The 233,849-nt window shown below is 49.0% G+C and overlaps 86 protein-coding genes across 86 annotated transcripts; 41 read left to right on the top strand and 45 right to left on the bottom strand.

The window, feature by feature from the left end:
* Window positions 1–1,021: 1,021 nt before the first annotated feature.
* N7533_004220 (putative protein N-terminal asparagine amidohydrolase) lies at window positions 1,022–2,399 on the bottom strand (the record flags this gene model as incomplete). The annotated part of the gene is made up of 2 exons (XM_057100870.1): window positions 1,022–2,067; window positions 2,159–2,399. The coding sequence occupies 2 exons, from the start codon at window positions 2,397–2,399 to the stop codon at window positions 1,022–1,024; spliced, it is 1,287 nt and encodes a 428-aa protein (XP_056960500.1).
* A 700-nt stretch (window positions 2,400–3,099) lies between these two features.
* Window positions 3,100–7,322, bottom strand: N7533_004219 (uncharacterized protein; the record flags this gene model as incomplete). Its single annotated transcript, XM_057100869.1, has 6 exons — window positions 3,100–3,782; window positions 3,840–5,408; window positions 5,505–5,900; window positions 5,953–6,466; window positions 6,517–6,696; window positions 6,768–7,322. 6 exons carry the CDS (start codon window positions 7,320–7,322, stop codon window positions 3,100–3,102), a joined length of 3,897 nt encoding a protein of 1,298 aa, XP_056960499.1.
* A 1,411-nt stretch (window positions 7,323–8,733) lies between these two features.
* N7533_004218 (uncharacterized protein) lies at window positions 8,734–10,391 on the bottom strand (the record flags this gene model as incomplete). The annotated part of the gene is made up of 4 exons (XM_057100868.1): window positions 8,734–9,554; window positions 9,612–9,975; window positions 10,013–10,170; window positions 10,301–10,391. The coding sequence occupies 4 exons, from the start codon at window positions 10,389–10,391 to the stop codon at window positions 8,734–8,736; spliced, it is 1,434 nt and encodes a 477-aa protein (XP_056960498.1).
* Window positions 10,392–21,794: 11,403 nt separating this feature from the next.
* Window positions 21,795–26,651, bottom strand: N7533_004217 (ATP-binding cassette glutathione S-conjugate transporter YCF1; the record flags this gene model as incomplete). Its single annotated transcript, XM_057100867.1, has 4 exons — window positions 21,795–22,213; window positions 22,278–22,432; window positions 22,492–26,246; window positions 26,334–26,651. 4 exons carry the CDS (start codon window positions 26,649–26,651, stop codon window positions 21,795–21,797), a joined length of 4,647 nt encoding a protein of 1,548 aa, XP_056960497.1.
* A 1,048-nt stretch (window positions 26,652–27,699) lies between these two features.
* Window positions 27,700–28,238, top strand: N7533_004216 (Rieske (2Fe-2S) protein; the record flags this gene model as incomplete). The annotated part of the gene is made up of 2 exons (XM_057100866.1): window positions 27,700–27,972; window positions 27,993–28,238. The coding sequence occupies 2 exons, from the start codon at window positions 27,700–27,702 to the stop codon at window positions 28,236–28,238; spliced, it is 519 nt and encodes a 172-aa protein (XP_056960496.1).
* An 807-nt stretch (window positions 28,239–29,045) lies between these two features.
* N7533_004215 (putative C2H2 finger and ankyrin domain protein) lies at window positions 29,046–31,032 on the top strand (the record flags this gene model as incomplete). Its single annotated transcript, XM_057100865.1, has 2 exons — window positions 29,046–29,091; window positions 29,144–31,032. The coding sequence occupies 2 exons, from the start codon at window positions 29,046–29,048 to the stop codon at window positions 31,030–31,032; spliced, it is 1,935 nt and encodes a 644-aa protein (XP_056960495.1).
* Window positions 31,033–31,988: 956 nt separating this feature from the next.
* Window positions 31,989–34,382, top strand: N7533_004214 (FHA domain-containing serine/threonine-protein kinase; the record flags this gene model as incomplete). The annotated part of the gene is made up of 6 exons (XM_057100864.1): window positions 31,989–32,152; window positions 32,223–32,508; window positions 32,571–32,867; window positions 32,930–32,976; window positions 33,027–33,320; window positions 33,371–34,382. The coding sequence occupies 6 exons, from the start codon at window positions 31,989–31,991 to the stop codon at window positions 34,380–34,382; spliced, it is 2,100 nt and encodes a 699-aa protein (XP_056960494.1).
* An 883-nt stretch (window positions 34,383–35,265) lies between these two features.
* On the bottom strand, window positions 35,266–36,294 carry N7533_004213 (uncharacterized protein; the record flags this gene model as incomplete). Its single annotated transcript, XM_057100863.1, has 2 exons — window positions 35,266–36,171; window positions 36,232–36,294. 2 exons carry the CDS (start codon window positions 36,292–36,294, stop codon window positions 35,266–35,268), a joined length of 969 nt encoding a protein of 322 aa, XP_056960493.1.
* Window positions 36,295–37,181: 887 nt separating this feature from the next.
* Window positions 37,182–42,875, bottom strand: N7533_004212 (uncharacterized protein; the record flags this gene model as incomplete). Its single annotated transcript, XM_057100862.1, has 12 exons — window positions 37,182–37,231; window positions 37,293–37,713; window positions 37,772–37,869; window positions 37,941–38,042; window positions 38,125–38,490; window positions 38,553–38,630; window positions 38,687–39,347; window positions 39,406–39,777; window positions 39,828–42,120; window positions 42,173–42,347; window positions 42,401–42,705; window positions 42,763–42,875. The coding sequence occupies 12 exons, from the start codon at window positions 42,873–42,875 to the stop codon at window positions 37,182–37,184; spliced, it is 5,034 nt and encodes a 1,677-aa protein (XP_056960492.1).
* Window positions 42,876–44,253: 1,378 nt separating this feature from the next.
* On the top strand, window positions 44,254–46,544 carry N7533_004211 (uncharacterized protein; the record flags this gene model as incomplete). The annotated part of the gene is made up of 3 exons (XM_057100861.1): window positions 44,254–44,648; window positions 44,711–45,208; window positions 45,410–46,544. 3 exons carry the CDS (start codon window positions 44,254–44,256, stop codon window positions 46,542–46,544), a joined length of 2,028 nt encoding a protein of 675 aa, XP_056960491.1.
* A 4,514-nt stretch (window positions 46,545–51,058) lies between these two features.
* N7533_004210 (uncharacterized protein) lies at window positions 51,059–51,892 on the top strand (the record flags this gene model as incomplete). The annotated part of the gene is made up of 1 exon (XM_057100860.1): window positions 51,059–51,892. One exon carries the CDS (start codon window positions 51,059–51,061, stop codon window positions 51,890–51,892), a length of 834 nt encoding a protein of 277 aa, XP_056960490.1.
* Window positions 51,893–53,396: 1,504 nt separating this feature from the next.
* N7533_004209 (ankyrin repeat and protein kinase domain-containing protein) lies at window positions 53,397–55,976 on the top strand (the record flags this gene model as incomplete). Its single annotated transcript, XM_057100859.1, has 3 exons — window positions 53,397–53,668; window positions 53,709–54,033; window positions 54,114–55,976. The coding sequence occupies 3 exons, from the start codon at window positions 53,397–53,399 to the stop codon at window positions 55,974–55,976; spliced, it is 2,460 nt and encodes an 819-aa protein (XP_056960489.1).
* Window positions 55,977–58,550: 2,574 nt separating this feature from the next.
* On the bottom strand, window positions 58,551–58,947 carry N7533_004208 (MFS transporter; the record flags this gene model as incomplete). The annotated part of the gene is made up of 2 exons (XM_057100858.1): window positions 58,551–58,848; window positions 58,916–58,947. 2 exons carry the CDS (start codon window positions 58,945–58,947, stop codon window positions 58,551–58,553), a joined length of 330 nt encoding a protein of 109 aa, XP_056960488.1.
* A 2,167-nt stretch (window positions 58,948–61,114) lies between these two features.
* Window positions 61,115–62,834, top strand: N7533_004207 (uncharacterized protein; the record flags this gene model as incomplete). The annotated part of the gene is made up of 6 exons (XM_057100857.1): window positions 61,115–61,187; window positions 61,243–61,339; window positions 61,403–61,937; window positions 61,988–62,296; window positions 62,349–62,543; window positions 62,607–62,834. 6 exons carry the CDS (start codon window positions 61,115–61,117, stop codon window positions 62,832–62,834), a joined length of 1,437 nt encoding a protein of 478 aa, XP_056960487.1.
* Window positions 62,835–66,136: 3,302 nt separating this feature from the next.
* On the top strand, window positions 66,137–66,496 carry N7533_004206 (uncharacterized protein; the record flags this gene model as incomplete). Its single annotated transcript, XM_057100856.1, has 1 exon — window positions 66,137–66,496. One exon carries the CDS (start codon window positions 66,137–66,139, stop codon window positions 66,494–66,496), a length of 360 nt encoding a protein of 119 aa, XP_056960486.1.
* A 1,138-nt stretch (window positions 66,497–67,634) lies between these two features.
* Window positions 67,635–68,414, bottom strand: N7533_004205 (Glycoside hydrolase family 47; the record flags this gene model as incomplete). Its single annotated transcript, XM_057100855.1, has 2 exons — window positions 67,635–67,939; window positions 68,024–68,414. 2 exons carry the CDS (start codon window positions 68,412–68,414, stop codon window positions 67,635–67,637), a joined length of 696 nt encoding a protein of 231 aa, XP_056960485.1.
* Window positions 68,415–68,444: 30 nt separating this feature from the next.
* Window positions 68,445–68,949, bottom strand: N7533_004204 (Glycoside hydrolase family 47; the record flags this gene model as incomplete). Its single annotated transcript, XM_057100854.1, has 3 exons — window positions 68,445–68,609; window positions 68,685–68,785; window positions 68,832–68,949. 3 exons carry the CDS (start codon window positions 68,947–68,949, stop codon window positions 68,445–68,447), a joined length of 384 nt encoding a protein of 127 aa, XP_056960484.1.
* A 666-nt stretch (window positions 68,950–69,615) lies between these two features.
* N7533_004203 (WD40 repeat domain-containing protein) lies at window positions 69,616–71,021 on the bottom strand (the record flags this gene model as incomplete). The annotated part of the gene is made up of 6 exons (XM_057100853.1): window positions 69,616–69,752; window positions 69,822–70,456; window positions 70,552–70,647; window positions 70,707–70,746; window positions 70,837–70,950; window positions 71,012–71,021. 6 exons carry the CDS (start codon window positions 71,019–71,021, stop codon window positions 69,616–69,618), a joined length of 1,032 nt encoding a protein of 343 aa, XP_056960483.1.
* A 906-nt stretch (window positions 71,022–71,927) lies between these two features.
* N7533_004202 (WD repeat PLAP family protein) lies at window positions 71,928–74,449 on the top strand (the record flags this gene model as incomplete). Its single annotated transcript, XM_057100852.1, has 4 exons — window positions 71,928–71,975; window positions 72,060–72,119; window positions 72,188–72,512; window positions 72,591–74,449. 4 exons carry the CDS (start codon window positions 71,928–71,930, stop codon window positions 74,447–74,449), a joined length of 2,292 nt encoding a protein of 763 aa, XP_056960482.1.
* A 273-nt stretch (window positions 74,450–74,722) lies between these two features.
* N7533_004201 (NADHX epimerase) lies at window positions 74,723–75,628 on the bottom strand (the record flags this gene model as incomplete). The annotated part of the gene is made up of 4 exons (XM_057100851.1): window positions 74,723–75,255; window positions 75,333–75,398; window positions 75,457–75,565; window positions 75,617–75,628. The coding sequence occupies 4 exons, from the start codon at window positions 75,626–75,628 to the stop codon at window positions 74,723–74,725; spliced, it is 720 nt and encodes a 239-aa protein (XP_056960481.1).
* Window positions 75,629–75,983: 355 nt separating this feature from the next.
* Window positions 75,984–76,600, top strand: N7533_004200 (mitochondrial 37S ribosomal protein bS16m; the record flags this gene model as incomplete). The annotated part of the gene is made up of 3 exons (XM_057100850.1): window positions 75,984–76,060; window positions 76,232–76,424; window positions 76,556–76,600. The coding sequence occupies 3 exons, from the start codon at window positions 75,984–75,986 to the stop codon at window positions 76,598–76,600; spliced, it is 315 nt and encodes a 104-aa protein (XP_056960480.1).
* A 2,266-nt stretch (window positions 76,601–78,866) lies between these two features.
* On the top strand, window positions 78,867–80,684 carry N7533_004199 (uncharacterized protein; the record flags this gene model as incomplete). Its single annotated transcript, XM_057100849.1, has 1 exon — window positions 78,867–80,684. The coding sequence occupies one exon, from the start codon at window positions 78,867–78,869 to the stop codon at window positions 80,682–80,684; it is 1,818 nt and encodes a 605-aa protein (XP_056960479.1).
* Window positions 80,685–82,581: 1,897 nt separating this feature from the next.
* Window positions 82,582–83,797, top strand: N7533_004198 (uncharacterized protein; the record flags this gene model as incomplete). The annotated part of the gene is made up of 4 exons (XM_057100848.1): window positions 82,582–82,704; window positions 82,761–82,856; window positions 82,954–83,537; window positions 83,605–83,797. The coding sequence occupies 4 exons, from the start codon at window positions 82,582–82,584 to the stop codon at window positions 83,795–83,797; spliced, it is 996 nt and encodes a 331-aa protein (XP_056960478.1).
* A 1,000-nt stretch (window positions 83,798–84,797) lies between these two features.
* N7533_004197 (mitochondrial 37S ribosomal protein mS45) lies at window positions 84,798–86,154 on the top strand (the record flags this gene model as incomplete). The annotated part of the gene is made up of 2 exons (XM_057100847.1): window positions 84,798–85,247; window positions 85,471–86,154. 2 exons carry the CDS (start codon window positions 84,798–84,800, stop codon window positions 86,152–86,154), a joined length of 1,134 nt encoding a protein of 377 aa, XP_056960477.1.
* A 302-nt stretch (window positions 86,155–86,456) lies between these two features.
* On the bottom strand, window positions 86,457–86,681 carry N7533_004196 (uncharacterized protein; the record flags this gene model as incomplete). The annotated part of the gene is made up of 1 exon (XM_057100846.1): window positions 86,457–86,681. One exon carries the CDS (start codon window positions 86,679–86,681, stop codon window positions 86,457–86,459), a length of 225 nt encoding a protein of 74 aa, XP_056960476.1.
* A 1,301-nt stretch (window positions 86,682–87,982) lies between these two features.
* On the bottom strand, window positions 87,983–89,638 carry N7533_004195 (carboxylesterase/lipase family protein; the record flags this gene model as incomplete). The annotated part of the gene is made up of 1 exon (XM_057100845.1): window positions 87,983–89,638. One exon carries the CDS (start codon window positions 89,636–89,638, stop codon window positions 87,983–87,985), a length of 1,656 nt encoding a protein of 551 aa, XP_056960475.1.
* A 1,169-nt stretch (window positions 89,639–90,807) lies between these two features.
* Window positions 90,808–92,496, bottom strand: N7533_004194 (P-loop containing nucleoside triphosphate hydrolase protein; the record flags this gene model as incomplete). Its single annotated transcript, XM_057100844.1, has 1 exon — window positions 90,808–92,496. The coding sequence occupies one exon, from the start codon at window positions 92,494–92,496 to the stop codon at window positions 90,808–90,810; it is 1,689 nt and encodes a 562-aa protein (XP_056960474.1).
* A 981-nt stretch (window positions 92,497–93,477) lies between these two features.
* Window positions 93,478–95,121, bottom strand: N7533_004193 (mfs monosaccharide transporter protein; the record flags this gene model as incomplete). Its single annotated transcript, XM_057100843.1, has 1 exon — window positions 93,478–95,121. One exon carries the CDS (start codon window positions 95,119–95,121, stop codon window positions 93,478–93,480), a length of 1,644 nt encoding a protein of 547 aa, XP_056960473.1.
* Window positions 95,122–96,135: 1,014 nt separating this feature from the next.
* Window positions 96,136–97,999, top strand: N7533_004192 (uncharacterized protein; the record flags this gene model as incomplete). The annotated part of the gene is made up of 5 exons (XM_057100842.1): window positions 96,136–96,233; window positions 96,282–96,343; window positions 96,401–96,794; window positions 96,870–96,929; window positions 97,018–97,999. The coding sequence occupies 5 exons, from the start codon at window positions 96,136–96,138 to the stop codon at window positions 97,997–97,999; spliced, it is 1,596 nt and encodes a 531-aa protein (XP_056960472.1).
* Window positions 98,000–98,609: 610 nt separating this feature from the next.
* Window positions 98,610–100,926, top strand: N7533_004191 (uncharacterized protein; the record flags this gene model as incomplete). The annotated part of the gene is made up of 6 exons (XM_057100841.1): window positions 98,610–98,657; window positions 98,901–99,236; window positions 99,582–99,671; window positions 99,729–99,779; window positions 99,831–99,952; window positions 100,014–100,926. 6 exons carry the CDS (start codon window positions 98,610–98,612, stop codon window positions 100,924–100,926), a joined length of 1,560 nt encoding a protein of 519 aa, XP_056960471.1.
* Window positions 100,927–102,069: 1,143 nt separating this feature from the next.
* Window positions 102,070–103,499, top strand: N7533_004190 (uncharacterized protein; the record flags this gene model as incomplete). Its single annotated transcript, XM_057100840.1, has 5 exons — window positions 102,070–102,225; window positions 102,289–102,393; window positions 102,452–102,849; window positions 102,908–102,972; window positions 103,033–103,499. 5 exons carry the CDS (start codon window positions 102,070–102,072, stop codon window positions 103,497–103,499), a joined length of 1,191 nt encoding a protein of 396 aa, XP_056960470.1.
* Window positions 103,500–104,137: 638 nt separating this feature from the next.
* Window positions 104,138–105,079, bottom strand: N7533_004189 (class I SAM-dependent methyltransferase; the record flags this gene model as incomplete). Its single annotated transcript, XM_057100839.1, has 1 exon — window positions 104,138–105,079. One exon carries the CDS (start codon window positions 105,077–105,079, stop codon window positions 104,138–104,140), a length of 942 nt encoding a protein of 313 aa, XP_056960469.1.
* A 1,437-nt stretch (window positions 105,080–106,516) lies between these two features.
* Window positions 106,517–108,494, top strand: N7533_004188 (putative general amidase; the record flags this gene model as incomplete). The annotated part of the gene is made up of 7 exons (XM_057100838.1): window positions 106,517–106,834; window positions 106,892–107,161; window positions 107,217–107,358; window positions 107,414–107,887; window positions 108,012–108,151; window positions 108,225–108,315; window positions 108,373–108,494. 7 exons carry the CDS (start codon window positions 106,517–106,519, stop codon window positions 108,492–108,494), a joined length of 1,557 nt encoding a protein of 518 aa, XP_056960468.1.
* Window positions 108,495–108,754: 260 nt separating this feature from the next.
* Window positions 108,755–110,358, bottom strand: N7533_004187 (uncharacterized protein; the record flags this gene model as incomplete). Its single annotated transcript, XM_057100837.1, has 2 exons — window positions 108,755–109,407; window positions 109,473–110,358. 2 exons carry the CDS (start codon window positions 110,356–110,358, stop codon window positions 108,755–108,757), a joined length of 1,539 nt encoding a protein of 512 aa, XP_056960467.1.
* Window positions 110,359–111,023: 665 nt separating this feature from the next.
* N7533_004186 (uncharacterized protein) lies at window positions 111,024–111,554 on the bottom strand (the record flags this gene model as incomplete). The annotated part of the gene is made up of 1 exon (XM_057100836.1): window positions 111,024–111,554. The coding sequence occupies one exon, from the start codon at window positions 111,552–111,554 to the stop codon at window positions 111,024–111,026; it is 531 nt and encodes a 176-aa protein (XP_056960466.1).
* A 1,602-nt stretch (window positions 111,555–113,156) lies between these two features.
* Window positions 113,157–114,671, top strand: N7533_004185 (zinc-binding alcohol dehydrogenase family protein; the record flags this gene model as incomplete). The annotated part of the gene is made up of 2 exons (XM_057100835.1): window positions 113,157–113,185; window positions 113,651–114,671. The coding sequence occupies 2 exons, from the start codon at window positions 113,157–113,159 to the stop codon at window positions 114,669–114,671; spliced, it is 1,050 nt and encodes a 349-aa protein (XP_056960465.1).
* Window positions 114,672–115,202: 531 nt separating this feature from the next.
* On the bottom strand, window positions 115,203–117,690 carry N7533_004184 (response regulator; the record flags this gene model as incomplete). Its single annotated transcript, XM_057100834.1, has 3 exons — window positions 115,203–116,149; window positions 116,324–117,237; window positions 117,422–117,690. 3 exons carry the CDS (start codon window positions 117,688–117,690, stop codon window positions 115,203–115,205), a joined length of 2,130 nt encoding a protein of 709 aa, XP_056960464.1.
* A 439-nt stretch (window positions 117,691–118,129) lies between these two features.
* N7533_004183 (PQ-loop repeat-containing protein) lies at window positions 118,130–119,445 on the bottom strand (the record flags this gene model as incomplete). Its single annotated transcript, XM_057100833.1, has 6 exons — window positions 118,130–118,337; window positions 118,411–118,441; window positions 118,516–118,572; window positions 118,649–118,778; window positions 119,163–119,197; window positions 119,292–119,445. 6 exons carry the CDS (start codon window positions 119,443–119,445, stop codon window positions 118,130–118,132), a joined length of 615 nt encoding a protein of 204 aa, XP_056960463.1.
* A 1,800-nt stretch (window positions 119,446–121,245) lies between these two features.
* On the bottom strand, window positions 121,246–122,136 carry sho1 (osmosensor SHO1; the record flags this gene model as incomplete). Its single annotated transcript, XM_057100832.1, has 1 exon — window positions 121,246–122,136. The coding sequence occupies one exon, from the start codon at window positions 122,134–122,136 to the stop codon at window positions 121,246–121,248; it is 891 nt and encodes a 296-aa protein (XP_056960462.1).
* A 2,264-nt stretch (window positions 122,137–124,400) lies between these two features.
* On the bottom strand, window positions 124,401–125,182 carry N7533_004181 (putative nuclear distribution protein RO10; the record flags this gene model as incomplete). The annotated part of the gene is made up of 2 exons (XM_057100831.1): window positions 124,401–124,810; window positions 124,951–125,182. 2 exons carry the CDS (start codon window positions 125,180–125,182, stop codon window positions 124,401–124,403), a joined length of 642 nt encoding a protein of 213 aa, XP_056960461.1.
* Window positions 125,183–125,453: 271 nt separating this feature from the next.
* Window positions 125,454–128,224, bottom strand: N7533_004180 (ubiquitin-associated-like domain-containing protein; the record flags this gene model as incomplete). The annotated part of the gene is made up of 7 exons (XM_057100830.1): window positions 125,454–125,828; window positions 125,886–126,340; window positions 126,396–127,646; window positions 127,705–127,851; window positions 127,912–127,945; window positions 128,012–128,080; window positions 128,123–128,224. 7 exons carry the CDS (start codon window positions 128,222–128,224, stop codon window positions 125,454–125,456), a joined length of 2,433 nt encoding a protein of 810 aa, XP_056960460.1.
* Window positions 128,225–129,136: 912 nt separating this feature from the next.
* On the top strand, window positions 129,137–132,928 carry N7533_004179 (uncharacterized protein; the record flags this gene model as incomplete). The annotated part of the gene is made up of 9 exons (XM_057100829.1): window positions 129,137–130,241; window positions 130,687–130,835; window positions 130,924–130,994; window positions 131,060–131,207; window positions 131,264–131,299; window positions 131,353–131,785; window positions 131,874–132,400; window positions 132,472–132,751; window positions 132,813–132,928. The coding sequence occupies 9 exons, from the start codon at window positions 129,137–129,139 to the stop codon at window positions 132,926–132,928; spliced, it is 2,865 nt and encodes a 954-aa protein (XP_056960459.1).
* A 580-nt stretch (window positions 132,929–133,508) lies between these two features.
* On the bottom strand, window positions 133,509–134,205 carry N7533_004178 (uncharacterized protein; the record flags this gene model as incomplete). Its single annotated transcript, XM_057100828.1, has 2 exons — window positions 133,509–133,963; window positions 134,049–134,205. 2 exons carry the CDS (start codon window positions 134,203–134,205, stop codon window positions 133,509–133,511), a joined length of 612 nt encoding a protein of 203 aa, XP_056960458.1.
* A 346-nt stretch (window positions 134,206–134,551) lies between these two features.
* N7533_004177 (spermidine synthase) lies at window positions 134,552–136,317 on the top strand (the record flags this gene model as incomplete). The annotated part of the gene is made up of 3 exons (XM_057100827.1): window positions 134,552–135,489; window positions 135,547–135,853; window positions 135,913–136,317. 3 exons carry the CDS (start codon window positions 134,552–134,554, stop codon window positions 136,315–136,317), a joined length of 1,650 nt encoding a protein of 549 aa, XP_056960457.1.
* A 1,002-nt stretch (window positions 136,318–137,319) lies between these two features.
* Window positions 137,320–138,089, top strand: N7533_004176 (ThiJ/PfpI; the record flags this gene model as incomplete). Its single annotated transcript, XM_057100826.1, has 2 exons — window positions 137,320–137,911; window positions 137,965–138,089. 2 exons carry the CDS (start codon window positions 137,320–137,322, stop codon window positions 138,087–138,089), a joined length of 717 nt encoding a protein of 238 aa, XP_056960456.1.
* Window positions 138,090–138,805: 716 nt separating this feature from the next.
* On the bottom strand, window positions 138,806–140,657 carry N7533_004175 (dynein family protein; the record flags this gene model as incomplete). Its single annotated transcript, XM_057100825.1, has 5 exons — window positions 138,806–138,952; window positions 139,007–139,626; window positions 139,692–139,785; window positions 139,856–140,403; window positions 140,486–140,657. The coding sequence occupies 5 exons, from the start codon at window positions 140,655–140,657 to the stop codon at window positions 138,806–138,808; spliced, it is 1,581 nt and encodes a 526-aa protein (XP_056960455.1).
* Window positions 140,658–141,101: 444 nt separating this feature from the next.
* N7533_004174 (IST3 family RNA-binding protein) lies at window positions 141,102–142,059 on the top strand (the record flags this gene model as incomplete). The annotated part of the gene is made up of 2 exons (XM_057100824.1): window positions 141,102–141,157; window positions 141,243–142,059. 2 exons carry the CDS (start codon window positions 141,102–141,104, stop codon window positions 142,057–142,059), a joined length of 873 nt encoding a protein of 290 aa, XP_056960454.1.
* Window positions 142,060–142,247: 188 nt separating this feature from the next.
* On the bottom strand, window positions 142,248–143,674 carry N7533_004173 (phosphatidylinositol-3,5-bisphosphate binding protein HSV2; the record flags this gene model as incomplete). Its single annotated transcript, XM_057100823.1, has 5 exons — window positions 142,248–142,772; window positions 142,841–143,197; window positions 143,282–143,380; window positions 143,460–143,488; window positions 143,566–143,674. The coding sequence occupies 5 exons, from the start codon at window positions 143,672–143,674 to the stop codon at window positions 142,248–142,250; spliced, it is 1,119 nt and encodes a 372-aa protein (XP_056960453.1).
* Window positions 143,675–144,514: 840 nt separating this feature from the next.
* On the top strand, window positions 144,515–146,029 carry aspA (uncharacterized protein; the record flags this gene model as incomplete). The annotated part of the gene is made up of 6 exons (XM_057100822.1): window positions 144,515–144,535; window positions 144,631–144,706; window positions 144,778–144,894; window positions 144,966–145,053; window positions 145,129–145,731; window positions 145,789–146,029. The coding sequence occupies 6 exons, from the start codon at window positions 144,515–144,517 to the stop codon at window positions 146,027–146,029; spliced, it is 1,146 nt and encodes a 381-aa protein (XP_056960452.1).
* A 1,710-nt stretch (window positions 146,030–147,739) lies between these two features.
* Window positions 147,740–151,524, bottom strand: rom2 (putative Rho guanyl nucleotide exchange factor (Rom2); the record flags this gene model as incomplete). The annotated part of the gene is made up of 3 exons (XM_057100821.1): window positions 147,740–147,823; window positions 147,888–150,230; window positions 150,256–151,524. The coding sequence occupies 3 exons, from the start codon at window positions 151,522–151,524 to the stop codon at window positions 147,740–147,742; spliced, it is 3,696 nt and encodes a 1,231-aa protein (XP_056960451.1).
* An 847-nt stretch (window positions 151,525–152,371) lies between these two features.
* N7533_004170 (V-type proton ATPase proteolipid subunit) lies at window positions 152,372–153,347 on the top strand (the record flags this gene model as incomplete). Its single annotated transcript, XM_057100820.1, has 8 exons — window positions 152,372–152,419; window positions 152,485–152,502; window positions 152,566–152,578; window positions 152,665–152,747; window positions 152,796–152,920; window positions 152,980–153,064; window positions 153,130–153,215; window positions 153,311–153,347. 8 exons carry the CDS (start codon window positions 152,372–152,374, stop codon window positions 153,345–153,347), a joined length of 495 nt encoding a protein of 164 aa, XP_056960450.1.
* A 704-nt stretch (window positions 153,348–154,051) lies between these two features.
* On the top strand, window positions 154,052–155,660 carry N7533_004169 (uncharacterized protein; the record flags this gene model as incomplete). The annotated part of the gene is made up of 4 exons (XM_057100819.1): window positions 154,052–154,301; window positions 154,384–154,473; window positions 154,553–154,677; window positions 154,755–155,660. 4 exons carry the CDS (start codon window positions 154,052–154,054, stop codon window positions 155,658–155,660), a joined length of 1,371 nt encoding a protein of 456 aa, XP_056960449.1.
* Window positions 155,661–156,911: 1,251 nt separating this feature from the next.
* On the bottom strand, window positions 156,912–158,015 carry N7533_004168 (glycosyltransferase family 32 protein; the record flags this gene model as incomplete). The annotated part of the gene is made up of 1 exon (XM_057100818.1): window positions 156,912–158,015. One exon carries the CDS (start codon window positions 158,013–158,015, stop codon window positions 156,912–156,914), a length of 1,104 nt encoding a protein of 367 aa, XP_056960448.1.
* A 2,580-nt stretch (window positions 158,016–160,595) lies between these two features.
* On the top strand, window positions 160,596–160,868 carry N7533_004167 (uncharacterized protein; the record flags this gene model as incomplete). Its single annotated transcript, XM_057100817.1, has 1 exon — window positions 160,596–160,868. One exon carries the CDS (start codon window positions 160,596–160,598, stop codon window positions 160,866–160,868), a length of 273 nt encoding a protein of 90 aa, XP_056960447.1.
* A 369-nt stretch (window positions 160,869–161,237) lies between these two features.
* On the bottom strand, window positions 161,238–161,567 carry N7533_004166 (uncharacterized protein; the record flags this gene model as incomplete). The annotated part of the gene is made up of 1 exon (XM_057100816.1): window positions 161,238–161,567. The coding sequence occupies one exon, from the start codon at window positions 161,565–161,567 to the stop codon at window positions 161,238–161,240; it is 330 nt and encodes a 109-aa protein (XP_056960446.1).
* Window positions 161,568–161,768: 201 nt separating this feature from the next.
* N7533_004165 (uncharacterized protein) lies at window positions 161,769–161,957 on the top strand (the record flags this gene model as incomplete). Its single annotated transcript, XM_057100815.1, has 1 exon — window positions 161,769–161,957. One exon carries the CDS (start codon window positions 161,769–161,771, stop codon window positions 161,955–161,957), a length of 189 nt encoding a protein of 62 aa, XP_056960445.1.
* Window positions 161,958–162,513: 556 nt separating this feature from the next.
* On the top strand, window positions 162,514–163,907 carry N7533_004164 (glycoside hydrolase family 43 protein; the record flags this gene model as incomplete). Its single annotated transcript, XM_057100814.1, has 2 exons — window positions 162,514–163,098; window positions 163,164–163,907. The coding sequence occupies 2 exons, from the start codon at window positions 162,514–162,516 to the stop codon at window positions 163,905–163,907; spliced, it is 1,329 nt and encodes a 442-aa protein (XP_056960444.1).
* A 638-nt stretch (window positions 163,908–164,545) lies between these two features.
* Window positions 164,546–165,087, top strand: N7533_004163 (uncharacterized protein; the record flags this gene model as incomplete). The annotated part of the gene is given in 3 exon segments (XM_057100813.1): window positions 164,546–164,605; window positions 164,622–165,035; window positions 165,046–165,087. The coding sequence occupies 3 exon segments, from the start codon at window positions 164,546–164,548 to the stop codon at window positions 165,085–165,087; spliced, it is 516 nt and encodes a 171-aa protein (XP_056960443.1).
* Window positions 165,088–166,213: 1,126 nt separating this feature from the next.
* Window positions 166,214–168,107, top strand: N7533_004162 (tRNA threonylcarbamoyladenosine dehydratase; the record flags this gene model as incomplete). Its single annotated transcript, XM_057100812.1, has 3 exons — window positions 166,214–166,603; window positions 166,688–166,790; window positions 166,852–168,107. The coding sequence occupies 3 exons, from the start codon at window positions 166,214–166,216 to the stop codon at window positions 168,105–168,107; spliced, it is 1,749 nt and encodes a 582-aa protein (XP_056960442.1).
* A 321-nt stretch (window positions 168,108–168,428) lies between these two features.
* N7533_004161 (putative serine/threonine-protein phosphatase) lies at window positions 168,429–169,808 on the top strand (the record flags this gene model as incomplete). The annotated part of the gene is made up of 3 exons (XM_057100811.1): window positions 168,429–168,966; window positions 169,025–169,512; window positions 169,566–169,808. 3 exons carry the CDS (start codon window positions 168,429–168,431, stop codon window positions 169,806–169,808), a joined length of 1,269 nt encoding a protein of 422 aa, XP_056960441.1.
* Window positions 169,809–170,514: 706 nt separating this feature from the next.
* Window positions 170,515–172,686, bottom strand: N7533_004160 (uncharacterized protein; the record flags this gene model as incomplete). Its single annotated transcript, XM_057100810.1, has 2 exons — window positions 170,515–172,000; window positions 172,085–172,686. The coding sequence occupies 2 exons, from the start codon at window positions 172,684–172,686 to the stop codon at window positions 170,515–170,517; spliced, it is 2,088 nt and encodes a 695-aa protein (XP_056960440.1).
* Window positions 172,687–173,353: 667 nt separating this feature from the next.
* N7533_004159 (DUF1349 domain-containing protein) lies at window positions 173,354–173,944 on the top strand (the record flags this gene model as incomplete). The annotated part of the gene is made up of 1 exon (XM_057100809.1): window positions 173,354–173,944. The coding sequence occupies one exon, from the start codon at window positions 173,354–173,356 to the stop codon at window positions 173,942–173,944; it is 591 nt and encodes a 196-aa protein (XP_056960439.1).
* Window positions 173,945–173,972: 28 nt separating this feature from the next.
* On the bottom strand, window positions 173,973–175,416 carry N7533_004158 (monocarboxylate transporter; the record flags this gene model as incomplete). The annotated part of the gene is made up of 2 exons (XM_057100808.1): window positions 173,973–175,180; window positions 175,233–175,416. 2 exons carry the CDS (start codon window positions 175,414–175,416, stop codon window positions 173,973–173,975), a joined length of 1,392 nt encoding a protein of 463 aa, XP_056960438.1.
* A 458-nt stretch (window positions 175,417–175,874) lies between these two features.
* On the bottom strand, window positions 175,875–176,565 carry N7533_004157 (MARVEL domain-containing protein; the record flags this gene model as incomplete). Its single annotated transcript, XM_057100807.1, has 4 exons — window positions 175,875–175,967; window positions 176,026–176,219; window positions 176,275–176,434; window positions 176,503–176,565. 4 exons carry the CDS (start codon window positions 176,563–176,565, stop codon window positions 175,875–175,877), a joined length of 510 nt encoding a protein of 169 aa, XP_056960437.1.
* A 1,901-nt stretch (window positions 176,566–178,466) lies between these two features.
* N7533_004156 (uncharacterized protein) lies at window positions 178,467–179,396 on the bottom strand (the record flags this gene model as incomplete). The annotated part of the gene is made up of 2 exons (XM_057100806.1): window positions 178,467–179,155; window positions 179,267–179,396. 2 exons carry the CDS (start codon window positions 179,394–179,396, stop codon window positions 178,467–178,469), a joined length of 819 nt encoding a protein of 272 aa, XP_056960436.1.
* Window positions 179,397–180,052: 656 nt separating this feature from the next.
* N7533_004155 (phosphatidylinositol 3-kinase VPS34) lies at window positions 180,053–182,944 on the bottom strand (the record flags this gene model as incomplete). The annotated part of the gene is made up of 3 exons (XM_057100805.1): window positions 180,053–180,844; window positions 180,942–182,685; window positions 182,742–182,944. The coding sequence occupies 3 exons, from the start codon at window positions 182,942–182,944 to the stop codon at window positions 180,053–180,055; spliced, it is 2,739 nt and encodes a 912-aa protein (XP_056960435.1).
* A 627-nt stretch (window positions 182,945–183,571) lies between these two features.
* On the top strand, window positions 183,572–185,033 carry N7533_004154 (uncharacterized protein; the record flags this gene model as incomplete). Its single annotated transcript, XM_057100804.1, has 3 exons — window positions 183,572–183,887; window positions 183,963–184,796; window positions 184,855–185,033. The coding sequence occupies 3 exons, from the start codon at window positions 183,572–183,574 to the stop codon at window positions 185,031–185,033; spliced, it is 1,329 nt and encodes a 442-aa protein (XP_056960434.1).
* Window positions 185,034–185,654: 621 nt separating this feature from the next.
* On the top strand, window positions 185,655–187,927 carry N7533_004153 (uncharacterized protein; the record flags this gene model as incomplete). The annotated part of the gene is made up of 4 exons (XM_057100803.1): window positions 185,655–186,094; window positions 186,168–186,261; window positions 186,329–187,260; window positions 187,321–187,927. The coding sequence occupies 4 exons, from the start codon at window positions 185,655–185,657 to the stop codon at window positions 187,925–187,927; spliced, it is 2,073 nt and encodes a 690-aa protein (XP_056960433.1).
* Window positions 187,928–188,333: 406 nt separating this feature from the next.
* Window positions 188,334–189,417, top strand: N7533_004152 (putative GTPase MTG1; the record flags this gene model as incomplete). The annotated part of the gene is made up of 2 exons (XM_057100802.1): window positions 188,334–188,597; window positions 188,659–189,417. 2 exons carry the CDS (start codon window positions 188,334–188,336, stop codon window positions 189,415–189,417), a joined length of 1,023 nt encoding a protein of 340 aa, XP_056960432.1.
* A 187-nt stretch (window positions 189,418–189,604) lies between these two features.
* Window positions 189,605–190,464, bottom strand: N7533_004151 (pre-mRNA-splicing factor ISY1; the record flags this gene model as incomplete). The annotated part of the gene is made up of 2 exons (XM_057100801.1): window positions 189,605–190,360; window positions 190,462–190,464. The coding sequence occupies 2 exons, from the start codon at window positions 190,462–190,464 to the stop codon at window positions 189,605–189,607; spliced, it is 759 nt and encodes a 252-aa protein (XP_056960431.1).
* Window positions 190,465–192,722: 2,258 nt separating this feature from the next.
* Window positions 192,723–193,448, top strand: N7533_004150 (uncharacterized protein; the record flags this gene model as incomplete). Its single annotated transcript, XM_057100800.1, has 1 exon — window positions 192,723–193,448. One exon carries the CDS (start codon window positions 192,723–192,725, stop codon window positions 193,446–193,448), a length of 726 nt encoding a protein of 241 aa, XP_056960430.1.
* An 805-nt stretch (window positions 193,449–194,253) lies between these two features.
* On the bottom strand, window positions 194,254–195,526 carry N7533_004149 (uncharacterized protein; the record flags this gene model as incomplete). Its single annotated transcript, XM_057100799.1, has 5 exons — window positions 194,254–194,499; window positions 194,560–194,637; window positions 194,696–194,984; window positions 195,063–195,173; window positions 195,369–195,526. The coding sequence occupies 5 exons, from the start codon at window positions 195,524–195,526 to the stop codon at window positions 194,254–194,256; spliced, it is 882 nt and encodes a 293-aa protein (XP_056960429.1).
* A 347-nt stretch (window positions 195,527–195,873) lies between these two features.
* N7533_004148 (Cadmium resistance transporter) lies at window positions 195,874–196,806 on the bottom strand (the record flags this gene model as incomplete). Its single annotated transcript, XM_057100798.1, has 1 exon — window positions 195,874–196,806. The coding sequence occupies one exon, from the start codon at window positions 196,804–196,806 to the stop codon at window positions 195,874–195,876; it is 933 nt and encodes a 310-aa protein (XP_056960428.1).
* A 1,921-nt stretch (window positions 196,807–198,727) lies between these two features.
* hexA (putative Woronin body protein HexA) lies at window positions 198,728–201,050 on the bottom strand (the record flags this gene model as incomplete). The annotated part of the gene is made up of 3 exons (XM_057100797.1): window positions 198,728–199,730; window positions 200,018–200,501; window positions 201,029–201,050. 3 exons carry the CDS (start codon window positions 201,048–201,050, stop codon window positions 198,728–198,730), a joined length of 1,509 nt encoding a protein of 502 aa, XP_056960427.1.
* Window positions 201,051–202,533: 1,483 nt separating this feature from the next.
* Window positions 202,534–206,834, bottom strand: N7533_004146 (uncharacterized protein; the record flags this gene model as incomplete). The annotated part of the gene is given in 4 exon segments (XM_057100796.1): window positions 202,534–203,311; window positions 203,328–205,057; window positions 205,092–206,642; window positions 206,793–206,834. The coding sequence occupies 4 exon segments, from the start codon at window positions 206,832–206,834 to the stop codon at window positions 202,534–202,536; spliced, it is 4,101 nt and encodes a 1,366-aa protein (XP_056960426.1).
* Window positions 206,835–207,567: 733 nt separating this feature from the next.
* On the top strand, window positions 207,568–208,767 carry N7533_004145 (alpha/beta fold hydrolase; the record flags this gene model as incomplete). The annotated part of the gene is made up of 1 exon (XM_057100795.1): window positions 207,568–208,767. One exon carries the CDS (start codon window positions 207,568–207,570, stop codon window positions 208,765–208,767), a length of 1,200 nt encoding a protein of 399 aa, XP_056960425.1.
* Window positions 208,768–209,471: 704 nt separating this feature from the next.
* N7533_004144 (copper acquisition factor BIM1-like domain-containing protein) lies at window positions 209,472–210,367 on the bottom strand (the record flags this gene model as incomplete). The annotated part of the gene is made up of 3 exons (XM_057100794.1): window positions 209,472–209,684; window positions 209,754–210,100; window positions 210,154–210,367. 3 exons carry the CDS (start codon window positions 210,365–210,367, stop codon window positions 209,472–209,474), a joined length of 774 nt encoding a protein of 257 aa, XP_056960424.1.
* Window positions 210,368–213,015: 2,648 nt separating this feature from the next.
* N7533_004143 (SRR1 family protein) lies at window positions 213,016–213,930 on the top strand (the record flags this gene model as incomplete). The annotated part of the gene is made up of 1 exon (XM_057100793.1): window positions 213,016–213,930. The coding sequence occupies one exon, from the start codon at window positions 213,016–213,018 to the stop codon at window positions 213,928–213,930; it is 915 nt and encodes a 304-aa protein (XP_056960423.1).
* Window positions 213,931–215,531: 1,601 nt separating this feature from the next.
* Window positions 215,532–216,999, top strand: N7533_004142 (monocarboxylate transporter; the record flags this gene model as incomplete). The annotated part of the gene is made up of 2 exons (XM_057100792.1): window positions 215,532–215,626; window positions 215,694–216,999. 2 exons carry the CDS (start codon window positions 215,532–215,534, stop codon window positions 216,997–216,999), a joined length of 1,401 nt encoding a protein of 466 aa, XP_056960422.1.
* Window positions 217,000–217,661: 662 nt separating this feature from the next.
* N7533_004141 (O-methyltransferase) lies at window positions 217,662–218,440 on the bottom strand (the record flags this gene model as incomplete). Its single annotated transcript, XM_057100791.1, has 2 exons — window positions 217,662–217,867; window positions 217,921–218,440. The coding sequence occupies 2 exons, from the start codon at window positions 218,438–218,440 to the stop codon at window positions 217,662–217,664; spliced, it is 726 nt and encodes a 241-aa protein (XP_056960421.1).
* Window positions 218,441–218,832: 392 nt separating this feature from the next.
* Window positions 218,833–219,768, top strand: N7533_004140 (PLP-dependent cysteine synthase family protein; the record flags this gene model as incomplete). The annotated part of the gene is made up of 1 exon (XM_057100790.1): window positions 218,833–219,768. The coding sequence occupies one exon, from the start codon at window positions 218,833–218,835 to the stop codon at window positions 219,766–219,768; it is 936 nt and encodes a 311-aa protein (XP_056960420.1).
* Window positions 219,769–220,200: 432 nt separating this feature from the next.
* Window positions 220,201–222,707, bottom strand: N7533_004139 (uncharacterized protein; the record flags this gene model as incomplete). The annotated part of the gene is made up of 3 exons (XM_057100789.1): window positions 220,201–222,458; window positions 222,522–222,576; window positions 222,627–222,707. The coding sequence occupies 3 exons, from the start codon at window positions 222,705–222,707 to the stop codon at window positions 220,201–220,203; spliced, it is 2,394 nt and encodes a 797-aa protein (XP_056960419.1).
* A 532-nt stretch (window positions 222,708–223,239) lies between these two features.
* Window positions 223,240–224,328, bottom strand: N7533_004138 (uncharacterized protein; the record flags this gene model as incomplete). The annotated part of the gene is made up of 1 exon (XM_057100788.1): window positions 223,240–224,328. The coding sequence occupies one exon, from the start codon at window positions 224,326–224,328 to the stop codon at window positions 223,240–223,242; it is 1,089 nt and encodes a 362-aa protein (XP_056960418.1).
* A 1,394-nt stretch (window positions 224,329–225,722) lies between these two features.
* N7533_004137 (type 1 glutamine amidotransferase) lies at window positions 225,723–226,552 on the bottom strand (the record flags this gene model as incomplete). Its single annotated transcript, XM_057100787.1, has 3 exons — window positions 225,723–226,007; window positions 226,057–226,131; window positions 226,181–226,552. 3 exons carry the CDS (start codon window positions 226,550–226,552, stop codon window positions 225,723–225,725), a joined length of 732 nt encoding a protein of 243 aa, XP_056960417.1.
* Window positions 226,553–227,363: 811 nt separating this feature from the next.
* Window positions 227,364–228,131, top strand: N7533_004136 (FMN-binding negative transcriptional regulator; the record flags this gene model as incomplete). The annotated part of the gene is made up of 1 exon (XM_057100786.1): window positions 227,364–228,131. One exon carries the CDS (start codon window positions 227,364–227,366, stop codon window positions 228,129–228,131), a length of 768 nt encoding a protein of 255 aa, XP_056960416.1.
* A 487-nt stretch (window positions 228,132–228,618) lies between these two features.
* On the bottom strand, window positions 228,619–232,185 carry N7533_004135 (uncharacterized protein; the record flags this gene model as incomplete). Its single annotated transcript, XM_057100785.1, has 5 exons — window positions 228,619–228,728; window positions 228,823–229,719; window positions 229,833–230,962; window positions 231,042–231,899; window positions 231,971–232,185. The coding sequence occupies 5 exons, from the start codon at window positions 232,183–232,185 to the stop codon at window positions 228,619–228,621; spliced, it is 3,210 nt and encodes a 1,069-aa protein (XP_056960415.1).
* Window positions 232,186–233,849: the final 1,664 nt, after the last annotated feature.

Below are 233,849 nucleotides of genomic sequence, written 5' to 3'. Positions count from 1 at the left end.
TTGAGGATCCTTTGAGGACAACTTGGGAATTCCATCATTGAAGAAAGAAAATAATTACTTCCAAATGCTTCAAACCATCATAAATCTATTTCCTATGGCACCTAATCCTAATTCGATTCACCTTCCAAAAAATGTGTTTGAATCATGATTTATCAACTCCATTCCGAAGTCACCATCACGGTCACAGTCACATGCCTGGATCCCGTGCCCCTCACCCTCACACTCTCAGTAAAAAGCAACTTGAACTTCCAAGGCCCAACACACTTTGCTCTTTCCTGCCCCGATTGGTCCATTCGGCGCCTAGCCCCATCACGTGAAAGCACGGACCACCAGGAAGTATACACTTGCATTAGCTAGTTAGCATACGCATTTTATGTACTCACCCAGGCAGTTCAGGTTGGAGTATAGTACTAGTATCCCCGCATATATCGTCCCATCATGATACTGTACACACCCCTTACCCCCATACACCTACTGGTCATTACCTCACACATTCAAGTTCCTATCATTCTAAAAAAAAGCAAATGCAACGGTGGAAACTTCTCGTCGATCAAATCAATATCTTTTGAAATCATTTGTCACATGGAATTACAAGGCATTGAACTCGCGCTAGGGTTGCACCCGGGTAGTCTGCGATCGCCCAGTCATGAGACCTCTTCGATGAATTAAGGTGGGCTTTCTGCAGCATTCGACGATCTCCCATACGATCACGATCATCCGGGACCCCGTTAGATCGCCGGGGTGGACAGGTGCCGACCATGGCAGTCAAGATGGAAATATCCCAGCTATTAACCACCTCCCTCCCTCCGAACCCATCATGGTAGAGTCGTAGGTATAGGCAGATCTGTCCTCACACAGCCACACCCGTGTCAGGATGTATACAGGGCCAGAGATAAGATGCGTCCCACGAGGCAGACAGGCAGCCATCTATATCCCCACAAGGCGCGACTTCTTCCCCACCCCCACCTCCATGGATGCGTCTCTAGTCTCCAGACTCTAGAGAAAGAAGGAATGGAATGTCTCACTCTCCGCGCGACTTGCTCCTCAATCCAAACACCATTTTCGGATCTGCCGTAGTATCCGCGAAACAAATACCCTCCTCGCCCGCGCCCAGTAGGTCCCAACAAAGGATCTTCACATTGAAGTCGCGGCCCTGGTCGATCGCCTCCACCGGACCGGCACCTGACCCATCCAACCCTCCTTCTCGAGGCCGCTGCGTCACGGATATGACGGCGCTCGTCCCCGCATACCGTGCCGGTGGCTTCGCATCATCTGCCGCGGGTTCTTCCCCGGCGCGATTGGCAAAGACGATCACCACCTGCTTATCATCCTTGCACGCAGCCTTGGCCTTGGCCATATCAGAGCCAGAACCAGAATCAGAACCAGACTCGGAATCCAAATCAGAATCTCCCCGGCCCCCTTCAGCATCGGGCCCATCCACATTCTCCGCATGCTGCATTCTCTTCTCGATGAGCGGCCAGAACCGCTGTAGCCAGTAATTGAACGTGTCCATCTCGGGCTGGCCCTCTAGCGCATCTAGTTCCTCCCTGCTGAGAAGGGTCAACCAAGCCATGGACAAAATGACGAGTTGCGATTTCGAGTCCAGGACCCGGTTGGCGAATTCCCACGCCGTGTAAGGCGCCTCGAATTTGTAGGGGTTGATATCCATGCAGATCCCAAAGGATGTGGCGACCCGCTTCTCGGCTGCATGTCGGGGGGTATCACTCGCATCTGCATCCCCCGCCATGGCAGAGGCTGTCGTCATCCCGTTCTCGTTATCGTTCCCCTGCTGCGACGGGAATGTCAGCTCGCGGAATCCCTGCTCCACGTTGCCTTCTGATGCCCAGCTTTCGTCGGTATAGTACAGGAAGCTCTTGCGGTAGTTGTGGATGACTTCGCCCGTCTCGTCGACGACGACGAGGGAGTTATAGAATTTCGTCTCCTTTGTGGACGCGTCTGTTTCGATTTCTGGGTACCCCACGCACACTTTGCATTGGAGTCGTTGGGCGGTTTCCCGTGCCCATGCGGCGCTTGGTCCCTTTCCAACCGGTTCAAGGAAGGGCCTGACTGCTTCCAACGATGGGAAGTTGTATCCTGAAAGAAATCTCGGTCAGTATCTGAGATATAGTCGATGGTTTCAAGAGCAAATAAATCCGACATCTGATTCTGCCCGTCTTGGTGATGCGGACTTGACGCAGTATCGAATAGAACATACCAGTGAACGCCATCTCAGGCAAGACCAAAATCTCCGGTCTCAGCAATTCTGCTCCAATAGAAATCCCGAGGTCCTGTCCACCCATCGAGATGTATTTTCCTTTCTTAAGCAACTCATTGGCGCGTCGAATGTTTCCCTCCACATCGCCCAGCTTCGGGGCGATCTGTAGTGTAGCGATCCTCATCGCAGCGAATCGCGAAACTGAGAAATTTCTTGTACTTTGAAATTCCTGATTATATTTGAATGTGTCGTTTGTTCGGGGCAAGTAATTGAGCAGACCACTTGAGTGTGAAGTGGGTGACGCGTAGAGTCGAAGTCTTGGTGTCCTTGGTCCGAGACGGACGCGGCTTAATGCCGTAGGTGCCAGAGTGATGTCAAGGGGTACACCGATATGAAGATTCAACTGAAGTACTAATTGACTGGTGATTGATCTGTGGGGATTGATCGAGTTCCGAACATGGGATTCGTCAGGTAGTTCGAGTTCGGGACGAAGGTCTCTTTTCTGGGATTGCGGGGATTGCTGACTGAGGTCGGAGATTTGGATCGGCGGCCCGAGGAGAGCGAACAACGCATCAAAGTAGGATAGGTGGTCTACGAAACTATACATGTTGGACCTTCATGAGGAAATAAATAAATTGGACATTCATTGGTTTGATTGATTCATAACTTGGAATTATTTGAAACAGCATGGGGGTAATGTACTGATAACCGCCCGAACACCATGCAAATGTGCGGTGGGCATGAGGTGAAAATCCTCACAATCGAGAAAAAAAGAGCCATAATAACGCCCAATACAAATGCAAAGTCAAACCCCCCTAATTTGATCCGTGATTTCACACACAAGAGTACAAGGATCTGTAAAACGCAGATTTCTCCTTATCCACCTATTCACTGTTCAAGTATTTGCGCTTCTCTTTGCGTTTATCCACCTGCGAGAAATCCAGCTCTTTGTAGGCCAGGCCGTGGGCTCCGGTCGCCCGAATTCGTCGCTCTGATGCAGACATGCTTCTGCCTAGACCTTCTGGCACATTCGGCGCATGCACCACCTTGTACCCATGAGGTCGAGGGGACTGGCTCAACGAGTAAGGAGAATTGAAGTAACTAGCAGAGGGGCTGTACGAGGACCGCCGCGCATCATACTCAGACGAGGGATCAAAAATCTTTGGCCCGGTGCGTAGTTGTTCTGCTGCAATCCGAGCTGCATTCAGCAACAGCTCGTCTTCATCAACTTGGCGGTTGTGTGGCTTCGAGACCTGGATTTCATCTTCGGCTGGTGTCTTACGCTCGATGAGAGCTTTGACGCGATCCAGACATGGCAGTTTCGGTAGCGCTTTGGCGTATGCTTCCGCAAGGGAGTACTTCTTGGCGGGAGGTGAAGATTCACTCGAGCCCGATGTCTTGAGAACTTTCGAACTAGATCTTTCTCGGGACATCTCGGCCTCGGCGGACTCATCCAATGCTCTTTTCCGGCTCCTTGCTTGTTCCTCAGCTTCCTTCTTCTGTTTCTCGGATGTTTGTCGAATGAACTCCTTCCAGCTGGCCTGGCGTTCTGCCTCTGTCTCCTCCGCTGGAGAGAAAGTTAGCAATGGTTTAAGAGAGACGGGGAGCAAAAGTATCGAATTACCGGGAGGATCTAGATTCGGGGATACAGAGAAAGCCGGTAGTTGAAGAGGTTCCTCCGGAGGATCAACTTGTTGAGTTAAAGCCTTGGCAGGCTCGGACGTTGTAACGTGTGCCGTGGGCTCTTTCTTTTCCTTGCCATCAATCTCTACAACTTCGTGTGGTTTCTTGAGCTCGGGCTGATCTCGGATTTCATGGTCCCCTTCGTCAGAGTCTTGAGCCTTTGTTTCTGACGTGGACTGGATAGAGGGATTCGCAGGAGGGAAGAGAGGCTTGGAAGTTGACAACTCGGGATGTGTAAATGGTGATGGTCCGGCTGATGCAGGCTGAAACAGACTCGGCATCGGTTGAGGTTTCGCTGGAACAGACTTGGAGAAATCGAAGGTGGGTGTTGCCGTTGCTTGAGTGTTTTTCGTTTCCTTATTGGTGCCATTGGGTGAGGCGAACAACGACGGCTTTGGGAAGCCACTGAAACTTGGGGTCTTGACGGATTCAAAGATACTTGAGGCTTCCTGGGTAGAGCCGATCCCTGGGCCGATAGATGCAGATAACTGAGATGATTGAGAAGTAGTTTGGGCAACAGGAAAATTGAAGGGATTCGTAGTTGGAGCGAAGAGTCCTGTTGATGTTGTGCTCTGCGAAGCAGGTTCCTGGGTCCCAACAGGAGAGAAAGGTGATTCGGTGGGAGCAAAGAAAGAAGGCGTCGGCTGAGCGGCTGATGTATTGTTAGTAGATGAATCGGCTTCCTTGGGTGCTTCGGAAGATTTGTGGCCCAAAGAAGAGGCAAAAGGATTCGGGGCCTCCGAAGACTTTTCCGTAGTATCATTGGATGACCCGCCATTTGTTAACTTCGACAAGGATGTCTGCGAGGGAGGGAGGGAGGAGCTTTGAGGCGAGCCGAGAGTCTGTGATGGCTTGAACGTGCCAAAAGGATTTGGAGTTTCTGCTGCCGAGACTGCCGGGGTATCTTCCTTCTTGGTCACTTCGGCTGGCTTTGTCGGTTTAGGGAATGCGAAAGGCGAAGATGGGTTTCGGAACAGGCTCTGAGCTTGCGATGTTTGCGAAGCTGCAAAGGGATTGAGGGGCACAGCCGGAGTGGCAGTGGAGGTTGTCGCCGGAGTTGTTTCGTTTGAAGCAGCACCAGAGAACGTCGAACCGAATGGATTGGGAGGCTGGGGCGCCTGGAACGGATTTACAGGCTGCGACGTAGCAGGAAGAGCGCTTGGTTGCGTGCTCACGGATGGGTTCACAGACGTCGGTGGTGTGGGGTTTTGGAAAAGACGAGGACTGTTAGGTGCAGGCGATTCCGATCCCAGTGGAGAGTCACTGATCTCAACCACCGGTTCGGGAACCCCATTACCGATGCTTGAGACGAAAAGAGAGTCATCCTGGTCAAGCGAGATATCCTTTGGCGATGGAGCTTTACGCTCATGAAGGGAAGATTGATCAACCATTCCCATCCGTGCTGCCTCTCGAATGCTCATACCCAGAACGATGGCTACCAGGCTTCTTCCAGAACGCTTATTTTCAACAAATGTTTCTGAATAGGCGTGCTCTGTCGACGGAGAAAATTCTGATGGGAGAGTAAGCGAACAGCACTAGCTGGGTGTAGTTTATGGGAGATTGGGCGAAACTCGGGCCACGTTTGCCTAGAATATCAAGAACTTACCGACAGATTCGATGTGACGAGATCCCCAGTTCAAATATTGCTGACCTTGCTCATTGAAAGCAAGCTCAAGGCCTTGTTCCTCGAGAAACTTTATTGTCTGCTCCTCATCGTCGAAATGCAAGACCTGGGTTAATTCATCGATTGTCCATTCCTCGTTCCGGTGTTGTTGGGATATTGGCGTGCGACAATACCCTTTCCAGATGGTCCGAATAGCTGTCTGTCGAACGTAGTTGAAGTAAATCTCAGCCACACATGCCATGAGGTATGAGACACTGCCCGAGTTGATAATATTGAAGAATCGCGTGTAAAACCCCTGGGCGATTGCATTCGGTCGACGTGAATCAAGGGTGCCTTGAGGTTGCCATGTATTGCACGAGGCTGTGTAAAGCTCCATGGCTACTTGGACGCGGGGGGGATTCGAGCAAAGACACCGGCCACTTCTGCACACGAGCCTCCAGATCGGGTCGTTGATCATGGATGGAGAAGATGATATAGTATGCGCGGAATTCATCCTCATTGGGGAAGACGATGCGACCACGATTATCATCATAGTAATATATAAGTGAAAGCATGGTGTTGTTGAGTTGCTCGCGTTCTTGGTGCCGGTCAAACGGTTCTTCACTCGCCGGGTTGGACAGCAAATGAAGCGAGACAATGTGAAATCGGGCAATTCGCTCCAGGCAGGTCACTGCTATTCTCACGTCGCTTTCCTGGGTAACCTGTTGGACCGAAAAGTCGTTACGAACAGACCGAGTTCGATCCCAGACAAATTTGTGAATCAGTGCTAGCGGTTCGGATCCACCAAGGACATGTCGAATCAGATAGTTAGTAGTCTGAAGAAGAGCCTTGGGAGTTCGAATGTCGGAAGGAAGCTGTTCATCGTAACCAGCTGCAGATCTTCGGAAACGCTTGAGCATTTTCCATTCCATATTCTGGAGGGCGTTGGTCGACGGGTGAAGATACTGACAAGGAGGGTCAGCGTCTGGCCTGGCAAAAAAACAAGAATGTATACCTTTTCGCACTTGTCCACCATTTTTTGTACAATACGTTCAATGCTCTCAAATTCGGGGCACATGCCCTCGCATGTTCCGACTGGCGTGATAGCTTGGTTAAGAGACGTAGGCTGGTCAGGATCGGCCATGTGGCCATCCTTGATGGCTTGTTGCCTTTCTTTCGCGCGATCAAGTTTGAGCTGCGAGTTTGGTCAGATGAACTGTCGATACCTTCGGGTTTGCATTAAGCTCCAGTGGAAATGATGCTGACCTGGTCATATCGTTGATGGTATTGCGCCAGAATAGAGCTATCCTCGACGGGAACTGGTTGTCCAGGAGCGCCATTTATCTTCCTCGTCGGCTTTACCCACTGATTATGTCTCGGTGCGCCTCCTCTAGCACCACCTCGAAACCCCCTTCGCGGACGATTCGAGTCCGGGACACGTGTTCCATTCGTGATTCCAGAAAAGGGCGAGTTCTTTTGAGGCTGGGCCGGGCCACCAAAAGGAGACGGGAAGGGTTTCTGTTGTTGGTTGATCTGGGTGAATGGTGAATTGCCGTTTTGAGAACCAGCTCCTTGCTGAGCCGTGACTGAGCCCGCACCCGCACCCGCAGCGCCAGCGCCACGACCGCGGTTTGGGAAAGTGCCCGTGCCTCGAGCCCGCCCACGTTGTCTGGGTCCCCTGAATGTGCTGGATCCTCCTCGGGGTTGAAGTTGAGAGCCACCATAGGATGGTGCGCCGCGGCCACGGCCATTCGCACCTGTCGGTGGTCCGCCTCTCTGGCCACGGGAAACACCAGCAAACGGGTTGAACGGAGTAGCCATTCTGTCCGCATTCAGCGGTTAAGAAAGGAAAGACCGCCTCCGGCCACCTCAAAAGGGTCCCCAGTAAATCTTTAAGTCTTGGTTATGACGAGATGGCGAGTTCTTCGATGATGTCGACAATTGAGAGACGGGGAAATAAGACAGAGTAACGAAGCAGCTGTTCGAGAAATCGGTTCGCCGAGGCGAGATTTAAAAGTCAGTCCATGTTGTCAAGATATATAATCGATTCGGTGATTCAGAACAAAGCGAGGCGCGATTGGAAGAAATATGATTGAATGAAAGCTGTCACGGGGTCCGAGGAGTGAATGCGCGGGGAACGGGTTGTCGAGGTACCTTTCGAATGTTCGGAGGTCGTACGATGGGTCTATGCGACCGAAATGATTGCGCGATCGTTATTTCTGTGAACGAGACCGGGCTGAAAGTTGCAAAGAGCTCGAGTCAACCGAGGCTGGCAACGGGTGGAGAGGTCGAAGGAGGTCTTCAAACAGTCGCTCAATGAAAAGGCAGAGTGACACGAAATCCAGAGAGCGTAATAATCGGCTGGGATGCTGTCCCAATTAGTATTCGGGGATGTGGCCTCTCTTGAAATAATAGCGAAGAAAGGCCCGCGGGTCGCGAGTTGAAGAGAGTCGCGGCGACGATGCGAGCTTCCAGTGGGTCCACTTGTCGCGGGTCAGGTGACCTTCCACATGGCCCAGTCTCACTACATCATGATCGTAAAACTAGTTAGTAATTTACTATTATTCTGTACTCCAGGCTACAACTATTGTGTCGATTTTTGTGTCAGCTATTGCACAATTGAATGTTTTCGAACATTTTTTCAAGTCATGACATCTCTCGTGTTTGCTACTATGTCCAAGGTAGTGTTTATCAACAACGTCCCGTCATGAGATACAGTGGTATTTGCCAGGAACAACAAGAAGAGTGTACAAGAACAACAAATAGAGAGATTAATCATGATTAGCGAAAGTCGATAAAGGGCAAATTATGTGAAGAATAGAAGAAATGGTTTCGAAATCAACCGGAAGATAAAGCCAGACAAAAATGAAAAGAAAAGAAAAATAATAAACCCAGCCAAAGTATTTCCATAAAAAGAGATCAACAAGAAGAAGAGGAAGAAGAAAAGGGATCAAAGGCAACCCTGAAGCAGACAAACCCAATCGTCACAGCACCAAACCATCTGAGCGACACCAAAGCATTTTTTTATCCACAAAATTTGGAAATCGACCTGTCACAAAAGAAAGAGAAGAAAGACAAACTCCCTCGCAAAGCCACCTGTATATTGTGCGCTTTCATATATTGGTATGATGTGATAAACTGAGCCATGTATTCATATATTCATTAACCGTTCTTATGCTCGCATAATCAACGAATTCCATTTCTCATCCCGGGGCCAGCCCGACCGATTCAATTAGGAAAGGTGGGTGAGTGGCAAGCCGTGTGGATGAGGGTGGCCCAAAGAACCAGTGCGGAATGGTAGAGACCGATTGATTGGATCCATAGGTGGCTGTTCATGAGTGGGCAAGCCATGCATGGAATGCGTCGGAGGGGCCATTGCCATGTTGTATGGCATCGAGGGCTGTGTAGTGGCTGGAGCATTGTAGCCTACCGGGCTGAAGATGTCTTGTCGGAAAGTCGGGGTGGACCAGTGCTGGTCTGGTGTCGAAGAGGGGTAAGTTGGCTGAGATGAGTAGGCGAAGACAGAGACATCATGGGGGCTAATCATTTCGGCAGTGACGGGGGTGCTTAGCATGCCTTGAGAGAAAGAGTCTGTGTATTGGGGTGGGGTGGCATAGAATGGGCGATCACGGCTCTCGAAGGTGAGAGGCTCTGCAAGAGAGAAGTTGCCAGGCAGAGAGCGAGGAGGGAGACCCATGCCGTCGATGGGGGTTGTAAGAGGAGCAGTCTGCTCAGATGAGCTCGGTGTGAGAAGGCCGTCTTCGAGATGCTCAATGTCCAAAACTGCTGCGGGGCCGTCACTAGATTCTTCTTCCTCATCACCCTTTGGGCTTGGTCCACGGTTCATTACGTAGACCAAAGTGTTGCCATCGACTTCACCACGCTCCCATCGCTCCTCCATCTTGCGAACGCGGAGAACTTCCAGGATGATGTCCACATGAGAAGGGTGCTTCAGGCTGCGTTTAGTATCACTGGCAACTTCCTTGAGCTTGTCAGATGTGATTCCGAAACCTCCAAGTTTGCGGATGATATGAAGCAAGAGCTCAATACGATCTATCAATTTGGTGTTAGTATATTGATTACAAACCAAATCTGGGCGTCAGAACATACACTCTTTGCGAAGGTGGTCAGGCTCCTTGTGCATGACACCGGGGGGCCACCATTCGGGCTTGGTCTTCTCAGGGTCACCGGTAGTACCGGGGGGAGATCCAGCTGGAGGTTTGCCACCGTTGTAAGGGTGCCTCACTTGCTTGCGAGGCTCAATGAACTTGATGAAGGCCTTGGCGACCATGCGGCAATTTAGTTGTTGGAAGTGCTTGAGAGCACCCTCATAGTAGTTCATAAGCTTTGTGGCATCTCCAACGCGAATAGAGGTAGTCTCATTACCCGCGGGGGAGTAGTCATCACTATCAGAATCATCAGCCAGTCGGCTGTGGGTCATAGAAGCCGGGCATTGCCGCGGCGGCGGCGGACTCTGCGCGGAGATGCTAAGAAATGATTAGTTTACATACGAAATGGCACGTATTAGAGAAGAACATACCCCCAGAGAGAGGCTGGTGGAGTCCAATTTTCTCGCCTAGTGTCTCAAGGAATGTCTGGCGAACATCCGGAGAGAAGAGTGTCATATTCTGCTCCGTGATGCTGGGTGACTCTTCGCAGCCCAGCTTGCCTGTGCTGTCAACATAGATAAGCGCATAGTGGGCGAATGGAATATGGCACGATGATTGTGGAGCCATCATAGGCTACTTCAATGTTAGATCACAGCTCGCAGTATAATGCCTATGCCGAAACAAACTTACAGGAATGACGTCCCAGCCGGGGGGGACCTTCCAGCGCAGAGGCGGACCGTTTCATGGCGCCACTGGTGGGGTTGGGCTTATGGTAAACCATTTTGGAAGGGACAGGGTCCTGAGGAGGGTATTGAATGTCGTGTTCTCCGAGCTTTGAGTTCACAAGAAACGGGGAAAGATAATGGAGCGAAGTAGAGCTGGTTTCTTCAAAGGTGTCGCGAGTCGGACAGGACCTTTTTATACTAGATCGAGGATCTCACTTTGGATGGGACTGGTTGAGAAAAACGTTAGTCGCATGCTCTCGTCCTCTCAAGATGCCAATATTCATCGACTCAATCCAGTTCCCAAAATGGTCACTGGCAGCTTGCCAATCCCCAACGGCCAACCGATCTCCCACTCCTCCCCGGCGGGTGGCGGTAGGAACGCAGAATGACCATCTTGGGGACGGGTGAAGTCAAGCTTATTGAGAATGGGACTATGCTTGGGATGATAAGCAGGCAAATACTAACAGGAACTCAAGAACGAGGTCGGCAGGCCAGGTGGTATTCAAATGGTTCGTCGGTTATGCGAGGGAAGACTGCAGGAGAAAAGACAGTTGCTGTTGGCAACCGACGGGGCAAGTGCAGGAACTGAAGACGATTGACGGGTTCCCCGGACGGAACTGTAAGGTGTGTGGTGACACGGACGGGGGTGGACTGGTTGTATACACAATATATGATGGAGTGTTGACTTGGAACCTTGTTCACGGATAGGGCAAGGTGGGGTCTAATAACGATTGGAGGGGGAGGGTTCCAGAGAATCGAAACTTGTGGATTCAAAGAAGAAGAGGGGGGAAGACGAGGGTGTTTAAATCATGTACATCTCGAATAGAAAAAAAAAGGGCAAAACGACACTTGGGATGGTGGGCTATTTTAGCGGTCCAGGCAATTGACAAAGTACCAAAGTCTGCGAATAACCCCGGAGCGGCCAACCTGTGCCACATCGAGCATGGATGATCCTTGAAAGTATCGACAAGCCGGGGGATCCCCGACAGTTTCTGATCTTGGGTCTGCAGACTGCAGATTGGCGTGGTGCAGTTCCAGAGTGCCTTAGCTGCTGCGTTAGCGCTTGGTAAAAAGTCCCCGTCCCGATTCGTGATCCCTGTCCAACTATTTGTAGATCGTGGATTTGATTTGATTTGATTTATTTTTGTTTTTTATTTTCTTTTTTATAATTCTTCATTTACTAATGTATTTCTTTCCATATTATTTTATTTTATTATTTTATTTTCCCTTCCCATCCCATTCCTATTCTTATTCCTGTTCCCATTCCCCCGCCCCTCCATCCACTCTATTTCTCTTTAATCATTATTATTCATTGCAATCCGATTAAATGCCCCCCATTTAGCGCCGGAGCATCCCCCAAAGTAGCGTGGCGCTGTCGATTATCGATCGGCCTCCCCAGAGGGTCGGTGTTTCTTGTTCCACCATCGACTATCATATGTACTTCTGCTAAATGTCAGATTTCAATTGCCCGTAGTCACCCAATCTCTAACATAAAACAACATCGGAAAAAAGGAGTCCTCATCATAAAAGTCCTCATCATAAGAGTCCTATGAAACAGGTTCCATCCACTTTGACCCGTTCTGACGGCGGGCTGAAGCGCAGGATCCACGCCAACCAGGGTTTCTTTGTTTGGCGGGGCGATACTACCTCCTAGAATTCGATGGAAATTATTAGCCTCCAACCTATCGCGAAGCTGTATACTACAGTGCCTAGAATATAGTATTCCCACCAAGATGCACCACACTTTCAAGCTGTCAGGGCCGTGTTCCTCAAACCGAGCCCTGCCTTGCGTCGGGGTCCACGTAATGTGGGTGCTATTCCCATGCATGCAGATCTCTTTCAGCTGTCGGGGCTCCCGTACAGTACTACTGGTTTGGCATGAAAAGTTTCAGTGCCTCTCATGTCTCGATCTGAACTTTCGCTTGCTCTGTACTGGAGAATGCTTTGTTCGATAGGGACAGGGAGAAGTTTAATGACATCAAAGGTACCAAGGATGGAGTACAACTTTTCCTCCACCCCATCAACCCCCTCCTCCCCCTCGGGACGCAAAAAAGGCCGTGCTCGATCGTCGGATCTTAGGTGGATGTGCCCCGACGCTAGTGCTACCAGTGGCAGGGGCCCCTTGGCCAATGCCATGAGAGCCCCGAGGACGTCCGGCACATTACTTCGAGGGGCTGTCGTTCCTACGAACCTATCAAGGTGCGATTTATGCGTGGCCCAACATCCTGGATCCTGGAATTCCGTTCAGAGTGTCTGGGCTTTAATTTTCTTTTGAGCCCGCTCTCTGTCCGTATTGGTCAAACGCGATTGCCATCCGTTTGTTCCCAGGTAGATCATTGACATCTCATACATAACAGGAGCCTGCGGGGTCTCAACGAATATCCTAGCTAGCCAACGGCCAACATCAACATCAACATCACCCTTAGGGGAGACGAACCCCTGAGATCAGACCCTCCAGTCTCTGCACCATGGCCGAATCAAGGAATTAGAAGTAGATAAAACACAATTCGCTTTAATTAGTACCATTGGCACTGCGTACAAAGTAGTTATACGGGGCTAAAAAAGGTACCAGGCTCGCCAATGGAATAGTTAGCCGCGAAATATCTCGACCCAGCAGTCTAACACAAATCGAGACTAGGTAGACACAGAACACGGCAAAGAATCGGATAACCTTGAATCATCTGTTGGTCAGGGATGTGTGTGATCATCGGGGGTAAGCGTCCGGTCGCAAAATGGGTCGAGTGTTTCTACCTGCCCCGGTTAAGCGCGGTACTTTTGGACGCCTTCTTTGTTGCGTAACCCAACCAGTGCCCCCACGACAGGCCGTGTCAACATTTCAATCCTCGATGTCACCTACAGCAGTCCAGAGTACGTACCTAGCCCGTCATCCTGGAAAACCACTTTTTAGTATCCTCCTTATGGCTAGTCTCATCAGAAGTGGATTTTAGGACCATTTGGGCTTCAAGGAGGGCCCAGGGGAAAAGGAACATCTACCCAAGCTACTGTCAGCGCGCCCATCTCCCGGGATGTCCATAGTTTACGGTTTCTCGGGACGAGGCAACTGGCCTACTATCGACCTTAGGTACTGTACTATCTTTCACTGGAGGCGCTATATAGTCTTTTGCTATGTACAGTAGGTAGTGTAGTAGTCAAAGCATGCAAATATGCCAAAAGTCTTGCCACTGCGATTTACTTTATGCGCCAGATCGGGGATGAGATGCATGTCCCTCATACGCAAACAATATGTACCTGCGCAGTTTGATCTCTCTCTTTTTTCAGGTAGATGAATATGACAATTATCGTTTCGGTCCACCTGCATCTAGTCTCCATCGCAAGTCCCCATCCACTCCTATCATTAGCTTGCCTGGCATGATCTAGCAACCACTATCCTCCGCCACACACCCATTTACGAGGACCAGAGATCAGTATGCTCACAACCCCTAGGGTATGATCATCGAGTAATCCGTATCAGTGTCTCGCATTTCCTGGGAGATGAACAGTAATCAATTGCTCTGACCCAATAGAGGGTAATCACCCTCCTCGTCTTTCGAGCATTTTTACTAATCCCGTCTCTCCTCCAATTCCCTCTCCGGGTAAACGAGGCGAGATTTGTACTCCGTACTTTGGTTTTATTTGTCATTTTGATCTTTTCTCAATATTGGAAACCCCCGATGTCAATTACACTAACGGCAACGGCTCGACGCCTTCTCCACCGACAGTTGCAAGGGGCGTTTCGGGAGTCTTTGATTGCGGTCCCGCAAACCCACGAACCCACGATCAATCTGTTCCCCGAGTGGTGGATTGCTATTCCTGTAAGATTTTTGCTTTTTTTGGATTCTCAATTTTCCTGTTGTGGGATCGCCTTCGCCCCCCACCATCACTCGCTAATGCGAATTCGGGCAGCCCGTTGGGATGTCATATTGCCATGAGAGAAAGGGGGGGCCAACGGGCTGCCCGAAAGTGTGATCATCATGTCTCTCCTGCCGCTCATTCACAACGACTGTGATGGGCAAATGAAGATCGGGGCTAGACCATTGAGCTCGGTCTCTGAGTTTCGACCAATCATCGTGCACTATGCTACTGTCGCTTGCAACGCTCAGATACTTCAGCCACAACGTGGCACAGTCAGTGCAGCTGCACATGTACATGCTCCTACATTTACAGTGTCCGTGTACTTCCATGTCGAGCTGAAATCAACCACCGCCACACTTGTAGCCTAGAAAGTTGTCGGTGCGCAAAATTAAACTGCAGGGAAAGGTCCTGTCAAACCGCTGCTTCGGAGCATCTTCCATGCGCCATCATGACCTCCCACCCACACCCCCCTTTCCCCTCCACAAATAGCCTCCAGAAGAATCGGCGTTAAATCATAGCCCGTAGTACGGCTTACCTTCTGACAGGCTTGGCGGTCTCAGAACTAGAGCTACTGATTGGGAATGATTGGGGGTATTCGAGCAAACATCATCCTGGTATTCAGACAGCCCGCTTTTACCGCCAGATCTAGAAATCGACTGGAAAGCGCCGGGGATACTCGGATCGCTAGTGATGCAATCACCCTGAAACTTCTGGATGAGGCGCTACATTCGCCGGGGAACTGGATGTGACAGCGGGCAAGCACTGACTGGGGCGTCCGTAGAGGGGGTGTGGGGGCGGGAGATGAGACGGGTGTGGGATGAACTGGATTGGAGTTCAAGGAGGGGGAGGATTGCAATTCTTCCTTGATCTGCAGATGATGCCTGTGCCCGTGCCGTTCTGGAACGGCGGCGCGAGAGATGGTTCACCGCTGAAGTATACAGAGTACAAGACTAACAAAGTACCCATCTCGCTCTCGCTATGTTCAACCATTTGCTCCTATCTCAGGAAATCCAGGAGGCCAAGGCTGTAGTGAATGACTTCGTATCGATCGAGGACAGGGGCTTTTTAGAATTCGATCAGAGAAGGCCTGGGCAAAGGGATAGAAGTCAAAGTCTGTTTTGTTCGTCCACGATCGAGACCGTCGTTTCTCTAATATCACCGACAAAGGTACATCGAGGCAACCGTCATGTTGGATTGTATTTTGGAGATGAGAGGAGAGGATACAGGAGGCAGACAAGGACCTCGTATGCCTGACGAATATTGGATGATCGCTTGCCGTACTCTATTTGGTTTCTCGGGTCGCAGACAGAGAGGACGAGGCTGGACGCCCCGACTAACGCACCGGAGGTAAACAGCCGCCGCGATGTAAGTACGATCGATCAATGATGTGCAGTCATCGACCACAGATCGGACCGGCCTCGAGGGTGTCGACGTCATGGGGGCCGGCGCGGGCCCGCCATCTGCTTTGGAGGGGTTGTCTGGACCAGGGGAGAAATAATTTGAAGGGGGAGTTCTTTGTGTCAGCTGGGATGAGCTAGGAGCGGCAAGAGATTTGCGGTGCTTTTGTTTTCAAGCCTATCATTGGGCTATAATGGAGGTCGGCGTCGTCTCCACTCAGCCAATGCGGGTCTACAAGACGCATTGACCAGCCATAAACGAGAGATTGCCCTCCACAGAAGCCACCGGCCCGCGGACTCTCGGACCGGAAACGCTAGTCCACTAGTCGGCTGTCAAAAGGGCCCGACTGCATGGAGACTGCTCCACCCGAACCCAGCCAGAAGGTCCTATCATCGATCATCCGCGCCCAGGAACCGTCCGATTCTGGCAACTTGACCGTCAAAGATACTGCGTGTGACCTTGATCTGACATCAAACAGACCATGAAGAGGCATGTTCTCATCTATGGCGGTTTCAGGAAGCGATTCTATTATCGCGTGGCTTCGATATTCCGTACTCGATACTGTCGCAACGTACGTCAATTTCCAAAAGTACAGACTATGACTAGTCTGGGGCCGACGACCGAGGGATTTTGTAGTGAAGCAACCAATGTCCATGCAAGCCAGATTCCCCTTTCTCAAACAGATTCGGTGGTGGATCTGGTGGATAGGGGAATCAAATTGACGGATACGTTATACGTTACGTTATGTACATTTCGTATGCAGACAGACAGCCTTGTGCTCACCCTTAATGAGTGACAGATTAGTATTGAAGTGCGAGCAGCCTTCAAACTTAAGGGCTAAATGATCCCCACTACGAGCAGATACTAGATAGAGCACATGACTCAGAACTATGAGGCTCTTGATATTATGTGACAAATTCACGATTACACACTACAACTGGCGATAACCCGGAAGAGAAATTCAGCCAAAAGCAAAACTGAAACCGCAGGGAATAATTTCAATGGCCCTTCATTACGGAGTACTTGACGACTGCATTATGGCCCGGCCCGCAGAATTAGGGTTCCCTACAGTCAGCAGCCCTACTGCAACCCATGTATCTTCTCTCCCTTAGGGCATTGGGCCCTGCAGGGATATTGAATACTTTAGGGAGTATTGAATTAAAGGATCGTATCTGCATTGCTTAGAGTACGTGGATATTGTACTAATTTAGCTTGCCATGGCTTCGCTACATCAAGACAATGCAACCCGTACATTTGTTCAGTCGACAGTCCCAAGGCTACGCACTTACCCCTGGCTACTATAAGCGCTTTGCAGCTTGATACGCCAATGATGATCGGAGTTCGCCTCACTGTTGCCGGCAAAAGTCATTTTGAAGCCAACCACCTCGCGATTAGCTCTTGCGGGTGATGCGGGTGGGGGAAAGGGGATGGATTGGGACACGCGAAGAGCCCGACCGCGTGCTAAATGACACCTGGTCCTTGCCCGCGCCGAAGCTTATGAATAAAGTACGAAAGTCACGGTCCTTTTTTACCTTTTTGATATTACCACTGCTGCACCATGACGCTGGGTCACTCTGGGGCGGGAATCGAGTGGGCCTGGGCCTTGGGATCGGCCTCGCTTCGAGCTCCGCCATGGGATGGCGTTGGAAGTCCGCCCTTGCTTGTAGGGAAATGAATCCGTGCGCAGTTCATTCCTGATTCTCCACATGGGCATCGTTCGCAGTATGCGGGCTGGGAAGGAGAAGGGCTGCCATGTGTTAGGGCGAGATGGTTCATGTATGCATGTCTATGAACGGATATAGACCAAAACCTTGAAGGTATACAGGGCATGTATGGAGTACCTCGGCAGAGGCAATCCACTAACACTCCTTTGAGATGCGCTTGAATCCTGGCTCACATCACAGGTGGATCATAGTGGTCCCAAGGGGACAACACAATGGGAGAGTAAACCCATCGCAGGGATCCCCGTCCCAGTTACCTGGATAGCCAAACTGGAGACCCACGATCACCCACAGTCCTGGGGCGAATCCCGACCCATCCCGAGTCTCGCATTGATCTCTGACTGATCTTCGCAGCTCGTCAAGCCCGGACCTTCAATTCTCAGCCAATCATCAAGTGGTACTCCGTCGCACTCTCCATACCCTAACTCTCAATGCGGCAACGGTGCAAACTCTCCGGTGACGCTAAAAGGTTCCCCGTGGCTTCATCCTCGAAAGTTTCCTGTGCAATGGAAAACCCACCAGGATGGATAACCGATGTTGCCATGGTGTGCATATTCGACGGCCCGCAATAACTCTTTCTTGGGTTGGTAAAGCAGACGGGACGACCATTCCGCCATTCTAGCAGAGCTAATCGCATCTCCACCCATCCACCGACACACCAAATGCAAGCCTCACACTGCCAAACCAGAAAGCTGATTTGAGATATAAATGCACACCACTGCAGCCACGGAAAAATTTCCCGAAACGGCGGATGAGATCGTCCCTGAGATCTTCCTCCCCGCCCCCGATCGAAGGGTGCTGCTTCTGAGTGGCTGAAACAATGTCATTATGCCTCAAGATGGCTGGGACCTCGTCCAGATCCTTGAATCATGCGCTTCTTGGAAGCCAATGGCAGTCTCAGGTCCAGTTCTAATACCGAGATGGCTCTGCCTCCGAAGCGAAGGAAAATAAGGCAGTCTGAATTTGTAGCTTCGTCATTCAAGATTTCGCTGTTCCCAGCGCGCCGGAATGCGTTCCAACTTTGCCGGGGAGGCCCGGCCCACGCGAGCGATCGGTGGCTGGGATGATGGAATTTGACCGGGAAATTGGAGTCTAATGCGAACTCTTACTCCATTTGCTAAATTTTACCTGCTCGGTGACGATTTCTTATGCAAGTTGGGTTCGTTTGGAATATTCTCCCCCGGCGATATTCGTCTCCCCCAGTCCTCACTAAAAAAACTGTGGAATATGAAGAAGTGTACGGAGTACTCATACGATACCCCACTCAGTTCCACAGAATATACTACCTGCCACAAGAGCAAAAATCCACTTTCTTCAAAGGCAACTCGATCACGCAGCCGGGAAGGACCTGCACCTGTTGCACGATCGAATTCGCCGATGCAAGGTACTCGGAAAGTCCACGTCAATGCGGAGGCAAAGCCATCGCCTCGAAAGCATATCGCGGCACCAAAATAATAAGATGCCACCACTGAGGGATCTTGGCGTAAAAAATCCAGCAAGATCTGAACTCCGAATCCGCAGTCCAGGTTCTCATCGCGGATCATATGCATCAGGATAATCCCTGTATCTGGACCCGCGGGTATGCAGCTAGGAAGAAGAAGACGATTTCCCCTCCCCTTGTGTGTAGTGTGCCCCTCTTTTCTCCACCAGGCCAGGGCTGAAAGGAAGATCTCACAATGAAGAAACCCGAGCTTCCACCTTGAATTGCGGACCCGGTCCCGATTTCCATGCAAATCATACTTCACGATGGCGTCGATAGATATTTCTGCAAACGCTGTGCAACAGCTCCATATATTCCAGCAACTTGTAGGACAGCTTTGCAGCCGATCGAGGGGAAATACTATGAGGCTGGCTGGAGTCGGTACCGTGTACCAGGTTCGCTCAATGCGGCTGCTGGCTTATGACGGCGATTCACGGACCCTGTTGGTGACTGGATTCATATCCTTGATTTTTATCTGCAGGCACAAAGTACTCTACAGCAAGAACCACCCTCTAGCTATAGCCATGCAGCTAGGCCAGATAAAGGTGGAGAGGTCCATCGAACCGTCGGAAATTTCAGGTCCTCACCAGGTACAGGGAGAGTATATTCGTGCAAGCGTCACACCTAATCATGCTGCCACTGGGTCTTCGATGAGAGCAAGGAAAAAAGCATTGTGTACCCCGTACAAAATAGCAAAGCCCCCGTACTCGGACATCCTCGGCTGTAACTTAGTAGAACAAGAAAAGCAACTGTTTAAAGATCAACGCATCAACTGACCACCCCGCGAGTCAGCGCGAGCAGCATCGGTTGGATGTCATTGCGGAACAAATATGCGAGATGGACCTGCTATCGGATCAGGCGTTTTGGGTCTGGGCATGACAGCCCCGATATTTTCAAGCCAACTGCGATCTCAGGTTCAGGGGCCCTGATTGGATCATCGGCGCACTCTGTCGTATTATATCAGATTGGGGAATGCACTCGACGTTTCCCCGAGGATTTAAGCACTGACCCCTACCTCCGATCCCCTTGCCTGGGCCCTCGATAGCTGAAACGAGCCTTGTCCGAGCGAGAGGAAGTAGTTTCCATATCCCTCTATGGCCAATGGTGTTTCCACATCTCCAGCGACACTCATTGGGTAAACGGTGCCCCCCGAGGTATGTACCTTCATACATGTACTCCATAACGAAGAGATGCAGGACGAAATGGGACAGAAGGTCAAGGAGAGCATCTCACTAAGTCCGGGGGCACACAAAACGACTTGATATGTAATACCGTCCCATACTAGATCTGATATATTGAATTGGTCGCTTTTATGTGGACCGAATCCCTCCGTACAGACTCAGGAACCATGCGACTTTCTCCACGGCGCTTCTCAAGATCCAGTTACATATGCACACCATAGAATTAGAATTTCGGATGAGATTACTCATTTGTGCAGCCCATTCAAGATCTTTGATTTTCACTTTCCATTGCCTTTCCAAAGGGAGAAGTTAGAATTTGCCTCCTCGATATTGTACATCGAAGTTAATCGAAAATCGGCATGGGTGGTGAATTCAAATCATCCAGCATTCTCCTGGCTCCTGCATATTCACTACCTACTACTAGTAAAAACACTGATAGTATTGCACATATACAAATAGGTCGGTGCTTACAATTCAGTGCATATCTTGTCGCGTGGAAGGATTTTCTGTCCGCAGATACGTGAGCCTCCGGCAAGGGATATTGTTTGCCACTATTGATTGCGTACAGGCAGAATTATTTCCCCGTAAAAGCATAGCCACTATATGTACTCAAGCCATCATTGGCGAATATTGCAAGTGTTTTCCGGATTTATTCTTGGAACATGAACGCTGGCTCGAGCTTTGAAAGGAAAGGTGAGAACTCCTGTCTGGACTGTGTGGGAATCACTGCAGGTGTGGTGAGTTCGCGTGTGAACTCGCTCCAACCTTCCCGCAGGAACTCCATGAGCAGAAATTTTCTTCAAGTATCTGCATAGGTGCTTTGTACTTAGTTTAGGATACCTACCTAGGTATGGTAGACTGCAGGCGCCGTGGCGGCCAGTTGCCAGGTGGCAGGGATCGTTCACCGCTACAACCGACCCCAAATATGCCCAACTGTTTGATCCCGAGGAGAGAAAATCATTCGAAGGCTTTGATATCAAATTGACACCGCCACGTTTGGTCCTCGACACTACTGCAGAAAACGCTGGCGAAACTGGATTTGCAAGGCGCCAATTGGAATTATGTCATTCTGTATATGCAACTAACGTTTTGTTGTTGTCACCCTCCAGACACCGACAAACTGATCAAACTTTTTTCTTTTCTTCTCCCGTATGTGCCTTGGGGGGTGGTGTATGCACAAAATACAAAAACATGAAACAAAGTAAAATAACGCTGTACACGGACCGCAATATCGATTCCAATAACAAGGGGCAAGGGAAATGACAAAGCATTTTTCTGAGTGACCAAGCGACTTGCCAAGCCAATCAGTCGCATTCGATCATGTTGCATTGGAGGCGCAAGATAATTGAAACACATGATGGCTACAGAGGGGGGGGGGGATGGGGTATTTTGTCTTGCGTAAAAATTTCAGAGAGCTTTGGGCCATGATTGCTGCAACTATTGCCCCTGTCAAGAATGTGCGAGGATAAGATGACCGGGGTATTGCATTTGCAGAAGTGCGTTCCCCGTATTGGAGTGAATTGGTCATCCTTGCACAGACAGCCTGCGCCACACGCAGGACCTCCTCAATGCGGTCAGAAACGGGCAGGACAGGCAGTCAATAAACATGACCCATGCAGACTGTGTGGAATTAGACACTCGGAATGCAGACTGACTTAGCGATCGGACCGAGTAGTCCAGATCAGGCCCGGACCCCCCCGAGCCATTCATATTACGAAGGCTTGACGCCTCCTTGAGTGCGTAGGTGCGAACAGGCTAGCTGAAGGCACATTGCCACATGACGCGCGAAATTCATCAATGCTAGTCAAATCCCGATTGTGCATGGTGTTATTGCGAGGAGCCGGCGATGCCATCGCTGTCCAACAGGCCTGCCTCCTTCGCGAGGTCGTAGAAGCGACCGCCGCGCTTAACCAGTTCGGCGGGAGTATCAAATTCAACAACACGACCCTTATCCAAGACAACAATGCGATCGGAATCAATGATTGTGTTGATACGGTGCGCAATGGTGATGATAGTACGGTCTTGGAAGATGCTGCTGCGTAACGTGCGCTGCAGCAGTGCATCTGTCTCCACGTCAACTGCCGCGGTTGCCTCGTCCAAGACCAGGATATTGCTTGGTGTGAGCAAAGCCCGGGCGAGAGAGACGAGCTGGCGCTGACCTTGACTCAGGTTGGAGCCACCTTCTTGGATTTGAGTGTCGAGCTGGCCATCCATCTGAGCGACGTGGTCCTTGAGCTTGGCATGGTCTATGATAATGCAGTTAGTATTGCTTTATTTTAGATATCCGGTAGAACAGTAGTATATCCGTACCTAATACACTCCAGAGCTCGGTGTCGTCATGAACGTGTCGAGGGTCCAGGTTGTCACGCAGTGTACCTTCAAACATGGCAGGGTCCTGGGGAATGATAGCCAGGCGACCGCGGAGGTCGAAGAGGCCAGTCGTCGAGACATCAAGCCCGTCAATTCTATAGAAACGTCAGTTGAAGATCCTAGGATATAACGCGTCCCATGAATCAAAACTTACTCAATGCTGCCATTCGTGGCTTCGATGATTCGAAACAGAGCCAGAGTGAGAGAACTTTTTCCAGCACCAGTTCGACCAACGACTCCAATCTTTTCATGGGGTTTGATGTCGAGGGTGACGTCCTTGAGGACCAGGTCAAGACCCTCGCGATAGCGGGTGCTGTAGTTCTTGAAGGAGACAGCACCTTGAGCAGGCCAGCCGATGGCAGGACGACGCTTGAAGATAACTTCAGGTGCCTCGCTGGGCAGGTTCGCATACTCCAGCACTCGCTCAACAGACACGATATTAGTCTCAACCTCAACAGTCTGGCGAACGATCCAGTTCAAGGACTGTGTAATCTGGAGAGCATATGACATGGCCAAACCTACCATGCCCGCGCTGATACCGCTGCCGGAGGCAACAGAGAGAATGGCAAGTCCAGCAGCAGCCAAGATGATGATGGAGCCGATGAATTCCAGTCTCACGGCCAGCCATCTGTTTGCACTGATGGACGGAAAGTAAGCACGCAGGTTGGCGTCCATGCGCCATTCATTCTCAAGTGCAAAGCGATTTTCCTGTTTGTAGGCACGAATAGTACAAATACCACCGAGCGATTCCTGGAAATGGGCATATATAGGGCTTCGAGTGACACTGTCCAGTCGCTTCAACTCACGAGAGGTTCGCAAGTAGTACTTCTGATAGCTGAGATAAACCCAGCCCAGAGGGAGAACGAATATCAGGAAGGCTGGGGTCGATGTACAAATGACAGTCATGGTGAAAACGGCACGAGCAGCGTTGGCGAACAGCATATTGAAGGTACGCGCAAGGACCTCATCGACACGGTACACATCGCTAGAGAATCTGTTCAGGATACGACCTGATGGAGTCGTCTCGAAGAAGCTCATGGGAGAGCGGAAAATGGCAAAAGCCATGCGCTCGTGGAGTTTGCGAGAAGCCTCGATGGAGCAGAAGATCCAGAGAATCAAGTTTTGAACGATGACGAGAAGAGACGAGCCCAGGCCAAAGGCTAGATAGACACCAATGAACTTACCGACACTAGCATTTGTGCCATGTGCCTCGTTAGCCTCCGTCCAACTCTTCAGCCAGAAGTTTCCAAGCACTTGGGCAGTTTGCGAAAGCAGAAGAGCAAGCAAGTAGAACGTAACCGCCACAATGTTGCTATTCTTAGCGTATTCTCCATAGACGCTCCATTTGACTTTGCCTTGTTGGGCAGTCTCTTGAGTCTGCTTGCTCTTGAGAACATTTTCTTCGTCTCCCAGCTTGCGGCGTGGGCCCTGCCAGGTTGCAGTACTGGCTCGCCGCAGAGTAACATGGCTAGCCTTGCGCTGGGGACTACGCCCACTCTTAATGGGAACAAGAGAACCCGGTTGCTCGAGTTCTTCACTGTCGGGGTCCTCTTCGTCATCGTCAAGTACAGCAGTAGACTCGGAGTTCCCAGGGCTGGCCAGGTCATCATCTGATGCATCAGAGCGCTCGTCGTCCGATTCTGCGAGGTTGGTCTTCACGAGATTGAAGATTTCGCCCTTCATTGCCATAAGTTGTTCATATGTGCCCTTTTCAATGATAGTCTTGTCACGCAGCAGGCCAATGAAGTCCGCTTCTTTGAGGACGGTGATAGCGTTGGTAGCCAAGATTCTCGTCTTTCCAGCCAGAATGCCAGAGCTACCGAGGACCTTGTTGATGATGTGGCGGCCAACGTGCTGATCCACGGCGGAAAGAACATCGTCAAGAAGATAAATATCTGCACGTGCATATACTGCTCTTGCGAGGGTCAAACGTGCCTTCTGTCCTCCGGAGAGTGAGATACCACGCTCTCCGACTTCAGTCTGATCACCATCGGGCATGATCTTAAAGTCATCGATCAAAGCGCAGGCCTCGACCGTCAGTTCGTAGAATGCTGGGTCCCATCGGTGGCCAAATACAATGTTCTCACGAACACTGGCATTCATAACCCAGGGTGCTTGGGCGACGTATGCGACACGTCCACGCACGACAACTTCACCACGGTTCTTCCAAAGTTCTCCCAAAAGTGCTTGGAGTAGGGAAGACTTTCCTGCGCCGACACGACCAACAATGCAGCTAAGCTCACCTTTGCGGGCACTCAAATCGATATTCTCAAGGACCGGAACTCCGGAATGACGGTTCCAAGTCCACGAAGCATCGCGAACACGGACTGACTCGTCACCAGTGTGTTCAACGGGGTCCTGGAAAATGACAGACTCGGTCTGCAGTTCCTCTGCCGTGAAGTAGTCCACGAGACGTTGCACGGCCACGCTGGATTCAATTACAGAGGTGATAACCATTGGTAAGATCGACAGAGGGAATGTGAGAAGGTTGAATAGAGTCAGGGCAGGGAAGACGATCTCGGTGGTCAGGGGCTTGTCACTCGTAAGAACAAAGACGGTGAATGTCGAGCAGGACACAAGGAAGGGGGTAGACTGCCAAGTGAAGTTTGCAATAGACTGGGTCGCACCAATCTTGCGAAGTGTGTTCAGTTCAAGATCATTTCGAATGTGACTGAGCTTGTTCATGAATGCAGTGTTCCAAGCATAAAGCTTGATGCTCTTGATGTTGTTCAAGATCTCAGTCATCAGGCGAGTACGCGAATCCTTGTTCTTCATCTGCTTGATCTGGAGCTTCTTCATCATTCGAGCAATGACACCGTTCAGTGGGATCATGAGAATCATAACACCGACACCAGCAAACATGCTTGGCCCGACAAGCTGGTAGAGCGATAGCATGCATAGGACGATTTGGAAGGGGGCAGATATCAACTGTGTACCAAATTGAGTCAGGTCAGCAAGTCGCTGCTGATCCACAGCCATGTGGTTGACGATGTCGCCAGTAGTCTTGGTAGCACGACCTTCGCTAGAAAGACGGAGGGCCTTCGAATAGATCAAAGCAGTCAAAGACGATTTCACACGCATACCTGTATCGAAGGCACGTTGGAAGTACTGGTGAAGAAAGCTAGTCTGACAGACGGATACGAAGAACATTGCCAGTGCGATGGCAACACCTTTGATGACTGGCTGTGGATCCGGGCGTCGATATGAATCAATGAAAGCGATCAGATAACGAAGAAGCTGCGGTTGAACAAAGGCAAGCACATCACTGGCCGATTTGATGATTGAACCACGGACGTATGGGCCACCGAATGCCTTGAAGAGAGCGATCCAGAGGGACGGCTTCTTCTTATCGAGTTCCTCCTCCCATGCCTGGCTCAAACTATCGAGAGTAGCACGGGTAGCGTCTCGGCGACGAAGGTTCCAAAGGTCATCCTGGGTAAGGTAGTTTTCGTATCCAAACTTCATCAGCGGTGTCATCCAACCGAATGTGAGGACCGAGAAAATATCCGCATAGTTGTAAGGGCATTCATCCTCGTCGCCAAGAGCGTCGTAAGCACTCTTTTTTTTGGAGATGAAGTATTCCAGAATAAACTCTAGCAATCCGAGCCCTAGACTGACGTTGATGCAGACAAAGTATGGGAGCTGGTCCACATAGTCCTTCCGGTCGACGAGCGAATGCAACTTGATCGCATAGGCGATATTGAAGAAAAGCCAGTAGAATAGAACCACACCATTGGGCTGACGGCTCCGCCAATGCTCATAATATTGTACCGCAAAGATGACGCCCAAGGAGGCAAACGTGAGAAGTGAGGACCAGAAACGGAAGTCGGCAAAAAAGGTCTTCGGCTGGGTTTCGGCTTGCACGGCTACTTGAAGGGCCGTGACAAAGAGGAGTGCGGCGAGGACAGCCTATGAAATAGAAAATTATTAGTACGTGCCATTCCATGCTGTTTCGCAAGATGTCAGCCTGGGTGAAGCTCGCGGGGATCGTCATACCAGCTTGGCATAGAAGTGCCAATTCTTCGAGACGGGTTGGGGAATGCGCTTCTTCAGCAGGAGATAGAGTGCGCCTGCGCCACCCAGTGTGCCCCAAACAGCGACAAGGGCGACGATCAGATCTATAAAGCATGGAGTGAGGTGGAAACCCAGCGGGCTCAGCGGACCCCAGCCCTCAGCATCGCTGCAGAAGGCTTGTTGCGTGTGCGGATGATGTTGGAAAGTTAAAGCCGAGTCCAGGTGTGACTGAGACTGCGACAGCGAATGGTTCCCTGGGTAGGAAACCCCCAGGGGCACCTGGGAATTGCCATCTAACATCTTGCAGTCATGCGACAAGTGACGCCCTGTTCAACCTTGTAGTTCAGATCAGAAGAACTTCAACTTAAGGGAAGAAGAGAGGAGGCGGCGGTGTCGGAGAGCTTTCCAGGTTGCTTACTAAAAGCCGAGCTTCTGACGCTTTCCAAAAAAATGCGCAAATCCGGGCGGACGCCCCACCGGATGACTCCACCGTTTTGAATGGGTCTGGATTGTTCAATCTTGGCTTGGAGTTAAGAATTCTTTATTATTTTATTGAAACCAGCTGGAATAAACAATATCACCAATGAGTCCAAAAAGCGAACTCGGAACCCGCATCTGGTATCTCCGGTCACGTGATGGTACTATTCAAACAGCGTCAAATCAGATTTCACTTAGATTAAATATGCTGCTATTGGTCGACCTTGATCCAAGATCTTAATTTCAGCTTTATTAAATGATATCAAGCACGAGTACTCCAAGGGCTAGTAGGTATATTCGGTGTGAAAGCTTGGAATAACCTTGGAATTGAACTCGAAATTCTTGGCTGTATTCAATATATAAAACTGCCCACATATATAGATCCACATTGCTCTACTTTTCTGTCCAAGGTTACTGATATTCTGGAGTTCGGGCTTTACACTTCTTTTTCACCAACATTACAATTTCGCTGCTAGTGATGAGATCCCCTGCCAAGCTCCATTCTTATACGCTAGTAATGCTTGCCTAACCAGTTCATCCAACTGAAACCGGGGAAATCCGAATGGCGGCCACCCGGCAGGGATGACGCCATATCAGGACTTCACGTGTTTCAAGTCGCGTCGACCGCGTTGGATTATAAAAAGCGTGACACAACATTTTGTGTCAAATAATCAGAGAGGCCATCACCTCCGGAGTTCATACAATGTCTTTAATCTATCTCTTTAAAATTCACTGTGGTGAAATTAGTGGTCTAATCTCGGAAATCGGTGGCCTCCCGGCCCACCAGCTCGGCTATAGAAGCATTCGCCGATCCGGGCTATTAATATCCGAACACACATGTAGAGAGAGCGTAACGCTTCATGCGTGCACGATGGATGTCTCGAAAGAGCAAAAGAGACCAGATGACTGGCACTTAGTTGGTCACGTTTCTTCTTTCTCAGATATTGGTCAAGATGAAAAGGGCTGCCGGGTTTTGTCTGGATGCAAGACCCTCAGTATTCCCAAGACAGATGATCCCGAGCAATCGCGAGGGAATCGGTTGTCGGACCTCAGTGACCAAGTGCTGGTGTTTAAGTATAAGGGATTTCTACACGCTATTGATAACGTCTGTCCGAATCACAACCGACCCTTCTTTTCTCGGAATGTAGGCTAATCTTGCACTAGCAATGTCCCCATTCTGCATTTCCGTTAAAACAAGGCAACGTTTTTGATATTGAAGATCTTGGCGCTGGCATTAGATGCTTCAGACATGGCTGGAGGTTTGACCTTTTTACTGGAAAAGGAGACCGAGGCAGCCATAAGCTTAATTTATGGGACATTGAGTTGCGGGATCCTCCATTGCTTGAAACCGAGGAGACCCCTGGAAGTACAGACAAGGAAGTGTGGGTCCGGAGATTGCCACAGACTTGACTGCAGAGCATAAAACAATTGCATGCACCAGGAACTCCACGATAGAAAACCATCTTGTCATGATAGTATGTTTAAAAGCAAAAAGTTAGATCGGTGGCTCCAAGCTCATGCTGATAAAAATGAAGATGTATAAGGTATCATATGAGTTAATCAACTGCGGCTTCAGGTTGAGCATTGCTGATGAGAGCATGGTTATTTGTTGTAAGATGGAGAAGATACATGTAGTACTTGTATACCCTCCACCTGATCATCACCTGTTACTAGACTCGGATATCTATTAGCAGTATCTATAATGTGCTCCTTGAACCAATATGATTTGGAAGCTCCGGAGGGGACCCAGGAACTTAAGGTAGTTAATTGTGATTTTATGAGATAGTCACAATCCGATAATGACCCGGCCTGTTGTAGATAAAGTAAAGTATTTTGAATGGTCTATGTTTCAATTCTTAAATATCACATATATCATTCATTCTTTTCTAATTTGTCATCTTTCCCCTCCGTTGAGGGAGAATAGTATAAACTAGGAAGTCTTACTGAGAATGCAACTTTTCTTGCGTGCCCTTTTACAAGTGACCACTATGAATCATTCCGAGTAAATGAACCCAGAAAATTAGGCATAGCCTCGTAAATGAACGGGTCTGACGCAGTATGAGTCAAATGGAGGAGGCTGAGCCGCGGGGACCGCATTGAGGCCGCCCCACTCGTGCATAAAAGCAGCCCTCCCCGCCCGGCAGTAAAAGAGGCCATCGGCGTCATTGGAGGGGTTTACACTCACACATACACTGTACATTCCACACTTCACCAGCCATGGCGAACTCTCGCATCGAAGATCTCCTCAAGAAACCTCTCTATGGTGCGCATTTTCACGCTTTGCTTGTGTTCATTGACTAATCTGTCGCGTGCAGTATATGATCTCCCACAAGAGCTTCTTTCAACATTGATCACAAAAACCGGAAACCAAGACATCGCTGAACAAACCCCCGAGCCTACCCCCAAAGATCTCGAGCTCGCTGCGCAAGAATCCGCGATTGCATCCTCGTCATTATGCTCTCTCTGCAACGTCACCTACCGCAATGTGGAGGAGCAACGAGGTCATGTTAGATCTGACCACCACCGATACAACATCAAGACCCAGCTGAGGGGCAATGCACCTCTCGACGAGGCCCAGTTTGTTAAAGCTGTGGGAGATCTGGACGAGTCTATATCCGGATCAGAATCTTCAGAGTCAGACTCAGACTCAGCCGAGGGTGGCGCCGACACAACGCTCACAGCCTTGCTGAAGCGACAAGCGAAGCTCTCCGAGTCACCCGAAGAAGCAACAACTACAGTGAAAGGAGGGACAGCGAAACAGCCGCTGTTCTGGCTGTCCAGCTCCGGCCTACCTTCTAACAAATCCCTGGGCGTCTACCGGGCAATTTTCTCCAATGTTGAACAAGATGAGCCCAGCCATTTGGTGGACACCCTACGGAAAAAACAATTGGCCCCCATCAAGGCGCGCACAAATAAGGCACAGGCTCAACAGAGTCCCCCAGATTCTAGTCCCCACATCTTCATGTGTATGATTGGCGGTGGTCACTTTGCCGCAATGTTGGTCTCTCTCGCCCCTGAGATCCACCGCAAGCAAGGCGGAGTGGAAGAAAGACAAGCAAGAGTTATCGCGCACAAAACATTCCATCGCTATACCACTCGACGCAAACAAGGTGGCTCTCAATCTGCCAGTGATGCGTCACGGGGAGCTGCTCACTCTGCCGGTTCTAGTCTGCGTCGATACAATGAAGTAGCTCTTGAGAAGGATATTCGAGAGCTACTTGCGGACTGGAAAGATATGATTGACAGTGCAGAACTGCTGTTCATCCGTGCCACAGGAAAGACAAACAAGAGAATACTCTTCGAGAAATACGATAATCACGTTCTCAAGCAGAATGACCCGCGACTGAGAGGGTTCCCCTTTAACACTCGCCGAGCCACACAAGGAGAACTTTTGAGATCTTTCAAGGAGTTGACCCGCGTTAAGGTCAGTGAAATTGACGAGGCCGCGCTGGCCGCTGACGCTGCCGCCGCCGAGGCAAAGAAGAGGGAAGAATCGAAGCCTTCTACGCCACGCCCGCAGCCACAAAAGCCAAAACTATCCAAGGAGGAAGAAGAGGCTTTGTTACATACCTCGCAAATCCAAGCCTTGATCCGCCGCTCCAAAGTCCCAGCTTTAATGTCTTACCTCTCAAACAACTCTATTCCTCCGTCATTTACCTTCACACCTGCCGACTCGCCCCAGAACTTCCGTTCTCCGACTCCTCTTCACCTTGCTGCCAACTTGGATGCCCCGGCGATTGTTACTGCTCTCCTCACAAGAGCTGGGGCAGACCCAACTATTGCCAACCAGGAAGGACGTACGCCCTTTGAACTGGCCGGAGATCGTTCGACCCGCGATGCCTTCCGTATTTCCCGTCACGAGCTAGGAGAATCGAAGTGGGACTGGACCGTGGCAAAGGTTCCATCTGCGGTATCCAAAACAGACGCAGATAGCCGGGCTGAACGGGAGCGAAAGGTCGCCGAAGAGGAAGAAAGTACTCGTCGGAAAACAGACCTGGAACGACTGAAGAAAGAAGATGCCGAGAGAGAAGCACACCAAAGGGCCAGCAAAGGTGGTCGGGCCCTAGGAGCAATGGAGAAATCCGCCGCAGAGAAACGGGACGAAGAAACTCGAGGCATGACCCCGGAGATGAGGATGCGTTTAGAGCGAGAGCGGAGAGCTAGGGCGGCTGAAGAGCGTTTCCGGCGGATGCAAAACAATTAGATGGTTTTGCATGCTGATTCAAATTGGTTTTCTAGCGTTGTGTCTGCATAAAAATAGCCTTAGAATTATTGCATAGGAATTTTGATGAGCCATGCAATCGTACTTTCGCACAACTTCCAAGGTTTTCGTAGCTGAGAATTAGTAGTAGTATCGATAGTATGTCAATGGCTGGATTATCGATGCCCGAGTCCCCAGGAGAGTTCCTATTTGGAATCCAAACTGTGCACTGTTCCCTAGGTATCAGGCGAATGCTAGGCTGATCTGGCTAGAACACATGGCCCGAAACAGTAGATACCGAGGTACTAGTAAGTTATTCCCCAGCGCAAACAGACATAAACCAGTTGAACTATCTTTCAAGGCTGGGGCTTGTCCTGCAGCATGCAATGATTTGTTTTGCTAATCTTCAGGCAATTTCCGTGAAGTGCGTCGCTTTGCTCTTTGAGCATGGGTTTAGTGTCAGTTAATGCTGAAGGCTGTAAGAGGAAACGCCTATAAATACCATAGCCAGATCATGATACTAAAGGCTACTAGTACTTTAATCGAACACTATATATACCTGAGCTAGGTACGATATGAATGCAGAGTAAATGCGCAGTACGATGGTATCGAGAGAGGTTCCGGTTGCTACAAACCTGGTGGCATCCCATGGCAGGCACAAGCTATTCATAATTTCTTATCTAACAGTAGTATGAGTACTACCTCACTACTCTAGGGAGCTACTGGGATCTCATAACTAGTCAGTGAATTTCCACTGATTGTTGTATTTCGCAATTGATTGCCAACGTAATCCGTCACGGAAGTCACGAGTCCACCGAGTTACTACTAGGGTTATCTAACTCTTTCCAACTCACTCACCCGCTCAACTTTTCCTTTCACAACATTTGCACCCACCTACGCTCTTTTCAACCTACATTACCCAGAGCTCTAATATTTCTCTCTCTTTATCATATACAATCATGGACCGACCGTCTGCCCACCATTCTTCACCAAGGTACCCAAGAGATAGAGGTACTCGGGTAGGGACCTTAGTTCGCCTGAACTCGAAAAACCAGCAGGTCAGCGACCAAATCGAGATATACAGCAATGAAGAGATTTTGATTGGCCGAAATTCACGTCTCTGGTAAGTACATAGGATGGGGATTTCCACAAATCCCTCACATCGCCTAACTCCAACACATTTTATCATTTAGCGAGTACGAGATCACCGACCCCTTCGTCTCGAACACACACATTCGAATATACACCATTCTATTCGACCAGGACGTGTCGTACGATGTGGCTCCGCTAGTATATGCCCAAGACCTGTCTCGCAATGGGACTTTGCTAAACGGTCATCTCATGGGTCTCGAAAATGGTGGGTTTCTCCTCCGTCAAGGCGACGTACTATCTATTACTCGTGACATTTCCATTCGGTTCAACTCGGCAACCCAGATCGGTGACGGATGCTTTAGTGACCTCCAAAGTAACGAGATTCAAGTAAGTCTATAAGTCTATTTATGACCACTTTCGAACCTGATTTCATCTGATCGTGGTCCCAGCAATTTCGACACCAATATCTTGTGACTTCCCGAGTTCTGGGCTTTGGTGCCTACGGCCGAGTCCATATGTCTGTTGAAGAAGGCACAGGAAGGCAGTTTGCCTGCAAGATAGTCAACCTCAATGCCAGGGCACACGGTTCCGATGACGAAGAGGAGAGCCAGCGCCAAGGCTCCAAGTTCTTCAAGAGCGGCGTGCCCAACCCTACCAGGCCCCAAAAGACAGACTTGGAAAAGAAGATGAAAGAGAGAAAGGAACGCATCCAGCAAGAGGCGAAAATACTGACAAACTTGTCTCATGTGAGTTCTTACCGTCACTTTCCATATCAATATTCATCGTAAGATTCTAAGTCGCCGCACAGCCAAACATCATCACCCTCGAGAAGGTCTTTCGATCAGAGAACACAATGTCAGTTTGAGGATTGATCGGAGAATAAATGACGTCTCTGACTATGCTAGGTATATCATTTCGGAACTTCTTTCCGGAGGTGATCTTTTCTCCTTTATCAAGTACAAAGGAGGACGACTTGAGGATCTCACGGCGGCCGCAATCACTCGCCAAATTCTGCTCGCGGTGGAATACCTGCATGAACAGAACATTGTACACAGGGATATCAAGCCAGACAACATTCTGCTAACATCTCTCAAGGACGGGTGCAGGGTTGTCTTGACCGATTTCGGCTGTGCAAAGTTGATCGATAAGAAAGCGAAGCGGACGACAACTGTCGTCGGCACCTTCGAGTACTGCGCTCCGTAAGTATTGCCCTCATTTCTACGAAGTCGTATACTAATGAATTCAAAAGTGAAGTTTGTCGATCTAACAACCGCGGGTATACGAAGGCCATCGATTTATGGTCGCTTGGATGTGTGACGACGGTCCTTGTGGCTGGATACAGCCCGTTCGATGAAGGACGACGCTTTGGCCAGGACGAACTTGACATACTGGAGGAGGATCTTATCTCGATGGGAGCTAGCGAAGGAGCCACAGACTTCATATACCACTTGCTCATTCTGGACGAAGTCGAACGGATGGATGTCAGGCAGGCACTGCAACATGGTTGGTTTACGAAGCCACGACACCACCAAACAAGACTCGACAGACTATACATGCAGGCCATCCGAGGCTGGATGCCACGGCGAGATGAGTCGGTCATTGTCGATCTGAAATCGAAAACCAATTGCTCGGCCAATCTTCGACACCCTTCTCAGGAGCCCGTTTTCGAAGATGAACCTGCTCTAATTTATCGACCTCCTTCAATTGACCATATTTCGGAATCTTCATATGATGTTCCTGCAACAAGTACACCAGCTCTCGAATCCCCCACCCTGACCAACATTTTTCGTTTCGACGCAAGGACCTGCAAGGGGAATCAATTCACTGTCTTCCGTGAGAGACCGATTCCCCAGGGTCTCGATAAGAAAGTCCGAAATTTAAAGCAAGAGATTGACCAAGAGCTTGAAGACCGATACTTGGAGACTGCCTCTAAAATGGCCAAATTCCAAGTCCAAGAGGATATTGGACTGAAGACGCCCGATCTAACGAAGAAATACCCACAGGAGGGGCTGCTTGGTGACAATTCTGAAGCAATAAATGGGCCAACGAACGAGCCTGGGTGGCTGCCAACTGGGACTCGCTGTGATCGCTCACCGTCCAAATTGGGAATTGACTCTACTCGAAAAAAAGCCCCGACCCATAATGAAAAAGAGGCCGAGAGAAGAGAAGAAGTCTACGAGGAAGTCCACAATCCATTCACTGGGAAGAAAAGACGGTATATCTACGGTCGAGATATGGAGAGTATTATCACGATGTCTTAGTACATCGCCGTCGCAGGGATGGGGAAGAATCTTCGCAAAACAGGCCTGACAAGTATGCTTACACCTCATCGCAAGATGCTTATCTTACTTAGCCTGGTGGTGTACGAGGGAGTGAAGAAAGATGGTGCTTTACCATCTTATGTCTGATGTCAAAGAAACCTTTAAGATTAATCTAATATATAATATCTAGTACAAGAAACTCACAGTATCAAGTAGTGTGCTTTGTTTTGAAAACTTGAAGACATCAAGAATATGGGTGTTCCAATCTTGGTACCTTTGGAAGTTGATTCCATCCTACCTTTATCATTTAGCGCGATTTTGCAACTACTACTACCTAGGTACTTGAATGAAAGGGATTTGCCTACGTACCGGGGTTCCTATGCAAAGACTTGGCTTCCCCCTTCCGTTTTTGTGCTCAGTGAGCCTGGATTTGCTCGCTGAGCATTACTTGCATACTATGAGCCAGTGGGTCTACCCCGCTATCAGGTGATCTGATTAGCAGCGGAATAAAGCGATTGCCTTGATCTTTCACTGTGTATTCGCCTTGAGAGATGACCCGTCTTCTCATTTACACCACTCACGAGTCAAATACGCGAACGTCGTACTAGCTTCCTCAAAGTTGCCGCTTAATACCAGTTCTCTGATCAAGGTGACGAACCCAAAGGTTAACCGTAGTGTAATGATTGTATCTGTGTTTCAGGAAAGTTACAACCTCATCGAACTTGTAACAATAAATTACAAAACGTTCCAAGAACCCATAATAGACTAGATCCAAAGGGGAATAGCGTGTTTCAGAATAAAGTTCAGAAATCAAAAGAAAAGAAAACAAAGGTGAAGCTGATTTCGAGCGGCCCTGCAGCTAACCCCAAGACACGCAAAATCCTCACAGATCCGCAAGGACTTCATCCAATTGATACAATTTGCGCCCCAGATCACCATCGACTCGATATCTCTCCGAAAGAGTCGCATATTCCAAAAGATCATTAGTTTCCATCCATGTCCCGATGATACTGCCGATATCATCAAGCTCGCCATCGACACGGCCCTCACGAATAACCCTTCGAAAGCCGTCCAGATAAAGCACCAGGAGCCTTCCCGTTCGGAAAGCTTCCTCATCTGCGACGAACATATATGTGCTTGTAGCAACTTTCTGTAATGGTGTCGCAGTTGATTCAATTACTGAATTTCGCTCATGAAGCCACGCTGCAGGGTCGTCTGCTTTTGCGATGGCGAGATCCCTCTTGAAATAGCGGTACATGTTCTTGAAGATATCATCGCTTGGTTCAGAGACGCGTTTCACAAGAAGTTCACCATCACTAGAGCAAAAAGGCTGGATTAAAAGTGGACCAGCGAGCTCAGGAAGAATATCGTAGATTCGACGCCAGGAGTCTGGAGCGGGGCCAAAATTGAATAAGTCCTCACTATCGAGAACAGCCCATTCGGCTTCTTCCCCAAATGTTTCTGTGTCGATCCATTCTTCCATTTGCGCATTATCTTTGGCTCTCTGGTCCTTCGAGGCGCTATAATAAGTACGCAAGAGATAGGGACATAGATTATCTGGATATGGATCCATTGCGTACCATCGCAATTTTTCACAGCGATAAGGTCGAAGAATTACATTAATTTCTTCTGTTGTAGGTAGTCGAAACCCACTGGCAGAACCCTGGGCAGGGAGGTCTTCGGGAATTTCGAACCATGTAAGAGGAAGAATGTTTAGGTTGAGAAAATCAGTGACCAATCTGTTTCGTTGCTGGTCTGGGGTTTCGGTCGAAGAGAAGTCCCAGTTTAGCTTTAGAGATTTAGCAAGATACCCTGGCTGGAGAAGAAAATGATACCGATATAAACGTACTATAAAGTATTGTTCAATCAGTAATCTACCCCAAGCTGGTCCTGTCTTATCCGAGTCAGACATGATGACGGTGAAATTATCGTAGAGCGGCGGAGTTGGATCTTCCAAGGTTGGAATAATTCACGGCCAGTTGCAGCTGCAGGGAGGGGGGATACTGTTTAAATAGGTCGCGCCAAGATAAACGCAGGCTGTATTTGGGAGGGGTAATCTGCTTTCGAATATTACTGTATTATTAGAACCGCGGGTAAACAATGGCGGACACATCCACGGGGATAGCCTGCGCCAGGTGGACAACAAATTGCTAGCTAAATACACGTTGCGTCTCTTCGGATACGTGCCTAGAAACCCGGGTGGGGGTTGGGGGGGTGTCAGGGTAAATGAAATCATCCATCATCATCACATTGTATTACTATTAAAGGGTCGGGGCCCTGCCTTTGGTAGAAAATTGGGCTGCTGGGAACTTTGTTATTCTACATTGTGTACACTAGTGTAGGACTGCTTTCAATTATCTAATATTGTTCAACCTAGTACAGACCTCGGGATGACTACTGATAATTATACCTAGGTATCTACTAACTCCTAAAAAAGCCCAATGGTTTCTAGCTTGTTGCTTCCAGGCTGGTGCCTTTGCTAGATCACGGATCCGTTATGACAAATTTGCTTAGTAGGTTCTCTTGAAAAAAGGGTTTGTTTAAAGAACCAAGAGATCTGTTCCCTGTTTTATCCCAGTACGTGGAATGTAAAGCTGCTTGAATTGATTGACGGCCTTCGACTTGCAGTTCTCTAAACCTATAATTACCAGCCAGTAGATCCGAAGCTTAACACCAACCTTCAATTCTGAAAATCTTGAATGGTGTTGAAAGAAGAATGGAAAGGCAAGTATTGATGAGTAATATCCCTTTCACTTGATATGTCTCTATTCCGAAAGTAATCCAAAAAAAATTCGGGGATCACAAGAAATCATCCGAGTCCTCATCCATGTCATCCACATATTCAATGCCTTGAGAAATGTTAGCAAGTTTTCGAAAGGATTTCGAATTATTCTTGAAATTTCAACTCACTTTCAACCTGCCATCCACCCCAATTGTCAGTGTCCCTTTTAGAGGCCCCGCTCGAGCTGCCGCTGCTCGCAGTGTTTGCAAAACGAACCAAACACCTGCCCATATTGAAGCGCATCTGCCAGCCGGATGGATTCATGCCAGGACCATTGTCACGCTTACAAAGAGCGTTGTACGGCTGATTTGTCTTTACTGTTCCGTCGCTGCTGACTTCAACGCCCGGCAATTTATACGCATCATCCTGATTGAAATGGTTGACTGCGCAAAGAATTGAGTCCATGTCTAGAGGCCCCTTGTATCCTTGGTTCACAAATTCGGGTTTACCCGCATCCCACCAATCTGCCGACGTCATGGAGATTTGAGGCTGAGCCCAGGTTGCTTCATAGTCTCGTTTATAAGCCCAGGATAGCTTATCATTCCCCAACTTTTAACGAATCCATTAGTGTATATCAAACGGAGTCACCGGGAGAGAAGATACGTACCTGATCAGCGCCGTCTGGTGGTGGCATTTTATCGCCATACACGACGAGCTTCTGCTTGAATACGCCTCCAGGTCCATAGTCACCGTCTTTGGTCCACTCTAACAAGGTCGATTTGACCTCAAATCAGCAAAGTAACGAAGGAATCATTTTTTAAAAAAAGATGTCATACCCCTTTTGTTTTGCCAGGAGACCCAGTGTGAATCCACGTCGTCATCCACCCGCATCGCGGAGTTCAATTGTTTCCAGTTGGATGTCAGTTGGCCGATCAATTCTGAAGGTTGTGAGTAAAGGTGGACAAAGAAAAGGAGACAAAAGCCAAGATGAAAAGGAAGTTATAAGTTATGAATACTCACGAACGCATTTTCCATGCCAGTTATTTTGGAAATTAGGCACACATTTAGTGCGACGCTGATTCGAAGGTAGATATGTGCCTCCCTGCTCGCTGGATCCCCAGGGAAACTCATCACACTGAAGTAACAGTGATGTGCCCAATTTCGCGCTGAGCTCTTTACTTTTCGGTGCACATGAGCTTTTTGGACAAACACTCAAGCGCCTGCCAGACACGCCATCCTGAGAGAAAGTGAATTGTGTAATCAATGGCTGAAGTTTGACAATATCGTCACATAGACCAGGGACGTCGTCTGTGACTGTCACAAGATTACCACTAGCATCTTTGACCTGGTTAGACACCTGGTATGTCTTTAGAAATGCGCAATTGACTGCCAGAGATCAGTCACTTGGTAGAAATAAAGATATCACTTGGTTTTAATGCAGAACCCACATTTTAATTCTGGCACCCTGAAACCCGTGGCACCGGGCGGGCATTTGCCATTGTTAGAGAATTGGGGAGTTTTAGGATCTGACGTCCATGTCAGTCTTTCATCATGACTTTATTCAAGGCTTCGGCTTTCTTACCCATGCCCGTAACGTCAGCTCGGCGGAAGAGATCTGCAGCTGGACTCATAACGTAATGCGTGCTGTTGGCGAATAATTCTGTGTCATATGAATTCTCGACATCTGCGTCAATCGACGCATCTCTCTTTTTAGCGTCCGACTCTGACATCGGAATCGTGCCCTTCTTCTCGTAAAGTTTAAGCATCTTGTCGGGCGAGTAGGCTGTGCGATCTCCCGTTGCCCAGTCAATGAAACTGAGAATCTTTGCCTTTGCCTTGTATCCGATATTATAGTATAGATAGGCGCCAAATCGGTAGTGGAAGGAATTGTCCGAGGAGTCATAGTCTCCGTGAGCTTGGAACGAGAGGTCACTATTGACATAGCCACTGAGCTGTGCGTCCATCAAAGTCTTGCCAGCCACGAGTTTACCACCGCCAATTTTAATACCAATGTTGGCTTGTGGGGTGATAATAACATCGATCTGTGCATCGACAGCCACACCAGCGTGGAAAATAGGCTCAATCTCACCAGGAGCTGGTGAATCCGTTTTACTTTCCAGGCCGAGAAGGTTTGTGTACTTCTCTTGAACCTCATCATCCTGGGGCCAGAATACCTCGGCCTTTCCAAAGGACATTCTAGCTCCCGCTTCAAGTGAGCCATACAGTGTGACTTTTCCACGGATCTAAATTGAAAGTTAGTGACTGGTCCTCATTATCGAGACGCAAGGGGACGTATCTTACCTGGCCATAGACATCTAAGGTAGGACCGACAGCTGCAATTCCCTTGACGGCCAATCCGGGGTAGGTGAGCGTATCGATGATCTTTTTTCGCTTGGTTTGAGTCTGTGCCTGAGCCCTTCCTTCGATATGCAGACCAATGTATGCTTCAGGCTCCATTCCAAAGTAGGCAAATGTTTCCGGCTTGCTTGGAGGGATGAAAGTTGCTGACAGATAATATGCATATTTTGCGTCCATGCTTAATTCTGCTTCTAGATCCATCTTGAGTTCACCATAGAAGGTCTCCCCAGGACATCCCCATTTGGCATAGAATAAATTGATCGTTTTGCTCAGGCCTAACTCAATCACACCAACACTACTCTCCGTGACAGTGGTCTAGATCCGTTAGTAATTAAATCGCAAGGAAATGGCAACAGAAGACTGACTAATTTCCTTAACCACTCCCCGAAAGCTCCGAACCAACGCTTCTGAAGATGGGAGCCGCTGACATCAAATGGTGTTCTCACTTTCACGGGCTCTTCACGTTTCCGAAGCTTTTTGTCTTGAGAAGCTGCTCGTCGAACCTTTGCACGCCATTCATCTTGACTGTAGGGTTCTTCATTCACGCCACGCTTCCTCCGACGAGCTGGAGAGCCCGTCATCTCATCCCAGTAGCCCAGCAGGTTAGTATAATCAACACGTATTTGTACTGCATCATCGTCACGCTTAAGCTTGATATCTTGAAAATTATAATCAATCTTCACCTTATACACTGGATTGTTGATATTTTCCAAAGAACGGTGATGGAGGTGGTGATCTGGCAGCTGATAGCCGTCTGCCAGCTTCATCGACACAATGCGTGCAAATGGACCTTCGCCAACATGAGGAGGGAGTGAGATAATTGTGTCCTCTGCACCGTCGATAAAAACGCGCTCGCACTGCTTTGATCCAGCAGGATAATTGCAGTAGACGTGAAATGTCTCCTCAGCATGATCGAAGACCCTATCCATCGCCGTCTGATTGTTGGTCAGAACAGATCGCTTCCTCAGGGGAGCTTTGATTGAGCGTCGAACGACGGTCTGGGTGGTTGAGAAGTCGTTGTCAAGCGATCCCTCAGGACCATCCAGCATGACAAAACCATACGCATCAGTGCCATCTTCCTCAGTAGATCGTTCGTCATCTTCATCGTTATTTGCGTATTCATCGCTGTATTTCCAAGCCACGTCCGAGCTGTCAGGGTCGTTGTAGTATTTCTCCCAAAGATATTTGGGATTAACGGGCCAGTTCTTGTTGTACTTGGTTGGAGGATCGCAACAATATGACCACTCTGGGTTCATGCCATCATCGGGGACATGGGTCTCGCATGAATCAAGGTTCCCAGGGCCCTGGCTTTTGGGAGCAGCCCTGGGTTCAATTGCACTGGCGATCTTCACTCTGCCTGGTGAGCATGGTCGTGGCTTACAGGTTTCACCCAATGGATCCCCGTTAGTGTAGATGTTAGTCCATTGACAGTTTTTGAAGGGCTGATCTTCTGAGCAGCATAATCCACTCTTAAATGCCTCCTTATGCGGACTACCTACTTGGCCATTGGTAGGCGATACATATGTGTCTGAGCACCAGGGTTTGCCACTTGGCTTATCAAAGCGATAAGTATAGAATTCATCACCCGTAGGGCATTTAGTCGGGTCGGATTCGACCAAAGGCCCCTGGCAGTCGGTCCAGCTGCACCTCTGGAACATGGCAGCAGAATCACAGCAAAGGAAACGAGCACCTGTAAAACACTGGCCTTCACCTTTTGCGTCAAGCGCCGTATCTTGATTGAGTTTGAACTGGGTGCTGCCGCACTTTCCAGCGCATCCGAACTCGCTGCGCTCTGGAGCTCCGTTCCATTCGCAATTCTTGGGCATGGCATCTTTCGGGCAGCAGATATGTCGGAACCAGCCCTCATCGCAGTCGCCATGGAGACTCTTGCCACCAGCCTGGTAAGGGTTATGCGCCGTCTCTACCGAAAGGTAGCCTGAAGGGCAGATTTGATCCGAAAACTTCTGCTCGCCATTGGTACAGCGATCTGTCACAAAGCAATTTTGCCCGGTATAGGCGGCAAAAGTGTCAGCAAGGACCTTTTTGGAGCGACCGTCGCCATTTCCCTTCATTTGTAATGTCGACAGATCCTGTCCGATCAGACCTGACAGAGCATTGAATTCGCCATCGTCCTGATCAATTGCCCAAATCATCCAACCACTTAGACAACGCTTTGAAATGAATTTCTTCTTGTCGTTAAAGGACTGTGCATCGTCATATGATATCCACTGTGAGCCCTGATACACATTGTATTTCACTGTCGTTTCAGGGTCATACTCTGTGTGCACATCTAACGAGTTGTTCCGAGAGCTGATTTCTGCGTAGGACAAGATTCCCGCAGTGTCAGTGCATGTTCCAGGTGCACCCCCAGTGCTGAATTGGCATTTTCCATTTGGTTTCGAGCAATCCACATCCTCCATGGTGAATGAGCGACCGTAGAATGCAAATCCAAAGACGACGTTGGCTGGATCGATGTTGTTTCGCCAGAGCAGGTCCATACCGAGCTCGATTTGAGAGATATCTGTATGCCCTTCGAGGTACGGACCAGTCCATTTGCTGTTCCGGTCCCACATACCGTGCAGGTCATAACTCATGAGATTGAAATAATCCACATATTTTTGCATTCCTTCCACATCAAAACCACGAAGGTACCAATAGCTGGTGGGTACAGTAACGGAGATTTCCCACCCGGGGGTTCTCTCGGTCGAACGCCTCGCGCATTTCTGCCACCAGAGTAACATAGTTGGCTGCATCATCGGCCTGACCTCCACGGTCTGTTGCAGACGGATATTCCCAGTCAAGGTCAACGCCGTCTAGGTGGTAATTTTGTAGATAACCGACTACAGAGCTAATAAAAGCCTGTCGGTTTCCGTGAGAGCTCACCACTGTTATGAAAGTCAGTATTGGTTGGCAGAGAAGATTTCATGAGATAACTTACTGTCGCTCCAAAGCCCTTGATTTGGCGGGTCACTGAATGTCCACCCTCCTACCGCGATATTCACGCGGAGACCCGGATTGGAAAATTTGAGGAACGACATTCTATCAACAAGCTGTCCATACTCATTGATGAGAGTATAGTCGGCTCCAAAATTCACGAAAGCGAGATTGATATGAGAGAACGGTTCGATCACAAGAGACTCTGGCTCAATCACATTGCATCCTTTGCCAATGTTGAATAACTCATAGTATCCAATGCGTCGGTCATAGGACATGGCGTCTGTATTTTCTGAGCAAGTTGCGCGGCTGTGGCAAGTTTTTAGTATTCGAATCTCACTCAGGAAGTTTTCAAGAAGATCTCACTCCGGTTGGCCACAACCTCCACCCTTCGAATTAGGCTCGCAGCCTTTACCGCAGAACTCAGAGGTGACACCGCAATACCCAAAGCCACTAGAAATGTCAATCAAAACACACATTTCAATACACGAGGGATAGGTCGAGATTACCTGCAACAAACATTGATCGGGCAGTCAAAGTTCTTTGGAGGAGCATACTGGCCACACTCTGCAGTTGCATTGCAATTGCTCTTGCATCCATCGCCACAATGCTCGGGTGTGAATCCACAAGCATTATCTTTGCTGCAGCATCCTTGGTAACATGGAATACTATCTGAGCAAGTTCCACCAGGCTCACCTAACCCTTGAGAATGAGAACCTGAAATCTGAAGGCATAATATAAACAAAAGAGTCTGAGACCACAGGGCGAGTCCGCTGGCCCGCAGCACCTGAATTAGCCTCATGTACACTCCAAAGGAAGTAAAGGCCTTCCTCGAGTATTTTGAGTTCAGTCAACGAGAGAAAGAAATAAAAGAAAAATAAAAGAGTGAACTTGGGAAAATAGGAAAATTATGGCAGAATGGCGAAAAGATAGTGAGTAGATCAATGCGTGAGAAATAGACAAGCACATGGCGAGCTTACTAGTAAAATTATAGCCAAATGGTGAGGCGCTAATTCACGTCTGGGAGAAGACGCCGCAAGGCATACTGATCTACTTTATAGCTGAAACGTCCGCCCCTAGCGAAATCGTTGGATTGGCTGCTTATTTCCTTTTCGCCTCCATATCTTTTGGAATAACTCATGACTCTAGAACATGCCTTGTGATTATTCAAAAATGCCGCAGTATAAGCCAATCGAATCGTATCATGAGCTGCTGGCTCAGGGCTTTAGGGGCCTCAGCCGAGTACCCTAATGCACACAGCTCCCCTTCTTGTGAAATTAGCATTTTGGTTCGTCTTTCATAGGTGAAATTTCAATCAAGTGGAACCATTCAGGGATCTGAATCCGGGGGCGAAAGTTTAAAATTGAATGATGGTGTTGGTTCCGTTATCTGAGGTTGTATGAAATCTGAATAGGTGGGGGCTCTGGATAACTATTTAATGGGAGGCTTTAAGCTTAGCGGCCCGGCGGTTCTTGGCGGGTCTTGGCGATGCTCAGTGATCCTTAGCAGCATCTGTTCGGCGAATCATTCTTACTGAGACACATTTTTGGCCCCAAAATTTCACCCGCATCTACAGGTTTCCGGCGGCGAGTGTCTCGCTAAGGAACAACTGCATATTGGGTTAGCAGTTGGGCAGGTTACACTTTGTGGGACCATCAGGGTCCCTTGTTTCATCCTAGCCGGGGTATGCGACTCAGCCATGTCCGGATCGGATGTTGATGTTGTCCGTCTATTGAAATTTGCCTGGTCTCAAAGATTTACTGAAATAAATCAGTTACTTACCGAGTATTCAACCGGCTTCTACCTACCCCCAATTTCCGCGGCTCTGTTTCGCAACCCTTTCATTCAGCAAGCATAATGCTGTCCTTCATGGCACGCAAAGGCATTGTCGGTCTGTCCCTTCTACTTGCAGGCCAGGGTGCTTTCGCGCTTCAATTTTGGAATAACACAAATGTATTTTCTTCCGATATGCCACAAAGCTGTCAGAATGCTTTAACGTACGATATTGCATGCGAAAACTATCTTGTGACCGCACAGGACGCAGCGAACGGGGCCGCCCTGCCATCGACTCTCGCGGAGGAGTACTGTACCAAAGAATGCCACGATTCCATCGAAAGTTACCAAAAAGTCGTGCATCTAGCCTGTGGAAATGAAAACTTCCAGTTCTACGAGAACAGCAGCATCAGAGCAGTCCCTGGTGATATCGCCAATGGATTGATGTGGGCCTACAGTTTGAACTGTATCAAAGACTCGTAAGATCCAATTATGAAAAACTGTGTTGGTCCTACCAATAACTAATCTCTTCACTTTCTAGATCGGGATTCTGTCTCGGGGATATCTATAACCACAATAAAAGCGCTTGTTCAGATTGTACTCTCCAGTACAGCGCAGTCATGGCAAGCACCGACTTTGGACGCAAGAATTTTCCTTTAGCCGCATATGCGTCACTTTTGTCCTCCTGTGGTGTACCTGAATCCAGCTACCCCGTTGAATATACCTCTTCCTCTCCAACAACAACCTCAGGGTCGCCTAGCGGGTCTTCATCTGCAACTCCAACTCCTACTTGCACTGGAAAGACGTATGTATCTAAAGAAGATGATACCTGCGAGTCAATCTCCGAATCCCAGTCTATAAGCACCGATCGATTAGTCGAGATCAACCATCTGGATTATGCCTGCAAGTCACTTGTACAGGGTACCAAGCTTTGCATTGAGAAGACATGTCATACATATAAAGTCAAGGCAAACCAGACGTGTCAAAATATCGTGAAGGGACAAAGCTTCGGAATGGTGCAACTCATCGGCTGGAACCCGTCAGTGGCCAAATATAATACCTAGTAACCAAAAAAGATTCACATTCAATGACTGACAATCTATGCAGAACAATCCACCAAAATTGCGATAACCTGGGCTCAATGGTGGGGAGAAGCATATGTATATCGTAAATAGTTCCTCACAGCATCTGTCCCCCACGAAAAAGTCACAGGGTATCCCGCTAATTTCGTTTCATACAGACCCCTGGGAGGAGGAGATTTCAGTCTCCCTGGCTCCAATAAGTCTAGTACATCTAGAGGTTTGACATCATCTATGTTTTCAAGCTGGACACCAGCAACACCAACAACCATGGCTACGGACATCTCAACATCCTGGTACTGGCCAACTCAGGACCTTAATTACACGCCTGTGCCAATGTCATATGGGCCAAACTCGACCTGGACTAGTCTAATGGCTGAAAGAACACAGTACTGCTGGTTGGCAGGTGATCAAATGAACAATTGGGAATTTGATGATTCCGAGGAGATGCCGTCGGACTGCACTTCTCTCTACAGTTCATATTGCGATCTTGGACCCACAGATCCTGTTCCTAAGTCCCCAGCGTCATCAATCCCCAAGACCTGTACACCGGAGACCTCAACTGAGGAGCCAGAGCCTTCAACAACTGCGACGCCAACCGGAATTACCACTCCTACTCCAACGCAAAGTGGAATGGCTGACAAGTGTAACAAGTTTTATAAAGTCCAGAAGGATGATGGTTGCCAGAAAATCGCCGATGATAATAAGATCTCTGTGGCTAGCCTTGTATCATGGAACCCCGATATTGGAAAAGAATGCAGGAATATCAAGTACGATTTCTACGTTTGTGTCGGCAGAGAGTCAACTTCAACATCGACTTCGGCGACTACGACGGGGGTCACAACGCCAACACCAACCCAGACTGGGATGGTTGATGGCTGCGACAAATTCCACAAAGTGGAAAAGGATGAAGGGTGCCAGAAGATAGCCGACGACTTCAGTATTTCGGTGAATCAGTTGAAGGAGTGGAATCCTGACGTTGGAAAGGAGTGTACAAATTTGAAGTACGATTTCTATGCCTGTGTCGGTAGAAGTTCGAGCTCCGGAACTTCTGCTACCACGACAACGTCTGTCAAGAGTACTACAACTGCGAATGCGAGTGGAACCCCGACTCCAACTCAAGAGGGCATGGTGAGCGGGTGCAAAAAGTTCCACAAGGTGCTAAAGGACGAATATTGTGCGAAGATTGCGGATGAGAGCAAGATATCTCTGAATGATTTCTTGTCCTGGAATCCTGATGTTGGAAGCAATTGTGGGAACCTCAAGTACGACTTCTACGTCTGTATTGGGAAATAGATAGTATCTCGTTGTTGCTCTGTTTGTGCTGGGGTACTTTTGACGCTTTTTTTCTTCGGTCTTATTCTATTATATCCATCTCGGGTGCCTTGTTTTGCTCTCGAGTTTCAGTCAATATTTTTGATTCACAAGTATCGTAGGGGAAGAATACCAGTCATATCGCCCATGGAATGAAGATAGAAGAAATTGGGGGCGGGCATAGAGTACATACATGCTTTGCGCCAAATTTGGAAGTGCATTCACGCCTATACGAGTAAGTGATACCTAAGTACTACATCAAGGCAAAATATGTCCTGCTGAGTGAGACACATTGATCAAGTTGGACAGCTCTATGCAGCCCTGGAGGTCAACCGCCCGGGCGTCTCAAAACTTTATAAATTGATATTTATTGCCTTAAATGGTTGGACTTGGGAGAAACATCTTTTCGTAGCAGTCTTCCTCGCCAACCTAGAGCACATTGTAGCCAAGCTGCACCACGCCGCATGTTCTTCCCCATAGAAGAAAGCAAGAGCCCCCCCTTCGAAGATGGACAAACCAACTCAGCAACATACTATCTAGTACAAACCACGAAGGAGTGATTCCTGTTTCTGAATCCCAAACCAATAATTGTCCCATGTCTCACTAGGTTGCTAGGGTGTCAAGGAAATCAATAGATCAAAACAAAAACATTGGGTGGCAATGCCCCTTAAAGGGACGTTCTCTCCTCGTTGAAACAAAGACCATAGGAGCACCAGAAAGAAAGCGGAGAGAGGAGGGAGCATTGCTTCGATAACGCAACTGCCCAAGGCGAATGAATTATTGAATATCACGCAGCGAACTCCACACAACCACGAAAAGGGCCTCGCAATCGAGATTTCACTGGGAACTATCCACAGTGGCAACGAACACGACGCTGAACAGCCCTTCGAGGGCGAGGGTGGGACAAACCCTAGGCTAACGAGCCCTTTCCTTGATCACACGCTAACTTGAAGTTGCATTGAACTGGAGGGCGCGAATAGAATCTATTGGCTGGTCGGGGCCAGAGAGATTAGATGGAGGCTTTTGAGGTGAGAATTGATCAATGTCTTGCCCCTAGTGTCTATCATTTGATGGGGTGCCCATGGCCACTGAGCAGGGCGACAAAGGGCACACCCCGTGTGACCTAGGGTGAGGTGGGCCCGGGTCGGCACTGGGTTTGACCGGCAGACAGGGTTGGAAAAGTCAAGGAGACTGTCCCTGTGTCTGAACTGGGAATGGACGAGATGGTCCACCAGATCGATGTGGTCTCAGCTTCAAGGGTTGCGGGTGGGTCATTTGACTGTGATGTCTTAACTTGTGTTGGGCTCGGAGGGGAGTTGACCTCGGGTGGGATATCGATGATATCCATTTATCAGACCAATGACTGCATTCATTCAGATTTGAATCGATTTCCCTGGTGATTTATTGATGGGATAGGAAGGTTTGGAATGAAATTAACCTTGGCTTCTTTTTGCAGGCGTGGAAACTGTATGGAACCAGCAGATGACCCGCAGAAACCAGTTCATATTTGGAAGAATATTAATCATTGGTTTTAATCAGATTTCACATGAAAGTGTATCAGGCTCGATACTCAACAGACGACCAAAGCCCCATCGCCATGGTGGTAAATCGACGATGAATTACCCCAACAGCCATCGGAATCCCGATTTTCATTACTCAATCCGGGATAGAGTATAAGACATAGCCACCACGAGACCGAATCACAAGTAGACGCCAAGGATCTAAAACCTTCAAACGGGGGTTCCCAGAGCGAAATTGTGAGACTTGGTACACACTCCTGGCAAAGGAGTATCAAAGCCCTAGCTAAGCCCCGTTGGAGGGGCAACGAGGGATTGATCCCAGCCACAGGTGCGCACGAAAGGTATCAGAGTTCTGGGAGATGATCTGCATTAGTGCCCGTTGTGGACAGGGGGATGTCTTGCATTAGTCGTGCAGGCCGGACTCTGTAGGGCAGCCTCGGGATGAAGGGTTGTGTAGTAACCTTTAGCCAAGGAAGAGCCAAAGGCTAAATATTACCTACAGGGCACGATGTTTGGATATAGATCCTTGATCTGCCTGTGTCCGGTTAGTCTTGAGATTAATCTAGTCTGCGCCTATCAGTTGTGTTGGTGAGGAATAGTTGTATCTGAGTTCGGGATCCCTTGCGTCTGATTGGATTTTGGTTAGTGGCTGGGGTCTTGGGTGAGGGATGGAGGGGTGGAGGGGCACGTCCACGGTAGTAGAGATATGGTGGGAAATGCTTTTCTTGATTTAGTCCGACTACTGGTTTGATTGAAAGGTGGTAGAACGAAAAAAAGGACCGCCCTTGAGGGTGCGATGAGAGGGCGGAGTATCCCTATCCAGGACGGGATGGATCGAGGAAATCGCGAAATCGTTGGTACGAGCTCTGTGGGGGCAAGAGGTCGACGAATCTTTCATAGAATTGATCATTCATGTCATGTATGGAGATGATAATGTACACGTTTGGTGGTGGTGTGCAGGGCCGTCGGGATGCAGTCTGCACCTGCGGGCTGCACCCCGCAAAGGACGGGTGATGCCGAGGTGATGCAGGACAGTGCAGAGGAAGAGGCCGATTGTTCTGCCTGGACCGTGCAGAACGCAAGGGCTATCTTTATGGAGATTAGTGATACTAGCTATCTTCGCCTCGGAAGTGTGGGAGGGAAAACTTGTATAGTTCCAACGGGTCTCGAAGCATTCAGGTTAAGCAAAAATGTTGGTGATGAAGAGTGGGTGGGCGCATCGGTAAAGGTTCAATAGCTTGCATGGTAGTTGAAAGAATATTTTGTACTCTGTTCTCTAGTACATCATGCATACTCGACGGAGTAGAGTAATTCCATACTTTTCTACAGAGTAAATGTAATACTCTGACGCACGTGGCTCTAGCAGGCACATCCCAAATAGGAAAGATACCGACTACCGACTGTCTCTGATTGGTCGGCGCGACCCGCGTCTCCCACGCGCGTGGCCACGCGTATCGGAAACGCGTGGGAGACGCGCTTCTTTGAGCCTCGCGGAATGAACCTGAACCCAGGACTCAGACTAGGACTAGGACCCTGGTAGAAACGAAACTGGTTATCCTCTCCTTCTCGAGGGCTGGTATGGCAGGGTCGGAACCCTTCTCGCCAGCCTTGAAGGGTGGTATGACAGGAAGAAAGGAAAGGCTGACCCTGGACGTGGTCCAAGTCCTCTAGAAGTCTATTAAACCACGTTTGGTCGCCAATTGGAGGCACTTTGAGAGGAGAAATGGGAAATTGAGATTTTATTGAGATTGAGATCATGCAATTGCCGACAGATACCTACTCTGCACTAGCGTGGTCAATAGGCACGAGGCCTGGACTGGCATTGCATTGGCCCGCTGCAGGCCACTGCGCGTCATTGTCATTGATATTGCATCCACAGCCGGGTACCCGGGCACTAGGCGGATGCGATAGTCCCCTCAATGGATAAGATCATGCGGTCATGATGATACTTTTTGCCTGTCGATCCTCTTCAGTTAGAGTAGCTTGGGCCATTCTACAGTCATTGATGGAGCCTGAGCGGGTCATCACGGGTCCTTCACTTTTGAAAGCATTGAACGCTCTTCTTTGTCAAACCCCCCCAAAAAGGATCGGCATTTCAGGGGCCGCATTGCCTCGTGCTCCCCTGGCCAAGGTGTGCCTCCTCGTCCCTCGTTCCTTGTTCTTATCCCTTGCATGGGCTTCTTTGTCTGGGCCTCCTTTGCTCGGGTTTCACTGGGAATAGAACACACAGTGTCATTGTTGGCGAGGGGCAATGGTTCCTGCAACCCTTTCTTGTAGTGATGGAGATCCTGTAGTTGGAGTAGGTATAATAGAAGAGAGGGAGGACTGCAGTTGAGAGAAGAGAGGAGAGTATAGACCTAATCCCGAATCAACTTTGGTTCAGTCATTCGTTGCTCAGGCAGATCAGATCACTCTTTCATTATTCAATTCTTTCTTTATTCGACTCGACTATACTCTACTCTACTCTACTCTTTATTACTATCATCAGTCCATTCTTTGATTGTGCTCCCATTTGGCATATCACGAAGTTGAAGTGGATCCCGGGAGATGTTCGCTTGACCGTTTGCGGCCTTTCCCATTTTTTCTCATTTTATCGCCTGCCGCGCCCAACACCCACTCAGCGCCCACTTACCCGTCGCCCCCCGCCAATTCTCTTTCTCCCCTTTGGACACACTCTCTCTCCACTCTCTCCTTCTCTCTATTTTTTACTCTACCCTCGAATCTCTCCGGTCCTGGTGGTTTTCAAAGCGCTTCTCGACGAGATTATTCTCCACTCGTTCTTTATCCCATAACTCCCTCGTCACGCCTCGCAACCACCTCCGGCGCATCTTCCCAGCGCAAATCGCGCGCGCACAAATCCATCCGCCTTCCAGCGCAAACCAACTTGCGACACAACAACACCACCTCCTCGACCATATACACTCTTCAATCATTTCCCAATCGCTCTAAATCATTGATTCTTCCAATCGCGACATTATGCTTCTCCCATCTGCCCTCCCATGCGATGTGCGCCGGTCGTCTCGCTTTACTCCCAGTCGCCTCTTCTCCACTCCTCCTCCCTCAGACAGAGGAAATACAAATGGCAACGGTCTTCTTGGAACCTGCCGCGCTCTCCAATCTCTTCTTAATGGCTCACCGGCCCCTTCACCCCGACGATCCGTGAAGCCGCAACGTCTCCAGAGCCCTCTCCCTCTCAACCCACCGCGTCGCTCATCGCGATCGCGCAAACTCGCACGGCCTGCATCGCCGCGCCCAACACCTCCCCCAGCTCTTCTCGCAACCACACCTCCACCTGCCCCCTCCGCGCCCGCGCGCGGTGCCAACAAGCGCCGGCGCTCCAGCTTCGACGACGAAAGCGACAGCGACAATGAGATCAGTCGCAATCGCCCATCCACCCCCAAACGCCAACGGCACGTCCCCTACGAGCTACCGCTTGGCCTCTCTTCGACAGATTTCTATTCCCTCCACTCTCCTCCCATCACACAATCGCCGCCCTCCCCAGCCCAGCGCCGTCTAGATCAGCGCCTCCAAGAGTTTGGCGCGCGCGTTGATCCAGACGCCCTTCTTCCTTCAATCGAAGAGGCCGATGCGTCTGCGCCCGCGCCTGTCTCAGCGCCCTTCGCTGACGAGTGGTCCGCTGAAGAAGATCAGCGCCTACTCCAGCTGGTCCTCGAACGGTTCCGACTCTCCCAAAAAGAATGGGACGAGTGTGCGCGCCAAATGGGTCGCCAAACCACCAGCGACGTCGGGCGACGATGGCACTCACTCGTTGCGGGCGGCCGAGTTGGACTTCGACCGAGTCGCCGCTGAATACCGACAGACCCTTTTTTCCAGTTCTCCTGAATCTCCTGTATCATACGACCTCCCTTCATGTCCCCATTATATCCCCTCTGCTGTTGCAAGAACCACCCCATGTATTATGAACCTTTCTGCTTGCAACCAACATGTGACTCTATCTGTTTCTTTCCCCGGTTTTTTCGCACAAGATTGTTCTCTCGAATCTGTCATTTTTCGCATCTGGTTATGTGGACATATCTCTTTCCTTTATTTTCCCTTGACTTGATTTGGCTGTCTGAACGAACACGCGCTTTTGCTACGGCTGCGCTTTAATTCGGGTGGTTTTCTCTGTGCACATTCCTTGTCCTGCTCCTTCTTGCAAGTGCTGTTGGCGGAGCTCTGTACCATTACTGTTTCTACTACTGATACTACTGTACTATTTACCCGAACATGATACCATTGTTTTGATTTCTGATCAAAAATCTTTCAACTTTGCTGCCTTGAAATTCAGTTTGGGTCCAAATGCCAAAATGTAAACAAACAAAAGCTCGGGCCGGGTGCATCATCATCCGACCCCACTCGTTACTATAGTAGATCCACCATGACATCGGTGCATTGCCAGTGAGCAACTTCAAGTTGGATACTCTACCTATGAAGCATGGACAAAAAGAAAATACTAGCACTGAATGCTAGAATCACATAATATCACCTAGGTAGTAACTAAGTGTGCCCGAATGCCAAAGGCATCACATCACACTTGAATATATAATCCGCCATAGAAAGTAGCGAAGCAGGCGCAGGAGAACTACATTAATTTAAATCTATGCTGTTCATATGAAAATTTAAGAGCCCCTAAAGACTCGGTGGAAGGAGGAGACATAGACCTGTTTGTGATGTGATGTATTGGGCCATAAAGTGAGGCTGACAGCCCCGAGGGGTACGGCGGCTAGATCTGCTTTGCCTGAATACGAGACTAGGGAAAGATCCATCGCCGTGACGGAAATGAAGGGTAATCCCAGTAACAGTCAGCCTCAGACCATTGCATGATCTAATGGAATTCAGAAGAATGCGTTGGTGCAATGTTCCCCGTTTACCCCGACCTTCTCCACAGTCCGGGGTAACCCTTCTATCGCCCCGCTCTCCAGCTCTGATCCTAACGGAGTCTAAGTGGCAATGCTTCAGGCTGTTGAGAGGAAAGTGGGCAACATAAAATGAAGATAATTATCTTATTCCCCTCCTATCATGAAGGGTTGGCCTGGGATTCGATCTCTCGTTGTCGCGCCATGGTGGGCTTGGCGAATATAACTGACAAATTGAGGCTGAGACCCCTCGAGTCTGTTGGGCAGCTTTCTCCTCACTAGGTACCCTGCAGTTTTCAGCTGACAATTATTTCCTAGGGTTCGATTCAAAGCACCCCGCCTTATCACTGAAACTCCCTTCTTTGCACGGCCACAACTACCTTCTAATAAAAGCCCCGGATTATCTTTGTCTAATCTTGGGTCAACCTGGGGCTTCTGCCCTTCTCATCGCCACCCAAATGACCTGGAATGGGGAGCTTGAAGAAATCAAGAGGGAAATACACCTTGAGACATATAATAAAGGCATACCCGACGTGACATTTATCCCGTATGACAAAATTCAAAAGGTATGGGCGGGCAATCGTCTCGACCGGTTTCTAAGGGATCCTTACTGTGACCCCGATCATGGCACCGATCGGGCAATCTCAGACTCGCAAATTGAAGAAGCACGAGATAGTCTGCTCCGAATGATCTCACTGTTGATTGGCATTTCTTGGTCCGGCTGGCCAAGGTTCAAACAAATTTTTTTTTCTACATCCCGACGCAGCCAGCGAACGCCGCGACGATAACATCGAGAATCTGAAATACGATGACCTCAAACACGAGTCGTTTCTTGGCGATACCCCCTTCATTGAACAGTTCCTGCAATACAGATGGACCTACATCCCTATGGCTGTGATCTGTGATGAGGAGCGCAGATACAAACGTGATGAAGAGCGCAATTACAAACCAGAAACACGTTTACCGCTAGTGCGACAAGACTGCTCCCCCAGAAATGGTGCATTTGGAGAAGTAACGAAGGAAACAGTATCACCTGGTCACATTGTCTTGAAAAATTCAAGTTATCATCTCGGCGTACGAGACCAAACAAATTCGGTTAGTGGGTATCTAGAAGGTACCTAGGTAACTAGGACGATATTCCTGAAGTGAGCTAATATTTCCCTTCATGTCCCCAGGTCAAACTCACGGTTGCTCGAAAGCGCTTCCCGACCAAAAACTTCCACGCCGAACGCCTACAGTTGGAATTTCTCCAATCCAGCTTGTCCTACCATAAACGAATTGTTTACCCCCTTGCAACTGTCATGATTGACACCGATTTGAATATCATCATGCCATGGGCGGATATGGATTTGGAAGACTATCTCCTTGGAGGATACCAATCCATGAAATTTGACGCTTCCTTGCTTGCAAGTCTCCTTAAAGAGTCTGGTGAGCTCGCAGGAGCCCTTAAATTCCTGCATGGTGGTCTACAGGCTAAATGCGAGTGGCCTAAACTTCCACAGCAGGCCCTTTGTCACGCGGATTTCAGACCTCGAAACATCCTGGTCTTCAAAAAGGACGACTCGTCGACAGGAACGTGGGGAATCACCGACTTTGGCGTATCTCAGCAATACAATAGCAGTCTTTCGAGAGATATATACGAATCTGGCTTGTTCAGCACCAGGAATTCAGTTCCTCCACCACGGGGCGGAATGTACCAAGCACCCGATCCACATGCTTCACAAAAAAGCGATATTTGGTCTTTCGGGTGCATCCTTACGCAGATATTTGGGCTAGGACTTGCACATGCACATCATTTTCTACCTCGTGCTTTGGAAGAGCGACCATTAGAGAGAAAATTGACCTGGAAACCTTTCAACGTCCGTTTTTGTGGAGAAGGCCTTCCGGCTCTGAACCCGGAGGTAGAGAAATGGATTGAGGAGCTGCCAGACCTATATTGCGGATCATTCCACAACTTGTTCCTGACCGAGATGAAGAGTCTCCTTAGTTCGATGCTTCAGATAAACAGCGAATCGCGACCCTCGGCAACTAAAGTTCGGCGCCACTTGCACAGTCTTTATAGGATGGCAACCGGGGACGGATTGCCATTCACCGATCCAGGCTCTACCACGCCATTGCCTATTAGCACGCCCCCTCGGTCGAGTATCTCGAGTGACCCCGATTTAAGAACTCCTGGCCCACCAATAGATCGATTGAGTATCGGTTTACTTGTGGTAATCATCGAGTCCGGAGACGTCAAAAGTGTGAAAGAATGTCTGAAAAGCAAACCTGATGTCGAAGAACACCATGAAAATGACCGACCTTTGATTCACGCTATCAAAATAAAAGGGGAAAGCGCTCCTATTGTCAGTGCGCTTTTGCAGTACAAATCAGATTTGGATGTGGAAACTCCCTCATTCGCAAAAGAGACTCCCTTACATCTTGCTATTTCAAAAGGTGATGTGGATTTAGTGAGACTCTTGATTGGTGCCCTGGTCAGGAACAACTCCGAGTCTGGGCTAAATGAGCTTTCTACAAAGGGGAAAACACCACTCATGGAAGCAGCTTATCGAGGTCATGTCGCTGTGGTTTCGGCGCTCTTGGATGCTGGTGCGGATACCAAAATCTGCACGGGAGATGACAAACATAACTGCCTGCATTATGCAGTCGATAATATTGCCTCCGAAGAAGATCTTATCAGGGCATTTTTGGGTAGAAATATGGATTTCAACCTGTCTCCGAGTGGTATAACGGGATATGAGACACCTATAATGCGACACATATGGAACGGGGTGCATGGGAAATATGGAATCCCGAAGGCCAATGCCCGATGGAAAAGAAAATTCGATGCGCTCCTCGACGGAGGGGGGAATGTTAACATGCCATACCCACGAAGAAGCCCATTGGAAATTGCCATTAAAGAAAACAAAGTTGATATCGTCGAGGAGTTGATGATGGCTGGTGCAGAACTTCCTCGTGGAGAGATTAAGGCCACACATGAAATGAAAAGGTTGATTAAAAGGCTGACGAGAACAATAGCGTCAAATCCGAGTCGGTGAGCCGATTCTTTTGCTTCGATAACTCCATCCTGTCGAATTTGATTAGATTTTTCTTTTTTAATGTGATTAACTTTTAATGAGCTCTCAGGAAAGACAGAGTTTTCAATAAATATTCCTGAGTATTATAGCAAAGCCTTGAAACGGACAGCAACTACTACTCTGGATCTAGCGCATTCAACTGCTAGTAAGCTTGGAAGCAATAGACTGAAACATTCCAGAGGTGCTAGTACGGGCACTTTATATTCATCAATTGATTATTTCAGCCATGATGTCCTAATCAATAATTCAAACTTCAGCTACCTAAGTATTATTCAAAAAATAATACTGGTATAGTATCATGATTCCCGCTCTTGAACTTGAAGTTCTATGTCTTCCCGTGGCGAAGACCTCTCGTATAGACGTCTCCTCAAAGGGCGGCAATGGTCTCGGACATGCTTCATTGTTGGATCATCGACTGTGAAATTGATTAGAATGACCAATGCAGCGTACTGTGTTGCAAATTAAAGCAACTCAGAAGCTTACATATTGTATTCATGGCTTCAAGCGATGTAATTTCATTGGTTTCGGGGACCTGGGGGTTCAGCAAAAGTCCACAGTTTTCTCAAGTAGACCTCATTGGACTTACCAAAAAAAAGATCAAAGCCAATGCCAAGAAATTAAGTCCCCTGTGTAGAGAAGTCTCAGTACTTGTGAATAGATACAAGATCTTGCCTTCTCACGTAAAAAATCCCAAAAGATTTGCCTGTCCATCGCAAAAGTGCTGGTTTTCCGAATCTTCGTTTCCACAAACATTTCCGTTTCCGAATTTGTTGGTCAACGAGGGGACAGCAAATACCAAAAGACCAAGAAAAAGAAAATTTATCATAACGCTGAAGCTCATCCCCACATCTAACACTTGTTAGCTTTTTAGACACCCAAGCGTATGTGAGGTGGATTAGCGAGGTCGCTTGACTTACCGCGTACATGCAAAGGGAATACTTCTGCGCTCAAAGTAAATGGGATGGGACCCGCGCCAATCGAGTAGAAAAGGACAAAAAATGCAATGCTGATTATTGACACCAAGATGAGTCGAGTCTCAGGGTCGGTCAGTTTGAAGAAGCCTGTGACAGCAGCCAGGCTGAACAGCATGCCAGAGAACGAAACGAGAAGCAGGGGTCGACGACCTCTCGAGTCAACAAAACGAAATGCTGGAAAAGTGAAAAGAAAATTTGCCAGACCAAAGCCTGTATGACGATCAGCCACCTGCCTGCCTTAGAGTTACGTATATCCACTCACCCAAGTTGTAGCCCTCGATTCTAGGTTTGGGATTGGACATCCCACTAGCTTCTATAAGAGCTGATGAATAGAATGCCAGAACATTTATCTGTTAGTGGTACATAAAGTGTTAGTAGCCAAAATAAACATGCCAGATTTCGATATAACTTGGTATAATAACTCACTCCACATAATTGCTGTGATAACATCACGATCAAAGCCACCATGCACGCTCTCCGATTTCGCGGGGCCGTGAATAAATACCACATGCGACTGAAGAAGTTTTCTTCTCTTATCCATCTTTGATAAATATAGAGCTCGAACCTCTCTGACCACTGGCTTTCGTTGGGCCTCCATCTCCTCGTTGCTTCTACCTGAAGCTGAGAATGTATGTTGTAAAGGTCCCGAGCGGCCTGTATTTCGGTCCCTCGAAGCTGAAGGAGACTTTTGTAAGCATCTGCGTATCTATGCTTTTGTATTAAAAAGCGCGGCGACTCAGTGCAGATGGATACTAGGAACAACAAGACAATAGCGGGAATTATCGCGGTCGCAAGAAGTACCCTCCAATTGCCTCGAACTAGGAAAGCACAAAGAAACCCTAGAAAAATGCCGCTGAAAAGGGACGGTATTAGATGTTTGCTTTTCATACCATGCACGAACTTACAATGCATCAAAGAGCTGCCACATCATTAAGACTTGACCTCGATGTTTATCAGGAGCTGCCTCAGCCGCAAATACCGGCGCGATCGAAGCTTTTGAACCGATCTGTTCAATCCAAAAGTTTCAGTATAGGGTTATGGGTCATCCGAGAAAGCTATAGTAAGTAATGAAGAAGGGATAAGATGGGAAATAGAGTTGAACCTACCCCAACACCAAGTAAACAGCGACAGACGAGTAGCGTTTGCCATCGATTGCATTGGGCCGTCCCTATACGAGTTATGTAGGTATTAAATTGGATCAAGTGGTAGTATAATAGTAAAGAAGAGGTTCAAATTGAGTCATATGATTGTTGCATACCTATCACTAAAATTATGCAGAACAAAGCAGCAACGAACAACGCTGGGCGTCGTCCAAATCGATCTTGCAAGGGATCACTCAACCACGTTCCTCTGTTCTGGGATCAGAATTGCGATCTTGTTGCATGAATTGGGCGTGGAATATCACATCATCACGTACACTAAGCTCGCAGAAAGCCAAGGAGCTGCGTTGATCAGGCCAATCAGCAGCTCATCCTTGTTTTTGTCAAGGTGCAAATCGTCCTGCCATAAGAAAAGCGCGCTTCCGTTGATTGTAGATTGTTGCCATCCCCTATAATGACCATCAGGCAAAGTTCAGAAGATTAAGGGCGCTGAAGACAAACTGGGTAATAGCAGCGCAAGCAGTCACCATGATAGTGACTAGGAGACCTCTAGTTTGCCAGGGTAATTGCTTATCCTCGCTCGTTATTGCTTCCTCTTCAGGAACACTGAGACCTACCAGGGCGAAGTTGTCCGGAGCCCTTGCTATCTTCGCGCCTTTGATGAGGGTGTCTTTTTCGATGATATCCTTGAGTTTGAGCCACTTGTGAAACTGTTCTACCCCTCTCACGAGATCCTCGGTTCGCTGGTCAGATAGAGGGCTGATTTATTAGGCATTGTTAGCCTTTCTGTTGGGTTATTGGTGGGATCACATGGTGCGACGCGAACATAGCTGGGCCATTCTCATAGTCTATATCCATTTCGGAAATCCTTCGGTCAACGCCTTCGAGGAGGAGGTCTGGAGATCTTGGCGCTCTATAAAATTCAACAGCTGGAAAGCATATAAGGGGTTGGTAAGGGAGAAAATGAGGAGGGTGACGAACAAGAGTGTCTGATAATCAGCCCAGGAGAATGATGTGGTGCCAAGAAACTTGCAAAGAGCCTCATCTATGGAGTACACGAGGTGGCAATGTCAGCGCTACGGCGTACAAAGCACTGATCTTCATCCCCGCTTTCGAGAGTGGACTAGGTCCAAGATGGTTGGATTGTTCTGGACGGCGAAAAGACCCGATGAGAGAAATCACCTGCATCTTGGTGGAAACTGCCTACCAAACCGCCAATTGAAATAAGGGCTTGTGCTTGGCAGTCGCTTTAGAGCTAGACTGAGCTGAGGACCAAGCGAGGCTGAAGTCTTTTCTTGGTAGCAAACCCTTCATCCCAGGCTATCTCTGCGATGCGCCTGGTACTTTTCCCTAATCGATCATCTAGCAACTTCAAGCTTAGAAGGATAGTGATCTCACAATTATTTTAAATAATCTCTTTTTACCGGAGTAATTGTTATATCTGGACTAGCTTCGAAAGGGAAGACGCATATTGCTTCTTTCGACCCCTCTCCTTACCCGGGCGAAATCAAAATATCGCGAGCACCGCTCACGAAGACTAGCTTGTTGGCGCTGTTGACACTCGAGGGTTTGCACGGTCTCGTGCATTGGAGATTCGAGAATGAACTGGAATAATTGGTGGAAGGAGTTTCATCATGGCAGCCACAGTGGTCCTTAATTTATTAATGGATGCGTGAAGAAATTAAATAGTATCAGGCAGGGTCCTATGACATCTGGTCCCCAAAATTGATTGGTAGTTGTGTGCCTAGGTAATTGCGTATACTCACTTGACGGTTCTTCTACTAAGGAATCTAGCAAAGTTATTTGAGGCTCAGCGGCTGACATTTCCCTTAAAATGTACGAATTTTTTGCCCCTCTCATTCTCAAATTCAGATCTTCTTCTTTTCGCGACGCTTCGTCATCGATTATTAGTCAAAAAGCACCGTCCAGAATGTCTTCAACAGGTACCTATTTCGGATCCTCAGTTACAACCACGCTCTCTGCGGACTTGAGCTCTTACATCAGGCGTGAAAAGCTCATCAGTAGACTGAGAGAGATATTTGGACGGAAAATTGAGGTTGAAGTAAGCCTCCAAAGTCTATCTAGTTCTCTAGTCGAGGCAAGATGTAACAAATTTGTACTAGTTTCGTCAGGATCGATATTCTTTCCAAGCTCCAAGAGAGATAGAAGAGGTATATTCAAGTTTCTGCCATGGACACGTGTTTGCTCTTCAAGTTTCACTGTTTCTGACTTCTCTTTCTTCTCTTCCAGTATGAAGTAGCGTAGGTTGATCATCACCGCTTCTTGAAAGGGGGTAATGCTTACCTTTATCTGGTGGACTAGCGACCTTCGCGAGTTGGAGCAGGTCCACTGGGGCTGACAACCGAATTGATGCATTTCATATAATCTTCTTCACCGTAGTTGACAATCACTTTAACTGCAATTGAAAGCACGCGCAGTTGTGCCTTTAAATCGCTGTCACACCGCAGCGAGGACCTATTCTCACCGGCGATGTCCGCCAGGCCAAATTGAAATGGGGCTGCACCAGGCTAACTGGAGAGGGCAACTCATGGTAAAAGTGCAAGGCGTCCTCGTATTATCCTTGTACATACATGCACCAATCAGAACCAAGAGACCTGTGCCCATTTGGCCAGCATAAATCGGGCAGTGCTATTGCGCCCCAGAGTTTTCAGCCTCGCGACCAAGGCATTCCACGAATTGGCCTTTAATAATTTTTTACCCTCCCTAGCTGGGCAACCATTACTTCTATTTATTTGCCCGTTGAACAATGATATTCGGCCACGGTACCATCGGGCGCATGTGTACCTGATACAACCCAGCCGTCCGCCTCTTCCCGGGGTTCATCTTTGGGGCGATGCTACCCTTGCCTCCCGACAGTGTTTGAACATCCCTACACCCTGATTCCAATTTGTATTTATATACAGGGCTTGCAGTTTCTTTAAATTTATCAATCATTCAATAAAGTTTCAATCAACGTTGTGAAATTTTCAAGTTGGTCACGGTTGAAACATTAAATTGAACTAGAATGTCGACCAAGACCACTTATCATACTTTTTGTCAATTAGACGATCCCGCTAATATTTCTGTCTACGAAAGCAGTGGGTGGTTTTTTGATAACATCAGAAGGCTTGATCTATGCTAAGCTTCTTCTAGAGTCCACGGTGGATGAATTCACTGCGAAAGTATTCACAGAGTCCGAATCGTTTAAACAGCACATTAATACAACATCACGCCCGCAATTACGCATTGTGTAAGACTCGCTTAATTCTCAGATCAGTTTGCTTTTACTCATCATGGACTTTACAAAATAAAGCTCGATCCACTCTGTCTCGTCGCTTAGCCCGCTGAAAATTTCAAGAGACGCACTTGAAGCTCTACTGGATAAATACAATGTCGGACCGGGTCTATGGGATTTGGTTTCAACATTCGGCAACAAACCACTGAGTGCTGCTGCGGGAGAAGGAGCACTGAGAACTGAAGGTGGCTCAGGTGGAATTCAAGGTAGATTTTCCCGGATAAAGGCTTTCATAATTAAGATGTCTAAAAAAGTACCAGAAATCTCTTATAGGTTCACATTCCCAGTGACAGGAGGTCCCGGTCGCTGGACTATGAGACAAGCTGGCATATTCCACCGCCAAAATCCCAAGAACACCGAAAGCCTTTGGATATTCTTGCATGTGGGCACAGATACGCCCATGCAGAAAGAGCTCAGTGCTTTCTCTTCAAATTCCCACAAGAACCTGCTCGCAGATACCATCTGGTTCACCCTCCATCAAGCTGTCTTGAAATCATGTCTTAACGATTGGCGCTCTTACATTAACTTTCTTGGCAAGGAGGTGGATCGACACGTTAGTTTTCAGAACACGCAGTCTCTGACATTTCTAACTTTCAAGTCTAGTTTGATAGGACATTAAGCTTCATTCACGAAAGCATGAATAATACTAAACGATCAGATGGCGATGGTAATATTGCAGACATCCATAATGCACGCAACCGCCTCCTTGAAATCCCATCCCAGTTGATGACGACCCTGGAAACCCTTCAGAAGCTTGAAACTATAAGTCGTGATTCTGCGTCTCAGCAAAAGAATAAGGATAATGGCTTTGGAAAACTTGCTACAAGTGCAATATACCACAAAGATCATCTCGAGCCACTTCTTAATGGTGTTGAAATTATCAAGGAGAGGGTAAAGGATACATTGAACATAGTAAGTCACCTGCTTCGTTCTTCTTGGTGGCCAGTGCTTTAACATTATTTAGATTGAAATAAGTCTGAGCTTCAGGATGACCAGCAAGATGCTTGATCTTAACAATCGAATGGTCGATGTGAACAAGAGCATGCTCGATGCGAACAAACAGCTGCTCCAACTGGGAAACAGAAATTTTGACGACAATGCTACTGTCAGGATCGTGACACTTGTGACACTTATTTACTTACCCGCAAGCCTCGTGTCGGTAAGAATAATCCCAAGACCTCCGTATTTCCGCATTCAATCTAACACCTAGGCCATCTATTAGTCGGTTATTGGGATGAACTTGTTTAATTTCGAAGAAAACACAGGAGAGCTCATAATATCAAAGCAATTCTGGATTTTCGTCGTTGCTACAATCATCTTGGCTATCATCACCCTTGGTGGATGGTATGTATGGACTCATCAAGAGGTAGTACTAAGGCGCAAGTCTCTCCGTCCCGGGAAAGATACACCACAAAGTGCTGAGCAAGATATTGAGCTCGATGACAATTGATATATGGGCTCGCAGATATAGAATTCATTGGCGTTCTTTGTAGTCAGGTTTTATCTTTTTTTTGCGATGTATTTAGTACTAGATATAGAAGTTTTTGTATTCATGTTTTGAGCTTCCGCCCGGGCGCGCAGCTACCTTGCATTCAAGTTTTTACCCACTAATAGGTATGGTAGATCAAAAAGGCAGCTAGGTAGAGTTACGGTAGGTGTGATATCGGAGAAGCATAACCTCCAGGGCTCGTAGCAAACCTTCCAAGGTTCCACCATCAAACAATTGCAAGTCAGGCTGGTCTAAAAACCTGATTAATTTGTTTGGAATTGTGCATTGCACCATCTGGTCACTAATATCATCAGGAATCATCATATTTGAAGTCCTGGAGGGGTTGTTCGGGGTATTTGTCTCAAGGCTAAAAAAGACCCGTGGACTCAGATACCAATTCTCTTCAACATGATGCACTAACATTTGCACCTTGCTCTAGTTATCAAATAACACCGGACGACCCAGTTACTCTGCGAATTCTTTATAATGTAGAATCAGAGTGCTTGGAGAGTTTTCTGCGGTGGGCTTCCATAATTTCATTCGCCTTCCAGGCCTGCCATTGGTTTGCGAATCGTTTCCGTCTTTTCAACAATCATATTTAGTCCTTGCACAGACACAGGACTGTACCTACTTTTGATTTTTTTCACAGAACTTCCCACAGGCACAAGTTGCTAATAAAATGTCGAATAAGGAGTATTCTTCGGTCGGAAGGAGTCGACGTGATCATCGCTGCAATAGCTCGATGAGATTGAGAGATCTCGATCGCCAGCCAACACATTCCAGCTAGGTGAAGTTCATCGCCAAATGCAACAGCGAGAGAATATTCGTCGGTACGGTTTGTCTTGACCTTTAGAGCTTCAGAGAAACATCCTAGTCTAAACGAATCCCGGTTCATTCCATTTACCTCCCACACGTGGTGACCACATTGAGGCACTTTAAGGAGATATCGCTTATCAGATGTTACTCACAATCGTGCAGTTGGTCAACACGTCAAGACCGTGGAAGTGTATTTTTCCGGCCGGTGCCGTATGATTGCCCTCGCTGTAGACGACAACGCTTTGGAGACAGTGGCATACATCGCGTTGTAGTCACATCAAGCGAAGGTGGGCTCGGGTTGGTTTCTCGGGGCCGCGGGAGCATTGTAGCGGAAATTGCCAATCGAGAGTGCTGCGATCCGAATTTAGGGCATGTAAGAGTAGGATTTGACTGAGTGTCACTGGAGGGATTTGAATGAGTGAGCTCGGTATAATTGTGGGCATAAAGGAGTGATTAGATGAAGAGCGAGCTAAGGTGAAGCTATCTAGGAAAAGCTTGGAAGGCTTACGGATGCCTGAGGCAGTTCGTGCCAAGGGCACTCACCCTCACCAGCTAAGGTTAGAGGTAATACGAATCAATCAGGACTCGGAGTTGCAAAATTTGAGGTTGTGAGGGAGGGAGAAGAGTCACATGGGACGTGGCGTCCTTTCCCAATTACTAGTATAACCGCTTGCATGGTCAGATCTCGGTAGACAGACAATGATAACTCGAATGTACTAGATCACCCGATCTTAACCTTCATGTCAGTCATTTTACTATATTCGTTCTTCCACTCCTTTGGCGGATATTTCATTTTCCTCCGCAAGTCGAGAATACTTGGCCAGAAACGGAGCCTTGAAATGTTCGTGCGAAAGAGAGATGGAACGAAGTTGTTGAAGAAGGTGCAAACTACCAACGTAAGAACTGAAGCTAGGCGGCAAATGAACTTTAAAAAAAACCATAAAAAAAATGAAGAAGGGCGAGTTGACTCCAGTTGTGTGCCTGAATATCTACGAAAAAGCATATGCTGACCCAGCCTTGGAACTAAAGACTCTATGAGCGAAAAAAAAAAATGGATGGCCCCTACTAATGGGAGAGAAATTAGGAAAGCATGCAAATATAGTGATCAGTATTTCGTTACCTACCGCGGAGTCCTTAACCTTGGAACTATATCCGTAGTTAGTACGTACTACGGTAATCTGGTGTAATATGGTGCCACTTGTGTAAAGCCAAGCTGACCCAGAAAGCACTATTCTTCCTCTATGGTCGTACCTAGGAATGTACTACAGGTCTGAGGCTTTTTTGCTGAGGTATCACCGACCGGCCCGGCTATTCCAGGATGCCGGCATTGATCAGATCAAATCACGCAATGTCGCCTCGGGCCAGTGGATCTATCAAGGCGTTTCAATTTTCAATCCCTTGTTTAGATCACTTGACTCATAAAACAAAATTTTCATGTTGCCCCTTATAGATCCACCTTCCTTTGGCGGTGGCCATGGTCTATTCTCGGAGCGGCGTCGTAGCGAACACGTGTCAGATGACGAGATTGGATAGGGGTTTGAGGAAATTTCGATTTCTCTCAACAATTCCTCATCTGAAGAGAAATTTGTATCACTTCTTTGATCATGCATGAATATTGTATGTAGTCCGAACATCTTCTCCGCACTGTTGTCTCCTCACCTTCATCTCCTCACCCTCCTCCGCATTCCCAGGGCTGACCGCCGTCAGGCCACTGGGCCAGTAGAAGCCGAAGAAAAGCCAGAATGCGGGGGGGGTGCTCGGACCGAAAAGCGTTTCGGTGGTAGTGGCGAACGACTATTGGATAATAATGCCGCACACGTCACGGGAACTGACTTCATTTTCCAGCAAGTTCTTCTGAATATAGTAACCGATTAGTAACAGAAACGTAAAGGATTCCAGGGTTAAGCGGAGTCACTTGACCCATTTTGCGCGATATTACCTAACAGGCCGGTCTTGGCCTTACCCGATACAGCCGCTCTTACCCTTTGGGATCACCTCGTCAATGGTTCTGAAGTCTAGAACCGGCTCGTTTTACGTGATCCTCCCCCATGGATCATGGATGTGCGCTGTTTTTACCCCATACTTTGCATTTGGTTATGTTGGGGCGGTCCTAATAGCGTCATAATGATCGACGCCACCCGCTAAGAAAATTTCGTAGTAACTATGGTTATGGTAGTCTCGTGGATTCTTATGGATTCGGCGATTCAGATTTCTATATAAGCCCTCATTTCTTCCCCGGATTTTGAGAATATTCATTCAGCATTCAGCCTATTCATCCTCGTTCCTAGATCTCTAGATCTGATTCTCAGGTACATTTTCTACTTCCATTCTATAGTACCATATACTTCAAGGTATGTCATGACACATCCTGGTCTATTACCCCTGTGTGGCAATTACTTATACTTCTACCCCAGTTTCAAAAACTTCTTCACACTATATCATCCATCATGACTTTCGATCACCCTGCCTTCTGGAAGTGCGATTCCTGCGGTCTTCCCGGCGTTCGCCTTTCCACCACTGGCACCGGCTCCAGCCCTGCCTACTACAAGTGTGTTCCTTGCAACCGCAACCTGGGTTCTTGCCCTTGCGTCACTCCCGGTCTCCGAACAACCGGCAACTGCCCCTGTGGCGAAGAAAGCGAGGCCGATATGTCAGACAGTTCCGATGATCTGTCTCTCCAAAAGCAACTGTCCAATGGTCACAACCCCGAGAAGGGATTCGATGTTGACTGGGAGTCAAATTGCAAGCCCGGCTACATGGTCAAGAGATTCAAGGCCCGTGGCAAGGAGATTCTTCCGTTTGCTTAAGCACGGATGCATATGATTGTTGCCCTTTTGTTGTTTCTTTCTGAATAGCGAGTCTTTCTGTTACCCACATCATGCATACGCGATTCCCTATGCAGACGACCCTGAGATCGTCGAGAAAAAAGTTACCATATCTCAATAATATCAACTATCTGGTCTTGAGGACCACAAATACCAATTTCATCGCGCCAGTTGGCTACGTTACAATTCTCTCATCCACTGCTTGTCTTAAGTAAACTTTTCAGCTCGGAGTATAGTGTAATAATTTGGCTCTTGAAACGTTAGTCTGGCTGAATCTTCATCTATCTGCTGAAATAAAGTGGCATTATGTTCAAAGTACTAACTAATTAGCTACTGGAAGTATTGAGGCTTTGGTGCCTTGTAGATGCCTCAGGCACAAATAATCTCTTGGGTTTTTGTCTTTCCCCCTCCTAGATATCTCCAGTCATCTGTCATACATAACCAGTTCTATGGTTCTGAGCTTTCTATCAACCTTTGGTTCAATTTACGCAGCGAGCCTTCGGTCTTGTGAGCTCCCTTCAACTTTTCAACATTTCTTTCGCTCCCAGCCGGTTTGGAACCTGAACTGCTTGAATCGAGGCAGAACATGGGCCTCCGTGTTGAAGACAACATCAGTGAGTGGGAGATACTCTCTCGGTGAGAAGAGAAGATATAAATACTTCAGAGTTTCAGCCTATAGTATTTGAGGTTTAGCACTCGTCATGGAAACAGAAGACACGATTAAAATATCTTACCAGCCAAAAACTTTCCATATTATCACGATAGGGTGCAGGAACCTTGGTGACACCATTCAGGGAGGTATACGCTTTTCCATCAGGTACAAGCATGTGTTGCCTGAAATATTTAAAATCTTCCATCCCCATTTCCGGTAAATGGGATCTTCCGTGACTCGAAACATCAAAAAGAGACTCTCAACAGTTTCGGGACGTTGCAGATTATACGCATCGAGAGGCTTAATAATAAGATCCTTCTTCCACGAACCTACATCATCCTTGCTTTTCTTTCGAGGTCTTGACCCTGGCTTGGGTCGGAGATCGGCGTCGTCAGCCTCAAGCCAGGTAATTTCGGGCGATAACCCGGTGTCTGTCACTGCATACATCGCCCAACAGGTTTTCATTAATTATCTTGCTAGCTTCATCTGCTCCTCTTTTTTAGCACTCCAAGTTGGCAGCTTGCGCGCTTCAGCTTCAGTTCGTCCTTCGGTAGCGGCAATTGCAATTGAGCTTGGTAATAAACAAACGAGGTGGTCCATTTTTGGAGAGAGCTTCTCACCGATGCCATTTGGAAGTTCCGCAATAAATTGGAGATGAGAGTACCTTTGTGGTAGTGGCAAGATGCTTTGGATGCCTGCCAGAGCCTCTTCCCACATTTCGCTATAGATTTGCTCATCTCCGGAGGTCTGCAGATATTGCTTGACCAAGTACTCTGTGGTTTATTAGACTTTTGCTTTCATCGGATAGCGGAAATGAAGGACAATACCTTAATAAGAGTCCCCGCGGCTTCCAAGACGGATCTCCTGGTAGCTGAAATCTCCTGTATCAAGATGCACAAAGATAGGTAACAAAACATCTGGCATACAGTGGTTGTCGATCACCTTCATAGCATGTTCGGCCTTGCGCCAGTAAATTTCTTTTCCTAGGCTATGAGCAAGGTACTTCATTTCCAGTTGGAGGGTCGTAGCTTCAGCAGTCGATGAGGCACCACCATCTGCATGATATGGAATGCCTTCTCGAGTGGCTAGATCCACGCTAGCATATGGAATTCCGGAAGGGGACTCATCAGCGCTGAGAAGTCGGTCTGCCAGGTCAACCGCTTTTTGGAGATAAACAAAGTCCTGGCGAGATACAACATCAGAAAGTTGACAGGACAGATAGTGCGCCGACAGAAGCCCGCCTAGCATGCGAATGGTAGTCTCAAAAGTGTTGACATCTTAATCTTGGTCGTAGGACAATTCCTGATTGACCCAGTCTCGAGCATCAGAGAGCTGAGAAGTTATATTCATGATCATTAGGGAGTCAAGACTGTGGACGATGATCCACCCGAGCCCATTGGGACTCACTTGGTCTCCAATTTTGGCAATGGGATGATAGACATCCTTTCCTAAACTTAAATGTCAATTTTTACTAGTGCTCAGGTGGTGGATTTGACATCACAAAGGGTCTGGACATACCCCAGGCATGTCGATAGTATGCGTCCCAGCTTGTGACAAACACGTCCTTGACTTCCTCTCGATGATTCCTTCAATTGCTATCCTGGCCAATAGGTCGAAAACTATCCATTATGGCGATATAAAGACCCGTGGAGAGTATCAAAACACCAGTAAACATCGACTTGAAACTCCAGTTGCAGCCAAGCCAGCCATGCAGCTGCTCCTCGAAAGGATTCGACGCAGAATTCGGCAAGGTTCTTGTTTTATTAGGATACTTTGAAGGCATGATTGTGTGGAAAGATGAAGTTGACAAAGAATGCTAGTGATTGACGGCGCGCTGTCGAATAATAAGGGGGAGAACAGTCCAGGGCCGATCATGGATGTCGAGAATGAAAGTGGTTATATTCCAAAGTTACCACCATTCCTATGTATGTTGGGCTGGCCATTAAGCCAGGGCTGGAGATCCATAATAGTCCTTTGTATTATGATCACAGGGGTCGGCCCAGGGTTTCTTTGTTATACACCTGGACACTCCAGGGCTGTCTGCCCGGGTGGGGTTTCCTAACCAGTAATATGGAGATTTCTATCCTCAGTCAAGACCTGGTAGTTTTGAATAGCTTTCTCGAGAGAAAACGGGAGTTTTCCTTTCAAGAAGGCAAGTGGATATTTTTGAACGACAAAAAGGCGATGTGGTTTCCTCCTAGGATTCATTTCAGCCACCCGTAATCGTGTACTATCTCTAGGTTGAGTGCAAAGTTACAACTCCTGCATTTTCTAATGCCCCCCTCTTACGGTCTATGGTGACTTGCATTTCAATATTTGTTTGTATGGCCTTGCTTTAGAGAAAATTGGAACTGAATTCTGACAAGAGAGTTTATGCTCAATCATTGCTGTCTGAATACACTGATTCTATGACAGTTCCCATTAAATGCGGGATTTTTGTATTTCCCCATCAGCGCCAGAGACCATACGGCTCCCTGCACGCCTTCCACAACTTAATTGTACCATCTTCACTGCCAGTCCCGTAAAGCTTGCCGTCGGGTGAGAAGCTAATGGACCAGATGGGACCGTGATGTCCCTTTTGTACCTCTGCGCAGAAGAAAGAAAAAACATTAGTATCCATCGGAGCCGAAGAAAAAAAGTTTAAATATAACATACCGAGTTCTTCGTTGGTGTTGAGATCGTAGACTCGGGCCCAGGTGTCACCGGCACTACCGGTAACAAATCGGCCCGAATCGGTATTGACGGCCGCACTGGCAACCTCATATCCGAAATCCGCTTTTTTCAACAGGCGGCCGGGCGTGATTGCATCAAACATATACACGCTCTTTCCAGCAGCGACGGTTAGAACGCCGGGGCTAGTGGGTTGGGTGGCGAGAGTGTTCAACTCGCACGAGCCGATGTTTCCTTCAACGGCTGTCTCAACAACAGAACGGCGCGAGCGCAGATCCCACCAGCGGATCTTGCGGTCTTCGGCGGCGGTCGTCACGATGTTGGAGTCCCTGTTCCACACAATAGACTTGATGGTACCGCCGTGAACGCCGGGTCCAATCTCGTAGCTTGTTCCTGTGCTGTTATTCTCGCCACCTGTTGGTGGCAAGGGAGGAGAGGAAGTGTTGCTACCACCGCCGCCTCCGGAGCTGCGGGAAAGATCGAAGATGCGAAGTTTCTTCTCTGCGCCACCTGTTGCGAGAACTTGGGGATTGGCTTGGATGGGGAAGGCGATTGATCTCACCACGTGTGCGTGTTGAAGAGTGTGGAGACATTCGCCTGTGTAGGTGTCCCAAACCTTGCTATTGGAATTGTCAGTACCGGATATTCTTTCCGAATCTTCTTTCAGATAGGTATTTGCTTATTTTTGTGCCAGCAATTTTGGGTTGAAACTTACGCGGAGAAGTCTGCAGCCGCGGTAGCTGAAATAGCTGTGTCTGCAGATAGCCGGGATTGCCATACAGCACCTTTGTGGCCGAGAAATGTGCCGATCCTGATCAGATGTTAATTAGTGAATCTCGCAATACTTTTCTATGGTCGGGCTCATCCTACCAGTCACCTGTGATGCCATCTCGCAGCATGGGATTGTTATCTGCAAATCGAGATTAGCCTCATCCATGGTGGGGCTCAAAGCTGGAGCGAGAGAAAAAAAAAATTAAAATGGCAAAATCGTGCAAGATACCTTTACAGGCCGAAATGATGTAGTATTGATCATCGTCAACGGTGTGAGAGAAACTCAAATGGGTCACGGGGCGCGAATGCCCGTGACAGGTGAGAGGAACGACCTTGGGGATATCTGCATAGTCGTTAGTTTCATGGAGAAATGCATGATCGGGTCGTTTCGAGGATAGACTCACCAGACGCCATGTTTGCACAGAAGAAGATGCGTTATAGCGGAAAGCGGGAGAAGTTTGGATGAATCGAGGAAGTGAAGATGCGACGATTCAGCCGAAAACCGCGTGACCAAATCGGGCCGCGAAGGAGAGTGAACAGGTGTGTGGTAAGGAAATTAACAAAAAGAGATTCGTCAGGGTCGTCAAGTCATCAGTACAGAAGAAGCGAACAGTACCAGTGGGATCATACCCCACGTCAACTATTGAGTCCACAGAGTTGATTTCCCAGATGCTGCGATAGCGATATAATTGAGGGTCACCTGCATGCTGAGGTAATGTGCGTGACTAATCCCAATCCGGTTAGTCGCGGCTTTCCTTGCTCCAGTCGGCGTTGACTTGGATGCTTTCCCCTGGTTTGATTGATCAATGGATTCAATTGAATTGAATGAAATTGGTATTATACATGGGTATTGGTCAGGATGACAGACGGTCATGGAACTTGCTAGGTTCAAGAGTATCTCACCTACTCAAGTAGCCAACAGGTGTCTTACTAGATTACTTCTACTACTACAGCTAGCTAAAGCTGATCACGTCCCACTGTATCCATAGTAGATCCGAGACCGAAGACATCTTGATGATTTATTATGGCACGGCTACATAGTAAATTAAACCGATGAGTAATAAAGGCAACAAGTCTGGTTAGTAGTGAAAACATCCAACTAGTAGAGAAGCAAAAAGAAGAAAGCCGACAGCCAAATTCCTCTTTCCTTCTAGCAGGTTCGTCATAGCTCCACCGCCCACGTGATAATATGATGCGCAGGCGGGGACCCCAGAACGACTAAAGGACAACAACGGTCATCGGCGCTGTTCTGCATTAATCAGTGCTCCTTTTGTCGATTCTCTTTGGTCTCTCTCATCTGCAACTCCCCCCGTTGTATGTATGCCTGACTTCAAGCTCTCCGCGTCCCTTGAGGGCCATGGCGATGATGTAAGTCTCAGCTACCCCCGCCATCCACCTCGGTCACCGAAGGTACCCCCGACACAAGATACTGACCACCTCCCCTGACTTCAGGTTCGTGCCGTGGCCTTCCCAAACCCGAATGCAGTCTTCTCGGCGTCTCGTGATGCCACTGTCCGACTCTGGAAGCTCGTCGCATCCCCCTCCCAACCTACGATTACACTATCACCACCCATGGCCAGGCGTTCATCAACACCCTAGCCTACCTCCCTCCCACAGCCCAATACCCCGAGGGTCTTGTTCTTTCTGGTGGTCAAGATACAATCATCGAGGCTCGACAGCCCGGGAAATCAGCAGACGACAATGCTGATGCAATGCTACTGGGACATGCCCATAACATCTGCGCATTGGACGTGTCTCCTGACTCACAATGGGTGGTCAGTGGTAGCTGGGATTCGACTGCTCGCATTTGGAAAGTTGGTCAATGGGAAACTGATAGAATCCTTGATGGTCATGAAGGAAGTGTCTGGGCTGTGCTGGCCTACGACGAGAACACTATCATCACTGGTAAGCTTGATGCCTCACATCTAATCCACTCTTGATATGTTTTTACCCACGGGTTATAACTCACACATTGTCTGTTAGGATGTGCCGACAAAATGATCCGCATTTTTGATACCGCCGGCAATCTTCGAGGAAGCGTCAAGAACTCCGACGATGTCGTCCGAGCCCTGTGTAAAGTTCCAGCGTCAAATCCAACAGGCGCACAGTTCGCCTCCGCCAGCAACGATGGAACGATCAGACTTTACACCCTAGAAGGACGTTTGGTGGCTTCTCTGCATGGCCACGAGAGCTTCGTCTACTCACTTGCCGCCCTGCCATCCGGAGAGCTGGTGAGCTCCGGCGAGGACCGCACAGTGAAGGTATGGAATGGAACCGAGTGCGTTCAGACCATTACTCACCCGGCGATCTCGGTCTGGAGTGTTGCTGCATGTGGTGAGAATGGTGATATTGTTACTGGTGCTAGCGATCGTGTTACGCGTATCTTTACTAGAAGCCCAGACCGAATCGCTTCCCCGGAAGCTGTGGCACAATTTGATCAAGCAGTCAAGGAGTCTTCTATCCCAGCTGAGCAGGTTGGAAAGATAAACAAAGAGCAACTACCCGGCCCAGAGTTCCTCCAGCAAAAGTCTGGAACGAAGGAAGGTCAAGTTCAGATGATTCACCAGACAGATGGCAGTGTCACAGCCCACACCTGGTCATCTGCAACGCAGGAGTGGATAGCTGTAGGTACTGTGGTTGAATCGGCAGGAAGCAGTGGACGCAAGACAGAATACCTCGGACACGACTACGATTATGTGTTCGATGTCGATATTGAGGACGGCAAACCACCTCTCAAACTCCCATATAATGTTTCTCAAAACCCATACGAAGCGGCCACCAAGTTCATCGGAGACAACGAGCTACCTATTTCATATCTCGATCAAGTTGCCAACTTCATCACGCAGAACACACAGGGAGCAGTCATCGGCCAGTCCCAGGAAGCGACACCGGCCGGTGGAGATCCCTGGGGCTCAGAGCGACGATACCGACCCGGGGACGCTACGTCAGAAGAAACCCAGCAACCCGCTCCTGAACCACTCCCGAAGGTTCTCCCCCAGAAAACCTATCTCTCAATTAAGACGGCAAACCTTAAGATCATCACGAAAAAGCTTCAAGAAATCAACGACAAGCTTATTTCAGAGGGTGAAAAGGGCACTACATTAGTTACCTCCGAGATCGATGCGGTCGTCGCGTTATGTGGCCAACTGGAATCTGGCCAGCAACTTGCCGACTCGCCCATTCTCGAGGCCGGTGTCCCATTGGTTTTCAGGGCCGCCACCTCATGGCCGGCTGCGAACAGACTCCCGGCACTGGATCTCCTTCGCCTGTTAGCCGCTGCTGCACCTTTTGTCGCAACTACGGAGTATAACGGAGAGAATCTGGTATCAGGCCTGTTAGCCAGTGGGGCCTTCGATGCACCATTAAGCCCGAACAATGCGATGCTCGTCGTCCGCACATTTGCCAACCTGTTCGAGACCGCCGCTGGTTGGGATTTAGCCATCAACACATTCGACTTGATTGTGACCGGTGTCAAATCCGCACTGGCTAATAGCGGCGAGTCGCCGAATCGCAACCTCACCATCGCCATCACAACCCTTTATATTAACTTTGCTGTCTACATAACCTCTGAGGGAAGAGAGCAGACCCCTGAATCTGCAGAGAAGGCCCTGGTCCTGCTTGAGGAATTGACTAAGATCATCGCCAACGAGAAGGATTCCGAAGCAGTCTACCGTGGACTCGTCGCCCTGGGTACTATAACCAAGGCCCTGGGCGCCGAAGTCAAGAGTGCCGCGAAGGAAGTTTACGAAGTCGACAGTGTTCTTTCCCGGGTCTCGGGATCAGGTGCTGGCAAGGAACCACGAGTGAAGGGTATTATTCAAGAAATGAGAGAGGCTCTCTAAGAATAATTAACTATTCTTTGAGAAACGCATAGATAGATTCACACTATTACCTCTTAACGACGACCACGCAATCGACTCTACAATCTCATAGTTATCAATTTCCGCATGTCCTTGTTAAATGTCGTAATGGCACAGCCCTTTTCCGATTACGATCTGCACCCTCGTCACAGACATCGCTATTCTACAACCTTGAGAATTCCTACTCAATCGTCTCATATCTCACACCGAAAGGGCCTTGCCAAGGGTGATGGGGCCCTTTCATCTCCCTGATTCCTAGAACCTCGCATCGGCATTCACCCCAACTTCCATCACCTGGTCAATACCAGGATACTTAGGCAAATCGAGCCCATACTTCTCTGCAATAGCCGGTGTCAAAAACCGACCCCCAACAAAGTGCCGCCCAGAAAAGAACTTCACGCAAGGTTTCGGCGCAGAAAGACTAATCAGCGCCGAAGGCATGAATCCAGCCCCGGGGCCATGCTCGGGTGGCCCCGTCGCGATATCCCAAGAACTGGGGGCGTCGACGCTGAGCACGGGGACATTTGAAGCTTCGATTTGCGAAATTATGCCTCCGAATGGATCGCGTAATGGTCCGCCGAAGGAGAAGCCGAAGATTGCGTCGATTAGGAGGGATGTTTCTCCTAGGGCGGTGGGGAAGTTGGCGTCTGTTATGAATGGGATGGAGAGGTTCTCTAGTTGGGTGCGGAGGCGGGTGTAGAGTTCGTTTTTGCCTTGTTTTGGGTAGTAGATTGATGGGTTGTAGCCGTATTGGGCTAGATGTCGTGCCGCTACGAGGCCATCGCCGCCTGTTGGTTGGTTGGGTTAACATTGTACTGGGGACTGGGTTGGTGGTGCCTTCAGTTAGGTGGACAGAGGGCTTTACCATTGTTTCCTGGTCCGCAGACTATGAGGATATTCTTCCCTGCTGAAAGCGGGTGGATGCGCCAGACTTTTTCTTGTTAGAATGGGATCGATTTACTGTTCTTTGCGATATAGTGAGTGCTCACCTGCTTGTGACACGGACAGGCCGGCTAGTTCCATCAGTTGGTCGAGAGACCAACCGCCCATGTCCATTAAGTCTTTGTCCAGAGAGGCAGCATCCTTGGCGGAGATTGCCTAGTCACGAGTCAGTCGGGTTCTATCCACAAGATTCCTTCCAGGCCATACCTTCAAAGACATTGTGGCGGCTTTGCTGTAACGACGAGCGGTGGGAAGAGAGCAGCGTCTGAAGAAAGATCGGTGGAACATATAATGTATGTTCCGCTAATTTAACTGTTTGGTTGATCTTTCAAATCGAAATGTAGTGCGATAGAAAGCAGCGCGTCTCGAATTTCTTTTTAATTGAAAAGACAAGAAGCAGGTTGGCAGGTTGATGTATACCTCGTTGCATCATCCCCGCGGTCCCCGCTATTCCTAATCGGGAACCCGGAAAAAACCAGCCCCGAACCTCCTAAGTTTGAACTCCGCAAAAGTTCAAGTTGGTCTTGAGTATTCCGCGATTTCAATCACCATCACGAACATCACAACCGCCGCCATGGTCCTTCGAATCCGATTGGCACGCTTCGGCAACAAGCATCAGCCCTTCTACAATATTGTTGTTGCGCAAGCCCGGTGCGTTTGCTCCCACTCCAATCCACTCCAATCCAGAATTGCGGACCTTCCTTTCCTCCGACAGCATTCGCGCATACCCCCGGCGGAATGGACTGGCCGACTCTTCAGATCCAATTGGCAATTGCTGCTTTAACAGAATTGTGCTGATCATGGCTAACCTATCCGTTATAGATCTGCCCGTGGCTCCAAGCCCCTCGAGGTCATCGGCACGTACAATCCTCTCCCGGCTGCCCGCACCGATGTATCGGACGCGACCTCTGCGCCGCGCGCATTCAAAGACATCACTCTCGATAAAGTACGAGCGAAGTACTGGCTCGGTGTTGGGGCGCAGGCCAGCGACCCTGTGTGGAAGTTGTTGAACCTGGTGGGTCGAGTCGATGCTACAAATGGATTAGATGGAACGGGATGGATGGCCTAGATGTGGCTGTCTCGTCTTGATCCTTTTGTCTTTTTTTTCCCAACTATGAAGGAAATGGTTTCTAACGGTTTCTCTAGGCTCGTCTGGTGGAAGAGAAGCCCAAGACCTACAACAAGGCATGAAATGATGCCGGAACCCTAGCCTAGCCACTTTCTCTCCTACGAGACTCGATTTTGCACGCTACATAGCCGTACAGCGGCATGCGGCATTCCATCCAGAATAAGCTGGCAGTGCACGCGGCGTGTATTTTTTCTCTCTCTCCTTCGACTGGCATTTTGCGGCGTTTTGTGAACTCTTTGGGAATCCCCGGGCCTTAGGATCCCGTCTATCTAGTCCTATGTATATTATGTGACAGCCTCGAATGAATCTAGCCTTGCAAAAGTCTATTCCAGGAAATAACAGGGATGAGGTGGGGGGAGTGTGCATACTCCGTACACACATGGACAATAGGGCGCGTGGGGAAAAAGCAACGGCCGACTCCATATCCGTACAAGGTACAGTATACAGAGTATAGCCCTGTGTAAACTAAGTGATCTAGTGTGGACGAGTAGTAGTTCGAGGAGCGGTCATAGGCGCGTCACAACACCAGTCACGAATCAGGAAAATCACGCCCAAGCTCAGGGACGACTAGGCCTACCAAGTGATTTGCTACGCCCACGGCCCAACCACACCAACTGGCAGCGTTGGATAAGCCCAAGCCAGTTGCGCGGGCGGTCCAATCCGAAGGGGAATCGGGCTGGTGAGTGCAGTCATTGGTCCACTCTGGAGGATCGCCCGTCTTTTTGAGTTTGTAAATTCCATGGGCGGTGCCAGCAGGGGCTTTTTTCTTGTTTGTATTGTAGGGGGGAGATGGAGTAGACTATAACTCTGTAATGAGATTTAGACAGAGAGAGAGAGGATCCCATATTGGATACTGGGGCTCCTGATTATGACAAAGCGGTCAGCTGCCTTTTTCCCCAGATCAACCCGGAATGTGCACGGTCACCCGCCCTGATGTGCCCACCCTTTTCATTACCCCCTTTGTTCAAGTTGGCGCGGGCTCTTTGACGGGTTCACACGAGGATGTGCAAGGAACCCAGGTCCTGTGTGGGTCAGTAAGCAGCAAAGCACTTCGATCCATCCCGACTTCGAGGCGCCGATCGGGTCGAGGCCGATGTCCAATCGATGGCGCTGATTGCCGCAGAGCCGAGGTGATGCCTGATCAATGTACAGTTTACCTTAAAAGGTACTCCCCCCTGTCAATACTCCTTGGTACTTCTGGAACTGCTGCATGTCCGTTGAGATGTCAGCACCCGGCTGCCTGGGACGAGCTATGGCCGAGGCTTACTACTTAGGTATAGTAATGGACTGTTCTGGTCCCGTTAGTCTGATATTTAGGGTGCTAGGCTTGTTAGTGGCTAAGGTACCAACTTGGAGTGCATGGGGGGGAGGGAGAGAGAGAGAGAAGTACAGACTGCAGTCTGTGCATAGGAGTTATAGATACGAAGCTATGTATATGATGTGGTACGGGGTAGGCTGCTGCATAGAGAATGTATTCACCTGGGCATAGCTACTCCGTACCTGGGCAGGCACTATGACTCTAACTAGGCAGAATAGTCTACTCCGTATTGTAACCCATTCAATGCAATTCTAGAATCTCCAACATTCCACACTAGGGACACGCACTTTTCCCACGTTCTGCAACCGGCCAGGTTCCCATCTGAGAGAGATGTAATTGAATGACAGTGTATGGTAATTTTGTGGGACAGTACCCAGCTCCACTATGGATAACTCCGCATCAACTGGGGTCTCCTACCCTCCTGTAAATGTGTATGATACATGTACCCATCCCGTTTGAGGCGCGTCGTGAAGCAGATCCATGGATCTGGCTCTGACTGTGGACTCCCTCGACCGTTCCGGACTCTTTTCTCTCTCTCCCCTTGCCCCTTCTCTTTGCCCCCCCCCCTCCTATCTCTCTTGTCTCTTTCATCATTTTCCCATCCCCCCCCTCCTCCACCAACACACCCCCCTTTTTTGCATCCATCTTTCCTGTTTGGCGTCGCGCGACTTCGCTTCCTCTCTCTCTACGTTCTGTCGACATATCACCTCCCACCCCCCCCTACCCCGGTCCTTCCACCTTAACCACACGCGCTCTGTCGCATATCGATCAGAGGTGCTTCGACTCGCGACCTTCGATTGAAATCATTACATTCGCCGTCCCCCAAACTTCCTCTCTACAAATTCGCGCGCCGCTTTCCATAACGATCGCCTCTTCGCGCGCTCTCATCCGAGATCCGTTACAAGCCACTCCTGTTCCGTCGCTGCGCTGTTGGAACTTTTGAACTTGCGTCTGTGTCGCGACAAGGGAAAATCAAAATTTCTCGACACCATCTCAGCACCTCGTGAGGTATGAGCAGCAGCTCGAACCAGTCCACTCGAACGAGTCCTGGCTCTTTCGGAACGACCCAGCGCACCGAGTCGGTTTCCTCTGGCTCCTCGCCCACACAACTTCCTCCTAAGGCGCCTGTGAGAAATCAGCATGCGATGTCGACCGACGTGTACAGTCCAACCGTCTCGCAAGCGCCCAGTTCTCTAGCTCCTACCTTCAGTCACCCCTTCTCGCCTATCGGCTCCTCTTCTTTCGACAACGGAATGCGCCTCGGTGATTCCGACCGCAACATCCAGGCCATGAATGGTTTGGGGCGAACCCCCAGTGGGAGTGGCGCGATTTTGATGCGCAAGCTCCCGCGCAACACCAGTCGCGAAGCTCTTCGCAGCATGCTCCTTTTCGCTAAGGATTTCGTCGACGCCGATTTCGTCAATTCCGACCATCCAGAAGACGATGGTTTCCTGAGCGCGATCGCCCGTTTCAATACTCTCCCTGCCGCTGAAGAAGCGCGTGCTCTCCTTGACGGTAAACCAAATTCCAAAAACGACGCGAAAATGGTTGTGGAGATGTATCCTGGCGCGGTCGGCTCCAATCTCTCCAACACGCGTCGCAACACAATCGATCACACCGCGACCCGTGGACTGTTGCCTGGCTCGCGTCAATCATCGCGTTTCAACGGTACCTTCCAAAGCCTGGAAATCTCCAGACTCAACAATCCATCGAACCAACCCATCGGCGAAGGCCTCCACTCTGCATCCGAGTCTGGTTCGCGTCTGCACAACCTCTTCTCCCCACAATCTCCTATCGGAAACGGTGTTGGCGATCTGCCCCGAGTAACGGGCAAGTCTATGATTGATGAAGATCCCGATGAGGAAACAGGCGAGCTACTCAAGGACCCGGTGGGCTACGCGGAAAACGGTCATTCAGCATCTGTCTCGGCCCCGCGTCGGTCAACCAACCCCCAGATCCCGACCGGTCGATTTGCCAATATGTCTCTCTCCACAGCCATGTCATCCCCGCCCCTCCCGAACTATGCCTCTGGTGATCCTCGGCAACGTATGAGCAGCAACGGTCCTCAGTCAGCCTACCCTAGCTCAGCCAACCACAGCCACGGTCACAGCTTCCCCTATAGCAGCCAACATACACCTCGTCATAGCTTGCCTGCTGCGAATCCCAACGACCTCAACCCACCGTGCAACACTCTCTACGTCGGTAATCTGCCACCAGACACCTCGGAGGAAGAGCTGAAAGCCCTCTTCTCCAAACAGCGCGGTTACAAGCGACTTTGCTTCCGTAACAAGCAGAATGGACCCATGTGCTTCGTGGAATTTGACGAGGTCGCCATGGCCAGCAAAGCACTCAACGAGTTATACGGATACAAGCTGTCTAATAGCGTCAAGACAGGCATCCGTCTGAGTTTCTCCAAGAACCCTCTGGGTGTCCGTTCAGGCCAGCCCGGTAGCATGAACGCCGGCAATCCCCTCTCGGGACCGGGCGGAACTCCCACTGGTAGCAACCTGGGCAGCATGCATAGCCATATGTTTTCCTCGGTTAGCGGCCCACCTCCAGGCCTGGCTGCGCCCCCTGGTCTGGCTATGCCTATGCCACAGCGAAACGGTGGAGGAAACCCCATCCACAACCAGGGTCAAGGTCAGGGTCACCCCCACGCCATGATTGGTAACAATAACTTCAATCACAACTCGGGCCTGGGGATCCGGACCAACGGAGGCAACTCAATGATGATGTCCCCGCCGCCTAGTGGTACTCCCAACAACAACGCGGGACCGAATATGAATGGCTTCAATACCTTCTATCCTGATTACATGATGGGCCGTTGAGGCTCAAAAGCATTATATTTGAGATAATGTCCGGCATGTTTGATGAACGAACTATGGGGTATTTGGCGCATTGGGGGTTCCTTTCTTTTCGCGAGTTAGATCAGCATTCGGCGGCTGCATACCTCTCGGGAGTATTGATTCGGGCTCTGCTTTTTTGTCTTTTTTGCCTCTAATGTCTCTTTTATTCAGTATCTCTGGCTCTTGCGTGATGCGATTCTTTTTTTTTTATTCCTTACCACTTTGCTATTTTTTTTATTTTTTTTTGCATGGGGACTCGGGCGCACTTTTACCATTCCTTTTTCCGCTTATTGTTTCCCTTGGGAGGATTTGCATTTCAGGTCATCGTCAAGTTTGTATTCTTACTGTGGTCGGTGTGCAAGCGCTTGCACGGCGCATTCTTCTGTCCACTATCTACGTTTTATCATCACCACCTCATACCCTTGCGTGCTCTTGTTTGCTATTTCTGTTTTATTATGTTTGCCTCTTTTTTTCTCCGCCCGCGCCTTCTCTCTCTCTCGACTTTCGCTATCCGACTTTTTCCTCAATCAGCTCAAGATTTATTCTGTCAATGGCTTTCATGTCGGAGAGACTCAACGCGCGGTGTCGCCTATTTCAAACCGTGATTCCCCTTTACATCCTATTTTTTTGCGTTTTGTCTCCTTTTTTTATCAATGCATTTTCAACGCGAACCGGAAATGGAATTTTTGCTATTTACCTTGCGCTTTTGCAATTATCAACTCCCTTCCTCTATGCAAGTATTCGAAGAAGTATTTCTGCTCTGCTCTCTAATCTCCCATGGGATGGCTTTTACTTTGCCCAAATTTCTTATCTTCTCTCTTTCTCTACATCTTTCCTCCTTCCATCTCTCCTATTTTCTCTCTTAATCATCCTTCGCTTGTCATTTGGATGACATGAGCTACCGGATATTTGTAGGCTCAATTTCTTATCTATTCCCACACGCGTCAGGGGAGTTTCCCAAAGGGTCATCTTCAAGTTGCTTGTTTCCCGCCTTATCATACACCTGGCCAGCGATGGACAAATATGGCAAGAAGAAATGGCGTCTGGCGCTTCGGTTATCTGTATCACTTCATCGGATGCTTGCATAGGTGGTGCATGTGGCATGGCAGGATATGGTATGGACATTGCCTAAGGCGAAGACACTCGGTCCCGATTTCGCCGAGGCTTTCCTTCCCCAGTCGTTTTCTTCGTTTTTGATATGACGTGGATTTGGATATGGATACAATGAGGTGCCTTTATTTTGCTATCTCTTCTGTCATGCGCTTTTTTCAAAGATTATTACTAGTTATTATCAATGTGAAGGGACTTGCTGGATCATCGTGAACTCCAGGGCTCCAGGGCTACCAGTAGTAGTATTCTGAGTACTATACCTAGGTACGGACCCTGCTCCGGCACAACTTCGACCAACGGTCTCTGCGGCGCTGATAATAGTGATTATACTTGCTTCGGCTCCGATTTTGGGTCTTGTTGCAGCATCTATGGATACTGGTAAGTGAATGATCGGGTCAATGACTGTCCGAGGCCATACTGACCGAGATGACAGTGGATCCACCGACGAATATTGTGCATCGGCTATCTGTGATAGTTCTTATGGCGGATGTAATTGAGGGCAAACCAATAGACCCACTGGTAGACTCAAGAGTCAAAACTCCAAGGTTCAAAAGCTGGTGGCAGGTGGAGGAGGCCCACTTAAGCATAAAATTACCAGGGTCTTATAATGTCTTGTAATATTAGCTCTGCTGTATGATGCTTAGTAGCCATCCACATTTTTCACCTTGTAACTCTCCAGGGCTTTTTTTTTGTTGGAAGGCTCCTCATTCATCTGCCCCTTTGGCTCCTTCCTTTGACTTTTTTTTTTCTACACAAATTAAATTTCAAAATGTCACAGTCGGCATCAGACGCGTCTTGGCCCGCGGCCATTCCCGAGATCCACCTTCATCCGACGGATTTATCCCGAGATGAGCTGCCGAAAGAAGCGAAAGGATGGCTGCTATTCGTAAAGGTAGGGTGCAGGAATGCCCTGGTATAAGAATTTATAGTACTAACAGGTACATATAGGAACAATTCCAGCCAGTCTCAACCCCAGATAATGGGCTACGTCAACGGCGAGCCCTAATTGAGAAATGGGCTACCGCCAGTCAGGAATTCCGCGAGGTCCGTACAGCCAATTCTGAGGATTTTTCACCCTCTTCACCTCCCTTCATCTCGTATTTCTCGCTTCTGTGACTTGAGGTTTAATGATAATTTGCAGTCTTACCATAGCCGTGCCCCAGCATGCACTTCAGCTCTCGACTACCCGGCTTCATTGCTGTCGCAGCAAGCCCCAAGACCCAACAAGAGGTTCCTTTGTCTGCCACCTGTAGACTCGCAGACTCACCCTCGGAACTACATTCATCTTGTGAAGCTCCTGATTATGCTGTATATCCATCAAGATGAATGGAATGGGCTGCATCCTTTCGACGGAGCGGGGGCGGGCAACGCACCGCGCTGCCATATCCCAGAGTTTCTTAACCTCGCGACGCCCATCGCGCTCAGTGATATCCTCTCCGAGCTGTACCTTGCCTCGGCGGATTTCCACGCTCTCTCGATGACCCGGAGTGGCACGGTAGTGTTCGCCGATGGGCCGGACTACACGTGGTACCTGATTGAGGGGCCAGGGCTTGCCACGGGGCGAATGACCGTGGCTGAGTTTGGCTCTAACGGCAGTGTCCGCGATTCTCTTGTTCGTCGAGCCTGGAATATGGGTCCGATAATGTCCTTTGGTCAGGATTTGGGCCGGCGGGTCGTGGATTTAGCAGAGTCAGCGATTGGGGGTCCGCCGCAGTATAACGAGCCGTAAGTTCTCTTCCCCATAATTGTAGCCCCATTTTCAGGTCCTAACATGACATTCCGATGGAAATAGTTTGGATATGGATCTTCCCATTATTGAACTCTTGGAGTCAACAAGAAAGAGCAGCAGGTTCCTCTATGAGGGATACGGCTATATGGACCTCTGGGTGCGCATTATCGAGCAAAATGCGCCTGGGTATCTGGACCTTGAGGCTCAGGGGCGGGTGTTGGAATTCAAGCTTGATAATCTGCGTAATGTTAGGTAGGCTTTGATGCTCACTTAGGTGCGATGCCCTGTGGTAGCGGTCCTGACAGGTCTTGTATCTGACCCTTCCATCTTCGATATTTTATCAAAACAAGTACTCCTACCTGCATCCATGTATTAACGCCTGAGGATTGGCTTGGGGGGGGGGGGGGGGCACTGAAGAAAAGGATTACTGCAAGGATACAGAATTTAATATACAGTAAGACACAATTTGAACACTCCAGGAATCGAAGGAAAAGACCTTGAGAGTAGTCTTTGAGTCTAGTAGCCCTTGAGTCTAGTAGCCCAGTTTAGGGTCAACAATACGATTGTTACAACCCATTTCAAATCATATGTCTTCAGTGAAAATTTGTTACCTAAGGCAAGTAGGTTCTGGGAGTAAAAATCTATATAGATTCTGATAGGGTAGAAATGCTGGTTTCATACTGCTGATTATTATAGTGAACTACAAAATGTGAACCGTGACTACCATGGCCATATATAATAAGCCATGTCTTTCTGGATGAGAGACTGATTAAAAAGTAGGCCCATTTATTTGCACTAGCGCCATCCGTTTATTGAGGTAGGTAACTCATGATACTGGCCCTATAGTGCGATTGGTTGGTGAACCAGAGGACTGGGAGTAGGCCCAGTGAGCAAAAGCGGCGAGAGAGTGAGCACCAACATTGAATCTGGAGCTTTGGAAGGGGCAACCAAAAATCGGCAGGAGAAGTCTAGTACGTAGGTAGGTAGGTAGGTAGGTATAGAGGTCTTCCCGTAGCTACGGGATATCACGTGACTCCACAAGTCAAGTCAACTTTTCCGCGCCGGAAAGTTTCTGCCACAAACATAACTCCAATCCTCACAAATCCTCACACGACCTCCCATCCACCAATTGCCGCATTGGCTGTTGAGGGCTGCTGGGCTTGCTGTATTATAGTACAGCAATCGGAATATCGCATTTAATATTGTTTTATTCTACGATTCCCGGCTTTCCCGGGGTCGTTCTCAACACATCCAAGATGGCCCCCCGGATACAGAGCCGGAGCGTGTCCAATCTTCTCCCCTACATCACATCTTCCTCCTCCATCACATCATCCTCTATTCCCTCTCTATGTTCCTCATCACAATCCTCCCGTTATTTCTCTACCACACCGGCTCCACAGACTAAGCTTCGTCGGCAAATGTTTGAATGGCTTTCCACCCAAGGATCTGGTCTCAAGCACCACACTCCTGGCGAGACCAACTACTTGAGGATGGCGGATGGCAGCCAGTCCAATCGACCTTTCCCGAACAACATGACCTTCATTAGTGAGCCTGTCCTCAGCGAGGAGCTCCGGAATGAAGTTTATTTCCGCGTTAAGGAGCAGAAGAAGAGTCCACGTGCTGTCAGTGTCGAGCTCGGTATTGACATGAACCGCATTGCTGCCGTGGTGCGATTAGTCGAACTCGAGCGAAGGCAACGAGACAAGGTAAATTTTTCTTCCCCCCCCTCCCTGCTTCTTTTTGAATTTCACCTCCACCCCGACGCAAAATGATGAGACACCAAAAAATCGATTAGTCTTGAAGACACAGGCTTTGCTTGACTGGTTAAAACTCCCTTTTTACTGATACAATTGCTGTCATCCCACTTATTCTGGTTTACACTTGCATATTCTGGCTCGGTGACGTGGCTAACATATCTCGATCCATCAGGGTAAACCTTTAGCATTGCCATACGCTCGTGCTGTGCACGAAATGGTCCCCACTACTCCCCTCGCCCAGGCTGGCGAACGTCAACCCTACCACGAACCTATCAATGACCTCCCCGTCCACCCTCTCACCGGCGCCCAGATCTTCTATCCTGTCCCTGAATCGCGACCCTTCACCCGTGTCGACGCTGGCCGCGTATTCTCCGGTGCCCCAAAACTAGAGAAGAAGGTCAGCGACAAGATCACACATCCTTCGGACCTGGTGGATGATCTTGTTCAAAAGCCCGGCTCTATCGAGTGGGTTGGTAAGGGTGACAACGCCCGCCAGGTCCTGCAGCCAGCGGATGTGCGTATCCCTCACCCACAACTGGTTCAACTGGCTCGGGACCGCGCCGCGTTCCCCGAAGAGCGCCGCACCGTTACCCAGCGCCACACGGAGCGTCTGGAGCGCCAGGAGAAGGCCGAGAAGGAGCGTGCCGCTCGTGCCGCTGAGCGCCGTAACCGAAATACCGAGACGATTGACCCTAAGGATAGCCGCTTTAGCTTCCGCATCAAGGACGCCGTCGTCAGCGAAGAGACTGTTGGCAAGAATGGCCGCGCGCCATGGGCCCCTGGTCGCCGTTACGGTGTGCCGACTAATGACCGCACCCGTGGCACGGTCAAGATCCCTACTCGCGTGAATGTTTAGGTTCGATCTTGACTACTATGCTTATTTGCGTCTTGAATCTCCAAGGAGATCTTTGTAACTTGTACTTATACTGTATGGCGGTGTTTCTAGTCGACCGTGTATCTATACCAACACTACCAACCATATCATGGAATTTATTCATATTCATATCCATATTCTTTCATCTCTGCGTGTCCTAATTTGGTCTTCAAGTTTCCCCGAAATGGTATTATCAATAAGCAATGGTCAAAAACTCTTAGACGTCTTGAAACTCCCGCAATCAAGTCCCCCTCGACTTTGAAGTCCACTTCCAATGGAACTCATCAGTGAACCTCCCCAACGGAACGGCATCTCCCTCTGCCCTTTCGCACACCAACCCATCCAGCCAAAGCATCCGACTCGGGTTCGGAGCTCGGTTCTTGCGTGAAAAGGTCTCGAATTGAGATCATAAGGCTCTGAGCCCAGGAGGTTGTGTTGGTATTCGTAGCTGATGCCGCGGTGGTTGTGGTTGTGGTATCACCACCGGAGACGGCAGAGGACGGCTGCATGCTTGCCAGAGAAAATAAGGCGATATGTAGCGAGCTGAGAGGAGACTGTAGAGGAATACGAAACAGCCAACTGATCGAGAAATCTGCTTTCTTTGGGGGTAGCAGCGAGGGTGATAAATCGTTTTCAAAGAAGCGAAGGTATAGGTGGTACTAGTAGTCGATTTCAAGTTGAAGTTATTGAACCCAGACTGAAGTTGAAGAAGCACCTGGAACCAGAGATACGAAAGAGCGGGGAAGTGAATGTGAATGATCTGTAGAAGCAGAGGAGCCGAGCTCGTGATATTAAAATGGCTGCTCGTGCCGCATGAGACTTGCAGGCACTGGCATGCGGCGCGGCCTGAACAAAGCAACGAACAATCCGTACAATCAGCTCCACGCGCCACCCTTTTCGTTGGCCTACGGGTCCGGAAACGCTGTACTACTAAGAGCCATGCACACACGGGAAAAGCCAAGCAAGGAGATATATTACGCCAGGAAAAGGAAAATGAGAAGAGAGAATGAAAGGAGACTGTCGTTTTATTCCAAGGGTTGTATTCATCCTCTCTGACTTTAGTCAAGCCCCCAGGGTAGGACATGACAGACATTATTTGAAAGGTTAGATTTGGCATCGGGCAAGAGAGGCGAGTACAAGGCTGACCAAAAGGGCATATGACACAATCGCACATGAATGCCCCGCTTTCCCTCTTGTCTGATCTGGGAGATCTGTAAGACATATCACATCCAGGCCATGGCTGCTTTTTGCACGAGGCGGCCTTGGAAAGTATTAGTGTTCTATGCACTTTGAATATGATGATGGGAAGGTGTACAGAGGTAGAAGACTAGTTCATCGACTAGGCTGGGCCAAGTGTGGAGCAGAACGGAATGTTTTACAGTTCGGAGTATCCTGTCTGCTTTGACTTGCAAGGTTGGATCAACTGATGTGGACCGCGTGATTATCTGGCGATGATCTATTTGGCCAATAGAGAGGGGTTATTTCATATATGCCTTGGGGATATTGCAGGACTTATTGCTTTTTTGTTTGGCTGGAGTCACAGACTCGCAGCTGTGGCTGGAGATGCGGCGCATGGCTGGGACGATCTAGTTCATGCACCTACAAGATACTACTGAATACAAAGAGATCGAGGTTCGTAGATCTGACGCTAGGTAGTCTGTGGAGCTGAAGTAGAATACCGGACCAAAAAAAAAGTTGATAGGTACTTATTCAAGTGTGCCTACGGAGTAGAAAACTCGAATATACATAGTTCTAGATAGATTCCTAAGGATCGTCTCGGATTTGATACCGTGGATCCCGTAGAAATCATCTAGTAAGGTGTCTGCTGGTGGAAGTAGTTCATGATAAGCTTCACCTGCTCCGGCTTTGCGATAGGCACATTCCCGAAAGAGTTTCCAAGTTCCATGACCTTCTGCGTGCCCTTGGCACTGTTGGGGCTCCAACGTGCCAACGAACCCTTGCCGGTATACGAGCCACCCTGGTTAGGGTCCAGCGTCTTTGCGAAGTTGGCCCAGTATGCCGACATTTGCTCCTGGATCTCATAATCCTTCGCGGTGAAGGGGTAGGTATCGGTGTTGGCGTATAGCGCATTCAGGGCGTACATGATCTCTGACTGGTGGAATGCGCCCATGTTCTGGCCCGGAGGAGCGTGAGTCCAGTAGTAGGTATAGAAGTTGGAAGAGGCGGCCTTGTACCACTCGGTTGCGTAGGCCCAAGAGCCAATCAGTGAGGTATCGCGAGCGGCGGCATTCCAGGCTTGGTTGGCGATGGTTTGGTTGTTGTGCGATGGGTACAGGTGGAAGTATTGGCTGGAAAGATTGCCATACTTGAGGGTGCACCAAGACTCATATTCTTCGACGGTATAGTCATTTGTGGGGCTGGCACCGGATTCATCCTTTGTGTTACCAGTAATCACAGGGACGTCGTTGGCTGGTCCGTTGAGAAGGGTCTCGATGTACTTCTCAGGAAGGACGTAGCCGTCGAGAACGGGCTTGAAGATCAATGGATACCCTGCTGAGATAGCAGTCACCCACCATATAGACTCATTGCCGACACGATCCTGGGAACCGATCAGGAGGTCTTCCATGGAGAGAGTGCGCATCTCCGCAATGCTCGAGACGTTGTGAGCTTTGATGTAGCTCTTGCTATGCTCAATACCAGTGGACATGTTGACGTAGGAAGTAGCAAGACCGGCCAGCAGGGTATCGTAAGGATATCTGATTCCAGACTCAGATATGCCACCGTGGAAATAGCCCTTGAAAAGTGGACTGTTGACGGCATGGTAGACCTGCGATGAGCCGAAAGACTGCCCAGCAACGGTAACTCGGTCTGGATCACCTCCGAAACGAGCGATGTTCTTCTGCACCCATTTCAAAACTTCCAGCTGATCAAGGATACCGTAGTTACCGGAGGTTTGGTGCCCGGTAGCCTTGAATCCCTCAGCATTGAGCTCTGGGTGGGCAAGGTAACCAAAGGCATCGTCACGACGGTTGAATGTAATGAGAATCACATCCTTTAGTGCCATACCTCCACCATACCACCAGGTGTTGTTACTGGTCTCATCAGAGCCCTGATTCCAGACCATCACAGGCAGGTTTGCATCCTTGTTGGCAGCATTGGTCCAGATATTGAGGCTTAGGCAGTCCTCACTAATGTCAGAGGTACCCTGGCTCGGACAAGCAGGGCCAAAGCTTGTGGCCTTCAAGGTCTTGTTCCAGCGTTCACGAGGCTGAGGGGCCTTCCAGCGATTCTGGTATCCAGTATCAGCAGCGAAAGGAATACCCAAGAATGCGGTCACATTTGACTCTGAGATACCAAAGTATTTCTCAAGAGTCGACTGATTGAAATACTGATAACCCTCGACAGGTCCGTAGGATGTCTCAATGACTTTGTCCCATAACTGAGCTTGGGTGACTGCTGCACCTATCGCTAGGGAGAAAAGACCCTTGGTGGTAAAGGAAACCATTTGGATGGATTCACTTCAAGAATAAGTTTGAAGTGTGAAGGGTCTCTCTGCTGGAAGGGGAGAAAATGTGATGGCCAGAAGAACTGGCGATTTTCAAGTTAAATACCCGGGTCATGCACATGTAGGCCTGTTTCCAGGTGGCTCGACTCACGGAGTAAAGATCCCACAAATAGACCGATATTCATATCCCACGTTTGAAGGTACGCCATTGCCGAGCTCCCGAAGTTGCAAGACTGCGGATCAGGAGGTGTGGGGACTAGTTGGATGACGACTGTGGTCCATACTTCAAGTTTTAATTGAACTCACATTCAGGCTGTTATATGTAGGTTTGTAGCTAATGGATGCAATTTTTTCTGTTCGCCTTTCTTTACAGAGAATGCTTCTTCAATGATAGAATTGGTGAATTTGAAAGTAAGATTTACTGCGTCCATAAAAAACTAGCAACAAGGAGCAAAGTTGGCAACTTCATTGATACAGGAGCAATGGATAAGTACATACATACACAGCCCGAGAAAGAAGTGGAGATTCCTGAAGATCGGCTCCCAATTAGTATACTAAAACCGAGCTAAGAAGGGCCGCGTATGCTAAAGAGTCCTCGCATGGTTCTCGACTGTATCTCCGACAAGGTCGGCCTGTCATACCCGATGCAGAATCTCGGGCCGAGTCCATTCCCTGCAGGTACGCACATCTTCTCAGCATCTGGGGCTTGATTCGTATCCAGGGGTATGGGTATATTCAGAGTGTAGATCCCCGAGCTTCAGCCACTGCATAACTTAAATCCGATGGTTGTTTCGCAGTGCCAGAGTGAGTTAAGCACTGGCAGGGGAATGTGATTAGCGCTGATGCTGAAACCAAACCTTGGAAGGCAATCTGAATACGAGCAATTCTGCCAGTTTTTTGACGTTTTATAGTTAATGTTTCGGTTTTGAGATAATTAATTCATCTACTATTATTTGTTTTTTTGCCATTACTTTATATTGGTATGTATCTAATTGGCCATTTCATAATAGGATTGTTCTAAATCATTGATGAAATTCTATGAGTAATGCGATAAAACCAACCAGTGCCGAAACAGAACACCAATAGCCAGATCCGTTTTTTAATCCTTCAAGTTCAGTCAGATGCAATGAAAATCCGCAATGGGAGTGCCTTTAAGTTTATGAGGCCGTCTACTGCGCACCACCACGCCCACCGCGGCGCCCTCCCCGGCCACGACCACCTCCCCGGCCACCTCCACGACCGCCGCCATTTTGACCCTCACGCTTATTGATACCGCCTCTTTGGTCCCTGCGACCAGCCCCGGGGCTCAACGCATCGCGGCCGTTGCTCTTAGAACGTTCACGTGGGCGCGACCGGGAGGAATTGCCTCCTCGCAGATCAGCTCCGCTTGCATAGTTGAAGCCGGGGACACCCTTCAGGCCCATCTTGCCGACAACCTTCTTGTCCATTGGGGGAGGCTCGGGGCAGGCCATACCGTTGATAGCCAAGTCGTTTGCGAGTTGAACAAGGCCGGCTTTGTCGAGTCGAACTTGCTTCAGAAGACCGGATCCAGCGAAGAAGCCGATGTAAGAAGAGTAGGCGCGTTGTTTGATCTCCTCATCAACGGCATACATGGCGTGGGTGACACCATCAGCACACGCGAGAGCGTCCTGATTGATCTTGTCGGAGTCGGGGTGAGGCTTGATGGGTAGGTGGCGGTTCATTTTCATGAAGAAAGACTCGGCTTGAGTGAGGAGAATGATAGCGCGGCCGTCGTTGCCGGCGCGAGCTGTACGGCCGACACGGTGAACATATTGTTCGCCGTTCGATGGCAGGCCAACCTGAATGACTAGATCGACGTTGGGGAAGTCCATTCCACGGCCGATAACATCCGAGGCAAACATGATACCCGATTCCGCTTCCTTGAACTGGGCGGTGGTTCTTGTGCGTGCATTCTGATTAAGTCTGGAGTGAATCTCGAAGACCCTCAGAGGGGTCAGGCCCTGGGAGAAAACCCGGGCAAAAAGAGCAACCATGTTCGCAGTGACTCCGAAAACAATGATTTTTGAGCACTTCTTCATTTCGAGGTTCAGGAGAGCAGAAAGAGAGGTAAAAGTCTGCGCCACGCCGGGGATTAGAACGTGGTACTGGGGAACTCTCTCGTGGGTCGGTGTTTCGTTCTTCTCGATTGTTGAAATGTTGCTATATCCTTGCTTCAACACAATGCTGATCACGTCCTTGACCTTGGGAGGAACGGTGGCCGAGAAACACATGCCCTGCCAGCCGGTGCTCTTGTGAGGAATGAGCTGAAGAATTCGCTTCACATCGGCGATAAATCCAGTCTCAAGCATGGTGTCCGCTTCATCCAGAACCAGAGTTTGGATGTTGGCCATCTTCTCAGCAGTGGACTCGTCAGAAAGATAATCCTTGAGCCGTCCAGGGGTCGCCACCAGAACGGATGGGGCGCCCTTCATGAAGCGGGAATGGGCCGATGCACGAGCAGTACCACCAACTGCGATGTGGCACTCCAGCGGCTTTGCGAGTTGTGATGTGAGTTGATCGCATGATTTGGCAATTTGCTGAGCAAGCTCTCTAGTCGGGGTGATGATCAAGATAGCGACCTGTCCCCTTGGCACGGAGTTGCCTTGGAGAAGACAGTGCAAAGCTGGTAGCAGAAAAGCGAGGGTTTTGCCAGTTCCAGTCTTGGCCTGCACGAGACAATCACTGCGCCAATTGGGAAGTTCGGTCAAAACACGACGTTGGACGGGCGTCATGGTTGTGAAGCCCATCACGTCCAGAGCCTGCAGGAGCTTGGAATCCAGCTTCCCAGCCATAGATGAATATGGCTGAGCGCCATCTTCGATTTTGAGACCTTCCATAATGAATGTGCTTTTGTGTTTTCACGTTGAAGGAGGGCGAGTTCACCTCACTGTTGGAGGAAAATTCAAACACGTGACCTGGTCCCTGGCAAAAAGTTTTTTTTTTTCATTTCAAATTTTTTTTTTTCATTTGTCATCGAAACTTTTTCATAGATAAGAAACAGATAATATTCAATTTAAATTAAAATAGCTTTGAATAGCAATTTGATATCATTGATTGTAGACAATTGTGTCGTTTTATTATTATTCGCCTTCAACAGAGATTTGTTGCCAAGCAATCAACTCAAAATAAACGCTTAGTCAGTCATAATCTCATTAGTCGATGGATCCACTATTTCGAATATTCCAATACTATTGGCTGTTTTTAATGAAACTGCATGCCTTATTTTTTCCTCGCAGATTTTGTTGAACTTGTGAGCTCAGTACATTCAGCTATAGAAAGATATTTGAAGTGAAATTATATTTGAGTTCATCAATTTGAACGATCATATCTCTGATTTTGCGGGTGGAACGCTTTACGTGTAGCGAGCGGTATTGTAGATACTTGCCAATGGACATATAGAGGAGGGCTTATCCTTCAATTATCTAGATTTTATTAATAGGACACTCATACGGAAGCTCTTTGGACCTTACAGAATAATCTCTTGGCAGTATACCTAGTATTTGAAGATCTCACCATGATTTGTCTACATGTCGCGCTCTCTGGATACCTTAGGTAGGCGGGACCTGTCAGTGGGACCTATGCGGGACATCGGCGGGACCTCGGCGGGACCCTTGTTTACTAGTGCCTAGATACAGAGTAGGCCAGTTGCAGTAATGAATCGAAATTACATTGCCCCAGGGACTTGTTAATTCTTAGCTTCTTTTAATTGAGCTGATTTCCCCAAATTTTGATGCAAGACTCGGACTCTTGAGGTCTTCAAACCTTTATGACCTAATTTCACTCGAATTGGAATATGATTTCGAAAGAACACATTCCTTTCAGCTCGTCAGAGATGAACTGTTGGCAACCTCAGATTGCCCAATGTTGAAACCTGATTTTGGTTTGCTAGGAATGTCAATCCGAGCAAGCGCGATGTTCTTCTTGGTTGAGGTACTCCAAGCCCTTCGTCCAGACATAAAATAGTCATCGATCTGCTCCAGTGTCAAGCGAGATGTTTCAGGAACGAAGAAAAACACCAAAATCACAAATACAACAGTCACTCCGAAATAAAAATAGCCAACATTAGCACCCATATTTCCATATGCAGGATTCAACATGTATGGAGTCCAGAAAGAGGCACCAAAGGCGAAGATATTATAGATAAAAGTTGTGTTCGCTTGGCCATAGGTCCGAAGCCTAATGCTGTGCATTTCCGCCGAGGAGAGCCACACACTAGAACCGATGAACCCGCCGAATATAAAGGCCCAAATGCAAAGAAATGCGACCACAACGTTCTGGGCAGTCGGATCATCTGCTCCAAGGGCTGTGCTCACGGAGGAAAAGATGAGCATGGAAATAGCCATGAGACCGTACCCAGCAAGCAAAGCAAATCTTCTCCCTCCATAATCAAGGACAAATGGTCCAATGAAAGCTCCGCCAAAGATGCATAACGCGACGATGACATTGATCAAGTATGGATTCTCGATTCCAACACCCTCGAGGAAGAAGGCTGCGTAAGGGGCGACAAATTGGATACCTGTCAATGGAAGACTAACAAGTACCAAGACAGAAATTGCAGTTCGACGTAGGTTTGTTCCACGATAAATTTCCGACCATGAAGCTGATTTTTCGTTTATTTTTTCGATCTCTAAGTGCCGTAGCACTTCATCCACTTGCCTGGTCACTTCAACTGAGTTTGGATCCCGAGATTGAAATGCAGCAAAGGAGAATCGAGCCGATTCTTCTTTGCCTTTGAGGAGTAGCCAACGCGGTGATTCGGGAAACATAAACATGCCTAAGGCAAGACTCAAGGCAATAGGAATTTGACAGGCAATTGGTGTTTTCCACTGCCAGTCATTATTCGGGTCGAGTTTCGCTGAGCCAGCGCATACTGCTGATACAGTAACATTACCCATGGCGAGTCCAAGGTTATAGATGCCGAGCAGGAGGCCGCGTTTGCTTGCTAAGACACATTCCGAGCCATAGATGAGACTCGAAGCATATAGTTGCCCAATGCCAATACCACCAATGCATTTGCAAACAATATAACTGGAGAAACTGCCGGATGTACCGAGCATGCCAGCAGCTCCGACCAAATTAAAGACACAGGCAATTTGCATTGTTGTTCTCCGGCCAATCCTCGAGCCACAAACGCCAGAAATCACACTTCCAACACACATGAACAATAAGCTAACATTGATAAGGGATTGTTGCAGAGTGCTTAGATTGCATTTTTCGATAGGGTCTCCAGTATTTGGATCAACAGTTACCACGCAATGGCCAAATGACTTCTGAAAAGAAGGCATGATAAGCACAGTACCGGCGAAGCCATTGTCGAAACTCCCAATCCATGCTGCCCAAGAGACCCAAATTGAGAGGAGAATCATCTTCAACGTAACCTTTTGAGACTCCGCATCTTCAGAACAAGGGATAGCGGGAGTCCTAGAATCAAGTCGCTCGCGAGGGCCATCTTCACCTGTCATTTTGCTTGCCATATGAAGAGAGTCTGAGAGCCTAGCCACTGCAGCTGGAGAGGCAGAATAGCTCTATTCCGCTAAGTTGAGTCTGCGCTCAGATATCGGTCCAGTAGAAGGGGATCTGTTGGGGAAATTCCACCGGAATCTGAGATCTGCGATCGTCGGTTGCCTTGGAATTCGGAGTGGCGTTGCGTTGCATTGCTTTTTCTCGGCGCCGGATCGGGTAAGAAACCAAGCAAGGGCTTTTATCATTGATAAAGACCATATGCCTGAGACTATTGCCCAAAGATGCGAGAACTTGCAGCAAGATACCGTTTCAACATGCGTTGGCCTCTCTGAAAGGTCGCTATAAGCCCCTGGAAGCTTGCATGATGTGAGCAGCAAAGATCATTTACAAGGGATGTGCTGCACAACGAAAGCGTTCGCGGCTCAAATAGCAAAGATGGTACGCATTGCTAGGCCTCAGCTTTGAACAGAAATAAAGCTCTGCCTTGGGAGAAACAATTTGATACCATTATCACCAAAGCCAAGCACGTCGCTTACCGCTTATTTTGATCCCGCGGTAGTTGGGTAGGACAGTCCCTTTATTCATAACCAGCCCTGGAGCTTCTAGCGAATAATCAATGCTACTGAATGAAGCCTAGCCCATGATTTTGTCGATTATCTTCATTGGCAAAATAGCATTGATAGGAAATAAAAATGTAGGTTCGCAGGCGGCGGGACCGTGGTAGATGTTGTGGAGATATTTACCAGTCGGTCGGAAAAGTACGAGTATGCTTTCCCCGCAATTTATCACCCTGTGGGACCGATTCCAGAGGCTTTAAAATGCTCTTAGCTTCGCAGGAGTTAGATTGTAAAAACATTTTCGGCCTACTCGCTTATACAATACTAAGCATATGAGAGTATGGCCCCACAGTAAGAACCATCAGAAGACAAATATTCAAATATTGTGACCTACTCGCCCGACACCAATTCGCCTTACAACTCGAAGAGATCAAATCCTGTTTTTTGAGATACAAGATGTCACATAATAAGGAACCGATAAACGATGATACCGTTCCGGGCACGGAGATTATGTGTGACTGGGAAGAAACTCGTCACAGGGGGGCTAATATTGCGTGAGTAGTGACCTAACCTCCTTGATAGCACTTGCTGAAACAAAAAAGGTTAATCCCGCAACCTTCAAATGACCCAAGCGATCCATTGAATTGGTCAAAAACATGGAAGTGTGAGATACTCAAGGATATATTGGAAATTTCAAGGATGCTGACTGAAAGACGTGCAGATGTGGTAATCACCACCCAATTTCTATTCCTGTTTGTCTCCGTTGAATCAGCTCTTTCAATGGGTCCAATGTTCCCGTTATTTGCGGCCGAGTTTCATCTTAATGATACACAACTAAGCCTTCTGTCGGGCGCCTGTGTGCTAGCCCTCGGCTACTCGAATTTCATCATCGTTCCTTTCTCGAACATATGTGGACGACGTCTGACAAGTTTGGTATTCTGTGCTTTGGGAATAGCATCGTGTATCTGGCAGGCCCTTGCGACCTCCCATTCAAGTTTACTTGCAGCTCGTGTGGTCAATGGTGTCGCCACTGCAACAAGTGAAACTATATTGGTTCAGATCATTGCCGATATGCTCTTTCTACACGAGCGAGGGTTGTGGACTGGTGTATATTTGTGAGTTGCCCAAATACTCTATGCGATATCATGAAGGTTGTTTAAGTTGAGAACTAACATACTGTCCGAGTCTAGCACTGGATATTTTATGGGGTTGTTTATCGGGCCCATTATTGCCGGAAATATCGCAGAAAGGTATGCGACCCATTTGATGCGACTTGTATATCATATGTTCAAGTTAGGTAGTACCTAATAGTATTGACACAAATGGTGGTTTATTTAGATTTGGCTGGCGAAGCTTTTTCTGGCTTTCTTTGGCCATGTCCTGTTTCAATTTTCTGACGCTGCTCTGCTTTTGCCCAGAAACCAAATTCCGCACGCGAAATATTGACGAGACTAGGGATTTGGAGCTTGATCAAACTCAACCTTCAAATTCATCTAACAAGGATACAACGAGACATTTAGAGAGCCTTGAGAACCCCCTGACGATGGTGGGCATTGGTCGGCCTTCCAAGTCTCAGTTCCAGTTGTGGCAAGGACTAGAGAAAGACTGGAAGCAGCTCCTCGTCCGAGACATTCTCTCACCTTTCAAATTCTTCTTTTTTCCAATAATATTTTGGGCGGGCCTGAATGTTGCAGGGCCTGCCAATCTTCTGCTTTTCTGGAACCTGACAGAGTCTGCATTCTTCAGTGCCCCGCCATATAACTTCACTCCGGCAGGGGTTGGCTACACGAACTTTGCGTTCGTCATCGGGGGTCTTATTGGGCTTGCTACTGCAGGGCCATTCTCTGACTGGGTAGCCATGAAGGCCACAAGGCGCAACAATGGCATTCGCGAGGCAGAAATGCGGCTACCGGCCCTGATACCATACTTTATCACGACTGTTATTGGCATTGTCATTGGTGGTCTCGGATATCAAAATTTGTGGGAATGGCCCATAATATTGGTAGTCGGTTTCGGATTGAGTGGCCTCTGCGTTACAGCAGTGCCGACTATTGTGACTGCTTATGCTGTTGACTGCTACAAGCCTATATCAGGTGAGATTATGGTCGTTGCCACTGTGATTAAAAATACCTGTGGGTTTGTGATGAGCTATTGGGTTTCTACATTGGCGGAAAAGAAGGGATTCATTACGCCCACAATGGTTGAATTTGCCTTGACGATTGGACCGATGCTATTGGGCATCCCCATCTATTTCTTTGGCAAGAAACTTCGAAAAATGAGTCGAAATTCGTTTGGAAACTCAGAGCTTGAAGGCGAATGATTATTAAGGGTAAATATGATGGAATTGGAGTAGCGTGTCGCCACTATGGCAACTTGCTCCAGGCCTTGGGCTCTTATAGTGTACTACAGCATCATACACATGTACAATCCACCAATATCACCCATTTTTAGCCTCCGATCCGCTGATGAAGCAAAATAATTACTAGCTTATTGAACCATTTCTCGATAAAAGATTAGAATACCCCGGATTTACCGATCTCTGGGTCTTGAATCGTTCCTCAGGTTCGTATTTAGCGGATGTGGGACCTGGGGTAAAAAATGCGGGGTCTCCTGGAGGTCCCGCTGATTTGAGAATTTGTCATTTTCACCTCTCGCAGCGCCACTATCGTCGCCTTGAGGATTCTTTTGATCTCAATTAGCAATGCCAAAGATCCGGGCTCGAACTAAACGACAGCGGATCTGCCCCTGGTGCTCGTTGTCATTTTCGAAAGAAGAGCATCTTTCGCGGCACATCCGCTCGCACACTAAAGAAAAGCCTTTCAATTGCTCTTCCTGTGGCAAATCCTTCTCTCGCCAGTAAGATTGACCTGCGCAAAGATAATGCACGTTTACTCTACTTATGCTATTGTAGTGATTCACTTTTGCGACACATGAGAGCCCATGATGTATCAAGCAAAGAAGCCGAGACATTCGGGCCAGTAATGCCATCTCTAAATACACCAACAGTCACCGATCATAGCAGTGTCCCCTCAGTTTCTTTAGAAACTCATATTGATCAATTCTCTCAATTACATACTCGTGATACAACGTCAACCAATATATTGCCGCCGAGTCATCCGAGTCATGATTCGGCCTTTCACGCGCCGACCGGTTTACTAATACCAAATGGACTTTTTGACCATATTGAGGACAGCAGTTTAGACTTTGACAATTTTTTACAGGCCCCTGTGTGGCTAGCCGACGAACATTTTGACCTCGATGCTTTAAATTCGTCCGTTATGGAAACCACTCTAGGACTGTTCTCTCCCACCCATACCACGAACGAGAGCAATGCCGATACAACACTCCAGATACCAATGGAGACATCTCAATGGCATCATAAGGAAGATCAAGTGCGCCAGTATTGGTTTAATTATATCGGAACACATAGCAATGGGTATGTGACCCCAGAAACCGCCACAGATCATGTGGAACTGGATGAAAAATACCGGCAAAATCTATCTCAACGGCTTCAGCAGCGGGTTCCAACGGAGCCATTGCCATCAACCGAGTTTTTGGTGAGTTTTTGGACTTCAATTGTCATGGCATCTTTTGGGGACTCAAGTGCAAAAGTGGTGATCTGACCTTGTTCACAGAATCTTTGCATTCAGTTGTTCTTCACTCGTTTTAACCCAGTCTTTCCAATTGTCCATGCCCCTACATTTCGACCGTCGGCCAAAAGCTCTCTTCTTCTTTTATCAATATGCTCAATTGGCAGCCTTTTCGTTGGCTCAAATTATGCAGTGACCCAAGGGTCAATAATCTTCGAAAGACTCAACAAAGCCATCTTATCATCAGTAAGTTAGAGGTCACCTACCTTTGCTTTCAAGCGATATAATGGGCGGAAAGTTAACTCTATCCAGTGGGAGAAGTATCTTCTTGGCGGTAAAGCGGAGGCACTCGCAATGACCCAGGCGTCTCTTATCGGTCAAACTTTTGCGATGCTATCGGGGGTGAGTCTTCATTTGTTCAGGTAAAGAGGTTCTAAACTGATTCCAAGGTTTAAATAGAAACCGAGAGATCTCCTCACCCTGCAGACCTTCCATGGCACAGTCACAACGGTGAGTAATCAAATAGTATATCATCTGAGACCTAACTTAATATTAAATAAGTGGGCTCGCCTTCATAAAATGTTCGAAACCAAGAGGCCAGCCGACCACCTGCGCACATTCCTCGATACGCGGACCCCAGAGGAAGCATGGAGAACGTGGGTTCAAGCTGAGGAGCGGAGCCGGTCAGAAAACCGATTTCTCCATTTTTGATCTGAAAATACTGATTTAATTATCATTGGATAGGGTTGCAGCGGGTCTTCACATTCTAGACACCGAGATCTCCGAGCTTATTTTAACGCACCCTCTTATGCGACACGATAAATCTTTGCTCCCATTGACTGCACGTCAGGAGCTCTGGGTAGCTCCAAACGCAACCCAATGGAGGGATATCATGATCAGCAGAGCTCCCCCGGAACTTCCTAGCGAAAATATCCAACTCGACTTTAACTCCACCGACGGCTTTCATAGTTACACCGAGTTGGAGGGCATCAATGCTCGATTGATGGAGCAGAAATTTACGAGTACTGCTTCTAACCAAGAGCTTGTGGAGCAGTTTGAACCTCAACTAATCCATTTTCTCGACCGACATTTCCGCTCCAAGTCCGAAGGGAATTTTGATCCCTTCTGCTTGGAAGTGTTGTGGCACTCGGTCTTTATATCGCTTTTAGTGGATATCTCCCGGTTGGAGTTGGCAATTGGCAGAGAAGGATATGAGGAATCACTTCTCCATCGCGATTATGTGCACACGTGGTCTTCTTCTCAAGAAGCTCGTCGCTGTGCTCTACACGGAGCATTGATTCTTCGAAAATTGCAAAACATGCCACTAGGGGTGGAGCCAGCAATTCATGTGCCCAGGGCACTTTATCGAGCAGCGACCGTTTGGTATGCATATACCGAATTCGGAAGGGATCCAGACACTAGCTTCTCGGAAATTCCGCCTAGTCCCGACATAAATTTCCCCGAGCTGTCTTTTTTGAAACTCAATAGCGAGGTCCTGCTTTTTGAGGCCAACGGCTATCGGACATCTAAGCCGAAAACGTCAGAATCGAGCACATTGTGTGGATTGGTGGACCTTCTCCACCGAATTGGCCACTGGGGATTATCAAGGATATTCGCGGAGCAGTTGAGCTTTTTGCTAAAAGAAAAAGATAGTTGAAAAACATGAGATGAAGGTCCTGTGCTATATAGTTTTATTAGGTGTTTCAATATATACGGAGTACTCCTAGCCCCTTTTCGACAAACCTTTATGTTATACGAATTTTCTAAAAAATGAGTAATTGTGCACAGACCACAAAGTTCTTGTTTTTCAGACATCAAACGCTCCCGTTTGTCATGACTTTTGATGCCTGAAATACCGGGCTTGATGGCACGTCACAATCAAGGGGGCTTGTGGTTTTCAAGGTTAAAGATTTTGGGAAGGTTGCTTCTCAGCAGTGCTTCGCGTCTCGAATAAATCTCCGGTCATAACACGCTGCCCGGCTGCCCGACTGCCCGTTTCCATTTCTCGGAGAAAAGATCATCACGATCACCGACGGATCGATCGGATCACAGGCAAGAGAGACCTCGGGTGCCTCAACCTGGGCATTCCAACTAGCGGTAACAGGTTTCCAGAGGTTCGGGAGGGTGCTGTCACCGTGCTGTCAAGTTTCAGTACCACTTGTCAAAGAGTTGCCCCATCGCACCTCTCACTGGCCAAACACACAAAGCCATCATCAAAGGTTCCAGACGGTGGATAGTTTCTGTAATAGCCAAAGCTACCCGGCAATAGTTCACAACCTGCTTACCAGTCAACGGACTCGCTACCAATTTTGGATGACCGACCCGCGTTGTTGTGGATTTGATACCCACATCTCTCACCATATTAGGCTTAAGGGCGGAGTCTAGGTTCACTCTTAATGTTCCCTCTGGCTCAGCATCCCTGCTTCTGTGTTCGAAGGATTCCTTGCTGCAGGCTTGGATCCGAATAGGTGGTGAAGCTGTCCCAGCAGGCCAGAAACCCCCGCATGCACACTTGCTGTCGAAATCATAACCAAGCAGGCGGAACTCATGCGGGCTGTTTGTCCCGCTCGCATATCGTCGACCTCTGGTAGCAATTCGCCTAGGACCTTCCGTGGCTTTTCTGTGATGCGCTAGAGGTGCGCTAAGATCGCCCCTGACGCGCCGAAGGCTCTCGATCACCGGCTGATTGTCGCCTCCCAGGTTCCGTGCCCGCCTCGCGGGACCTGTGATTCTTAAAAATCGGTCTTTCCCCACACAATTGTCTTCCTGTCAGAATTAAGTCGCGTCGGTCACCACAACGATGAGGGAAGATGAGCACCAAAGGGTGCTGGCAGTCAGGACGGTCGCGGCTGTCTTTTTACCGATCGCATTCATAACTGTCATGCTACGCTGCTATGTGCGTGGATGGGTGGTGAAGGGATTTGGGTGGGATGACGGAACCATGGTGCTTGCGATGGTAATGTGGCTCTTCTACCTGATATTGGACTAGCGATTGAAGATCCCGGACTAATTGAAGTAGGCTTTCTATATCATGTTCTGTGCGAGCATGATCGGAGGCACTTTGTTCGGTACTGGACAACTGTATACTAGCGAAAGCGCGGAGCATCGAGTTATTGCTATGAGGGTAAGATTTTCTCAGGCGTTCACCAACTAGGCGCGAGATTTCCTGACGAATTACATAGTATTGGTGGCTCTGCGAAATTGCCTACTGCTTTGCTTCGATTTTCTGCAAAATCTCGGTGTGCGTTTTCCTCATGCGAATCACGGTCAAAAGACATCATATCTGGACGCTGTATATCGTGATGGTGCTCACGGTACTTGCCGGCCTCGTCTTCATGTTTTTGATGCTGCTGCAATGCAAGCCGCTCAACTATTTCTGGACTCGCTTGGCATTTGATCCTTCTATTGAGGGCCACTGCATTAGCATCAATATCGTCATTACCATGACTTATATCTACAGTGTGTTCGCTGCGCTGTGTGACTTCACTGTTGGAATTTTGCCAATATTTCTCGTGAGGAAACTGCATATGAAGCGCGAGGCGAAATATGCCGTCGTCGGAATTCTCAGCATGGCTTGCATGTGTGTTATTACCACCTTCCGCATTTATCTTTCGGTCAACATAATTAACTGTTTTTAGTGCTTCATCTGCCGTGATTATTCGATTCCCGTTCGTTAAGACTTTTGGCGATTACGAATTCCTTTGTAAGTAAACTGCGCCAGCGGATTCCGAAGCCTGCAAGCCTAGCTGCTAACACACTTTAGACTCTACCTACCAAATCGCGATTTGGTCAAATATCGAGGCCGGTCTGGGAATCACAGCTGGAAGCCTCGCAACCCTTCGGCCATTGCTTCGAAAAATGATGGGCTCTCACTCCGACCCAGAGTATTCATCTGGTTTCCCAAGAATATCGGGCTCACGTCGAGTTGGAGCTAGTGGACAACGGCCAGTGCCATTGGGCTCTCTTGATGGAAATGGGAGAAATAAACTGAGACCGGATAAGCTGGCTGTGGTGGTCACAGATATCCAGAGCCAAAGAGATGTAGGAAATTCGTGGCCGGAGCCTTCTAGTCCCAGTAGCAGCGAGGACAGGCTGACTACAGATAAGGCGACGGCGGGGAAAATAGAGGTTGGTGTTCATCGCACATTCGAGCTCACCACAACTGCGGATACTACCAGTAGTACCGATGATGGAGAGGGATCACACCGAATGGCGAAGGAACACATCTAATAAAAAGCACCCTACTATGTATAACACAACACTATTTATGAAGTTCTACGACACGAATAATTAATTCTCTCTCTGTGCAGCTCGGGAACATGAACATTCATTTCCCATACATCGCAAACATATTATTTGCTGACGCCTTTGATCATGATGCCCAGGTGTCGAGTTAGCCCCCAATGCCAAGTCGTCAGATCGGAGTAATAACTGGTAGTGCCATCTCCACACCTTGGTGACTTGGACCCCTCGTTCCGACTCTGGAAACGAACCATCTCCACTTTAATATATGACTATTGACCCCTCTCTCTCTTAGGAGAAGAATGGATGCGAGCCAGAAACCTTGGAAATATGTGCTTGGGAAGTGACACTAAACTTAAAGTATCAACGTAACTTGAAAACTTGAAGGCACGTCATAGATATTACTAACATACAGAGTATATCACAGTCTATTGCGACAAGTATCTCGCTCTTCGCGCTTACCCAGGTATTATTGAAGCCATACTGCCTACTTGCAAAATTTGCTGATTTTTGAGCCATCTACAGAGGACATCGAGATTTCTCAAGGTCATGCTTCAACATTGATAACACGCCCAATAATATCCTGAATTCTTAGTGGGGGTCAAGGTGAAGCATGAGAAGTGAATTCAATACGCCTTCTTTTTGACAACCAGTACCACTCCATCAATGGTTCCCTTTATGGTCTCCTTGCCCTTTTCCACACCCTGCTTGTTCAAATGGTTCTCGATGGCCCTTCGGAACATCTTCACCACATCCTTTTCAGTACCAACAGCAGCAGGGTGGGCCTGTCGCCAGCGAGTCACTGGACTCGCAGTCTCCCATATTTTCTCACACGTGTCCATATCCAATTCTTGCTGAAAAGAATAAAAGCTCTCTGCCACATCCCAGTCCTTGCGAAGAAAAGTGCTCTCATCAAATTCAGGGACTGGCTTTTCCAATGTCCATGGAAGTGGCAGGTCGATATACCGAGACCGAGTAAGTAAATTGCCTGGTTCGAAGAAAGGTCTCAAATGCTTCTCTTCAATTTCATCCAAAGTGTTCTGCAGAGAATCGGCACCTGGGACTGATGGATGAATACGACTCCTGCCACCTGCCCACAGCGCGACACTGCCCCCAGGCTTTAGTACTCGAGCAGCACTATGCCAAAATCGAGCCATGTCAAACCAGTGGGCAGCGTTTGCAGCGGTGATGAGGTCCACGCTGGCATCCTGGATAGGCTGTTGAAGGTTTCTCCCGAGATCTTCGGCCGTAGAGACCTCATATCGAATATTTTCGGAGATGGAGGTTCTACCACCTAGTGAAAGAGCAGCGGCTATCATACCCTCTGAAGGATCTAGGCCGATGGCGTGATTGAAGTGTGGGCTGAATCTTCGGGCGACATTCCCTGGTCCACAACCAATGTCAATAATAGTATCAAGCAGACCACCACTGTCTCTATGATGATGAAGAATGGTCTCATAGATAATTGGATGGTAATCAGGGCGGGCTTGGGCATAATCATTGCCTTGTTTCTGTCCATAAGAAGTGAATGTTTTCTCGGCTGGGTGGGTGATAGTGGATGAAGACATGGCGATCAATTTGAAATTTCGACTCTTTCCTCACAGGAATTGCACAACAAGATTAGATGTATCCAGAGAGACGACCGCTGATAGGGTTGAAGTAGACTGGAAACAAAATAGACACCTATGATGCCTAGAGCGCCCGCCCCGCATAAGCAGGATTACGTGGTCGTCTCGGAGTTATCAAACCCAAATACCGGAACCTGATCGTTGAGACGTGGTGGAGAACAGCGTTGACAAGTAAGTCTCCGATAGGCACAGAAGCTGGAGTCAAAGCTCCACGGAAATACCATTCTATATTCCTGTAGCCTCCAGTTCGAAATACAGTCAAGTTAGTATCGGCGGGCTGCCAGTCAGGGTGTGTTTCAAGTTTCCGACGGTTGTCGGCTCGAGAGAGGTCATTGATTGCAAACGCGTTCCAGCCTCCAAATACGAACAGATTGCTAGCCTTCCTCTATTACCGACATAAGACAGATTGTTGTGTAATTTTTCTCTTTGTAAACCATAGAAAAAAAAATCCTCACTGGCCAGATTACGATGGTGAAATCGGCCACACGGGCGGCAGAGAAATGCGCACCGGGCATCTCCGTCTCTGATTGGCAATGCCAGGCGGTATATTGAGTAATTTTGAGACAACCCCATAAGACAACTCCTCTATAAATATGTGAGAAGCGAACCCCTCGTGTCTGTAACATAATGGCGACATCAACATACCCTAAAAGGAGGAAGTGCACATAGTGAAAACCCCGTTGGACAGTCGACTGCGGGCCAACGCTTTCTAAATCTTGAGGAGGTAGAATATTCTGTATGCAATTTTGCAATATTCCATGCTGGCCATTTTTTGGAATACGAGATAAGGTAGAGCTGCTTGGAGAAACCGATCTGAGGAGTTAATGAGAATTAGTTTAGTCTTGGATACAATACGAAGAGGTGCTAGTGGTTAACCGAGATCACCCCACTTTGAAGACCATCCTGATATCCTAGTATCTGCCTATTTCTGAATCCCGTGCCATTTAGTAAACTGCGGGATTTAGCCAATACTTCTGCTCTCCCACACTTTACATTTTCATCATTCTATGACCATTGTCATAATATGCTGGCCATTTAGATCTCATAGTTGACGTTTCTGGAGCAAGACCCTAGCCGGCGATCAAACGAGAAAACCCCCGCTTACCCCCACTTCTAGCCGAGGCAAACGTCGCGATTTGTTGTATTGCGAGGATGTAACATTCGGCTCAAGCGGATTGATTCGATAAGACGCAATTATTTGCCGATCAGACTTACCCCTCAGAGTCCGTATTTGGAAATAATACATATATTCGACAGGGCCCGTCAACTTTGAGGGCTAATTCCACAACATCCATAGTGCAGTTTTACATAGCCTCAACTTGAAGCTACTACCACCCGCTCAACCCCAAACCTCCAGGGCTTGGAAATAATTTCAGCATGGCGTCTGTCGATACGAATATCCCATGGCAAGAAAGAGTGGTCAAAAAGCAACAGGAAAATTTTGAAAAGATTCCGTCAACATGGAGAATTCCCAATGCTTTCTGGGACAACTTCCAAACACCTTTAGCAGAACACAAAGTCGATCTAGTCCAAGAACAAGCCATTCGCAAGTCTGGAATTCTCACAGACCGTGAACTCGAAATCACTGAGAACTATACAGTTTCTAGTCTTCTTTCTGCCTTGGCAAGTGGGCAGTTGACTTCTGCAGAGGTGACACTGGCTTATTGCAAGCGTGCTGCAGTTGCCCAACAGTTGGTGAGTGATTTGCTTAAGTATCGTGTTTTCATGGCAGGTTCTAATCCCATCGGCTAGGTTAATTGTCTCACAAACACTATGTTTGACGAAGCACGGGAAAGAGCGGAACACCTGGACCGTTTGCGAGCCCAGGGTCAACTGGCTGGCCCACTTCACGGTCTCCCGATTAGCATCAAGGACAATTTCCATCACAAAGGTACTGAATCTACCATTGGGATGCTATCGTTCATGGGTGAAATTTCACCAGAAAGCTCGCCTCTTGTACAAATTTTGCTAAAGCTTGGAGCGGTGATCTATGTGAAAACCAATGTGCCTCAAACCATGATGGTAAGCAGTCATATAGCAGGTTATCTGATTTTAAGAACCTAATACGATCAATCAGACGACCGACTCTCACAATAATGTTTTCGGGCGCACCCTCAACCCAAGAAATACTCAATTGGGTCCTGGTGGTTCAAGTGGCGGCGAAGGGGCTTTGATAGCCTTGAGGGGCTCGCCATTGGGTGTTGGAACTGATATTGGTGGTAGGTTTTCTTCCGGGTAGAGGCCTGCTGAGCAGTGCTAATAATAAGCTCAAAGGATCTGTCCGCATCCCAGCCCTATGCTGTGGAACATATGGATTCCGACCCAGCGCTGCAAGGATTCCGAACGGAGGAATGCGAGTTTGCACTACCAGTGGAATGAAGTTTGTCCTGTCTTGTGCGGGTCCACTTTCTTTGGATCTAGATGGCATAGAGACATTCTTCAAGACACTTTTTGAGGCCCGCCCCGCCCTTTACGATTCCACTATCTTGGACATTCCATGGAGACAGGTTTCCACAAAGCAAAAGCTAAGAATCGGAGTTGTTCCCGAAAGCCCTAACTTTCCTCTACATCCCCCTGTCAAAAGGGCACTAGCAGATGCAACCCGCATACTAAAGGCACAGGGCCACACGATCATTCCATTAAATTCGGCGGAATGTCGGGTCATGGAGGCTACCGAGATCGCTTTCGGCACCTTCGCTCTTGACCCAGGGGCAAGAAACCACCTTGAATCATCCGGAGATCCCCCCGGTGCCAGCCTTGCTCCACCTTGGTCAACAGGGGGAGAAGCTTAAACAACATGCCGGGTCTTCTCTGCCGGATAGGAGTGCATTGGATAGAATGGGCCAATTGGCTGCACTAAACACCCATAAAGCAGAAATACGCGAGGAGTATAGGAAATTGTGGCTTGCAAATGACCTTGATGTTTGTATCGCACCTCCTGCCCAGAGTACTGCTGTTCAGCACGACACTTTTGGATTGCCTCCATACACGGCATTTTTGAACACTCTTGATGTAAGTTTTATCTGCCCAGGTGCCGCGACTGATTCGGGGATATTTCTAACAACTATTCTCCGAATCGTTCTAGTTCCCGTCGTGCATTCTTCCCTTTGGGCACGTGGGTGCAGAAGATGCAGCTGGGACTTATGAGCTAAAGGAGCACCAAGTTGGTCCGGAATGTGGGTGAAACCTGTCTTTAGACCTTTTTGGAAACTTTTACTAATAGATATGTATAGACAACTTTGAAGTGCTCAATGGTGCACCATGCTCTATTCAACTGTTTACTCTCAACATGCGTGACGAAGAATGCTTGCAGATAGCGAAGCAACTTGATCAAGATCTCAAAGGTAGGGCTTGAATTGCAATTAAATTGGACTCATGGCATGTAGGGACTCCTACATCCAAGAAGCATCGCTTTAAATTTGGGTGGATTTCTACTAGTATTAGTGGACTAGAATACAAGCTTTTCAAGTTGAAATTATTCAAATATCATCATTATCATTTTCATTTTTCATCATTAGACAATCATCACAGATATCTTAGCCCTCTAATCCCCTTAGTTTGATGCCATTAGCCATTACACCGGAATATTTCAAAGATAGTACAAATTGAGCAGCCTCACACAGGGGTTTCTGAGACTGTGAGACCAGCTTTTAGCTTCTCTTCCATCAACAATTCGTTGGGTTGGCGTTTAGGCAGTTCTTTAGCCCGCTTGACAACATCCAGCACGCCGCTGGAGATGGTAAAGATCTCGTCAATTTCCTCAAGCTCTCGTCCCGAAGTCTCGGGGAACAGATAATAGACAATTGGCACAATTGATGCGTTGAATGCCGCAAATATAAAGAAGTATTTCTGCCCCATGCTATTGAATGCGATCGGGGTAACATTGGCGATTAAAATGCTGAAGGCCCAGGACATGCTGATGCTGAAACTGTTGATTGTTGTACGCAGGTGAAGTGGTGCAAGTTCCGTGGCGTAAAGATAAGGTATTCCTCCAAAGCCGATGATGTAACTGAAGTGGAACAAGAATATGAAGAAGATAGCAGCATGGGCGGAGGTGATGTTCGTGGTTTGTGACCCAAGGCCGGCAACCAACGCCAGGCACGTTGCGTTTCCTGCTGCACTGAGCATCATCAGCTTGCGTCGACCAACGACCTCAATTGTAAGAACTGAGACTATGCCGCCGATGGGTCCGACAAGTTGATAGGCTGCTGCTAGGAGTCGAGATGTAGATTCGCTGAGAAGAAGATCCTTTTCAAAAATTTCAGTGGCTGTATTTATCCTCATTAGCGAAATGTATTCTCTAAAATTAGCTCAAAGTGAATAAAAAACTTACTGTAGAAGGTAGTCACTGTTGAACCTGTGAGCTGGACGAAAATCATACCTCCAACAGCCAGCAACGCTCGATGGAGTGTTCGTTGCGGCCCCATATGATATACCCGCCCCAGAGACTTTTCGTTCCCAGACAAATCCAGAGAAGATTGTACTTCTCTGATTCGGTTCTCAACCACCTCACTGTCTGGACTTGCGTTCTCTAGAGCGGCCAAGATTTCACGAGCTTCCGGGACCCTGTTCTGGCAAAGAAGCCAACGAGGAGATTCTGGGAGGCAGAACATGAAGCCCAGAATGACGGAGGATAGAAACATGGGAAAGGCAGATGGTAGGCGCCATGTTATACTTCCCTGCATGAACGACATCCCAAACTCCAGGAACAGTGCAAGAGCACATCCTAGTCCACTAAACACTCCCTTGGTGACAACATGTGCGCCACGCCTATGCGCAGGAGAGATTTCCGACTGCCAGAGAGGAATGGTGGCCAGAATCGCGCCTGTTCCAACACCAATGATCACCCGCGAGACGATAAGTTGGGTCAAAGAATAGGCGGTGGCATTCAGAGTAGCTCCGAGGATCTGAACAACCGAAGCCGTCATGATAGTACGTCGACGCCCAAGAATGTCACCGAGCCAGATGCAGGAGAAAGTACCAAGGAAACCGCCGATCGCGTAAACAGCGACGACTGTCCCCTGTAAAGTCGAAGTGTGTGAAGGGTTTTGCGAATGTGTCACATCGATGTCGGGAAATTGAGCCTCAAAGGTGTTGAAGGTCAATACTCCTCCAAGGGACGCTGCGTTGTAACCAACAGACATGATTCCAGGCATTAGGACGCCTAGAATGGCAACAATATTGAGGCTATTGCCGCGACATCCTAAAAATCGAGGCATGCTTGTGTTGATTGAGTTGGTGATCTGCACAGCCAAGCGATTAAGGACGATGGATCAGCGGGATCGACTTGGGTCCACGCGTTAAAGGAGAATAAAGCACGAGGGTGACAGCTATACTGATCCAAAATCATTTTGGGATAGGATTACGCGTCCATTTAACAGAAGCTGCCATAGGCCTGGACCTCAATCTATCGCAGCAGTTGCATTCCAGCCTTTCAGTCTCTGGGTAACATGCATGGGATTCCCCTCGCGAGGGGCGACCTCAGCCATGCGGACAGACCCGGAATACTCGGGACATTCTACCCAGCACGGAGTCTTGGCTATTGGCGAATATTTGTGGTCAAGTTAGTTTACATCTCGCTGGGCCTAGACTACATGTAAGAGCCCCTCGCTGCAGATAGGTGCATGACCTTAATTGAGCATGAAACTACGTTAAATTCATCGACGCATAACTTGAATTTTTATCCCCAAGGCTTAGATATCTAGGTATTATCAAGCTCGCGTAAAGCGACAACATTGAAAACATCAACAGATCCTACCTAGGTATCCTTTAATTTGGGGTAGCATTCTCAGAACTAGCCTTCAATTACATTATGCGACTATACACAATTATCAAATGTACAAGTATGTACTGGGTATCTAACTATATGCCGCAACTTTATCCCTCAATCCCTTGCTTCCAACTCTGGCATGCGTCGGCCGGTGTCGAGCTCCGAGGGCCCAGAACTCACGCTCTTCTCAGGAACCTGGGTGTTGATAGGGTGACCAATAAATCCCGTGGCCGGGGCAGTGGAGTTGGCCACTGCTTTGCTCAGTTTATTGGCCCTCTTTCTCTCCATGAATCCCCATACCAACGATCCCAGCGCAATGACCCCCAGTGGAACGCCCAGCCCAGCTCCAAGGGCAACATCGTGTGACCCGCTTGATGAAGAAGTACTTGGTTGTATCGTTGGACAAGCTGTAGAGGAATTGGATGAAGAATTCGTCGGGGCAGACAGTGAAGTGATATTGGCGAGGGCAGTGTGTCCTGTAAGAATTTCGCCATCGTCGATTTCGAAGCTGTCCTTTCCGAAAGGGCAGACGATGTTCTCCCCGTCTATGATAGGAGTACCGCAGCAATAGGTGGAGGTTCCGTTGATGAAGTTCAAATTAATTATAGACGCGCCCATATTATCAAAGGTATCCTCTATTGCCATTTTGTCAGCACTCAGCACAGAGTATAGATCCGTGGACATAGATAGGGCCTGTTGATTCGAAGGGGTAACCCCACAAGGGGTAGGATCCAAGCAGGGACTGACTTACGGCAGTGGGTCGGGCATCCAGCACCCCAATTCTTGCTTGTACAACCGCCTCGAGAAAGAACGAATGGTTGAGACACATCCAAACAATATCCGTTGGAGAGGCATATGTTCCCAGCTCCGCAGCAATGTGTGGTTTCATCAGAAGTGCATGGATAAGTGCCTCCAGCAGTGTCGCTGTTCGGAAAATAGCATGTTCGAGTGTCTGCTTGAAGCATGGTTGCAGATGCTTGTGGTTTGGGGTGTCCTGGAACGAAAGACTGGCTCCCTTCACGAGGTAAGCTTAATGGAAGAAGTTGGAGTTGCGCTGAGTTGAGTTGACTTCAGAGAGATGAGACAAAAAACACCGCCTCAGCTCAACCACCTGGGAGCGGGGCCATGGCCTGACAACCTTGGAAGGCTACGGTCTGTCTGCCAAGGAACCCTAAGTTTTGTGATCTACAAGTGCTCACAATCTGGCGAGATCTGAAGTGACTCTGAAGGTCACTCATAGCCAATGGACAGGCAACCGTTCAGCTCTTCCGATGCTTTGCCTTGGTTATCCCTGAAGTCCGCGCGGATTGAAATTCCACCAACCCCTGATCATCCCCTTTCTTCAGCTCAAAATAAGAATCATTTAAGTGTGACCCCCGTTGACGGAGGCTTCAAGCCACCGCCGGGACACTTGGAGCCTCTCAGGGTCTGCGTGGCGGGACACTAATGCAGCCGTTCGGCCTATCGCCGTGGCTGTGGGGAACACGGCACGCCCAAAGTAGACTTATTTGAGGTAGATCGCGAATTTTTAGGGAAGCTGACATGTCGCTCATTTCAATCGCGTTGTTCAAGCGACTTGCAATAGGTGGATGCGTATCAAAGTAACTCTTGGGGGCCAAAAATGACTGTCCCGATTTGTACTTACGTTGCGTCTCAGTAAATTTGATATCTCGAGGCTAGACATCCTTAAATCGGTTTCGCAGACTAAATTATCAACAGTGATAGCATCTCATATCGGTCTAAGGGCTTTGATTGAAAATTATATATATATACATATTATTTGGAAGTCCCCGGGGCCTGATGGTCTTATTCGAGAACCTGGCTGGCAAAAAAGGAATCGACTTCAGTGCTACAAATTTCAACTTGAAGTTTTTGGAGTGGATCACCTGTCATGATCAAATGGCCCATATATATCTGAATGAAGTGAAGTTTAAAGCTTAGGCCTGAGACCCAAGATTCCACTTTGCATTCCTTTTACGGAGTACGTGTCGACCCGTTCCGCATCCAACATTCGACACTGATCACCGTTAAGTCATTTATAATGAGCACAGTCGCTCATCGCGGCGTGCCCCAAATGTTAGCCTTATGTTGTCCTCGCTGACGCCTTTTGTCTCAAAATCAAGAAACTAGACCAAAGAAAGGCTAGACTCGTGCAGCACGCGAGGAATAGAAAGTACGATACCCAATTGGCAAGACCTGGCTAGGAGATACCAAGCGCTGCAGTCAGCAACCGACCCTGCCAATCAAATGGATGAATTCTCGTGGAACAGTGCCATGTGAGATGAAGGGATTCTCTAGCCAGTAATAGTGAGAAAAATAGTGCATAAAGGCAGAGTGCAGTATCGCCGCGCTGTATAAAGTTCAACTGCAATCCACCCTTTCCCACTCGTGATGTGACATATTATAAGAACACACGCATACTAGGACCCTCTGGATCGTATTTATCACAGAAGACTCCTCCAAAGCATTCCAAAATCAGCAGCGTCTTCAAGTTCCCAGGAATCCGTTACTTGGAAACTGGGGCTCGTGGAGATACGCAAACCCCGTCTTTCTATAGTCAATCTACCCAGTTAACGTTAACTCCGACATAATCGCCGACCCAAGTTCCAACAAACGGTCTATAAATTGTGTACAGAATAAGACGTACCAGCAAAGTCATTCCACCCACCAAATATAACCAAGCAAAAGAATTCCACTCTCACCTCTAACCATCACAATGTCCGAACTCGAATCCCACCAAGCCGCCACCCTCACGGAGAAAGGCACCCCATTAACAACAACAACCCGGAAAACCCCAACCCCAGCCCCACGGAACTCCTAATCGAAGTCCACGCCCTAGCCCTAAACCCAGTAGACCACCACCAACGCGACACAGGCTTCTTCATCCAAGAATACCCCGCAATCATAGGCTCCGACGTCGCGGGGGTAATCATCTCCTCCGGACCCTCGACACGAGCCGCCCTGAGACCCGGAACGCGCGTGACGGCACTGGCGAGTTCATTCTTCAACGGCGGTGCTGACTACGGCGCGTTTCAGAGACGTGTGCTCGTGTCTGAGGAGACTGTGTCTGTTCTTCCGGATGGGGTTTCGTTTGTTGAGGGGGCTGTTTTCCCGCTTGCGGCTTTCACGAGTTGGAATGGGTGGGTTTGGGCTGGTTTGCTGCCGACTGCGACTGCTGGTCTCGCGGGTGTGGGCGAGGGGGTTTTTGTTTGGGGCGCGTCGAGTAGTATTGGGGCTTTGGCTGTTCAGGAGGCTAAGGTGATGGGGTTTGTTGTTTATGCTACTGCTAGCCCGCAGCATCATGATTATATTCGTGGTCTTGGGGCGGATCGGGTATTTGATTATAAGGATACGGATGTGTTGGACCAAATTGTTCGGGCGGCGGGTGCGGATGGTGTGAGCATTCGAATTGGATACCATGCTACTGGGAATCAGCAGCTGGCGGCTGATGTTCTCGATGCGTTGAGAGGGGAGAGAGAGGGAGAGAAGTCGAAGCTGGCGATTGCGCCGATCTTGGATCTGGAGTGGAAGGTTCCTGATGGGGTCGAGGCTGCTTTTGTGTATCCTCCACAGGACCGGGCGGAGTTGAAGGAGAGGAATCGGGCTATCTTTGTGGATTGGCTGGAGGGTAAGCTTGCTAGTAAACAAGTTGTTGCTAGTCCCCATATCAAAGTGATCAAAGGTGGACTGGAGTCTGTTAATGGGGCTTTGGATGAATTGAAGGCTGGCGTCAGCTGCTTGAAGATTGTGGTGGAACTGTGAGTGTAGGGTTGGATTCCACTGTGGCCATCTAGGTAAATATCAGTTAGTAGTAGTACTTCGTGTAGTTGGCAATTTGATCTCGAATTCGCTGAAGTACTAAGGCCTTCGTTGCCGAATTAATTTCGTAATGATGGGATGGGAAACCTCCATTTGATTATCTGATAAATACATACCAGGGAAGAACAGTCTTCGCCTGGGGAGAAAAGAATAGAATAGTCCAGAAAGGCAATGAATGGAACAACCTCTTCGTGTATGTGAGTTTTTCCAAGCTGGTATATGTATGCCATAGCATGAGATCCAACGAAAAGTGCACAATGCACGAAAATATCATGGCAAAGTCGAAATGCAAAAAATAGATAGAGAAGGAGAGGAAGGAACATGAACGCTTCAGATTACTGCAGATGGCCGCGAGTCAAAAAAATATTGTTGCTAACATGGGTATCCAATGGAAAAGACAGGGTCGAGACATATGGAACTTTGTGAAAGGGTGAATAATCATGATGATCAATGTTTTCAAAATCGGATAATACGTTATTCTTGCTTTGGTGGGGGAGTAGTGTCGATCTTCGCCTGCCCCTCGCCCTCGACAGGCAGGGTATCAGGGCTGGGGACGGAGTCGGCCGTGTCGCCGCTGCCACTGCCCCAGGAGTCCTCGCGCAAGACCTCGGCGGCATCTGGTAGGTGAGGCCTTTGCAGACCGTTTCGAGAAGGCTTATTCTTGGTATGGCGGGACGTCGACGGCGAGGCAGGTCCGTCGGCTTGTGCGACGTAGTCGTTGTGGTTGCCTGTCTGCATAGGGCTGGCAGCGCTATTTTGACCGGGCGAGGAAGACTGCGGAGAATCCAAGAACCCACGCCACTTCCGCCAGCCCTCAAAGTCAATCAATGCTTGCATGCAGCCCCATTCCGTAACCTTCTGTGATAGCCATGGGAAGCCAACAGGCTTGGTCAAAAAGTCGTTGCAGCCAGCTGCCAATGCCTCGTGACGATCACTTTGCAGACTGCTCGCTGTCAAAGCGACAATGATGACAGGGCTGCGGAATAAGGATAAGTCAGAGAGGGTATCTTCCTCGCTGACAGTGCGCTGAAGACCCGGCCTCCTATCCGCGGTTGTACTCGAAACACTAGAACGACCAGACGCATTCTTAGGGAAAACACCAATTCCGTTGAGTCGTTCCAGGCGACGAATTTCCTTGGTAGCATCCAATCCGTTCATGACGGGCAACTGGATATCCATCAATACCAAGTGGAATCCGCCTTGTCGCCATTTCCGTACCGCTTCCTCTCCATTCGCTGCGCATTTCCATCGGACACTTAATCGCTTCATAAACGCCTCGAGGAGTTTTTGATTGATAATGTTGTCCTCGACGATGAGAACATTGATAGGAGGAACGGTACCATCAATCAACCCTCCAAAGACTGCTCCGGGTGAGGCAGCGCTCTTAGGTTTGCGTGATGTCCGTGGCGATGTTACCGGCGCTGGTGGAGTATGTGATTTGGTTTGTGGGGAATCGGGGACTGGTGCTGGGGGTGTGGGCACGCTCGGTTGCGGTGGTGGTAGGGGCGCAGAATGGGGAGATATGCCAGTCTCTGCTAAAGATCAGTCATCTATGCTTCTATGTGCCGGACGAAAGGTTATACGAAGAGACATACCTGTCACACTGACGATGGGGCCTTGGCCGAGAATCGTCGGCGAATTGGTTGTGTGCCGTTGAAGTGGTGGCCGACGGTGATGTCGTGAGGCGCCCCTACCTGGCGAAGGTAGCGGGGGAGCTACCCCAGTACTGAGTATCGAAATCGCCGGGGCGGTACTTGGCCCGGCGGCTGCAGGATGTGTAGGTGGAGTCGGGACTTTTGCGGGCATGAGTGGGAAGTATTCGCCATGCTCACCTGGCTCCGGGTTGTGATGATGGTAGACCGAGTGGCGCGGAGAGGGCTTCGGAGTGCGGCGTGTAGGTGCATCAATTAACAAAGCCTCCTCTATCTTTTGACCTCCGGGGTAATACGTGTCCAGAATTGATGACAGTGTTTCCTCGGGACTGAGGAGACGCTCGGGGGTGGTCTGTCGATTTGAGCCCTCTCGTGGGGCAATTCGTATCACGATATCCGGAGGATCCCATGTCCTCCCCAGTGAGTTGGCGAATTTCATGATCACCTGGTCGCGCAGTTCGTCCACCAGAGCATCCTCCAGACAGGGTACCAGGGTGGCGGAGCCACCTGGTCGTTTCACCCAGATTCGACGCTGGACCATCTCGTCGGCTACCACAGGAGCGTAAGCGGTTTGCGGGTCGTTCAGTCCTGAGAAGAGACTTTGTTCTAGAAGGCCGCTGATCAAGTTTTGGTGGGACGCTGGAAGCAGAGACTGCCGGCGGATGGCAATGCTCGGGCGCTTGCTGGATTGAGGGGGGAAGGCGGATGAGGACGGCCGGCGATCAGTTGCAGTGCGCTCAGCGACAGTATTGAGAGTCGGTGTCAATTGAAGCTCGGTAGGGGCCGGAGGTCGAACCTTGACTACCGCGGACTGGAAGGAGGTATCGTCGGAATGCTGGGGGGGTCGCGAGTGGAGACTCGAGGGGGGATGGCAGTTCGTCGGTCAGAGGGGTGTATAAGAGGGATATTTCCGGATCGGTAGGTAATGGAGAGGAGGTTGATCGCTCTGGCGCGTGAGGAAGATGACAGCGCTGGTGTTCTTGTCCGGATGGCAAAGTGGATGAGTTACAGTCGTGACGCTCGTGACGGCGGGATCGGGACTTGGACTTGGACTTGGGCGCGTGTCCCTCGTGCCGATCGGGCTCGGAGGTAGGGCCAGTCTCGTCCGAGGAGTGGTCGGCGGAAGAAACGACGCTATAGGGAGATTTCTCACTCGCGGAGTCAAAGAGATGCAGAGGACGAGAGTCGCTCGGGGTTGGATTTGGGAGGACTGGCGGGTCCGCCCCGTTGCCCGTTTTGGGTACCGCGGGCGTTGATGATCGTCGTAATAGCTTTGCCTTGAGTAGACGTGATAGACGTCTCTCCGGCATATTGACTGCGGGGGAAGCTCAGAGATAGGACATGATGTGGTGGGTGATGAGGAGTAAAAAGACTGGGTACCAAAGGGGGGGGGTGTTGACTCTTGTTGATGCTTGTTAGCCCAAACGGGGTTGGTGTTGGGCTTAGCTTCCCTAGAGAGCTCCAACTTGTTTCATCGGCTTAAGGAACGGTGGATCGGGGGAGAGAATAAGCAGAAACTACCCAGGTGCCTTCAGGTAAAGTTGAACTTGAGCTTGAGCTTGAATTTGAACTTGAAGTTGTGGGTAGGTGAGGGGAATATAAAGTCACACTGCAGAGGAAGAAGAAGCTGCTGATCTCCCGTCCAGATCGGGAACTGCGTACATTTTGTAAATTTATACCTACTTAGGTATTTATACTTTAGGTATGGGCCCAGGGCTGAAACTTTTAACTGGTATTTTCCACTCATCTCTACATCTCTATCGGCTTTGATTCTTTATCGAGATCGTGACCCTCATCTTGGTCGACCCCCGCCTCTAAATCTCTTTCCTCATCCCGTCTCCGCAACTCCAACAACTCATCAATACTCTTGCCGCTTTCTTTCGCCTCTTTGCGCAGCTTGCGATACCGAATGCGCCAGATGGTATGGCTCAAATAGATCCCTGCTTCCAAAACAACCCTGGAGAAAGTGCTGTTAGTACTGCCGGTAGCAGAGAACATCTCGTATACTCACACTAAGATGTACATGATACCCCCCCAAAACATCGAATGTTCCTTGAGCAGCTAGATGTTCCTTTTGTCAGCGACATAAATCTTCTACTACTTGTAATAACAGTAATAGAACCCGGGGTACCTACCGAGTGCAAACAAGGAGAACAGACCACCGAAGGTATCGATAGAGAGAAAGACCCAGTCTATATTAGGTTCAAGTTATCAGCCCAGAGACTCGGATGAACCATAAACAACTTGAACTTGAACTTGAACACCTACTAAACCCAATCACACGACCATCTCTCTTCCAGAGTTCAAAATAGGGAGGCAACAACCCTGCACTAAGAAGAACAGCGGCAATAACACCAACAACCAGGTCCGGCCAGGTAACCCCTTTGTTATATGGTATCTGCAAGCAAGATGTAAGCACATCAATCCTCTTCTAGTCGCAGGATTGCCATATCTAACCCTTAACGTAAGAATAAGAAGAGCTTCCAGTCCACCAAATAACAGAACCATTGCGATACAAACGAATGTAGCTTTTAAACAGCTATGACCGCTATTTCCATCGCACGACACTTACTTAGCAGAATCCATTATCAATATTACCGGAATCATCCACTCACTGGCTGTAGTACAAAACCTGGGCCCAACTAACCAGCGCAAAAAATCCGAACATCTGCGGTTGGATCTGTAGTGGGATATTGACTTGCTGGAGGAGGGAAAGGCAACCATCAGATCCCATAAAAATGCATATCTACCACCACTTGAGGTTGATGTGAACTTGACATACCTGCAAAATAAGATAGGCCCCCATGGGAATAGAACCTAGATGATGAAATATAGAGTCAGCCGAAGCACCCATCCCATTTGCTCCGAGTCCAGAGCAAAATAGTATTATAGCAGTCCTTAGGGTACATACAAAGTGCCCAGAGAAACATCATCGTAGCCGGAAACCCGTCCGTATTCTTCCGCCGCCAGTTATACCAAATTTGAGGAATGAGCTGGATGCACCAGAGCACCGTGCCAATGGTGCCGAGCACATTGGATGCGAGTGTCACATTACCGTCCGACATCTTCGGATTGTCAATAGTGGTATTCGAAGAGGAGTAACCTTACAACAAAGGTTATTGGATTGAGAAGAAAATACCAGCTTCCTCTGAAGGGGAGGAGCAGGAGCGGTGACTTTTTGAACAGCGTGAGAGAGAACGAACTAGCGCCACGGACAGGCCCCAATCAGTGAGTCCGGTTGAGAAGCCGGTAGTACTTCGATTTGGGGGGAGGGGAAACCCCCCCCACGGCTCGTGGGTTTAAGATCCTCCCCTAGGGTAAGGGTTCCCATAAGGTTGCTCCACTCAAGTCACCTTATCTAACTTGAAGGTATTACCATAGGGTATACTGGGTACTAGTGGTAGTAGTACCCTTAAGAATCAGATGAAGTGAAAATGAAACGAGGTCAAGTATACTGCATTCCCCTCTCTACGTGACTGGCTGAGTTTCTTCTATAGACTGATAGTCTCTCCCAACGCTATACCTTTCTAATAATCCACCCAATCCATGATTACCTACCTTGCAAACTACATTGAGGCCCGGATTTGCGGCGCTGCGGGGCCCTGCGCCAGGGAGGGAAGCTAGTACCAGACAGGAAAATATACGGAGAAAGATGAGTTGACAACATAGGATTGACTTCCACGGGATTCATAGACGGCAGGGGAAGTCTTTTCTATTCCAAAGGTCGTTCGCCATCAGGCACAGCGTCCAAGGCTGTCGGTTTCTTTATTGCCGAGGATTTTTCTTGCCGAAACACGGCGACAGAGCGGGTTTGGAGGGGTTGATGATTCTATGGAGTGATGTCCACTATTTATTGATCAAGTGGGGAGGGGGGCGCTCGGAGAATTGATCGTTTGTGGAGGTGCATACTTATGATGTACTTTACAACGTGCTCGATCGTCGTTGTCCGTGCACGTGGAATAGAATGGAATGCCTGTTATGGTCAAGAGATTTCAAGCTTTAATATGTAGGAGGGTGGATCAAGCTTAGCAGGCGAGAGCGAGAATGACCTGAAGAATGGATCGATTCTTTCCGAGTCATGGAAGTTTGATGAGAGTCTAGACTGAGAAGGGGTGTACTCCGCAAGCAACCCCGCCTGGATGGAGATGCCCGATGTGGAAGGATCGCTGATTGCGTGACGACCATATATCATCGGATCCTAAAATATCACCGGTAGCTTGTACTCCGTGGTAATTTGGTACTTGCAGTACCTACAGTCCCATCTTGACTACATCATACAGGTTGAAAATTGACAGAGGTATCGATTACATTCGCCATTCAGTTCTTATACATCGGGACCATCAGACGCAACTCATGCGCATCCTGGCCGCCGAAACTTTTCATGCAAGAAAGGAGGAAATAGCAGGGCATCCACCTCGCCAAGGTCGAGGTCTGGTCATACAATCGACGGACTCTCGCCAAGAAGCAGCAAACCCATGTTCCCAGACATGACGATTAAAACCACCTTGACCATAACGCACGAGGCAAAGCGGGGAAAACTCCCGCCAAAAGACTAATACCAAGCCAAAATCAAGAGAATACGGCGTTCCAAAGGAAAAGAAATGAAATGAAAAAGATAGAGAGAGATAAGAGGGAGGAGAGGAATGAAATAGTTGCGTCGAAGATAATGAGAGGAGGCCATCAAGACATCACGTTAGGGAAAGAGGTGGAAAACCAAAAGTACACACACGTCGAGAGAAGTATCCGAAGGGTATCAAAGGGGTACAATGTTTTGCGTATAGCAAGCTTCAAAAAGGCAGACAGAAATCAAAAAAGAGAGAGAGAGAGATAATGAATGAAAGGGCATAACACGAAACGTATCGGTCTCACAAGAGAATCAGATAGTTCGAGGGCGCAATGCCGGTCTCTCCGCTCGATTTTCGAGCCTGCCACCATCGACCGCTGACGTCAGATACTTCGAGAATCTCGTGCTTGGTGAAGCTGATCTCGTTGGCATCTTCGGGGTTCGCATCGTACGAGTAGATGGCCTTCGCACGGTACGGGTACTCGGTTGGTTGGGGGACCTCGCTGCCATCCGGGTTCACTGCAGGCGCAGCGGCGGAGGGGTTCGCAGGAGCAGGGCTGCTGCCACCGAAGCGACTAGGCTGAGTAGAAGCGCGATCGGCGCCGGGGGCTCCACCGGGGTATCCGGAGACGGGAGAAGATGTCTCGAAGCCGCTCAGCTGGGCGGAAGTGTACATCTGCGGGGTGTTGCTAGTAGCCATAGTCTCTGGGCGAGCACCGAACGCGCTGGACATGGGGCGGCTGCCACGGTACGATCCAGGCTGTTCCTTGTTCAGGGCGAAAGAGTCAATGAAGCCACGGTGCGAAGCCTGGGGGGTGGAGCCAAAGTAGAAGATCCAGATGATGATGACCATGGACAGCAGAATGAAACCAGCACCAGCGGCCTGTTCGGCGCCTTGGGAGCCGTAGATGGTGTTGTTGGCGCTGAGGGACGTCAGGGCGAGGGCGGCGCCCAAGTATCCCACAATAGCGACGCCGTAGAGATTGCCAGTGTCGGTACCGAAGGTGAAGATCAGACCGATAATGATACAGAACATGTAAGCAATCGCCCACCAATCTAGATTCGGGTAGCCGCCGTGGATGTCGGCGATGATGGATGAAACGAAGGCGATGAGCCAGGCCAGAATGGAGATGGAAAGCGTGGCCAGCGCAAAGGGGTCGCCCAGGATGTTGCTGGGGCGGAAGTTGGGCATTGTGGGCGAATTGTCGTTGAAACTCGGATTTTGAAGTAACAGGAGTGCGCAGGTTCACCCGAAACGGGATGTCAAAGAAAAGGCAAGCGGAGTCGAGTCGAGTCGATGAGGGGATTCGATCTCGAAGTGAGGAATTCCCACGGGGTGTCGGGTCGATTGGGCACGGCGTATAAAGGGGGGTCACCGTTGACAATCAAGACCAAGTGTCGAGCTCGAGTCGCCTGTGGATGGAAATCGTAAATTGGGGAACGAGGACTGCGCCTTGTCAGTGGAATAATCGAGGCACGGTCGCGTGGGGTCGAAAACGAGGGACACGGTAGAGGGACTCGATCGCAAACGAATGGACGAGGACGGAGTAGGGCGCGAAAGAGCAAAGAAAGCGAAAGGGGAGGGAAAAGAAGGTTAGGCGCCGGCGTTTCCAGTGGTTCGTACCTTTAATTTTTTTTTCTGAGACAACAGGCGTGGGCTCCGTTCGGTCAAGGGGTGTTGTGTTGGTGGTGGTTGGTGTTTTGGATGTGGGCAAGGTGGCCTTGGGGAGGGGATATTGAAGGGGACAAAAAACGAGAGTAGAATCTTGGGGGCCGTAAGGGCGAATACAACAGCGCCAGGCTGGAGAAAGGAATGGATAGGGTTGAACGAGAGAGGTGGAGGGAGAGAGAGATTGAGAGATTGAGGAGAGAAAGACAATTGGGAAACCACCACACAGCGCCGTGAGTGAATGTGGGCCGCCCCCCAAACACACAGACGTCCCCCCCTGGATCGAGACCAAAGTGGAATCCGGGAAATGAACTCTCTCCACTCGCGGGTTTCAACGGCTGAGTATTATTTCAGAATAGTGATATGTACATACTAATAAGCGAAGATATTTTGTACTCTAAATTATTCAATTCCCATCTCTGCCATCACAGTGTATACAATCAGGTACCAAAGTCAATACTGTATACTGTATACTCCGTACTTCCACGTAGGCAGTGCTATAAATACCCGGCTTAGTCACCGACTCCGCCTAGCTGACGCGGGCTCGCATAACAATTGCCTCCGATATTGTCTACACATTCTACTTAAACACTGTGAATACATGGAGTCTGGCGATTTTGATTCTATCTCGCGAGAAGATACCTAGTAGTTACTCCGTACCGAGATCTGAGCACAATACTCTAGTACTCTTTACTCTGTACTTATACTCCGTAGTACATCCAGGTCTGCCGGGCTTGCGTAACCCTACGTCTACTAGTAAATGTAGCCTAGCCTGACCCCTATTCCAAGGTTTCTACCAATATCGGAGTACTACACAAGCACATGCCTACTACATGACCGACTTCATAAGAACAACTTCAAGTTGATGCATCCTAGCATCCTAAACATAAAATGCAGAATCTTACCGGTTCCATGTACTCCATAATCACCTGAAGGGTCTGGGTCTGGGTCTCGCCTATCCCATTGTCTCATCTCCACGCCCCACCTCGATCCGATCGTACTTTTTTCTTTCCTCTTTTTGCGCCGTTCTAGACCGTTGATAATGCTGTGCATTATTTTCCGTGGGTACTGCCTGTGGACTCGTCTATCTTGATAGCCTCCGGCTATTAAGCCACTTCTCTCTACGTTTCAACTTCTACTGTGTTCTCCGTACTACTCTATACCTACCTAGGTAGGTATTCAGATACCACCCATGGATGACACTAACAACTCAATCTGGGGTATACTTTCCAGCATTCCGACTGACCTCAATGGAATGCCCATCTGATCCAATCTGATTCGATCGGGTCGAATGACCTCATTGCAGCTGTCGGAATGTGACGGATCGCTAACGGTCGAGATCTACGACTGTCGACGATTATGTTGTAGAGTCACGGGATCCCGGTACCCATCCTAGCATGATCTCATAAATTTCCAGTGCACACCTGGGTAGCATGACATTTGGGTATTCAACCCTCTATCTGGATCTACTAGTAGTTTAGGGCAACGAGCAACTTGAAGCTATTCCAAGGTTCTTCTTCTGCTACCAGTACAGTGTCCCAGGGTAGTACCTCTATCAGTCATGAGGGTAAGCCATGGTAACCAAGATAAACCCACGAGGCTAAACCAAGGTTCAAGTTATATTTACAACTACTCTCACAGCAGGTACTCAATACCTATTCATAGCCACCGCAACATTGCAAACAATCGATCCAACGCCGACTGAGGATATCATAAAAAGTAAACACCACCCTCACCCAATCCCAACAAGCCAATTGGAACCCAACAGCATCACAAATCAAATCAAATCAAATCTCATTCTCCCTTCTCTCTCGAAAAACCTCTCTCCTCCGCACCTCCCTCTCAACCCCCTCAAGCCGTCCCTCCCACTCAGCCCAACACTCCCCACTCCCCACAAGCCCAACCTCATACCACCGCTGCAGCACACGCGCCGTGCGAACCCTCAATTCTGAAATGGCCGCTGCCTGCTCGGCCTGTTTGGTCGCCGCGCGGTCGAGCGCGGGCTGGAGCGAGATGAGCGCCGCCGAGCTCTGCGCGTCTGGGATCGGGAGGTCGTTTAGTGATGTTAGTCGGGAGGAGGTTTCGGGGAAGGCGCTGGCGTAGGAGAGGACGATTGAGGTTAGGGTTTGCGGAGTTAGGCCTTCTGGGATTGTGTCGGTGGTGGATTCTGGGTGGAAGAGGGGTGTGTTTTGGTCGTCTGTTTGTGTTAGCTTGGTTTGCGGGTTGTGGGGGGGTTGAAAGATGTGTAGGGAGTGGTATGCGCGTTGAGGTTGGGGTATGGGTAAGGTATGTGGCGGGCTGCGGGGGAAGAGGAAGTAAAGGTACAAGGCCACGAACGGAGTTGTATGATGTCCCGGACGGCGGGGACTGATCTGCTTAGTTTCTCTAGTTCTTTTTCCAGTCTGGCGAGGCGCCGGGAGACTGTTTCGTCGTGTGTGGTTGGCTTGGAGGGTGTGTTGGGGACTCCTATCCAGTCTGAGCTGCCGGTTAGGAGATAGGAGAGTCGGCGGAGACGTGCTTCGAGAAGTTCGATTGTGGCACCAGCCACGGTGTCGCTTTCGACTGTCATTTTGGGTTTGTGAGGGGCAGGTGGAATTGAAGCTCTGAGCTCTGAGCTGTTGCGGGTGAGCTTGTTGATGTCCGGCTTGGGCGGTGGAGGTCGGCGCGGGTGGGGACTTGTCTCAAAGGACCTAGGTACCGGGGGTATAGAAAGACTAGACAGCTACTCCGTACATATGTTACCATTGTCCTCTTCTTTAATTTCTCGCGGATGTCCGATGGCATTTGAGCTGATCGCTCAGATCTAGTGTGCATTGATTCATCACTCATATAGCCGCTATTTAAGATTTCGCGGTTTCCACGTGGTCGACCATCTCCTCGTCTTCATCCACGTTCCACTCCGAGTTATCGTCTAACGCTTGAGAGACCTTCGCTTGATTGCTCGCATTGGCGCTGTTGCCAATTAGACTGGCTCGAGGCTTCTCTTGCATCTCCTTCTCCTTTCCTGATCCACGTTCGCTGTCGAAATCGGAAACTTCGTAGTCGAAGACATTGATAGGTTGGTCTTGCTCTTTCTCTCGCTCTTGTGACGAATCGTACTGGACACTCATGCTATTATTCTTCCCCGAAGAATCAGTCACCTGGGCATCTTGGGCATTGGTAGCGTTTTCTTCGCATTCTGTGGCGAATGCCTCGTTATCCTTCCTCACGAAGCCCTATTTTGTGATTAGTTAAGTCCGTGAAGCACACCCGTTGAGAGAACATAAACTCACCTGAAGTTGCCTTGGTGCCGCTTCAACCTTCGCATTCATAGCATTATCACTGGCATAGACCAGGAGTACCGTTCTCCATTCTTCGCGTGCAGCGTGGAGAACTTCAACTTCTCGCACTTTGCGTGCCGTATATCCAATGACATCCCCGTGTTGGGATGCCGATTGGTTGCCCTGGGCATCTCGTTTCTCGGCCTGGCGGGTCTTCCCATCCTCCGCAGAATAGCTGATCCGCCACCACTGATCTTGGGCGTCACTCTGATTATCTAACTCCATCAGATCATTGGGATCGCTTGCTCGTTCGCTTCTGAGGACATAAGTGACATGTGGCTCAGTACAGACACCACGGAGAGTATATTTGTGTATAGGTGGCTCGCCGGGAGAGTCGCTGGGCTCAGTGAGTGTTTTGGAATAGGTGCGCATAGTTTCCAGTGCTTTCTGTTTCTTAGATTCCAGGTCTGTAGATGTTAGTCACCATACTTCGTCTTCCATGCACGTGGGAGGTGAAGTTACCTTTTAATTTGGCCTCGACCTTTTGAGCTATTTCTTGCAAGTCACGCGTAATGCGCGATGCCTTTTCGGCCTTAACTTCGGGGATCATTGCGTCGTCATTCTGGACCGAATCCTCCGACAGAACCACAGGCACTGCCTGCGCAGCTTTCTCGAGTATTTCCTTCACTGTAAGCGTGCCGACGGCAGTTCGGGGAGCCGTGAATCGAGTCATCAGTTTCTCCAACTCTTGAATCTCCTCCATAACCTCGCGCCGTTTTGTCCGGAACTCCAGCGCGAGCTCTCGACAGCTACTCATGTAGCGATCAGGATAAAATACAGCCGGGACCTTGACATCCACTGACTTGGCATTCTCGTAGGAGTCCAATTTCATGATGAGAAGCTCACCCAGATGTTCAAGCCAAACGTCGTCCATATTCTCGCCAGGTCTATCGCTCCAGATCGCAGTGTCCAAAACATCGTAAAGATTTTGGCCGTGATCTTGTTCAACCTGAGGTTCGAAGATATAAAGCTCTCGTGAGATTGGCTCATCCTCATCTGCTGGGTCATCAAAAGGTGTTCGTTTATAGGCCTTAGATTGGAAGATCATCGACAACGGATTTTCAGGATCCGCTCGAAGTGCTGCACGATGCCAGGTTTCCAAAAACCTCGTGATGGCTTCTTCCGAGTCGGAAGAATAGTCGTGAAGATGTCTGAGGCCGGCAAGGGCGTCACTGCTACCGAACGACCGATTCGTAGAATCGAGAAAAGCCATCAATCGCTGGGTCTCATAGATGATATCATCCCAATCGTTGTCCGCATTGTCGCCCTCGCCGACAGTCACAATCTTCGGCAAATTGATGGGCTGGCCGTTCCACCACTCCTGCGATTCCTGTCCATAGTCAAAGAGAACCTTGTTTCGAAGCATGAGTGCCTCGCGTGCAAGTGGAATTTCGTGGAGAATTGTGAGGAATCCTCCGAGGTAGAGGTTGTTGCTAGAGGGTCGAATAAAAGCCGGTTCACCTGCTATTCTCTTGCGGTCCTCGGGGTCGGGGCTCAAGACAACTTCTTCGGAGGTCGTATTGAATAACGTCATCGCCCATGAGTTTGTATCGTATTCGTCGCGCGTCGCTTTGCCAAATTGCGCTTGTTTGCTCGTTGTGACCCCGGTCTCTTGTTTTGACATTCCCTGGTTGAGGGACATCGCCACCGCCTGTTGTAGTTCTCGTTCTTCGCGCTGGGCCAAGCTCATCTTCTGGTCCGAGCCTGCATTGCCTATATAACCAGCATATCAGCATGAATCGGGTAATGACTTTTAAAGACGTTTCCTGACCAGTATTGCCCTGCGAAGATTGTGTTGTAGCGTTCTCATAATCCGGAGGTTGTGAAGCATCGATCATGTTCGTTCGAGATGAGGGACGAGTGGGAGGAGCCGTAGCTGGCACTCGGGGGCCATGGTCTTGCTGGCCGTATCCGAAACCTGGGGGAGGTTCATTAATTTCACGAAGAGTCTATCATAAAGACGAAGATATGTATGTACCTGGACTATTGTTGTCATTGTAGAAGCCGGTATTCTGTCATAGCAACGGCTAATCAGCGTCCATTTCCAAGCCTAGCCCTCGTGCACTTCGAGTTATCACCTGTGGATGGGGACCAGTCGGGTCTTCAAAATAAGCATTGATGGCTTTTTGCGAGTCAAGGTTGTTGGCCTGTCATATGGAAATGTTAACTTCGAGTCTGTAGCAGAATACCAAGACATCTGTCACCTTCAGGAAGTTGATAGCTTGCTCGCGGGTGGTGCTTGTAAAGCTGACGAAGTTGGCAATGGCGTCTTCCGGCGGGTCGGAGGCCATGTTGGCGGTATTTTAGGCGTCTGTGCCGAGTTCAGTGAGGCTATTAATGGTCGAACATGCCCGATCCGAAGTGAAAGTCCAGGAAACAAAGCGCGGAGCAAGTTGTCGCATCCGCAAGCTTGTTTCCCCACCACATGACGCCAAGCCCCACCGCTTCCTCTTTGGTCATCTCCGCGGCTTTCATGCGGACGTTCGTATCCGCACATCATTTGATCCCTCTTTCTTCTTTGAATCACTCTGACTTGACACCTGTGACCAGGTACAAACTATTTAGGTTTTCTAAATTCTTTCCACTCATCGACCGTTGGACCTTGGTGCAGCAGTGCAAAAATACAGCTCAAAAACCCCTATAGTTATTTTGTCGAACTGGAACAATCTAATGCTGCTTGAGTTCGCGGTAAAGGACAAAGAATTTAAACTCATGGTACACAATTTTTCCGTTCTACTATCTACTACACAAACAAAGAAGCTTATGAATCGATACTCAGCACACATTTTCCAGTTACTCGGCCGCAGGTTTGTGTTCAAGCTTGCTAGAAAATCATTTGATTTATTGAATTAATATCACAGGCTCTTTGTTAACATCTGACAACGCATTTTGACTACCCTTTGTTCTTTTTTCAATGATGGTTTTTACAGTCTTTGTCCTATTCTGAAACTTAGTACAGACTTGAGACGCGTGAATGCCATTGTCCGAGTCTACTACTACTAGTGCCTAGGTATAGTGAGCCTCATCTCTCAAGCTCGAGGCAGAGAACCAGTGAGTGGTACTAGTACTATATAAATGGCCAAGTTCCCTAAGTAATGACTAGCACTTCAGAGTACTAGAAACACAGCGGTGCTCGCAAGAAGCAGTTCAGAAACGGTCAACACACATAGATTCATCTATCACCACCAGAAAATAACTTGAAAATGGGTTCAATTTTGCCAGGAACGCCCACTGCGTTTTGCCTCTGTGTCATGAGCGCAATCTTTCATGATCTTAGAGATGCGTGTTATTTCCCCAAAATTGTTCAAGGTCAGCCCGAGCAAATCGACTGGTCAATGTACGAAAATATGAGCGCCTGCACATTGAAATTTATTGCAGAAGTTTTTGCACAGGTCGAACAGCAGCTGTCCCTTGAGCAACAGAACCGCACAGGCAAATTTTTTATTGCTCTTGGCCGTCTCGGTTGGAAGTTATTCGCCATTTGTGCACATTCAAGAGCATTCCGAACTGCAATAGATGCCTTGAATGATACAGATTGGGATAGCATTCTTACCCTGATTGATGAGGAAAAAAGGAGCATCGAGATCTTTGCTCGCAGTCGCGACTTGGATTGGCGTGGAATCCTTCTACCATATGCCGGAGATCAGTGGCCTGGACTTGAAGAGGCACTGACACCCGATATTAACTTAGCAACAGGGCATCCACATCATATAGTACAGACTGAGGACGGTGGCCTCCGCCAGCCAGTGTTTCCATGGACAGAAGACGGTGAGCTTCAATCCAGTATGCACGGAAATTTCCTCCACCCTTCATTCCCCGATGAGACTGCACCTGCAGGAAAACGCAATGAGAACTTTAGAAAATGTTTTCTCTGTTTGAAAAACACCTGTAAGTGTGAACCCATGTTCGTTCCGGGGGATTTCATTGAACTCCGAGAGTATGCTGATAAGGGAGTGGGAACTCGCGCATTGGTTAACTTCCCGAATAATATGTGTCTAGGTGAGTTCAATGGGGTGGTCATGCCGAAACCACTTGAGAGTGACATATGGAGTATGGAGTGGACGACTCAGAAACGAGACGAGGATGGCACAACATGCTACAAATACTACCCGAATATTATAGTTGACCCCACACGCCTGGGTAGTTGGACTCGATATTCCAACCACCATTGTGACCAGAATAACGCAAGACCCATTCCAGCTGTCGTGGGAGACAGGCCTTTCCTCGGATTTATCACGCTTCGCGATATTTCTGTGTTTGAGGAGGTAACAATTACCTACGGTCCAAATTATTGGATTGGCAGAGGGTGTAAGTGTGGCGGAGTGAAGTGCGTATCTCTTCTTAAAACTCAACTTGATCAGATTAACGTTTTTATTTAGTTTTTGATTTCCACACATTGAAGACAGATAGTAATAACTTGCAACCTTGGAAGCTCATACCCACCCCTAGTAAATTTAAGAAATGCTGGCCATTATCATAGGTAATAGTAAAGTATTATACGTAGTGATACACTAAACATACATGGACTTTTGGTGATTGGGCCCGGTCATGAAATCCATAGGAACCCACCCTCAGGTGGCATGGGAAGCACAGGTCTACCTAGGAAGTACCTCGGACTTGTCAACCCCGCAATTTCCAACTCGTGCGGGGAAGCTTCCTTCTCACATTCTTCCTGGAACTCATCCACAAGGCCAATCTTCAGAATTCGACTCCCACGCATTATACTTTGTTCAGCCATGTTATGAATGTGTAGTCTCCTGTACCATCGGAACCTGGAAGGCTACTAGTATGCGTGTAACAAGAGGGATCTTCGGAGGTCTCCGCTTTCGGCGACAGCTGCAGTCCATTCACTTGCAGCGACGAACTCTGTTGACCGAGAGCTATGCGCGTGGCCCACTGGCTGTGAGTCTCTCTGCTGAATATTCCGCTCGATTTCTCACCAAATGAGATGGAAGATCTCCGTTCCTCTGACACCGCCGTTCTTTCCTAGCCGCCCTTGCTTGAGTCGACCGTTGGCGACCACTTCGCGAAAATTGTGGCCGAACATGGAGATCGAACAGCGTCAGCATTCCTACCCCATCAAAACAATGGAGATCCTAGACAGCCAGACTGACTGTCTCTTCAAGGGTCATTTCGAAGCACCAGAACGATCGTGTCACGTATGCCTCCCTTGACGCCAGAAGCAATGCATTTGCACGGGGTTTAGAATCGGTAGGCGTGAGGAAGGGCGAAAGAGTCGGTGTTATGCTAGGGAATTCTATGGAATATGCTGTTGTATGTGGCCAAGTGACATGACAGAGTTGAAGAGAGGAAAAGCTCATGGAACGCAGGCAACATATGCGCTCTTCAAGCTGGGCGCCATTCTGGTAAATACTCCGACGACTCGCCAGAGGTCTGATCTCTCCTAACATGGCTTTAGGTGCCACTCAATCCGTCCTTTAATGCCACTCAAGTTGTCTCTGCTCTGAGCCACCTTGAGGCGAGCCACCTGATCATCAGCGCCGAATCGAACCTCCCTCGCAAAGACCCCCGCAGTAACGTCAAACTTCTCGAGCTTATGATCGAAGACCTCTTCAGCTCGAAACTCCAGTCCGCACTCATACCTTCTCTCGAGAAAATAATTCTAGTCAACAACTCCTCCGGTCGGGTAGATATATCGTCCTATAAAAGCCTAACGCCCTTCTCCTCGGTCATGTCTCAATTACCTGGAGACTGTCGACCATTGCCGGGACAAAACCTTTACCCGCAAGATATTATCAACATTCAATTTACATCTGGGACGACCGCAATGCCAAAGGCGGCTTGCCTCAGTCATGTCTCTATTCTAAATAACGGTTCCCAGATTGGTGATCGTATGCTACTTACTCCCAACGACATTGTCTGCTGCCCCCCCACCATTGTTCCATTGCTTTGGCTCCATCTTGGGTTATATGGCGACAGCAACTCATGGGTCTTCCATTGTATTCCCAAGCGAGTCGTTCAATGCTCGTGCCGCGTTGCAAGCGGTGCAAGAAGAAAAATGTACGGCACTTTACGGGGTGCCCACGATGTTTCTCGAGGAGCTTAGTCTCATTGCCTCGGGTGAAATTTCCAGTGATGGCTTTCAGCACCTGCGGACTGGAATCGCAGCTGGAAGTAGCATACCCGCAGAATTGATGAAAAAGCTTCATAAGGTATTAAACTTGACCGAGCTGACAATCTGCTACGGAATGACAGAGACAAGCCCTGTCTCTGCGATGACCGCCACAGACGATCCCATAGCAAAGAGAATCAGTACTGTTGGAAGATTGATGCCACATGTCGAGGCTAAAATCGTGGATCCGGTAGACAAAACACAAACCCTTCCAACTGGAGCCCGTGGAGAGCTAGCGGTTAGCGGCTACCTTCTCATGAAGGAGTATTGGGGCGACCCTGTAAAGACCGCCGAGGTTATGATTGCAGATGCTACTGGGAAAGTTTGGATGCATGTAAGTTCAAGTTGTTCTCAATCTCCGAACTGGCGCGAGATCTAATACCCAGGTACTATCTCCTGCAATAGACTGGAGACGAAGCATCTATATCTGAAGATGGATACGTTTCTATAACCGGCCGTATTAAGGATTTGATTATCCGAGGTGGCGAGAACATACATCCCCTTGAAATCGAGAATTGCCTCTTGGCCCACCCTGGTGTTCTTGATGTCTCTGTTGTCGGTGTACCGGATGAGCGATATGGCGAGGTTGTCGCCAGCTTCGTATCCGCCCGAGATCAAGGCTCTAAGATGGTTACTGCCGAGGAGATCCAGCAATGGGTGCGTGAGCATTTGAGCAACCATCTTGGTACGTACCCTCTTTCAATTATACTGTTTCAAACACGACTAATATTCGATTTGCTCCACAGTTCCTAAATATGTATTTTTTTTGGGTCCTACGGAAACGTTCCCGAAGACGGCAAGTGGAAAGATTCAGAAGTTCAAGCTCAAGGAACAGGCGATCAAGCTGATTGCTGGCGCCTGAGATAATTCCCTTGAAATGAGAAATTTATCAAGCTAGGTATCAAATATACTGCATAGCATAGATTCATCAAATCATACCAACATCAATATGTGAACGAGTAACTATCAGGCATATTGCCACGTTTGCAGAGTTGTTCATGAAGTATAGACGCGAGGGCTTCTTGTGCGGAGATGCTGGTGTTGAAAATTATAAAAGTTCTTCTGATCAGAAGTGGAGCGACAATAGCAGGGATTGAAACCGACTGTATATAGCGGGAAGGAGTCCGGTTTGACCTGTCTAGAATCATGAAGTGGATGGCGAAGCACGCAAAATGCGGAATCCGGGGTCTTAAAGACCAGGAGTGGTGCACGGCAATACAGCCAGACCAAGTGGCTTGTAGCACACAGCTGACAAAGCTGTGGATATCCATGAAGTGCAGCCTCACAAGTTTGAGTATGCACTCTAGCGATTGCCAGACAGCATAGAACTTGGACAATCTCTCGGGCCCTCGAGCGAGCATCACGCGTAATCGCCCAAGCAAGCGTCATAGTAGAACAGTAGAACATTGTTGTAGGTTTCCACAAGTAGATCCTCACTTGACTCAGAAATCCTGAATGCCCGTCTCACCCTGAAGCTTCTCTCTAGCATCCTCACCACGAGCATCGTCGACAACCCACTCCGGGTCCTCATCCTCGAAGTATTTATCCAGCTCCTCGGAAAGATCATCATATTCCTCATTCTCATCCACAGCCTTATAATCAAAATCCGGATCATCGCCTCTCATAAACCGCAACGCCATCTCCCACTGCCAAGTCTTCTGCCCTTCCTCCTTGTTGGCGGGGATATCATCACGATCCTCGGCCAGAATCTCTCCATCCGGACCACGAGTATAGCTCAGCATGGAGTTAGGATCCGGGTGCGCCAGCGCATCGACCTTAGCCTCCGAGCGCAATAGATCTGCCTCTAAGACGCCGGAGAATCCTTTCGCGCGGCCCTGCGCTTCTCGTTCTTGCGGTGTTTGGAATCGGCGAATGAGGCGGTCGTATAGTAATGGGTCTAGAATGGATGGAAGTTTCTCAGTAGTTAGCTTGATTTATGTTCTTCGTCTGCGCAGTATCACGTATTCAAAGAGCGAGCGGACCGGCTAGCTCAAGCTCCGCCGAGAAGTACTCGGGGTGCTGGTCCAGATACCGCTTGCGACGGTTCTTGATCTGGACGGAGCGTTGTTTCTCATCGGGCACGTCTGCATCTGTGACTGCGCTGGACTGGAAGCCGGTGTCCATGGGGAAATGTGGCATCTTGTGTCTCCCCCCTTTTGTTTCAGGTTGAGGCGATGTTGAGAGGCTGTGGGGAAAAGAGGAGGGAGAGTTGGGAACGCGGAAGACGGCGGCAAAAGGACGTCGTTTCTGCCACTCCGCGATTTCTTTTTTTTTTCTTGCTTGCGATTGAGAGATGCTGTCGGTCTGAACGTGTAAGTTCTCTATCGTTTCGAATCAGTGAAAGATGGAATTGATGATCCTTCCCCTCACCGTCCTTGGGGTGGAGTCTTGCTGACACGACATCTTGTAGATGCACCCTTGAGTTACCTGGAAACTGGTCTCTCGCCTTTGATAGTGGCAAGCTCTGATTGATAGCTTGGAAATCATGTCTATCGAACAATTCATTCAACAAGCCGACCTGCCCCGGCTGGGCTCCGGTGTGGCATTGTTGTTCCTGGCTGCCTTCTACTCGCCAGTGATGCTGTTGGTCCTGTCGCCCGTCTATGGTGCACTGCCGGCGCACATCTTCCACAGCTATGCCGTCGGAGTCTTCGGTATTGCTGGATGGTTCCTCAAGGACCATATTATGAAGCGATTCGGCCGTGTCGCTGCCTACATGCTTCCTGTCCTGGCATTTTGGACCCCAACTCTGCAATATTTCCTCATGCAACAGAGCTCCAAGCTGGGAAATCCAGCCGGCCCAGTCATCACTGAGCTTTTTGGTTACTTGCCTATGGTTACATTGACCGTGGCCATTGCCGGAAAGCAAATCCAATATGCCCTGCATCTTGAAGCTCAAGGAGATCTGGTGGTCGAGCATGTGCCCCTGTTGGCCACATACGCCATCTACTCCGCCAGCGAGCACATCGCCAAGGCTATCCTGTCATCTGCAATTGGTTTCACGGTTCTCTTTACTCGTGCTGGTCTGCAATTTATCATTGCAGCTCTTTACGCGGCTGTTATTCCGTCCAAAATGCTCCTGCTGGCAATCCCGTCGGTGCTTTTCTCCTTGTCTTCAGATGTTCACCTGGGTGGAATTAGCGGCGTCAACAATGCTATCAGCCACGAAGGATATAAGCTCCTGGAACGACAAGAATCATACACTGGATACATCTCCGTCTTGGAGAACCTGAATGATGGCTTCCGTGTCATGCGTTGCGACCACAGTCTTCTCGGAGGTCAGTGGACTAAGACTGTCCCTGGATACAACCCCGAAGTAGAGGATCCTATCTACGCCGTCTTTGCCATGCTCGAGGCCGTTCGTCTAGTTGAGCCTGACCACGGTACCCCTCGTGTAGATGCTAACAGCAAGGCACTTGTTATGTAAGAGCACTGTGGACAGTGTGCAGAAAATTGACAGGCTAACCATCTTCAAAATAGTGGGCTTGGAATTGGTACCACCCCGGCTGCTTTGATGAAGCATGGTATCGATACTACTATAGTTGAGCTTGACCCCGTCGTTCACAAGTTCGCCACCAAATACTTCAACCTCCAAGATAAGCACAATGTCGCCATCGAGGACGCAACCAAGTTCGTCGCGCGCCAGCTTAAGTCGACTCCCCACCCCCAGTATGACTACATTGTTCACGACGTCTTCACCGGCGGTGCCGAGCCCGCGGAACTATTCACTATTCAGTTCTTGGAAGAGCTCAAGTCCCTTCTCAAGGAGGATGGCGCTATTGCTATCGTAAGACTGATCATCTAGTAATCATATCAAATAAAGAAGAAAATAGCTAACACCTACAGAACTACGCCGGCGATCTCAACCTCTACCCAACCGGCCTCGTCGTACGCACTATCCTCGCTGCTTTCCCCTCTTGCCGCATCTTCCGCGAGCACCCAGCCGAACGTGATAGCGAGAACCCCGACTTCACCAACATGGTGCTCTTCTGCAAGAAGAGCTCCAAGACCCCTGTCGAATTTCGCGACGCCGTGCCCGCAGATTTCCTGCGCAGCCGCTCGCGCGAGAGCTACCTTGTTCCGACGCACGAGATGAACCCTTCTCTGTTTTCTACTATTCCCAAGGATGGAAAATCGATTCTCCTTGATGATGAGGTTGGGAGATTGTACAAGTATCAAGACCGTGGTGCGCTCGAGCACTGGGCGATCATGCGTAAGGTCATTCCCGATTCTGTCTGGGAGAACTGGTAATCCAGTCGCGATGGAAGGCTCTTCGCTCGATGTCAAGTAGTAGGCTAGATACTTAGTTCTGCTAGAATTAGCATCAGAGATATCAACTGTATACTACTTGGAATGAGTCTCCTACCTAGTATTTCACCCGAATATAGGCCCAGTGCCCTGCATTGTTAGGATCCTGCAACTTCAAAGTTGTTTAGGTACTAGTATAATACTAGTAGCCTCACTGAGATAGGTATTCATGGCCGTCGTTGAGGTCATACTAGTAGAGAAGAATAGCTTTCACCCTTCAAGTTTTCGCCTTGCTCACCCCTCACTCTCTGTTCAGAGACCGGGCGAAATAGTTTTCATTCGAATGTGGGGGGTCCTACGGTACTGGGAGATGCACGTGATAGTTAGATAGTACCTAAACCTGGGCATATACATTGTGGAATTACTAATATAACGCCCATCCCCGCCGGAGTGAGTTCCGGAAGTCTAGATTGTGGTAGTGCCTTGCCCAGGTGATTGGCCATCGAACAATGCTGATTAGGAGATCCCAGAGCCTAGCGTGCGGTGTTCACTAATCTATACCTAGGTATGTAACATGCAGTACAAATTACAAATTTACAATATGGCTAGTACGCTAATGCACGCTAAGATGTCTCGATTGACGTATGAAGAGGGTGTAGAGTTCAAAATTGATACTACTACTAGTACTAGTATGCAGTAGGTAAGCCAAAGCCGAATCCGGCTCTAAAGCTGACTCCGGATGGCCCCCCAAAGCATACACCTGCATAGGTACCTAGTAGGCAATGAGGCTGAAGACCCTTGGAAGTCAGATATAAAAGGGCCCCGGCCTCGCAGGTACTTCCGTGATCAAGTTCAAAACAAGTTCAAGTTGAAGTTTAAGTATTCCGACCAAAAACTTGACTGGGGTCAAGGCCGACAGTAAAATAAAATATTGAACTCAGTAAATTAGAACCAAACCTTTCCAAGGATACTCGCTTTACCTGCCTATCAATCATAACTCTCAATATGCCGCCCCGTCGAGCCCTTATTTCAGTCACTTCGGCTAGCGCCCCCCTGTTCAATGGCAAAGAGACGACTGGACTTTTCATCAGCGAGGCCTTGCACCCCTACAAGGTCCTCGTCGCAGCAGGCTTCGAAGTAGACCTGTCCTCTGAGACAGGTAGTTACACGCCTGACTGGCTTTCCCAGCAACCCGACTTCCTCAACGGCGAAGACCTAGAGATCTGGACCAACACCAACAGTGACTTCCGAAAGAAGCTTGACAACATGGTTAAAGCTGGTGACCTGGATGCTTCGAGTTACGGTCTATTCTATGCCTCCGCCGGCCACGCCGCTTTGATAGATTACCCTACTGCCACTGGCTTGCAGCACATCGCTGAGCAAGTGTGGGCCAACGGCGGCGTTGTCGCTTCTGTTTGCCACGGGCCTGCAATATTTGCCAATATCAAAGATCTTGCTACCGGAGAGCCGATAATCAAAGGAAAGAAACTCACTGGGTTTACTACTGAGGCTGAAAATACCATGGGCATCATGGGTGAATTGCGGGACTTGAATACCGAAATGGTGGAAGAGCTTTCTGATCGACTGGGCGCAATCTGTAAGAGTATTCTATGTCTGGCATTGGCATTCCCTCCTCTGATTGTGTCATAGATGAACGATCAACCGACGTTTGGGATGACTATCACGTTGTGGATGGACGATTGGTAACCGGTCAAAACCCTGCTAGTGCTACATCAACTGCAAAAGCATCTGTTGATATTTTTGACCAGCTTTAAGGTGAAGAAAAAGGCGAAGATTGAATGATTGATTTGGGCAATCTGAAGGACAATACTGACCTTTTTGATGTTATCGTGCTGCTTTTAAGATTGCCAAATTTGATATACGCCGTACTAGTAACCTAACTATTTGCAGAAATACTAGTCAATCTTCATGCTTATCTGGAATTTTGACTTCCCAGTACATAAATACCTACCTAGGTAGGTTTATGACCCTGTAGATAATGAAAACGTTGCCCAGGTGGTAACGCCTAGATTTTCCAATCAACCTTGGTACCTTGGAAATTCACGAGATGCTACCCCTTTAGACGAGAGGTTGTACCAGTTCCAAGTTTACTGCGGCAATAATATAAAAAACAAGGACATGTTGCGTCGGTGGTGAATAGATATGTGTGTGTACGGAATACACGTACCAAGGTCACGTATATCAACCCGATCTCGGGATCAGACAAAGATCGAGAAAAACGACTCATATTGGTATCATTATCTAGCATCCCGCCACAAAAGTCCACGGAATCCCCGGGGGAGGAAACAACTATGCACAGCCCTGCACATTCAATCTACTTCCTATATCAGAAACCAGGTCTACTATAAGACCGCCCCCCCTCCACAATATGTACGCTCATGAAAATAGTAAAATACAGCCCAAGCAGAGAAAATAGTGTATGGATAGAGAGAGAGAGGGGGGGGGGGGAACGAAAAAGCAGGGTGGTGAATCAAGCAGATGGGCTGCCGCGGGGACTGCTGCTGGGCTTCTTAACGAGACCTGCGAAAAAGTTTGCCAGTGCTTGGTTGTGGGCTTTCTCGTCGCCTGGGGTTGCGGGAGATCCTTCCTTTCTTTGGGTCCGGTTGGCTTCGCGGTCCTGTAACCATGTTAGAGTTTCACATGTATAACTACTTGAATGGTATGTTCTTACGCGAAGCTTCTTTAGCATGTCATCCGCATCTACTTGGATACCGCCCATATTGAACTGGACCGGGCCGATATGCTCGTTGACCTTGCCCTGGTCATCCATTGGAGACATCTCCAACTGGGGAGTTTCCTGAGTTGAGCGGTCTTTCTCATCGTCTGCCTTGAGCTGTTCGAGAACATCGACTTGCTTCATAAGGAACCCTTGCGTGTCAGAAGTATCGATCTCAACCTTTGTGCCGTTGGTGGTGCTGGAGTGGGCGATCGTCGCGTCCCTCTTAGGGTCTTGGATGGTCTGCTCGAAGACCGTCACCGCACTGGTGCCGTCGTCGGCTTCTCCGTTCTCATCTTGCGGGGAAGTATGCGCTGGTTGGTCAAGCGGCTCTGGGGCATCTTGAATCTCGATGGACCAGGCGGTTGATGCACCCTCCATATCGAATCCTTCGCGGATAATCCGAATCTTACCCCAGGAATCCCAGTTGGCAGGAACCAGAATCTTGTCGCGGTCGATCACGTTGTGTTTTAATGACTGTCGTTTCAGGAGAGAGTGTATACCAAGCGAGGAATGAATCAAGCTCTGAAGAGAGTTGGCAAGGAAAGGTGTGGTATAAATGAGCGATGCGCCATCTGTGAAAAGTTAGAATGGAATCGGATCGAAAGATTGATACTAAAATTGCTCCAGGGAGGCTCACGCTTAAGCAGGAGGGTACGCATAAATTGCAAAATGAAATCGAATTGCTCTTCGTGCCAGCCGTGGTCTTTTTCCAGCTTTTCGATCTTGTCTGCCTATAGGAGCTTGCGTGTTAGTAAATTCGACCCCCAATGGACGTTTCGATTGCGTATAGGGTTCACATACTCCTTGGCAAACAACACACATTGGGATGCCCAGCCCTTCATCCCATTCGCCAGGTCCCAGCGGTATTGTGACCGGGCCGCCAGAATTTGATATGCCACCCGTTGCGGCAGAGCTAGCGTCCATACCTCTCTTGCGATCGCGCCACTCAGTCATAATTTCCTCCATCACGAGCTTTGTATCATCATCCAGAGAGACAAGCACGGAGCGCAAGAGACGAACCCATTCTCGCAGTCGCCGGACCCAGGTCCAGGGGTCCGACCAGTCCAAAAGAATAACAACCAGGGTTTCAGGCACAGATTGAGGAGTCAAGAGCGGTTTGATAAGAGGTGCGAATGACGGAGAGGGGTCTGCCAAAAGGTACGCTGAGACGCGGGCTAATGTGTCTTCTCGATCGGCATCGAGCACATCGCGATATGTATATCCCAGAGCAAATTGGTTGGCGATGGGAGGGGTCTTCCCCTTCCGTTTGTCGTTTACTAGGCTGGGGTCCGCGGAGGTATCTGCGGAGAAGGTCTCCAGGAACTCTCGCTGGCTTTCTGGAGTGCCACCTATTTGTTCAACAGTCAGTATCTCCAGCAGCAGTTGGTAGTATTTCCAGCATGAAGTATTGCAGAGGGGCTAGCCACGAACCTAAGATCAACAGGTTCTTCTCCGGGAGGCGCTTTCCATTCGCGACACCATCTAGTAGCGACGACCAAATATTCTTCTTTGAGCCATCCTTACTCGTGGGTCGACTGTTGGCACCAGGTGCTTTAGATCCGCGGGTCGGACTGGAAGACATTGTCTGCTCTAGTCCCACCATGCGTCAAGGTGGTGGCATATACCTTTTTCCCAAGCACCGGCAGCGTAGGGGAAATATCGAACAGAGACGGCGCAAGGCAACAAGAAGGTACCAAAATCAAGTAGCGGCGGTGGAGGGGTGCGTAGGTGAGAGAAGTGTCGTCCAGGCGCGCGCTGCGCGGTCAGGGGAATCTGGAGAAAGCGGGACGGAGGTGGGTGAGGAAAGCTTCGCTCTCACAAAGCCACGAGCACAAGGGACGAGAAGACCGATCCAATCAACCTAGTAAATTGTTCAGTGGTCGCAGGCCAAACGACGTCACGGAGGATGGAGCAGGGGGGGTTTCCGGGAGTCGAGTAAACATTTGACGATTTTACGGTTCCGCAGGTGCTCCGAGTGGAACCCTTCGCGACCTCCCCCCCAACTTTCTTTCTCTTCTCTACTTGACTTCCTCTACACACCACCACCATGAACTCCATTCGTGAGGTCCAGAAGCTCAACAAGCTTGAGCTGGAAAATGCAGTGTATGTCCCGGCTTCCTCGACTGTCTCCATTTTTCGTCTTTTCCCCCGGTACCCAAAGCTAACCTGGCCTGCGCGCCTTGCCTAGACCTCCGGAAGCGTCATGGCACGCAGACTACCGAGACACCGCGTATATCTACATAGGTGGATTACCATTTGACCTGTCGGAGGGCGACATCGTAACCATATTCTCTCAATACGGTGAACCAGTCAACATAAATCTGGTTCGCGACAAGGAAACGGGCAAAAGCCGGGGATTTGCCTTCCTGAAATATGAAGACCAGCGCAGCACAGATCTGGCCGTCGACAACATGGGTGGCGCAACCGTCATGGGACGCATGCTCCGAGTCGACCACACACGATACAAGAAACGCGATGACGACGAGGAGGGCGATAATGTCGCTAAACTCATGGGCGATGCGGTGATCGACGAGAGCAAGAAAGATGATGAGGATCGGTCCAGTCGGAGGAAGCGGATAGACAATCAAGGTGATAAGGAAGAACAGCGCCCATTGCTCAAGGAGGAGAAAGAGTTACAGGATCTGATCCAAAATCATGACGAGGAAGACCCGATGAAGGAATTCCTTATCGGAGAAAAGAAGGAAGAAGTTGCGCTCGCCATTGAAAAGTACCAAAGTGAGCGGAAAAGGTCTTCACGACGCCGCGATGACAGCAGGGAGCGTTCAAGCAGACATTCCCGTCGCCATCGCTCTCGTACCCCCGAGCGGCATCGTCGCCATCGTTCGTCAGACCGAGATCGCGAAAGAAGGCCGCGCCGCCGGTCTACAGAAAGAGACGACAAGGAAAGGTCAAGGCGAGACAGGGATCGAACGCCTAGAAGATCTCGCTCGCCATCATCTCACAAACATCGCAGTGATCGGGACAGAGACGATCGTCGCCACTGAAAAGCTCTCGTATAAATCAATATACCGAACTTTGAGCTTGCACTACGAACTTGATCAACAATTGGCTATGTATACAGTTTCATGAATTCAGAAACTTTGGCATACTGTTTTGAAAGACAGAAAGCCTGGTATCTATCTACAAACGATAAGATGGCCCCCCCATGGGCCAAATTAGCGGCGGCTCGACCTCACCCACCCAGGTACCGTTTCCAGCCCTCCCGATTGAAACTCCGCTCCCCATCATCGCCAACACGAAGCACAAATTTTTCCCATCGCCCTTCTCGACCGGAGCCAATGGTCAGGATTGTATTGTCATCCAACCAGCCAATGACTCCCTTCCGTGGTTGAGCACCTGATGAAGACGATCGCGCCGATAATTGCTCTTGTGAGGCCCCACCATCCATCGCAAAATGCGCACTGGCAAAAGAGTACGTATCTGAAAACACTCGCGGGAGCATGGGAAATTTGCCCAGTAAGCCCCATTTGTGGCTCGTGGTCTCTTCAGGACCAGAGGAGGAGGATTGACCGCTGTGGCCAGTGTGAGGCGGGCGACGTATATCGAAGACATGAAGGGTGCCTTTGTCGGATGTTACCGCGAGTAAAGAGTTGGAGGGGGAGAATGAGACCGAGAATATCACCGCGTGGTCAACGCCGCGGCGCAGTTCTTCCAATTTCGTGCAGTTTCCTGTAGAAAATATGCGAATCAAAGTTCCCTGAAGAGGTGTTAGTTCAATTGGCCATGCGTGAGAAATAAAGCAAATAACGAATGCGGAGTGCGTACTGTTTCGCTCGCCGTAGCCAGCACCTCCCCATCGCGACCAAGAGCCATCGCGCGTAGAGGAGAGCTATGGGCTGGGATGATGCTGATATTCCCAGTCGTCAATTCGACTAGCCGCACCTGTCCGGCGGATTTCCCGGGGAAGGCTAACACCTTCTCGCCCAGACAAACCAGTCCCAAGGGGTTATCGCATGTTTCGTAAAAGGAGAGTTTCTTCGGTTCGGTTGCGAAAGCAAAAACATGGATGCTGTTCAGCAGCGCGACGACGATTCTGGATTTGGAGAGACCGATTCCCAAGACAGAGGTTTGGAATTCGAGAGTAATGGCAGCTTTTTGTTTGGCATCGTCCCAGATCACCAGCTATAGAAGAGATGATTGATCAGTTTCTATTCCAAAAAATGAAGCGATTTGGGCAGCGTGATGCTGATATACTCAGGGACATACTTTATTTTGAGGGAATTTAGGGTTTCGCCCCCCCACCAACGATGGCGAGATAGTTCGACTGACCAAGCATTTCTGCGAGACCGATGCCTGCATTGAAGTCTAAAGCACCAATCCAGCATTGTATCAGCATATTATGTTGTAGCAAGATAGAAAAGAAGGCTTGCTCACCTCTAGAAACCTTGAGTTCACACGGATTCGAGTTGAACACTAGAAGAGATACTTCTTAGCGCGTTTCCTGGTTCCACCAGTTTCGACAGGCTGGAAACCAAGGGCTTATAGCATACCGCAAAATCCTGTCTCAAGACCAACTGAAAAACAGCTGCTGTCATTGTTGAAAGTTGCCGACAGGGAGTAGGGTCCGACGGACTCATCGATAACCTGGCGGGTATTCATGATCGCGCCGCATGACGTGAGTACAATGCGCGTTAGGAGGTTAACCGAAAGTGGGAATTCCCTTGGAGATAACAGTATCGGTAGAGAGGGTAACAAAAGGTTACTTGTCTCTTGTCAAACGAGCATAAAGGGTGAAAGGCGTGGAGAGTGGAGGTGAAAGGAAAGAAGGTATGGTAGGGTGTGGTCATGGGGAAGCTCTCCCCGTGGATCGGCGATAAGCAACGGAGGGGACCATCTGGGGGGAGCTTGGACCGCCTCAGTAACCTCCTGGTAGGGAAAGCGGTGTGTTGGTGATGTGGAAGGCGGTGGGTTGCGGGAGGCAGAATGCTGACATAATATATGATCGAGTCGAAGGCAAGAGCGACCCACCAAAGCGCCCCTGAGTGCCTTATTCATGGATCCTCCAAAAGGGCAGGCACGACAGTCAACATTGAGAACAACACTCCATACTATAAAGGACGGGGAGAAAAACAATCAATTAAAGGGGCATCACAGGATTATTTGAGTCAAATTCAATTATTGTTTTCTATATTTATGCTATGCTCCCTTCGTAAAACACGTACCATATCAAAATTCAATTGATCATAAAGTGAAATGAAATACTATCTGGTCGAGTAGAGCTGGGGAGCAGGACGTCCCGTGATTGGTCCGCATAGGGAAAGGGGGAAACACCGACGAGGAACTGTCTTTCCTCCGCCCTCCTCGACCCCCCCTACTCTCTCCATTCGAGACCCTCAGGAGAGTTTCACCTTCACCTCTTCATACCGTTGGTTCCTTGCTTTGGAATTCTCCTCTTTTCCAATCTCTCTTTCAATTTCCCCTCTTCACACACAGCCCACCATGTCTTCGGCCCTCAACGCGGTATGTTCCCCTTTTATTTCCTCCCGAATGCTTGCCCCATACTTCAACCATGAAAAAATGTTCGACAAGCTAACTGATGTCCCCATTGTGGGCAGATGAAGATCCGTCGCAAGAAGAATGTCAAGAAGGGTATTCAGTTCTGTGTGATGGTCTGCGGTGCCAGCGGAACGGGTACGAATCCCTCTATTTTACCCCCGAGCCTGTTCTCTTCGAATTGTTCCCTGACCGTCAACGCTACTTAGGACGCACAACTTTTGTCAACACCCTCTGCGGAAAGCAAGTGCTAGAGGGCAAGGACGCTGATGATCCAGAGCACGCCCACGAAGAGGAGGGTGTGCGCATCAAGCCCGTCACCGTCGGTAAGTCAACTCGACTCAAGTTTCCCCCGCGCCAACCCATCATTCAAATGCTAACCATCCCGGTATCACAGAGCTTGAGCTGGATGAGGAGGGAACCCGCATCTCCCTGACTATCGTTGATACCCCCGGTTTCGGTGACCAGATTGACAATGAGGCCAGGCATGTCCCCTGAACTGGGTTCCCCCCTGCCCGATGAAATTAACCCATCCTCCTTGCTAACGCTTCTATTCACAGCTTCGGCGAGATTGTCGGCTACCTCGAGCGCCAATATGATGACATCCTTGCTGAGGAGTCCCGAATCAAGCGTAACCCTCGCTTCAGAGACAACCGTGTCCACGTCCTCCTTTATTTCATCACACCCACCGGTCACGGTCTCCGTGAACTCGATATCGAACTTATGAAGCGTCTGTCCCCGCGTGTCAACGTCATCCCCGTTATTGGAAAGGCCGACTCCCTCACCCCCGCAGAATTGGCCGAGTCCAAGAAGTTGATCATGGAAGATATTGAGCACTACCGCATCCCCGTCTACAACTTCCCCTACGATGTTGAGGAGGACGATGAGGATACCGTTGAAGAGAACGCCGAGCTCCGTGGACTGATGCCCTTCGCCATTGTTGGCTCTGAGGACTTCGTTGAGATTGATAACAAGAAAGTGCGCGCCCGCCAGTACCCATGGGGTGTGGTCGAGGTTGAGAACCCCCGACACTCCGACTTCCTCGCCATTCGCAGCGCCCTGCTCCACAGCCATCTTGCAGATCTGAAGGAGATCACCCACGACTTCCTTTACGAGAACTACCGTACCGAGAAGCTCAGTAAGAGCGTGGACGGTGCCGATTCGTACGTACCCACTCACACCATGGCATTAGATGAACCAGCGCTAACAAATACCAACAGAGGTGGCGACTCCAGCATGAACCCCGGCGATCTCGCCTCTCAGTCCGTCCGCCTCAAGGAGGAGCAACTCCGCCGCGAGGAGGAGAAGCTGCGCGAGATCGAGATCAAGGTGCAGCGCGAGATTGCCGAGAAGCGGCAGGAGCTGCTGGCCCGCGAGAGCCAGCTCAGAGAGATCGAGGCTCGTATGGCACGCGAGGCCAGCCAGAGCAATGTCAGCGAGGCCACTGGCGGAGAGGCTTAGATATACCCTGTCGAAAATGCGGCTCATTCAGCGGGGCGCCGGTTCGCAATGTGATACCGTTTGTGCCAATATCATGGACTTCGTGGCACGAAGTTGGTTTCTGTTTATGGGGATAATATTGACTGTTTATTCACGTTAATAGCTTTTTTATTTTCTTTTTCGCTTTTCTTCGTTTCCTCTCCTTATCATTGTTTCTGGTGTCTTTGTGGAGAGATGGACAATTCCCAACATAGAATGCAACGCTCCGGCTTTGACGATGGGCACAACCATTCCTTCATGTTCTCCAAGTGGAAAGACAAGAACCAAACAGTGTCTCCGTTTTTACCTTGTTGTTTGGCCTCGCAATCAATTTTCCACATGTTTTTGCCGCTCAGTGGCCAAAGCAATGGACAACCACCTCATGTTCCATCTTCCCAAACTGCCACACCTTGGGACAGAGACAAGCACGATCATCTCTTTCTTCCTCGCTCATTCCCTTGTTCGCTTTACCCCGGGGATTAATTACTCTGCATACTATTTTACATCTTCCCCCCCCCCTTCCTATCCATCCCCATCCGTCCTCGGGAAATGCAAATCTCGTTATTTTGTCCGTGTCACCTTGTCCAAACTTGTCCCGCAACGCAGCCAAGATTCCCTCGTCTTCTCTTTTGTATCTTTTTGTTGCTCTTGGCTCCATGTCCGACTTATCCCCCGCCTCTCCCCCGTGGTCTTCCCGCCGAGTTCAAGTTCTATAGTTCAATGCGGAAGAAAAAGTAATTTGGTCTCGCTCTGTTCTGGATACGTAGATCTGCTTTATTGGTTTTGGGGCCTTTTCTATTGCCTGAATACATATGCCTGATCCCGGGGCTCATATGTGACCTCCGTCAAATTTCACTGCTTGATGGGTCACATGTGATAGAGAAAAGGGAGTCTTAGACGCGAGCCATAAGGCTTACTACTACCGACTAGTACTAGTACGGAGTACGAAGTGGTGAGCCTGGCACTAATGCCCCTAAAGATACACCCAATAGATAGTACAATGCATGCATGCCCAAATGCACTCCAACATGACACGACACTGCAGCTTGAAATCAAAATCCATATTATGTATTGTGTTTGATATCTTCAAGCTACCACAGATGATCTACCGGTCCAAAACACAGCATTCCACATCGATAGCATTGGAAGTAATGATGTACCTCAAAAGTTTCAACAGTACAGGAAAGAAAGTAAGGAAGAAAAACGGTTAAAAGAAGAAGCTAAAGAAGAAGAACAGCAAGACATGGTCATTACATTCGCAGGCCATGCGGGAAGGGAAGGAGGGAAAGGCAAAATCAATGAGGGGGAAAAAGAAGAAATCAATAAAATTTTAAGAGAAGGCAAAAGGAAATCTGGAGATAGAAGAAGAAATGCAACGATGGAGAACAAAAAGAGGAACGCAGACTGCAGCAGAAGGGAGGAGAAGAGGACAAAGCAGACACGCAAGAAGTGGTATTTGCGCTCCATTGTACAAACAAAAACAAAATGGAAAATGAGTCTTCCAGACAGAGACGTTCTTTTGGACTTCGGTAAGATATGAGAGGAGGTATGAGAGGCGGGATAGAGAGAGAGACACGAAGCCGTTGGACCGGACTAGTACAGGGCTGGGCTGGCAGCTCGGTGGGAGTAGGTTGGGATGGAAACGGCGAGACGGAGGATGCTCAGCTGTATGCTGTCATGCACTCAGCAAGGTTAGATTTGATTCTGGGGTTTGCTCCAGAAGTCCAAGCTAGCGACTATGTCCTCGCCTGATTCGTCTTCATAGGCATAGATGATCTGCAAGAAGTTGTGTTGTGTTAGTATATGGTAAAGTGGTGGATGGAAAATCAAGGAAACATACCTCGCGAGTAGAAGAGTGCAGCATGCGAATGTTCCTTCCGGTCATGATGTGAATCAGTTCGCTCGTTTCCACATTACGGATCTCAACGAAGTTGGGCTCGAATGCCAAGATATAAGGATAGGAAAGAGCGAATGCCGTCGGGTTACCCTCCCAGGAGATTCTCCAGTCCGGACGAGCACGCCATCCATTGCGGTTGACGAAGAAGGAGAAGTCGCTGTAGTTGAGGAGGAACTCTCCGTTCATACGCTCGATGTGGATGGGCTTGACATTCTCCTTTCGTGCAACGAAATCGAGAGATGTATCGGCCTGGTCCAGGAGGGACTGGGTGTCTGTTGTTTCAAGACTAACGACCTCAAAACCACGAGCACAACCAACACACAAGGTAGATCGCAAGAAGTGAATCGAAGAAGATTCGGCTGGGATATAATATTCCTTGAATGGCTTGAGGGTATCCTGGCCACTCTGGAACATCTTACTGACAGCAGACTTCTTCTTGCCCTTGGCCAGGTTGTCCATCGGCTCGTAGACCTTGATAGTACTGGACAAGGCCGAAGTCTTCACCGAGCAGACAAGATGACGTCCCAGGCCGATACCTGCTTTGAAGAAGTTGGCATGGCCTTGAATCTTCTTCGGGCGCTTGGCAAGTGCATTCTTGTTGTCCTCCCCTAACTCAAGAGCATCCATGGGGTAAGACGAGAGGGTCTTGTTTGCCAGAACCAACAGCAACTGATATTCCTCTAGAGTGTCGATTTGTGTGACTTGGCTAGCCTCCAAAACCTTCTTCGGCTTGGCTGCCTTGTCTTTAGGCCAGCGATCAGATATATAGATGCCACTATCGGTTCCAATCACCAGCTTCCGTCCGCCATCAACTGGAACACAGCAATTCACCCGATTAACAGCAGAGAAGAAATTCTGGCTCAGAATTGTCTTGTTGTAGAAGTTGCTGTTCCGCTCCCAAAGCTTCCTTTGCTGTTCCTCAACCATTTCAATGAACTTTCTCCTTTGAGTTGGAGAGGTGGCGTAAACAGTCTGCTCATATCCACCTTTACCAAGGTGACGGAAGGTGATTGGCAGCTGGCCGTCCTTGGCGGGGGGAGGCAGCGGGGAAGTTTTATTAGACAAGAGGCTGGAGGAAGGTCTTTTCGATATTCCAACTCTGGGAATCACCTCGTCCATCTGTGGGATGACCAGAAGTTCAAGCGGTATAGGTTTCTTGTACACTCGGAATTCTTCACGCTTATTCACCATCTTGATTCGAACCAAGAGGACTGCGTGATCAAAGAGATATGCTGTCACCTCCGAGCTCTCAGCGGTGGTTTTCTTGAAAGCCATCTTGGTCAGCATTTGTCGATTCTCTTCGGTAAGCTTAAGATCCACATAGTCTCCTGGGTTGAATTTGAGAGAGCCATTGAGTTGCACCAAGTTGAAGTGGTTCTCAGCCTTTCCACTCTCGGCGTTGACACGAGACAGGAAACTCTTAATCAGGGTTATGGCCTTTGGAATGTCCTCCTTATCAGGGCTGTCGTCGGCTGTATACTTCAAGACCGATCCCAAAAGAAGGGGGTAACGAGCCAATCGAGTGGTTGGCTTGGTGAGATAACCGTTCAGTTCCAATTTGCGGGACTCCTTGAGACGCTCTGTGTCATCGACGAATTTTGAGAAGCCCACGTTCGATGACTTTTCCTTCTCGAACTCGTATTTTCCGTAGAGTTGGTTTGCACCATACTTAATGAAAGGGTCGAATTTGGGCACATGTTGGAGGAAGATATCACCAACAGACTTGACGACGGGGCTTTCCTTTTGGCGTGCATTCAGAGCTTCAGCGAGACCACCATTGACCTTGAGCACCTCCAAGCAGTTACCGAAAACAGTTCGAATGAACTTCTCCCGTCGATGCTCTGGAATGGGCGAGGTTGTCCCAGGGCCCGCGGCACGTAAGGGTCGCATCCAGAAATCTCGAAGGTATTCCAGGTCCTTGACGAAGTCGCGTTCGGTGTACATAATCTCAAAAATGACTTCTTGTCGCTTCTTCTCGTTGTCATCAATGGCGTCAGAGACTTCCTTCGGAACCATGTTAATCCACAACTTTTGGTTGTCATTGTCCTCGTCGTCATCAATGGGCAAGGTGCCCTTGGTAGTAGTTCCTAGAACCGGCTGGACCTTGAGGTTCAGTCTCGATTGCTGTTCTAATCGTCGGGGGCAAGCAATGGAGTAGCATAGACTGTCGCGAGTGCAGGTGGCAGAGTAACATTCAGTCAACAAGGTGAACACTCCATTAACTTCCGAGCTAACAGTGTCCTCGCCCATGGTCTCCTTGAATTGATAGACTTCTCCGGGGGGCATCTCGAAGGCGGTGGTCATAAGTAACGTCATGGAAAAACTTCTGTGCGTCCAATGCACGGCCGAGGAGCAGAGCAAGATTGCGATCATTGGTTCTGATGATAAGAGAAATCAGATCAACGGCGTCAGTACCGGAGAAAGCATTCTGGTACGAAAGGCCGTTTTTCTGTCGCTCGCCCAATGGCGCCTTCTCACGAAACACGTCGGCGACCCGTGAGAGCAGAGCAGGATAAACCACAGGCAATCTGTTTCGACGCGAATTGCTGGAAACAAGGGTTGTTTGACCGTTCGAGCTCTGGGTTGCTCCACTCTGGACGCTCATGGTGCGGTCCGGCATGATCGTCGACGCCATCGACATCGTGCGAGATCTAGTTGATGCGTCGCTGGGTGGACGAGGCTTGGCATAGCTATCGGCGACCATTGCTACATCGGCAGGCATGGAGTCGAAGCGCTGTGGAGCCGGGACTGGGACTGGGGCCGGAGCCGCCGCAGATGATGGGTCATGACCACCCGACGGTGGGCGTTGTCGAGACGGGATCGCTCTTCCACTGGAAGAGATGTGAGGATTTTCTCGGTCCGTCGCATAGGTGGTCATGGACATAGCTCGCTCGTTGCCATGTCTTTCTGGAACGGTCCGGCCCAATTGAGTCATACTCGATCCAGAGTAGTAAGGCTCGCGACGCGAGGCAGCCGCAGAGGTGTGGTTGAAATTGCTAGGTGGGGCGGGAGGAGGGACGGCTGGGTAGGATGGTCCATTGAGTTTCGCCATCGATCGAGATCTCGTCGCATCTGAATTTAGGGCTGGAGGGGGCATCGGCCGACCCAGGTCCCGCGGATCCGCATATTGGGGTGGCGGGCCTGGTCTAGAATCCAAGCGTTGGGGTCGAGGATAAGCGAAGCGTCCCCCCGCTCCCGGGTACGGTCGCGGCTGTTGCGGTGGTTGCGACGACATTGTCGCGGCCCCGGACCCAGCCGCAGGATTGTATGCTTGATATTGCCCGGAAGGCGGCGGTGGAGGATATCCATTTGGCGGTGCAGATGGCGGCGGACCGTATCCATTCGGGACCTGGCGTGTTGGCGGCGGCGGCATCCTCTGGAATTGGGGCTGCACGGTGTGCGAGGACATTGTGTGAGCACGACCCTGAGAGAAATGTGGGGTTTGCGAGTTCATAGTCTGCGAGCGACCCCCCTGGGGCACGCCCCCAAAGATATCGTTGAAGGCGGCATCCCGTTGTGTATTCGAGGCAGGGCCATAGGGCCGGTAGTTCCGGTTACGTTGACCCCCCAAATCCGCCATGTTCACCACACCAGCGATCAACCGAAAGAGATGTGTATTTCCAAGTTCGAAGGGTGGCGGCTTCTATGTTGCAGGGTGATAGGCTGGGGAAAGGATGTAATAAAGGGTATCCGGGTCGATCGTAGAGAGCGTTCAGGGCGTAGCAAGAGTTCTGTTCAAGGATCGTAGACAACGGGAATGAAAGGGACTGGCGATAACGGCGATCTCACTGAGGTATAAGATTGGTAGTGAGAGTATTTGAGAGTCGTCTTTGTGCAAAGCCGGTTCTCAGTAAGCCAATAGCTTCCCTCCGGAGTAAACGGGGGGGGTTTGGCGGGAATTAAAGGTCGAGGAGCGCTAGGAGCCGTGAGCACAACAAAGTCAGGGCTCCCTGATATCTCATACCCTCAGCATCCCCCTGAACCCAGAGATTAAAAGGATGAACTGGAGAGAGAAGTGGAGTGGGTGGATGGTGGGGGGTGGAGGGGGGGAGGAGGAGAGGAGGGGAGGTGATTGTTGAAAATGCAGCGATAGATTGGGGGGGGGAAACCAGCGGCCAGGAGAGGAGGTAGACTGTATTGACAGATGGTATAACCATTACGATCTCTCAAGATGTGGCATACAAAGAGGGGTGGTCAATGCGGAAAGGGAAGTGGTATGGTATTGTCACATACCCGAAGAGAAGCGCGGCAATGCGCTACGGCGGGCCAAGTGATCCTCTGCAACAACCGCAGGAGCAACACTGGACTTACGTTGAACTTGTCTTCAAGTCCACCTCCCACTCAACCCAACTTCCTCCTTCCCCCCCTTTCTCTCTATCTCTTTTGAACTCCCTCACAACACCCAACACATCGATACATCCTCAATCATGGCGGACAGCGAACTCGCCCCCAAGTTCGCCCCGTTCTTCTCCTTTGTGAGTGGCTCTCCCATGAGCTCCAGCTCCAGCTTCTTTGCAGCTATACTGACATGCAACTCTAGGCCGGCATTGCCGCTGCAGTGAGTTCCGACTCTACTTTGAATCTGATATGATAGAATGAATGCTAACGACCGGTGGTGAAGATGGTCTTCGGATGTATGTGGCTTCTCAACTTGGGTGGATCGAGGAATTGTTGATTCTTGATTGGGAGTAATGGGCACACACAGCTGACACCTTCACAGCGGCAGGAGCAGCTTACGGCACAGCAAAGTCGGGAATTGGTATTGCAGGTGTTGGTACATTCCGATCTGACTTGATCATGAAGGTAAGCAAATCCAGCCCTCGGCGGTTCCGATGCAACACAACCTGACAGATTCGAACCATCCTACAGTCTCTTATCCCCGTCGTCATGTCCGGTATCATTGCAGTCTATGGTCTCGTCGTCGCCGTCCTTATCTCGCAAGCACTGAGCCCGACAAACAACTTGAGCTTATACACGTATGGTTGACGAAATATTCTAGAAATGGAGGACTAGTGGCTGACGGGAGAGGATATAGCTCGTTTATGCATCTCGCAGCTGGCCTATCGGTCGGCTTGACCGGTATTGCGGCCGGCTACACGATTGGAATTGTTGGTGATGCTGTATGTGCTTCTCCTTTCCCTCCGAGATCGGAAACGCAGGATACTTTGGTTCTAATAATTACTAGGGTGTTCGGGCTTACATGCAACAATCCCGTGTCTACGTGGGCATGATCTTGATTCTGATTTTTGGTGAAGTTCTTGGCCTTTATGGGTATGTTTACTGGAGAAGAGAAAGAATGAGGAGAGGGCCCCGAAATAAGCCGTCTTCAAGGTTCTTTGATGTTATAATGCTAACTTGACTACTAGCTTGATTGTTGGTCTTATCCTGAACTCGAAGTCTTGAGTGCGCGCGTTTTCCCCATCATTTCGCAAATGCTTCTATATGATCGCTTCCCCTCTCGCGCACTTGCATGATTCCGTCCACAGGTGGATCGCATTAGGTCACACCCAGCGTATTGGCGACAGGAGGGCCCTGCGCTAGAAGATCGAGACCAGGATCAAGACTCAGATCCAGATCCAGATTCTGAATCCCGATCCAGGCTGGCTGAGTCTGGAATCGCAAGGACTCTCTATTGCTCTTAAACTCTTCCCTCTCTTTTTTCTTTTTTTTTCTTTTTCGGGGTGTATTATAAAGGAACCACATGTTCTCATATACTAAATTCGGGAGGAATACCAGTGACGGGGGCCCCGTCAGCCCAAAGAATTAAGATTCCGATTTATCACCGTAGTTGCTTCTCACCTCGGGACTGAACTAGGAAAGACCGTAGCCCCGCCCCCATAGAAATACGTCAGAGCTGGCAGAACTCTCCTTTTGCCATCTTCTGCCCCGCGCTCTTTGCGAACTCCATTCTTCTCTCCCCACGTTTTTATTCCAGGGGATCTTATTCTCCAAATGACCTTTGTGTTGGTCTAAATATCACCCCCGGATCAAGCTGGCTACCCACGCGAAACTGGTGGCGCGCTAACCGGGTGGGCTCCTATACTTTTCTTTTTTTTAACCCTCCAATCTTCCGTCGCGGAGGGAGACTACTATGCTCTACTGTTGCAATGGCCACCGGAACACTCCAACATTCGGCACCAGGTGATGTACAAGGCAGTACTATCGCCTCGAGATCAAACGAAATGCGTCCCAACGATACCCACCAGAGAGACAAGCATCTCGTTCAGTCCGGCCGTCCTCCGCAGCGATCCGCGAACCCGTTTCTCGTCACTGAGCGCCGCGAGGAAAAACAGCTCTCGATCTCGTCGCGAAGTCTGCATGTGAATGATTTTGTTCTATTGAAGACACTTGGCACTGGTCCGAACTCCTTTCCCTCTCCCTTCCCAACCCGCATATGTTTCTTTCGGAATCTCACCGTCGTTCTTTGGTTACATATTAGGCACATTCGCTCGAGTTTCCCTCGCAAGGCTGAAAGATCAACCGGACAAGAACAAGGTGCATGCGCTGAAGGTTCTACGCAAGGCCGATGGTTAGTTCGAACCTTATCGCAAAGCTGTATACGATCACCTAAGGGCCGGCGCTGACCACGGTAATCCATCACTAAACAGTGATCAAGCTGAAGCAGGTTGAACATGTGCGCAACGAACGCAAAACCCTCGCCGCAGTAGTCGGACACCCTTTCATCACAACTCTCGTCGCATCTTTCTCGGACGAACAATGTCTTTATATGCTAGTACGTGGGGTCTCTCTTATCTAGTCTTACTACTAGTCCCCAGTCTCGGGTTCGTGCGGCAGCCTAATCGCTAGCAGTTGGATTTTTGCCCCGGAGGCGAGATATTTAGCTATCTCCGACGCGCCCGGCGTTTCAACGAAGAAACCTCGAAGTTCTATGCGGCCGAAATCGCCATGACTATCGAATATCTACATGACGTACAAGGGGTGGCTTATCGTGACCTAAAGCCGGAGAATATCCTACTCGACGCAAATGGCCATATTAAGTTAGTCGATTTTGGATTTGCGAAACAAGTACACAACCGCGAAACCTACACGCTTTGTGGTACTCCGGAATACTTGGCTCCGGAAGTCATTCATAACAGCGGCCACGGACTGGCTGTTGATTGGTGGGCTCTCGGTATCTTGATTTACGAGTTCCTTGTAGGACAACCTCCATTTTGGGATCAAAGTCCCATGCGAATTTACGAACAGATTGTCGAGGGACGCCTGCGTTTTCCACCGAATATGCCCCCCCGCGGCGCAAAATATCGTCTCTTTGCTCTGCAAGACAAACCCGTCGGAGCGTTTGGGCTACATATCGGGGGGGCTCAGCCCGAGTCAAATCCCACCCTTTCTTCGAAGGAATTGCTTGGGACGACCTTTTCTATCACCGAGTCAAAGGCCCGATCATTCCCCGGGTATCACATCCCGCAGATACGGGTAACTTTGAAGAATACCCAGACTCCGACAACCGAAATCAAAACCTCTACACCGATGACCTTAAGAAGAAGTATGAGCCTCTTTTCAGCGACTTTTGATAAAAAGAGAGGTTCTTGCCCTCGTCTTCTCTCTTCTGTGTTGCTTCTTGCATATACTTCGTTTTGGCAGCTTCAGCAGCCTTCCTTTTCAACATGGGTTGGACTGAGATCGCAAACTCATCGGGCTGCCGCTTTCCCCGTCGTTTTTGGACACAGCAAGGTGAATCACCCCGCGTCTTTTTAGCCGGTCAATGCGTGACCACCTCCAATATTCCTTTCCCTGGATCATCGACCTTGGAAAGTCTGTAACCTGTCAGTCACCCTTCACCCGATACCTTCCACCTCCGCCTTGGATGGTGATTCTCCACCTACAATACCCCCATCCGCCACAACGCCTTATACCCTAGGGTAATCTCTTTGGATTATACCTTCTCTCACTTTCCACTCGGAGAATATAGGCTAGTCATTTGACAGAGCGCCATATTCCTTCTAGCTTTGCCATCACCTTGATAAGACCGCCTAGCTTGCCCTCGAGTCTTATGGCTCAGGCCTATCGAATAGTATCGATCAAGTCATCACCCAAATTGACGATTCTATTTTGGCTATGATCTATCGTCGACCGGTCTTTTGGAAATGATACAGCTATGCCTGGACATTTCAAAGCTTGAAGACAGAGACGGAATAATCAGCTGGCGTGTTATCATCTTCTTTCTTTTTCGACTTTACTTTGTTGTGTTTATGCTTAGAATGATTGCACAAACCGACACGTATATATACTACTACTTCAATTTCCAAGGTTCGGAGATAGTTCAGTTGTATTTTCTTGTCCATGCTACTAGTACTAGTACAAGAGGACTCGGGACTTTTGCACAGTCAATTAGAACTTACCCCTGTACTACTTACCCACCACTACACTAATACTTAGAACTAGTAGTAACCCTGGAAGTACTACAAATCGGAAGTCACTTTCAAGTTGAGAGATAAAATTATTTAGAAAGGTTCTTTATTCTAGTCATTGGAACGTTGGAGGAGCAATAAGCTCTAAGCAAAGAAAAAAGGGGGTGGTTTATAAAACATAATAAGTATGTACGGATCGTAAAACATGGACGCGCTCATCGTGATGAATAAATTGTCCATGCCTGGGACGTATCCAAAAAGGGCTGCTTGCAGCGCGATATCCAGGACAAGAATCGTCACAGTCGGTGAGAAGGGGAGAGAGGAGGTGGTCGGTAGTCTCGCGATTATCGGGTCGAGGAGATGGCCGATACGAGATATTGGTGCTCAAGCAAGGGTTGTCTCTTTGATTGGCGAGGTATGGGGTCGATATGTCGTCAGAAAGACAAGACAAGACAAGATAAGGGTATTGTTAAAGCAAAGCAAGTAAAGCATCCAAAGCGGCGACGGAGTGGAACTTTTAGTGTGACAACAGCAGTGTTGCAAATTTGCTTCATAGCGATGGGTCCGTCTTCCACGTGCCTGGGAGAAGAAAAATTCGTTAGATTATGGTTTCGGGTGAAACAACGGAAGTGAAATGAGTGGATGACCTACCATCAAAATTGTGCTTTACAAAGGCCATAGGATGATCGGTATCACCCGCGTTCATCTGCCCAACACCAGGGCTGAAACTAGTAATAGGCAAGACGACCACATCGCCGACTTTGCGGTGGGTAGTTTGGCCGGAGAAATCTTCATAGGTGACGTTCTTCTCCCCGGGCACGATATTGAAGTAATCCGGGTCGTTGAAGTAGCGGAAGACCGCATCAGTCCAGGCTCCGGGCCCCGTAAACTCCATGACAGTCTTATCCATCTTGCCGACCTTGAGGATCCCAGCCTTCTTCATGCGCAACGTTTCCTCCGTGATATAAGCGACCATATCGCGCAAGATCGGATGGCCTGGTTTGGAGACAATAGTCCATTGACAGAACTGGATGCGACGCGAGTACCAATCATGCCAGTCCGGTCTATCGGGATCGGCTTCGATACCGACCATAAATCCGATCGTCGAGCGGTCGAGCTCCTCTGGTAACCAGTAATGAGCAGGTTTCAGTGCTCTGGTGTCGATGTCGCTATAAACCCCACCGCGCGCAAGCAGCACGAGATACCGGAAAAAGTCCGCCTTCATCACCGCCAGCGGTAAGGAGTCATAGGCCTCGAAGACATCCGGCATCGATCCGTATAAATACTCAATTAGGTGGCGTTGGGTGTCGTCGCCAATCGTCTGGTGGGTGAAGTATGGGTTCATTTCCGTCCATGTCGCCTCGACCTCGCGCAGGTCTCGATCAAATCGACTTGAGGACGGTGCGTATTTCCATGTTTGCCAGATATATGCGGGGAAATGAGGCTCGAGTTTGTAGGGGAATTGGTAGCGAAGACGTTCGCGCAACGGGGCTGTTAGCGCCGGGCCGAACAGCTGCTGCTGTCGGGATTTGGCTTTCTTTTTCGGGTTGAGCAGCAATTCCTGTTCCTCCGCAAAGATATCTTGCACGGGCTTATATCCTGGCACTCCGGGAATGTCGGTGGCGGGCCGGGTTGAGCGGATGAGGAATACGAAGGCTATAAGGCAGATGACGGCGAATAAGGCCTTTCGGAGCGTCGGCATGGTGGGTGGCGGGGTTTTTGTGCGACCGTGTAATCAGATCGAACCCCTAGCCCCCCTCCTGTGAGGATATCGACAGCCACGCGCACCGTTGAGTCGGGCTATCCAGGACCTCTGCGGGTGGCGTGGGAGCGCGAGGCGCGAGGCACGAAGCTCGGCGGCTCGATTCGGGTTCGGTTCGGTTCAAGAGGGATGCGATTCGAGAGGCAATTGGGTTGCCGAGGCAGGATGGTGTGTATGCGTTCTGAGATTAAGCTTCAGGCGATCGGAGAATTGGCATGGCGGTATTCTCCTTGAGGCTGGTGGTGTGTGTGACTTCCAGAATGCGACGCACGCCGCAAACAGAAATAGGAGATACCACACGGAGTGGATCAGGAACCTGGGCCGGGGATATTTCAGAAGAATAGAAGAATTCGAATGAGAAAGAAGCCAGAATGGTTTCCCTCCCACTCGCGAACACACTAGTCAGCACCGTCAGGGTTGAAAGTGGACGGAGCCTGGAAAGATTGCGTATGCCATCCAATCTGGCTGGGTGGATCCCTCATTCACGTGGCCCGCTGCACTCGCCGTGCCGATTTATGTATTTACATGTACGGAGTACTTATTTATTTTCTGCTTCTTTGAATTTGTTCTCGTTGCCATATTTCTGTTAATTACGGAGTACGTCTGTTTGAACTAACTACCTGAACTATTTGGTTTAAGTTGTTCCCCACGATTGCGCCGTTCCGGTCCCCGGGGCTGACGATCGTTCTCGAATTGGAGACAGATACGAGGCTCAACACAGCAGTTTGATATGCTGATCCTTATTGGAGTTGAACTGTCAACCTCCCAGCGAGGATTTTTTCTTTATGGATGTTTTCTTCGGTCTGCTGTTCTATCACAGGGCGCGTACTAGTGTGAATGGTGTCGGATAGTTGCGTCGTCACTACGGGGTATTGGTAGTCCAACGCCCCTTTAGGCATAGGATCGACCTTTTCTCGAAGACTTGAAACATTCATATGCACCCTTGGGTTTTCTCCTAGACACTCTTCATTTATACTAGGGGTTCTAGTTATACTAGGGCCCATCAGATAGTATTACAGGGGGCTCCTTCAATGGTCATGACCCTGAGCCTGTGTATCCTAGCGACCCGCTGTCAGGTTTAGTGCCACACTATGTAAAATTTGATAAAGAAATATTTAGCTCCTAGTCTGGATTATAGTGTACTAGTAGTAGTAATAGTCGGAAGGGCCGGTCTTTCAAGAAAACTGCGGCCACTGCAAATATTTTGTCAAACAAGCTTCGTCGATCTAGGAATGCCAAGCCAGCCAAGCTCTGCTTACGCACGCACTGTTCAGTTAGCACGAAGCGACAACTTGAAGGACCAAAGCTTTGACAATAGGTGTGATAATATATTCGCACGATAACACTGGCAGCAATTTGAACCTCAAACTATCTGTAGGAAACGTCTCTGGCCGCTTGAGCCTACTCTAACCAGAAACTATTTACACGATAGCTCTTACTAGTTATAGTCCATGCTCTTCAAGTTGACAGTACCAGAATCGGACGTTCATGACCATCTGGGTAAGCAGCATGCAAGGCAAGAAGATTCGGCTGAAGTTGCAAAAATCCGGGCAAGTCGTGCCTGCCACCAGTGCTGCATAGTAATACTAGTAGAACTGGCATTCTATAATCAGCAGTCCCCGTCAACATCAAAACATCCCAAAAGAAACACCACCCAACATGTCCTAACTTGAACTTTGAACAACTTTCATTTGAAGCAATTCAACCTCATAGGGAATCCCAGTGTTACAGAGCTTATGCCTTACACTCGACATAGCTTGTGGAATTGAGTTGTTATACGTCACCCAGTCCCGGAACTTCTTGCGTGCTGAATATACGGATTCGAATATTCGCGTATGCTTCAATTACGGTCGAACAGGTCATTATGCTGGTTGAGAAGCATTCTCCAATACCGAAAGACCTCGGCGACAGTAATACATGCAAGCTGGGAAGAATCAAGCAGCACAATTTCGTGATTGCGTGTCTATCATCCTATCACTATGGAAATTTCAATGCGGCCAATATTGTGACGAGCTTGAGACGAACCTTCTCATGAATTAGAGCGGGCATGCCGTCACCCCGAGGCGATCAAACACTGTCCGTTCTACAAATTGGCCTCGCAAGCCCTGCAGTTGGCTTCGGACCACTAGCCCTTGCAGAAAGCCTCAATATTAGATATATTGAGGACGGTCGCCGACGCCAAAAACTTCATGTCCAGGGAACATCCATGGATACTACTAGTAGCATCCAGGGTAAAAACGCTCTACTGCTCTTCCACCAAGAAGGTTGATCAAGCAGAGAATTTCTAGCCTACTCCGGGCCTATACTCTCGAAAGCCCATGCTATTCTTATGATCTTTCGTCAAGCCTGGTGGGAAAAAAAAACATTTGAAGACAACGAGATTCAGTCTCCGATTGCCTGGGTCTGAGCCCGAATCCGAGCCCGAATCCGAGCCCGAGGACTATCAAAGACAAATCTGGCGGCTGTACAGCAAATTCTAACAATGCCTATCGAGTCAGATAATTTGAAAGGTGCTGGACCATGGGAACAAAGGTTGAGCGAGACCAGACTGAGCTGTACTCATCTCACGAGTTTGCGCCTATGCTACTTCGTGTCTTTGGATTAAAAAAAACCGACTTTATGGGGAAGCTCGGGTCAAAGAAGATTCAGGACCCACAGAAGAAGGGAGGAAAAGAAGATGGTACCAGGGCCATGGCTCAGTGTGTTCTGGAGGTCGAATACCGTTATTTTGGGCCGCGCAACGCCCCCAAATTTGACCCAAGTCTCCCAGATCTTCTCCCATCTCTACCTTAATTGTATCTTCTGTTAGACAGTAGTTATACCCTTACAAGCAAGTCCAATCAAGATGGAGTCCTTATACCAATTCAGTGTGGTTCCCTCGAGGCAGCCCCTGGCTCGTCATCTAAAAATTCTCGAGTGTGTCCAAGATCTTTCTCTAGCATATAAAACCTACGAGTTAGCTATACTAATATCAAATATCAAAATCAAATAACCATGTTGTTTCAAGAACTCAATAAGAAGTGAATAGATGTGCTACGTACACTACTACTACCACTAGTAGTAGTTAGTATGTAGTTATAACTTATAACTCACCCTCCTCTGTCCACGATATGAGAACGTACGGGCCCTCATGCTCCTCCCTCTGAAAGCAGTGGACCAGACTCAGCATCTGCTGCTAAAAGGTCTGGTGCCCTGGGGACCCGGGTTGTCGAGATGCAGGATGATGCGATCACGCTTGAAATGGGTGAATTTTGAGTCTGGCTCAGTAAGACCCAGATCACCAGCAGCATCAATGGAAATTCGCTCAATAAAATCCTTATAGAGTAGGGATACGTCGATCGATTCAATCGTGCTGCCTAATGATTCCGGCACTTGTAAGCGGTGGAAGACACGATTCCCCACACTCCCCGGGAGCCCCGAGTTGGGCATTCCTGGACGAGCAGTTTGGGAGATGAAGGAGATGCACGAGGAGTGACGGAATACAGAAGCCATGAATTGTACTCCGTAATACCTCACTCATGCAAAGGCCTCTTGGATCAATAATGCCTTACTCCTCGACTGCATCTGAGCTATCGAGACAAAAGAGCGTCAACACAGCAACGAAAGAGATCAAAGCGCGGATCAACAGGGGCCCGCACTAAATTGAAACCCACCTGGCGAAAGAAAGTATGGATGACAGAATCATCTTGCGCCATGTCCATTGGCCCCAGTCGCGTCCTCATGGGCCGCCCACAAAAGCTTAGCCAAGACTCGATTTCTCCTTGCGCTTTAGCTTCTTCGCAGACACAGTCAGCCGATGCCCAAGCTGCAGTTGGAGGCGATACCGAACACGTCTCCAGTAAGCTGCTTTGTCCCCAAATGATTTTCCTTGGTGGAAGTTGATGGTCTCATTGGCATCAAAACTGGTGTGATCTCTCCGGCCTCTCATAAGGAAGACCCCTCTTTTCCAAGACTTTTCCCCGTCTGAATGGCCCTGCATCTGCCCCCACGCCCCCATCAAAACCTTACACCTTACACACTTTGCTCCGTACGGGGCTCTAGATTGTTCTCTTGCCGTAGCCAATCCTACTGCAGGATCGGCCCATCAATCCCCGTTTCACATCTATTTATTCTCGCATTTGCCCCGTAATCTCGGCATCCCTGGTTGTTATAAGAAGCCGCTCGTCCATCCAATTGATTTGACCCTTTTTGGACTTCGGGATCAACGCAGGTGCTTCAGAAGGGGGAATCAACAGATTGCAATGGGCAGAATTGTTCTTTCTTGTCTACACTTTTCCTTTTCCCTTTTCACTTGTTCAGCTTCCTTCACAGCCACAAATCTTGGGTAGCGTCGGTGCTTGCCCGTTCAAGTTCAAGTTATCTATAGCCCGGTCACCTCAATCAAAACCGCCCCCGACTTTTCAAGCAAAAAGAATCGAGGTTCATTCGGTGCGACACAATGCAAAATCCTTCGAAAACCGGGCAACCCAATACCCACGACGTCTCGGCGACTGGTGATTTACAAGTGGCAGGGCAATTGTCAGACAGCGAGGGAAGTCAAGCGGGACTGGAATCGAAGCAACCGGGGGATATTGAAAGCGAAGGGAAGAAGAAGGGCCTCTTTGCGCGGCCCTGGTCGCGAGGACAAATCGGCATATTCAGTGCACTATTGTTCGTGGGACTCGGATTAGTGGCAATCATCATTGCTCTGCCCATCATCTTCACGAGAAAGAAGAACCCGGACCTGGGCGATACATACCACCTGTATCATTCGAACCACGACGACCCTAGCTACAAGATTAGAGAGAATCGCCCCGTCTTCGCCATTCACAACTTCCCAGACCCGGGTCTGCTCGAACACAACGGCACATGGTATGCCTATGGGACGAACCCCGAGAAGCATGACCCTAATACCATCCACATCCCCGTGGCGACATCTACCAACTTTGTCAACTGGACTCTGCACCATGACTATGACGCGATGCCAACCCTCGGCGGCTGGGAACGCAGTGTCAACCACTGGGCACCAGATGCGATTCAGCGGGTACGTGGAACTAATCCTCGAAACCACCGAAAAACAACAAAGTGACTGACTGACACTTCGCACAGGACGACGGAAAATTCGTAATCTACTACGCAGGCCAGACAAAAGATTTCAAAACGCACCACTGCATCGGAGCCGCCGTATCAAAAGGCACCGACCCGCTCGGTCCCTACATCCCTCTCAACGAATCCCTCGCCTGCCCACACAAATACGGCGGCGCAATCGACCCATCCCCTTTCAAAGATACCGACGGCACCCTCTACGTCGTCTACAAAGCCGACGGCAACAGCGTCGGCAGCGGAGGATACTGCGGCAACAGCCGTCTGCCCCGTCGCCCCGTGCCGATAATGCTTCAAGAGCTGGAAAGCGACGGCGTCACGAAAGTAGGCGAGCCAACGACAATCCTCGACATCGACGACTCGGACGGCCCGCTCGTCGAAGCGCCGGATATCATCCGCACCGCCAATGGGACGTATTTCCTCTTCTTCTCGTCGCATTGCTTCACCTCGCTCGGGTATAATGTCAAATATGCGCACGCCGGCTCCGTCAAGGGTCCGTATACCAGAGCTGAGCGGCCACTTCTGCAGACGACGGATTTCGGTCTGGAAGCGCCTGGCGGCGCGACGATCTCGAAGGATGGGACGAAGATGGTTTTCCATGCGAATTGTGGTGGGTGGAGGTGTATGTATGCCTCGGCGATTGACATTCGGGCTGTGAATAGCACAGTTGTCTTGTCGACTCTCGAGTTCGAGGTTTTTGGGAACAGCACGGCGAATAGTTCCAGTTCTGCCTCGAGTGTTTCGTCTTGAGGCTGGTGCGGTGTGGGCGGTCTGTTTCTGCTTGTTAGTTAGCATTGCATCTGGCGTTTTGAGCGTTCGTGGCTTTGTCGAATCGATGATACCCGCATGGTTTGGTTCATGGGCATATTCGCAAGGAGGGAGTTTCGATAGAAAGAGAATCCATCATTTATCACCATTTTCTATGGTCTCTTTAAACGCGTAGATTCCAGAGTAGGTCGAGTGCGAGTCCGCACCGTCGCTGTTGAGCTCATCTTGTGCACCATGTCGTCCATGTTGAGCGATGTGCATGTCGCGGGCGTGCCGCGGAGAGAGGTTTGGGGACAGAAACAGGCATGAAAGAACCCAAAGGAGATCCTACATTTACTCGAGTCTACAATGAAAGCAAGTACTACCAGATAGAAATGGTCATGAATCAACAGTTGTATTCTCGACTTGAATTAAATACAGAAAAAAGGGGAACAGGAAAGGAAGATTGAAGATTTTCGACCCCCTCGGATTTTAAGCACTATCATACTCAACGAACTAACGTGCCTTGGTTCGGAGAGCTTGGGTTCCTCACGCGTCTTCCTCGGGAAAGCTTGTGATTTCTCGGCAGTAGCGGTTTGGGTTCATCACAGGGAAATCCAGGAAGTTGGTCCAAGGAGACCATGACGAAGAAAGGTGGTGACGAAGCCTCCGACCTGCCTCCGGCCCACCTCCGCCAGAGGGTACATCCCATCCCAGCGCCTGCATGAAAGAGTTTGCTGGGTCCTGTTACTCCTAGGAGTGTACGAGCCCGACAATGTGAAGCCCTCGTCTCAGTTTCTAGTCGCTGCCGCCAGTCGTGTAGGAGGAGGAACCTTTACCCACCGTTCTATGCGAAGAAGCACCACCCTTCCACCCGCGGCTTCTGGAGTCGAGATCTTCCAGTCGAGGAGGAAGAACCCGATTGTCGTCGTACACCAGTCGAGTGAGTGTACGAAAAAGGACTGTGAAGGTTTAGCGCGAGGAAAGGGGAGAGACCGGATCTCCAGCTCGAGAACAAGGACGAAAGTGAGGAGTCAGGAAGGGGGAAGAGAGTGGGCTGGGCTCGACGGTTCGAGGACCAATGGTTTGGAGGAGGAAAGCAAGAAAGAAGAAGAGAGTTCAGAGGGCCAGGTACTTATAGGCGTGGCCTCCTGCCATTCACTCTGCCATTCACTACGAGTGACTCACTCGCGGCCGTTTGCACATCCGAATGGGGAGACTGCATGCCTTCCTACTTTGGAAGCAACATTCACCGGGGAACAATTTTGATTGGTTTGTCAGTTACGTACATTTCAGGTGCCAGCGACAGTGGAAGACAGTGGAAAACATGACACGATTGATTGATTTGATTGGCTTGACCGAAAATTGCAAAAGGTCCAACTCTCTATAGAGATAGTGAATGATAGTGAATACCGCACCCTCGGATTGAAAACTACCTTTTGGTTGTCACTCGTCATCGGCATGCTCGACGCCGTTGCCCTCGAGGGGTATACAGACGGAGCAGTAATTGCCTCCGAGTAAATGCTAGACGGGGGATTCTCGTCATTGGGTGGGTTTGCGACTTGGTAAAGGATTGGGGATTAGGGCTGGATTTTGAGATGCGCTGTTGCAAAGAACTCGAATGTATTGTATGCGGAGATTGGCACCAACAAAACAGGCTGGGTGGTCAGTGCTACATGGTAAGTCGTCAATTAAAGTATTTTCCAATCAGATACTGAATGCACACGCTCATCAGGTGTACAATTGGCATCGAGTCCCACCAGGTCAAACGTCAACATTGGACGGGACGGGCATTGTGGCAGACCGGTTCGCAGCTATCATGAGATGATTGCAGCAAGCCTCTTAGATTTCTGTTCATGTTCTCAGTCACCCACATACAAGCAGACGTGACTTCCACATGAGCAACAGCGAGGCCATTGAGGGATGTACTCCGCCGCCTGATCCAAGAAACTTGGACGTGTCGTGAGAAGCTCTTGTGATGGTTATCGTCATTGAGGCTGGAAAAAAGCACGGATGCTTTGTTTTTCAGGTCTGCGCAGAAAATTGTCAGTATTTGACCACCTCTCATTCCAACCAGCTGTTGCGAAAACTCACCTGCGGTGCAGATATGCGGAGAAAAAGAAACGCGTCGTCGGGTTTGACATTATCGCTCGAGGGCCGCGGCTCGACCTCACCGCTTTGCAACCGAATCGCCCAATGGTGGAACCGATGAGCACATGGCCCTGCAGAAGCGCATTCTTATAATAGTGGCCCAATTGCCCCTAAGAACGGTGAGTGCTGCCCAGATCTGGACGCTGTCTGATTCCACTATGGCTCCCCCAGGCTCTAGGTGGTGGCAGGCACCTGATGAAGGTGATCTCGACTATGGATTTGATTCTGACGATTTGGATGCTAGATTTGCCCAGCCTGAGCGCAATCCCCGCCAAGTGCTTCCCCGAGACCGAGGAGCTACAGACGAAGACGCAGAACGAGAACGAGATACACCGAATCCGGAAGAGAAAGGCGTGCTTGGAAATATGGCTTCGTGGTTGCATCGCCAGGCTGGTTCGTCCAATAACCAGCTTGCGACAACCGCCGTGCTCTCCGGAGCTGCAGTCGCCGGTGCAATCTTTGGATACCAGGCTTACAAGCGGAACGAGGCTGTTCATGACCTCAAGGCTTCTATCCCGGTTCTCAACGAGGCGCACCATGCGGAGAAGGTAAGGCTTCCAAGCTCTTTTTGTGGGAGATTGCCAGATTCCAAATTCGCGATAAGAGGAACGGAACGCTGACAACAACCCAAGCTCACAGAATTTGGTATCGCCGACAATGGAATCCCGATGAGCAAGGAGGATGAGCGTAGCTCAGCTCTAGCTCGTCGGGCACAGAAAGGCGACTACGATGATGGTATTATTTCCCACATGTCTCCGACGAAGCAATGAAGCTAACGAGTGTGACCTATGAACAGATCTGATCTTGGAACAACTCGCCCGAAACCGTGTTTTCCTCACCGACGACGGACTTGCGAAGCTCCGATCCTCTTACATCGTTGTTGTGGGCTGTGGTGGTGTTGGATCGCATGCTGCCGCCGCACTGGCTCGCTCAGGCGTGGCTAAGATCCGTCTCATCGATTTCGACCAAGTGACCCTGTCATCACTTAACCGCCATGCGCTGGCCACACTGGCTGACGTGGGAACATCCAAAGTACACTGTATCCGGAGGAGATTGGAGCAAATCGCTCCATGGGTCATGTTCGACTGCCGCAACGAACTTTTCGGCAAAGAGGCGGCCGATTCCCTCCTTGGTCCTTGGACTCTGACACACGAAGGAGAGGGACGACGACCAGACTACGTGCTCGACTGCATCGACAATATCACCTCGAAGGTCGACTTGCTCCACTACTGTCACGCCAACTCGCTTCCCGTCATCTCGTCCATGGGGGCAGGCTGCAAGTCAGACCCGACTCGCGTCGTTGTTGGTGATATTTCCGCCAGCACCGATGATCCTCTCTCGCGCAGCACCCGGCGCAAATTGAAGGCCAAGGGTGTTAGCTCTGGGATTCCGACGGTATTCTCGACCGAGAAGCCCGGTCCTGGGAAGGCCAGTCTACTCCCTCTTCCCGAGGATGAATTCGCCAAGGGTAAAGTTGGCGAGCTGGGTGTTCTCCCGGATTTCCGAGTACGCATTCTTCCGGTTCTGGGAACCATGCCTGCAGTCTTTGGCTACACTGTCGCCAATCATGTCATTTGCAGTGTATCAGGGTACCCGATCGACTACACTGTGGGCGCCAAGGGCCGGGATAAGCTGTACGATGGTATGCTGGGTGCCTTCCAAGGTGCCATGGAAAAGCTGAACCGACACTTAGCTGGCGAGGACCCCACTGGTCTGCGCCTGCCAGTCAGCAAGGACGATATTGCCTACTTGACAGAGGAAGTCTGGCGGGGAAGAAGTGCCATCAGTGGCTTATACAACCGCCTGGTGTTGATGCCGTGGGAAGTCCCCGCGCGTGGATTCGCTGTGGACGCGGATATGGCGAAAGAGGGACAGAAGTATATTCCTATCGACCTGAAGGATCTGGTTTGCATGACCAAGGACGAGGCCACTCGTCACGAACGTGAGGTTCTACGTGGAGACAAGAAGGTCGAGGAGCTTTATGATGAGACAGTGCTACAACGCGTGAACCTGCGGCGACAGGAGGCGGATGAGCTGGAACAGTACCGGTGAAGTGGGGAAATGGGGAAATTTATCATGATCAAATGACTGTAGAGTAATCAATTCAATCAACAATCCTTACTAGTACACATAATATCGTAAGTATACTATACTAGTTTACTGGGATGGCCGGGACGATCGATGATCCACGGGACGCCTCAAGTGGGTCCCGCCTTCCGAATCCGAGAGTTCCCCAGTTGAACTTAGGCTGCTCTCTGATGCGGCCAAGATAATGAAACTGCCTTCTTTGCCAAGCGTGTCTGACCAACCCCCTCTTCCCTGGTTCTTCTTCTTGACATATCATTCCATGTCTACTCCTCCGCGATCTTGATCATGGCCTCACAGGACAAATACGAACTCGAAGATCCAAATCATCACCCCGACTCCTTCCACCATGGCCACAGTCGACAGCGCTCCACCAACGGGTTCTCCCGCTTCTCCAAACCCCTGATCGACTCCGTTCGCAATGGATGGCAATCCTCCTCTCCAGCCTACCACCCCCTCACCTCCGCGAACGAGAATGAGCACCCGCGCTGGGTGCAGATGGCCCTGTCGGTCCTTGCGGCGCCGCGATTCCGCAGATACGTGATCGTATATTTGACGCTCTTCCTACTCGGCTGGGCGGGCTGGGGCCTGGCTATTTCGCCGATGCTGCAGGACCGCGCGGAGATGATTCGTGCTCTGGATGTCGATTCCAAGACGACGGGGTGGTTTGGGACAAATGCGTTGCCGAAGTTTGATGATTTGACTCTCATTCAGACTATGGATCCGAAGTTCCTCCCCGGCGGTCCGGTGGATGTGGAGACCCTCGGTGCGGGGACTCGGAGGCGTTTGGTTGTTGTCGGAGATGTACATGGGTGTAAGGATGAATGTAGGTTGGGTCGAATCGACGGATGGAATTGACATGGCGTGCTGACATGGTCATACAGTGTCTGAGCTCTTAGAGAAAGTTTCTTTCTCAAACGAGAAGGGTGACCACCTCGTTTTCACGGGCGACTTGATCAACAGGGGGCCCGATAGTGCTGGTGTCGTGGACATGGCGCGAGAATTGTCGGCTTCGTGTGTGCGTGGAAACCACGAGGACCGGGTCTTACTTTTGCGGAAGGAAATGGTGGACACGCAGACTTTCACGGAAGAGGAAGATGTGGGTATCGATCTTTATACCGAGAAGCAGTTGAAGGAACGCGCTTTGGCTCGCGCCTTGAGCGACGAGCAGGCGCAGTGGTTGGGCACTTGTCCGGTCATTTTGAATGTCGGCCAGATCCCCACTATGGGGCAGGTTGTTGTTGTCCACGGTGGTATTGTTCCGGGCGTGGAGCTCGAGAAGCAGGATCCGTCTCTTGTGATGACAATGCGAACCATTGATGTGGATACACATGTCCCGAGTGAATCGAGTGAAGGTCTGAAATGGGCCAAGGTAAGAAAGACATTTCATTCGAAGCTGACGAGCGACGCGCTAATATGACCCAGATGTTTGATAAACACCAATCGGCCTTGCAGAAGAGCCTCTCCTCATCCAACGAAGACCCCCGTTCCGAGCTCATGACTATCATCTACGGCCACGACGCCAAAACCTCGCTCAAAATCCGCAAATATGCCAAGGGCCTTGACTCTGGATGTGTGAAAGGTGGCAAATTGACCGCGCTTGTCATCGAGGATGATGGGACGCAAAAAGTCGTTCAGGTGAAATGCCGTAACTACACAAAGGGCTAAACGCAGAAGCCTCTTGTGTCGCTTTTTTTTTTATTTGATATTGTTTTAGCCCTTCAATATTGCATCTACGGGCTGGCGTTTGGGTTCCAGCGGCTCATGGCATATAAAATTCGCCATGCGGAGTGTATGGGTTTTGGCTTCTCGGGTATATTCTATTTTGCTACATCTTGTGGCATGTGTCATATTGGCTTTGTTTATACGATACCTGAATATGAATACGATTTGAATGCGATTTGCTTACATCGCATTTCCCTCAAGTCCTCCAAGTCAGACATCGCATGTTCATATAGCTCACAATAAACTTGGAATTCTGATGCTGTTCCAATTGATGACATAACCTTGAAGGCCTTCAGCTACTAGCAGTACTTGAACACAATCTAGAACTGCCAAGCTCTTGAATGGTATTTCTAAGCATTTGGCTACTACTAATAATATACTCCACAACTTGAACTTGAATCTAGGTGTCCATAGCTTCAACTAGAAGTTGATAGATGGGCAAATCCGGGATGAGAAAACAAGAAGTTGACACTCTATTTGCGCGAACTCTGACAGCAAAACTTCTACAACTGCCAGGTAGTTTATATACACAACGCTCGATCTATGTGCAGGTTTCTTTCCAAACAAACCACAGTCTATACTGGCCGTTGAAGCCCGAATCAATAGAATAAAGGATACGAACCTCGGTGATCAGTCAAAACAAACCCAACTATTCCGCGCTATACCCCGAGGTAACATTGGACCCGGGAATAAGATACTGACCGGTAGCCCGCCAGGTCGCCGCGTCAGAGAAATCCTCATACCAAACGCCACCAAGGGCATTAATATGCACAAAGCCAAAGCGGAAATACTCCTCCTGGCCCGAGTGTTCTCGCTTCCAATCCAATGCAGGAATCGAGCTTCTGTCCTTGGACTTGAACTCCTGGTAGCGCAGAACATCGTTGACGATGACGCCGATACCGTCAACGGAAGGAGGAAGATCGGGGAAATTGAAGATGACGTGGTTTAGGTCTGGAATTTGGGGTGGGTCGATGTTTGGAGGGACTGTGCCTAGGCGGCCGCCATCTAGTAGAGAAGCGGGTGTTTGGAGGATGGAGTCGAAGCCCCACCGTGCGATACCGTTGATGAAGAGGCCGACCAGAATACCCTGAAATAGAAGACTGGGTCGAGTTTGGAGGGTTGTGCCTGGCAAGAGGAGGAGGGAAAGGATATAGTGGTGGATGCGGAGGTTCATGTTTGGCACGGCGACCAGGATGAGGACGCCCAAGACGAGCGCGCCGTATACGCGGAGTTGGGAGAAGAAGCGACCCTCGCGGCGGAATCCCCAAGCTTGAAGGAAGGTGATGAATATCAGGCAGCTGATAATGATAATCAGGGCTGGGATCGCGCCGGGTTGTTGTTCGAGGTCGTGGGGTGTGAGGCGGGAGATGGGGATGCGGTCGAATGTGTCTGTGTTTAGGGCGCCGACCCAGCAGCCACCCAGCCAGAGGATAGTTTTGTCGACGTGTGCGTCCAGGTTGTGTAGTGTGCGCCAGACACAGAAATAGTATAGTACAAATCCTACAAAGGCACCTGGTAGGAAACGACCCAGTCCTGTTGAGACGAGGCTGTAGTAACCTGACGAAGATGGTGGGTCGGATGCCATAGCCACCTGGAACCAGACTATAAAGAATATTGAGGCATAAAATGCTGGTGGCGAGGTGATGGTCATGGAAAGCAAGATCGTCACGACCAAAGTAAATGCGAATAGTGACCAGCGGATGTCGGAGCACTCAACAAGCTTGGCTTCGCTGGAACCCGATGAGCTTGCTTGTCGGGTCACCTTAAATGACATGGGAAAATTGGACTGGAAATCGATACTAGCGATTCCATTTTTTGTCACATTTTCGAATTTATCCTGTAGGCCCGTGCGGTGCAGGATACCGCATCCACCTGTCGCATCATCGATGACTCCTGCGTGGAGAGCCGATGCGCAAATGGACGAGTCGCCACGATAATGGCCACTCATAGGACTGTTGTTTTTGAACGTTCTACCGCCGACAACAAGAGGGCGGTAGTTGTACTCCTCAGCGCCTACATTGTAGGGCTCGAGCAGGATGGCGGCTGAGCAGCCAGATGGACAACGAAAAGCGAAGGACTGTTCATCGAAAGGACGACAAAGATCACCATTCAGTCCGCATTCGGTTGCATTGCTCCTAAATGAAAAAATATTAGTATTTGAAAACAATTCAATTCAACCCTAGCTCAGTCTTAAGGCAATTAAGGTGAGCATGACGTACCACAAGCGCGCGTGACACGACAGTTTAACCGGCTGTCCATAGCCCAAAATCTCTTGACCCGCGATAGAAGACTTCAACAAGGAGAAAAACACAGCAATCCAAACTATCAGGACAGTCGCCAGCAATGCAATTTTGGCTGTCGGCCGCTTCGCCCACCGATCGACAAGACGCGCCGGCGCAGCCTGCCACCGTGGGAACCACGGCTCAATGTGGTAAATTTTGGGAGGCACCGGCCCACGAAGCCATTGATAGAAGAGCCAAGAGCTCGAGCAATCAAACGACGGGTCATGAGCCGTCACCCTTGACCTAGGCAAATCCTGGTTCTGGTAATCCAAGTCCGAGAGCGTCGAGTCAAACGAATTGTCCCGGTGAAAATCACCCGGTAATAAGGGCACATTGCCCAATTCTATATCACCGATTGAGTCGCTGCTGAAGCGATGCTCATGCGTGCCCTGGGGCTCAGGTTGAGGCTCAGGCTCTGCATCCTGATATTGCGTGTTTAGCCGCCGCTCGGGCGCAGAAACCAGGATGTCGGAATGGCTGAGCGAGGAGGGGGATCCGTCCCTTTGTTGCTCGCCTGGAGACCCTAGTTGTAATCGCATTTTGGCACGACCACGACTTCGAAGTAAAAGAAGTGATCGTGAAAAGACAACGTGGGGACTCCATTATGCCAAGCTGCTAATATCTTCTGGGCCGGTATTTGTGTCTTAGTCATCTGGCATGATGATCGACGAGGTGTTTCAATTGGTGAAGCAGTGACTGTTTCATGTTCATTTCTCACCTGCCATAGTGGAATAGCTGTCCTTTTGGGCCTGTTGTAGTAGCTGCGAAATGCTGCAGGATCTCTGCATTGGTGGATAGATCGTGTGGACTGGTCCAGGCCAGGGAATGAATGCCCTAACTAACACTGCCCCGCGTCGGTTGCCACCAACACTGCACCTTGATCACGGTTGATACTCCGCGGGGAGTATACTAGTCCTGGTTCGATGATTTCTTTCCATCAAATATCCGGTCCAATGGTTTTGGCAGTCATGTAGCACGGATTCAATTTCCAGCGTTCTGCCTGAATGCCTGAGCTGCCTTGGCTTCCTAATTGGGAAGTTCAGCCCGCTCGACTTGCTTCTTTAAAGTTTACCGGCTTGCTTTTGATTAGAATACCTGTGGGATGAAAATGATTGAAAAATCCATTACACCCCCAATATCCCACTTATTTCTTGTAATCTAATCTTCACTGAATACCCTCCAGCCTTCATACTATCTTCAACCATCATGTCGCAATTCAGCTTCCTCAATTCATCCAAAGCCGTTCCCGGGAACGGATTCATCCCTGATACTTTCACAGTCACTGCACAACCTTCAACAGATGCGTGGTCAAACCCACCCAATACAGAAAGATTCAATGCGCCAATTCTACATCGTGATATGCCACTCCTAGCCTTCCAACGAGTCCAAGTCACCATCCATGCCAATCTCACACAGAAGTATGACCAGGGAGGTCTTATCATGGTCGTCAAGGGAGAGGATGGCTCTCGCAAATGGGTGAAAGCAGGTCTTGAGCTAGTGAACGACGCAGTTCATTTGAGCACTGTTTCGAAAGACCGAGGCTCGGATTGGTGTTTTCAGGCCGTGCCCCCGGGCTGCAAATCGGTGACGTTGGAGATGATCAGAGAAAAGGGCGACACCCTATGGATCTATCTCCTCGATGGAACTCGCAGAATTCCTCAACGCGAAATCACTTGGATCTTTCAAGGCAAGGAGACTGAAGAATGTTTGGTTGGGGTTTATGCCGCGAGACCATCTAAAGAAAGTGGCGATGATCTTGATGTACAATTCGAGGGTCTGACTATTGATACTATTTAGAGATTTCTCCAATTCTACGCTCGCAACACTAATAACAAGAATCTCTTCGGGTTCCACCTCCATAGAACAACCCATCCCCGACAAGTGAAGAGAGCCCCGTAAAGAGAATCAGAGGACCATAAGAGGACCCGAACGCGAAACGCTGACTAGCCACGATAGTCCCAGCCTTAAGAAGTGCCATTCCAGCGATGCCTCCGCTTGCGTAACCGACACCTCTGACGCCATTCAGTAGGCCATAAAGCATTCCAGGGTCAACGGCTTCATTTCTCTCCACGGACTCGCGCTCAATTTGCTTCAGCATCCCTCCCCAGGTAGCACTGTAACCACCGGAGAAGAATCCAAACGTCATGGAGAAGACTATAAGCAGGCCAAGTGCGCCCTCCGATGTCAAGCCCCAAAAAAGGAAAGCCGAGAGAGCGCTGCAGATTGGTGGGATTGCAGAGACTGCCTGCGCAGACAGAGGGAATTTCTTGTTGTCGCTCAGCCACCCGAAGAAAGCCGAGGCAATTATACCAGGCGCATTGAATAGGGCTAACATCAAAGTGCCCGATGTTTGGGATAACAGGGCGATATCTCGGGCGTAAGTGCTCAGATAAGTCTGCGGGATACCATAGCCAGAACTTTGGAAGATAATTGCGATGCTGTAGAAGTAGATCGATCGGTGTCTGAGGAAATGCCACGGGATTTGCCGTGCTCGAGTCTGGTGAATCGTCAATTTGGAAGGATGGATTGGTATCATGAATATGGCGATAATGCTTGAACCCCCGACGATAGCGGTCCATACTTTCAGCGTAGTTTTGTAGCCATATGCATCAATTAATGCTCGAAGCATGAAGGGACAGCTTGTACCGACGATGTTCTTGCAAGAAAGAACGATCCCATATGCCAAAGCACGATTGCTGGTTGTGTACCATTCGCCGAGAGAGAGGGTTGTCGGGCTGTAGATCAAGGCGCATCCAAGCGCGGATAGGATCCCCTGCGTAGCAAACAGGTGCCAGACGGCCGTGCTGTAGGCGGAAAGAAAGAAGCTAATGCATGCGATTACTGTCCCGGTTAGAGCGGCAGTTTGACGCCAGCGAGCCCAGCGTCTTGTGAAGAGTGCGAAAAGAAATGGCATGGATAGGTACATGACGCCATTCGCGGTTGTGCCAATGATACCGGTAATGCGGCGGTCGCCTTCGAATGTCCAGTTTTCCGAGTAGTATTCCTGAAAGATACCGTAGCTCATAGCAAAGCCTGCGGGTGCGTGAGTAAGATGCTATCTGATTCATGTGGCCAACAAACGTACCCCATATAGGTAGTTGGATTATTCCAGATCCTATGAGCACAGATAATTTCGTCTTGCTAGATTCGACTTGTCTCGAGTCGATCTGCTCGAGGTCCATCGCTCTTTGTTGCGCATCTGAGGAGTCTGGCTCGTGAATACCCGGAGGTCTAGATTCCTGGAGGCGGATCTGATTGCCATCATTCATCTTGGAAGAGATAGTTTGAGGTTCATTTGGTAATCTGGAACACTTGAAGAGTGGTCAAAGGCATAGAGGAGTGTATGAAGGATGACTCAGGTAAACCGGGTAATCACGCCCCCCAATTGCGGGGAAGACCATAGCGATCTATACTATAAGTGGACATCTCATTTGTAGAGGTGGAGTTGTAGAAATAAAATATCTGTTTATTGTAGCGAATGACTATGACGTGACATCAAAAACCAGCACCAAAAATAAGTTCCACCAAGGGTATCAACGTAAGTCGTAATTCGTTGGCCTCATCATGAGGAGAATGCGACGAGAATTTCAAAAATAGATTCCATGAAACGACCGTAAATCATATGTGTTGTTCAAAGCTGCATCAATCGTACGGGTAAGCCCGCTAGATAGCTGTAGAGTGTTGCACCGAGTAATCAAGTAGTTTGTCTTTAGCACTGTCAGGTGAATTAAGCGGCATCGGCGCCACGGTTGCGACCCCAACGACGACGACGGGTGGTTCCCGCGGTGGAGTCGCGCTTGCGGAAAGTGAACCAAATACCCTGGAAAGTTATTAACATTGATTCTTGGGGGCTTGTACTGGGAAGCGATGGCACATACAACGAGCGCAGAAACGAGCCAGATAATAGCGGACAAGAAGGCAAAGGCCTCGGCAGCCTTCCAGCGTCCACATACATCGTTGCGGCGGTGTAAAAAGTTCCAGTTCCAGATTCCTCCGCACCCTGAAAGCTGGTTGATTGTGTTGACGAGAAGACCGAAAGCAGCGAACCAGGCGAAGGAGATGAGCACATCAACTGAATTATGTTAGAATGTTTCTAGACTCCAAATGCTGTACCATGGGAAACGTACGAGGCCAGGTAAAGAAGCCCGATGAGAATGGAATCAGCCATAGCAGGCCGAAAAGTATCGAGATGCCGGCCACAACTTCGGTGTAAATCCAGCGACCCTGTGGCCAAGGCTCGATCCCGCGGAACGAGTGCAGGTAGTGACCGACGATACCCGCGACAACCTAGATCAGATTCCAAGGTTAGAATATAATTTGCGAGTTGGATCTGTAGACTGATATCGCAGACATACCGCACCGAAGGCGATCTCCGCGATGCGAAGGGGGATGGAGACGAGACGTGAAATGACGGGCATGATGAAGTATAGTTAGCCGGGTGGTAGTTCTTTGTTTTGATAGCAAGCCGGAATGATAGAGCTAGCCCGAAGCTTGATAGGGTATTAGAGCTGACTCGGAAGGCCTGAAGCTTGAAATATAAGGAAATGCCAGTTAGTCGGAGGGAACAGAAGGAGATATATAAGAGGTCGGGTGATTGTCACACAGACAGGCAGGCAGGCGAACGAGGGAGAGACCCGCTCTCCCAAGCAAGGGCCCACAAAACTACCAGTCCATGAGAAAGTGTACCCAAAAATAAAATGTCTAAAAATCCAATCAATTAGAAATAACATTTTTAAAAAAAAGGGCAGCGTCGAGAACGCACCAAGGTCAGACCCACACCCTGCTGAGTGTCAATCCAAGACCCAGCCCGATGTCGTCAGATGGCCTTCTTCAAGCAACTAGTGTAAGCCGGCATGACATACGAAGTACAGAGCTCGAAAAAAACGCACACGTTCAAGCAAGAGAGAGACAGGTGTATGATTGGCCGCCATGCAGCATTTTGCATTTTGCATTGACGCCCAACCCTCTGCTCTTCAAAATTGTACGCGAGAACCTTAGTTGAAAACAAGAAGAAGGAAACTCTCCAAGGTTAGTTAGGCTGCTTTTTAGTCAACCCTGCAATCCATTTCGCGGGGACTGGCCGCCGCTGATGCAGTGAACTGTGGCTTGAGCTTCTTCATCCGATCGGAGCAAGGAGCTTCTGACGCATTGGTCCTGTCAGAATCCAACCCCAAGGAAGTGGTCGGTGGCTGTCTCGTTTCTGCCCCCCCTCCTGCCAGTAGTACATGTACTTCCGGGCTATCCCTGTTTCTCGTTCGCTGGCCTTGGTTGGACTTGTCCAATAACACTCGCATTGACAATGACCCGGTTCGAGTTCTCAGAAGACTTCCCCCTTCCCCTCCCTTCCGGGGAATGACCAAATGATGCGCTGGCCGCGGAGATTAAGCACCGACCAAGGAAGTCTCCCTTGAATAGGGCGTGTGTGGTGTGTGGCTGATTGCTCCCGTGGCCGTTGTCGATCGTCTTGCGCTATGGACAATGTCCTAGTTGACTGGCTGCTCCACTGGGGCCGATCACTGCAGCCTGGGGCTCAGGCCGTCCCGAAGACATGCTGCGTAGTTTGGATTGGCAAGTAATTCATCCCGACTTGCAAGGATGCCCACTTTTTGATCCTTTCGGTTCTTGGTCCAGGAACGGCCAGTGGCGGTAATATTGTATGATGTCGAACACTTAGAGTAAGGTGGTGTGTTCCTTCTACCTTGCCTTCATTTTCTTTCAGCCCTATGACGTGGGGCGAGAGTGGAGCGCGTTGTACGATGACAGCACTCGATATTTGAGTAGCTTTGGTAGCTTTGATTTCGGCAATGCGTGCCGTCTGCTCTGATTCACAGTGCAGGTGTCCCTCACGGTACCTTTCTGCACGAGCGATTTTTCGTTTGCAAATCTTGTCTGTGAAGCCAATGTCGGGTATGCACTGAGATGGATGGACTAGATCGCTTCGGTGGCTGAGGCGATGCGTAGTTCTCCCCCGCCCCCCCCCATGATCGGGCGGTGCACCATTGTATTGTATGCACTGCAAGTATGTACTACGGATAACGGAGTTGCCTATTTCTATTTCTGTCTTGGATTCTTTAGTTCTTGGGTTTTTTGCTTTTGTTTGCCATGAGGTAATTATAGTATAGTCTTGGCTTCCATGATTAATGATACAAATGAGATCAAAATCCACAACCCTCAACACGACAGGATATCACAAATACACCACACCACAAGAGACTATGTCCAGGCCATTAGGGGGAACGATAGACAGGAAATGATACTATAAGAGGCGAAACATCATCACGTCATAGTTAAGTCGTCACCGGCAGAAAGCGCTTCCATCTCAGACATGCTTCTGATCTTCTTTCAAGAACCAAGCCATCACGTTTTGGAACACGGATCGGGCGTTTGTCTCGATAACATCTCCATGGCACGGGATCACTCGGTCAAAATCCCATTGCATGATTCGGCGAACGGAAGTAGTGAACGCGTCGCGGTCGTGGGAGGATAAAATGTACCACGCAAAGCGTCGCTGGCCGGTAGCAGGATGGGCCTGGGTAGACAGAAGAGGCAGAACCATCTTAGTCGCTAAGTTCAGCGGTTCTTGATCATCGGTCTTAGAGTATTGTTCTTTGGCGGGCAAATTGAAAAGCATATCCGCCTCGATGACCGTGCGCGACGGCTTGTGCAGGAAGACGAGCTCGCGCGAGCCATGGCCATGCACATACTCGGTTTCAAACTCAGCGTCCCACTCTGCCGAAATTTTCGGAGGTTCAGCATCTTTCTTCCACACGTGCTCGAACTGAGTGTCTCGGAAATCGGCGTTAGATTGGCGTTTCTCCCAGAGGCCCTCAGGTGCGATTATTTGTGCTGATGGGAAGGCCTTCTTCCACGCCGTGAGATGAAGGTGGTGTTGGAGATCGGGCGCGGCGATATACCTGACGTTGCCACCCAGAGATTCAACCTTTGCGCGCACTTCTGGTGTGAGGCTGACGGGAGAGAAGACGGCGAGGGAGCCCGTGGTTAACTTGACTGCATCACGCAAGGCGGAGTTAGCTCAAGCCCAGTTCAAAGCGGCAAAGGTGAATCAAAAGGGGGGCAAAGACCTCAAAAGTGGCATGCTGTAAGGGCAACTTCACATACCTAGTGTCCCCCGGCCTCCGAATCGCATAATGCCGAATCGCGCGAATGGCAGACTCATGGTGATGATGTTTGGTGTGACATTTCGGATGACCATCAGCTCCGAGGGATTGTTAGGGAAAAGTTGAGGCATTTTGAGTGCTACTGGTAGCTCGGGTGCGCTCTCCCTGGCGTTGAATGTCTCAGTTGCCGGTTGGCTGAAGGTTTGGAGAAGTGGTAGGTTACTAGTCCAGCTGGCTGAACGATGGAAGAAAGGCGGGTAGTGAAAGTACTAGTAGTAGAAGTGGTAAAGGTAGAGAAATATCGAGAAGACGAGCGAAATTGAGGGGGAAAAGTAAGCAAAGGTAAAGAAGAGAAGGCAGTCGCAACTTTGCAAATGGCAAGGTGCGATCGAGACTCGCGATGAAATGACGTCAGCTGACAGCTGACAGCTCCACTTTCTACTTATGGCAACTAGCTACATGAAAAAAAAAAGCAGCTATGTGTATACTAACTCGTAGCTACCTAGGTACTGATTAGAGGAATGGTTTAGATTAGCTGACTAGTTAAATAATAACATAGGTACCTAGCCATCTACTAAACATATATTGTTTGCATTGACATAGTACATTCTTCGCTATTCTATCTGCAAGCAGCATTGCCGGGTATCCTCTCTTAACGCTCATGCCACGCCAGGTCTATGTGAATTGAAAGAAAAAAGGGGGGGGGACCTCGCCTCAACTCCCTGAACAATTAGATCCTCAGACCCTGTAATAAATTTTCGCATTCGCGGCAGTCGGGGTCAATACGTTATGCCCTCCAGCCCTGCACAAAGTCATGAAGACGATCAATCACAACGCCAAATATAGCATTAACGCTGTCACTAATAAGCTGCTCGAAGTGGCGAATGGCTTCCTCTTCCGTCATCTCCAGATGGAAGCGTTCCTTGACTTTCAGTACGGCTTTGTCGGGTTCCACACGAATATCAGGGATATTGGCATCCACCATCAAACTGAAAAGGTTGAGGATCAGATTGGCGGACTTGCGAAGCGTAGTATATGCCGTGAAACAATACTGTTTAAATTGCATGTAGTGAGGGGAGGTAGTGCCTCCCATTCCTTCAACCATCTCTTTGCAGAGTTTCATCATCGGTGCAAAGGGTTTAGGGTCTCGGCCCAGGATGAACCCGAAGTCTGCGTGGAAGAAGTGACCATCCGGTGCCAAAAGTAGATTCTCCAGATGGCGGTCACCGACACCAAGAAGGTATGTGATTACGCAGTAGCCAGCACAGGATTTGATATAGGTATCCATAGCCTCCTTGCGGACACCCAGGGGTTCATTCTCGTCCGGGTTGTGCTTTTTCAGGTATGCGAGGATGGATTTGTACTTGGCGGATGCGGCGGAGAGGGAGGTCGAAGGAATGAACTGGACTGCGCCTGCTGTTGGGCTTGTGGCTAGAATACGGTATGGTGTCAATTTCAAGTCCAGGTTCTCTTTTAGCAGAAGGCGGTCCATGAGGATGATGATCTGAATGACCAGCTGATCCTGGCGGAGGTCGTCACCAATCTTGAAGAGCAGGGGGTATCGCCGGCCGTCGGTTGTCTTGAATGTGATTTGAAGAGGTGACAGTGTGGATTTAAAGACATTGGATTCGTCAGGATAGCATCCAGTGAGCAAAACATCAGGGTCCAAAGGCAACGGCAGTGGGGGGGTCAAAATGAATCAAGTCATTCTTTGGGTCTCGGAGCGATTTCTTCAGCTTTTCGATTTTCACAACTCGGTTCTCTCGGGAAAATCGAACATCTTTGGCGATCTTCGAGAGCACAGCGACCAGCTCGCCTTGTCGTAGAAGAGTCTTTCGGTGTTCGACGTGGATCTTCTCTAGCTCCGACATGAAATCGTACTCGACTCGGGCAAATAGTTCACGCTGTGGCCCTGGGCCTGCGTCGTCGCACTCAACGATCAGGTACCAGTGTAGGTAGTTTCCGAGCTTGAAATTGTTGGCCGCACGGGCGATCAAGAAGTTGGCTAGTGAGGAGTCGTGGGCTGCCTCGTCGCCATTGTTTTCAGCATTCTCTTCATACTTCAATGCTTGAACCAGTTGTAGGAGATAAAGAAGGAGTTCTTCGTCATCTGCCTTGCGTAGTCTTGCCACGGCATATGAGCGTACCGCAGGATTGTCAAAAGTGGGACCTAGAAGCTCCAAAGCATCGTCAACATCGATGTCAGTCCACTTGGGCAGGATCTCAACGGCTTGTCGAGATTCTCCATCATCTCGCCAGTTGACAGATTTGACAAATTTGGTCAAAGCCCGCTTTTCGCGAGTTAAATAGTATCTGAACCGCCATATGAGGTCTTTCTCTTCGGCGGTCAGATCCTGCGTCGGTTCATATGATAGAATAACATTCAACTCATCGCGGTTCTTGGGATTTGGCTTGAGGTCCCGATCCATGATCCCCGTGCGATGACTACGAATTAGCCGCCGGTGTTTGTCTTCACACGGGTTCCCAGTCATTCCAACTTCCGGATCATAGATCTTGATCACGCCCGCACCGTCAGCTCCCTCGATACCGGGGCCAAACCGGACCTCTGGGACAGGTTTCAGTGCAGAGTTGGGATGGACGGGAAGAGTCTGGGTATACCCGGATATGGGCGGCGCAGGGTAGTGATGATCAGCCCAAACGATCGGATGATCATATCGTGGGAGCTCCACGTAGAGGGTAAAGTTCTCGTCGTCGATACCTTCGTCATCGGAGCTATCATCATCAGCCCCGCCAGTAGTGTCCTTTGGCTTAGAAGCTAACATAAGTATAGCTCTTTTCTTCGCCGCTTCTTCGGCTTGTATTTTGAGCTTCTCCAATTGGCGGAACACCATCTGGTCCATCCAGTCAATTCGAGCGATGTCACCCATCTCATGCTTCTTGATCAATACTTCAATTCGCTCCAACTCCTCTTCCTCTGGCGAAGGGCCCAGAGGGTCCCGTGTACCCTGTCTCCGTCGTTTGGGCGGAGGCGTGGATGGTGTGGTTGTTGATGAGAAGCCATCCGCAGCTTTATGGCGGTATAACTTGCACTTCTGACGTCCCATCTTCAGCTTGCCTTCGCTGTCAAACAGCTGTATCGTTGTTCCTCCGTAGGGGACATAGTGGCTTTTATCGCCTGCTAGTGGAGATATGTCCCAGGCCGTAATTGCCAGCTGTGAGTTCCGGGGTACGTCCTTAATTGGCATGGGCATGCGCAGCCACTCATTCCATGTTCGGCTCACTTTGAATGCCTTGTAGGCAGTCTGCATGGGTACCCCAAGGGGCTTTGAGTCGGACCATAATTGGACTGTGACAAACAGATCCGATACAGGGTTCTGAGTAGATCCGAGATATCGCAGCTCTGGGTCTTGGACAAGGCGCGAGAATGGTATCTGTTTCTGTTTGCCCTCGAGCGTGCCACTATAGGATTGTCAGTCTTCCCAGAACAAGACAGTGGCTTGGATCGGAGCGCTTACATTTTGATCCACACAGGCAGGTTTACCTGCGTGGATAGCGCAAATGTGAAAGTTTCCATCCTTTTAGGACCATCATCGGTGGTAAACCTGACTGAACGAAGCCGATCATCTGGCCAGCTCCCTGCGGTAGACGTCGGGGCGGGGGCCGAGCTGGCTATCATCACGTGCCACCACTTGTGGTATTGTAGGATCTTAGTACCCATACCGTGTAGGTAGCTTGAACTTCAAAACCTTGGATGAGCTGGAGAAGTTTGCGAAGAATTTATAGCTGAGGCGGGCTTTATAAATTATTCACTCTTTAAATAAGAGCTTGAATGGTTGCAAATCACTACTATGCACCTGGCACCCTCATCTCGGGAATTCCCTTATTAGTTAGTTAGTTAGTACCTACTAGGTAGTGATACTAGATAACAAAGTGCCAAATATTTGGAACATTGTATTAGTTCCCTTAGCAAGGAAATAAGAGAAAAAATAAACGTAAATAACCTCTCAAGCCCTACTAATTAGTACCTACTATTAGTAATACTTAGTATCTAAGTACAGGTCGAGCTTTCAACTACAAGTTCTTGCCAACTTGAACCTCCATGATGGTGGACCAACCCCACGGTATCACGTGAGCTATACGTGCCGGAGATACGCGACGCGACGACTGAACAATTGCGGGAATGCGATCTCTCAACTTTCAACTTACGGAGTGTCTGCAAACCTGCGGGAATAATTATAACAAACAACAGGACACCATTCTCTTAAATCTTTGGTTCCGAATCCAATCTCGCATCACTTCTTTGTTTGCTTCTCTCACAGCTGGCGCCTGTTAGCGCCAATCAACTATGGCACCAATCGTTCAAATTCACTCGCAGCTGGATGAACAATCTGCCCCCAACTCCAGTCCTCCTACATCTCCTGGATCCTCCTCGGACAAAGAGAACCCTCGACCACAAGCCATCAACAAAAGATCCAGAGCGCAAATGGCGCCCCCAAGCCACAGCAAACGGCGTCGCCTCACCGATCGCACTTCCAACATTCACACCCAAACTCCCTCGTCGCAACGCATTGGGAAGAACAAGTTCTACGATCCTGATCAAGATATCAACGAGCGGAGAAAGGTTCGCAAGGACCTGAGAGATTTAACAAGCGCGTTCAACGGTACGCTTTCCCCTCCACTCCCCTCCTATGCGCACTCGTCGCGATGAGACCAGCGACCCATCTAACGGGCCCCAGACTCGCGAGGCGAGTATCTCCAGTCTGGCAACGATGGAATCGTCAAGACCGTTACACAATTAAACCACCTTTACACGAAGGTCAAACAGACCTCAGATGCCACCCTCGACTCGCGACTCCTGGTCAACGCAGCCGACCTCTCTCATAAAAAGACCGCCCAGCTCGCGGTCGGCGAATCCGGTGCTGGCATCGATGTCGATGAATTTGTCTCCAAATGTATCTCTTATATGCGCCGGGGGCCTGGAACAACTATCACCCCAACCCAGCGCCAGCGTCACCGACAAAGCCAAAGAGACCCCAATGCGAGCGATGGCGAGGACGATGGAGATGCAATGAACTGGGACTGGCTTGGCCGCAAAGCTTGCCTCCCGTTTAGTTCTCGTCCGACTGTGTCGGGATTCTTGCTGGGCCCGCTCTCTGTAGAGAAGCGCACGCGACAACTCACGCAGCGCAGAGCGACAGAACGCCCTGACCCTTCACAACTTACTAGGCCTAACGATCTAGTCCAAGAAGACCTTGGACAAGAGGATAACAACCTCACAGCGATGTGTTCCACCATCGGCCAATTGCTGTCCTTTACACAAGCGCGCAGCCAAGAGCAAGCACAAAAGGAACTGGAGGACACGTATGGGAGTGATGCCCCGGGAGAAGAAGTGATTCAGGCTGTTATGGACAAGCACAATGTGTGCGATGATGGGGGTATTCCTCTGTTCAAATTCTGTATCAACCCGCGATCTTTTGGACAGAGTGTTGAAAATCTGTTCTATGTGAGCTTTTTGGTCCGTGATGGTCACGCAGGCATCAACACGGACAGTCGCAACCTTCCAACACTTCGTGAGTGAAATTGCTATTTGGTTTATATTCGTGATTCGATAAACTGACTATGAAATAGAGCATTCAAAACCATACGAACCCAACGAAGCTCAACAAAAGGGCATCCAGAAGCACCAGGCTATCTTCAGTCTCGACTTTGACACCTGGCTAGAGCTTATCAAAGTCTTCGATATCAAGGAGTCCATCATTCCCCACCGCGAGGAAATGGAAGAAGCTAGTGGAACCTGGCAAGGTTAATTGCCCGCCCCTGCTTGAAGATTGTTCCTTGTTTTGCTTCCATTTTATGATACCCCGAGCCTGTTACCTGATTCGTATATGGAGCGTAATATTGATTTAATTTTTCTTTCCATGAATCAGCTCATACTGACAGTAACTACTAAATGGTTCACAAGTAAATCTAGTATGTCATTGGGGACAGGAACACCCATGATCATCGTCCTCGTGACCAATCATGATTTTGACGCCGGTGGGCAGGAATTTTGTGATCGCTACTAGCCTATGGTTGTCAGATAGTATTTATGATAGCCACCTGCAGTAAAAGCTCAAGTATATCGCTCGGTAGGATATAGGGAAGATACCGAGTCGTATACTAACCTTGATATGTTCACCAACTCTAAGATTACAGATACTGACATAGTTACTAGCAACAACCAAAGTAGTAATAATCACAGATCCTGATAAGCTGGAAGACACAAGGTGAAATGATTGGATCTCCCCAGTTCTTGTTCAACAGCCAAGGACCCACTTCGCCTCGTCAGTCATAGACAGCTTCTCAGGGCCTCCAGGGCTCTTGATCTTCACATTACTATTCAAACTGCAACTTTCTCTGGTCCCAGATTGCTCAAAAGTTAGGGCACAATGTCATTGATATCAGCTTTCCGCCCTCCGTCCACACGAATCTCGTCTGCTCGCCGGAGATCACGGTCACGGTCACGACCACGCCGACGAAGAAGAACAAGCAACAATCAACCTCATGAACAAGATGATGCCCATTCAATTATCACACCATCTAAGCACACACCACGGCCCTTACGGGTGCTGCGTGGCTCCGTGGCGGCCGGTGGACCACTGCGTCCATTTCGCCTAGTGAAGCAAGATATCGTCAATCTACGCCGACGATGGAAATCCGATTGGACTGTGTTCAACCAACTCATTTTTGCCAGTGCTGTCTACGTCTTCTTCACGAATCTTCTGCCAGGTATCACGTTCGCCAGTGATCTCTACGTGTTGACGGGCAAGACTTGGGGCACCATCGAAGTGGTGTTCAGTACCGGACTATGCGGCATCATATTCTCAGTGTATGTACTCTTGATTGGGCAGGGCAGGTTTTTACAAGGTGTGGTTACCAAGAGACTGATTCCTGAACTTCAGGTTCTCCATTCAACCCCTCACCATTCTCGGCGTCACTGGCCCGTTTTCTGTCTTGGCGGAGAACATCTATTCGTTGTGTGACGAAGTATTCCAGGTATGTACTAATAGCTACCGCTATTATGCTTTGCTTTAGAAATGACTGACGCTCTTTTTCTATCAAGATTCCATTCCTGCCATTCATGGCATGGTCTTTGATTCATTCGGCGTGGATGCACTATGTCCTGGCGATAATCAATGCCCACGACTGGACCATGCGTTATGTGACGACGTTTGCAACGGAGATATTTTCTCTTCTCAACAGCATCATCTATTTCCACAAAGCCATCCAAGAGCTTGAGAGAGCCCATGAAAGTCTCTCCTTTGCCGCTTTTCTCTACGCCGTGATCGGTGCCGTGGGAACAATGCTGCTTGCCATATTCCTTTCTACGGCTGAGAGCTGGAAACCCTTGTTTCATCGATACATTCGTCTCGGTCTCACGGAATATGCCGCTGCTATATCCATCATAATATTCATTGGTCTACCTCATGTTGGCGAGCTGGCTGACCTGGACAAAATGACCCTGGCTGTCAGCGACTCATTCCGGCCAACCTCCCCAGAACGAGAAATATTTTTCGTTGAGTTTTGGAAACTGCCAACACAGTGGATTTTTGCATCTCTTATCCCTGGGCTTATCATAACAGTCCTATTCTTCTTCGATCATGAGGTCAGTTCGATTATCTGCACGATTGATCGATATGGAACGCGAAAACCAGGCGGATTTGCTTGGGATATAGTCCTTCTGGGCACGACTACGGCACTGTGTGGCATTCTGGGCATCCCACCTTCAAATGGACTCCTCCCCCAGGCCCCGCTACACTCGGAGTCCTTGATGCACACAGAGAAAGAAGAGGGAATCATTATCGTGGATGGCGAGGAAAAGGTCCAAACACGCGATGTGAAACGAGTATACGAGCAAAGATGGTCCGCTTTTCTCCATTCTGGCGCTATCCTCTTGTTTATCAGTCCACCATTCATGAAAGTCCTGGGCTTGACGCCTACTAGCGTTCTAGCTGGATTGTTTCTTTTCATGGGCGAGCAAAGCCTGTCGGTCAAGTAAGCAGACAGCTCGAACTAACTCTGGTACAAGACCCTGCTAATGACTATTGCACACAGTCCTATCCTATATCGCACATTTTACCTTCTTACTCCGCCATCTGAGCTTCCGCCCCTTCCCCAATCCTTGCAGAAAAGCACACAGTCAATATCAACCGATGCTCAAACAACCCCTAGCAATCCGTCTTACCTTCCGATACATCTTTATACGATCCTGCAAATCGTTACTACGGTGATTATTTTCATTGTCACACTCACCCGCGGCGCCCCTGCTTTCCCTGTCCTCATTATTGCTCTTGTACCGTTCCGTCTTCTGGTAATGAAGCGATGGTGGCCTCGCGAAGCCCTCCGCTTCGTCGATGCATGGGCTTGTCGTGAGGGTACACCAGAAGATGACGAGGATGCCCAATCAAAGAAAACCGAGCAGATACATGAAGACAGACCAGTATTGAGTGAATATGGTGTACTGGGGCATGATTCTGGTTTACAAAGTAATAGACTATCGAAAGATACCGAAAGAAGGCCAAACTCGCACCGTGCTAGCGGATCGAGAGCTGATATTGGGGACCAGGAGATTTGGGGTATGACTGGCGATGACATGGATCGCGAATGGATCGGACTGGAAGACCAAGGTCTCCCTGATGAAGAGTTTGGCCGCCAACGATGACATTGATCTTATACTGGCTATCATGAGAGATATAGTAGGCTAGTAATCAATGCATTCGAGGCAGCCAAACTCTGCTAACGAGACAGTGGTGATTTTCGGGGACTTTGCCCGCAGTGATAGTTGTGCTAAGCCCTGGAGCCTGAGGTATCCATAATTACTGTCCGTCAGCGTTGAAGTCATGTTTGGTCACAATAACAGCGATCATAGATGTCTCAACTAGGTTGTTAGTGCTAGTACATAAAAAGGTTGGGTTACACCGCCCACCCTGCCGCCTTTATCATACTGGCAATATTTTCTTTCCGCAGCATGTTAACCGCTCGATAACACTCCTTCAACTCGCTTGGTGAACCTTGGGAGTCGGAAATGACTATCATCTTACTTAGCTGACCTTTGTTATTACACAACAATGGCGCAGTTTATACCGCGTCATGTCTTTCCAAATTACGGGGCAATACCAAGGTCCTACTTCCTGGGACATCATCGCGCCGGTTTGACCCAGATGAAGAACATGCTCGCAACAATCGATTATGTGGTCGAATGCCGAGACTACCGCGCCCCTGTCACTTCAATAAACCCTCTCTTTGAAGAAGCTTTGGGCAAGAAGCGACGCATAGTCGTCTATACTAAGAGAGATCTTGGCAGCGTCCCCAAATCTTCATCACGGCAGGTGGTCAGTCGTATTCTTTCATTTCTGGATAATGCCTACAGCAAACTGACAATTTCCATTCTAGACAGAGAATAAAGTACGTGGCTTCGATCCCAACAGTGCTGTGTTCTTCACCAGCTCAGCCTCCCGCGCCGATGTATCTCAAATAATCAAACACCTCCGAAACGACGCGGCCGCTCCAGATAAACTGACTGGATCTCGGGTGATGGTCGTCGGAATGCCCAATGTTGGCAAATCAACGTTAATAAATCATCTAAGGAACCATGGCGTGGGCAAGGCGAAAGCCCTGAAAACCGGTGGTCAGCCAGGCATTACTCGAAAAATCGCAAGTCCGGTGAAGATTATTGAGCGCGACAGTGGCGCACATGTATATGTACTTGACACACCCGGTGTCTTCATGCCATATGTACCTGACGCAGAAAATATGCTCAAGCTGGCGCTCTGTGGCTGTGTCAAAGATGCGGTCATCTCGCCTGTCACCCTTGTGGACTATCTATTATACAAGATTAACTTGCATGATGCGCAGGCGTATCAGCGATGGTCAAAACCTACGAATGAGGTGATGCCCCTTCTCGAAAACTTTGCGCGAAAAACCGGGCTACTTGGTAAAGGCGGAGTGCCCATCATCGACTCTGCGGCTTTACATCTCGTCCAGAAATGGCGACAGGGCGACCTTGGTCGCTTTCTACTGGATGACCTGGATGCAGAGAAGCGCCAAAGAGATGACCCTGATTATAAACCTCAGATGAGCATGTCACAGGCATTGAGGATAGAGAGAGTCACTCGGAAAAACAGATCGGATGTGAATAGCAGCTCCGAGTAATGTATTGTACATATAACGAAAGAGAACCCCCCGTGAATCAAGAATATAATCTTTTGAACGACCAAGTCGATGTATCACAAAAAAAGAACTAAGAACAATGCTCGAGATGGAATATTTCGCGGAAAAATCCGTAACGCCGAGAACTGAAGAAAGAAAAAAACCCTCAACCTATGCAGGAGGAAGAAGCTTAGGATATCTTATCCAATAGGCGTCTCCGTCGTCGGTCGACCATCTCCTCTTGAACTTCGTCGAGTGTAGGAAGTCGCCATTCCACACCGTCTCCGGCATCACCAGGTAGTGGTTCCCAGCCATCCTCAGCGTCGTCATCGCCTTGACCACGTAAATGCTCCACCGCTTCTTTTTCCTTCTGCTTTTCATATGCAAGCAGCGTCCCATCCTCCTCATCAAGGCCATAACCGAAGTAGTTGGCATCGACCTTCCTGGTCGCAATGTCTCCACCGCGACCGGTACCAGCGCCCTCCTGTTCCTCCGCAGGGCCCTTGCCCCGGCGCGCCGCCGCCTCAAACATTTCCTTGACACCAGGTAATTCTCGGGCACGGCCGAAATATCGATAACCCTTTCCACCGCCCGGTATTTCACGCCCTTCGTCGTCGTAGACCCGACCGGATCCGCGCATGTAGTTCGGCCCGCCGAGATTTTTGATCTGCATTTCCCATGCCCATTTCTCCCGCATGAGCTTGTTGATTTCGTCGTTCAGATCGCGGATCTGGTAGTCGCTGAGACTGGGCTCTTGGATGCGCGAGACTTTGCGAGAGACTTCCTTCAGGACCTGGCCGCGCCAGCGCTCGCACGTGGGGACCGCGTCGATACTGGTGATGGCCTTTGGTCGTCGAGTACGGGTGACGTCTATGATGCCCATGTCCGCTGCCTGCTGCGCCCGAAAGCGGTACAGCATGGACTGCGCCTTTTCGCTGTTTCGAGCCTGTTCATGGCGGGGAGGTTGAGATTAGCAAAATCGTACGGCAGGTCGCGAGCGGGTAAAGTGGTTTCGAGAGGGTTTGAATTAGATGATAAGATACTTACCATTTTCAAGGATATGTCAAACCGACGACCCGGTTTGTGATTGAGGGTCGTGGGAGGTCCGGGTGGTAAAAGTGAAGCTTGACCGTTGAGGTTCAGGTTGCTGCGCTTATCGTCACGTGCTCGCCGTTTTATCGGCCAGCCCATCGCATCCCGTAGGAATTGTCGCCAATCCAACCATTTCCCAGCTGACCTACATCATGAAGAATACGATGAAGGTTACCGTTGATCTTCCTCTGTCAGATCATACACGCTTCTTGGTCTCGCTCATTGAATAAACGATCTCCAATACGATGTAATCCATGGAAGAATTTTAAATTAGCATGGCCAACTATCAACTATGAACCTACTCTACTAGATTAACTACTAACTTAAGATCATGAGCACTATCTTCACTGAAATTAGGTTAAACTTTTTTTTTTGGGAAATTGGGGCTCCTCGCTTATGATCGGGGGTCATTATCGGGATGTAAACACTGCCTCAATGTGAGCATTATAGACCAATGATACTTAGTCATAATATGGACCAATTAATAATTCGGCGTCAGCAGTATGATTAGTTATAAATCCAACGAGCACTTTTTGACTTCCAAATGACCTTAATATTACTATTTATGTGCTCCACATTCAAAACGCTGTATCATTTCCTCTTACTGTGGTCGGATATACACTGTGGCGGCCACTAATCGCCATCTATCTCAACCGAATCTATTCTGTGATGGAATACTGCTGGATGAATTAGAATTGGATCCTTGAAATAGACCAAGGAATGGATCACTTGAGTTATATCCATGGGATGAATCTTAGTTGGAATTAGTAAGCTCCCTAATAAAGGGCCTTGGCTCGAAGTAGTAGTGGGTGGGTATGACATGGCATTGATATCGAGATCAATGGTCCTAGGAGTGTCGCGCAGCGTAAGCAGGAGCTTCTTTCCTCTCGTTTAACCTTATCTCTGATAGGCTAATATCTTGCTGTCATGTCATCATTCCACAAGAAAAGTACCCAGCTTCGATGAAATCCAACATCATCTACGGATCCCACGGAGTAGGATCTGAGCCTGGTACACTGGTAAAATCCACATTCCTATACCGTAGTATCAAACATGTTACATTGAATTGTTAGTGAGACTTGGCTAATTTGAAAAACGAGGATCATGAAAAATGGTCAAGTTGTATTGATCGATGGTACCTTTCGGCGAACCGGAGCTTCCAACAAGCATGGTTTCACAGAAGCTATAGCTCTAGGTTATTCTGGGTCTGACTACGTGGAATGACCCTTCTACTATTCTCGGATATCATATCTAACCTGGTATTGGGTGCTTACGAAGAAACGGAAGTGGCGGGTATCTTTACGTTGCGGCTTGCTGATTCTTTGGGAGCGAATAGTATCGCAGCAATAAGCTTTGCGGGAAGAGAAAAGTTTTCCTAGTTAAAAGAGCGCGAAATTATTCCCAGAATATCGAGAAAAACAAGTTTGAGTGGGTCTGCGAAGGGGCGGATAGGTATTAGATGCGTAGATTTTGTGATCGTTGTTGTAGTGACCGATACCTTCCAAATTTCGAGTAGGGAATTTTTTGGTCCGCATTTATGGCATCATTTATTTATTTGATACTAAGAAATCTCATGAAGCCAAGCTTCTTGGAATGTTAGTCAAGATGTTCACAGCTAGGTATCTTTGCGGATGACACGTGAATAACAATGTATAGCGCTGGTTCTCCAAGCCCATAAAAGAAAATTAATATTATCAAACTTTTATATAGCTACCTAGGTACCAAGGTACTTAGAAATGGAAGACAACTCGAACTTTACCTATTTCCTGCTAGAATCACACACACACTTGGGTATGTTTTCTCAGATATATACCCGTGAAAAACATCCATGGATCAGGTGCAATGCTTTGCCTTGGGAGTAAGCGATACAATCCTATCTTTACACTCCGATTGGTGCCTTTCCAGACTCGCAGCGTCTCCTACCGAATACGTCTCGTATGTGTGACGAATGACAGCTATCTGGGAATATCCCGGGCTATTTTTATAACTGGAGAGAACTGCAAACTTCGACTCTTTCAAGTTATACGAATACCACACTCCGTACAACATTAACCGACCTTCCCAACTACCCCTAATTACATCCATGGTAAGCATGTAGTATGAATCTCTATCGCTTTATTAATAATATATCTGATAAGCCAACCCCCAACCCCTCGAGGCTCTGCTTGAATCCCGACACAGATTTTATCGCTCCATCAGCGCTTTGCCATGGCAGGATGGCGGATTACTCAGGGGAAAAGCTGCTTGTGCTTACGATAGCCTTAATCCCCGTTCAGGTGATCTGCGTGGGCCTTCGGCTTCTCGTCCGACACAGGAGCCAAATGAAATTCGGCTTCGACGACCTCGTGGTTGTTGTCTCGTTAATGGGGCAACTTGCTCTTGCAGGGGTGATTATCGGTATGCCAGTTGGATTAGCAAACTTCTATTGTACTGGAGCCCTGCTAATACGAAACGGTGTAATCAAAGCCGAGCTGAAATTATCTGGCATCGGTTACCACATAGCATATTTAAAGGCTACAAATCCGAACCTCATAATATTGGAACGCAAATTTCGGCTGATGCAAGCTTATATCTACGTGGTCATCGCCAATCTTCCGAAGATATCGATTCTCATCCTGTATCGTCGATTATTTGCCCCGACAATATTGCGACTTATCAGTACTGCGATGATATGGGTTCTCGCTGTCGTTATCGTTGTCAAGATTCTCCTCGTTTCCTTTGTATGTCGACCTTTCGCGGCAAATTGGAATCAAGATATCCCCGGTAGTAAATGCTTGAATATGCAGTCTGTTTCTTCCTTATCTACTCTACCAAATATCATTACCGACGTCGTGATGCTTCTTCTTCCCGTCCCGGTGATATGGTCCCTACACACAAAACTTATAACCAAGATACAGTTGACATTCACATTTGCTCTTGGTAGCCTGTTAGTATGCGGATAATCGACGAAAGGAAAGCGCATGTGCTAATTATGAGAAATATCTAGTGGCCTCGTCACATCTATCCTACGATTCCAATTCTTTTTTGCTACCAAAAGCTATGACGTGACATGGTCTGCCGTCCACCGGAGCGTATGGACTGAAGTTGAGCCGGCTGTGTATCTAATATGTGCTTGTATAATCACATACAAGCCCCTTTTTGATTGTTTCAGTCTCGTGAGGTCAAGGAAGGTCTCTTCAGATGGCTCGCATGCGCAGGGCGCCCAGGATCTACGCTCTCAAGACCAGTGGGTCACTCTGGAATAAAAAACCTCAATCCGAATTCTACATAGGGACTTGAAATGGCATAGAGATACCATTATGGCGTGGCTCTTAGATTTGTTACTTTCCAAGGTTAAACGAGAATGTCATGATATGGATTCAATAATGAAATATGAAAAAAGTATTCATCCGGAGAAAAGCTACCTAAAAATGCCCCGAATACTTCTAGTAGCGCGGGTAGTAGCTTCTTTAAGCCTACGTCTGCGTGATGGATCCTTTTCCGACTCGGATGCATCATCATCGAGCTCGCCGCACATCCTTGCTGCTTCCATCTGCTCTTGTCGCGCCTTTTGCGTATGAGACAGTGGAGCCGGAAGAGGCGTCGCGGCCAGGCTTGCCGCAGGCGATTCATAATGTATAGAAGGCGGGGTAGCCTGCCTGTCTCTATCAAAAGTGGGAAGATTGTCAAGATCCTGCTTTGTAGAGCACAGGTGTAAGTGTCCCGTGTTATCTGGAAGTGATGCAACGGCGATCATATGGCGCCACCCTACTTCAGAAAGTCTCCTATTCTTGGGAACATTGCGGCCTCCATCAGAACGCCAGGGAACTTAGCCGGGCCGTTGCTTGTATTCATTACTGCCCTGCCGAGACCTGGCGCTTGATTATGAGGATCCTGTGTATGTAGAATATCTGGATCTCCTTGAAAGATATCCATATCAGTGGATCCCGTATCGTCAAGACAATAATAGGGCTGGTGAACCAATGAGCCTGGAATGCGCAGGTCAATGGTAACCTGAAGAGGAAGAGATGAAATTAGACAAGCTATGTATCAAGTGTATTATGACAATCTCACCGGGTGCTGAAACTCTTCAGGATACAGGGGGTAGATCATATCAGATAGATAACTGGGAGATGGATCATCCCCGTTGCGCTGTAAGGATAGTCAACATCATCAACTAGTAAGTAATGAGAGTTGCAGTAGAACACACCCCTTCCACCCAGAATCCTTTATGGCCATCGTGTTTCCTGTTGACTTCCAGGAACTCATCAACATCGAACTTTTTTGCGCGGCCGAGCTTTTTGCCCTTTGACCAAAATGTCACATAGCCGGGCCACCAGTTCAACTCTCCAGATCGATACGCTGCGATTATCGCATCCACATTTGGAAGTTGCTCGGTATGGTCTCCTGACGCAACGAGTTCTTCTCTAATAGATTTCAAACTTCCAATGCGGGAAATAACCGCCCAAGATAGACCTGGCTCCGCGGCAATCATATCCCTGAAAATTAAAATATTAGATGATGTTCTTCTCTTTCCTTTGTATTTGATGCGTATCTTGCTATAGGGTGTCTCTTACTCTCGTTGTTTCTTGAGCCCATCATACATCTTGAGTCTGGCTTCAAAGATAACAGGCATAATTCCTTCTTCAAGTCTTGCATGACATCTCTCAATCTGGCCGTAGATGTCACTGTGGTACGAACTCATCATTAGCACACCTCGAGTTTAAACATCGACTACTAGCGCTAACTTTTCATGGATATCCGGCTCGTTCGTTGACCACCCCACAGGAACATTATTGTAAATAGTGATTAGAGGATCATGGCGCTCCCGCGTCCTTGGCCTTGACAAGCGAGAGGGCGAGTCTGAACCTGCCCGGATTTACCATCGACTCTGACCACCGGGGGGGTTCTGCTTGGGGGTTTCTTGTCTAATTCGACGTTTCTGAGGGGCTACTAATTTCGAAGCTGATTCATCTCGCACTCTTTTGGAAGTCTTTTTACTTGGCTCAGGGGCTTCTGTGTTGCGCTTCTGTCGAGGCATCTTGGAATAGGAGTAGGTGACGGACGGTGCTTGAGTACAGCATGTTGGATTCGGGGGAGCATCGATTTTTGAAGCAAAATGTGGGAGGTCTCTTCACAAAGATAGATGGGACAACTCTGTCCGAGTCGATGAATAACTCTTATAAACAAATATTTCTAGTCAAGGACCGAGGTCCTAGCGAGGTGATCAATGAACTGGAAGCATGGACACCTTGGAAACGACTTTTAAAAAGATATTTTGTCAAAGAAATCTCTTTTTCCATAAAATATCAAGTAACATCAACGTCCCTCCTAGTGTGAGAGTCATTCTCGGAGGCGGGGTGTTGAGCGGCAGTCTTTGTCTCATCGTCAAAGGGGGGGTTCAACTTCAGTCCTCGAAAGACCATCATCAATGGATGGCGAGTCTAGCATTTGAGCCCCCGTCTCCTCGGAAGCATTTTTCTTTTCTTGCTTCCACTTCCACCACTGGAAAAGCCCCATCCCACCAATACACAACAGTAGCAGCCCGGTCGTAGAAACCGCCATAACAAGCCTACCAGGATGAGAAGCGATATCCCCATCAATGTGTTCAATAGACCACGGATAAGCATCGGACTTCACAATAATGTAAATGCCGAGCCCCATGTAAAGAAACGGCACAACATAGTCGGCATATCTCTGCGCAAGTTTCAGAACATGCCTCTGCTTCATGACCAGCCACGCGGCCAGACACCACACTCCCAGAAGGATGTAGTAGACAACGACATAGACAGCAATCTCCGCACCCTTTGCCTGCGAGAAGAGCGGTATGTATGTCCCGATATTATCACCCCCGTTGATAACCGTCATCGACGCGACCTTGAAGATGTCCTTGAATGACCCCAATCTGGATCGTATATTCCTCCTCCCTGTATCTCCTTCCACGGTCTGCCCATCTTCCCTCTCGCCTTCCTGATCAATGGCATCGCCATCATCCTGCTCCTCCATTTCCTCCTCCTCGTCTTCATCATCCCCGCCAAATATCAGCCCAATCAAAGCCCAAACACCCAGAAGCAAAGGCAATAACCCCAGAAACCCAATCGGCTCCGAAGGCAGAACAAGCGACACGCCGAACCCGATCATACTAATCACCACAATAACCGTAAACCCCAGATACTGCCCGATTGTAATCTTCAATGGAGTGATGCTAGTATTCTTGCGTGTACTTGCCTCGGCAAAGAACGTGACCAGCACGAATGCATCGTCGATATTCGTGATCGCGAACGACGCACAGGCCGTCCCGATCGCTTTGCCGAATTGCATCACGAAATATTTATGTTATTCGTTGGTGTCAGTGCCCTTCAAGTCTGCGACTGGTCCGCTGGTCTTCTGGTCTGTCGGGTGGAGGGCTCTTATGCCCGAGTGTACTTGACTTAGCCAAAGCGTGGCCCGGCCAGGCTGGCGGTGGATATATGCTGCTTGGCTGCAGTGACCGCAGGGCCACAGCTATGCTCTTTTCTCAAGCTCTGCTTGTCTCTGCCCTGGTCGATATTCTCTGTGGTGGTTTGACTGGATGCGGAGGGGGTCTGGTATCTGGATCTGGATCTGGAACTGAACGGGGCGGGTCGCGCTGTTGGGTCGAAGTTTAATCGTTACTTGGATCAAGTGTGGCTCATCATGTTGATATTGATATCCGTCGGAATGGATCTAGATTCCTCTTCACAAATATGCGTCGTAGCAAAGCACAGCAAATGACAAGTCACGCTGTACGGAGGATGAACTATTGCCAGGCATCCAAATTGCCCCGTAGGGCTGATCACGTGGCGCCGATCACTGGGCGGAGATGGAATTACTAGATTTCACCTGGGTAGAGTATATGATTAGTGTCAATTTTGTGTTTGCAAGTCATTTTGTGGATTAGGTATATTATTAGGATTTAGAGAGATTGTATGTAGAGTTTCTTGGTCCAATGGCTGGTGGAAGTTATTCTATTTGTGATTTTGTTTTCGGAGTTTGCAGCGGACTATATTATGCCGCCTGCCAGGGGTTCGAAAATACGGAAATCACAACGTACTATTCTTGTCATCGTATTAATTTAAATCGTTCTGCGCTCATACCACAGTATTTAATCATATAGTATGATACTACTCCGTAGTAAGTATCGAATTATTTATGGTAGTAGTCTCGGAATATGGAGTACTATTTATAGCCGGCATTTACCAGTACCTAGTACCTAGGTAGGTACGGAGTACAGACAGTAGTTCCAAGATTACTACCTACCTAGGTAGGTATTTACTTCATTGCCCACCTGGGCAGGTGGTATTCCAAGTTGAAAAAAGCAGATGTGTCTGTCTACCTACAGAGCAGAACAGGCCGCATTGTAATTGAAAAGGGCCTTTTCATGGAATTTAGGACTCGGAGGATCCAGAATATATTTCCGACCAGATCGGGAGGCCATCGGACTTCGGGATAACAAAACAGTCACGGTCACGGTACCAGAGCCATTTGAATGCCCAACCGATCAGACGTTCATGCATGAACTTGAACTTGGAATTCCAAGGTGATACAGCATTACAGTCGTTGTAGGTTTTCTTGGCCAATTCAATGACCATTGATTTCCAAGGGAACTTCAAGTTGAAGCTTATCGGTCACTAGCTCTGGAAACCCATGGAACTGCCCAGGCGCCATGACGAAACTTGGTAAACAAAACAAGCCGAAAAAAACAAAAAAAAAACAAAAACAATAGCTTTGGAACGGGCATGGAGGGACCGCCCACTTCCCGCGCCACGATCCGCAGGGTCTTCGACTCAAGGCCAATTTGAGCCGAGACGAGTGATTATTCACAGAGCGAGGTCTACAGAAAAAAATTGACATCGTCAGAGAAATGATTCTTACATTATCGCTAGGTACATGGCTCAACCTCAGTCCACCACAAGCAGGCGAGAGGAAACTAAGCTGGTTGAACTACAGGGAGACATAGACATTGGAAGAAGGGGGTTAAGAGTAAAAGCCCATATTTAGATTTTCACACCAAAGGCAAAATAGTTCGCAACCGTCGCGGAAAGGAAATCGTCAGACAGAACATAGGAAATTAATAATCACAAAAAGAAATAATAAGTTTATCATCACGTATTCACGACAAATACCTCAGCCCAGTTGGAGGCGAAGTCAAGTCAAGTCGTAACAAAAAGACAATCACATCACATCATGGCTAGAGCCGAGGAAATGACCCGGGAAAATACATTTACAGACGGGAGCCGTGGATGACCTTGAAGTCGACGACGAGCTCACGGCCACCGTCGTTGATGACGAGGGCACGGACGGAGCCACGGCCGTCAGCAAAGGCATCGCGGATACGCTTGAACAAACCACCCTGGGTGATGACAGGGAGACCCTGCTTGACGTCACCGGTCTCGGTCATGGCAACGAGGCGGTTGTCGTCACGGAGGTCCAGGATGCGGTAGGTCTTGTAGACAGGGCCGAGCATGGTCTGGACGACAACGGAGGGGGAGGGGTTGGAGACGAAGCTGGACTCCTCCTGCAGTTGGCGGGTGAACAGGTCGACACCGAGGTAACGGTGCTGGCCGGTCTGGGGGGAGACGGAGATGCGGATGACCTGGCAAGGACGGCCCTGAAGGATCAGGATGTCGCCAATGCGGACGAAGTGGACGGGGATGGGGACGGTCTCGCCGGCGGTGCCCTTGTTACGGGGCTCCACAATGCGGACCTCCTCGCGAACACCTTCGGAGAAGCGGGCTGGGCCACGCTCGTCAGCGACGATTTCCTCACGGTGATGGTGGTCATGGTGGTGGAAGGGGTGCAGAACGCGGTCGGCAGCACGCTCCACGCCACGGCGGAAGGAGTGGTACTGACCCTCGTCGTCGTAGTAACCCATCTTGCGAGATGTAGGTGCGGTGTCACGGACAGTAGTCTGAGAAACACGGACAGTAGAAGCCGGAGCCTGGGGAGCGTAAACTTCGCGACGGGCGATGGTTTCGCTGGGGTAAGCGGAAGCGGGCTGGGGCTGGTAGCCTCGGTCGTAAGAAACGTCGACGGGGTAGGTCGGCGAGTAGTCTTGAGACTCTACGGGCTGGTAGCGACGGTCAAAGGAGACGTCGGCTTCGTAGGCGGGAGCGGTACGGCGGCGATACTCTCTCTCAGTAACGTCGAGTTGATCCTCGACGACTTGATCGTAGACTTGGGGACGTTCCTCGAAACGAGTAGAAGACTGACGGTGGTCGGGGTAGCTATAAGGGGGGGAAGAAGTAAAAAGTTAGCCGAAGATGTCCGGGGGGTTGAGTGGATTGGTGTAAACATATAAACAAAACAAGAACGGGGGGACACCGCTCATTGGGGGGAGTGGAGCCCGTTTCGTGACACGTAATTTAGTCTGGGGCTAAAATCGGCGCCTCTAGACGATAGCGTCTCCACTATTTCCCAGCGGTGGCTCGTGTTTGGGCACAAACCAAAGACCCAGCTGGGAGAATCGGGAAGGCTGGGTAAACAAAGGATGGGTTGCGCAAAACAAACGTACCGTTCACGGGTCAGATCAACCTCGGCTGCGTAGCGCTGGTCAAACTGCTGGGATTGCTGGGATTGCTGCTGGATGTCCTGAGACTGCGAGTAATCCTGAGTGTACTTGAACTCCTGCTGATACTGCTGGCTCTGTTGCTGCGGCTGGAACTGCTGTTGCGAGAACTGCTGGCTCTGCTGCTGGAACTGAGGCGGGAATTGGTTGCGGGGAGCTTCTTCCTTCACACGAAACTCGACTTCTTCTCTTCCTTGGACACGGGGGTCTTGGAGAGTGGCGGAGATTCGAGTATCTTCCCGTTCGACGCCTGAAGTGCGATCAAGTTGAACTTCTCCCTCTACTCTCGTCTGAGTAGTTTCAGAGACAGCGTCACTCCGGTACGACGACGGGAAGACACTGAAGGGGATGGGGACGCGGGCGTCAAAGTCCAGATTGACTGACTTTAGAGCGTCTTTTCTTGAATTCCTCTCGAACTGTCGCGAAACAACTCGAAAGGTTAAACAAGAAAAGACTTGACGGGGAGAAGTCTTTCTCGGAGGGGAAAGAAGTGGGGAGAAAAGAGGTGATCGGGGAGATCAGATCTTTCAATGGATGAATGAAGAGGGGTAAGTACAAAGGTACAAACGGGAATTGAAGTGATGAAGAGGATAAGAGTAGAGTTGAAAGTGGAGGATGGAGGAAGCAGGAGGGGGAAGGTGCGAGACAAGGTTATTTATTGTTTCGCGGTTGCGCGGTTTGGTTTGTTTACCCCCTTTGGCCCGATCGGTAGGATCGGCTTCCGAGGTTCCTTTCTCCTCCCGTGGAAGGGATTTCTTTAGAAATATCTATATAGATTGAGTATATACTCTCTGGAATGTGTCATGTTGCCCTCTGGAATGTAGTCTATTTGGACTTCATTCTTCTCTACGGAACATCACTGATTCCTTTTCTCTCTTCAGTACAGAGTACTGTACAAATACTTTCCCGTACAACAATACAGATACAGTGTATTGTACACGGTGTGTCTGTACTCACCGTCACATGTGTTGGCTGCCATGGCAACCCCCCAAAATCGCCGGGTCCCGCCGATCGGCCGCTTTCCCTGGTTCCTTCCCTTCCTGCTTCCCCGTGCACCACAACTTGCACTTGTGCTTTTTGTTTATTCCGAGTACTCCATACAGCCTACTTGAACTATACTCAACTAGGCCACCCTCTTCCTGGTTCGCGTTTCACCCCAATTGACGCAATTCACAGTCAATTGCCATCCCTCTCGTCCCTCCACTACGGAGTACTGTACCCTTTCCCTCTCAACCTGCATCAAACCACCAGTGGACCCGACCAACGCACTGTCTGATCTCCACCCGTATTGTGCGGTAATGGATGCATCACGCCCAACCTCCCTCCGGTGAATCGGGCATCCTGCAGGCGTCTAGACCCGCCAGACGCTAATCTGGAGGGCTGGGCAACGAAGCTGAGCTGAGCTGAGCTGTGCTGGGGGTGCTCCACCCGAGCATTGAGGTGCATCGAGGCGAGTGTAATTCCAAGGCGAAGTGGACTGTGATTGTGGACAAGTGGAGCTGTCTCTCTTGTCCCATCCATTTCATCACTCTGTCGATCAATGGCGGTGCCTTGATACTGCTCCGTACAGTTACAGTTACAATTACAGGTACAGGCACTCCGTACTCCATACTCCGACCCGTACATTACACACTAATGTCGAATCGGAATGTGTACATCCGATTTATTGACTGCACAGAGCACAGAGCACAGAGCACAATGAACAAATGTACAAAAATACTTTACTACAGTGGCAAATTTACATGTAAAACAGATGAACCCCATCCAATTGATTCGATTTGTTTTCCCAGCCTGCGAAAAAAAAGTACATCTATGAAACAGCGTCTAAAAAAAAGGCTGGTTGAAGTGACCAGGGGGCCGGGGAGGCTGGCGAACACATGCATGATTTACCCGCCACCTCACCTCCCCCATCCGTCCCAGCCCAATCCAATCCAACCCAACCCAACGAGAGACATCATTATACACGGTGAGAAAGAAACGAGGGTATCAAAGTGTATATCGTACGCAATCACCACCAAAAAAAACAAAGAGAGCCCTCGATTCTCCGCCTCCCCTAACAAACCAGGGGGCAGGTAAAGAGAAAGTATCGAGGGAAAAACAGGGCCAGGCTGCCATTGGCTCTGCCCCAGATAAGAAAAAAGTGAAAGTAAAAAGAAAAAGAAAATAAAGTGAGAGTGAAAGTGGAAACAGGCGGGGAGACAAACCCACGATCGGGGCCGCGTATATCAGTCATTAAGATTAGATCCACTTGGAATTGGAGTCCACGCCTGTCTGGTCAAGACATGACGCCGGGTATCTTTCCTTCCCCCAGTAACAGAAAAATCAACAGTGAAGAGGAAATGATGGAAGAAGGGCAGAAAGAAAGACATTAAACATTGTAATGAGGAAGAAGGAATGAAATCCAATTTCTGTCCATCGTGAGTGAAAGGAGAAAGAAGAGGTCAGGAAGTCTGTCAGAGGCATCACTTTCGTAGCCCAAACGCCTTGCGAAGCATCGGGAATCGCTTCTTTCGTCCCGGGCCGACAATCACCACGTCCCGGACTGTAGCACCCTGGTCCTCGGGATTTGTCGTGCTCGTGATATCGGAGGCAGCGTCGTTGATATCTGGACCGGCTGCGGCTGCGATTGCGACTGCGGGTGCTTCGGGTTCCTTAAGAATGGACGTTGTCGCCGGAGCATTGCCGCCATTGACAGTAATACTTCCGTTTCGTCCTGCCGATTCGACCACTGGCTCTATTTTTTGCGTTCGCAAAGGCGATGATGGGAGACTGTGACTTGGCTCGACGACTGGCTCGGGGGTATGCGTTCGTGGCTGGGATTCGGCGCGAAGTGGCCATTGCTGACCACCTCCAACAGTGTTCCGTTTGGTGAGCCTCCTCATCAATTTAGGCGAAGATGGGGGCTCAGATGCCGCTGCGGTCACAGTTGTATGATTGCCCGTCTGAATTCCATTGGTGTATGGCTCTTCTCGCAGCTGGTCGCGTTCCAGCCGCGACCGCTCGAGGGGCGTATCTCTTCGGGATGGGCTTTCAGCATCCACCTTGCTAATGCGGTTGTTCGTGTTTTTGCCCTTTTTCAGGCCGAGTCGGGCGAGGATGGATGGTTTGCGACTCTGCGGAGGTTGCATGATGAATTCCTCTAGCTCTCGCTGTGTCATGCCGCGCTGGCGGGCCACGGCGGCCATACCAGACATATTTGGCGAAGCAACATTTCGATCGCGAGAGCGTGGCGGGATGGGCCTGAGTAGAGATGCACCCGCCTGGGGGGGCCTTTTGGTGACGCTCTCCTTCCGAGCTGTCCTCCAGCTCGGTTGAATCGCCATCATTTGTACCTCGGCGACGTGGGATCCCACGGACGGGTCGCATGGAATTGTTGGGTTCTTCTCCTTCGTCACTGGAATCTGCAAAACGACTGCGGAAGACTTGGGGTTGATCTTGACCACGCTCATCGTCCGAGTCTGCGAATCGAGTTCCTTGCATCCCTTTGGGAACTGGCTTGGTAAACCGCGCTCGTGGTGCCTTTTTGTTCGTGGAGAAGAATGAATACTTCTCACCACCAGCGCCTGAGCCGCGGAGCGTCTTTCGCATCGTAGTTCCGGAAGTGGATCCAGATGAAAGGGGCCGGTGATCGATTGGGGACTCTGTTCTGGTAGAAGGAGATGACGGCTGACCATTTGCAGCACTGCCTCTCATAGTCCGCCGCATCGCATGAGGGCCGTCACTTCGAGTAGAAGAGTTGGCACGCTTGAAGCTACTAGAGGAATCACTGCCACTCGACATTGTACGCCGAAGGCCTGGGCCTCGCGCCTGGAAGGCTGGGCCCAGAGAAAGCGGGCGAGGTGTACCATTTTCAGCACCGTTAGTATGGCTAGAATAGCGAGGATCTTGCGAGTTCAGGCTACCACCATAGGCGTCTACCGACATCGGCCTCTTTTGTTTGTTGTCCGTCCGAACGGAACCATTTGATGGTCGGGCCTGGGAGGAGATCGGTATAGGGGGGTAAGGTGTTTGCAGGTTCATTGGAGATGCTGGCGGAGATCCTTCCTCTGACTGGCGGCTGACTAGCTCCTCCGTTGGAGTTGCGAAGCGGTCGACTTCAGTTGGCTGATTGGTGGCGCTTTGTGGCTCACTTTCAACGACTGCAGTCCGTTCAGTAGGCCTTGGTGTAGTATCGCGACTCTCTGTGATCGGCTCCAGCGGTGCTGATCTGGGAATTGACCGGCTGTCGACAATAGCATTAATTGAGCCGAACCCATCACCGTCTTCCGGGTCTTCGGGGGCATCACTGTAGATGCTGTCATGGTCACTCTCAGTATAGACACTGTCGCTATAATCCTTATTCGCTTCATCCAAATTCGGTATTGCGCTTGCCATAGGCTGATTTTTAGCAGTCTCAGCTTCAATGGCAGATTTTAGGCTGCGATCCGAGTTGGATGGCGGGAAACCACCAGGTATTTGATACTCGAGAGACGACCGAGATAATCGCTGGACATCGAAACTTTTGCGTTCATCAATAGGGGGAGTAGCAGGCTCCACAGCAATCGAAGGTACAGGTAGCTGGGAATCGGTACTGACGTGCGGTTGCTGCTCAGTAAAACGGCCAATTGCCACACCATCTTCCCTGTCTGTCGCAGATACATCCTGTTGAGATGGGGCGGATCCAATTATAGACAGTCGTTCCACAGATTTGATATCGCGAGGTTGCGACAGCTCTTTTCGATCATGATGAAATACTCCTGCAAGGGCATGGTCATTTGAGAAGGATGTGAAGGGTGCAGTGGCTTCATCCTCTGAAGTCGTGGATTCATTGTCACTGAAATCCGGGATCGGCGGTCGGGCAGGGCCTCCATTTCGATTCCCGCGAACACTGCCAAACGAGGGAAGCGCGGGTCGAGGTTTCATGACCTCGTCAAAGTCATCATCATTTGTGATAAACTCGGCGCCCGGAGACTTCTTCTTAACCACGTTGAACCAATTCTTGCGAGTCTTGGATTTGGAAGGCGGAGACTCGGGAACATACTCCTCCGGCGATGTTGGGGGGGCTGGCTGCTACGCCGACAACTTCAGCTTCGTCATCGAAGCTCACCTTGACAGCTCGCTTCTTGACACCGACCCGGAGTCCCTCGTCAGATGCAATCGAGGTGCCACCATCGGACATTTCACTGTTGGCCAGTCCAACTCGGCCAGCGGCGGCCCTCTCCGGAGATAATGAATTACCACGTACGGTCTTGAGTGCCGATTTGACAGGAGAAACAGATCTTGATGGAGGCTCGTGGACTTGCTCACCAGCTGCGGTCACAGAAAGCCACTTAGCAAATCGCGCCGATCGGCCAGGGCTGCTGGATTGTTCAAGGTGGGCCTCTTGTCTAGGCGTTGGTTGCTTCTCTGCTTTCGGTGAAGCATGTGGTGTGACTTGAGGTGTCCTTTGTGGGGTGGTAATCGGTTCATGGTGGTCAGTCGGTGCGGGAATGTTAGCCAATTGATTGCTGGCGTCCTGGGTGCGAGAGACGTCAACACCATCCTGAGGTTGGGACTCATGCTCGGTCACAACAGACGGCCATTGATTCGGGACTGCTCGGGAGGAAGCATGCTCGGTGTCGGAGCTATATGTCGCATTTGGTCGCGAATGCTCGACCTTTTGCCTCTGCGGGCTGGCTGCCGAAGGCCCAGGGTCTGTCCGTGTAGCCCTTGCTTGATCCGGCACTGGCCGAGGACTGCTCTTCGGTGCGCTAACTGCCTGAGCTGCAGCAATAGCAGTACCAGCGGCAAGTCCAGCTGACTTGTTTGCAGGGCTTGCCTCAGTACGTCCCACTGCCGGTGCCTTTGACCTCGTGTTGACAGGTTTCTCTGACATCTGAGAGATAGCCTGCTGAGCGCTAGCCACTTCCACCGATGAGACATCGCGGACGGCAGTCCCTCCAAGACTTATAGGTTCATTCTCCAGCAGAGTCGGCGAGGTCGGTCGCGAGCCCCTTGGATAAGAAAAATTGACCGAGCTTCGGCTACTCGGGCGATCCAGCTCTGGAACTGTTGTCAAGCTTTGAAGGCGGGTATGTGTGGGCGACCCCGACGCACTCTCCCGATCTACACCTGACCCTCGTGCGTTTGTTCGTGGCGGAGAGACGGGTGGAGATCGCAAGGATGGCTCGAGGCTTGCGGCACGGCGCGGAGGAAGCGTTCTCGGAGCATACTGGCTAGGCAGCGACGGCAACGGAGGGACATCGACGGGCAGAGGTACAGAGGCACCGGAGCTTGTGGACGGGCGACTCGGCGATGAATCCCGAAACGTTCTGGCGGTCATCGAGCTAGAACTATTAGACCTGCGGAGGGTTCCACCACCAACACTCGCGGAGCGACGGCCATGCATCGGGCTGGCCGGCGATTGTGTCGAGGCCCGTCGCTGGACCATTCGCTTGGTTTGTACATTTTCGACATTTGTCGGGGTTGGTGTGAGATTTCGTAGCGCGGCGGCCGCAGCAGCGGAGGAGAGGCTGCTGGAGGACGGTTGTGACTTCAGGAAGGCATGGCTCGCTGCAGATTGCGCGGAATGAGCAGCGGGTGTGGAGAGTGGCTAATACGTAGAAATAGTGGTTAGCGCATTGGTCGCGATTAAACCAACGCATTGCCGACCATGCCAGTGGGCATTGAGTAACGTGAGGAGTCTTCCATTGAGGGGACCTCTCTTTTTCTTTCTCTCTCTCTCTCGGTTCTGACGACATACCTGATGATGGTGGGAGGAGCTCCTTTTGCGACGACCGAACATTATCGCTATAGGTCTGCGAGGCTCGCGACAAATAAGGGATCAAACAGCCAACCGGACACTGCACAAAGCAGCGCCGGGGAGGATCCGAAGATCGGGACGGAAGACTCGGATGCGAGGATGTTCGAGACGTGCAGAAAAAAAGTTGGTCGGGGATATGCGTGATGTAGCTTCGGGGGAGGGGGGGGGGAACCGAAGAACGCGTGACGAATGAATGAAAGGCGGATCGGGCGACCGAAGAGCAATAGAGAAGCGAATGAAGATGAGCTGGGAAGCTAATGAAGGGGCTTCGGCGATGGTTGAAAGTGGCCGAGAGAAGGTTTGAAGGTTGAAGGGAAAGGAAAGAAGGGAACTTGCGTCATGACTTGAAAACGGGGAGTGCTACTAACTAGTTAGTTCACAGTATTACTAGTGTTAGTGGGAATACTGGGTTCAGGCACTGGAAAGTCTATCCAACTTTCTATTTTAGTTACAGATTAACTAGTTAGTCCTTACTAGTTCCTAGCAAGTCCCCATATTTAACTACTTAACTAGTTGGTTACTCTGTACTCTGTACTCCGTGCTGCTTGTCCACTCGGGGTACTTACTCGTCTTCCGTAACTACGTAGGTATGCACTCGGCTTCACCTCAACATTGCCGTTCACTCATTTATAACTTAACCCTCCCTCTCCCACCTTAGGTACTCCCTCCCTACAATCTTGAATTCAAATAATCGCAATTGCAGATCACCCCCAGAATGTCTGATACCTCCTCACTGCCCCTCCCCGAGGGAGTCTCCAGTCGCCTCGTTGAGACCACCGATCTGACCTTTCACATTCTCGAAGCCGGCGCCACTCCCGATCGCGATCGTCCCTTGGTGATCCTCCTACATGGTTTCCCTGAGATCGCCTACTCCTGGCGCCGTGTTCTACCAAAACTGGCCGCCGCTGGTTTCTACGCCGTCGCCCCTGATCAGCGCGGCTTCGGTCGGACCACAGGCTGGGATACCCGCCAATATCAGGATGTCGATCTATCAACTTTCTCGTTGACCACCCTCGTGCGCGATATCGTTCTGTTGGTCAATGCTCTGGGTTATCGATCCGTTCATTGTGTCGCGGGTCATGACTGTGGCGCCGTCACGGCCTCGACATGCGCCATCGTCCGGCCGGATTTCTTCCGAAGCGTCGTCCTCATGAGCCATCCTTTCAACGGGACTCCCGAACTACCCTTTAATACGGCTAATAGTTCTAGCGATGGTCAACTAGCTGATGCTGGTGCTGGTGCTGAGGGTTCAGCTGCGGCATCGGGTATCCATGAAGCGCTCGCTCAGCACGGCCGCAAGCATTATAAATGGTACTACTCCACATCACAAGCAAGTCCCGATATGTCCAACCTCGCCCCAGAGGACCTGCATCGCTTCCTACGAGGCTACTTCCATCTCAAGAGCGGCTCTTGGCCTGGGAACAACCCCCATCCACTGAGCGGGTGGACCGCCGATCAAATCGTCCAAATGCCTGGCTATTACATAATGCCAGCAGATGCCACGATGCCTGAGACCATTGAGAGAGATATGGCAAACGAGCCCACTAAGGGATTATCTTCGCACTCCTGGCTGCCGGATGATGAGCTTGCGGTGTATGTGGGTGAGTATGCTCGCACCGGCTTCCAGGGTGGACTGAATTGGTACCGCGTGCGCACGGCTGCCGGTGGCCGCTACACGCGAGACTATGATCTTTTTGCCGGGAAGAAGATCGAGACACCCTGTGCATTCGTCTCGGGGAAACAGGACTGGGGCATATATCAGGAACCCGCGGCGTTGGATAAGATGACCAGTGGTGCGGTGTGTTCGGACTTTCGACTGTGCCGACTGTTGGATGGAGTTGGGCATTGGATACCCCAGGAAAGCCCGGATGAGGTGGCGCGTACTATCATTGAGCTAGCGCGAGGATTAAATTGAGAACATTAGTATACATAGATACCCCAAGATATTGGCGAAAGTGATACCATCTGTTGATAATAACAAAGAGACAACGCCCGCGACGATGATGTGATACTACTAGGCAGTCCCGGTCAATATGTAAGCAGCACACAACAGATTAATATTAAGAAATTAGCCACAAAAATAAAGAAGAGAATTTTGCCTCAGGTCAAAGGGGACTCGGGGCGATGTACAGTGGTAAATTAATCTGCAATTCTATCGGTGAAACTGAGAATACATGCGAGTTTCCTAGAAGTTGAGACACGAGAAGTAAAGTTCTCAAGGTTCTTTCCCCGTCCCAAGTCCGCTGCATCAAACTTGCGGTTCGAGGTATCAATCCCCCTTTCGCAGCTTCAAGTTGCGTGCATCTATGTTTTGAGTATTGATTGGGAATAACACATACAGCGTACTAGTATTCCAAGCCGTACGCACTACTGGTACTAGTACTACTAGTATTCCCAGTGAGGAAATAACGACCGAACCTTGGAATATAAAGACATGTACTCTGTAGAAGAAAATATGGTTGTGGGCTACCTACTATCCAGCATCGTGTAAGAGGTCTGAGTTCATCCAATTCAATAATTTTGGTTGCATATTAATCAAATAGAATGGGTATGGTGCACAAAGAAAATTCAACGCACGCAGGATGCAAATGGAAAAAGAAAAGGTGATGTGAAACATATCTACATAAGGCCGCCCAAAAGCGTCGCCAGTACCAACGGTACCAGTGCAAGCAGGGTCTGCTTTGGTGGCGTGATTATAGCCGCCCCAGACCCAACCCCGCTCGTCGTGTACATATATTGGAAGCTGATATCGCTGGAGTTGAAACAGTTATCGCGAGTCACGGAATCCTTGATATCTGGGTCTTGCGGGTCGGCAAATTCGATATCGACGCACTGCGGAAATAATGATGTTAGATAAAGAAGAAGTAATGGCGACGGGAAGAAATAGAGTAAAGAACATACATTATAAAGTGCCGCGCCGTGCTTTGCGATCTCTACCACTTGGATAGTTGCCTTGTCACCGATTTTCGCGCTGATATTGGCTGGCAGTGGGACTTGTGGCAGGCAGATGGTGCCAGGGTAGGGGTCATTGGTTGGGCCGGTAATCTGGAATGGTGAGACGACGGGGTGGCTCATATTCTCAGGCACCTCGCCCAAGCCAAAGTTGACGTAGATCAGGGCAGTCTGGTGACCGGGGAACCAGCCCGGCTGTAGCGCAAGGGCACCCCCGTTAACAGGCCATTTAGTTCGGTTCTGAGATGTCGGCATGCCGCCGCCTGGATCGATGAATTTTGGGTTAGAATTTTGATCTTAGTCTTGCGAGCGATTTGAGTCGCGGGCAATTGTTGATGGTGTCTCTTACAAGGATACATCCACATCATGCCGTATGGATAAATGTACGAGCCGTTCTTCTCATCCCATGCAACGCCTAGGCCGTTCGCCTCGGAGACGGTGCCATTTGTGTGGAGGTTATTGCCTCGGTAGCCGGGGTATGTGATAACGGTGTGGGCGTGGGCGAGGCCGATACACAGTAGGAGGAGGGAGGAGGCCCATCGTGATATGGAGTGCACAGCCATGGCGAAATGTGTGGGAAAGATGCTTCTGGGCGACAGACGCAAAGGGATCAGAGGCTCACACCGAAAAGCAGCGCGAGAACAGCTTCGGACCTTTTTATCAAAAATCAAGCTCCGTCTATGAACGGGACGACGGTCAACGTCGAGCTCGCATTCGATTGATGGCGGTACGAGGGAGAAGAGGAAGGATAAGCTTCAAATCATTCAAGAAAGAGGATCAAGCCACTGGAGGAATTTGGAGGACCATTCCTCTTTTTGAGGGGTACCTCTCGTTGGGTGCAGGCATGTTCGGGGCGGACGAGTCAGGATGCAGGACTCGGATGTGACTGACACTGCAGGAGGTGATGGTATGTGAATGGCCCAGACCTTGTTAGGTGGAGTGGGATCATCACGGCCCTGCTGCAAGTGCCATCACTTCTCAAACCTCATCAGCACGATGATTGGTGGGGAACCAGCAGCTCCAAGCGCCGAGGAGGACGCTAAACTATATTGAGGATGGAGGCAGTGAGCGAGGAGAGGCGGAGGTGGGTGTGGGCGCTTAGTGCCAGTGGGTGCAGTGTGATGGTGATTGCCCGACAGGAACCGCTAGTGCAGGTCTTAAGCATGGTGATGGTGATGGTGATGGTGATGGGTGATAGAGTCGCTGAATGGTGATGGACCTGCACTGGCCACTGATCGTCGGTTCTCCGTGGGATCTCCCGAAGCGAACTTAAGCGGGGTACGGGATGTCTTTTGGGCCAAATTGCAAACAAGATGCTCGTTTGCACTAAGACTAGCTCGGTTCGAGCTTGTACGGAGTACTCGCTTTAGTTCAGCGTGTTCACCACGAGTGTTCCTGGATCTATCATTCCCAGCAGAACGCACATCTACAACATTTTTAGGCCTACTCAGGTATTGAAATGTCAATAGCTCAGCATCTCAACTACTCTTCTTCCGACAGAACCGAACGATTTTCTAAACGATGTGACTGCAATTTATCTCTTTGAAAATTCATTGGCCCCGACCACCATAATAGCCGCCAGAAAAACTGGCCACGCGTCAACGATCAAACAAAGACTGCAGATTTACACAAATTTGAAGCCTCCTCACGACGAGGTCAACCTCTTTGGTCTGTTTGTAGTATGCAGCGGGCCGAATTACAGACCTATCCGACAGTTGAACGCAGAAAGTAGGATTCATTACCGGTCATGTTATGCCCTTTGGCCAGCAACAACCCAAGCAAAATTCGGGATTTTTGAAGATTTAGATATCCACTCCCGAGGTTGGTACCTAGGTATGTGATCACAATGTCGGAGAGTGGAAAATCCGAATCTTTTCATCACGTTCTCGAGATTGCATAATTGAACCCCATGGCCAGCTCCAGCAGTCTGTCAAAATGGCTAGCAATCTCCAAAATACCCAACGGCAGAGTTCTTCCAAGTTTTTCCAGTGAGACTCATGCAACAATTCCGAGTCCTTTTGCACCGCTGTCAATTGCATTGTAAATAATACCATTACTATACTCATATCTTCATACGAGTATAATATCCATGGATATCCACTCTTCAGATACTGCTTCCAAGGTTATGTTGCTGACATCGACAGGTATCTTTCCAGTCGGTGTCCGAGTCTGGGGCGGATAAAAGAAAAATGGCTTGTCGGAAACCATCTCACCTAGAGGACGCATCTTATACGCCTTGGACGTGTCAATGGTGTTTGCATTAGTTTTGATCACGTAGAAAGCAGAACCTTGAAAGTAATCCGGTCATTCACAACAACCATTGCATCTCTGTTGCACGCCTGTCAGGTTACCCACGGCACCCCAGATATTGCAGACTTGCCAGAGACTTAATGCAGAGTGTATGCACGGGGCTTATTATCCTCTCATTTGATAATGGGATATGGGCAATGGCAAAGCCATGGATCGTTTAATTGGCTGCCTGCTAGCCTTTGTTGCTGTTAGCTGGGGGTTCAAACGAAAATTTTCATCACACTGCTGAATTTGTGATACATGTTAAAGTCCCGAAGAGAGAGCATCTATTTGACAACTTTGGTACCTACCTAATATCTTGATTCTATTGGCTGGATGTGTCTTTCGTTTATCGACCTCATGGGCGACCTTTCACTCGGAACACCTCGCTTCAGATGCCACTATGTTTCTGAAGTTGAAAAAACATAATACGTGAGCCTATGTAAAATATTCCGAAATTAATTTACTTTGAGCCGAATTTCAATTGTCCTCTCTAAACCCGAACCCATAGTATCTCAGCCCGTTGCTGTTCTAGTAATCACATCCCTTCCGTGACGCGTGGGGCTTCGTTTTTTGTTGTTTCACCACACGTGCCATGTACTCCTTCTCGTTAACATGGAGCTACTACTATATCAGTGAATACATTTTTAATTTTCAAAAAAGATTTGTTTAAAGGAGCTCAGTAGTACACACCACGGCAATACCAAGCCAAGCCATATATAGTTCCAAATACGGCAGCGGGCTTATCGCGCTGAGTAATCACTTATCGTCCAAAAAAAGTCCCCGCCATTTGGGAGCCACCAATTAAGAATTTCACCACTAACATCCATTAAACGACTTTTGAATTTGAAACCTTGGAACCTTGGAACTTGAAACGAAACGGAGGGAAAGGTTTCCAAGCTGTGCACATATATATAGCGCTATGCCACACAGTAACCGCAAAAAGCGCAACCCTGTCTCTGCTCAAAAACGCCTCGAAGTCACCGGTGATGACGGCTGGACTCATGTTACTAGCGGTAGCAATGTGCGGCGCGTAGTGCGCACCACTACTACTAAGGCACGGAGTGACCTTGAAACCAACCAGGTTGATGAAACTGGGTTGGTTCTCAGTCCAGCCGAGGCACCGGCTCGTCTGACCTTCGAAGAGTTAGAGGCGCAATATAGAAGCTATAAGGAGCGATGGGTTCAGTCGGAGACCTGGAAGAAACTGAGGATACAATTGGACCAAAGGATATGCGATCAAGAGACGGAGACCTTGTCGCGGGATCTGGATGTTGACGGGATTGTGTGCATCGGGCTTGGCAGTCCGAGTGGGTTCCTGCGAGATGGTTGGGTTGACCGCAGGGCTGTTTCTATGTTTCAGCTTGCTGCGTTAGAAGCTATCAAGGATGTATTTACGAGTTCGTTCCTCCCCTCCCTCTCGAAAAAGCACTCAAATTTCCAACTTCGCTTGTTACCTCCGAACTTACGTCTTTCATGCAAAGGTGCCAACCGCTCTTCATCTTTTCCAATTTACGCCCAAGATCCCGTCTTCAACGCACTGGACCGTGCACTTCTTGAATCACTTGGTATAACTGTGGTCGATAATCCTATTGCCTTTGAGCGGGTCACATCGAAAACACTCCTTTTCTGTCCCGGTGCGGAGCGCAAACATCTGGATATGCTACTTCCGTCAAACCCGAAGCTCGTTCTTGGGGGTCCGCTAGAGAATACTGAGTCCTCAATCATTGAGTCATATGTTAAGAAAACGGACTCCAGGATTTTGCTGCCTTTTTTGGCTCAAGAGCATGCGTTTTGGAAGATGCGCCTCTACTTTTTGGCTCAAGTGGAGCCATAGTATCAACGATCTTGAATACTTGTACTATTTAGTGTATATACTGGGTTTAATCTGCTATTACTACTAGTATATACTAATTCGCACGCTATTAAAATGGGTTGTCTTTGTCTGATGCTTTATAATTCTGGCCACCTGGGCAGGTCTTGGTTTGGACAAGTTCAACTTGAAGCTCCAAGTCAAAAATGGACCTAGTACATAGTACTACTATTCCAAGGATTAGTATTCCATTTCATGAAAATCTTTTTGCCCTGAGCGGCGGTTATTCCAAGATTTAATGCAAACTTGAACCTTGAATCATGTAGGATGGATGTCGTTCTTTGAAAAGACTCCGTCTGACCTTGGAAATGAAGATCAAAAAAGCGACTTCACCCAAGGACGATGGTTAATGTGGAGCAAAAAAGTGGACGAATGGCGATTCGAACGCCAGACTTTTCGCATGCAAAGCGAACACTCTACCAACTGAGTTATACGCCCATTGAGATACGTCATTATTGTCTCCATAATTTATTATTATTAAACACTTCCAATCGAAAAAGCAATTATTTCGATACACTCTGAAAGTACTTCGTGAAGTCAGGGCTAAAATAAAGTCTACTTGCATTACATTTTCGACCTTTGAAAGTCTCTATTATAGACCTTTCTCGTATCCAGACAGCAAAGACTGTCTGAAGCGGCAAAGAAAGACAGGCTTGGAACTTCTCCAGGCCTTGGTCGGGAAGCCGAAGGCTTAGCTACCGACTGCGACGATCCTATCCTAGGTATCGGTTTCGCATTTCAACTGATTTTTTCCCTTTTATTTCATTGGAACTTCTTCAGAACACTAAACACATCAATGTCCTAGTATATACCTAGGTATGGACTTCACCTAGTAATTCGAATTTTCACATTACCAGTAGCAAGTCGGTTTGGATAAATCTAGCTTTAACTCGGTGAGGTAAATTCGGAACTTCACTTATCCCCCAGGGCTTTTGCCTCTCCAGCGAGGTTAATCCAAGGTAGCAGATAAAAGCATGCTCGGTTGACTTTGTGACAAGCATTCGGCCGATCAACTTAGGTTCCTAGGTAATCTGTGGTTCAAGTTCAAGTTCGTCTGCGGAAAGGTAAGACTCAGAGACAGAGATACTCTTCTCCAAAATGCCAAGATGACCCACTAGGAGTTTATGACCCCACCCACATTTCTTGTCATCTCCCATCTGAAGTCTCTCCAAAAAGGGTGCGCGAGAGCGGTGGCCTCTGAATCACAATGTGGAATGTGAATCGAGTTTTCATTTGGAGATAGGTTTGATGGAGAACAATCAGTTTCGAAACACTTAAGCCCGGGGAAATCTGGTATAACTCCGGACGCCGGTTAATTAAATACCCCGCCCGATTGAGCACTCTTATTACTACGTCAGTAGCTGAAAGTTGCAAAAGTTCTCCAAGTGAGTCAACCGATATTGCAAATTTCAAGTTTTAAAATCCGAATATAAAAAATTTGACATGCTCAGCACCTGTGCATTGTTTGAGTAGTATCTTCAGGTCAATCTTTTGATTAAACTTTTACCATTCAACCATCTCGCAGACTGCCTAGGTGGTTCAAGGGTCAAATTAAAGATAAGATCATGACAGAACCAGCAAGCCATGAAAAGCCCTGTGATGTGGCTCCAGAAGAATTACAGACGAATGATGCTCTGTCACCACCAAAGCAATCAAATAAGTACGTGTGGAACAATTCTCTATAGTCGTTTTCATATTCGAAAATGCTTACAAGGATCGAGGAACAGACAGAAACTTGTGATTGTTATCGCTGCTTTCATGCTCAACTTCTCCGGCTGTGGGCTCTTGTTTAGTTTTGGTATATTTCAATCTCTCTATGAGGACATGGCAAAAGAGGCAAACAATCCTTTCACTGGGGCTTCATCTGCTGACATCTCATTGATCGGTAGCATAGCTGCTGCATTGATGAAACTAGGCGCACCATATGTCGTGGCATGGTGTAAATACTTTAGTCCACAGTCAGTTGTATGTGCAGGTGGGCTACTATTTGGTATTGCGAGTGTGTTAGCCAGTTTTGGAAACGCCCTGTGGCATTTCCAGCTCTCGCAGGGGCTATTGATCGGCATTGCTACCTGCCTTTCTTTCATGCCATCTATGGCGGTACCGCCTACTTGGTTCGGCAAATACAGGGGATTGAATATGGGAATTATTTCTGCTGGCACTGGAATTGGAGGCCTCGTCTGGTCTCCGATACTATCAGCATGCTTCCAGAGTATAGGATTCCGGAATACACTGCGACTGACTGGCTGCATCTGCACTGTCTTAATTTGTGGATCTGGAGCTGTTTTAAGATGGGACCCGAAAATGGCTGCACGACTTCATGAAGATAACTTGAAGCTGTCTTCGGTTTCCGGGCTTTTCAAAGTCCCCCTCCCACCCCGAGAGATCGTCACATCCCGCAAGTTCGTTGCCCAATGCCTCAATGCCGCTTTCCAGAGTGCAGCATATTATACGCCCGTATTTTATATCGCAGCCTATTCCAAAACACTTGGATATAGCGACTCTGAAGGCTCGAACTTTACCGCATTGAGCAATTCCTGCAACGCCATTGGAAAGGTCGCAGTTGGTTTTGTTGCTGACAAAATTGGACGACTCGACTCTTTCTTTCTCACGACTCTGCTGAGCTCTGTGTCGACCGCAGGGCTGTGGATACCGAGTACTGTTCTCGGTAGCGCGAATCAATCATCAGGCAGAGGACTTTTCCTGGGATTCACGGTTCTTTACGGTCTCTTTGCTAGCGCATACATCGGTCTATTCTCCCCCGCCTTGGTTGAGATTTTCGGGATGGAGAATTTGCCACGGATCACAGGAATTATGTATTTCCTCCAGGGAGCAGCTGGATTTGTTGGAACGCCAGTGGCGGGCGTTTTGGTTCGGTCGCTGCCCAGTAGCAAGGCGACGGAAAATTATGTATACATGGCGGTTTTTGTGGGAGCCTTGATGGTTGCATCAACTGTGACTGTCTTTTGGGCTAGAATTGAGGTTATGGTGGAACGCTTTGGAGGGGAAAAGCGATGGGCGTGGAAACTGTAATATTGATACTGGTGTGACAATAGGTGGCGTTTTATAGAATTGTGCTTTATTTTCTTCAAGTTAGAGTGAGGATGGTCCTCCAAAAATACGTTTCTCTGAGTAATCGATTTTTTTTACTGTTTTATTCTTTGGTGAGAGTTTTGAGATTTGGAAACTTCAGAACGTTCGAAACTAGGTATTTTCTTGTCAAACTTGAAGAACCTAAAGGGTCACAGTCGAAGGGGATTGAAAGAGGCAGAGGCGTATCAAGGAGACTGTAGACATCAAGAATATGAATGCGTGCCCAGGTGTCTAGGGAATTGGACTTATATGAAGGTCTCCCACGCTCAATATAAACAGGGAGAAATACTTGAAAACCTCCAGTGCTCCTGTGTAAACGCAACGTAGGCTGTGGGTGGTGCAGGGAAGTCGAATCTTGGAACTTGAATTAATACCAGAAGATAGGGTACTAGTTAGTACTTAGGTACGCAGTACAATACGGGAGAGAATGACACAATGGTGCGACTTCAAGTCAAATAAATATTCTGGTCAATGTCACTTTCTCCCCTTTCCAACAGAAACCAGTAGATTCAAATTCCTTAGTGCAAAGTTTAGGTAAAGCAATATTTCAATGACTGAGATATTTATTTTACGGTTTGGCTTATCATATAGCGTTGCTTCCATCATTGAGGTCGGTAAACACTCATTTCAAATCCGTTCGTGAATGGTAGAGTCATGTTTTCGAACCCATTTTCAGGAGCTCTCAGGTAAGCAAGTAGGTCTGCATACCCCTTGGCTCCCGATATTGTATTATCCGTAAGAACAACTGCACCCGGCCGAAGACGTGGTAAAACGGTTTTGAGCGTAGGAAGCGACAATGCCGACCAAACTACCAAATCCATTAATATAAGCGAACGGAAGCAGAACGAGAGTCATACTTACTATCGAGAAGAAGAAGATCGACCTCCGGCAAATCAGTCTTGAGGGTTTCAAGTAGATCACCCTCTCTCAAATCAATCTGTTGCTCAACTTCCGGACCACATTGTCTCCAGTACTTTCGAGCAATTGCTGCCTTTTTGGTTTCCTTTTCGGTCGCGATAACAATTCCAGATTTACCGGTGGCTGCTTTGGTTTTGCCAATAGCGAGGGCCAGATAAATTGTGCTGACACCAAAACTAGTACCTGCCTCGACAATATTCGTCGCACCCATGGCGTTGATCAATTGATAGGTGAACTGGCATTTATCCTCATCTAAAGCGATGAATTTGTCGAGCATGAGGCGATCGAAGTCATCCTTTGGATTGATCTTTGGATTTTTATCCTCAAGATCGCCCAGAACATCTGATGAGAACACCTTCCCTTTTTTCGAAATACCAGCTTCTTGCTCCAACGAAATTTGGTGAAGTTGTGAAAGAAGTTGCAGTATATGGGCCGCAGCGCTGACTGGAGATGGGGAAGCCATTTTGGACTTTATGAAAAAGGTCGAGTTTTTCAAACAAGATTCGGTGGCGTGCCAGGTGGGAGGCAGGGCGGGAAAAGAGAAATTGAAGCGATTTTCCAACCTTTCAAGGTTGAGAAGCCGTTCAAGTGGAAGAAGCTGGGTCTTCGTGGCGAAGGAAAGTGGGGGATGATACCTCTTGGCATTTTGGAGAAATGACTAATCACTGTATCAATTAGTTAGTTAACAATTTACATACTTTGATTGATTAAAAGAGTCCTCTCCGTACGCGTTATTGATATAATATCTCAATCACCTTCATTTTTCAAATAAAAATGCTAAAATTATTTCAAAGGCGTTAGTTTCCAACTTTCCGCGACAATTCCCAGCCAAATAAAATCGAAAGAACAATCGTCATGTCCACCAATCGGCATATTTTGGACGCAATCGGGAACACACCTTGCGTCGAGTTGCGTCACGTCGTGCCAGATGGATGTGCCCGTGTTTTTGTCAAGTTGGAAGGTTTAAATCCCACTGGCTCTTATAAAGACCGTATGGCAGTGTCTATCATCGAGGAAGCGGAAAAAAGAGGAGACTTGAAACCCGGAATGACAATCGTCGAAGCCACTGGTGGCAGTACTGGATCATCCCTTGCTTTCATCTGTGCGATCAAAGGATACGACTTTACCGTGGTATCTTCGAATGCATTTGCAGAAGAGAAACTGCAGACAATGGCCGCATATGGAGCAACCGTGGATATAGTTTCCAGCCCGACGGGAAAGATCACACCGGAGTTGATTCCTTCCATGCGCGTGCGGGCCAAAGAATTAAGTCAGAACGGTGACTGTTACTATACCGATCAATTCAGCAACCCGGATGTTCTCGTTGGTTATGGAAGCATGGGTCGCGAGCTTCTGGGCCAAATCCCCGAAGGAATTGATGCCTTCTGTGGCGCAGTAGGAGGCGCAGGAATGGTTCTGGGGGTTGCCAAAGTTTTGAAATCAAAGAACCAAAACTGTCGTATTACTGTCCTGGAGCCCGCATCTGCGCCTGCTATCACGAAGGGCCATGGTGGACCACACTCTGTGGAGGGTATTGGAATCGGATTTCTACCACCTCTCTTGGACAAGACCCTGTATGATGATGCCCGTGCAGTTGAAGAGGCTGAGGGTCGTCGGATGTCTCGAAGATTGGCGAAAGAAGAGGGAGTCCTGGCTGGCACATCCACGGGGCTTAATGTAGTGGCTGCTATTGAGCTGGCAAAAGAACTTGGCCCCGGTAAGATCGTGGCCACTGTCGCCTGTGATAGTGGTCTGAAGTATGTGCTAGGAGATCTTTTTACGGAAGAGTAGATAGATACAATCTATATAGATCTAGAATTAGACGAATAGTCCTAGGAGACGAAATGTGAACTTGAAATGGTCGCTTTAGGAATTTGGAACTTCAAGTACCTAGCTAGCCTAGAAGCCTCTGAAACGTACTGCCTAGTACTACTACCTAGATATCTAATCTACTTATTTCAACCTGATTGATACTACCTAGGTAGTACCTAATACTAGTAACTAGTAGATAGTTGTACAGGTTGGAGCTCCCGGTTTGGGGCGCAGTGCTAGCAAATTACTGTCTTCCAAGGTTCCAAAGTTCCACCATTCATCATGGATTGCAGACAGAACTTTGAGAAACTTTGGAAACCTTGGGAGTACTATAAGTATACATACTAGCTGTACTGGAGGTTTCAGGTTCTTATTGACATATATGTTCCAAGGGTTATTTACTTACTACTTCTATGTGGGATGGGGCTCCAAAATCTGAGCGTAGGCCTCTAAAATCTTCCCAATCATTGGTACCACGTTCCAATGAGCCGTCCCGCTCAGAATTCTTGCCCAGATACTGACAACTCGAGTACACAGACTAGTGGAGGATGATTCGACGTCCCCTCCAGCCTCAGCCTCCATAACCATGTCCACGATGTAGGCGTATAATCTTGCCTCTTCTTCGTCAAGAGTCTCCTGTGATAAATGGGGCTGTATGGCAATCAGCCATTTGCTGATTATGAAAGCACACTCGAGAGCACATAAAGAATGCTGAAGGGACCAAGAAAAAGACTGATTGTGGGCCACGATGTTGACTCCAATTTTCACGGGGATACTCAACGCATGAGCCGAGTAGAGCACTGCGCGGGTGAGTCTGCGATTCCTTGATAAAGGTGGGCTTCGATGTATGGAAGCCGCGACCTCGTGAGGAACATGAGTGTTCAGAGCGCGCCACGGACCAAGATCCACATTGAGTCGAATATAGGCCATGCGAAGCAAGGCGGTTGAATTGAAAGATATTGGGCCTAATGGGCTCCCAGGGCCAAGAAACGATTCCGGGTCTTGATTCCACCCACTTTGCCAATTCTTCAATGCTCGTTCTATCTCATTCATATCCATAGGAGATAGACTTTGCTCGCCTTCTGGTCTGCGTTTTGCCTCCATTCGCAGAAAGTAGATGTGCTGTATTAGAGCGAGGATTAATGTGTAGCTACCCAAAGACGAAAGCTGATTTTGAATGTCTTCTGCCTGCGAGGAAAATAACATTCCAAAAGTAGATTGAAAGTGAGGCTCGGCCTCGTGCTTGTCACGGGCTTGTCGCCACTCATCCTCGGTTTTTGCTTCCCAGTCTTTCTCTCGCGAAGGTAAGTGTATATTCAATTCCGAGTTGAGGATCGGAGGTGGAAGGTCATAGACGATAGTATGGAAGATGAAAAAGCAGAAGATGATAGCGACGGTCCTTCGAAAACCTTCTTCCTTTATCCATGTAGACCACGCTGAAGTGCTTGAGAATATTTGTGGCTCTAAGAGCTTTTCAGTCCTTAAATAGTTTGCCAAAATGCTCTGGATCTCTATGGCCTCATCAAATATGGCTTCTGAATTTCCCCAGGTTGCCATAGCCATAAGTATGAGTAATGCCTGCGCAAGCGGAAGTGGGTCAAATTGCGATATTTGCTCTGTTGATGGACCCGCGTCATGTTGTGAGGTTTCGGAAATAACAGGCAAATTTTGCATAATCCGCGTTTGTTGCATGCTAGGTGGCCGAGGTCCGGCGGAGAATACCATGTCGTGGCGTTGTTTCTTGCGATGGCGAAGTCGTTCTTGCGATATGGCAAGCGAAGCACGGTACAGCATAGTTGCATTGTTTCTATCAAATGCAGATATTGCACCTATAGTTGCCATGGCTAACATCAATTCAATCGGGCACTTCGGAGCCAAGAATGTGGGAAGATGTACCAGAGGAAGATGGCGGTGGAATCCCGCAAAGTATGTATTGATGTATCGGGTCATGGTGTGGCGTGAGGGAAGAAAAAACCCCTGGGGAAGAACTGCAAGAAATTTCTGAGCTTCAGTCAAGATAGAGTCCCAGTCTTGTTGTGTGACGTGAAATGGCTCTTTCTTGGACCGTGTAGCGCGAGAAGGCTCGAAAGAGGGTAGCGAGGATGTGAAGTCATCAAATAGCCGTGGCACTGATGTGGGTGTCATGCTTTGCTTGGAAAGTTCAGAGTTCGGGGTATGCCATTGAAGTCGCGGTTCAACGATAGGGAAGAGAGGAGCCGGAGGTGACGGCAAAATAGGCTGATCGACATAAAATGACGATAGGCCGTAGCCATAGGCTCCATTTAGGCTGTCAATAAATAGATCAAAGTCACCAAAGCCATTGGGCTGTTGGGTTGGCAGTATATCCTGTGTAGCGATTGGGGAAACCAGAGGCAGCATGGCAGATGTAGCCCGAGGGGCACTGGGCTGGATTGAAGGAGAAGATGGGAAAGAGGTGAAGCCATTCCCAATGGGTGTCTGGTCTGATGGAACGTCAGATTCCACACAAGTTGGAGCTTCTTGGTGCCGTATCCTGAATCTGGGTGGCGAAACGCTGTTTAGACTGTCATGAGCGGCCCCAGAAATAGATGGAGTCTGATAATTGGTCACACGAGAATGATCTGCCTCAGTCTCAAACGGAGAAGTTGATTCAGCTTCGTGGATGAGGCGGATATGTCGAGCAAGAAGGTCTCTTTATAGTTAAATTAGCCGCCAATTCTCTGCGACTGGCATCAGAGGAGAGGAGCTCATACCTCCGGGCAAAACCAGCAGAGCAAACCGTGCATTGGAAAGGCTTCTCTTTAGTATCTAAAACAAAATCAGTCTCGCATAAGATATAAAGGATAAGAAAATCTCACGAAGTCTCTCGTGTCGCTGTAAATGCTCTTTGCGATGGAATGACTTGGCACAGAAGCGACAGCGAAATGCTCTTTCGTCATGTCTTAGATGGCGCAAATCGCAGTGAGTATTTTGTCCATCTTCGACCAGATTCCCTTCAGTTTGCTTGGCCCGTGTTGGTCTGCTCCTTTTTTGTGGGGGCATGCTGAAATAACCTTAGTTGCAGCGATGCGGTAGCTTAGGAGTCGTCGGAAGGGATTGATGACGGAGCACCGCTTAGTCATCGATTTATAGACAGACACATTTGAAATCCCCTTGGTCGAAAATTATGACTGAGTATTTTGATTTGATTGAATTAAAGAGATGAATAAGACCTGTGGAGCCGAGCTCGAAAAGCTCATACTTGCTGACAAGATTCAAGTTATAGAATGAGGTAATTTACTACTATCGACTGTTTGTGGGGTAGGGCGAAATGTGAGGGTATTATCAATATGGTTCGCTAATCTTTCTAGTGATGATTAGATATGGTATGAACATCCATTTCCAGTGTGTGATTTTCCAGTCCGCCGCTTACCAAAGCATCGAGTAGATACCTCTGCTCAGCAGGAACAGAATCCGTCCAAGAAACGAATATCACAAGGCAACAGGTAAATAATCAGTGAAAAGAGCACCTGAAGTTCGACTCATGCCATGAAACAATAAACTAGATATTGACTGGCTATTGTATGCGTTGATCTTGGGAGTGCCTCCCTCGTCGTCCACAGACTGGGTTACCGCGAAAACGTCCCGATTGGCCATTTTCTGACAATTTATGGTGTTGACAACGCCCAGCGTTTGGTATAATGGGAATGCTCCTTCCTCTGTTGGCTTCAAAATTTCGAGATCCTGGAGCCATTCTTGGATCTCGAGAGCTAGACCCCGAGCTTGACATCGCAGAAGAGCGGTTAGGAGTAAACCGGAGAATCCAATGGTATAGCTGTTCCTGCTAAGAGATGTCTCCATTTTTGTCCCTCTTGCAATCCGAAGTAATACTCGAGTCCACGATTCCTCTGTGTGACTGTCATAAGGAATATAAGAAGGGTCAGCCTTTTTCAAACTTCGCAGGAGTCCTGTGCTTTGCATGATTCTCGCTACTGTATAGTATGCGAAATTCAATGCTGCCTCGTGTGAGCGAAAAAAGATGGGTGTCCGTTGATCCACATGATCAATCTCGTGTACGCCATCCAGCCCATCTATTGGCAGGTCAGATGTTGGGAGGGCGTCGAGCCACCTGTCTAACATTTCTCCTTGCTGGGCAAGAAAATGACAGGTCTTGTCGAATTCTTCGTCTCCCGAGCAAAGCTCACTCCCCTGCGCGCCGAAATCACCGGTATCCCAATGTCTCAGTAGTGCTGAGAAATTGATTCTATGTGATTCGCACATGATACTTAAAACATTGACTCTCTGCCCTTGGAATGCAGGTAAGTTTTCCATGGTGATACCGGGAGGCAGAGTTGAGGGTAAATGCCGATGCACTTCCAGTGAGCAGAAGTAGGCGCGGGCCCACCAGACCACGATTCGAATCTGCAACCAGGCCGCAAGTAAGGAATCTAGGTCTGTTCTCGAGCTGATTTTGAGGTGCGAAAGCAAGCTTATTATGCCTTGATCATGGCAGTAAAAGCCTTGGAAATTCCCCATCGAGGACTCAATATAAGCGAAGATAATCAAGACCGTCAAGACCATGGTTGGACTATCATGGATTTCGTGTTCCCTGAAAGCTGTGAATCTTTTGATAGCCAAGGAATAATAAAGTTGGCTTCTTGTTTGGTGAACGAGATGAGGACTGAGCGATCCCATCTCACTAGTCACCGAGGCTTTCTTCTCTGGATAGAGCCGGCTAAAACTGCACGAGGACAACGCTAAAGTGGCGTTTGCAAGGACCGAATGATCGTCGAATCTCCGAAAGAGGACTTCAAATATGGGATGCATAGCCGGAAGACAGTGATCTTCCAATATCGTCGAATAGAAAATATCTCGTTCGGAATGCTGCAAGGATCGAATGATATCAACGTTGCTAACACAAAGGGAATTTTCCTGTGGCGGCTGAGCCGATTGGTTCCCTTGAACGATTTTCACACGTTTCTTTTCCTTGTCTTCATCACATTTTTGATTCATGCCTGAGGCACCGACTCCTTGAATCGATTGGTTCACGGACCGGAACTTGAATTCTGGTCGGTACCGTTCACATTTCTTGCCCAATCTAGTGCATGTACCACAAGTTGGCTGTTTTTCATCACACTGGAGGGTTTTTAGTCGTGTCGTATTTAAAAGGGAATGCGTTTCTCAATTTACCTTGGATTTCCTTTCGCGACAACTTTTGCAGCCATTTCGCGACCGGACAATGTTGGTCTTCTTAGGTCTTGGGGGTGTTGGCTTATACATTTCAATCTCGACTCAATTGGTTCAAAATGAGCTCTGTTCTGGTCCGTGTGTGCCTAAAGCGTTGAGAACATGGAGAATTCCTATAGTCTGAGTGGCGTAGTCCCATAAGCGGCTATGACTCAATGACCATCTCGGAAGATGCATTGAATAGTTAACTGTTTCCCGGCAAGAAAGACATCGATTCCTCTAGGTCAACCTGATGCAGTGAATGGTCAATTTGAGAGCTGGCGATAATCTAGCATTAAACAAGTCTGGACGACGAAAGCTTCGGAACTGATATTTAAGGAAGAGTGCGAGTTGGTTGGTCCAGGGTTCCCGTGTTCGGGAATCAGGTTAATCCGAAATGGAGGCCCCAATACACAGTGCACGAGTACTAACTAACTAGTTGTATGAGTAAGGCAGTGGTAGTTTTAGGAAGCAGCTTTGGCCGGCAGAAAAAGAAAATGAACCTCGGACCGCTTGTATCACCCGCGTTCCAGGTTGCACCTGCCGCCGTTTACTATTGGAATCTTAGCCCTTTCGACTACATATCTCCTTTTGAGGCTCAAGTCTGCAGTCGAAGAAAATCAAGATATTTTTCAGAGTTTCATTCTATAATTTTGTTTTCGGTCAGTGAGAAATCTTCGTTCGTAGAACGGGCCTCTAACTTGAATGTTGAATGCTCTAACACATTGTCTGCGGATGCTGGTGGGGTTTTACTCTGAAATCCACTGGATAGCTCGACTGAGTAATTTCATACCGTCGGTGGGATGATCTAGTTTCCGAACTTCCTTTGCCAGTTTGTCGGCTGAGCAGTTTCCGTTGTACATTTTGTCTTCTTCTAGAAGCAACTTCTTTGCAAGCTCATTTGATATTTCGGGGTGTGCTTGGAAAGTGAGAATGTTGTTTTGATCGTTGACGAAACATTCGTTATTCTCAGCAAGGTGAGCGAATCCGGGGGCCGGAATCAAGACCTCACGAACATGGAACTCGGGGGCTCTCTGGAACGTCATTAGTGTCAAACTTGAAATTAGTGCTAGGTGGACATACGTAATGCGTAGTGCTCATTACAGGGCCAAAGAATTTCTTCCCATCTTCTGTGAGGTGGATATCTTCAATCGCAGCCTATTGGTGGTGAGAAATGAGATACCCGAGAGATGTAGGGTCGACGTACAATTGGCCCAGTTGGAACAGCGCCGATTTCACCTCCAAGTGCCTTCGAAATTGCTTGATGCCCCCAGCAGACACCTAGTATCTTTGTTTGAGGAATTTCTCGCGCCGTCACTCGAACGTAGTCCAGAACACCTAATACCCAGGGCTCCGAGGAAGACGCATCCGCTTTACCGCCGCTCAAGACTATGAGATCATAATCTGCTGCATTCGGGAACTTTCGCTCGACCACTGGATCATATAAATCGACCTTTGCCGTTGGGGAGATCAATGTAATCGCCTCTGTCCAAGATTGTCGTGTATCTGACCAGAATGGTATGTTATCGGGCGAGGTGTTGATAAGAACAGCAATTCGGGGGCGTTGGGTGGTATCCATTATGATATAGATTCTTGGCGAATGGAACTTGAACTGAGAAACGATTGAGCTGATCACTTCGAAGTCAAGTTCCAAGGTTCAAGTCAATTATTAGTAGTTCAAATGTTTCAGTTAGTAGTTACTACCTGACAGGCACACAGAGGGTATTATATAGTAAGTCGTGACCGCTATGCCGAGCTTTGATTGCCTTTTTCGAAGAAAAAAAAATCCTAGATAGTTCGGGCATCGTTCCTGGAATTGTAGATTTCCATTATACAAGCTCGATTAGGTGCACGGGTGCGATGCTGAATAAGCCGTTGCCACTCTCATGACTCCAATTTCGTATCTTAATTTCTTTATGCTTCGAAATATTGACCAATCATCGTCGAATGTATGCCTTTAATGTGGGCTACTAAGCACTTCTTGTGGGTCTGCTCTATACCTAATAAGGCGTACGGGAGCGATCGCGGGTAGTGATTCGACCCAGCTTCAGATTCATGGCGATGATGCCTTTTCTGGTCATGATCGGGAAATGCCTGATGATTTTTCGATTTATTTGATGACAATAAAATCGAAGATTATTTGGCTTAAAAGTTTCTGCCCCTGGCGATTCATTTACCCACATTCCGTGGAATGAGTCAATCCCGACCTCGGGAATTGCCAAATCTTTCGGAGTTCATGATACTAGCTACTACCTAAGTAGGATCTAGTACTAGTATATATAGGGAGCTATTTCCCTTGGGAGCCCTGAAGCCTCCTATCGCCACTAACGAGTCAATTCCAAAATTCAAGGCTTGAAGTTGTTACCCTCTCTACCTTCGACTTCTACCAAATGTTCATACAAAGCGCGCACGAAGAGAAAGACACTTCTGCTCTCCTTCAGTTCATTCGCGAGAATGCCTTGGGAATGCTGGTTACCGGAATTGACTCCTCCTTGGATTTTCTTCAATGTACTCACGTTCCTTTTGTGGTGGACCTACCCGGAGAGGCCGAAGAGTCTTCTCCCAGGGGCCGACTTCGAGCGCACATCGCCAAGCAGAACCCGCAAGTCAAAGGCATGATTGAAGCTCTCGAAAACAAGCCCAACGTCCTGGAACTTGAGCAGGATGTTCTCGTTGTTTTCAATGGAAAACATGACCACTACGTCACACCTAAATACTACGTCGAAACCAAGCCGGATTCGGGCAAAGTGGTTCCGACTTGGAACTACTCGGCAGTTCAAGTATACGGCAAACTCTCTCTTTATTACGACTCGAAAACAACCGAGGCGGGAAATTTTATCATGCAGCAGATGAAGGATCTTTCCCAGCATCTTGAAACGTCCGTCATGGGATATACCGGCGGAGAACGACCTCAACCTTGGAAAGTGGGTGATGCGCCAGAGAAATACATCGAGTTGATGCAGCAAAATATTGTTGGAATTGAAATTCGCGTGGACAAAATCCAGGGAAAGCACAAGATGAGCCAGGAGATGCGACCTGGAGACAGAGAGGGTGTCGTTAAGGGATTTGCAAGACTAGGAGGAGAGACAGGTAACGCCATCTCGTTCTTGGTCAAGGAGCGTGGGGTGCTACATGATGAGAAAAGGCAGAAATATTAGAAATTGCCACATTTAAAGGTCCGAATTTAAATGTGATCATGCAAAGAGGATTGCTTTGTTTGGTTTACCTTTTAAAATACTTGCGAAACAACTACGCGAACTTCTTGTCTTACATAGAGCCGAGAAATTTCAGACGGCAAAATTTGATCAATTGTTTAGTCGAAGTAAAGTAAAACTTTTATTCCAAGATAAACGAGATTCCCAATAGTTAGCCAATGAAGTGAGATCTTATAGGCTAAATTTACTAGTTGAAATTTGGTCATTAAAGCTAGAATCACTTTGCCTAGGAGTCAATATTTTGAGAGCCTTTTTTTCCCCGGTTCTTAATTCAATCAGTTGAAAATTGAAGAGGGAAGGATACCAACGGTGGCCAACTAAACAATATTCGTCTAATGGCATTCGAACTCTCGCACCTACTTGCAGCCACAGGTTGATCCAGGTGTAGTACCATCCTTATAGCATGTGCAGTAATTTGACCCTGGTACTATCATTCCACTGCATCCAGAAAAGCAGCAGCGATACGACCCCTCTTCACATCGAGGACAGTCTTTATAGGTGTCGCATTTTGTCGCCGTGGGCTCTGGCTGAGGTGATTTGCTTGTGGTGGATGTAGTAGAGTCAGCTCTGAGGCCAATGCAAAATGTTTGAGTTCCCCGTGCCCAGGCTGTGCTCAAATCGCACGTTTTACTACCATCAGCAGGCTGAAGTGAGTAGTTCCAATCGAAAAGATGCTGAACAGATATATCGAAAGTTTTGGCGAAAGAGGCACAGGTCTCGCCATCATTAGGACCTGAATGTGAGAATGCATTGCAATTGGATACATAATCCCTCGGGATTGAGGTAGGGCTCGCGCTAGGAGAGCTGGTTGTGGTGGTCGTACTTGTTGTGGTAGACTCGCTCGTTGTGGTAGACTCGCTCGTTGTGGTAGACTCGCTCGTTGTGGTAGACTCGCTCGTTGTGGTAGACTCGCTCGTTGTGGTAGACTCGCTCGTTGTGGTAGACTCGCTCGTTGTGGTAGACTCGCTCGTTGTGGTAGACTCGCTCGTTGTGGTAGACTCGCTCGTTGTGGTAGACTGGCTCGTCGTGATAATCTCACTCGTCGAAGTGAATTCAGTCGTCATAATATCACTGCTTGTAGTCGTTCCAGTTGATGACGAATCGTCTCCAAAATCCGTGATGATCGGATCAAACTTGAACCCCGGATACGAATAGAGTGACATAGTTTCCTGGCCCACAGTCGTGGGGCAATATAGATATTCGTATGAAGTCGAAGTGACAGCAGAGCCTCCGCATTGAGTTTCAACACTACACGTAGTGGAATAGCAAGACTTTGTGGTGATAGTGCTACCTGCAGTCGAAGTCGTTCCACCCAGGCAGAAGACATCGCAGTTCGTGAGAATTGTGCCCGTACAGGAGGGTGAGGTCGTTGTATCTGAGCCGTGGCTGGCTTTTTTGGCTTGATTTCCAAGAGCATCGGCGAGACTAGCCAGCTCGGTGAGTGGCCCATCGATTGCCGATGGCGGAGATGATCCCCCAAACACACTAGGAATTTTTCCTGCAAGGTCTTGTAGTGTTGAAGCGATGCCACCTGCAGATCCGCAGAATATGAGACATAGTCCTGGCAAGGATATACCCAGGCCGACTCCAAAGCTGTTTCCATCTGAAAGAAGATAAGGGTGTTAGTAGTTTGAAATGTGAAACAGGAATGGAATGACTTGCCAGTCTTTGAAGTCTCGATTGCAGCGATGGCTGAACTTGCGCTTGAAGCATCTGCTGGATTTGCAGAAAAGGAGTCGATGACACTTGAAGCACTCATGATGCGAGACGATAGCGAAATTGCAGATGCTATGGCTGCTGGGGTCGACATTGTGGTGATGGGATTCACAAACCCAGTCGAATCGGTGGTTCCAGTTATAGTACTTGTGATAGGGCCCTCGGGTCCATCCGTTGTGATAGTGGTTGTGATGACCACTGGAACCGTAAATTGAGAAGAAGGGAATGGATTGGGCGTCGCAGTACTAGTTGGGGGAAAAGTGCCCGAATTCGACGTTTCGGTGGGCAAAATGCTTGTGCCTGTTGAACCCGGGGATGGTGGTTGAGAAGGAAATGGCACTGGAGGAAATCCAGAAGTAATTGCGCTGGGATGTGTAGGAATCCAAGCCATACCCCCTGGGCCAACTACAATTGTTGTCAGCTCACCGTCGATACTCGTGGTGATTGTTGATGTGCTCGTCAATGTCGTCAATGGAGTAAGGGTAGAGGCAGTGAAAGTAACCTCAGTGGTACTGGAATTGTCGATGGCTGTAATTGTAATAATAGTACTCGTCGGTTCTTCGAAAGAACTTGAAGTTTTTGCTGTCGTCGGGCTGGGAGTCACAGTTGTAGGTAATGGACCTGGAGCTGCTGTGGTCGAAGGCACAACAGTGGGTGTAACGCGATGGCCTGGAGGCCAAACAGTAAAGACAACTCCATCAGTGGTAAACGCTGTGGGTTCACCCGTGAGAACTGGCAGTGGTATTATGTCTGACCCAATAGTTAGACCTCCTGATCCAATGATGACAGGCATGCCATTATTAGTGAATGTGGTGGGCTGGGTGGCAATTGTGTATATAGTCCCGTCAAAGACTACCTCTATTCCCTGAGCTCCCGGCCAGGTAGTTACTGTGCTCGATGTGGTGACTTCGCTCTCGGACTGCTGGCTAGTACTCTCGGACTGTTGGGTACTCTCGGACTGCTGGGTGCTTGCAGACTGATGAGGATTCCCTGGGTCCTCGGGATCTTTAGAATTTGCATCCGGAGACAATTTTTGCACGAGATGCGAAGATTCACAGCTGCATTAATGATCAGTCTCGCTCAACCAAGTCTTATCAAGGCCCCATTTGGCAGGAGTTTTAAGAAGAATAAACATACCTGTATTGCGTAGGCAGATAACAGTCTTCGCCGCAGCGCAGCGTGGGAACGCCATCTATCACAGGACAAAGGAACGAGTCCCAACACGTATAAAGCGACTCCAGATAGCACTGGATACCACATAGCAAGGTAGGTACTCCATCAAGTATCGGACACAACTGGTTACCGTAGCAAGTATAGTTGCTAGGTATGTATGTCTGACCACCACAAATCGAAGACGAATCCTGCTGGATGGGACTGTCAGATAGCACTCGATCCGAGTCATCGTCTGGATTGCTTCTGTCTTCTTGTGGGGGCCAGTAGTCCTCATGGACTACGCCCTTGGGGAAAAGCATTCGGCGTCCCTCCAACGTAATATCGATGTCAATTCCCTGGAAGATCAACCTGGAGCCTCGATTTGTAGGGGACCCCCGACTTGCCCGGTGATCATATTGAAAGAGAGCCCTTCCCCTTGCCGTTGTCTCATGGCGCTCGTCTTGCCCATCCAGTGCCTGGTAAGAGAAAGCACTGGCATCGACTCCAATCATTTCCCTGACACCTACGATGAGCAGATCGACCAGATCTTGGTATAGTAGCCCATCAAGGTAGTTGACATTTCCATCTACATCTGCCCCATTTACCGCTGCTGCATTCTCCTGGTTTTGAGGAGTCAGAATAAATGCCCGTGTTCCAAGTTCTGGTAGAAAGCTGGCTGTGTGATCTGCCAATTTCTCATTCTGATTGACTTCTAGTTTCTCATCGGGCCAGTCTCTTCCAGTTCTTAAAAATTCAATCACTGACGACTGGAAATTTTCATCGATGGTTGGAAATCCTCTTTCTTTTAATATGTCCTCATCAGGACTCCAAGAAAGGCTTTCACTGTCGGGAGTCAGTGGCTGTTCCGCGAGAGAGAGAAAAACTTATAATGAACTTGAACTTGAAAGGCTCACAAGAAATGTGCAAAGTAGATCGCTTCTCTAGAAACGATGACCAATATTGTGCAGCCACAAAGACCTTCAACCCCCATGTTGAAAGGAACATTGCCGAGTGGCCGGTACAATGCAGTGTTTTCATCTCGAAGTTTCCCATTGAAAGGATCCTTATCAGGTTCGAAGACCCAAAGGAAACCAGGTTTCCGAAATTCATCAAGCATCCATCGAATCATCTGTGGTTGGTCCCATTTCAAAAATGAAGCCGGAGTGAACCGTCTTTTTTGCAAAGCTGTTTTGAAGAAATTCCATGCCGATCGAAGGTATCCATGCGAGTCGACTTCTAACGATCGCTTTCGCAGCGCTGCTCCGGCGCGTATGCTAGCCCCATTGCATTTTCCGCGGCAATATGGAAATCCAGCAGAGTCCCGTCGAACCAGTTGATGGCTTGCAATATCGTTTCATTAGCTTATCTAGGAAGGTAGGAAGTGGCTATCATCACTCACGTATCTGTTAAGATTGTTTGATTCGAAGTAATTGTTTGGATCTTATCGACAAATTTAAACCTGGCCAAGATGTTAACAAAAGATGAACTATATAGTGGTTATGGATTGAAATGATGATTACCTTCCCTGATCATTGACAAGTGGCTCGCGAGAGACGACGAGATTTATCAGTACTACTACTCCTAGTAACACGGATAAAAAATTGAACTTGAAAAAAATCATGTTTCAGGCCGCTGTGGCTTTATTTCTTCTGCCAAAAGAAAACTTGAAAGCTCTATATCACCATTAAAGCAACAACAGGATGCACCCTAGCTATATAACATTACTTCCAAAGTTGAACATGCTCATTAATCTACTACATTACTCTCGCAGACATCGAGTTCCAAGGTTCTCAAAACAAAATCAAATAAATGCCAAGACCTTTTCCTTCAGCCCCGGAGCTTGGCCATTGATCCTTCTCGTATTGTACCGTCGGGGCGACCGTTTCAACATGAGCAATTCACTAAGGCGCTGATCTCAGCATGGCCTTGCAGCTGCCACTTGACTACTACTGGCTTAGTACTTCGGAGAAAAGTCTTCTTTTGCAGGAATACAATGCAAGTGTTCTTCTTTAGCAGTCTCGAGTCATGCAACTGCCATGTCATAAGATTCAACAAGCCTGCCCAAAAACCGGACGTCTACTTTGAAAACTAAGCTTATCTCACTCAAGTCGAATCTTATGTACTGTTTTCAACCTAACTTGGCTCTTGGAGGGATCTAGAATACGCCACAGACCCTGATCAAGGACAAATATCACCAATCCCGCCAGCAGTATGACCGCCTATTTTGGCCATCTTGTGCAGATGGGTTAAAGTGGCTTCGGAGACCAATATCAGGTATTTGATGTCATCCAGACCAGAGGACTGGCTTTTCTAGGATTCAAGTAGCTCGGGCTTGGCTGCCAGTTCCCCGCTTATGAATATGTCGCTGTTTCTTCAGCGGCTGGACGTCCAGACAATCCTGATGTTACTTTAATCTAGTAGAGTGGTATGCTACGCCCCGTTTCTATCTCCTCTGGATTAAGTGGTGGCAGTGACCCAGGAGTTGCAGATGAGAATCCAGCCGTGTCGGGCACCAGAGGCTGGCCATTCTCTTAGTGGGAGTCTCACATGTTGTTATATTTCCTTTCTCGAAAGAGGTTAGTAGCTCTTGGAGTCAGTGTTGTCGGTAGTATAACCAACAACTACGGAATTCATTGGATAACATAAAAATAGCGCCTAATAACTAGCACTTGGGGTAGTACTGTAGATTAGAAGCTACAAGTAAGTACTCGGTTGGGCTTGGGGAAAATTTGAAACCCAACTGGATAATTGACTCTGGGTTGCGTATCGAGATATTACCAGCGGGAGCCTCAG

This window comes from Penicillium manginii (genome assembly GCF_028828005.1).
Source record: "Penicillium manginii strain IBT 31320 chromosome Unknown utg000004l:1.0-7231830.0:1.0-7236170.0, whole genome shotgun sequence".
Lineage (NCBI taxonomy): Eukaryota > Fungi > Ascomycota > Eurotiomycetes > Eurotiales > Aspergillaceae > Penicillium > Penicillium manginii.
The sequence above is the reverse complement of the archived record's forward strand: the minus strand, read 5'-3'. Positions and strand labels throughout refer to the sequence as shown.